This window comes from Brugia malayi (genome assembly GCF_000002995.4).
Source record: "Brugia malayi strain FR3 genome assembly, contig: Bm_v4_Chr4_scaffold_001, whole genome shotgun sequence".
NCBI lineage: Eukaryota > Metazoa > Nematoda > Chromadorea > Rhabditida > Onchocercidae > Brugia > Brugia malayi.
Genome location: NW_025062478.1, coordinates 4,613,067 through 4,901,424, shown reverse-complemented (window position 1 = coordinate 4,901,424; position 288,358 = coordinate 4,613,067). Strand labels below are relative to the sequence as shown.

At 29.6% G+C, this 288,358-nt stretch overlaps 33 protein-coding genes and 2 non-coding genes across 44 annotated transcripts; 13 read left to right on the top strand and 22 right to left on the bottom strand.

The window, feature by feature from the left end:
• Positions 1-14,391: 14,391 nt before the first annotated feature.
• On the bottom strand, positions 14,392-15,204 carry Bm14215 (Uncharacterized protein; the record flags this gene model as incomplete). 2 transcript variants are annotated; one of them, XM_043081650.1, is made up of 3 exons in its annotated part: positions 14,392-14,425; positions 14,579-14,646; positions 15,124-15,204. In XM_043081650.1, the coding sequence occupies 3 exons, from the start codon at positions 15,202-15,204 to the stop codon at positions 14,392-14,394; spliced, it is 183 nt and encodes a 60-aa protein (XP_042937584.1). The 2 variants fall into 2 exon arrangements, with proteins under 2 accessions (XP_042937584.1, XP_042937585.1); XM_043081651.1 differs by lacking the exon at positions 15,124-15,204 and having other exon boundaries at positions 14,579-14,676.
• A 27,360-nt stretch (positions 15,205-42,564) lies between these two features.
• On the bottom strand, positions 42,565-42,657 carry Bm16911. Its single transcript, XR_006228131.1, has one exon. It is a non-coding gene; the product is annotated as an Unclassified non-coding RNA Bm16911 (non-coding RNA).
• A 1,166-nt stretch (positions 42,658-43,823) lies between these two features.
• Positions 43,824-44,194, top strand: Bm13476 (Uncharacterized protein; the record flags this gene model as incomplete). Its single annotated transcript, XM_043081649.1, has 2 exons — positions 43,824-43,900; positions 44,161-44,194. The coding sequence occupies 2 exons, from the start codon at positions 43,824-43,826 to the stop codon at positions 44,192-44,194; spliced, it is 111 nt and encodes a 36-aa protein (XP_042937583.1).
• A 9,534-nt stretch (positions 44,195-53,728) lies between these two features.
• Bm4504 (Uncharacterized protein) lies at positions 53,729-56,761 on the top strand (the record flags this gene model as incomplete). The annotated part of the gene is made up of 8 exons (XM_043081648.1): positions 53,729-53,857; positions 54,171-54,366; positions 54,741-54,831; positions 55,023-55,137; positions 55,538-55,745; positions 55,937-56,039; positions 56,420-56,554; positions 56,707-56,761. 8 exons carry the CDS (start codon positions 53,729-53,731, stop codon positions 56,759-56,761), a joined length of 1,032 nt encoding a protein of 343 aa, XP_042937582.1.
• Positions 56,762-59,372: 2,611 nt separating this feature from the next.
• On the top strand, positions 59,373-59,931 carry Bm10025 (Uncharacterized protein; the record flags this gene model as incomplete). The annotated part of the gene is made up of 2 exons (XM_001902040.2): positions 59,373-59,544; positions 59,870-59,931. 2 exons carry the CDS (start codon positions 59,373-59,375, stop codon positions 59,929-59,931), a joined length of 234 nt encoding a protein of 77 aa, XP_001902075.2.
• Positions 59,932-62,262: 2,331 nt separating this feature from the next.
• Positions 62,263-62,727, bottom strand: Bm4981 (Uncharacterized protein; the record flags this gene model as incomplete). The annotated part of the gene is made up of 2 exons (XM_043081647.1): positions 62,263-62,306; positions 62,622-62,727. 2 exons carry the CDS (start codon positions 62,725-62,727, stop codon positions 62,263-62,265), a joined length of 150 nt encoding a protein of 49 aa, XP_042937581.1.
• A 7,281-nt stretch (positions 62,728-70,008) lies between these two features.
• Positions 70,009-72,961, bottom strand: Bm5184 (Uncharacterized protein; the record flags this gene model as incomplete). Its single annotated transcript, XM_043081646.1, has 6 exons — positions 70,009-70,096; positions 70,448-70,563; positions 70,796-70,941; positions 72,001-72,060; positions 72,699-72,741; positions 72,881-72,961. 6 exons carry the CDS (start codon positions 72,959-72,961, stop codon positions 70,009-70,011), a joined length of 534 nt encoding a protein of 177 aa, XP_042937580.1.
• Positions 72,962-75,299: 2,338 nt separating this feature from the next.
• Bm7477 (Uncharacterized protein) lies at positions 75,300-75,790 on the bottom strand (the record flags this gene model as incomplete). The annotated part of the gene is made up of 2 exons (XM_001902042.2): positions 75,300-75,404; positions 75,626-75,790. 2 exons carry the CDS (start codon positions 75,788-75,790, stop codon positions 75,300-75,302), a joined length of 270 nt encoding a protein of 89 aa, XP_001902077.1.
• A 4,821-nt stretch (positions 75,791-80,611) lies between these two features.
• Positions 80,612-87,087, bottom strand: Bma-adm-2 (Uncharacterized protein; the record flags this gene model as incomplete). Of its 2 annotated transcripts, none has more annotated exons than XM_043081645.1 (15): positions 80,612-80,737; positions 80,928-81,125; positions 81,419-81,698; positions 81,865-82,172; positions 82,269-82,479; positions 82,816-82,988; positions 83,159-83,392; positions 83,812-83,980; positions 84,386-84,607; positions 85,012-85,178; positions 85,393-85,464; positions 86,076-86,194; positions 86,267-86,358; positions 86,674-86,756; positions 86,902-87,087. In XM_043081645.1, the coding sequence occupies 15 exons, from the start codon at positions 87,085-87,087 to the stop codon at positions 80,612-80,614; spliced, it is 2,640 nt and encodes an 879-aa protein (XP_042937579.1). The 2 variants fall into 2 exon arrangements, with proteins under 2 accessions (XP_042937579.1, XP_042937578.1); XM_043081644.1 differs by having other exon boundaries at positions 80,934-81,125.
• Positions 87,088-91,205: 4,118 nt separating this feature from the next.
• Bm10026 (Uncharacterized protein) lies at positions 91,206-94,005 on the bottom strand (the record flags this gene model as incomplete). Its single annotated transcript, XM_043081643.1, has 7 exons — positions 91,206-91,398; positions 91,644-91,872; positions 91,952-92,126; positions 92,438-92,525; positions 92,796-92,969; positions 93,552-93,679; positions 93,859-94,005. 7 exons carry the CDS (start codon positions 94,003-94,005, stop codon positions 91,206-91,208), a joined length of 1,134 nt encoding a protein of 377 aa, XP_042937577.1.
• A 5,981-nt stretch (positions 94,006-99,986) lies between these two features.
• On the bottom strand, positions 99,987-102,126 carry Bm13739 (Uncharacterized protein; the record flags this gene model as incomplete). Of its 2 annotated transcripts, XM_001902045.1 has the most annotated exons (7): positions 99,987-100,141; positions 100,273-100,367; positions 100,716-100,804; positions 100,899-101,056; positions 101,299-101,455; positions 101,709-101,867; positions 101,977-102,126. In XM_001902045.1, the coding sequence occupies 7 exons, from the start codon at positions 102,124-102,126 to the stop codon at positions 99,987-99,989; spliced, it is 963 nt and encodes a 320-aa protein (XP_001902080.1). The 2 variants fall into 2 exon arrangements, with proteins under 2 accessions (XP_001902080.1, XP_042937576.1); XM_043081642.1 differs by lacking the exon at positions 101,977-102,126 and having other exon boundaries at positions 101,709-101,819.
• Positions 102,127-104,296: 2,170 nt separating this feature from the next.
• Positions 104,297-106,829, bottom strand: Bma-erfa-1 (Uncharacterized protein; the record flags this gene model as incomplete). Its single annotated transcript, XM_001902046.1, has 10 exons — positions 104,297-104,376; positions 104,441-104,588; positions 104,758-104,822; positions 104,897-105,026; positions 105,387-105,542; positions 105,610-105,800; positions 105,904-106,032; positions 106,179-106,328; positions 106,459-106,634; positions 106,732-106,829. The coding sequence occupies 10 exons, from the start codon at positions 106,827-106,829 to the stop codon at positions 104,297-104,299; spliced, it is 1,323 nt and encodes a 440-aa protein (XP_001902081.1).
• Positions 106,830-110,352: 3,523 nt separating this feature from the next.
• On the bottom strand, positions 110,353-112,876 carry Bma-syx-18 (Uncharacterized protein; the record flags this gene model as incomplete). The annotated part of the gene is made up of 7 exons (XM_001902047.2): positions 110,353-110,541; positions 110,606-110,856; positions 110,982-111,160; positions 111,555-111,658; positions 111,955-112,097; positions 112,351-112,530; positions 112,726-112,876. The coding sequence occupies 7 exons, from the start codon at positions 112,874-112,876 to the stop codon at positions 110,353-110,355; spliced, it is 1,197 nt and encodes a 398-aa protein (XP_001902082.1).
• Positions 112,877-114,855: 1,979 nt separating this feature from the next.
• Positions 114,856-115,868, bottom strand: Bma-snb-1 (Uncharacterized protein; the record flags this gene model as incomplete). Its single annotated transcript, XM_001902048.1, has 3 exons — positions 114,856-114,996; positions 115,350-115,421; positions 115,752-115,868. 3 exons carry the CDS (start codon positions 115,866-115,868, stop codon positions 114,856-114,858), a joined length of 330 nt encoding a protein of 109 aa, XP_001902083.1.
• Positions 115,869-123,179: 7,311 nt separating this feature from the next.
• On the bottom strand, positions 123,180-126,311 carry Bm13968 (Uncharacterized protein; the record flags this gene model as incomplete). The annotated part of the gene is made up of 10 exons (XM_001902049.2): positions 123,180-123,320; positions 123,576-123,728; positions 123,850-123,996; positions 124,171-124,301; positions 124,411-124,522; positions 124,616-124,756; positions 124,898-125,055; positions 125,180-125,312; positions 125,584-125,703; positions 126,192-126,311. The coding sequence occupies 10 exons, from the start codon at positions 126,309-126,311 to the stop codon at positions 123,180-123,182; spliced, it is 1,356 nt and encodes a 451-aa protein (XP_001902084.2).
• An 8,737-nt stretch (positions 126,312-135,048) lies between these two features.
• On the top strand, positions 135,049-136,737 carry Bm10027 (Uncharacterized protein; the record flags this gene model as incomplete). Its single annotated transcript, XM_001902050.2, has 4 exons — positions 135,049-135,254; positions 135,734-135,874; positions 136,119-136,212; positions 136,576-136,737. 4 exons carry the CDS (start codon positions 135,049-135,051, stop codon positions 136,735-136,737), a joined length of 603 nt encoding a protein of 200 aa, XP_001902085.2.
• Positions 136,738-143,238: 6,501 nt separating this feature from the next.
• Positions 143,239-144,667, top strand: Bm10626 (Uncharacterized protein; the record flags this gene model as incomplete). Its single annotated transcript, XM_043081641.1, has 4 exons — positions 143,239-143,438; positions 143,700-143,840; positions 144,153-144,246; positions 144,500-144,667. The coding sequence occupies 4 exons, from the start codon at positions 143,239-143,241 to the stop codon at positions 144,665-144,667; spliced, it is 603 nt and encodes a 200-aa protein (XP_042937575.1).
• An 867-nt stretch (positions 144,668-145,534) lies between these two features.
• Positions 145,535-145,637, bottom strand: Bma-mir-283. The gene has a single exon (XR_006228152.1). It is a non-coding gene; the product is annotated as a pre-microRNA Bma-mir-283 (primary transcript).
• Positions 145,638-147,339: 1,702 nt separating this feature from the next.
• On the bottom strand, positions 147,340-149,596 carry Bma-hda-11 (histone deacetylase 11, putative; the record flags this gene model as incomplete). The annotated part of the gene is made up of 7 exons (XM_043081640.1): positions 147,340-147,501; positions 147,690-147,868; positions 148,124-148,220; positions 148,373-148,566; positions 148,818-148,976; positions 149,186-149,346; positions 149,532-149,596. 7 exons carry the CDS (start codon positions 149,594-149,596, stop codon positions 147,340-147,342), a joined length of 1,017 nt encoding a protein of 338 aa, XP_042937574.1.
• A 1,501-nt stretch (positions 149,597-151,097) lies between these two features.
• Bm5348 (WD-repeat protein 22, putative) lies at positions 151,098-155,637 on the top strand (the record flags this gene model as incomplete). Its single annotated transcript, XM_001894604.2, has 12 exons — positions 151,098-151,296; positions 151,656-151,782; positions 152,073-152,190; positions 152,456-152,555; positions 152,638-152,740; positions 153,039-153,174; positions 153,538-153,694; positions 153,822-153,940; positions 154,123-154,269; positions 154,543-154,650; positions 154,933-155,049; positions 155,503-155,637. 12 exons carry the CDS (start codon positions 151,098-151,100, stop codon positions 155,635-155,637), a joined length of 1,566 nt encoding a protein of 521 aa, XP_001894639.2.
• A 4,542-nt stretch (positions 155,638-160,179) lies between these two features.
• Positions 160,180-170,141, top strand: Bm5752 (Uncharacterized protein; the record flags this gene model as incomplete). The annotated part of the gene is made up of 19 exons (XM_043081639.1): positions 160,180-160,877; positions 161,754-161,915; positions 162,334-162,442; positions 163,667-163,787; positions 164,091-164,245; positions 164,605-164,721; positions 165,188-165,322; positions 165,578-165,708; positions 165,997-166,105; positions 166,471-166,621; positions 166,847-167,002; positions 167,143-167,312; positions 167,578-167,666; positions 167,987-168,118; positions 168,882-169,049; positions 169,231-169,302; positions 169,413-169,478; positions 169,578-169,650; positions 169,989-170,141. The coding sequence occupies 19 exons, from the start codon at positions 160,180-160,182 to the stop codon at positions 170,139-170,141; spliced, it is 2,967 nt and encodes a 988-aa protein (XP_042937573.1).
• Positions 170,142-172,843: 2,702 nt separating this feature from the next.
• On the top strand, positions 172,844-176,303 carry Bma-cdkl-1 (serine/threonine-protein kinase, putative; the record flags this gene model as incomplete). 2 transcript variants are annotated; one of them, XM_001894607.2, is made up of 9 exons in its annotated part: positions 172,844-172,927; positions 173,281-173,364; positions 173,451-173,572; positions 174,185-174,348; positions 174,672-174,725; positions 174,963-175,106; positions 175,390-175,526; positions 175,820-175,933; positions 176,172-176,303. In XM_001894607.2, 9 exons carry the CDS (start codon positions 172,844-172,846, stop codon positions 176,301-176,303), a joined length of 1,035 nt encoding a protein of 344 aa, XP_001894642.1. The 2 variants fall into 2 exon arrangements, with proteins under 2 accessions (XP_001894642.1, XP_042937572.1); XM_043081638.1 differs by lacking the exons at positions 175,820-175,933; positions 176,172-176,303 and having other exon boundaries at positions 175,390-175,586.
• Positions 176,304-179,740: 3,437 nt separating this feature from the next.
• Positions 179,741-182,456, top strand: Bm13685 (retinoblastoma-binding protein., putative; the record flags this gene model as incomplete). Its single annotated transcript, XM_043081637.1, has 9 exons — positions 179,741-179,824; positions 179,936-179,997; positions 180,092-180,237; positions 180,325-180,458; positions 180,652-180,748; positions 180,851-180,975; positions 181,315-181,539; positions 181,703-181,942; positions 182,313-182,456. 9 exons carry the CDS (start codon positions 179,741-179,743, stop codon positions 182,454-182,456), a joined length of 1,257 nt encoding a protein of 418 aa, XP_042937571.1.
• Positions 182,457-183,329: 873 nt separating this feature from the next.
• On the top strand, positions 183,330-184,964 carry Bma-isy-1 (Isy1-like splicing family protein; the record flags this gene model as incomplete). 2 transcript variants are annotated; one of them, XM_043081635.1, is made up of 6 exons in its annotated part: positions 183,330-183,332; positions 183,589-183,706; positions 183,793-183,973; positions 184,096-184,357; positions 184,425-184,502; positions 184,788-184,964. In XM_043081635.1, 6 exons carry the CDS (start codon positions 183,330-183,332, stop codon positions 184,962-184,964), a joined length of 819 nt encoding a protein of 272 aa, XP_042937569.1. The 2 variants fall into 2 exon arrangements, with proteins under 2 accessions (XP_042937569.1, XP_042937570.1); XM_043081636.1 differs by lacking the exon at positions 183,330-183,332 and having other exon boundaries at positions 183,610-183,706.
• Positions 184,965-186,708: 1,744 nt separating this feature from the next.
• Bm10625 (uncharacterized protein) lies at positions 186,709-188,469 on the bottom strand (the record flags this gene model as incomplete). The annotated part of the gene is made up of 5 exons (XM_043081634.1): positions 186,709-186,854; positions 187,045-187,233; positions 187,324-187,554; positions 187,730-187,825; positions 188,412-188,469. The coding sequence occupies 5 exons, from the start codon at positions 188,467-188,469 to the stop codon at positions 186,709-186,711; spliced, it is 720 nt and encodes a 239-aa protein (XP_042937568.1).
• A 1,838-nt stretch (positions 188,470-190,307) lies between these two features.
• Positions 190,308-200,260, top strand: Bma-oac-9 (Acyltransferase family protein; the record flags this gene model as incomplete). The annotated part of the gene is made up of 22 exons (XM_001894610.2): positions 190,308-190,371; positions 190,759-190,854; positions 191,066-191,188; positions 191,538-191,762; positions 191,892-192,055; positions 192,130-192,235; positions 193,068-193,267; positions 193,565-193,666; positions 194,020-194,371; positions 194,704-194,828; positions 195,521-195,636; positions 195,944-196,065; positions 196,454-196,622; positions 196,888-196,995; positions 197,153-197,318; positions 197,676-197,800; positions 198,159-198,268; positions 198,400-198,552; positions 199,183-199,391; positions 199,639-199,742; positions 199,826-199,946; positions 200,207-200,260. 22 exons carry the CDS (start codon positions 190,308-190,310, stop codon positions 200,258-200,260), a joined length of 3,114 nt encoding a protein of 1,037 aa, XP_001894645.2.
• A 1,191-nt stretch (positions 200,261-201,451) lies between these two features.
• Positions 201,452-203,464, bottom strand: Bm4847 (CG33108-PA, putative; the record flags this gene model as incomplete). The annotated part of the gene is made up of 5 exons (XM_001894612.2): positions 201,452-201,736; positions 201,867-202,054; positions 202,361-202,482; positions 202,994-203,133; positions 203,462-203,464. 5 exons carry the CDS (start codon positions 203,462-203,464, stop codon positions 201,452-201,454), a joined length of 738 nt encoding a protein of 245 aa, XP_001894647.1.
• An 887-nt stretch (positions 203,465-204,351) lies between these two features.
• Bma-pph-5 (serine/threonine protein phosphatase 5, putative) lies at positions 204,352-208,752 on the bottom strand (the record flags this gene model as incomplete). The annotated part of the gene is made up of 12 exons (XM_001894613.2): positions 204,352-204,396; positions 204,670-204,763; positions 204,878-204,958; positions 205,117-205,255; positions 205,444-205,531; positions 206,033-206,175; positions 206,381-206,486; positions 206,564-206,728; positions 207,034-207,152; positions 207,314-207,461; positions 208,147-208,388; positions 208,644-208,752. 12 exons carry the CDS (start codon positions 208,750-208,752, stop codon positions 204,352-204,354), a joined length of 1,479 nt encoding a protein of 492 aa, XP_001894648.1.
• A 1,674-nt stretch (positions 208,753-210,426) lies between these two features.
• Positions 210,427-213,604, bottom strand: Bm10623 (Uncharacterized protein; the record flags this gene model as incomplete). Its single annotated transcript, XM_001894614.2, has 9 exons — positions 210,427-210,517; positions 210,601-210,703; positions 210,943-211,141; positions 211,619-211,756; positions 211,919-212,122; positions 212,298-212,567; positions 212,920-212,954; positions 213,221-213,257; positions 213,563-213,604. The coding sequence occupies 9 exons, from the start codon at positions 213,602-213,604 to the stop codon at positions 210,427-210,429; spliced, it is 1,119 nt and encodes a 372-aa protein (XP_001894649.2).
• A 2,008-nt stretch (positions 213,605-215,612) lies between these two features.
• Positions 215,613-220,290, bottom strand: Bma-clic-1 (Clathrin light chain family protein; the record flags this gene model as incomplete). The annotated part of the gene is made up of 7 exons (XM_043081633.1): positions 215,613-215,778; positions 216,045-216,156; positions 216,633-216,839; positions 217,198-217,345; positions 219,103-219,410; positions 219,676-219,832; positions 220,174-220,290. 7 exons carry the CDS (start codon positions 220,288-220,290, stop codon positions 215,613-215,615), a joined length of 1,215 nt encoding a protein of 404 aa, XP_042937567.1.
• Positions 220,291-221,541: 1,251 nt separating this feature from the next.
• On the bottom strand, positions 221,542-229,174 carry Bma-rgef-1 (uncharacterized protein; the record flags this gene model as incomplete). Its single annotated transcript, XM_043081632.1, has 15 exons — positions 221,542-221,674; positions 221,933-222,094; positions 222,572-222,735; positions 223,037-223,181; positions 223,894-224,114; positions 224,340-224,417; positions 224,636-224,816; positions 225,051-225,151; positions 226,035-226,151; positions 226,592-226,684; positions 227,042-227,122; positions 227,244-227,385; positions 227,908-228,083; positions 228,688-228,797; positions 229,099-229,174. 15 exons carry the CDS (start codon positions 229,172-229,174, stop codon positions 221,542-221,544), a joined length of 1,980 nt encoding a protein of 659 aa, XP_042937566.1.
• A 1,514-nt stretch (positions 229,175-230,688) lies between these two features.
• On the top strand, positions 230,689-230,955 carry Bm17753 (Uncharacterized protein; the record flags this gene model as incomplete). Its single annotated transcript, XM_043081631.1, has 2 exons — positions 230,689-230,751; positions 230,806-230,955. The coding sequence occupies 2 exons, from the start codon at positions 230,689-230,691 to the stop codon at positions 230,953-230,955; spliced, it is 213 nt and encodes a 70-aa protein (XP_042937565.1).
• A 3,457-nt stretch (positions 230,956-234,412) lies between these two features.
• Bma-ehbp-1 (conserved hypothetical protein,hypothetical protein) lies at positions 234,413-244,175 on the bottom strand (the record flags this gene model as incomplete). Of its 5 annotated transcripts, XM_043081627.1 has the most annotated exons (19): positions 234,413-234,542; positions 234,871-234,985; positions 235,274-235,447; positions 235,573-235,684; positions 235,906-235,980; positions 236,284-236,388; positions 236,756-236,820; positions 237,359-237,433; positions 238,036-238,116; positions 238,665-238,771; positions 239,114-239,308; positions 239,707-239,843; positions 240,226-240,297; positions 240,516-240,690; positions 240,857-241,018; positions 241,142-241,315; positions 243,062-243,177; positions 243,461-243,704; positions 244,036-244,175. In XM_043081627.1, the coding sequence occupies 19 exons, from the start codon at positions 244,173-244,175 to the stop codon at positions 234,413-234,415; spliced, it is 2,454 nt and encodes an 817-aa protein (XP_042937561.1). The 5 variants fall into 5 exon arrangements, with proteins under 5 accessions (XP_042937561.1, XP_042937564.1, XP_042937562.1 ...); XM_043081630.1 differs by lacking the exons at positions 243,062-243,177; positions 243,461-243,704; positions 244,036-244,175 and adding exons at positions 241,626-241,713; positions 242,197-242,374; XM_043081628.1 differs by lacking the exons at positions 237,359-237,433; positions 238,036-238,116.
• An 11,496-nt stretch (positions 244,176-255,671) lies between these two features.
• Bm10621 (Uncharacterized protein) lies at positions 255,672-256,932 on the top strand (the record flags this gene model as incomplete). Its single annotated transcript, XM_001893988.2, has 4 exons — positions 255,672-255,827; positions 256,043-256,253; positions 256,320-256,447; positions 256,828-256,932. 4 exons carry the CDS (start codon positions 255,672-255,674, stop codon positions 256,930-256,932), a joined length of 600 nt encoding a protein of 199 aa, XP_001894023.2.
• A 6,484-nt stretch (positions 256,933-263,416) lies between these two features.
• Bm10620 (Uncharacterized protein) lies at positions 263,417-264,456 on the bottom strand (the record flags this gene model as incomplete). Its single annotated transcript, XM_001893989.2, has 4 exons — positions 263,417-263,479; positions 263,754-263,872; positions 263,996-264,137; positions 264,325-264,456. 4 exons carry the CDS (start codon positions 264,454-264,456, stop codon positions 263,417-263,419), a joined length of 456 nt encoding a protein of 151 aa, XP_001894024.2.
• Positions 264,457-288,358: the final 23,902 nt, after the last annotated feature.

Below are 288,358 nucleotides of genomic sequence, written 5' to 3'. Positions count from 1 at the left end.
AGCGATAATTTGAGTATTTGTCGTAAATGGCATGATTTTTGAAAGGAAAAAAAGGCCAACAAGAAAGATTATTCCCGATTAGCTTGTTCTATTAGACAGCTAAACTCATTAGTTTGCTTTGAATGTTAACGATTTTTAAACGAAAGAAAGCAAAAAAATCGAAAAGAAGAGGACAAAAGGAGTTTTCGTGATTCAAAACACAATTTACTTTTATAATGATCACATCAGAATAGCATTACTACTCAACAATTTCACATTATCCTTTATCCTTTAGCTTTGTGTCACCTTCCTTAAACCATTTTTGTGGTCCAAAATTTATGAAAAAAAAAAGGATAAAACGAAAGTTAAAATAATTGCGGTAGCTTGCAATATTATAGTTTTCATATTATTTATGCTACTCTAGCCAGCATCCAGCTAAAAGTTATTATAGCATAGATCAGATCCGAGCAAGGATGAAATCAACCGTTCAAAATGTATTACTTTTCCCATGGAACGTTGACATAGAAATGTACCGAAACAACATTTGCTTTAGCACACATCTGTTAACTCTCAAATATTATGCGATTTTTGCTCAAAATGATATTTACATGAATAGTTCATCAAGATGATATGCTGCTAAAATGCAACTACAATTCGTTATTCCATTAATCTCTGTCCCAAAGTTAGATCCAAGTATAGTGATGAAAGCTCAAGCTATTATTGTTAGCCATCATATTCTGCAATGAAAAACTTCTTACATAATCAGAATAAAATTTTCCTCAGAATTATAAACTATGTTCATAAAAATTTGAATAATTTCGATTGTAGAATGAAAACTGTGAAAAGTTTTATAAGAAAGACAAATTTGTTTAAATCTAAAACTGGCTCCCAAAAGGCAAATAATTCAAGGATTCAGTATGCAAACAAAAATTGAAAATGAAAACTCTCACTCAGTTTTACTCTTTTTTCTAAATATGAAATTTCTTTTATTTTCGCTAAGTTTATTCTAAGAATATTGCTATCCAATATCATTTATGTTAAACAAGATCACACTAAAACAATCATCAATACTAACTAGTCTAGTGCAAACCTCCGAGAATATATAACTGTTAAATTATTATCACCATTACTGCCATTAAATCGTTATCAGAAAATCTCGTTAATTAAAATTTTGTATGGAATCAATTTATATTTAACGTTTCAGTTCGTTTGCAAAATACAAACTAAAAACAATTGTTTATTCTTAATCAGAATTGCTTAATTGGTTCATTTCCTTGAGTCAAAATTCCTGAACTAAATAAGCAATTCCTAATAACTAAAATTTAGCATGTGAAAAAAAAAAAAAAAGAAATTTGAACTGAAATTTTCAGTCAAAGTTTTCCATTTTTTGCAACTTATTTGCTTTTTTCTCAAACAGTATTCTATTTATCTTGAAATTTAATTTGTTTAACCAAATAGGACAAACAGGATTAGTACACAATTTCGGTATAACTGAGATCACATTGGTGACACATGCACGATAACTCCTTAAAAGCAACAATTTCTCACTTATAATCGTCTGCGTGCTGCGTAGTTTGTTCACGGATATTTGACACTTCACGTAATAGTATGCATATTCGATGAAATGAGGAAATAAGAGAGGAAAACAAAAATCAAAGCATTGAGAGACTGAAAATTTTTAAGTGAAAAAAGGATTTATTAAAAAATAATTTTATTTTAGATTTTTTCTTTAATTTAAGCAATTTGTATGTGCTAAATACTTTTTTTGTTGATCCCATCGAAATCGTTTTTTTGTTTTCTTCCTCAATTATTAAAAGGTTACAATAAACTGAAAACATTTGCTTCACATATGGTATCCGTCCATTCGTTCATTCCTTCGCCCTGTCTGTTCATCCTATCCGACTTCTATTTTCTGTTTCCTGATGAAGATCAAGACGGAATTCAGATGTATAAGTTCGATATTGCGATGAGTATATGCATAATCAGCAACGCTGCGAAAAAAAAATATGATTTTTTAGAACAAAATAAAAATTGGAATTATGTTTTCACTTTTAGAAAATGCAAACAAAAAAAAAAAAAAAGAATTAAAGAAACTCAAAAAAAAGAGAATTTTTTCCAAGAAAATCGTGTAAAGAAGAGAATTTTACGGAAAAAATTTTAAGATTCAAAATCAGAGTGTGTGGGAGACGACCATCACTATAAAGGAAAAAAAGGCCGAATAGCAGATGTCAGTTTTCCTATTCACAGATACTTGAATGCTTGAATAGAAATAAATAAGTGAAAGAAAGCTGAATATGTCAAAAGGAATGGAAAGCCATCTCAAAATCAAACAGAGCGAATTATCAAAAAATTGTTAAGAAAGCTCCAATAATCTTTGATATAATTAACTGTCCATGCATGATTAAATGGTAGTGAAATATTATTAATTACCACTCCTATTACTTGCTTCTGTCCGTTTGGAGACAATGTTCAAAACCAACGAAAATATTTCCTTTAAAACAATATTTCATTTAAAATTTTAAGACCACTGATAACCAACGAATAGCTAACATATTCAAAATGATATCCATAAATACGACAAGTCAAAAGGTTTGAGAGGAGCAAAAACCAATGACAGAAAACAGCTGCTAGTGAGTGGTATAAGACTATTTATTCAGCATCATTTTTAAAAAGATCGATAAGACTAAAAGGAAATGATTGGAAGGAAAGTTCATCTTGCTAGAAATTTCAATTTTTATAATTTCAACTTTGAAAGCTTTCTGTGTCATATCCACAGTTTATTCACGACTAATCCAAATCTAGTACCTTCAGTAGTTATTTTATCGTCTTGGGAAAACTTCAAGAGTTCTTCAAACCAATTCTACCATATCACAACGTCTCAAAATTACTAAATGCTAAATCCGTTTTATTGGAAGATTAACGAAACGACTCACGTATGACTGAATTTCTAATATTAGTAAATCTGTGCACAAATCGTGCTTTATGAAGCATACAACTTAATCATATTAAGTTTTCCTCTCAGAACAAAAACTGTTTACTTCCTGCCTAAATATTTCACTCTTAAATTCCTAAAATTTAGGGGTTTTCCTGGACTCCAACTTCTCCCAAGGCAGTAATAAAAAGTCATAAATTCTAATGAAAAAAAGAAAAACTGCCTTAGTTAAAGATATGATTGGACTATTTCAAGACTGAATCATCATAATCTTTACACAATCATTATTTTTCAATTTCGTTATCTATCAAACATCTAAGCTCAAAAATTCACAGTGATAAATCTACGGCAGCGGCCAAAAATTATGATAAACTTTGCTATGAAGTTAACAAATGTCATCATTATTTGTTATCTAATTAAATATGAATAAATGAATTACTTCCAAATAAGTCATACATTAAGTGATAACAAGTAAAGGATTAAACAAATGTATAAGTAAGCATTAAGTGAACATTCTTGTAATATATGCTGTTGAAATAAAAATTAAATATATTATATTTTTCAACACTGTTAATTTTGTATTTCCCAAAGATTTTAATGCAATGCAAAAAGAATTTTTTTAATGCAATTAAAGTTCATTATGACATTAAAAGACTGTGTAAGTTATGTGCACCACATTACTTATTCGCAGCTTACAAAAATACTTAATTAAAAAATTCTTTACAAAGTACTATAATAGGTGTCTGAAATTATACGATATTTTCTCTCTGAATAATGGAAAAGAAAAAAAATTTTTTTTCTGCAGGCAAAATTTGCAAAAGCATAAAGAAAAATATTGGATTAAGAGCGCTGGAAATAAATTGCTAGGGCCATTAGAACAGTTTGGTCATCTTGACAAGAATGACAGACAGGAAGTTTGCAATGGGACAAGATGCAGCTCATCAAAATGACATTGAATTGTTATAGATGGCATTTTTCAAAACTCACATTTGATGACTCCAATTTGAATAGGCCCCAAATGGCTTATCATAATGAGTAGCATTTAGTCGATTATCTTACGAACAATCCGTTTTAGATTATTTTAGCTATTTTATCGGTGCTACTTCTTCAAAAATAATAAGATTGCATTATCTATAGAATAATGTCCTGAGAACGGATAATAGCTATGGTACTTTAAATGACATAGATGAAAATTTTTGCAATTCAGCCTTATCACATCAAAACAAGTTTAAAGAGAATTTCCAGGGATTGAAGAAAAGACGAAAAAACAAAGTTTCTATACATCCTTACGTTATACTTTAACTTATTGCTAAACCTAAAAGCTAAAATATATTGCAATATTTTTCAAATGGCTAAAAGAAAAAAAAAAGAAAAACTTGATAGAACATTCTAATAAGTCGAATGAAAAAGTGATAACAAGAAATTCAATTTTTGCTTTAAATTTTTTTTTTTTAGTATAAAAAGTTATAAGAAATATAAATCAAAGACTAGCTTGAAAAGTGATTTAACTTTCTGAATTGTCGGTCGAAATGAATGCCATAGTGATATTAGTTCAAACCGATATGCTTCAGTAAATTATACGACAATTTCAATGATTTAAGGGAAAAGTGGAATAAGGCTGAATTAATTTAAATTCTGTCATGAAAAGCTTAACAAGAAAACAAGCAAGCATAAGAAAACATGACATATGAAAAAACTCATCATTCCAATACAATGCATTTGAAATAAATCGATGAAAACTAAATAAGTTTAATAGTTGTTAAAGCTAAAATATCTGATTGGACTAAGAGGAGTATTCCGGTTATGGTACCACAAATAAGTTCATAACATATTATAAGATAAAATTTTCTCATTTTATTAATCTACATTTCAAGAGATTAATTAAAATGAATAAACAATTAAATGAATGGCTAGACCTTATAAAATGGAAAAATAATTGAGGAGTAGTTGTTAAATGGAAGGTGTTGTTAAAAATTCTCGATGAAAGTATATAATATGAATACTTAAGCCAAAATAAAGAAAGAAACGGAAGAATAACATCAAAGTTTGTTTGACAACACTGAAACAACCATCACATCAAAGCAATCATACATACTTAAACACGTAAATTGCATCAGTAATGTTTAATATTTAAGCGATGAACACGCAAATATGAGAAATATTCGTCCAATTCCCTTTTTTTTGTTGCTTACATAAGTTAAACAGTGCTTATGCTTATGAGATAATATTAGTAGATAGATTTGAGGAGATGCAGACATTATATGCTGGAATAGTTGAGTGGAACATTATAAAAGTAATGTGTATATCAGTGACAGTGATCGGATTCCTTCGGTACATTACTTATTATCAGTGCAAACAGATCAGTTTGTATCAATTTGATAAGACGAATATTTGCTTGTCCGATGAATAATTCTTATTATAATCTAGCAATAATAACGAATTTGATTATTTGAAATATTGATTATGAATGAAAAGAACAGTTTGAAATTTCAAAGAAGAAGAGAATTTCATTTAAAAAAATAGAACTTTGCTTAAAATAAACATCAATTAAATTACTATCAATTTCCTTAAAATACGGAGAAAAAAAAATTTTTTTTTTAGAAAGATACAGAAGGCAAAATTGAATTCCATGCAAAATATTAAGAGAAGCTATATTTGTAATGCAAACTATTTGCAATTATAAGTGAAAGACAAAAGATCGGTATAGAAAAACAGGGGTATTTATAAAAGGAGTGAAACTACTGCGCTGCAGTTGCAGTAGGTTTACTCCTTTAAGTGACAACAATGACAACAACGTTGACAACAAAGGAAAGAGTTGGGACGACATTCAAAGAAAGGCTGTAAAATGAAATGTGTGATAGGAAAGAATGGTAGCTGAAGAAGTAGCTCAAGATTAAAAGCAGCAAGAAAAGGCCAATAGGTCTGAGCCATAAATGATTATGTTGGAGAATGATTTGAAAGTATGAAATGAGAGAGAAGAAGGGAGAAAGAAAGAAGCCCTCAAATTCTATCTATACTCCCTTTGATTTTCTTTAAAGATAATAAGCCTCTTTGGCTTTCAATGCAAATTGAAAAAATACTATGGGGACAATGAAGACAGAAGAATGTGGCTATTCTCTTACTGTATTAGCTTAAGCTTAATTTTTGTCTCTTTCTTCTTCTAGCTTATTCTGCTATTACACTATTCGTTGCAATTATTGACTAACTAATTGAGAGATAAATTAAATAAGACATATAAGTCTTATATACAAATTTGTATATCATGAAAAAATCTCATATTCTGAATGAAGTTCACAGCAATCACTAAAAATGAGTTGTCAATTCAAATCATTCATTCATTCGAATGAAGTTGGGATTATAAGAGTTTAGTTGAAGGTGAAAATGAGTCCTTGATGAAAAAAATGAAGGTTTAATGAGTCTACAGGAAGTGTCAAAGTTCATCAACGGTCAAACTAACTTTGGTACCATTATTACCATATAGAGTTAAAAGACTTGTAATCTATTTGAATTTCAAGATATACATGCATATATGGAACGGGCAATGTCGGTTAATTCTGAAGATGGCTAAAATATGGCTAAAATATAAAGAAAGAATTATTTGCTATGCCAAAGGAATTTCCTAGCGTCAGTGATAATCTCAGAAAAACTTCAGAAAATTTTCGAATTAATAGACTGGAAAGAGAAGAGTTGAAAAGTGTCAGAAAGCAAGGAATTAGTATTACTTGCTAAAAAGTGAAATCTCGATAAGACTAGAGAAATTTCAAAATCATTCAGCATGCTGATTTCTTTTTATATCAATGTTTCATTTTAAAACAGTTGATACAAAAACAAGGTCAAAAAATTGGGAATTGTTCCAGATCGAAGTTGAAGATATGATGGCATGGTTCCAGAAAGTCTTTAAAACGTCAAAAAAAGAGATATAAATCAGCAACTGCTCTGCTCACCCATCTTCCTCGAGAGAATTCTGCGCCTTCTCATATCAGAACAACAAAATTCCATCATGGATAATAAATTAGTGACTTGAACTTTACATCTTCAAACACAATTCCCACTGTTGCTTTTTAGCTTTTACCGGACCTGTGATATAGAATGAAAAGTTGAGCTGTAAGAATTATTCCCGAAGGTCAAACAAACTGAAAAACAATTGCCGAATGTTAGCTAAGTTAGCATAGAGCTGGGGTTCCGCTAGTTGATAAACTGAGGATGGAATGACTTAACTGCTAAAGCCTTGCAGTAATCCCGGGGAAGATAGCCATGTGTGCTTTAAACAAACTATCACTGTAATAACCTAGCACTGAATAAATCGAACAGTCCTTCACAGAATTCTATCGATCAGTGCATTATAAATTTTCAAATTGATATCAGTGATTCTAATCGAACTAATTGCAAAAAGCATTTTTCTGAAGTAGTTTCTATTAAAAGCATATTCCGTCCTGAATTCAATCTCACGAAAAAAAATCACTGATTTATGTTGGTTGAAGCATCCGTGCACTTCACTATTTCCCAGAACTGCTTTATTTGATAAATTTAGTTGAAAGGTGTTCGACCTAGTTCCCCTCACCTACTCAATAAATCATCTCCAACGATTTTAACAGAAAGATCTATCTATCAAAAATGATAGTAATGTTAGACTTCAAATAAAAAAAAAAAAAAAAAAATAAACCGTAATCTCAACAAGGATAAAGGGCAAATCAATTAATTAACGAGAAATTCATTATTACAATTCTGTCCTCGTCAATCCTTCTCTGGCCTTGTCAACTACGTAAACCATCAGTATGTCATCTCACTACCGTTGTTCTACTCTTCTACTCCTTTGAGTAAAAATATAACTTTTTCCAAAAATTCAAGAAACGACAATTTTTTTTTTTTTGTTTTCTTTCGTTTGAAGAAAGCAATCATAAAGAGAAAAAGTATGTGCAAAAAACAAGAATAAGCCCAATGATTTTGCAAAATTTGCTTTGTTTTAGCAAAAATTTTCAATCGATCGAAAGGAATTTCTGAAACTTAATAGATTTGATTTCTTCCAGGTCAAAAAACTTTTTCACCTTTTTAAGATTTCAAAATTTTTTATTTGATTTTTAACTTTTTTTCTTTTCCTTTTTTTTGAGATAAATCATGCAAAGTTTATTACTCTACTACTTTAATGAGAACAATACATGTAATACAAGTTTCAGAATGGAATTATTCTCGATATTTATTCCTTCTATCAGTTAGGATCATAAAGAAGTTAGTGCAGTTCATGATAAAATCATCATAAAGATTTTCAAATTACTATCATCTGTAATTTGACTAATAGAAAAAAGAGGAATGAAGATAAAATTCAAAGAAAAAAAATAAAATAAAATTATCGTTAATTGTTTTTATGATCTTTATAGAATTCAAAAAGAGAAAATCTGATATGACGATGAAAACGATTTACCAAACAAACTGCTACAAAAAAAAGAGCTCTATAGGATGAAGTTAGCTGTTAACGGGAAGAACAAAGGATAAAAACCGTTAAAGTATTTCGCTGTTTTATGGGTTTATTTTTGTTGATTATTTAACTATTGATAAAGCTATTAAATTGGTGCTAAGTTTAGAGAGGAAAATGATGAAAATAAAAGAAAGGAAAGATAAAATAATTGTTAACTACCAAGCAGTTATAGTCACACTATATGAGAAGAAAAAAAGCAACCATTCCCTCAATTGTTAATGATATGAAAAATAATTTAGCAGCATTGATAATGATTCTATCGCTATCCTTTTAATCTTCAAAATCGTTTGAATTTTATCACCCGCAAAGCTTTTACAACTGCGAATCATATCAAAACATTGCCGCTTAAAATTATTCCTAAAATCTTATCATCCTATTGTACAACCCTTATCCTAAAATTATATCTGTAAAAGCTAAAATTGATTTATAAAATCTTATTATTTTATCTTGTAAACTCATTTTTTAATTTAATTTATAGTACTGGATTGACTTTAATGATGTTACAATCGTTTCTAAATTATAGTTTTACTAGTATTATGTGCATGTGATAATTTATTTTATTGAGTGATAGCAATACGCAATCGGAAGAGAGAGAGAGAGAGAGAAATTCCGATCAGTTTTAAACTCGAATCGCTAATGAACATTATCTTGGGATTTAAAATCTTTAAAATCTGTTCATCCTTAATTAATTTCTTAATTGCAAACATGCTTTCTACTTACTTCAAAATTTCACATTAAATAATTCATTTAAAGATATCTATTCGATTGGTAATATTTTAAAGTTAGTCCCTTTTTTAATATAATTGTTCTTTCATGTGAATCTTTCATCTGAAGTCAATCAAGTAAACAAATTATATTTGTTAGGAAAATTGGAAGAAATAACTCGCAGAGCAGAGAATTATTCAATTGCTCTTACAAAAGAAATGTGAAAGAAATGGCTTTTCCAATAAATTTCTTTCTGTCTTCTCTTTTACTGAAAAAAAAAAAAAGAAAAAAAATAAAATAAAGTTGAAAAAAAATTTTTTTTTGAAGTCTTTTGTGTCTTTTTAAGGCAAACAAAATTCAATTCAAAATACATATATACTTATCAGTGATGTGCGTTAGATGGCTTTTGGTTCAGTTAATATGGTATGCCCTATAATTAATATTTTTAATTTAGTGAATTTTTACAAACAAAAGGAGAAGAAAAACAAAATGATTTTTGCATAATTTTGTTTCTTACAGTCTTGCATGTCAGTTGATAAAATGATAGCGGCCATTATGAGTTCTTGTTTAAAAACTCATCAAAATAATATTTTTTCTTCACGCTTATCCCTAATTTATCAATGAGTTAGATCGTACTTTTAATTAATAACGCGATGAAAAGTCGCAATAATGAATAGAAAAAGCATATTTGCACTATTTAAGATAGTGTCAAAGCAGCGTGCGTCTGAAAACGTTGAACTGACAAAATAATTCGACGTGAAAGAAGATGGCAGTGAATAAGTCGTTGGATCATTTCGTCGTCTGATATAAGAAGCTTATTTTTAATGTCGAAGGAAAATCAAGAGTGTCACGTTAAGTTAAAGAAAGCAGTGATGGATTAGTATAGGCCGCAATTGGAGCTAATGTTAAACTGTAAAATGTCACAGATAAACAAAAGACAGCTTATTGAAATTTCTAGTTAGCGACTATCTTCTAATAAACAAAAGATTCATTTGTTTAAAATATTTTTCCTAACTTTTTACTTCAAATTATTTTCATATCTTTTATTTCAGTTTAATCTTCATTTTCGTAATATCATGAAAATCAATTGATTCAATTTGTGTCTGATCTTAAACTTTTACTTATATTTTTTTACTTATTTTAAGCCATGCCAAAAATGACATTAGGACGTAATAAATAGGATGGCATTAGATTCCTCAAAATTCTTAAATAAAATTACAATCAGTTCTGCTGCATTGAGAACAAATGAGGAGACGGTAATTGCAGTTGACAGAAGGAGGGACCAGAGCAGGTTACACAGGTGTCGATGACATTAGCTCATCATCCTACCCTTTTTTCTCCATACTAGAGCAAATGGACTACAGTTCTTGCAAATCAAATCAACCATTTCTAATATAGATGAACTAGCAAAGTGTGTGTATGTGTGTCTGTATGTGCATGTGTATGTCTTTGTGTGTGATTTATGTCGTGTGCACCTGTCTAGGTGTGCACCTCACCTCTCTTTTCATCCGTAGATATCCGTAATATTTTTAGTGAAGTAAAACCAAGTGTAATTTGCAATCTGCTCTCAATTACTGTTATTAAAATTGCAAATTGACAATGCTTTGTAAAGCAAGTTGCGCATATATGTATTCCTGTCATCGCTGCTGCTGTCACATTAACCTTATCGGACAGTATCATACGTGAACTATAATTAGTTTATCCATGTGAATATTGAACACACTCCAGATCTGTGTACCATTACGTATTGGTTATCTGTCTACATTCTACTCCATAATTAGTTCTGTAATGTTTGACTACAAAATATCTCTAAAATTAATATGAATTCATTGACAACTTAATGCACAAAACACATAACATACATATGCATGCAATAAATTGCAATGAGAAATGCATGTTAATGATGGGTTCATTATATTATTATTGTTACCAATTTTATTCATTCCCTATAGCATTAAAATATTTCACTTCACCACACTAATTCAGTGAGCTTTTTTTAGATTTTTTTAAGGAAAAAGAAGATTTTTTCTTCATGTGAAGTATTTCTTCCATTATCAAACGAAATGCTTAGAATATTAAGGCAGTGAAGATTGGCAGAAAGCGCCTAAACAACTTTCAAGAAAATATTATAACTTTATCGCATCCTTTATATATCATCTAAAACTGCTCAAAAATCTTGTAATAAATGAATTGTGAAATCAAAAACCTAAATTCTGTTTAGCTCATTATTACCTTAATAAGGAATTATTAATAAAACATAATTAAATTATTTGTAATTCAGCAAAATGTTTCAGTTCATTAAACTTCAGAAAGGGCTAAATATTTTGATCACATGAGTTAGTGACGTAAAGCAAAAAGATAAGTATAAATTGGAAAACAACTAGATACTTTAGCTGTTCCAACAAAACTATCCGAAAAATTGACAAATTGCTTTTACACACCCATCGCTTTTTCATTTAAAACACTAAAATTGAATTATTTGAAAACGATTTTAATGAAACTTAGACTAACTATGAAGAGCATAGCATTGATGCTTTCTATTTCATATTAAAAGGAACTTCTTCAATTGCTTTTAATCTAATTTACTACTTTAACAATAAAAGACTCAGTTTATTGGAAATTAAATAATTACCTGCCGAAAGTTTTGTCCTTTCCCAGTTTGCTCTCTTCATTCTGAAGGTTGCAATTTTCCTACGGTGATCACCGCCATCAAAAAGTCGAACAGTTATCATATACTCCGCGACATCGTTATCATCGACATCAATGTCGTTAAACGAATGAGCGAACCAAACTATCGAAGCAGTCAGCTCGTCTGTTGACACGTCCCCTCCCCTCCCATTCATCAAAGACACACATGTGTACAATAAATAAATACACCCCTTATATACAGTATTCTCTCATTCACTTTTCAATATGAAAAACCAACGAAAGATACCTTAAAATTTGAGCTTTTAAAAAATTCAGATTCTTTTTGAACTTGAAGTGTAACTTAACGAAACATTATTCTGTAAAAGTTTCTTTTTTTTAGGAGCACATTCCTCATCTACACTTCATCATTTCCCCGCATTCTGTTAAGGTCATATAATGAAAAAAGGAAAGTTTTTTTCATTATGAACAGTTTAGCAGAGATGTTTCAAATATTTGGAAAACCTAAATATCGGAGTAATTAAATTTAATATTTGCATTATGTGTTAATACAAAAAACATTTAATTAATTATCAGAACTAATTACTTTCTCTCATATTAGTATTCACATACTTATCTCCCAATTAATAAAAAGAGATCGAGTTTCTATTTTATTTTTCACTAACCTTATTAAATCCATTCATATTATTAAACCAATACTTCAATTAGGGTGGGGAGAAGAGCATCTGAAATTATTCTAATAAAATCCAAAACAAGATGAAAGAATGCAATCTAAATATAGTAGTAATATGTTTTTCTACCGAAGAAAGTTACCAGTAATGATTCCCAGGTAGAACGATGTGAAGAGTTAACAATAAAAGTTGTATGACACAGATATTGGCACCTGTTTGAGGTATATCTATTGTAGTTAGGTAGTAGTATCATCAATTGTCTCATTGTATGTGCAAATAATGAATACAATTGAACAGATCGTGACGATCGATGGTATAGGCGCTATGGAGGACATTCATTATAAATATTTTATTAGGAATATACCATTTCCAACGCCATATTGTCACCATCAACAATTAAGAAAAGTATATTGCTTTTCTTAATTGCTATTCTTGGGACCAAATATTCTATCTGAGAAAGAGTAACTTTTCGCGTCAGAAAATTGTTAAGTGACCAAGAGTTTTGTTTTTCTGGCTAAATTATAAAAGAGATGATTCAAGTTATTCCACAAGACTCGCACTGACGTTACCAGCGTGATATTTGACGTAAACATCTATACCTCAAAACTGATGTGGAAAAATATTTTAAATATGTAAAGAGTTCATACAATATTAACACTTCGCGTTTACCTAATTGAAATAAGAGATAGTTTATCAGTGTGGGAAATTTTTAATTTTTCCTCTTCATCATTTCATAGATTTAATTTAAAATGGATATGTTTTTGCTTCTTTTGTTTAACAAGCTAATACGATTGAAGTAAACCTACCTATTTCTTTCTTCTTTATTGTATCACATTCTGATCTGCTTGTTTGTCAACCATGAGACTTCCATCTTAAAGTTCAGCAGCTGCTCGATGACTCCTTGTCACAGTTTAATGTGCTTCCGAAATCATAAAAACGATTCAAATGATAAGCGAACATAAGATCCGAGCATTACGTAGTGACAAGTGAGTAAATTTAGAGTTGCTCACGTTTATTTTGACGGACAACAAACAAGATGAAGAAGTTTTGTGGATTTTAATGCGGAGAATGACGTACGGAAAAAGATCCGCTATAGAACATTGGTGAAGAGAGATGGAATCAAATGGGACAAAACGATGATAAGAAGGTAAACAAAGATATCATGGTAAATGAGTCAGCAAAATATAATAATCATCTTGCCTTGATGCATGAAGGAAGCAGAGGAACATAAAAAGAAGCATATAAGGGACAAAATAAAAAAGGAAAACAGAAGATGACTGAAAGAGGAAAGTGAATTTGACGAGATAAAAATGACAATGGCTTACATCACAAAAGCACCCAATTCTCAACAAATATTCAACTTTATAGTCGAAAATTTTCTACATGCTCGAAAAATTTTCAAAATCGTTTAATAATGTTGGCTTAAATATAAAGGAGTCTAAATCAGATTTTCATTTTGATATCTTCAATTTTATCATACCCTGACATATATCATTCTCTGTCCTCTTCCAACTCCTCTTATGCTCTCTCTTTTCATTTAATTACCCTGAAAACTGTAAATGGGAGAGGAATTCAGCAGGGAAATGCATTTTCGAGAGATGAACCTGTTTCCTTAACATTAACCCTCAATTTTATGATTTATAAAATTTCGAAACGAATAAAATATGAAAAATTTGTTTGAATAAAGATAAAGACGATTAAATTTATGTGGAGGTCAACTTTGCTATCATATTATATATCAAACTTGACCAATCAATTAATCTTACAAGAAGTTTACTTTACCACTGCCCCTGGGCGACTGTTTTAATTCACTGCAGTGATTGGATGCTTCCTGTCTAATTTAACAAATTGTTCTGTTACAGCTCAAGACAAACTATCGTAAAAACAAAAGTTAAAAACTGAATGTTACCAGAATCTACCAACATAAATGCGAGCATAAAAGCACAGCATGTCTATGAGACAGATGCAATTACAGGTTCACACGATTATATTAAATTATTTCGTCCGAAGATTAATATTCTGAAATTTCAATATTTTACTTCGTTACTCCTGAAATAAACACAATTCTAAGTTGACATTCTTGTGCTCCCGGTATTTCATAGAGTTATGTTATGGATTATAAGCTTACTGAAGTGCATATCTACATTTTAAAAGAGGATGAAATGACGATACCTGATCCGTTCACTTATGTCTAATTCTTCATTCTGGACAAATGCTTGATCAACATCCAGCAGACTAGTCTGTACCACAAGTGCAAATAAAACTGCAAATCAAAAACATGACATCGTCCTATTCGTCCAAATATTGAATTTGAGTTCCACATTTTTTCCAAATTTAATTCAAAGCCATTTTTAATTCTTCACAACAAAAACAAAATTGTTCAACGGTGATTTTGTTATCAAATGATAATACTTCTGTCTATCAGCGGCTATACATCCTGTTGCCATCATCAAAGAACCATCATTTCTACTTCAGAACTAAGTGTTATTTTAAATTAAGCAAAAGAGAGTACCGTAATCCAAACAAAAAGTACGAAAGTTGATACCATAGGTTGAACTAACATGCAAACATTTGTTGCAGAAATGAATACAAATGATTTGTTAATGAGATGAAAATGGAAGACCTGATCTTTTCGATGGTTTTTCAGAGTGAATTTAATTGGTACTCCACTGGGGAATACAAAAACTGGTTCCGCTTGTCAAATTAGTAAGGACAACAGTTGTGAGGTTTGGGAGGAGAGGAAACAGAGGAATTGTGGAATTGACAGTACCCAGCCAACGGGTAGCTTCCATCGTCATCGTCATCATCATTATCATCATTTGTAATAATCGATTAATTATTGGTTATAATTAGTGTTACACATTAGTAGTTTTCAATATTGGTAATTCAGTCAGTGATTTCTGGATCCGGTTATAGAAAAATGATTTATATTAGCATCTGAAAAAGAATTCATAAAATAGCGTGCGACCAAAACCGATACTTTGTCATAAATGAAACTTTACTTCCGTATCAATCCGAGTAAAAACGTAAGCAACAAAAAAATGATATGAACGGATGACACGGATGAATGAATGATAGAATAATTTGTGAATGAATTCAATCATTTTTTTTTTCTTCGTACCGTAACCGCTAATTTCCATTTGCATAGGTGAAGGATATGGATGAAGGATGAAGAACTTTTTAGAAATCCCCCAAGATTTGCCGTTGAAATTACAAAAATGAAAAATGGACAAATGTTTAATTTATGAGGAAATGATATTTTAAGTTTTAAATCGTCCATTCAGCAAAGAATTTTATCATTAAAGATCATTTAACAATGCTATCATAAGACGTTTATGACGTACGAGATCGAGATGTTATGACATTCCTGACAAAAGATAAATTAATTGATGATAAATTGAAGAAATTTATAAATTGAACATTTCAACTTATAACTTATAATCTTATTAATGATGTAATAGTCTTAAAGATCAAGTAATTAAGTAAACTTACCTATTAAAATCATCAACAAATTTAGCATATCCTTGGAACATTCCATCATTTTATAAATTTCTAAGTTACAGCTGCTGCATACAAACTGCTTTATTTAGTATATAGAGAACTTACGAAATTTATAAAATCTCCCGACAATTTTGTAAATTTTTTTTTAAAACAGTCCCATTAGGGAGTTATGTTTTTTTATGAATAGCCAAAATTTATTGATTTCATAACCTGTAGTAGTAGTAGTAGTAGTAATTTGAAAGTCAATAGCAGAAATATCTCTGAGTTTCAAATGATGAAAATTTCGATATTATTGAAAGCAGAGAGATGAGTTTTCTTTCTTTGCAAAAAACTAAACTTTACAATTATTATATTCGTTTATTGCATTCCTTTCCCATTCTTCTTACCTTTACCGCCATCTTCCGGAAGTATTCATTTAAGAACAACATTTTCAGTCTTTTTTCTCTAACCTTTGTGGCAGCATTTTCAGAGCTCTCATCATTTTATTTTTCCTCTTGTTAGACTACTTGTCACCAAATAACATTAATTAGTGAGTGTCAATTAAACAAAACTGAAAAAGACATTTTTAAATAAGAAATTCGCAATCCATCTTCCTCTTTGATCAATAAATGACTTAAGGATAAGTGAGCAAAGGTCAAAGTAAGATTAATAATAACGGTGTGCTGACTGGTTCATTCAGATTAATATTAATTCAGAAAACTTTAGTTTCGACTAAAAAAGCAGGTATTTCAGGTAATGATAAATTATTAAGCCGGAAAAACGTCATCGTCTGATGATGAATGAACGCTGAGCTTCATTTCAACATTTTGTATATTATTAGATATAAGATATATCAATATCCATAAGACATTCAGCAAAGCAGCCTCTTTGCAATAAAAGTGCAACTTGTCAAAACAATCAATTTATTTGTGTAATTCATTAATAATTTTCTTTCTCTTCAAATCTAATCAAATAATATCCGATAATAATTAATAAACTAAATAGTTAAATAGTATCGGATAAAATTAATGGGTAAATATGTGAAAACTATCATCGAATATATTGTATTTAATTTTTCATTTTGTATAAAAATTTCAAGGAATAGCTAGAGAAATGATGAAAAGTAGTGCTTTGGCATTGTTACTTTTAATCGTACGATGGCAGTTGTTTCAACAATTCCGAAAAAAAAAGAAATTTTTAGGAAAGATATTTTTCAAAAAAATTTCTGGAAAAGAAAAAAAATTTGCTATCAAAGCGCCGAATTGTCTACCCTTCTCATTTTATCCTTTGTGAAGACAGAGAGAGAGAGAAGAAGAAAAGGAGAGAAGAGTAAGAGGGGAGAAAAAAAGAAAAGATTTCATCACTGAGAGAGCTTGTGTTAGCACAGATTGGCAAAAAATAATTATGAAAAGTGCTTGTTCACCTGCAGCGATAATCGGAACAGTGCCATGCACCCTGCCCTATTGGTCTTCTCATCTCGTATCTCTCGTACAGCACGTATCTCTCGTACGCCACGTAATATTTACCCCAACTTCGCTACTGGAATACTGTAAAATACAAGGGGAAACGATGGTGGATGGATGGATGAAACAGAAGCAGCCATCACCTCAGATGGCTACCATGCCACCATAGCTACCGGAGCTTACCACGCTACCATAGCTACGTCACCACTACTGCTCGAAATGAATATTTCAGCCTCGATGGCTAGGGAAGGACACAATCAGGACATCACAATTCACTACTTCAATTTCTGATTGATTAGGGACTTTGATTTTAAAGCAAACTTGTTTCAATTCAAGATGAAACGATAACATACAATCTGTGAAACTGCAAATCGATCAAAAAAAAAAGTGCAAAACTTTAACAGTGCTAGCTTACAAGCGATAACTATTTTATGAAATATTAATTTCAATTTGAATCAGTCAAGGAACGGAAATCAATAAAAGTTACGTCAGTGTTACTTATGGTCGATATGCTGCTAATGAAGTTGAGCATTTGTAGAACATACTGATAAGAGTAAACAGTTATAAAATTCGTATGCAATAAGGCAGTCTTTTGTTTAAATCTAATAGAGCACAGAGATTATAATTGAGGAAAATGTATCACAAATTAGGAATAGTGAGAGAAGAATTATCATTTGCTAGCAAGTGCTGGAAGACTTTCACCATGAAGCAGCACGTCTGCAAGCAAACATTGCAATGCTACATGCAGTAGTGCATTTGATCATAAAGCATTGAAAACATTTGGAATGTAAAGAGAACAAGGAAATAAACTATTTTTAGTCGATTACTAATAATGTGCCCAATTTGATTGAAACGGATCGCTAATTCAGTATGTTTATTTTTTGTATTAAAAGTGTCGTACGCTGCTATGTCATTTATACATACATAGGTGTTATCACATCACATACATACACACACATACACATACATACACATGTACATAGATACATACACTCAACATGCATGCATACACTCATACACATATACATATTAAGATTGAATGGTATGGAAAATTGATGGAAGAAAGTTCAAATCCAGCATTTATTGGATCAGTGACACAGATACATGGGTAAGCAGCACAGGTGGGAAGTGTGAAGTATGTAGGAGCGAGCAGCGAAAGGATAGAAACGTTATCATCTGATTAGCATGCATTTCAACTGATACATGCATATCAGTAAGTAAGTAAGTCAGCAGACTACATTGGAAGGACAAAGAGAAGTGGAAGAAGTGAATAAATTGGAAGAGAAAAAGATAGGAAATTGTTGAGTTATTGGTTTAAATATCATATAGTGATAGATTGACAGGTACCTATTAATCTTTTCTTAATATCACAACAAGATTTCATCTTTGGCAATGAAAGAAAAGAAGAGACAAATAAGAGAGAGAAAGGTAGACAAAGATAATTGTACAATGTAAACGATGATCAGGAAAAAGGAGTAATAGTGTTTGAAGAATTCATGCAGAATGTATAATAATATAATAGTGATATCTGAAACAATGCTTGTCACATTGAAATATTTTATTCAAATTCAACCGTGTGTTGTTTCAATTACGATGAATTTAAAACAAAAAAAGTAAAGGAAACTTTTGAAAATAGTAAGGTTAAAATAAGAGGAATTTTTGACGGTAGTTAATTTGCTGAGATTATGATTACTGCGCAGCCATTCAATTTTATAGTAACAAGGACGGATATTTCGAAAGGATCCTGAAAATTTCATCTTTTCTTTTATAGTTATGGCAATAATTCAGTCGTGAGATGATTTATCTACCCGTATTTAGAAGTTTCTAAATGATGGGCACCTACTTAATCATACCAATATCTCCAGTAACAATATCGCCACCAATTTCACGATTCATCATTTATATGTTTCATGTCATCACTTGTTTAGAATTAAGTTTTAAAATCTAATTTTTCGCAGCATTATTTCAAAAACATTAAATAATAATTAAGTTTCAATTCAAACTTGAAGGGTTTTTAGTTCGAATCAAACCAGGAACTATTCTGACGATTGCAATCTAATAAATGAAATAATAATTTATGTAACAGTTCAATTTTCAAAGACACTTGGTAGCACCCAAGTTATTTTCTAGACTAATTTGCTCTGATGTAAGTAGGAATACCTGCCTAGGAATGATTCTGTCCAGGAAAAATAATTCTTTACATTAAAAAGCCAAGTTATAATACTGAAGCTAATCTTTCATGTAATTACATTTAGGTCCAAAATATAAGCTTTACTATTGATGTCTCCCTATATTGTAAATCACTTAATGCTAAGTGTCAGTATTACTTTGAAGATAATGGCTATTTATTTTTGAACAGAATACTTCCCTTACCGATTAGATTAAAATGCCAATTCAGATTATATCTATTTGCCGCCTAATGAAAAACCATTGATGCTAATCAACCGTAATTAATTGTTAATCAACCGTAACAATAACCATCACATCTATCATCATTTAAATGAGAGATGATGAGACAGATATCATGTCTTATCATAAATATACCCTCAGATTAGGATCAATCTTTTTAGCCATTCAGTAGTTTGAAAATGGACGAACAGATAAACCGACCGCTATAGGTATATGACAACAAATATTACCTACTCATAACGGATCATTTCACAGGTAATCGAAATTGACACGGTTCATTTGGAGTCAACTAACTAAGACGTCGCGATGTGCTCAGCTCTTACTTTCATTTTCATCTGCTTTTTATGTCTTGAATAAATTCCATCTCGTAACAATATCGAAAAGGAAACAGAGACAGAAAAAAACACTGAGAGAAAGAGATTTCAACTATATGGAATCATTTTAAATAGTGCTATCCAAATATAATGCTTGAAATTTCGTGAACAATTTATAATGGAATATAATGCACTGCTCAAAAAGTGCTATTGTTTTTAGTGCATGGGGTGAATGAGCGGAAGAGTTTGTTGGTGGACAAATTGTATGGAAGTTGAAGAGAAGGGGAAATGTTACTCGATACTTTTCCGCTCCTTTGCATGCTAAGTGAAAAGAAGAGAAGCAAGCAATCTCCCTTCTGTTTTGAACCTTTTCCCTTTCTCTTTTAAATCTTCTCTTCCTTCCTCTCTCTCTCCTAAACATGATGATTCATCTAAACAGTGCTAAAGAAAAATTGTTACTTAGCCATTTTTTTTTTTTTTTTTGTGAAATAGTATCATTGTACAATATGCCACTAAAATGGCAAATGTGGAATAGGGCCAATATTTTATTTTTTATTTTTGATTAAATTCAAAAAAGTTTCATTATTTTTTTAAACTTTGTGAATAGTCATAGAAAGCACGACATTGCAGTCAAATATTTTTCTGTCCTTTTTCTTCTTTTTCTCGAAAAAAGTTTAATTTCCTTCTTTTCATCTCTCCTCTTTCTCCCAACACTTTATTTATTCATAACAAATTATCTTTTACTGATAAAATATTTACTACCTCTTTTCACATATGTTACGTGAATCAAATCCATGTGTTCTATTTGGACAACAACAATCTGCATATCATTTCAAATTCAAGTGAATTTGAATTTGTTAAATTGCATTTAATAAGATTTTAAGTAGTTTTATCGCACTACACTTCATGACTATCCGATTTTTTTATCGCCAATTGGCTTGATACGAACTAATATGGCTTTTTCATAAATTTGCTTATCATTCTACTATTATTAAAATGTAATAACCAGAAATTTCAGTGGTACAATGTAGAAAACTCGATATTGTAATATATCCACTCTAATTTTCTGTAAGATCTACAAGTAAATTTACTAATTAAATTTCAGATGAATTTAGAAGCAGACTCAATTCTTACGTACAAATATGAATATAAACATGAAAAAAATATATGTATATAAAGGATACCTATAGAAATCTTTTCACAAAAATTACTGTAATAAGATTGATTTTTAACAAAAAATAATTGTGCTACCAAAATTGTTGTATAGATCATTGTTAGTACCGTGGAATACGATGGATGGATGATATTACAGATTCTTTGTCCGAGAGACTGAAACAAAAGTAAATAAAGCAATACAAACAATAAGTAACAATACGGATCCAACAACAACCTATTGTTAGCTATTGTGCAGAGTGGAAAGGTAGCGATACTGTTGACACTTCGATGATATACTCTTCAAGAAATATACTCCTAGCGAACTTTCCTTCTTTTATAGGTTGTTAAATATATAAAGTCTATAGATTTATTGACCCTATTCGTATATGTATGTAAGTCTTTTCAAACAGTAGGCATTTCTGTTATTAGGAAGAAATCAGATATCTGTCATCGAATTGATCTACTTCATTTGATTTGCCTGTTTACAGTAAATTCAGATTATCTTTAATTGTAAAATTTTCACATTTGTGAAGATCGATCGGTTTTTGGAAGATAAATTCATATTTGAGAAATATATTTGATATTTGAGATATTTGAGAAAAATTTCATATTTGAGAAAAAAAATTTTTTTTTTTCTTTTAAAATTTTTCTTAAAAATTTTTTTTTTCTAGCTGTAATAATTCTTCCAAAGCAATGCTAATTTTAAGTGAGAAAAAAGCAAAGAATGGCAAAATGAGTTGCTAAAGAGTTGAAAGTATTTAATATTGGACAACAAATAATCAAATCCTAACAAAGAAATCATTTAGAAGTTTGATTTTTCCATCCTTTTTCTTCATGGAAAAAAGGAAAAAAGTGGAAAAAAGATGTAATAAAGCGATGAAAAGATGCAATAACGATAATTGAAAAAAAAAAAAAAAAAACCCAACTTTTCATATGATTGCAACTGATTTTATATCTAAAATAAGATCTAAAATAAATAAATATATATATATATCGGTTCAACATTCGGTTATATTATTAATCTCTAAAAATTATTTCTAAATTTTTGCTTTTTAAACATCGATGGATATGTAAAAAAAAAAAAATTTCCCACCCCCCCCCCAAAAAAAAAAGAACAGAATTTTTACCTTTTTTTTAGAAAAAAAATTATTCAACCTTCATTCTTTTTTTTGGGAATTGCCAAGATCATAAAAGGTACTGTTTTTGATATTTTTGAAGTGCTAAAGTGTATCAGCACAGCTATAGATTTTTTTCAAAAAAAATTTTTTGAAAACCAATGCTCAGATAACAATCATAGTCTGTGCTTGGAAAAAACTTTTTTATAGAAATCAAGCACATATATTACTTGTAACAGTTTCCAAAAAAATGGCTTATGAAATTTTAATGACAGGTAGAATCAATTTATAAATAACAGAAAGAGAGACGTATGTCACCCTCACAGCATCTGCAAATGACAATGACCGTTTCAAATTAGTGTATTTATATGTCTAAGTCATTTGGTGTCAGAAGTGTGTGAATTTTCCACTGACATATTTTTCAACTTAATTTGAATTTCCATCGGTAACAAAACTTTAAAATATCAACCGGACAGCTAGAGGATAATAAACGTCTCGTGAAATCTTTCTCTCTTCTAAAATTATAAAAACGAGTTTTTTCTTTCTTTTTTTTTCAATGCTTTTGTCAGTGAAAGGAAGTATTTTCCGTGATTCATTTAATGAACTTTAGAAATGAGATGATGGGGAAAGGAAAGAAATAATTTCAGGACAACTGACAGGAAAGCTGTTTGTTTGTTGATTTGTTGTTTTCTAGCCCTAATTTAGTATTTCAGTTTTTTTGAAGAAGGTTATTTACTGCCCTTCTATTATCATTAGACTCAGAAAATTTAATTTTCCAATTGTAATATTCCTGTTCGAATAAATTTTAGTAAACGCATTTCAGTTTTGCAAGTTTTAGAAAAATGCTCTCTACAGTGAATGAAATAAGTTGTCATGGTGATTGTAGTAATAGGAATAAATTAATACATCTTATTAGTTCTAACCAAACACATTGCTCATTTCTTCTCTAAGTAATATTTATGTATATTGGGATTTTATTACTTTAAGCCATTTCGAACGAAAAAAAACGACGAGAAATTATTTTTACAGCAAAATATGGTAATATATGTAAAATATATATTGAAAGCACTTTATTTCCTGCTAAGCTTTACAAAAAAAAAGAGAAAAAAACCGAATATTTTTTCATTTGTCGAAAAAAAGTGTATTCATGTATACCGAATTGTGAATGGATCAAAAAGTTTGCAATAATTGTGTTTGTATACGATTGCATTATATTTGGTGCAATGATGTACAAGGAAGGACACACCTGATGAATAAGAAATTAAAGGTGTGGATACCGAATGGGAAAAATGAAATGGCAGAAGAGCTTATGGATAGCATCAATGGAAGAAGAGACATCACCGAATGAAAACAACAATTTATGATTATTATGGATAGATCAGATAGATCAAATAGATCAAATAGATCAGATAGATCAGTTAGATCAGTTAGATCAGTTAGATCAGTTAGATCAGATAGATCTGATAGATCAGATAGATCTGATAGATCTGATAGATCAGATAGATCAGATAGATCAGATAGATCAGATAGATCAGATAGATCAGATAGATCAGATAGATCAGATAGATCAGATAGATCAGATAGATCAGATAGATCAGATAGATCAGATAGATCAGATAGATCTGATAGATCTGATAGATCAGATAGATCTGATAGATCAGATAGATCAGATAGATCAGATAGATCAGATAGATCAGATAGATCAGATAGATCAGATAGATCAGATAGATCAGATAGATAGATAGATAGATAGATAGATAGATAGATAGATATAGATCAGATGTATTCATATTAGTTGATGATTCTCCAGGTGTTATTACCATCATCGACATCAAAAATCATTTTTTATAGGTTTGAATAGAATTCTAAATGAATAGCTTTCGATTTGTGCCAATTAAATGGAAAAGGCAAAAGAAGAGCACAGCTCGTTTTAATTGATATTTCGATTCCCTCGTCATTATTACAAGATCACCCTAAATTTTTGGGATTTATTCAGCATTTCGAGCGAAAAAGAATGAAAATTGTAGAACATTATGCTAAAACAGCTTAATTAAGCAAAATTCAATCAGTACTATTTTGTTTTTAATTGCTAAACAAATTATTAATGTTACTTTTGATGATCGAATCATATCGATGATAACGAGTGGTATATAATTAAAAACAGAAATATACTTAATACATTCACTGCAATCAGTCCTCTAATGCTAAAGTATCCTAATTACCGTGATTCACTCCCAGAGCAAGAAAACCACTGTATCAGTCAACTGAACAGAAGCGCTTGTAATTGCAAAATTTTAAAAAATGATAGATAAAGTGGAATCAAAAAGTGAAATTTCAAAATTAGACTCTTGTGAAATTCATCATCCACTTTGATCTGATTTCGTTTTAACTTAATTAATTTTAAAAGCAAAAACCGTGAAATAGATTTAATATAGTTAGTAACTCATACGTTTAGGTATTATCAAAAAAAATCATGCTGTGCCTTTAAATAATCTTTAAAATTGAAATTAAAATTAAATTAAAAGAATTAAAATTCATCTAAGTATGATAAAGTTGACCTCTGTGATTCTCCCTTCAACTCTGCAACGAAACATTAAAATAAGAGAAAGATTTTCTGAAAAATATGAAACTTTCCTCACCAAAGTTGTCAACACCTTTGAATTGAAAAACTTTTCAGATGCGAAGAAAAAAAATCATTGACTGGGCTTATGTTGTTAATTTAAGAAAAAAAAAAGAATCAAATTTGAACCTCGTTTGAAGAATGATTAAAGGAGTTAATAGAAAGCTTAAATTTTTTCTAATAAAAACACGACTAGTTAATAAAAGAAAAAAAAAAATTATTATCGTTTATTTATTTATTTTTTATATCTGGGAATAAATCAACACTATCATCGTTACCAATAGGCGGAAAAGTGACAGGTAGACTGGAATTCGGTGACAATTCGACTAGCTTACGAATGCATCATCAGCTATACACAAACAAACCTGTAGTAGTCTGCAGTACCTTCGATTTATTCCACTTCCACCGAATAGAAAGAAAGGAAATAGTAATCGACAATGTACACATTGTGCTTCCTTCTAATATGTGTGAGCCGAAATTTAAAACTAAAAAATTCAGTGGTAAATATTTCCGATATTCCGAAAAAAAGAATCGATGAGTTGCTTTAAAACAAAATTTAGAAATTGAAAAGTCATTTTTTGTTTTTTGTCAGTATTTTAGCTAGAAAAAAGAATTGATGAATGTAAAGTAATTTAATTGATTTCATGGATTCAAACTTAGAATCATAATTTTTAATAAAGTTAAAAAATTTAATATAAAAATAATGAACTGTGAGACCAAAAATAAAGTGGGACATGTCAGTTTTAATGATTTGATAAAAGTGAGCTACTATGAAAATAAATTTTCATTTTCTTTTTTTCCCTTGAATTTAGTAATATTTAATGGTGTTTACGAAGTTCAAAACATGAGGACATCTGTCGATGACATGAAGGACGTTTGGATTTCTAATAATACATTTATCCTATCATTAAAATGGAACTTACAGACATATATATATATATGTTCCAGATTATCTTCCGCTAATTTCAGGTTGATTATTTTAAAAGGTTTTAGTTTCTGTTACAGATAAAGGATGGAAGAGATAAATTAATGTAAAAGACAGGAAGAGACATATATTTCTTTCCATTCTTTCCCGTTCAAAAGTACAAACCAGTTTTGTCATAAGTTCAGAGGGAAAAAAAAACTTTCTCTTTTTTAAATTTTTATGAAAAGTTTACTAAAAAGCAACGCTGTTTGCAGAGTGCAAAACCGCATGAGGCGGAGAACATAATCGCTTATTCGTTCATTACCCATCTATCACCCACCCAAATACATTTATTTCACATTTTGAACATATGCCAAGGATACATGAAATGGTGGTGGGTTTGTTTATGAAAGTGAAGTGATGAAAGAAGAGGAAGAGGAAGAATGGTAGTATACTGTACAGTATTTCCTCTGCAACATACTGCGTGCGTTTTAATGCCAATACCGCCGCTATCAGTTAAAAAGGCATAATTTTTTAAAAAGGCTTTAAAAAGATATAATTTTTAAAAACCTAGAAATTTTTAAAGTTCAAATATTTAAGTTGCAATAATGATGCTCCTTGCGTTGTAACTGCTTCTTAAGTGTGTTTTGCAGCGAGAAAGAGATATTTTTTTGATGACAATTAATTAAATTCTTTAGAATTCAAACTCATATTTTATTCATTTTTTGAAACAAAAAAAGATTTTACTGACAAACTTCTAATTTCAGACAAAGCCAAGGGAACGAACAATTTTTATGGTATTAAAATAATAGTAGTGAAAGCTTGAAGTAATCTGTTGTTATATGCTGCCAAATTTTCATTCATAATTTAAGGATTTATAAATACGTAGGATATAGTATAGATATTCCAAGATATATGCCTCGAATTTGATTGTAGTTTGACGTACGAAGTGTCACAGTGCTTACCTGATACTGAAGACGTACACAATGCTTAATGTAGTATATATTTCATTATCATTTCGTTTTTTCGCGTCAAAATTTCAACGCTGAAAAATCAAATGTACACTTTTTCTTTGTGATTCACAAATTTAATAAAGGAAAGATTAGAAAAGACTTATCAAGTAACAATATTCCACGTGTGTTTAACGTGTACAGCGATATGAAAGAACAAAAGATACTTCATGCATTGAATTCACTCATATACATATATTGCTGTAGAATTATGAACATATATTATTTGCGACATTTGTTGAAACTTTTTTAATGACTAGCACAGGGTTTAATTTAAATTAAGAAAATTAATTTAGCTTTTGCAAAAATTAGCACGATTTAAATTAGAAATTAGTGAGGAACTTCACTGAGGATATTTATGAATAGAACATTTAGCAGTGTGTTATATACTTAGCGCTGTGGTGACAGATGCGTAAAAACATACGTATTCCTATAAAACTAAATATCAACAATATCGTCTACGTGAATCACTATTGAAATGTTTCAATTATATATGTGGAGAAATACAAATACACTTGAATATACCTGTAATAAACATCAAGCACGTTGGATGGGAAAGGTAACAGTTGTCATGTCATTTTTAATATATTGAAAATTCTTCTTACATAATAAAGCGTCTTAGTTGTTGTATACTTACGTTAGTTAAAACGACAGAAAGTATTAACCAGTGTGAACTACAAAAATGTAATTAACAAGATAAGTAATCATGAAAATACTCTTATGCATATTAAAAAAAAAAAAAATTCCATATTTGGATAATTGAAAAAGATTTCCCCTATACTTTGATGAATATGACCTTTTTGACTTAAATTAAATTTATATTCTTTATAACTTAATTTTTATAGTATGATAAGTCACAATGATAATAACAATATGTTATTTCAAGTTATACAAGAGAGAAGAAAGTGATTTTAAAGAAAAATTGCAAAATCGAGAAAGCAATATTTTATATCTTAATAAATAGATAGATAACTATGAATGAAAAAAATTCGAAAGATGTCATATGACTGTATCAAAACAAATGAGATGGATTCATTGAAAGAACAGAATGATACAAGTTGAATTGATATTTCGAAAAAAGAGAAAGCAATGCTAAATTATACCGAGATTTGTTATAGCACCTGCTCATTACATGAAAGCTATGTCAAATTTTCCGCTACATATCAAAATTCGAAACAAAGGAAAAGAATGCGTTTAATAGTATAATGCTTTTTTGTTAAAATTGCGCCCACAGATGGCATTTGAAGCAACAATAAAACGAATAACTCTTGTTTAAAGCTTCATTGTTTGAAAATTTCATTATTTATAAATTTTAGCAGTGATTTCATGAATTGTTTGTCCTTGAGAGATAGGCAACAGACTATAATTAACCAATGATAAATACTTCATCTTCAAATTTTTCATCAAAAAATAGGCACTATTAATAGCACTAAACTATCTATCATTAGAGATATTAGTCGCAAATATATGCATTTGAATATTACACGCCTTTGGACATTTACTTCACTGTTGGAAAAAACATTTTGTTGAAAAGTTTCAGCTGGATTTTTTAAAATCGTAGCTGAAAATTTGACTTTGGTGTTAACTCTATTTAGAATCAATTACGAAATGATTCTGCTTAAAATGGAAATGAGCTATGGCTAACTGGAACTATAGCCAATATACAATAATATCTTCGCTTGTTTAAATTTTTGCATGCAGTTTTGCATTTTTCGTATTGCAATTAGATTTATTGTTCAGATGTTGCAAAGGAGGGAGAAATTTGCAATATTGAAAAGGCTCAAAATAAATTGTATGCAACCGAATGAGTTTAGAATTGAGTGGTGAAGTTTAGTTGAGAAAATAGTGAATTGAAGGTTGGGCGACTTGGTTGTTCATCGCAGTAGCAAAGATTGAAGTACAATTTGAGTGACAAGTGACAATCACTAAATTGCTCCACTCATTTCTCAAGAAAAGAGAAAAAGGGTATAAACAACCAGCTCAATTACTAACTTCTCCTTCTTAAAAGAACGAAGAAATAAAAAATTTCGTGGGATAAAAAGAGGAGAGGACCTCATTTCTTTAATATTTTACTCCATCATTGTAATTGTTAGTTTTTCCAATATCCCTCAAATGTGATCCAAGAACAGAACTATCTTATATATAGTGAAACACTATGCAAGTGAACAATTTATGGTTTGCATTTCAAAAATTCAAGAAAATTATTCGTATATGAATGAACATATAATATGAGCACAATGGTAGACACAACTTCGTCACATTTTGCACACATAACACAGAAATAAGTGAACAGGAATGCTCCACTTACCTTACCCATTCGCAGCAACCCTCAATTTATCTACCTGTAACTACCCTCAATTCATCACCACCTTAATCTTTCACAGTATGATAATCAGAAGAGTGCACATTTACTATTTCTTCATCTATTACATGAAAACTATGATGTGCTTCCTATAGAAATAATCTTGAAATTTCGCAGATAATTTAGCTAAAAGTTAACGCAGATTGTCATTGATAGGAATTATGGTCAAGTATTATCATACAGGTTAAGAAATTATTACAAATTATGTAAATAGCAGAAGTTAAATAAGTGATGTATATCAGATAGGGATTAGATGAACACCATAGATTAGTGGTACTCTGCAAGTTGAATGGCTTTTTTTTCTGAGTTATAAATCGGAAAGGACATAATAACACTACTTATCACTTATGACAACATTACCTTTTTGCGATAGAAATGGGTGACACTAGTTGTTTACAGGTATTTCAAAATATATGATTTACATTTAAATACTATAAATCATATGTCATTTGTATTTTGCGAGAGCCTCGCTAAATTTCTCTTTTAATTTTTCGTCATTTTACTGCTCATGAAAAGTAATCATCAAACTTCGCGTATATGATAGCTTCGCATATATGAATACTAATCTATTCCCACTCATTAAATCATGAAATAATTTCCAGTTAGTGACTAGAATTGAATCGAAGATTTTTTATTTTTAGCTCCAAGTCATTTCAGGTTTAAGTATATCATAATAATAACTATGATTAAATATAAAGTAAACAATAAATAAATATGTAAAACTACAATTTACTGCCTAGATTTACATAAATATTTATGTTTAGAAATATTTCCCTTTAATTTTATTCAAAATTTCATAAAAAAGTAATTTTGCATTACCCAAAAATTGAAATAAGTAAAAATAAAAGCAGTGAATTTTGAGTGAAATTCTTTGCTTCGACTCATCAAATTATTGATAAAAGAAAAAGCCTACCCGTGCTAAGGGCAACTGTAAGAAATGGACTAAAATCATAAACCAGATTTCCTTTCGGAAAGCAAAAAGATGAAACAGCGACTAAAATATAAGTTGGAATGCCTGAATTATTGTTGCAAACGGATAGAACTAAAAAAGACCAAAAATATTTGTCGTTTGGGTAATTGAAAAAAGAGCGAAGAGAATGCTACACTATAGCTAAGGTTCCAAAGAATTTTTTTTCCTTTTTGATGAGTAAGATTTTGGGTAGTTGGATTTGAATGAGAGAATGAATGAATGAATTGAATGAATGAATTGGATGAATGAAGGAATGAAGGGAGGAAAAACTGCAAGTTATGTTTACAAAAAAAATCAAAAAAAAGAAGAATAAAATTAATCGTACTTATCTATTTTTTAAATGAAATAGTATTTCGGGCAATTTTTCAGAAAGTCGATCATTACAAAATAACCAAAAACATTTGGATCTACTTAGTTATTAAAATTTTTTTCGAAATAATTTACTTGAGAATGGTTATTGTTAGATTTTTTTAGTAGGAAACTTTCATTTTCAAACTTAGTATCAATTACTAAAAATGCGAGACAAATTGTTTGGAAAGATCACGTTGATAACATTTTCTTGATTACCGCAATACCGATGTTTCTTCAAAATGATGGATTCTGTTTTTTCCTGTCCCATACCACTCCATTCAATAAGATATAATAACACTTTTCTTCTGTTAAAATTGCAATTGTCAAACTTTTACCTTTTCGATATTTCATTGAAGTAATATTTCAGATGAACTACACAAAGATAAAATTTAATCTTATAGTATCAGTTATCATAACTTTTTCCTACTACTGATGTGTATATGCAAATTTCATCCGATTATACTTAATAATTCCTGTTCTGTTAACAAAATAGCATACTATAAAAAAAAAAAAATGTAAGTTTCAGGAAAGTTCTGTTCCTTATTGCTACCATCCAAATATATATATTGTTAGTAACTATAGAGAAAACAGGGTGAAAATTGATATTCATTAAGGAAGTAGAAACAATAAACTTTTTCAACTTTGTAGCACAAAAAAATATATATTATTGTGAAAGTTATAATAATTTGGTGGAAGAATTAGATATGGGATGGTAGAATTTGTTTCATAGAAATTTATAAAAATTTATTTATTTCATAATTTGATGATAAGCAAGACTGATTAGCTCTAACAATTGACAGCCATAAGCCACACAAAGAATAATCGCAAACATATGATCCAAAGAAGACAAAAAATCATATGAGAAAATCAATTAAAATTTGATTTTAACTTGTTCTCACTTTAAGTTCTCATATATTTAAAAAGGCAGCATATTCTCTTCACAATATTTCACGTATTTTTTAAAATGTGAGGATGATTCAGATTTCAGATCTTTTCTAAATTCGTTTTGAAGTGAGTAAGTTTTCCAGCAGTCATTAAGTGATGTAGCATGAAACTTTCATACATGGAGGTGAATCTCACATGCGGCTTTAATATTTTGTAAATTAATTGCGTAAGATGCTTGCTTTAATCAACTAAACACGTATTCTCACGGCCATTCTCATCAATCATAGAAAATGGAATCAAGGAATCCCAGAAATAAGGAAGAATACATAGTTTTCATTTAATTTGTTTTAGAGATAATTAAAAACATGCCAAATACTATTTGTATAATAACATGTCAAATTTTTCAAATGTGATTTCATTTGCAAAATTATCGGATAGATTTTGAACCCTAAAACAATCATTTCTGTAGATGATAGCAACAGTTGTGCATCATTAACCAATCTACCTATGCACTCTTAACTTCGTGGAATCTTTGTGAAAAATTACGAAACTGAAATAGTGATTTTCAAGTGTACTTATGACAATATTTAGTGCGTCAAATGAATTACCAAAGGACAAATGCTTTAATAAAAATTGTTCTCGGATAATTTCAAAGAAAAACAAAAAACAAAAAAAAAGTCACTTTTAAAAATGAGAACAAAGAATTTTCGTGAATTTATTCCTGAATTCTTTTACAAAATCATATTCTTTGTCTCTTTTCGATTTAAATATTTTGTGTTACAAATTTTGTTTCATTTTTTAAACAATAAATTTTTTCCTCATTTTTTTTTCGAGCGCTATAATAAATGATTTATGAGGAAGATATGCATCAACAAGAGTAGAAGTTCTTTTATATAAATAAATCCTAAAGGGTTAATTAAAAATTTTTCGCATTCTTACAGATTGAGTAGCAGCACTTTTATGATTACATCCATTCAATAATAATATTACTTGGAGAATTAATAAGTTACTAATCAACAAAGTATGTTAAAGTACTCGTTAGAGCTAGTTCAATTCAGTTTTAAAATTTGCGAGTGCTGTTTGGAAAAATCTGTCATTAATAGGTTTCTTTATGAGGACTATATAGATGAAGAAAAGTTCTTTTTTACATCTCTAATCCATTAAATTGATTAACAGCGGTAAATCAACCGAAGATTTAAAAACTATTTTGAGTTTCAAAGAAAGAATGATCAAATAGATGTATATTCTGATTCATGAATCACCATTCTCTCTAAATTCCGCTTCTGTCTGACTTAGTCTTTCATGAAACAACGTAATCATTCATTTATTCTCATCACATTCATACAGCTGTGATTTCTTCGAAACCCATTTTTTAAAGCTTTATTTCGAAAGAAAACTACAAAATCAATTTTTTTATAAATTCAACAGGAATCAAGCAAGAAAAAATAACAATATGTATGTCGATATGGACATGTATGTGACAGTTGACCGGTAGCAGTAAGGGAATAGGTCACTGTAGTAAAAGGAGGATTACTGGGGGCAATTCTTGGATGCATGAAAGATTTATTTGGTCATATCAAAACACTGATACGCAAGTACATGAAATGAAATGATAATATCCAAGCGGAGACACAAAAGACATTCAGCTATTAAAAATTTTATGACTAATCTTCTCTCTCTTCTTCATTCTCTCTCAAAGATCTATGATTCTGTGTTGTATTACAGAATGATACTCATCAAAATAGTCAATGATACTCTTTAAAATGTGTCACAATTTAAGACATATTTTATTTTTATACATTATTCCCTCTCCCTTCCTCTCTTTCTCTTATTCGATCGTATACACACATTTTCTCCCATATTTTATTCCTTTTATTCTTCCCTGTCTCGTTCCTTTCACATATCGAGAATATTATTGTCTCATAAAATATTTCCGATGTAAAATTCAATCGTTTTTCTTTAGGTGCCACCAGCAAGTAATAATAGTGATAACAAGTAATGACTTTTATGATAGGGGTCAGATTATGAAGGATTCAAATTGGTCCTCATCTCCCACGATAACTTTGTTATTTCCACTATTTACAAAACAAAACCGTTTCTTCCAAGAGAACAATAGGATTGATATCAACATACAGAGAGCACAGGTATTAACAAAAGCAGTAAATGCCTTGATGGCCTAGTTATAAAATATCAATTTCCATTCGATCTTTCTATAAGGCTCAATTCTGTATTCAATTTTATTTTTTGCTCACATTTTCTGCTTACCTGTCATCAAAGATTTGTTGTGCAAAAGGGTAGGGGTTAATTAGGTGATTAGGTTGCGGAAAATTTATGGTCATGAAAATACAAAAACGAATTACTACATGGCAATAAATGGTAAAAAAAACAAATGGAAAGAAGGAAAAGTGGAACGGTGACATTGACGATGTTGATGACAACTTTAAGGACATCGAAAAAACAGCATATATGATAGTGGTACCACGTGGCACGAATGACATTTCTAATAGTCTTAGCTAATCAAATATCATACAGTATCAGTTATCTCCATCATTAATTGTAGAACACTTCAGAACCTTCGGAGGATCTTTTGACGCAACAAAATTTCACAACAAAAATTATTAGTTTTTTGATAGCTAATATTATAATCACGTATTATTCGAAATATTTTTGATATATACTAACCAACAAATTGGTTTAAGAATTGTCTTTTATGACAAAAATCTCTTTTTATTGGCTTTGTCTTTTTTTTTTTTTTTTTTTTTTTCATAAAAACAAAACAATAAATAAAAAACAATTGGTTATTCAAAAGACAACTGCTTCACGATTAAGCTTTGTTGATAAAAAGCTTGCTGATAACAATCATATTGTTGATGAATTTTAAAAGTTAATTCCAAAATTGAGATCTAAAGATTCTTTAATGATTTGCTTTCACTTTTTTTATATGGTGACCACTAAAAAACTGATTCAGCTTATCCTTTCTCAAAAAAGAAAGATACTGCTGTGTACAACTTTAAATTATTCGAAAAGGCAAAGTGAAAATAAATAATTAAATGTAATCAAACGATTCATATTTTTTGCGCCCTCTTGCCATTTCTAATCAGTGATACTAATTGAAAGAAGTGCTTCGGTAAATAGCTCATAAATCCGTATTACGAATAACACTAGAAGATCAGTGCGTGATTTACGTCACCAATCACGCTTAATGATTGTGGAGCTCGAGTTCTTAAATCTAAAATCGGATTTTTTTAGCTAAACTTGAGTGAAAAACGAGATTAAAAAGCGGTATTACTCGACTTCAACTTCTCAACTATATTACATCAGTATAATATATTCTAAAAAAGAAATTGAAAAATTCACTTCAAAATGTTTCATCCATTAGCTAATTAAAAATTTCGCAAAATTTTAAATTTATGAAAATTAAGAGATTAAATAATAAGGATTGGATGAGTCGTTTGATATAATAACTTTAAATTAAAAATGAATGAGATGTAATCTCTTAGGCAATTTATTACTTTTCTTCCTTCATTGTAGAAGAATTATACTTACTGTATACATAGAGAACATAGATGGGCTCCTTCTAGTGTATTTTAGGTTTGTTACCAATTTCGATATGAAATCACAGTTTCTGAAAATCACAAAATCGTCCTTGAATGAAGTAAATGTGACAGGGCGCTCATCTATCTCTCCATGCATATCAAATTTACTATTTTAGCTTTATTTCCCTCTCTTTTTTTTTGTTGTGTTTGTTCAACGTTAAAATAGTTTCAGCAATTCACTTCGTTCTTATTAAGCCGAAAATTTCACAATGGGAAATTTTTTTGTATGAGATAAATTAGCAGAAATTTTCGGTAGATATCTTCATTTGTAAAAAATTCTACTTGAAATGAAAAGTGTATTTTAAAATTTAATTTAAGAGTTTAATGCTATCAAATAGATTTAATTGCAAAATGAGAGCTGCAATCAAAGAGAAGAAATAGTCCCTATGAAAAGGTTGTTAATTGCTTTTTGAAAAGAGAAATCAATGATATGGCGGTTAAATTCATTTCAATGTGAATTCATTCTTGCTAATTAAGAGCATATCAGATGACAGATGTCAATGCTACTGAAACAAGGGAAGACACTAATAAAGAGACCAAAGTTAGCTTATCATTTCAAAATAAAAAGATTCCAAACCGTTTTTTCGTAATTAAAATTCACTTCACAAATTCTTCTTTTCTTACCTCAAACATTTGCAAAAAAAGACACAAATTTTTTTCTTTTTTACACACTTTGCTTTTAATTCATGAATTTGAATGCGATAATTTGATAATAAGTAAACTTGATAAGATTGCAAATTTGTTTCGCCTGGAACAAAATTCAATTAAAATAGCTGCTCCAAAATTATATGGTTAGGAATTATATATTAAGAAACATAAGAAATTTGAGTTTTGTCGGAAAAAGTTTACTGGCCAGAAGCTTCAGACGTGATTGCTGAAAAACTAAATCGCATAAAATATATGTTAAATAATGCATCCTGCCTTCATCCTTTTTTTCACTTTTATTTTCGGATTAAGAAAAAATAGGTCATTTTATTTTGAAAAATATTAAGAGATATCTGCAATTGCTTCGCTATTTAGTCGCAAACGATGTCAAAGATTGAATTAGTAAAAGATGAGTAATTATGCCTTCTTGTTTTTCTTTTTTTTTTTCTGAAAGAAGCACTTTTCAAAGTCTGACTGTAAAGCCAGAAATTGATATCAAATTTACTCTATTTTCCGAAGTTATCAAATTTGTATTATGATGATTCATTACTGATATGTGTCTTTTAAATGAATAATTTTTATAGCATTCAAATCTTCGATTCTCTTCAACGGTTTTAGTTCATTTTTTGCCTAAAACACGATCCTTCTGCGATAAAAAGATAAATGTCAAATTTCATTGGCACTGTGATGTTTAAAATTTTAAAAATTTGATAGTTTCTCCAAAATTTTCATAGCTTCAATGACCATAATCTTTTGTAGTAATAATTGGATGATTATTTGTGTGTGGTAAATTGAGTAAAAATTGGTCTCCATAAAGTGAGAAAAATTCTTAACACTTATAACCGTATTTGATAATCACTCTCTTTCTCCTTTTTTCCCGTTTCTTTGTTAAGAAATAAAAAGAAAGAGAGAGGGAGAGGGAGAAAAGAAAAACCACTTTCTTCTTGCATAATTAGTGGAACTGGTTTCGACCCGATCGTTGTTATTGGACAAAAGGATGAGAGGGAAATAAACAGCATTTGGTAATTGCCAGTGCACTACATAGCAGTTCTACTTATTGAATAATTGCTTGATGAGGGATAGATTACGTGATCTGCGTAAACTTTTCCATTCTTTGTTTATTTTTTGCTTTTTAATTTAAGATATCTTTTTGGAATTCTTTTCCTGTTACCATCAAATGATCATTTAATTATCCCTGATCGATAATATTCGCAGTACATATGCATTCGTTGATAGATATTTTATTGAGAAAAGATTACCAATTATTTTTAAACGATGAACTAATAAAGACATTAATATTAAAATAATTAAATTTAGGATTTTTGGCATTTTCAGTCTCATGTTACAAATGAATTCATCATTAAAACGATTGGTAAAGTTACTAACAGATAATCAAAGCAGCAAAATTATTTCAAACGTTTAGCTCATAGGGAACGGAACTAAATATCAGAAAATTGTCAATTAACACTTTATTATACCCCGAGAAAGGATCAAAACGTTAGCTACTTTATCATTTTAATCTGTCCATTAATTATATGTCAACCAGAAATTGTATGCCACAGTCATTCAAAGAGGTGACAATGCCTCCATTTCGGGATAAATAGATAAAACATTTGTATGAATATGTCAACTATGTAGAGTTTCACATGATATGTTATAACGACATACAGTTCAAACAGAAAACTGTATCCGGTAAGTACGGAATTCTTTCTTACTAATTTGAATTAATATATTTACTACTAAGAGAAATGTTGAATGAGGCAATGATAGATCAACAATTCTATTAAAAGCTATCATTAGTCAAAATGACTGGAAAGCATTAGATTTTCTTGATTTCAACACTTTAAAAAATAACGGAAATTGCTTACAGTGTCGCAAATCCATTAATATCAATGCAAGAATGTTGCAAATTCACAAGAATTATTCCATTTAGAATTTTTTTAATTTCCATTTAAGGTAAATGCTATTAATGAATTAATTGAAATGAAAAGAGGACCATAAATTTTAAGCGAATTTCATTGAAAATGGTCTTTTGAAAAAATGATATGCAATTATTTCAGAACTTATTAGCGTAGCAAAATTGTGAAAAAGTTTTTGTGCACTCTGTACTAGCCCTTTTAATTAGTTCTATTTGTTTCATTTCACAGCTATAGCTATCTTCATTTCATCAGCAAATACTAAGCATTTTAGGTCTTAGCATCAATGTAATAAAGGTAAATGACTTATCAGACTCAAAATATCTTAAATGTTGTGCTAACAAACCATAAATATATCACATCTCCAAATACAAGACAGGTGAACTCTTATAAAATCCGTGAAATAAAAAGTTTGAAAGCAAATATTCTTCTGCCCACATTCTGCTCGATCACTTTTGCGACTGCAATTAGTCAGAAATATCACATTTTCTCTCGAAACCATCTAAGCGAAAAATTCATCTAATTATCCGCTAATCTTAATGTCGAATATGCGGAAATGATAATATACCAATTATCTACACTACCGAAAATTAATCTATATTATCAAACAGGTTATCAAAAGGAATTATTAATGCTCTGGTTGTTATTGATATTATGGAGTTAATTTGATGCACTGTATTACCTTAAAATTAGCTTAAAAAGTAACCCAACTTCTCAAAGAAGCACCTTATGGCATTAGCCATTTAATCATTTTTGATCCATTTGCTTTGCTGTTTATAGTGTTGTAGAATGAGGAGAAAGAGAGAAATGTGTAATGAAATCCCCGTGCGACTTCAGGAATTGAACTCTAATGTGGAAAGAAATGAGTGATATACTTGCTATATGAAGAGAATTTGAAAGATAAAACAATTTCTTTATTTCTCATTTCGTCAACATTTGAATCATTATGCCCTGGGACAATTATCATCCCCACAGATGGAGATGATATATGACGTTTGTATCGGGTCCTGATGAATTATCACGACACAAAGATTCTGATGAGTTATCATGATATAATGGTCATGATATGATCAGAAGTTTTAGTTGAATTCTCCATATATTAAGGAGATATATAACTAATGAAATTGAATTACTCTCGCAAAAACAGTCGTTGAAATGCTCGGGCAAAATTACTGAGAAACCTACCAACTAAAAAAATAAGTAAAATCTGATGAAAAGTTGTGAACGAATGCAGCGCTCAGTTCCATTTTCTCGTCCGACATAATGAATTAGCCAGCATGGTGTAATTTTTCTAAATGAAAATTGTAATGGAAAAAAGAATTGTTACAATTGGATAAAGAATAAAGATGAAATATAGAGAAGAAGGAAAATTAATTCACTGTATGCTTTGGACAATTTTCCCTTTCTCTTTCTCTCTCTCCCTTTCTCTTTCTCTCCCTCCTTCTCTCTCTTAAGTTCAAAGACTAATTTATCATGTTTCTATGTCACCTGAAAAACGCAATAAAAAAAAGAAAACGAAACAAAAGCTAAAGAAAGGAGCAGAAACAACGAAACTAGAAGTTTTCATATGTACGGAAGGGAACAAACTGTTCTTGCGTTACGTGAAAAATTGATTATTTTACGTGTTACGTGAAAGAGAAAAAGCACTTAGCGGACGTTGTGATTCTGTGCAAAAAATGGAAGATAAATGACACTTTTTAAGCAAATTTATCAATTTATTGTCAAATAAAACATTCGTCTCTTACAGAATTACACAGTGAAACTCGGCGATCAGAGCATTGGACGAAATTCTCTTCTATCATTTCAAAAAAACTAGTGGAATTTTGCCAATTGGCATGATACACACACACACACACACACACAGACAGACAGATACATACACACACACACACACACACACACACACAGACAGACAGATACATACACACACAGACTTTCAAATGATGTCAAGTTGGGACATTTTCAGATGAAAACATTCAATTAAAATTAACAAAATTTCTTTTTTTATTAATAAATTCTAAAGTATCAGTCGACATTCCTTATGCAGTAATTAAGATATTTTGAATTTGCTAATTAACTAAATCATTTGATGTCTTTCTGCCGTGGGAAAATCAATTGAATTTTAAGCAATGAGTGGCATGCTTAGCTGAATTCGTTACGCTGAATGCATCTCAATTCCCACATGGTAAACATTCAGTCGAAGAAAGTAACTCAACCACAATCCTCCGACTTAGTTTACAATTTAAATTTAACAATAATAGTGAGTGGTCTAAGACCCTCAAAGTATCGTTCCATTTCATGGAGATGAAATCTGATGGAAGTACATTTGGGAACGCAATTCAAAATATTTTATGCAAAGCAGAGAGCGTACTGACTGAAATGTGTATGTGTGTGTCTATTTGTGTATTTGTGTGTATGTATATGTATGTGTCTGTTTGTTTATTTGTTTGTTTGTTCATTTGCTTGTATATTTGGGACATTTTCAGATTTGAAATTTAATTCGCCTTCCATACAATTATCTTTTTTCCATTTTTCTCCACTTTTTTGCACAATTTTTCATTGATTTAATGAGAGCTTTTTAGCTCATTCGGAACTTCAAAAATGATAAATTGTGATATGAAAGATGAAAGAAGAGTGACTGGAATGAATAACACAGCTATAAGGGAAGCATATCTTCCATCCATGAAATGTTAGTTCTTGATAAAAACCAGTATTCAGAAAAAAGACCAAATTTGTTTGTTACTTATTTATTTGTTTATTTTATTTTATTTTTTGCATTATCTGCTCCCATTGATTGCACCATTTTAATTTCCAACAAAGCATTTACCAGTTCTTTCCATCTTTATTACTTATTATGTTTTTAGCAGCAATGAAGAATGTATAAACTCAAAATCTTTGATCAGAATAATTTGGTGATTTTACTGAACTTATTTTAATAACAAATGTTTGCATTAGTGATATGAATCATTGTTCGTTTAATAAAATGAATTTCTGATTTGTTTGAGCTACATTCTACCATTTATATTACATTTGGATAGGATGGAATTTATAAATTACATTAATTGCAGTAAGTCATTATCCTAATTATCATTGTATGGACAAAGCATTTTACACTTATTTGCATAACTTTAATGGATGACAAGCTTAGCTTTCTTCATTTTCCCTTTTCCCATGGGTTTTTCGAAAAGAATAGCTTTCGCTTCGGGTAATTCACTAAATCGCAATAGCAAATCGACACACGAAGAAAAGATGGAACGTTAGTGCTACGAATTAAAAATCGGAATTACTATACAGTATTTTGACCAGAAAACTTGAGAAGAAAATTGAAACAAATCGTTCCAGATATTTAATTTTTTAATAAGCACTGTCCCAAAAAAATTTTTTCCTATTTACAGTAACAATAAAGAAGAAATGGCGTTGAAATGGCAAGGACTACTTTTAAACAATTTTTTTCAATTTATTTTTATTCAACTTTAAAAGGACACATCAAAACAACCAATATCACACAAACTGATTTCTTCATTATCTTTTTTCTTCTTTTTTCTTTTTGATTAATCATTAAATTAGGAAAGAATTAAACAGAAGTTGTCCTGATCTCTTCTGTAAATTTAAATGAAATAAAAGATCTAAACATTTGTTTATTACAATCTGGATAATATAAAATAAAATTCGCAACTAAATTTTTCTTTTCTTTTTTTGGTTACGACTATTTTTCTCTAAAAAATAGTAGATTAATAAACATGAATAAGCCATTAATGTTTTTCAGATTAATGGCGGAACATTCACAACCAATATTAACATCCAACTGTTGTAAAAACACAACGAAAAAGTTTAATATTTCTGTTGAATTCAACAAAAAAAAAGAAAGAGAAAAGACCTTACCATTTCTCTGACTATAAAACCTTAGATTATGCCTTTTAAATTTAATTACTCGACAGAAATCCAATAAATAAAAAGCAAATACTCCTCAATATTCGGAAAAAGTAAGTCGGAAATAATCATGGAATGGAATTAATGTATTTATATTCTCATATTCTTTATTTTCTGAAAGCATTTAGCATAATGAATTGCTCAATTAGAATGATCCTTGTTGTATTGCTCATTTTTATTCCTTCGAAGCATTTTTTGACATTTCTTTCTTTTTTTAAATGCCAATAAGTAATGGTAAATTTATGAATAATTAATATCATTCCTTAATTTTCTAGTAATCAAAAGTGAGTACGAAAAACAAAATGCCTTAAAAATATGAAAAGTCAGAAAATATGGCTAAATTATTTCTTTCCCTTATGAGACACTTTCAAAAATGCACAAACATATAGAAATGACAATTTGAATATTTTTTACTAACAAAAGCAGAATACTATGTATATTTTGCATGAAATCATTTCAAATATTTATAGGAGGAGTTAGTCTTCTTTCAAGTGAACTTATAGAATGAATAATTTTTGATTACTTCAAGAAATTTCCACAATGTCCGATATGTATAAATGTTGAGAAAAACCCAAAGCAATAACAGATGGAGACAAAATTATGTCATTCCCTAAAACTAAAGAATGTCTTAATTTTAAAGGAGATTTTAGACAAATACAGAACTATTTCAATTTGTAGCAATCATTTATACCAAAGAACATTGTTTATGTTCAAAATTACTCCAAATTTCATTGTGAAGATTTTCCAGTCTGATAGCCAAACTAAAACTTTGCTGTTTATAAGGTCGTAAACCCTTCGTTCAACCAACCCACCTTCCTGTACTTAATTCTCGGTGCCGAGAATCCATAATATAGCTTCTCCTCTCGCATTCATTTGGTTCTTAAAGTCTATATTGTTGATATAGGTTAATACTTGTGTGTCTCATGGTTGCAAGCCATCTTATGACTACTTCTCAATAATAACTATTCTAAATTAAACACAGTCCAAGTTAACGACTTTATGTGAAGAATTTTATTTAGACTGAAAACAACCGTTCCCATCAGTGTAACTATGACAATTAGCGATCATTGATTTGAGGATGACATCATCAACAAATCTCAAGCAGTAGGTCTTCTTCATATGGTAAGTGTCATGTCAACAACACAGGGTGCACAGGAGAACTGAACCCAGCTCAGTAAAACGCCCACACACAGTACTAACCACTGAACTACCAATACCACACGCATCGTTAATAACTTTAATTATATCTTCGTGGTTTGTTCATTAGACCACTCACTATTATTGTTAAATTTAAATTGTAAACTAAGTCGGAGGATTGTGGTTGAGTTACTTTCTTCGACTGAATGTTTACCATGTGGGAATTGAGATGCATTCAGCGTAACGAATTCAGCTAAGCATGCCACTCATTGCTTAAAATTCAATTGATTTTCCCACGGCAGAAAGACATCAAATGATTTAGTTAATTAGCAAATTCAAAATATCTTAATTACTGCATAAGGAATGTCGACTGATACTTTAGAATTTATTAATAAAAAAAGAAATTTTGTTAATTTTAATTGAATGTTTTCATCTGAAAATGTCCCAACTTGACATCATTTGAAAGTCTGTGTGTGTATGTATCTGTCTGTCTGTGTGTGTGTGTGTGTGTGTGTGTGTGTGTGTGTGTGTGTGTGTGTGTGTGTGTATCTGTCTGTCTGTGTGTGTGTGTGTGTGTATCATGCCAATTGGCAAAATTCCACTAGTTTTTTTGAAATGATAGAAGAGAATTTCGTCCAATGCTCTGATCGCCGAGTTTCACTGTGTAATTCTGTAAGAGACGAATGTTTTATTTGACAATAAATTGATAAATTTGCTTAAAAAGTGTCATTTATCTTCCATTTTTTGCACAGAATCACAACGTCCGCTAAGTGCTTTTTCTCTTTCACGTAACACGTAAAATAATCAATTTTTCACGTAACGCAGGAACAGTTTGTTCCCTTCCGTACATATGAAAACTTCTAGTTTCGTTGTTTCTGCTCCTTTCTTTAGCTTTTGTTTCGTTTTCTTTTTTTTATTGCGTTTTTCAGGTGACATAGAAACATGATAAATTAGTCTTTGAACTTAAGAGAGAGAAGGAGGGAGAGAAAGAGAAAGGGAGAGAGAGAAAGAGAAAGGGAAAATTGTCCAAAGCATACAGTGAATTAATTTTCCTTCTTCTCTATATTTCATCTTTATTCTTTATCCAATTGTAACAATTCTTTTTTCCATTACAATTTTCATTTAGAAAAATTACACCATGCTGGCTAATTCATTATGTCGGACGAGAAAATGGAACTGAGCGCTGCATTCGTTCACAACTTTTCATCAGATTTTACTTATTTTTTTAGTTGGTAGGTTTCTCAGTAATTTTGCCCGAGCATTTCAACGACTGTTTTTGCGAGAGTAATTCAATTTCATTAGTTATATATCTCCTTAATATATGGAGAATTCAACTAAAACTTCTGATCATATCATGATCACTATATCATGATTATCGTTGTTATATCCTAAATCAAACTCTTGAATTCCTCAACACTTCTAGCAGCGATGTAATTTTCTCTTTTCAACCATTCCTACAAAAATCGATAAAATTTCTGTAATATGATTTCAGTAATACTGGAGAATATTATTTTCAAAAAAGATGACAGTATATTCGATCTACAAAGTGGAAGTTTCAAAAACATACATTCTTGTGTTTGTCAATGTTAGGCATCTCATATCCGATGATAGCTTATCAATTCTTCAACTGTAGATAATTTATCAACAAAAAATTCCAGTTTGATACGTTCAGTGTAACATTTCTCGAAGGACTTTGATGTTTTATTATGAATTTTAGTTTCAGTATAGATAATCAATTCTTCCGTTATGGATTATTTATCTACGTTTTCATGAATTCTTTCTTTTGTATGCTAAAAGATGTTTCCGTTCAATCTAGGATGACATTTTTTCATCCTCAGATTGCAAAATTTGAAATTATTTGAAATCTGTATCTATAGCTCTTGTCGTTCAACTGTGTATAGAATCTTTGATGTCCATTTCTTCTTCATCTTAGCTTTATTCAAATTCCTCAATTGCTTCTAACAAAATCGAGCAGACTGTGCATCGAAGTCAGAAAATCTCAGTTTACTCGTATAATTAGTCATATGAAAAAACCACAAGCATAAATGCTTTAGTTTTTGATTCTGTTTCCATCAGACATTTTTGTGCTCTAGCAAATATTTCGTTGCAAAATATCACGAAAACACTTCTTACATGTCAAATTTCAAATTTCATTGTGATTGAAAGTCACAGATAAATGACAGAAATCATATTTTATCATTTTTTAAAATCTTTTCTATACAAAAATATATCAATTGTTGTAGTTGACTAAAATTATAAGTCTAACAAATTTCTTATCAATAAAACAGAAAGTGATAAGAAAACCATGGTGATGTACATAAGAGAGTCATAGTGTTTGAAACGCCATCATGGAGTATATTTTTTTCTACTGTTTAAAGTATCTATTGTCAATTTCTGAGTGAATCGAATGACTACTCAGATAATTTTGTATTCGAGATTTTTGAAATTGCTTTATTTCAAAATGCAGTAATATGTCACACACTCCATTTATGTTTTTATTGCTCCATAAAGTGAAATACTGAACTTCATTTCAACACTTTTTCAATTACTTCTAACTTCAATAGCATAAATATTCATGGAAATAATAATCAATAAAAAAGGCATCAGAAATGCATTGTTAACAATTTCTTTTAATGGTTAATCAGCATTTTCAAAAGAGGATTCCACGCACGAAACACGCATACATACGTATGTGCACAAACAACCAAATGTAGTTTGTTGAATTCATTAAATTCTCAACAATTATTAACTCTAATAACGAGGTGTTTGCTTGCAACTGCAAGTTGACATCGACCTTCAACTGCTGCTTTATCAACGACTGAAAACAATTCCGTGCAGTCCAACAAAAATTCATGATCCCTTATAATTACTTGAAACAGATGGCTAACTAGTTATTTCCGGAAGCTCAATTGCAAGCGTCTGTCAGGTATGTAATGCCAATATATATATATACTCAATAAAATACGAAAATTTGGATCGATTCTATTTCTGGAAATCTATTGTTCCGGTCTACTCATCAGAAAATACATATTTAAACTTGCGCTCATGAACTGCAAGACAGGGACTTAAACAAGAGAAAAGTAAATGTAAAAGATTCTTAATAAAAGTAATAATTTCACAAGTTATTCCCTGATGGTTAGATTAAACGAAATTAGATCATGAGTAGATTAACTTCCAAAAAGTGTTGTTAGTCCTTGATCAGATAGCTTATTTTTCTTTCGCTGTATTTGTTGCACAAAATTCAATTTTCCTATTTTTTTCCTGAATCATTGGGGAATAACTTGTGAAACTATTAATTTGTTGAGAAGCTCTTGCATAGTCATTGTTCTCATTTCAAATAATCTTTCTAAGACTGTTTTACTAGAATGAGTGATAAGCATTTAATTACGTATTGTTATAGAATATTTATCATAATATGAAATTTAAATCCAGAATTTTGAATCGACTAAGCACAATATTCCATCATTTCTTTCCTGATTGAATGTTATACAACAATTATTTCACCTGGCAGCCGAAACCAAGTTTTGTGATTTCTTCAAAAATTAAAAGGATAGCAAAGGAATAGATCAAGCATAAAAAAGAAAGAAAGTGGTAGGGAAGAAAAGAGAAAAGGAGAAAGTGAAAATGGGAAACAATTAAATGTCATAAGTAATCTATTTAGAAGTTCTAATTCATGATGAATCTGCCATTGTCATAATTCATCTATCATTAAGGCACACTGCTATTAATAATTGCTAAATTCTTGGCATCTCGTAAGAAAGTATGAAAGTGGAAATGAAATTGACATTTCAATGAAAATTTAACACAACTGGACATTTTACTGTCTGGCAAAAAAATCTCGAAAAGGAATGAATGTCTCTTAAATTAATTAAATAATCAGAAGTATTAGGCATCGCTATGCTTGGTCACATTTACAGGCTGGTACATCAATCATATCTATTCTTGCCATATACTCCTTCCTCATAAAAAAGCCTTATTAATTTCAGTTGACAAACCAAACTGACGTCATTGCAATATTTCATATATCATTACGAAAACGGAAAAAGAACTTTCTACGCTTTCATTTTCAAAGGTCATAAAAATGATTGATTTCTTATTAACCCTATCAGGAAAATTTCTACATCTCGTGAAATTCAAGCATTTAAGAACTGAAATTTACTTCTTCAAATTATCTGTGGAATAGTTACTAGTACTGAATGTAGAAATTACTTGAAATTATTTAATGACATTAAAATATGTTTCATTTGAATGATTTAAATGAACAGACAATCCAATATTGTCTCATTTGCAAATTGCCGCAAACTAGGAGAAAAAGTTGTCAACAAGCACCTTGAATGTAGATAAACTGATAAACGTGTAAACAAATATAATATTCTAAGCATCTTTAGATATTTGCAAAGATCAAAAGAAAAATCGGTAAAAAGGAACTGATTTTTTTCACAATGGTTAAATCTCACTTTAATGCAAATATAAAATTATATTATATGAACAAAATTTTAAAGTCGGATTAAATTTCGAAAAAGAATATAAATATCTCATGAAAGCTTTCAATGTCAAGAATATAGCTTTAAGCATTTACATTATATTATGGAAAAAGAGAGAATTTTAAATAAGGCTCTATTCGTGAACATAACGAACAAGGTTATAAACAGCATAAAAAAGTAGAAATGATATAGAAACTGTTCGTTGAAAAAAAAAGCTAAACTATTTTTAACTTTATATTTAGAATTAAATTTCACATTGCTAAAATAATCAAAATTTCTCAGAAAAGATGGAGATTCTAGCAAAGGCTAGAAAATTTAAACATTCCAAGAAATAAAGTGAAGGCGACATTTTATCCTGTTTAGCAATTTAATTTCCATAATTGTATGATCTACAAATTCGACTTCTCATGCACAGAAAACGCCTTTAGCAGTTTAAAATTTAGAAACAGAACAGTAAGTGCCCGGAATGAATTTTCTTTAATATAACTTGCAATTTCTATCTAAAAGCAAATATCTCTTTCATCTCTTTCGATCAAAGAGATAAAAAAATCAGCGAACGAATGATGTAATGAGTATCAAAAAAAAAAAAACAAATGTAATGAGACTTTGTTTGAAATTCACCAATAAATTCAACATCACTAAACATGCAATAAATAGCTTGTTAGAATTTAAAATTCTATAGATTTAAACTTACACTTTGCAAAGATATCAATTGAAAATTTTCAAAAAGATTCCTCTAATTAATGAAAGAAAAATGATAATAACATTTATTTGCTTTTTTATAGTTACTGTTTCAGCGATAAGAATTTTGCTTTGAAATTTAATTAATATAAAATCCCTGAGATGAGTGAATTAACTCAGTTTAAAAGTATTAAATAATTGAGTGCTGCCGTTGAATAAAAAAATTACCGACAACTCAATTATTAATGGAAAGTTCAACCTTGTTTGAGAAAAATGGTAATCGGAAATTCTGATAAGCTTACTAATGAATGGTTTTGTCTTCTTCTGCTTAATCAGTAAATGAATAAGCTAAGATTAATGATAGTGTAGCATTTGCTAATTAACCAACACTGTTTCAAGTATTTAATTTAAGCTTATTTCATAACTGCAATGAATTATCTCAATATTATCAACTCCAATGATGTGTTTAACAATGATTGCCTTCATCCAAAAAAACTTAATATGAAAAACACTTTTAATCATTTCTTTTCATTTCCATATTGTTAAGAAGCATAATGCATCTGATGCTATGACGCAGTAAACTCGTTCGTGGTGCGTTGAAGAATGACACTGATATGACACATGTGAGAATGGTCAAATATGGATGGATCAGTTAGGAAAGATGGATTTTAGGCAATTCGAGATTGCAGTTTGCAGAGTTGAAGCCTAGTAATGGACAAGCATTAAAGGCGGAAGAAATGATGAGGAGCTAATATCTGGTTGTTAATTAGTATGATTTGGATGCTGTGATAGGAAAGAAAGGGTAGAGAGTTCAAATGGGAGAGAGGAAGGAAGGAGGGCTGTTAGGAATGATATAACAGCAATTGGATTACTAAACCTAACGGATAATTCCCATTCTGCTAGTCTAAAGTCGTTACTGCAACGTCGTATATTTAGATGTCATGCTGTTACATTTTTCAACCGTTTTCTAATTTTAGTTCAAAATTTGACTTCCCTGTCAATCAGTCATTCATCATTGTATGAAGTCTGACCACTTTGTTTAACTTGGATTAATCTCGATGAGATTATTTCCAGACAATTGAAAAGCAATGTGACAGAAAGTTGGGAAAGATTATCTGGTATTAACTGAAAGAAGTTAAGTTTGAAAAGTTTCGTGAGTGAATGAATTGTACTGAGAGGTTCAATGTCTAAAATGTTGTTCCATTTCTCCTTCAGAAGGTCGGAACACTTCGACTGTATCATTATTTGAGATTTGTTGACAATTTCAATGATTGTTTGAAATATATGCGATCTTCTCCAGTGAACATTTTAGACAAAAACGAATTTATATGCCATAAAGTCTAAGAAATTGTTTGAAAAGGAGAAATTCGCATAGTCTTTAATGTTTTTTTTCTCTTTTTAGGCAGCAAGTAATATCTTAAATGGAATTGATATGATATGATAAATGATAAGTCCTTCAGATTAAAAATGCACCGTTAATGAAAAAAGATTCCAATACATACAAGATCACTTCATTGGCTTACACTCTTCAACTTTTTTATCATTTTTAAATAAGTATGAAGCAATTTAAAAAGCGAAACAAAGGATTTAAATCAAAATTGTTTGTCATCAGATAATCTGAAATAATTGATGATAGATATGCAAAATTATAGGAGACAATTTAAACAAATAAATTTAAGAATTAATAATGATACGAATGAGAAAAAGAGGACTGAATAAGAACTGAATTATGATCAAATATTTCAAAATTGATGAAGCAGTAACAACATAGAACACAATTCACTTCAATTTAACTTAATTCCAGGACTTGTTATAGCCATAAAATTTTATTTTGTTTTTTCATAATGATGCATGGATTTGATAAGAAATATTAAGTATATGTGACACAATTTTTCTATTTTTGGCCGAATATTGTGACTCTGTGATTTTATGGCTATGCCACATTCAGGCACTTTTCTAGCAACATTTCAGAGATAAAACTATTATTTAGTTAGAGAAATTATTGTCGTATTGGAAGAAATAATATCCATAATCTGATAAAGTCTTAAATGGAAATAATTATATCTCTAAGCAGAGTAATCCTAAATAATCATCTACAGTTAATACATTAATGTTTTAGTAAAATAGGAGTAGGATCAATAATGAAGTAACTTATGATAATGATAATTAAGGATGATTGGTACTATTATTAATCGATAATAATTTTTAAAGTTCCATCTGAATTAAGAAATCATTTTAAAACTAAAAGTTTTGTTCGGTTCAAAAAATTCAACACATGCTTTTAGCATCTTTCATTCCGTTTACACTTCTCTATGGTAAAAAGATTTTTTTGAATTTGGGTTTAATTATGCGAGACTAAAATGAAATGAAAATATTCAGTTTATGAAGCATGATTCTATAAAGCGTAAAATTGCGTCAGTAATTGTTTTCTGGGACAAACAGGGAAATTATCATAGACAGAACACCTGCTCTATTTATTTCATAGACCTACGTTTCATCCTACGTTATTGCAAATATCATATATATAATATATTTGAAAACATTTTTTCGGAGAGCTTTATTTTTTAAAAGATAAACTTATTGTGATTATTTATAACAAACAGAAAAAAGTGGGAATTTTTTTAAATGAAATTTTTCGTTGTCAGTGATCGAAGAGAAAAAAAATGGACTTCTTTTAAATGCTGTAGCTTGATTACATTATTTTTTTCTTTATTATGTCTATTCTGTCTCAGTTAAATTGTTTTGGCTATTTTAGACAGGTAGGTGTTTTTGCCAACAATTCAATTCATAAATGCATGCAGCAATGCATCATCAATTTCTTGTTTATGGTTGAAAGTGGCAAGCATAAATGTAGTTGCATAGATGCATTGCTTAAATTTTTAATTTGAAGCAAACTGTTACGTAATTGACAATTTCCTTTCTTGCAAATCTCTGCAAATCTTTTTTTTTTTTTTTTTTTTTCATTCTATCAAGAAAATTTTTTCTTCTTGAAAGCATAAGATAAAAAATTTATCATTGCAAATATTTAAATACTTCCTAATGTAAATTGAATAATCCCTTTCAAAAGAAGAAAAAGAAATTTTTGAAAAATTCAAAGTGAACTTATCAATGTTTATCAGTTTTATTACCAGATTATAATTGTTGTTGTTAAGTTCGATTTTAAACTATCTCAAATTGCACTATTACCTTTTTTGCAATTTTTTCTTTTTAGACGTTTCCATTAAATATTTTGAACACTTTGATCCCTAATTAATGGCTAACAAATGTTAAACTTTTGAGTACTATGAAGTTGCGCCATTATTAGATTCCTTTCTGCCATACGAATATAACTGACAGATCATTTGCCACTGTATCAGACGATGAAATGCAATGAATCACAGTAATGCATCTTAGTCATCGGCCCTTGTGGTATAATTGATAAAGTAATCATCCATCCATCAGACTAAGCCATTTCTGTCAAAATGATGAGAAGCGATTGATGAAGAACTGAGCTATAGGAAAGGCTTACTTATTTAACATTTCTCTTTTCAGAGTTGATTGGAAGACAAGGAAGTAATTTTAGAGTTAGAATGAGAGTCTAACCTTGACTAAAGGCTATTTGGAATTGATTGGCAAATTAAGAAAATGAAACTTTTTCAATACGTTTGCATGCCCTTTTTGCAAAGATGCTTTTTCCGTATTGATTTTGTAATTCAAATTTGCGATAAATGTTGTATAAATTCGTTTACTACTGAGTGAATTAGATAGAGTGGAAATTACTAAACATTTAGTATCATTAATGATTGGTATTATTAAATTATTAATGAATGACTATAAAAAGAAGATAAATGACTTTTAAATGCATCCACTAACATGCTTTATCCTTTACTCCTCTCCAACGTTTCAGCGGATATCAGTTAAAATTTTTATTTCATTAACAATAGCTTTGATACTAGTAACAAAATATACTTTGATACTAGTAACAAACTTTATAAAATCTAATCTTTAGTCAACTTTTAGCTTTGCAGAAATGTTTTCCAAGAATTTGAAATTTTATATTTTCCAGATTTGCTTAATTTTAGATTCAAATTTCAATTTTTTGGAATTAAATTTTTGGATGTTCTAAAAACATTTAAAAGGCAAATTTTTAGGTTATCAAAGTTATATTTTAATGCTAACTCAAATTAAATTGAAAAGTGAAAAGAAAAGTTGATTTTCACCAGTACATTCATTACTGCTTTAAATTGAAAGAACTTATTCCTAGAATTTTAGGAACAAGTTGATATTATGATGTTATTTAAAGTTTAATGAATTAGCAATGCCTTGAACTTATGTTTTTACAGATTTTTTAACAATCACCAAAGAAATTTTACTTTTTCATATTTCATGTACTCTTACTGTGCTTAACCTATAATTAATACGTTTACCTCATCTTTCACAAAGATTCAGCTTACTATTCATTAGTTGATAGCAGATTCTCATACACTTATTTTTATCAATTTGCAAATGATCGCACAACAATTTGGTTGAAACATACAATGTTTTAATGTCAACTTTTATCATATCATAAAATTACTTCAAATGCAGTGTAAAAGTTAAGCTAACCTAATTGTTTGCTGTAGAAATGAGATTCTTGTATTTTATAGAATAAATGTTTTTCTCTTTTGATTTTGCAAAAGTATCAAATCTTTTTTCCTTTAAGCATTAATATCAGTGTCCCATCAAAATATTTAACATTCTTATCATACATGAATTGGGAAATTACTTGACTTAGCTGAGAAGTAATAATCAAAATTAGCAAGTGAGTTATCAGTAGCATAAGTTCTATCAGCATGCTTATCACTTGACTAATTAGTCCCATCTGATTACATTCAATCTGTACGCGTTTTATCTGATAGTCCGATTTAGAAATTATGCTGTTGCTGAATTATTGTGTGCTTTTTTTACAATTAGTTCGATGTGCTTTGAGATAACTTCAAATAAAGGATATAATTAATTATTTGATTACAGAAAAATGGAAAATGATAGATACTTGAAAGAACAAAATTAACCTTTTGTCTAAACTTATCAGTACGATCAAAAGAAGCTTCATTATCTATCTTTTTCCTTTTTTTTTATCTTGAACTCTAAAATTCAGCACTGCACATTTTGTGATACATCTGTTGTTATTTGATAATTTTTTGTTTCAAAATTTTGTTCTCAGATAAAAACTAGAAAGAAGCATTGTCGACAGCTATATGGAAGAACACATAAAGTGTAGTTAAGAACTGAATTGATGTCAGGTTGCTAGAGATAAATCATAGATATTTGACAGGAAGATGGCAATTCGAATGGCATCTCCGCTTTAAACTGATTTGCTGGAATTTCCAAGGAACATAAAATCAGACAAAGACTTCCTTGTACACTTTAAAAGTTTCAACATAATGGAGAGATGATGAAAAAAAGGGACACTGTTGCAATCTTTTAAAAAAATTTTGAAAATTTGCATCATAAAAGATACTTTGAGGGAAAGAATTAGTTGTTTACGAATTAATATTACAATAGCTTTGGATTTTTAATTCAGTAAACTTTGAAAATATAAAAGGAAATCAAATTTTCATCTATATTGGTAATATTTATAGTTTCAAAGCTTTTTTGCGTAAAATTTATTTTTTCCTTATACGATGCTCTACTGCTCAATACAATACAGAGAAAAGTACTTTATCGTATTGAAATACCTTTTGAAATTTATTTTATCCAGAGGTATTTATCCTAGAATTAAAACTTTAACAATTGGGCCTTTTCTGGCTTGAGATAGGATGAAGCATTTCTTTTTTTTTTTAGTAAGAAGAAGCTAGTTATAAATATTTATGAAGTTAAAGTAAGTAATTTAATGTTAATTGATATTAAATAGTAGGCCAGATTAAAATCCAAATCATGAACGAGACTGAAGCCATGGAATGCGCGGAAAAGAATGAAGGATACGATGATGTCCGATTTGCGCTAGTGGTTTATATCGGCACACCGGTTGCTTTCTTAGGGACTGTCTTCAATGGAATACTATTGGTAATTCATTTAACGTAATCCTTACAATTTAAATAATTCTAATTATAAGAATTAAACTGCTTTAATAGATTTAGAGTTGTTTTTAAACTATTTAATTTAAAGTTATTAATAATAACTCTTCTAATTCTTATAGTAGGGACATCTCAGACTTAATCATATGTGCAAGTAATTTTAAGTAAAGGGTGATACTGTTAACATTTAATTCATTAAGAAGTAAAATTAAGCTTTTCAACAAGATTAATTTATAGAAATAATTAAGATCTTCTTGATTAAAACTTTCTTAAACTTTTTAAGAAAGAAATTCTTTTTTCAGATTATATTTTGTCATAAAAAATCATTGAATTCACCTGATTTTTATTTATTATTTTTGGCGATATTTGATATGCTCATTTGTGTGCTTTACATACCCTTTTTCACTATGGATGCATTGGCTATTTATTATCAAATTAAATCACTTCATCACTTGTGGCACACGTACGTTATGCAAATATACTGTATGAGTCGATTTGGTTCGTTTTACTTCCACGTTGTCACTATCACTTATTTTTCTTTATTTTTTATTGATGAGTACCAGTATGTGACATCATGACGTCTAGGTCACAGTTAAATATATCTTAAGGATGAATATAACTTAAGTAAACTTTATGTTCATAATCCCTTTTTATTGAAACATTTTCCTGTAAAGTTTATTAAAAGATAACATTAGTTCATTAAAGATTTATATTTGCCAAAAGATTTATAGATTTATATTTGATTTATATTTGTCAAGATTTATATTAAAGATTTATGTTAATGAACATTCCAAAATTTGATGAAAAATAATGATTATTTATTCAACTTTTTAATATCACTTTAAATTTAACTAAAATTTACATTGCTACAGTACAATTCGGTGCCGTATATATGATGTTATGCGCAACATTTGAACGCTTTGTTTATATTTCCAGCAAACAATGTCTTAGTTGGTTTATTACGTTAGTTTCTATATTACAATCTTACGAATCAAAATGAAAAATTTGAAAAGTCAACAATATCTAGGAATTAAGAATGACAATGTGAGAATTCAGGCATTTGAAAATAATTAAAATTCAAATGGTATTTTTTATTTCCCTAATTTTAAGGTGAAAATTGCTGATTTATCTAATGTGTGAATTTCAATTTATAGTGATAATGGACGACTGATAACTGCAATTGTTACATTGGTTATATCATTAATATTCCGATTTCCAACTTTTTTCGATTACAAAATAGTTTACCGCGCAAACTGCCCACCTTTTCAGGTTCTGAAATTAGTATTTGATTTCGAGTTATAAACAGATTTCAAATTTTATTCTTATTTTCTGATAATTCCTTTCTAAAAGTAAGTTCGAAAGAAGCGTTTCAACAGTTTTTCCTCATAAATAAACTTGATATTATAAATTTAATCTTGCTTTAGAGAAGGTAATTAAGTAACACCATAACATCGAACAAATTGATTATTGTAAATTAATTCATGAATTTGTACTTTGATAATAGTCTTACTTCATTTTGATTTATTTAATCTGTTATAGATATTATAATTTATATTTCAAATCAACAAATTTTAACAGTCTAAGCCGATACTCTAATTGTAGTTATTGAATTTAAAAATAGCATCCAAAAAGTCTCTTTTAAAAATTAATAAGAAATATTTGTTTTCAGGATTACCTGTTTCTACCAGTGCTAATGAGTTATCCATTATACACGAAATTTAATTTTTACATGATGAGTATTGTGCAAACAATACTTCCATTTATATTACTTACTTGCTTCAATATAATTATCATATATTTAACTCATAAGCGACTTTACAAAACTTCACATGACATGAAATTTTATATGCTCGGATTTACTGATGTCATCAGACAAGGTAGACAGACTTTTCAGCATTACAACTAGCACAGAATAGCAAAATTGTCAAAAAAAAAAAAAAAAAAAAAAAACTGATTCAATCTTCATTTTTTAATAATAAACAGTAATGTGATTATTTCGAAATAAATAATTATTAACTCAGTTTCAAAAAAGAAAAAAATGGAAAATGATCCAAAAAAAAAGCTTCAGAATCAAAAAACCGTAAAATTCATCAAGAATTGAAGTATGCTACTCGTACAATGGTGGCGATTGTGTTCACTTACTTAACTTGTAATGTTTTTTCCGTTTTTATGTCAGTGATGGAAAATGTTTTTCCTGAAAGTTCGATGCTTGTGGATAATTATGGATCAAGGCTAGTTTCGAGATTTGATTTAAACATGATGATAAACTTTGTCAATAATAAAAAAGTTATCTCATTCTAAAATTTAAAAAAATTTTTTTTTTTCAAGTCGTTTACAAGAGCGAAATGGTTGACAATTAGCCTTCTGATATTCTTATCAATCTTATAACCAATTCTTTAGGGAATATATTAAAAAATGGGAAATCCCAAAAGCAAATCAAATTTTAGGTTGAAAGCAAATATGTGCAATTTTTAAGAAAATTTAAACTTTGTTTTCACATTCTTTTAAAAAGAATTTTCGAGTATTTCTCAAGCAGAGTTAATTATTTTAGTACAAAATTTTACACTATGGCAGCCGATTTAGTAAGTATTTTGGTAGTGTTAAACAGCTTATTGCGAATGACTGTCCATATGATATGCAATCCACAATTTCGAGAACGGTTCAAGCTCATTTTAGTCAAATTCAGGTTTTAATTTTTTTTTTCTTTTTTTTAGTAAATCAACAATACAAATAAATATAAAAATCAAAACAACTTTTTCAATGTTTTCAATTCTTATTCAATTATCACTTCATTTTTGCAACTTCTCTATTGAATTTATACATGAAATGACCATTTAGCTCATGTTGGATACCTGTGGCTAAAAGTGACCAAGCGATGAGCAATGACAGTTAGCATGGCTATTCATAAGAAATATGTCACTGAAGGGCTGAAGCAAATGCGTTTATTACTGTCCGAGAGAAGTTGGAGCTGTGAGGTGAAGTCAGTTTCGGACGCGAATTTCATTTGAATTGCTTTGAAAAACTGATACTACGCTTGTGATTTCATACTTTGTTAAGTATATAAAATACTGTTTCATTCCTGTGCCTATTACCTCGCAAAATATATTGCAAATTAAAATTGTTGAGTACATCTCTTTGCTGATTCGATAAGACGATCTGTCTTCAGCGATGTGTCTGTGACAGAAATCAAAATGTGATATATTACCTTTAGCTTATTTGAATCATATTGATTGCTTGTACTCCGATTAAGCATTGGGGAAAAAAACTGTATGCTTCGATAAAATTTTAACCGAAATGATATTGAAACAAAAGACATATTGTTTTTACTTGTTTTTTTGTAGTTTTGTAATAATTTAAAAATTTGAATCAAATATATTTTCAATAGAAATCAGTTCATATTTCTATTTTTAAATCTAAGTATATAGAGAAGTAATTGATGTAATTAAGGAATTAATTAATTCAAATCTAACATCTTGCTATGACAAAATTAATAAATATTTAAATTAGGAATTCATAATTAATAAAGGAAAGAATGAAATATACTTACAGTCATTCATGTATTATACAAACAGCTCATATAACATTAAACGAAGGGAGTTTATGGCTTATTTGGTAAATAAGTAATTAATTAGAGAAAATTTTGAGGAACTTTTGATGCCATCTTTCTAAATGAATATTATAATTAAAATTGATCAAAGCAGTGTGACTTTTTTTATGATTACTTTAATCTGAAAACAATGAATAAAAAAATGTGAATTTTTAGTTGAAATGATAGTTAAAATTCTGTAAACATTTATAATTATAATTAGAATGAGTACCAAATAAGATGTTCTTAGCTTCAAGATTGAACAATTTATATTGAAATAGAATTTAATGCATTCAATGTACGGCTGGGCAAGTTGATGCGTGAAGTAAAGAAGAGTCTTGGGGAACTCATTTCATTACGTCACTTATCACGTTGCGTAACACGTGTGGCGTGCAAAACAACTGTGTGATGATTATGCAAAAGTTATTAATTTGGGCAAATAAGGCCTTTTAATATTTTTTTTTTTTTTTTTTTTTTTTTTTTTTTTTTTTTTTATATAAAATCAGTGTTGATTTCTTCATTTTCCAACCCACTTTAAGACTCAAAAAATTTAGGTTAGATATAAGTGGATATAAAATTTCAGTAAAACTATACCGACTGACGAAAATTATGTTTAAAATAGAATGAAAGAAAACGGAATTGTAAATTGAAAAAAATGACAAACAAAGGACAGAAATTATCGAAATAATTCTACCAACTGATAATTTATATTTCTTTGATTTTTTCTACGAAAAAGGAAAACAATCTGTCTTTCTCATTGTGAGATAACGGTACTTTTTTTCTTGAAATGTAATGAAGAAATTTTTAAATGAAGTTTTGAAGTACGTAATGAAATCGAATTTGCAATCAGTGATATATTAGATGTCACCATAAGTTCTATGAGGTACTGAACCTCTTGCGAGTTGGTGGAATTGAGCCTTAAACACACATTTTTCTTTCTTTGACTAAAAATACTAGAAAACACTGATAAAAAAAAGAATAATGGAAAAGAAACACGTGATTACGAATAAAAGGGAGAAGATGTCACATCACGTACGTCAAACTCCATCGAATATCACACTCAAAGACTGAGGCACGAGTTTCTTTACGATTTAATGAACTGAATGAGAATGTAGAGAGTCACTTCTGATATACCCTAAAAAAGGATTGACATAAGCAATTCCAGGGAATAGGTATCTTGCTAAATAAGGATAAGTGGTGAAGAGAAATGATTTGATCCAATGTCAAATGAAAGTATTGACCTTAGAGGTCAAAGTCTCATCACTAAAATATATAGACAGACAAACATACAAAAAGACATAATGGTATAGTGAATTTTTATAAGAGTAGAAATTTATCCTACAATGATTACAAAGTGGTCGCAGAGGTCAGTCGGTCAGCTGATTTTAGCTCCGAATTATCCACCCAATGATTATCACTATTATGAGTATCTTTTACTTATGATTCTGTCAAGCTGATATTGTTTGCGTTCAACTGCACTAATTTCAAATTTTTATTGGTGCAAAATTCAAGAACCATTAATTTCTATGTATCTATCATTATAAAAATATATTGCCATAAAGCCAAAATATTTTTCAATGCTAAATCTCATCTAAATGGATGTTTTATCAATGTTATCAATAATTATAGCATTTACGGACGAAATTATACTAAAGAGGTTTTAAGTATTAGAGACATTGAATTAAGTTAGTCATCGATCCATTTATCATTTATTTATCACTTGCTTCTATTTAGCATCCTTCTTTGTTTCGCACAATTTTAATCCTGAAAAGCTTTGTATTTTTTTCAGACTTTTGGTATTATTTCGACTTTGATCTGCATTTGTCTTCAAATCGAATTCAGTTTAAATTTAAATTGAGCAACGAGGAAATTGAAAATGTTCCGTAATAAAAAAATTTGTTTGGCGATTGTTATAAGCATGTTGGCGTGCCAGGTACTGCTGGTTGAAGCATGCACGCCCGCACTTGTTGAAATGTATACTAAATTATTTCATTTGGAAAAGCCTTGCACAGATACAAGGAAGAAAACGATACAAGTGGGACGGAATCCAGGTCGACTTGTGATTGTACATGAATTTGGCGCACATGACGGTAAGTTAGCTGGACTGATGATTTTGAAGTTCCAGTGGTAATTGTTCTTGATTGATGAATTTTATATATTTTAAAATGACTTAGGTTTAAGAAGTGAAATAATTAAAAATTAAATTTTTAATTATTTCTAAGTACTTTTGCAGTGGATAGCATTTTAACAATATTGGAAAGTTTGAAATGATTCAGATAATCTAAAAAATAAGCATGAAAGATTATTGGAAGGATTTTTTTAACTTAGAGAAATAAGTTGAGACGAATTACATCATGAAATATAAGTGAAGTTTATCAATTACTTACTTCTAACTTTCATTTTCTTTACTTATAGAATGCAGTGATAGTGATGAATGCCCGGAAAAGATTAAATGCAAAGATGGGTGTTGTTTGTGAAAGTATATATCTTGCAGCAAGCAGCAAATTGCTTTGTTAATCTGATCTGTTTATTTCGAATGTTTCTAATTATTTGTTTAACTTTGTTGAAAATTTTTTAATTTTTGATAAAATTTTCAAACCATTTTTCAATTGAATGAACTCATCTTCAAAATAAACACTTATCTAACATTTAGACTGAGCACAAATCAAATTTCACTTGAACTAATGGTATCACTCTGATATCAATTTCATCATTCGCTGATAAATGTTAAACTTATTATGAAATGCATTACGCCATGCCATAAGTTATAACTGATCTTCTCACCTCACTTCAATATTCATTTCTAAAAAGAATTTTATAAAATGCACTAAACCTAATTTAAAGAATTGAATGATAAATTTATTTAAATGATAATGTTTTAAGTATGTCAATTGATTTTTCATTCTCATTTAATATTATAGATGAGAAGAACTAGGCCAATCAATTTTATCCTAACAATCATAGGCCAATAATACAGTTGTAATCTTGTTATGGTTATATTCCCATTTTGAGCAACAACATTCCTGTTAAATTCGAAAATCGGTCTTTAAATTTTAGTTAATTTAAATTGTTATTAATACCAGGATTTCTTCTGGTATTAATAACGCAATTTGCACAGCATTTATTCATTAATTTCTTGAGAATGAATCAGAATGAACTTAACAGCTGCAAAATCATTTTCCATTATTCGAGATTCTTGTTTTGAATTTCGAATTTCGAAGCTATATTCTGCTATTATCACCAAAATAGGAATATCACATTGAATTTCATTTATTCAATGTTATATGCTTTAAATTTAATTTCTTTTTCTTTTCTTAAATATGTCAACTTCTTGACAAGACTTTCTTTTGATTCATCACAATTTTCATTCAGCAATAAGGAAAGATTATAATATTTGGGAGAAAATGGCATGAAATGACAAACATTTTCTAAAAAAGTACTTGCTGGGAAAAGTTGTTGGCAATAAGAATAACCGAAAGGTATTTTGTCTAAAATTAAAAATTCTATACATTCTAATATTTAAATATTTGATCAAAGAGAATTTAAATTCTGCCTTGAAAATTCATGACAGTCTTCGATTAGCTACTTGTGTGATAGTGTTCCATTACAAAGAATGCTGTGAAGCGAATCTTCTTAAAAGAAATTCAATTTTATAAAAGGAAAAGTTGTTTAAAGAAAAATAATCATTTAACTTCGATTGATCAAGTGATTCCAGTTGGCTTTATAATCTTAACGTCCTCTTATTTTCGCAAATATTTTGACGTTTTGTAGAAATTTTCCAAACATAAAAACAGTCTGAAAAAACGTTTATAGCACAATTTCAAATTATAAATTATGTAGCATTAGACTTCCCATTCTGCTGAAATTTATGATAACATTCAAAAAGAATAGAATTCGTTCTTAATGAAGCTCAAAAATTTTTTTGAAGAAAGAAATCAAGAAAAAAGCAGGAATACTTTTAATTATTTAGAGGAACTTATTAATTAGCAACAAGAGTGCATTGCTACATTGTTTATAGATATAAAAGATAATCTATTCACATTTACAGCACTAATTTTGCAAAAGCATAATTAACTTTTAAATATTCAAGTAATCACTGATATAATTTCGTCTTGTCAATTCTCAAAATAATGTCGCAATATTAATTATTCTTTATACTTAATGGATGATTAGTTGACGAGGAACGACAATAGAAAACAAGGAGAAGACTTTAATCTGCTTTATATTTGAAACCTTTTACAGTATTAAATTAACATTTAGTCTATATTTTTCATCTTTTCAATGTAAAATTAGAATGTGGCACATAGATTAAATGTTAATTTAATATACTATAAGAGGCAATTAGAACGTGGAAAAATTCTGAGTTTTCTTTTAAATATGATTTTGCTAAGGTTAGAAGGAAAGTGTAGTATAATGAGAGCTTGAAGTAGACCGAAGAAGTAATATCACGACAGCAAAGAAATTGAATAACGGACTGATTTAGGCGAAACAGATTGTGAACGGATTGATTTAGGAGGAACAGATTGTGATTGATCTTCAAAACAAAAACATTGAAGAATTTTTGTTATCAATGATTCGTTTGGATATCCTTACTTTTTTGCAGATAATTTGATATTTACTGCTTAATATCAGATAGTAAATAGCAGTAGTAGCACTGTTCAGACTAATAGAAATAGTTGACAATTCGGTGAGAAAACGGTAGTGAAAACTATTTGAGCTAATTGTTGAGATTTGTTCGAGAATATTATTAGTGAATGCAATCGAATTATATACCAGAAATTGAATTACCAATAGCACAAGCGCTATTGTCACTGCTTTGTTCCTTTTGTCTGCAATAAATGAGAATTTTTGTCTGAAAAAGTTCTTGTCAAACTTTTAAACAGTTCCATTCATTAATGCTAACTGTAATGGTAGTTAGTAGATTTTTTGACTTTTAAAAGTTGGTATCTTCCTTCTAATCCTAATTTGATTTTTGACAAGTATAATACAAATTAAATGATATTGTTAATTTTGATTTGGTCATACCATTGAAAATTCATTTTCTTAGAAAAACTTTTGAGAGTAATTTTAAAATTCCAATATTAATAGTATCATTATTTACGTAATATTAAATCTGACTATAATTTAATATTTTTATGCAAAAAGTTACAGGTAATAAAAGAAGCACCTGTTTCCTTGACTATTTTATTTTTGTGTACAATGATGTGAAGGTTTCCAGCATCAGTTAAATCTTTTATACACACTAAATCTGAAGCTTTTATCTGGTGATTCATTACATGCAATCTTCGACGTAATCTAAAAAGAACCGATATTAATTAAACTTAAATTACTTTGAAAACATGATTAGTTTTCAAATTCAGTTGCTTCATGTATTTTATATAAATATATGCATATGTAAAGTGATTACAATGTATTTTAATGAATTAATTGAATTAAAAAACATAAAATAGTGAGAAAACTTACAAACTTGATAAATGTAACGTCCTGATAATCTTCCAGTTGAAAGTAGTAAGCATAATAAATGGTATCAAAAACTTAACAATCATGTTAAGTATGATATGATAAGTTATCATAACAGCTTGGCTAAACATTAACATTGTTGGACGAACTACTATACTCATACTGAAATATTTGTTATTTGATGGTATAATATTATAAGTGTGAAAAAAAGTCAAATATTTGTGCGACTTCGTTAAAGTTTCAACTTAATGAAAAACCTTGCAGAATAATTATAGAACAAAATTTGAATTATTATTAATATATGAAAAAGCATTTTTGCTAATGTAATTTACAAATATTACTTGATAACATGAAGATAAAATTCATACAAAAAATTCCAAACATAATAAATTTAAAATCAAAAAGCAAAGATTAATTGTTTAATACAGTAATTTGAAGCAGTATGATTAGGTTTTCAATTGTATCGCAAAACTTTTAACATTATGTTTTTATTAATCGATTAAAAAAAATGAAATTCATTTTGACATTTCCATAAAATAAGAAAAGGATTGCTTTGATAAACATTGCATCAAAATTGGAAAGTATAAAATTTGTTCAAAAAAATTAACCGATGAAATATTTCACTACGACATGGAACACACTGGAATTCAAAACAGCGCGGCAAATTGAAAACTACTGAAAATACCACAGCACTTGTTATAGCTATATGAATTGATCGAGAATTGTTGTTATTTCGATATACCTACAAATGATAACAAAGTAACAATTATAATAAAGTTATAACTAATAAAAAAGTGCATCAACTTCCAGTTAGTTTCAAAGTTCTGAGAAGTAGCCTCTAATATATGGAGACTTACTTTCACTCCTAAATACTAAAACTTTTAACTTTATTTTATTTTGTGGAATAAAATTAAACAGAATATCAAGAGACACATAACTGTGAAACTGATTAATGTAAACTACAAAAGGACATGCAAATAGATTAGGATGAAGTTTAACATTTAAAATGAGAACAGAAATGATTAAAAATATGAAGTAAATAAGATTAATGATCATTATTTGAGCTTATCTTTACCATCGATATAACATGATATGATGGAATAATTAAAGAAGTATTATAATAGAAATATGTTACTTTTCATTACGTACAAATATTTTTCTTTGCTCTTTTTCAGTTTATTTGGTTCCTTCATACTTTTCTTGCTGAAACTCTTGAAATTATCTTTTTAAGAAATCAAAGCAAGAACTGAACTGATAATAGCAAGTTATCATCATCTTTGAGTTATTTTCAGAATAACAGGACTATTTATAAATTGCGATTCGAGAAGATCAGATATTTATTTTCTGTAACAAAGACTTATTTCGATTTTATGAATTACTTGTTCGAAATCTATGGGATAAGGCTACAAAATTCTGTTTTACTTATAAAGGCGCAAAGTGATTTTTGATAGACTTATCATTTTATGATGAAAAAAATGTTCAGATTAAACAAAGAAAAAGTATTTAAATATAAAAAGATTATATTTGTTAGAGAATAAGGTTGACATTACTAATAACACAAATAAATGATAAAAAGACATTTTATGTCTCATTTTTCCTCCATCGCATTTATAAATATATTTTGATTAGCTTAAAAAATAAAAATTCTGGCAAAAAAAAAAGATTGAAAAAATACGGTAATTAGTTTAAATTTTCTTACCAGGAACGGATGACATATGCCAAGATATCGATAACCGGATACCAGAATAGTTGTGTAAACAGCACAAGTATGAGAGGTATGAGCAATCGGATAGAAAAAGACAAGCAGTGAGGATGAGATATTGATTAATGATATATTCTCCATTCTTTCGGTTATAACCGGTAGTGAAAATATGAAAAATGTTGCCAAAAGCATCATTAAATCATTGATTGCAAGCGTTAGCAGAAATCGATTTATTAACTGATTGTACATCTGAAGTGTAAAACTGAACAGAACTAATTGATCATTTTTGAAAATAATCATTGATTGGTTTAAAGTGAATCAATGTAGTATCCAAAATAAAGTATTACCCATGCATATATCACTAATCATTGTTATCAATATTAGTATTTCTGTACATCAGTAACCTTTGTCATTACCATTTTGTTTATTTTTCTTTTGCATTGCTATACCTTTTTATGAGAAAATATGCAAATGTTAACGACATTAGCAATAATACCAAAAATGCAAATAGCAGGGATAATATAAATTCTTGAAACTGTTTGAAGCGGTGAAAATTTTTGATTATACGAATGCCCACAGTAGAGAATTTCGTTTTCTTCACTTTCTCCTAATGCTTCCTTTTTCATTGTTAAAGATTAATTATCGAAGTGGTAGCCTTTACTTTTTTATCTGATCAAATCACCTAAAATTAAATGTTGTTAATATTCATTGCAATAATTATCAGAAGCATTATTTTTTTATTAATATCAGTATTATTATCATAATAAATAAATAACTAATTGTTGATCATTATATTAAAAATGCATTAAAGGAAATACGAAATAACTATGAATAAAGTAGTAAGACTTAGAAAAAGTTGCATATTTTAAGAAGTATTTCAGAATTTTAAGTTTACAGCTATTCATTTTCAATTACATGCAAATTTCATCCCTATTAGTTCCTCCCCCTCCCCAAAAAAAAGGGCAAAAGTTATAAAACTTAAATATTTTCTATTTTATTGTGATTCATGGAAAAGCAATTTTCTTATTATTCAAGTTCATTTCATTTCACTGCCAATAATTATTTAAATGAAAATAATACTAATATTTATTCTGAAATATCTAATTTCTGAGAATTTTATTTTTTCTCCTTTTCTCGAAATTTTTGCATGCATATGCTTATATATTTAATTGTTAATGATTCTCTTCACTCAATCACATCCTTGCCGAATGGTCGATTTTTTCTTCACAACTCCAAAAATTTTAATGTTGAAGCGTCAGAAATGAAAACTAAACGAGTGCTTGAATTCAAAAATCGAAGCAATGATAATGAGTAGATTCTGAAATATTTATTAAAATCCTTTGTCTTAAAAAATTTCTATGTATCAGTTAAAGTACAATCGACAAATAATTAAAAGCAATGCATAGTTTGAAGTGACTTAATTTATTACTAGTAATTGCAAAAGTAAGCATAAATATTTATTAAAATTTTATTTCAAAAAAATCTTGTTATCTAAGTATAATCATTCAGGATTGAACTAATTAGCATAATTTACTAAGTTTGTGAGAAAAAATTTTATTAAATAACTGCATAAGTTTTGGAGACATCTGCCATATTTTAGTCATTCATCATTTTGCCATTCATAGTTCAAAAATCGCTTTTCCATTTTGAGGTAATAAAATGTATGACAGTGTAAGTAATGTCGAAGTCTGACAACTGCAATGCTTTACGCTTCGCTCACTGCTCAATGTTTCATGCAAATTTCGATTTTGAGAATGAGTTTTAGATTTCATTTGAAATGGAATGCAACATTTTGAAAATAAAAAAAGCTTTAGAGAAATTTTCATAGAAATTCCCAATTGATGAACAGTTAGAGTAAAATTGTAAATGGTAATTTATAAATAGTCTCAGTTAATCGTGGAAGGAGGAATAATGAACTTCTCTCTTCACATTTCACTTTTTATTTCATTATTTTCAAATTCACCTTCACTATAATTAATTCATTCTAAACAAAAACCTTTTCTTCAAACTCTTCAAGATAACAAATATCATTGAAAGTAAGCTAAATGCTTTCTTTGCGTGGAATCCAATCGTTTTTATACATATATATTTTTTCTTAGTTTTTCATTTATAAAACAAATTCAAGAAATATTTTATAAATTTTCAAGATTTCATCTCGCAAAATATTTTAAAAAATTGAAGAAGTTGATATTCTTCAAAATAACAAATATCACTGAGAATATTCGAATAATTGTTTTCTCTGCTGCTGATAGAATATCCTCTAAAACGTACTATTCTTTTTCCACATTTCACTTTGATGGTGAATAAACTTATTTGTTTCATAAATAAATTTAGTGCAAAGTTTACTGCTATGTGACTAGATGATATAAATTTTAAAGTAGTTGCTAGATGAAAAAATACGACTGACTCGTTTACCATCAAAAAATTCTCAACATAATTTCAGAGATATCTGAGGAATTTCTTTTTCCATTTTTTTAAAGAAGAACTCACCAATGAACATAAATGGAATATAAAGGAAATTGATAAGCAAGTGATAAGAATCAGTAGATAACAACAAGAAACAAAAACAAACACAAAGAAGGCAAATCGGTTGGAATCATTGTAATAGTGCATGTTATCAGCAATAAACACGTATATGGTTATCATAACACTGATATAATACTGCCGCACATAGAATATTGTAGGAAAAAAGCTGAAATTATAAGCTTAGAAAGTGGTTTTTATAAAAAATGCAAGTCTTGCAAAAAGCACTGCAAACCTTTCATGCATGTAATTTTTAAAAGCTACTCTTAACAAAAGTTATACAATTTTTAATGCAAATGTGTTTAACACTTCAACTTTGGATCTTTCAGTTGATCTGAAAACAAATTTCATGTTATATTAGCTTTCATAAGCAGAAATTTTAACATAACTTATTTGACTTTGACATAAAAAAATTACCTAATGGATTACATCTGCAAAAAAAAAAATTGGAAATACTTTATTTTAAATATTCATATTATAATTATTTCAATGAAATGCTGGAAATATATCCTATTGTAATTGGTTCCTACTACTCATATTTAAAATCTAAGTTTTATTTGTTTTGGAATGCTTTAAACTTTAAAGAATTGATTACTGAAAATCCAAAAATAAATCGATCATTAGTATTCGAGTATTCCAGAATATTTAAATAATATGCTAAAATAATGCTTATATGTGTATTGTTTGTCCTTAATATGGCTTTCTACTTCTTCCAGAATATTTAAATACATGGTAGAAAAATAAAGCACTTATAAAACAATTTGTTTGGTAATATTCATAATTTGAATATTAGTTGCTTATGTTTAATTATGACAAGTAACACATCTATCTTTAGCTCATTTCATTTCGACAATTCCATCGATCAACATGATAACAGGTGTCTATGTTATCGTTCAGCAATCCTGCAATATTGTATTTTTTATCATTTTAATATAATTTTAATAGGAAGTGCTAGCATTATTTTCTTCTTTGACTGAAATTGAGGATATGCTGTTTCTACTGCATTCCACTCCTAATTCGTTTTTTTAAATTAAAATGATATCGGTGTGATTAAAAAATTTTTCCATAAATGCAACAACTTATCATATTCACACAAAAAATACTGCATGAATCATATCGCTCTCACTTTACCTTCAAGAATTTCGATTCACTAAGTCAACGTTTCAATTTCACTCGTACGGTTAGCATACGGATCGAATCGTTCCTACTACCATTTTACTGGCTGAAAAATATCCTCTTAGACTAATCATTTTTATTTCAGCTCTGCTCCTACATTTTCCATTTCATTTCGTTTTCTCTTCGTTTTTAATTTACAAAACTATGTAATTCCATAATGATTACAGAATAACCAAAGGTGCATCATCGTCTTTACATTGGACTAATTACTTTCTTTCCAATAAATTTAACCCGAGTGGATGAAAAGATATTCGATAGTTAATGGTAATGAAGAAAGATGTAACTGTATAAAAATTATGTTGAAAGATAGAGTTCATGATGAAAAATATCAGGAGAGAAACATGAAATAAAGAATTAAATTCAGCGGTATTCAGGAAAATAACCTATCTTGCACCCACATTTTTTAATTTGACAAAACGGGTTTTTAATTTAGATGCAGTTATAATTACTTGCACACTCATGCATTGTTAAATCTTTTAAAATGAAGATTTCAAGCAAATAATTAATTCAAAAGTCTAGATTAAGAAACATCTTAGTAAATCTATTCAAACGCTCAAACGCTGATTCACAAACTGTAGATTACTTATTTTCATGTAGTTCAAATTCGTAATTAATAAAGGTTTTAGGTTTTGTCTAAGCAAATCAGAACTGTAATTTCTGCGCAAACAAAACAAATTCCACATGGTACATACGTCTGAACAAGAGTAAATAATGATGTTATATTGTTTCAGCACGATGTATTCATTTTTGCAGTACCATAAGTTATTTTACTTCTATCAACAGTAAATCGAACCAGTATTCTACGAATGATCTTTGGTGCACTGTTCCTGATGAAGCCGAATGCACTTTTCATTAATTTTAATATTCCGTGTGTTACTAGAGTTTAAAAAAATGTTGTTTATGTCATTATTGAATTTATTCTACTGTTTTCTCTGTCGCTTCGTTGTGATGTTTACTCTTAGAAATTATTTTTCCTGCAAATGTGCGGCTATCGCAATGTAATTTAAGTAAAAATCAGTCCACAACATATTCATTCATACTAAATCTTCACAATGTAGCTATGTTGGATCCTCGCATAAAATATTTACATTTTAAAAAAAAAAGGCTTGAATGAGAAATTAATAATCTGCATTAAACAGACAGTTATATTATAGGTTTTTTAATTTCCTCATAAAATATAAAACATTTGTACTAGATATAACACATCAATAAACAATGACTGGCATCCACGTAATCACGTAATCATCAGATATGAATTTAACAGCCTTTTTATATATGTATTTAATGAATTCTAGAACTGCAGAGATCATTCGATAAGATTTCGGTATGAAAACAAATACAGATATATTGAGAATTTTGAAATTTATTGACGACAGTGATGAAAAATTGGAAAATGAACTATTTGTAAAGCATTTAAAACAAAGTTTTTTAAAATATGAAATGAATCCGATTTTTTTATATCCAATACCAAAATCAGTCAAACAAAAAAATATTAAAAAAAAAAAAAACAATAACAGTTTTGTCCTTATTTCATACTTACTATCATCTACAACACTATAAAATCTGCTCGACATCCTAATAATTTAATGAATAGCATAGCAAAAATAGTTGTAATTCAGTCATTTGTTATTCTGTCAATATCATTACAACATTTCATGCCGAATAAATTTAAACAGAAACAATCTATAGTACTTCAGAGAGATTCACACGGATCTCGACTTTTCTTCTTCTGGGATTGTATACGTTTTGCATACAATCTTCGCTGTGCTGCTTTTATTGCTCTGCAGCATGTAATCGCTTTTATAAAATTGAAATTATTCTAATAAACTGAATTAAGAAATTCCATACGGACCAAGAAATGAAAATGCAGTAAAACAACGAAAAGGAATGTTATCCCCTTCCTGCTATTCCAGAAAGAGCAGCAATTAATGTAGGGGAAATACAACAGGTAAACAATATAAAAACATAATAAATAAATATGAATATATAAATATAAATAAAATATAAAATATAAATAAATATAAAGACTATTTGAAAGTCGTGTTCAGAATACTGCATAATTTTCACCTCCTTACAAACTGCTTAAAGTGTTTAAAATTAGAAATAATTTTGGTGCTACTTAGAAAGTATACCTATTATCTATAATTGCTTTATCCTGATCTGTCGGTAATCTATTATCCAGCAGCTCTTTGTTGCACTCTGTTAACAGAGCCTGCAGTTTTTCAAAACAGTCTTCCTGATTCTCTGCCTACAAAAAGAGATATGAATAGGTGCATGAATACCTGGCCTTACCAGAAATTGAATTCCCTATGGCCTTTTCAAATTTCTTGGGCCTCAAAAAATAATTCTTCATTTCCCTTTCTTATCAATGAGGAAACTTTAACAACTTAAACAGTATATATTCGATGATACTTAAAATTTATCCGTAAACATATTTGTGCAGTAAAAAACTCAGACCTACAATAGCAGAACTGCGTTACCTGAATTCTTGATTTATCTGACGAAATCACAACATCGTTTTGTTTACTGAGCAATCGAACAAATCGTTTCCGAAACACTTCTTTAATTTCCGGACTTAACCAATCTGCTTCATTTAAATTAAATCGTATTTGGCATTTTGTATTCACTGAAAGCAAATCATCACATATGATAAAGATTACAGTTAAACTGGAAGTGAAAGTATCTTAGAGAGGAGAATAAAAACAACTGAAATCATAACGAGTTTTAATAAAATGTGCTTAAGTTAATAAATAAATGTTTCCATCAAACAATTCAGTAATTAATTTTTCTCGTAGTTTATAAAGTATTTCAAAACAGAAAATTATTTCATCCAATAACTTTATTTTTACTTTCGATAATTTGATAGACAAACTTTTCATATCGTAGAAATCAATTTTCCCGCAATTAATTAAACAGAGCATCATTAAATCCTTATTTTGCATTTTTCTTAACATTTTGAACATTAACTTAAGACAAACGTACTACTACTATGCAATATAAGTAAGATTTAATGCTTAATGCTTTTCAAGTAATTTATAGTGTCGTTCTGAAAACAGCTAATAAATAGCCTATCCATATGTAATATTAGAGATGTTACGTGATAAATTTAGTGGAAAGTCAAACATTTATCGAATTTAGTATAAATCATACTTATAGATTGTTTAAAATGTTGTACACAAATATGTATATATATAGTCATGTATGTTTGTGTTTACATACCGAAGCATCTAAATTATCATTAACTGGTTTAAAAATTTTCAGTAAATACTTCGATAATGGTCACGCTATGGGTATGAGCAAGAAACCTACCATCTTCCTACTGCTTATCTAAACAAATTATTAGAGACAGTCTACAGGAAACACTACAGGTATAGAAAACAAATGCCCAAGAGCGTAATTAATTAATCTCGATTCACTAATTTACAACGATGAATAAACTGCACCGGAAATACTCTAGTTTAAACTATACCAGTGGTCTTCTTCCTACACAAAATTGAAAGTGACTGATTTCTTGTCTTAATAGTTTATGAAACGAAATTCAAAACAAAACTGTTTCCACTAAAGAGTATTCCAAAGAATAAAGTGTACTTCTTTCAAAGGTTAGATGGTTATCAAAAAAATTTTTTTCACTATTACTACTGTAATCAGTAATATGAAAAAATAACTAATCCACTACTAAACATACCCATGTTAACGTTCTGGCCGCCAGGGCCACTGCTTCGCATAAATCGTTTCTCAATTTTATCTGTAAAGTATTCAAATTTATAGTGGGAAAAAATACTTTAGTTATGGAAATAATTGATCGAATTCCAGGTAATCTTTTGACATTCAGTTGAAGACGAAAATAACTTTATGACTAAATTAATTCGAAAAAAGATTGGTTTCAGGAATTTTCTTTTAAGCTTTTTTTTAAAAGTCATTTCCAATCATTTGACCAAGTAAAATAAAAATCAGTCAATGTTTAAAGAGCACTTCAAAATGTTACTTTTTAAACAAAAAGTTTCAGGCTCACCAGATCCACAGATAACTGTCATAGGAATTCATGAGTAATTCATAAGCATAACAGTGATATCTGACTGAACAAATATAATTACTAGAAATCGTCTCCCTCTATTTTTTTTCAGTTACTTCACTTTTTTTAAAAAGCCATTTCTTTCTCTTCCCACTTATTTCAATCCCACTAAAAAATAAATGACACATCAAATAAGTGTACCTTTAGTACAACTGATATAAGGAAATTTTTTTAGATAATTTAACATAAATTAATGGAAGTGAAACACAACGAAGTGATTAAAGCACATGTTTTATATATGATTTTAACGTTTAAATGTGAATAAAATCAAAAATCAGTAAAGATAATTAGTGCAGGAAAAGAAAACTTACCAACTGGGATATATCCAATAAATTCATTGCCATCAGCGCCCTTCTAAAAACATTGCTCTAGAATGAAATAGTGAAAAAATCGTTGTATAGAAATTATATTTTATGTATGTTATAGTTCATTAAGAAAAAAAAGTAGAAAAGGAAACGGTTAGAAATGAAATCAACTACATACTGGAACATACAGAAGGAACGTAGCGCTGCTGTTTTTGTTGAGATACCAATAATTTGTTGAGACATTGTCTAAGACGATAACCACGAATCATCGTACATTTTAGTATTAAATATAGAAAGTCAATTTATATGCTGAAAATCGAAAAAAAGTTACAAAATGATCATCAAAAAATAAAATATAAACGAACCGTATATTGTATATTATATTAAACTTTAATCTTACTAGAATTATTGCATATTAAAATTTTACTGCACTGTAGATTATCCTCCCACTTTTAATCATATTTCCTCATAGTTCCGGAATGTCTCACTTCAAATCATTTTTCCACTTCCTGCACATCTCTGTTTAATGTATTTAAGTCCTTATTCCTAAGTTAAACTTGCTGAAAGTGTTTTACCACATGAAGCGTGACAGAAGTTTATAAATTGGAACTGAAAAAGAAATTCGATCAAAGAGCTAAATTAAACCGCATGAACATTCCTATAAATGGTTGAGGTTATAGGAAATCTGAATTCGCATCTGAGAAACAGACCTGCCTATTCCGTTAGATATATCAATTAAACACAAAAAAAAAAGAAAAAAAAAATGCGTCGAACTACTATTACATCCCCAATAGTTAGCCAGAAATGTAGGAAATAATTTTCATTGCTTAATAGTATCAAAAAATTAATCTATCTGTGCACCAATTAATGAGCCGAATATCAGATTCAGCAATACATCGCCTTTTCATTTCGCAAATTTATGACTTTTTATGAGACCGATGAACTTCCTGCTGTTGAACAATTTCTTTACGATCCGAAAAATAGCAGTTCCAAAATGCACCTAATATCGACTTCATTGAAAATTTTAACTTTCATTTAAATAAAATTTTAAGGGAAAAACAACTCCAATCCTTTTATGTATATGTGAATATATCGTTAAGGTAAAAAATCATCATCTCTGACTAGTCATTTCACCTTTTCCATTTGATGCAGAAACAGAAAAAACTGTGAAATAGGGTAACTCGCCAAAGTGATAAAGAGAACGAGTTTACCATCATATTATATATCAAATAATAGACACAAAAACCCGCATCAAAAATTAGAGCCAAAAAAAGTAATTCATACATAAGACAAAATATTGGATTGACTTGATATGCAGAAATTAAAATCCTCAATACACTACATCAAGTGCAATTTTAGAAGGGATGTAGGACTCGTAAAAAATACACTTTCTCGTTACTTATGGAGTAAATTACACTTCTTATAAAGGTTAACCAGTCAGTCAACAAATATTAAACATTAAAGTTATTGGAATATTTTTCAAGAAAAAAACCACTTTTCCTTAACTTCCACTTCTGATCCCGAAAAGTTTACTCTTTGCACAGAAATCACACCGGTCCCATAAAACCAGCATTCTTCAAAACAAGAATTCAAAAAACCCTTAATCCGAAATTCCTTTGTTAACCAAAAACCGAGATTCATCATACATGCGAAAATAAGAAAGGACCCAAAAAAGAGCTACTTTTTTGATTATATGCAAGTTCTTCAAACAACAGAAAATTAAACGAAATTCTCTCAACCCGAAACCAAGCCAAAAAGTTCATGTTTTGAACATATATTACCACGTTCAATAGTACAGGCCACTCACTAATATTCCATAAAACTAACTTTAAAAATGAACCGATTTCTACGTGTTACCAAGCACACTTCCATAGGAATGTGCACCACTGCAACTGAATTTGTGTTTAGATAGAAAATCCCTGTGCGAAGGAAGAAAATTGGAATTTTCAAGACTCAATACAAAATCCGTGTATTGTCCCCTTCGATCAAGTCCAATATACATTTTGACTTACTGCTTCTAGTTTGGTAATATGCAAAAAACGCGTACCCATGTTTCTTGGAAAAGTACAAAAGTGCATCACATCAAAAAATTGAATTAAAAAAAAAAAAGAAAAAAAAAACAGGCAAAAATACAATTCCACAATTTCTATCCAAATAAACATATACCAAGCTACACATAGCATTAAAATTAAAATGTAGCCTGAAAAAAAAAAATAAAAATGTTGGAGAGAACTGAATTAAGAGCACATGGAATAACTATCTGAAAAATGAAATCTGCTTAGGAATTAAGTCTCCTGTTGTAAATTAAACCGCAATGAGAAAAAGACATCTGACTTCTAAGTGCTCAATTACTGAATCCCTGAGAAAATGAGGATCAGCAGTTTATACTGCAACGAGAAGCTTAGCCATCATGAAAGAAAGAATAATAGCAGAATAATCAATGAATGTAAATTCAGAAAAAAAAAAGGAGAAAAAGAAAAAAAAAAATGAGAAGTAAGAGCAAAAAAAAAAAAATAGACGAAACTAGAAGAAATGAAGAGGATTTTATGCAAGTCCGACTATAATCATCGATGATGAATAGACATGAGAAGTTGTAATCTTTCTCATTCAGTAACGATCTAAAGCCATCAGATAACGATAGCTTTCTTCTTCATCACGTAGCACAGGTTCTGCCAAGAAGCCACGTCCAAAGATATTCAACACGCTACTAGCCTGAAACATATGAATGTGTAGAGTAGTGCTTAATAATGTCAGATTTTTGAAATGACTACCGAATTCACTTGAAAAAATATCAGCTAGTTGTTCGAAAACCTTTTGTATTCTGTTGTATTGTCGTTCCCTAATTTTTCCAGCAATTGTAAATTTCAACAGATCAAAGTTAATGCCAATCACATATGCTATTTTATTTTCAAGTATGCAAAAAAGCAACGTACGTTGAAGAATTTTAAGAAGCTACCGGTATGTGGAACCTCGGATATCTCATGCCTGTCAGCATCGACTAGAGGCGATGGTGCACTTGGAATAACATTTCCGATACCTAAATTACTTGTTCCAGGAAGCATAGCACAAGGTGCTGATTCAGTTTTTCTATTTGACATTTTCCCTGGAAAGTACTTTCGGTGAATACCTAAAGATTTCATGTCAGCAAAACACTAGCATTTATCACGTAACGTGCAAACGCAAATGAACTACGAATAAGGAACAAGCAGGAGTAAAAGGACTAGGAGAATTGTGTCAACTAAGACGCCTACGTTGTCAGTAAATCATCCTTTATCAACCCAACGTATAAATAAGTTAACCCTTTTTAACATAAATAATTCGGCAGAAGAAGTAAGAGAAGGTCACGAGAAACATTTAATCATACGATAGAAATTGACGTCAGTGAAAATCTGGTGGTGACGTTTTGCTCTTCTCTACTTTTCTCAATCATCGTGGATTAAAGGCATGACATGTGTCCACGTAACAAGTAACCAAGCAGTAAACCAATTCCCATGTATTAAGTAACATGAGTAGAAAAATCGATCGAAACTCCACACTCACGCCTTAACGTCATTTACATAACTTCTAGTTATATGAACGACAGTACGCCAAATATGTATCAAAAATTTGATTGCACACGTGCACTAAGTCGATGTGAAGCGTATAAAAGAGAAAAGCAGCAAGGAACGAGTCTCAATCTCTCGTCTGGTGTTGACCTGTTTCAATGTCGTCGATCGATAAGAGTAGGCGTTAAGAGCGCAACTGCCCACTGCTATCAGAGAATGTCGACGGCACAGCAATCGCTACGGGTTTTATAAATTTCGTTGATTGGTGAAGTCCCTCCCCTCCAGTACTTGCCTCTCCTCTTTTTCTCTCATTCTATCTACAACAAGGAAACACTTCACCGCTATCACATATCACAACTACAGCCTGGTGCTAGCTATGATGAAATTGTAGCAAGTTACCTCCTTAAGCACAGAAGTAACACTATCAGAGTCTGCGGTACTTCACGTGATACTTTACGTCATCCGAGATCGACCATGACCCAACATATAAGTGTAACAGTCGTATCTGAAGAAATCTGAAAAATGAGTGTGTGTGTGTATGATAACGTACGTTACTGACAACCACCACATATCATATATCGTTCACTAACTCTTCAATGTCATTCTTTGAAAACAAAAAAATTCTTTCGAACTATAAACATTTCAACTGAATGACATGATATAATGATGAAAAGAGCATAAAAGAGGCAATAAGGACAAAATCATTAGTTTAGAAAGAAAAAAGATACAGCAACGAACGTATGTGCTAATAAGCAAGTTAAGCCACTAAACTACATTAGCAACAAGAAATTCCTCAAATCTCTTCATTTTCTCCTTTTCTTTTTCTCTCTCCCTCTCATCTTTCCCCTTTAATTGAATTTCTGCGGAAAAAGTCCTAAAAATTCAATATTTACATTCAAAATGAAGAGTTAGTTCATTGTATCCTGCTGATGAAAACAACAATTAAAGCTTCACACTAAACAAGACTCTTTCTCCCTCTCAAGAAGAAAACTCTTCATAACAAAAAAAAAAGTGAGAAAAGGGAAAAAACCAATCCTTTGAAAATAAACACAAAATGTTTGCATAATTCAATGAAATAACGCACAGTCACTTCATCCGATCCGTTATGATGACAAACCGTTTTGATAACAAAAGCAACAGGTGAAATATGAAAATGATTGCCTTATTTTTGTAAACTCAATTTCATTCATATACAAAACCTCTTGCGAATAATGCGGAAATCTTTTTTGTTTTTTGCTAATTTAAATTTCATTTTTTTTTTTTCAAACATAAATTACTTCCAAAAATCTATTTATTAATTTTCAGTTTTTTTTCCCACCAATAATGCCCACATTATTTTATTACTACTTTCACTAATTTAAATTTCATTCTTTTTCAAATTTGATTCATTAATATCTAATAAGTTTCACTTCTTTACATATATCTATTATCTGCGTTCGTAGATGATAAAGGGTGTTAAACAGGACATTTTTTCATCAATGAGAAAAAACATTTCAATACTTGAATGTGGATGTATGTCACAGCGAAAAAGATAATGGCACTTAATTGTCACATTGCAAAAATAGCGTAAGCTCATCTTGCCCTTCTCTTATCTCGTACTGAAGTTTTTTAGTTAACAAAGTTTAAAAACTGAGTAGAAATAACAAAATGGCGACATTGATAGTAACAATATGCCACAACAGTTGAAACTATCAAAATCTGACTTTTAATGTTCGGTAATACAAAATTATTTTGTTAATTCTAAAATGTGTTGCATTTTCCATATTTTTATCCATTTACTGTATAAGATTCTTTGAAATCCTTGAAAAAATGGATTCGAAGATGCTATAAATTTATTAAATAAAAAGTAAATTAATTAACTGACAACTAGCACAAGAATTACGCAAACAAGCACTAAGCTTCAGTAGTCCTCCATAAATTCATCCCAGTAGTGAATTTGACTTGTAAATAGTTTGTGATCTCTAATGAAGAATTTTAAACAATCTGACCACACACTGTTAAATGACAATGTTTCAGAGATATTCCCTTCCCATTCCCTTCCCGTGATAAAACAGAATGCAGCATATCGATCACTACAATTACGTATCACAGTCAATGATAGAAAAAATGAGATCTGTGACAAAATGTGACTCCAAAAGCTGAAATATTCCCATAACTAAATGATATCCGAAATGAAAAACGAAAATATTTCACATTGCTTTTGTTAAAATTCTAAATAAAACATCAAGTTCCGCCATACATCTAGTGCATTATTTGACTTTATGTCTCTGGATTACAGCTATATGACTCTCATAGACGTTTCGTCGTATCGACCTCTGAAAGCACCGCTTATATCCACACACAGTATAAATCAAATTCACTGCAGAAAATCGTAATAAACTAAACTTACCACATCACTAACTTCTTAATTGTATAATTCTTTTTGTTATTAATACTTCTTCATTCGAAACCTTATTTGAAAAGAGAACAGTAAAGTTACTCTCGTTGAAATATTCTTAGTGATCTAAAACTTTCGATAACAAATGTATTACTGCATACTATAAAAAACATAATTTTAATATAAACTTAACACGATATACTGCTAGAAGCGTAGATTCCAACATTCGATTATAAGCAGAATATAGTAAAAGCAAGCAGAATATAAGCAGAAAACATACAGCAAGAATTTGAATTTGAGAGATTGATGAGAAAGTTATTTCTGAAAATTTCACAAGAAATTATGCAAATGGACTAAATCTCCACTTTAACAACAAAAAAATGTACAGAGAGCTTCTGTTGGATATTCTTCAACCTCCTTTGTTTCCCCTCTTTGAGAAATACGTAGCATTATCTTTCCAAATTTCACTGTACTTCTTTGAATTGTCAGAAGCACTATAATTTTACAACTCAGAGAAAGACTATATGGAAAACGACAACTATTTCAACTATTCATATATCAATATACGCATTCAAGCATAATAAAGTCATCGCTCATACACTTTCTAGTGAAATTCATTTAAAACGACAGAAACGAAAGACTGAGGGCAGAGAAATGAAGAAAGGTAGTATCACTATTAAAGCGAATGCATTTTTAAATTTGTTTCACAAATACAGACCAAGTGAGAGGTATAAAAGATACATTATGTTGAAAAAGAAAAACAATATATTGTAGAAACATATAAACAATGCTGTTCCTATATTTCACTTGTTCGTCCAATTTAAAGCAATGTATGCTCAGTTAAACGGAAAGACTTCAGTTCGAGCAATTTTTTACTAGCAAACCAACACAGATAATTTTTCAACCATGCAGAAATATTTGTTCTCAACAATGTTTTCGACTTCAGAAATTTGAGTGGAATATATATGTCTTTAATTAGTCTTAATTAAACCTACAAGACAAAACAACAGCATGGAGGAAAAGAACACATAATTTCATGAATGCAACCATAAAAAATAGTGAAAATTGAGAGCTTCAGCAAACAGTGGACGAAACAAAAAAGAAATGAAGGAGTTTCAAAAAATGCCTGCTGTAAAAAAAAAAAAAAAACAAAATCACTCTATCATCATTACTTATTTTTCAGACCCAATCAATTTTTAGAATTTCAAAAAAGCAAAGAAAGGAAAAGGAGAAACGTCTGACCAATTTATAAAAAGACATGTCGTTGTAACCTTTCGCCCGAAAATTTTCTTCGCCTTTTGCAATAAATAGAGTATTTTAATTTTCATAGACCATAAAAAATTAACAGAAGAAAATTAGTTCAGGACTTCATGCTGTGAATTTTTACAAAGTGAGGATAATTCATCTCGTTCAATCGATAGCATTAGCTAAAAATTGGAAGCACAGAAATATATTCAGATTTTCGTAACAAATAACAGAATATTACTAATAAAGATGATTAAAAATCGAAAACTCCTTGCCAATGGTCTCTTGTTATCCATTAAATATAGATAATACTCCATAATCAGGGAAAAATCGATATATTCTACAATAGTCGAATTCTAGAATGACCCCCCCTCCCACGCCCAAAAAAAGAATTGACTCTGAAATGTTTCAGTAAAACTGCACTCTGAAATACTTTTGGATTTCTGCTTAAAAACAGATGGATGTGGCGAACATGAAATGCGTGACAACCAACAAGTTTTTACCTAAATTAATTTAGCAAGCTGAGATAGAGCAAAAAATCTGGGAAGTATATTGCATGAGTCAAGGTGGAAACCATATAGTACTTTCAACAAATATTGAGATTTTCAAAAACTCAACAGGTTTAAAGTGTTGTGAGTTCAGAAAGCTACATCGAAACAAGAAAGAACCACACTCATTACCTACTTACGGCAAATACTTGTTCTAGTAATATAAACGACATAAACAGTATAGTCATATATGTAAGAGAAAGTTTAGATAAATTTAGTTGATACTTGAGATGTCTTCGGATCGAAACGTGCAGCAATATCCTTTACACTTGAAGGTTTTACAGCCAACAAGGGCTTATCTCTGTTATCGGATAAAGCATTATTTTTTGCCTGAAAGAGATCCTGATAAATTTTAAGGTAAAATTTCGAAATATTTAAGCTAGAGAGTTTCACATAGCATAAATTGCCCATAAACTTAATATGAGAACGCATCATGAAAGCAGAAATATAATACACTGAGTAGTTTTGAAGTGGGATTGAATTTTTTAGTCACAACATTTTTTAAAAGAATAGAAAATACCAATACGTGGTTATGATGAGGTGGTAATGGCGGTGCTTGTACAGGCCTAAAAGTTTCTGTTTCTATCCTTTTCACCGCATTCGCTTCCGATGGAATACAATACATTGGTGAAGTCTGCTTAGTTAGATTCATACTGAGTTCCTCGCCTTTTTCTGCATAAAGCGCTTGTAAAGCTTCACTTCGTGGTCGTTGTGGTACCTATAACAAATGTATCTTATAGATCATGAACATTACTGCCATTGAAACCCAACAGTGAGTGATAAAATCTCTAGTACAATCTAGGCAAATTACCTTAACAAACAGATTACCCATGTCAGTCCAAAATCAGTACAAGTCATTTATTCATAACGCCACAAAGACAACTAAAAAGCTGAAACAGAGCCATAATATCAGCCGCTTAACTAATCCGCTTCATTCACTTCATAGGAAAGATGTCGAAGATTACCCAAAACATGAAATTTAAATAACATTATGAATGAAAAAGCCATTACTTTAGGAGGAGCAGTGGTTGGTCTCATCGAATTACGATATGCAATAACACTTGGTTTCGTCGGTACTAAATTCAAAGTAGTCGACGGAACAACTGGTGGACTGATACTGGGTGGAAGCGGTTGATGATAGCTACGTACACGTAAAGCATCTGATGCAGTATCACCCCATATTAAGTTAAGATCAGCTGTACGTATAGTCGATCGTGGAGGTGGCGGCGCTTTGCGAATTGGTACCAAAAGCTTCTCAATCTTCAATGCCTTCTTCAGTTTCTCCCAAATTCTAAAGTAATAGGATACTAAATTATTAGGATATTTCGATAATACTCTTGGAGCAATTTTTCGCCCTTAAGTTGGTTTCTCAAAAGGGGCTTATGATATCAGCCATCAAATTTTAAGTACTGACTTCTACAATAGACTTGAATTTCGAAACATTCAAAATAACGTACTCTTTGTGGAGCCAGAAATCTCGTTTTCGTTTCACGATAATTGAAATACCAATAAACGTAATAGTTAGTATCAAAAGAAGCCAAAATACCACAAAGCCTACATGAATGACACCACCCTCAATAGCAGGGCCACTATTTACTGACCCACCAGGACCAGGTATAGCACAGGATGGTCCACCGTAACCAGGGTCGCAGTGACAATTACCCATATTATTACAGATTCCTGCGTTATTGCATGAGACTGGTTCACATTTGGGGGCCATGAGTACTTTCGCAGTTCGATTCTGACATTTTGCGTCAACGCACATCTAAAAAGAAGTGAACTAAATTTTGAGTAAAACATTCGGAAAAGTTATGCAATCAAAAGATTTAAATTTTCAAGATATTTAAAAAATTAAGATTACTTTATCTTGACCACAGAATGCACCATCTGGAACCATTCCCGGATCAGGTTCTTTTTGTCCACTTATGTATTTTGTCCAAATCACTCTACACGCAACATCTTCACCACTGCTCAATTTCAAACCAGTGTATGATGTATAAACTGTTGACGGATCACCAAATGCCAGTTTCTCATTCTCATGAATACAGTGTAATCGCCCACACTTAATATTACTGAAAAGAATTCCAAATGATTTTATTCTTGTTTAGTTTATATATCATCGATCGCATTTCAATCTGTGTTGTGTACTTAGCGATTCAGAGCTGACTTCAAAATCTTCGTTTTCTCATAAAAATATGAGTAATATACCTTTCCTTTCACACGAATTTTCAATGAAGATCAAATTTTCATTCATCTTTAATAGGTTTCGCTATGATATTATGAGAGATAGGCCTTCCGAAAGAGATTCTTGAAGTTCGATGTAAGAGATCCAACTCAATATATCCTTTTACTGGACCTTAGTATTTAGTAAGATCATAAAAACTTCAAAGTGAAAAAAAAAGACATACTTTTTATGACACGGCACGAAACGATTTGTTTCATGTAAAAACCCACAATTGCCACCACTGCTCCCATATAAATTCAAGTCATAGCATACTGGGGCTGCATCTCTTCCAGTTCGTCCCCAAATATATTGACACTGGGCATCACGACTTCCACAGTAACCATTGTAGCAAAAATCCTGAAAATACCTGTCATTTTTAAATAATTAAGACTAAAGAAAAAAACGATATATTCTAATAATAATAATAATAATAATAATAATAATAATAAAGTCCAAATAATAAAACTATTTCGTAAAAAAGCCTCTTGCAACATTAAATTGAGAAACAAAAAGCTAGAACTATTGACATTAACGTGATTTGGGCATTTATGGCCATCCTGAACAAAGAAATCCGCTGGACAGTGTTCCATATGTCCATCACAATATTCTGGTAAATCGCATTCGTTGGTTGCCTGACGACAAACGGTAGTAGCTGGTAGCATTTGACAGGTATTCAAATCACAACATTCACCGCTAGCGCAGACAGCCGCTTCCGCTAGCTGACATGTTACTGGATTACAACATTTGTTAATACATGAGCTCTAGAAAAAACATATACTGATCGATAAATTCGAAGTAGATATTATTCATTTCATTGATTATATTATTTTATTATATTTTTTTTGTCTTTTTATATCCCGTATATGAAAACCAAGGTACAACGATCATAGTTGATACTGTAATTATTTCATTGTCAGAATAATCATGCAATAGAAAGCAAATTTTACAGGAATTTAGAGTTTGAAAGATGCTTCCTGTTTAAATTAGACATAATTTGAACATTACTAAAAATACCATAAACGGCTGATGAATACAGCAAAATATTTTTTAGCATGTCTTTCTGAAGACACTTATCTTAATATGCCCCATATCTTAAAATCAGTTCAATTCTTTACAGAAGCTTAAATATAAATTCTCAAAGCTTCGATTTTCCTACGAAAATCAATGAAATTAAACAAACCGGTGTTCCACAGTCACATTCTTCACCAACTTCTACAATTCCGTTGCCACAACGTGCACCACCAAATACACTTGTAGGAGAATTGCGTAAACAATAATCCACCCCACGTGAAAAGCTATGCTGTAATGCACGCATACTGCATTCTGACCAGAATGTTGGCCGAATAATGCTAAAATTTTTTTTATTAATTTTTTAAAAAACTGGATTTTTACTAATAACTTGAAGGTTTTCTTAAAACGTAAACAGAATTCAAAAATGAACCAAGTGCAATACGTCACTTAACATTAGTGTTTTTTTTTTTTTTGGTAGTCTGCCTATTCCTGTAAATTCAAAATTAATTGTTCTGGACGTCAAAGTGAGTGCAGCAAAAAATTATGGCGTCCTCGAAAATAAAATTGATAAAACAGAGTAAAATTTTGTTTAGTACTACTATTTTCTCCATTAATCAATAGCAGCAATATATCGCTAATAACACAAAAATCTCCAATTAATTCTAAAAGTCACAAAAAATCTTAATTATTCCTAAAAATCCTGGTATCAGAATCTGTGTTCAGTGAGTTAAATGCGACCTTACCCCGTAGATGGTGACATAATACATGATTTGGCTGGACAACGGCATTCCACTTCATCGATATCATGCTCCATTCCAAAATTATGTCCCATTTCGTGTGCAATAGTTGCAGCAACAAATGCAGCCTGATCACTGTGTTCCATATCCACTCCACCCGAAAAATCATAAGAACACATCGTACCTTTGAAAGCCTTTCCAACAACATTGTTCTCAAATACAACACCACTGCAAAATACTGGAGATTTTTTAGAATGAGTTCATAGTGAAATTAATACTCAAATACGAATTCAATACTCTCATTTAAGAAACCTTCACTGAGCGGCTAGATTCAGGAATAAAATTGCTCAATAAGTATAACAGCAGCAATGATTTATGTGCACCAAAATATCGATTATTTCTACCAGCTTAAGAAAAATTGTGCACAAAGTGTAATACATTGTTAAATTGAAGTGAAGATTATATCAGGAATGATGGAAACGATGCCTGAGGCATGCAATAATTTAATAAAGATTTATAAATGACCGCAAATTCATAAACGACGCTGTGATAACAGTAACAGTTCATTAATAGAAAACGAACTTTCTGAATGAAATATTTATGAAAATAAAGCCAATAGGAGCAGCACTAACGTAAGTAAATGTGCATTATCATGTGGATGATCTTTCAATAATGTTTTTCGCCAGTTCAGAAAATTCCATAGAGTTGTATCAGAATTTGATGTAATATCCACTTGATTACTATTTGTCCAGACATCGGCCCAAACAAGAACTACTCGAATATTGATTGGCATATATAACTGAAGTACAAATATCGCATTTACATTGAATTAAATGAACAAGAAATTCTTACAGAATGACTCTATTTTAAGTTTTAGTGTTTTTTAAATTCTGCGAACAAGGTCAGCGAAAGAAGTTTCTCTTTTCTTTCTTTTTTTTTTCCAAAATTCAAGTTTAAAACTATTTTTACACAATTACAACAAAATATACGAATCAAAAAAAGTAAGACTTTACCGAATTAATATAACTCGTGATAGCATTAAGTCTCTGCATAACTTCAGTTACATTGCTGTCATATTTCTCAAACTGAAATTTTATAATTCATCTCAGTGTAATATGAATTACTCTTTTCTTTAATCCACTATGCTACAAAAATATACATAAAACAGCAAACCAAAGTACTCATTAATTCTTTTCCTTTAATGTTAATAATTTACAGGAAAAAAATTCGCTATAAAAGATATATATATATATATATATAACATGTTTAGCGAGACTCATGATCCACCCGAAATCATTTCTCAACAAAAGTTTGCGATAAAGTCTCTTCAAGTTCCTGCATTTAGTAGCACGAATTGTTGGAAAAAAACTATTGTATACCCAAGAAATAACAAGCTAACATCCTGAATGGCATCACACAGTAACGGATAACGCTTATAAATCATTGAAAGTTCTTTTTTGGATTGGTCAAATATGACGATATCTCCCGACACTGCTTGGAGATTCTAGAACATCTGTCCTACCAAGATAGCTTTGAATTCGAAGTTTGAAGAACAACTAAGTGAACAAGACTATAGCTAGTTCAGTAAAAGACAAAATCTTACGCTAGATATAATGAATTCAAGTCTTATAACTCAAGTGAATCAGATGTATACCGTAACACGAATAACCGTATTAATGCATTCAAAGTTACATACCACTAATTTATCTGCAATAAGTGCTAACTCCACGTAACGCCAACGGTCATCTAAAAACTGTGCATAATATTCAGCTGTATGAGATCCACCAATAGAACGCTTACTTCTCAGTCCCCAATCTGAAAGTCTTTTTTTCTTGTATTTCATTAAAAATGATATTAGGAACATAGCATCACACTTGGAATGCTTACCACAGGAATGATCAGATAATGGAACAAAATGAAATGATGCATTCGGATTCGCTCCTAGTACAAATCGTCGACCATTTATTGTGAATAAACCTCTGAAAATTTGGTTTACTAGAGAAGTTCGTTTTATTCCTTTCACATTATCCAAATGGATTTTAGTATTCACAGAAAATGTAAGGTTATTTAGCGCAGTCTAATACAAACCAAATAATATTCTGAGAATAGTTTTATATGAATCTTACGATCTTAACTCTTTTATTTTACCTATCAAGAAAATAAATCATTTGGTTAATATCGACAGTAATCTTTCTAAAAGGCTTACAGTCTCTGAGATGTCTTGCAAGCAAATACAATTAGTCAGTTAAAATTCAGGGACATATTTTAAAAATGCCCCAATAGCGAAAACTTGCCCAAAAAGTGATGTGGAGCAAGTGGTCATAGCACTGTGTTCACCTGTGCTGCTTATAATTTCGAAATGACATGATATATCAATCTGAAAAGAATTCACTACAAGAAACGCCCCATTCTTATCCTCGTAGAAGAATTTCGAAACTCAAAAACTCGATTAAAAGGAATTAATTCAAGATAAATTTTAATTTAAATCAATTAATTCACGAAAAAAGTGAAGTACGCTGAACCTTGCCAGCAGTTTTCAATAACTCTCGATTTGGCTGGAAAACAAAATTCCGACTTTCCCCAACATCATTTTGCAGCCTGAGTTCGAATGTGGGTCGGACCGTATGACTAATGGATATAAGTTCATTAGCATTCAGTTCTTTCTCACCGTAGTAAATATGCAACGGGCAGTAAATACCATCTTGCATCGTCTAATTTCCCTTACCGATCCCTAAAAATCTCAAAAATAAATATAATTCACAACAATAAAAAAGCATGTAATTTGTTACAGAAAAACTGGAGGCAATAGGTTACAACTGTATAATCATTATATTTATATTTCTACAACTTGTAACAAAAAACACTACCATTTAATACTGTAATCAAAAATATTGTAATGAAACTCAACGGAAAATATTAACACATAAAAAATGAGTAAAATGAATCTCTAACATTGCAATAAGTCAATCAATATCGTCCAACTAACACGTAGTCAGTATTTATGAATGTATGAAAAGCAAACTCAACATCTTCAAAAGAAGAAAGATTACAAAGATAAAAAGATTACATAAATTCATGTTTCTAACAAGTTTAAGAAAATTTTTATGTGTAAAAACAAAATTTAGATTAATCAAGTTAGACTAATATACTATTACGAAATACTTCAAGACCATGACAATAAATTAGTGTAGAATGGATTCGAAATCCCTTGTATTCAGGAATGTGGTAGTTCATCATTCTTCAACCCCATTCACAATTCAATTTCAATGTTTCCCGCCCTTCTCTTACACTATATGTTCTTCAATGTAATTTCTGTTATTAATATTGTTTTGAGAAGCATATAAAGCCATAAATTCGTTCACTTATTTATTTAAACCAGAACTGTGGAATAATATATGAAGGAATAAGAAGGACTATTTGCAATACTCGAATTTGTCGTCGTTAACCAAAACATTAACGTTTCCGCGATACTTATTAGCATGATGATGAAGTTAAATCAATAAGAATAAAAAATGAACATCACTTAGCAATAATTCTCGAAATGGAGAAAGAACTATCCCTGATACCGCAATCACGATATCAACCTCGTCAAATCCTTTTTTCTATGAACACCATCTTCCATCATTGTATCATTTTCTAGTCAACAAATGAAAGCTAACAGAAACTTTTGAACAGAAATGTCCAGATCACTGTCGATTATTCACGATGATAACAGTTAAATGCATAAAGCTTACTTAATTACGCAAAATAACTTTAAACTACCACGCATACTACACCTCCTAAAATTTCCCAATATATTTTCGCCTTTTTTCTTTTAATCTCTTCTCACTGATATTTGAAACATGTTCGATTCAAAAGCAGCAAAAAAGTTAGAAACCGATTCGATCTTTTAATCTGTTTGCTTTCAAAATACTATCACCGAAGAATTCGAAAATAACTGTCAGAAGAAAGTTGAAAGAAGAAAAAAAAATTTGCTATACAATGAATGAGTGAATAATTTCTAGAATTTATTTAAGTGCAAAACAGGTAAAGACGACTATTAAGGAAGAATTGATTGAAGGTATGAAAACATCGGAATTAGTCAATGAATTACACAGATTCACAAATAAACTCTTTGCTTTGAAGTTTTTAGCTTAATTCTCTTTCTCTCTCTCTCTCTCTCACACACACACACACAGACGGTCTTTTGAAGCATCACTTTCTCTTTCTTCCCACCATATGAAATCTTATGCAAATATCACTAATGATATCGAATTTCACTACTGATAAAGCGAAGAGTGAAATGACTGATAAGACTGACTGAAAGTGTTTCAGAGATGAATGAATTCTGATTTGCAAGTTGTCTGCAAAATGGGAAAGTGAAGAACGAATCTCCAAATTGCCACATTAAACTCTTTGAGAGCCAACTAAACTTGAATTGTGACGGCCCTCCGACGTACATAGAGAGAGCATTTTGCAACCGGTATTTCTCTTCAACATTTAAAGTTCAATTTGTACTTTGTGTGTGTGTGTGTGTCTGTGTGTATGTACGTGTGTGCATACATTTATATATATATATATGTGGATGAGTTCATTTGTATTAATATATAATCACCTGGGCAAATGTACTCATTGACATCTGTCCAACTGATAAAATCATGACATTACTATTTGTATTGAAATTTGCTACTAAATACAAATGGACTGATAGATAGCGAAATTATAAAGGTAAGAATGCGAAAAGTATTGCAAAATATTTCACGTCTTAGCTAATAATAGAATTAGAACAAAAAAAGGTATACATTTCAATAAGTTATTGGAAAGAAGGATGAACAAAATATTATGTATTAGACTATTTCTCGCTTACAAGTTGAGAATTCCACTAATAAGGTAGTACTGATTTCAAAGTGCAGAATGTTTTTTAATTTAGCATCATAAAAAGAACAATGGGAAAGAAGATGGGACAGAATGTATTCCTGAAAAAGGGCACAAAGCTATGGTTACCCGAGCGGGTAAAACATGCTCATAGGAAATTCGATTCTACGTTGTAGTAAGGTCACCTAGAATGGAAGGGAGTTAGATCCAAATATTTAATTTTGTTAATGAACTTTTATTAAACCGCGTAGAACAAAAGAAGGCTTTCATTCCAGCAAATATTAGCATTGGCCAATCGAAAATTTAAATTACTATTTAAATAAAACCAAGAAAATTTAAATAAATATCCCAAGCTACAAGCCATTACGGAAGACTATTTTATGATGTACGAAATTATCATTTAGAATTGTTTGATCCAGCAAAATGGAAATGTTTCTGAATTGTCACTTGATTTCTTAACTGAAAATTGATTGAAACTGACCGATTTGAATACTTATTTTATCTGTTATAGGATCGAAGTTCTTTTTCCTTTTTTTTTGTTTTTTTAGGAATTAATTTTCAGATATATTTTTTTTTAGCATATATAATGCTTGGTAGATATTTTATCTCACATGATATTAATTTCAAGTAAAACAATTTCTTTCTAATTAAATATATTTTCGCTGCCACTAAATTATTATTTATGATTTTATTTGTTATTGAAAAAGCATCCATTAATTTTTATCTTTCTTTGTTACTGTTAATTGTAAAGGATTAATTTTTTTTTTTTTTTTTTTAATCTTCTCTGTGTTTTTTTTCTTTTCGTTTGCACCAATTCATATCCAGATAACCGGAAAAAAGAGAGAAACCGGTCTTAACACAAGTTATTTTATTAATTGAAAAATTTTTGTTGATAAAGAAGAAAGATAGCAGAAATAAATTAAAAAACAAAATTAATTAGAGTTGATTAGGATGGAACGAAGATAAGAGCGAAGTTTATATCACTAAATGATAATTTTCTTTCTATTCTTATCAGTTAGATAATGAATTTTTGCACCTTATATTTCACTCTTTCACTTATTACTACTTAATTATTTTCTTCTTTATTACTTTTAATTGCACTGTTAAGAAAAAATACTTTCAATTATCAGATCACTTTGTTTATCGAATGAAAGTATAAATTTCATTTTTCATTGCTCGAAATGTTCTAAATAATTATCAATCACGTGATACAAGTCATCAATAAGTGAATAAATGAATTAATTCTATAGGTATTGCATATCAAGTTTATATCCTCGTACTCTTTTATTCTATAAATCAATTAATTATATCTACTTTATCATAGATATGAATAAGAATTTGAGAAAAGTAAAGATTACACTTTGGAAGTTGCAAAGGTCATCATGATGCTTTGCTTTATTTTGGCCTCTGCGAGCAAGATAGAAACCGGAATGAAATTAAAAAACTTTAAAATATTTTGAAAAACTGTAAAGATTCTTAAAATTTTAAACGACAATCAACAGTTAGCAATGTACGTCTATAATTTTTTTTTAACGTTTGCAACCATTCCATTTTTGATTTAATTCTATTGCTTTGTTGTTCAGGATAAATTCCAATAAACGATGATTCCCTTCAAATTAAAGTTCATTTTTCTAAGATAGTTTTCTCAAGTTAGTGATTTTTAATTATATTTAAATTCAAATCATTATAGTAAAAAAGTAAATTTAAAAAAAAAGCGATAAGAAAGGAGAAAGTAAAACATAATAGAAATACTGACATATTAGTTTCGGAAATTTTGCAAGCATTGAATTATAAATATCAGAATAATTCGAATTTCCATTTCAGGCACTGCTACTGTCATCAGACATGATCGATGTCATCAGAGATGTCACATATTATGCTAATCGATGTCACTCAGTAGCTTTCTTTATTTCTGTTATTGTTCCAATTTGTTTTGGTCCCTAAGGATGAGAGCACAGTGGCATACTAACAGTTAGAAGTTACTAAAGCTTTTATCTTTTTCGAGCAAGTTGACAGCATAGTTCTCAATACACCCTTGAAACCACCACTTTTTGATATCCGGAATTATCCGAGTCCTAGCAATATCACTGTGTAGATATTTGCATAATTCACAAAAATTGCTTACATCGAATGTTTTCTGATAATGCCTCGTCCATTTCAGATAACTGAAAAAAGTCGGAAAGAGGCTTCAGAATAAAAGTAATGCAACGATAGTTCGATCGATCAATCAAACAATCAATTGATCAATTGATCAACTGAGGAGATGAATCAATAATGCTATGTTTCATCATTGCATACTTCTGGATACAATCGGACGCTTCATATTATTTAATTGGAGAAAAAGGACTCTTTTCTAAAATGAATTATTTTCTTGGAATTATTCGTATATTATGTAAAACATTAGGAGTACCTCAAATAGGCTGTGTTGTTATTTGACAAATAGTGCAGATATTCTGCTAGTTCACGTGGAGATGCGAAATCATCTGCAGCAATGAATGAGCCAGGCGGTAAAATACCTTCATAGATGGATCTTTTGAGCACCACTGGTATCAGTAACCTGAGGAAACATTTGAACAGTTTCTCAGTGATATAATCACGACATACACTATTCTCGAATGCCAAGTAGAAACGATGCTGCGCTGCAAATTATAACAAAATGAAATAGTCAAAGGTCGGAGAGTAAAAAATTAAGTCAAAAAGTTAAAATGATGAATGTACCAGCTTCTTTCACTTCGCATTTCTCATCACAAATACTATTTTTGCATAGTCCATGTTGTGTGATATTTATGTATGTTCGAAGTTGTTCCACGTACAGTTCACGTTTCGATTTAGTTTGACAATTTGAAACCAGTTGCAATACGGGTCGTACTTTACTACTAGCTATCTTCACTACCTTTCAAAAGAGAAATAATATTTTTTTTGTTGAACTCAAAGAAATTCTTAATCAATTAAAAAATACTTTAGTATTTTTCATTTTATATTTGGAAATTTCCGTTTTGCAAAATGAAATCCAAATTACTATTGAATAACTGCTAAATAAAAATCTAATGGTTAACGGCCACAACAAAAAACAAGTCAGGAATCCGATCCGGGATTCGTATTCAGGAATGGATCATCATTCAATAAAGAATGATAACACAGTTTTTGATATTGTGAGTTATCACACCTTAAATCATTTTATCATATTAGAAAATGATAACAAACTTCACTCCAATCCCAAACTTGTTTTCTTTGTGTAAGATTTGTTATTTTCTTCATCATACCATATGGTATATAAATGTCACTGTCACGCCTGTAATAGTGTTAATTCAAAGTTCTTAAAAAATTGCTAATTTAAATATATTGCTGTTAATACTTGAATTAACTCTATGAAATTACTAGCTCTATTAAAATATTTCATTAAATTAATATAAATCCTTTTTGCTCATTTTCCTAAAAATTTTTAGAAAATTCTGGTGAGTTCGAATTGCAGAATTTGTGATCAAGAAACCTCCCGTCTCTTCGCATTTCGATTAAGAAAGACTCGAACAAAATATTTGCTTAAAAATAGTATGAAGAAGACCTATAAGTCATCGTTATGTTGAAATAATTGCTTGGCACAAAATCCAGGTGATTAAATGTATACAGAGGTGATTCATGTAACACGAATACAAACAATTGCTTCGGATTTCTTAATTTAGGCAATTTCTTTAAGTCTCGGATGTGAAACAGTACGGCTGAGGCTTTCAAAAGTTGTCTGTAATATTCATGTTACGTTATCATCGTATCATTTTTACAATAGATATCTCGTATGAGTGATAAATCTAATTAAATTATTTACTCCCAGTGAGACAATATTTGTGTTTAGAGGTTTTTCTAATTTTTTTGTCTATTTCGAACTTCTCAGAAATATCTTTCGTCACACTTCACTCTGTAGTGAAACCTTCTTTTCAAAAATGACTTATTAAAATATGATGATCGATATGTGATTGTCTTGAAATTTTCATTTTATTTTATTTTTATTTTTTTGTTTTCTTTTCAAAAGTGAAATAGTTGACCTTCACATTCTCACATCTACAAAAAAATTTTTAAAAAGTAGTGAATTGGCCTTATCAAAATCTTCAATGAGAATCGAACCATCGCAATGGGTTCAAATGATTTTTGGCTCCTCGCATTGTCGCGATTTCTTGAGCAAACATAAAAATCGCAAATATTTGCAAGTGATAAAAATGTTTGCTTCAACAACTGATAATAGAAGGAGCTTTGTACTTTGTAAAATGACAGTATGAAATATTATCAGTTGTTGAAACTAACAAATGATAATATAAGGTTCACTTACTCTTTATCATCGGTAATTATACAATGGTAAGCACAGCCACCGACATTTGCTTCAAAATGTTGAGCCCAAGGCTGACTGAAAAATTTTGTCCAAGTAACAATTAGTGGTGATGCCAACGATGTATGATCCTGAAGCAATAATATTTGAGGGTCAGATAAAGAAAAAAAACGACAATATGATATGAAATTTGAATTTAGGCTAATATGATTTTATAGAAGTGAAAATATATCGAATTTAATAAGATAAAAGAAAATTGAAACTAAGTTTAAAAAATGAAAAAAAAAAAAAAAAAAAACAAACAACTTACCAACTTCGATCTGTTAAAAATTCGTTTCAAAGTCAATGATTCATTTAATATCCTCCATCGTATATCCTCCAAATATCGTACATAAGTGATAAAAATAATAAATAGTATAAAAAGACCAAGGCATAACTTTAACAAATGCAATTTCATCCTTCTTCAACTGATAGTATGTGTCCATTGATTTGCATATTCAGCAGATTCACTGATAAGAAAACATTTAAATTTTTTCTTTAAAAAAAATTGTAATACAGGAATTCTAGAAGAAATATAATATAAGCTAAAATAAAGTGTGTTTTTGAGCCAAAATAAACTTTTCTTCTTAATTACAAACCTTAAATCTATAAAACCATCACTCTAATAAATCATGAATTTGTTTAAATTGAAAGTACTGTGTTATTATGGGAGTGACAACATTCCTTTCACTGTGGATGGCTTAATCTGATCAAACATGGCAAATGTTCAATTATCTTTTCATCTTTTTGCTACACCTGATTAATCAACTGACCTATAAATCGCTATTTCTGAGAGTCATTTAAATCTTTATATTATCTGCTACTTGCAAAAAGTTGTTGAAGTATGATGTTCGTAATACTAGGGAAATCGACAGGTCCTATTATAAACTTTTCATGTACGAATTAAAAGAAATGCTGAAGATAAGGATGCTTAAATTCTATGCTAAGTTGAGAATGCATTTGTGTCTATCCTTTGTCACATGACGCAATTGTTATGCTTAATTATCGAAATAATTATGAAGCTGTGAATGATCAGTACAGTAAATACGAAAGATTTCTCTCTACGATGATGCATTATTTTCCTAAGTGAAATATTTGAAGTCAAACTGTTAGGAAAAGAAAGCGAAAAGTTTTCTTCGAAGTGTCATCACATTGTTTACAGTAAATAGCCATTGTTGAAGTCATCGTAGGTCAATTTTTTTAATTCCTTAACGTTTAATATAACTTTTACAGTTGATTATTCCGCAATGTTTTTTGTTTTTTTTTTTTTTTTTTTTTTTTTTTTTTTTTTTTTTAACACGATATGAAATGCAACTGTTTATAAATGCAAGCACAATCTCTGATGCATTGTTTACTATTAAACTGATGTACTCTAATTTTTCAAGTGATCTAATCCAAACTTACAGCAAAGACTTCACCTAAATTTTCATTAAATTCAAGATGAAAGGACACACTAATCAGTAAGTTATTTAAACAGCTGTCAGAGTAGATTCATTAAATTCTCTATCAGCCATTTACTTCATAAACCAAACAAAGAACATTTCAAACCAATTTATTATCTTCTTCTATGTTCTACTTCAATTAAACGATGCTATTCTCATTCAAAAATTACAGGTAACATGACAGTTTAATATCCAATATTTTTCGTTTTTAAATATAGTTCCATTAGCCAAATATTGCTGCAAATTCTTTTCTTACATATAATTGATAATGAAAAGATTTCTATATTTCTGAATTCTCGGTAGGAATGATTTAAATTTCAAAACTTGAATTGTCTCAATTTGGCCTATTTACTCCATCTCTTATAATTTTCATTATACAACTACTACGTTCACGTGTATCTCATATTTCCGTGATATATTATAATTGGACACGAATTATAATGAAGTCCAAATTTTCTTTAATACGTATTTTTACGTGTCGCAGAATTTTGCTTTTCTTTAATACTATTCTCATTTAACACTAAAGCTTGCACCAGTGTGTGCTCTTGTTAAATTAGAAAAATTTTCAAATTCAAAAAAGAAAAAAACAGAGAAGAAATTAAGTTAAAAAAAATGTAAAAAAATTTTGGTTGGTTCGGTAATACCGGGTGATTCGTATAAAATGAAAGTATATATTCTGTGATTAGTTCTTCGGAAGATTTAATACATCGGACGAAACTTCACACCAATTTAGAAATAAAATGAATATTTTTTGTTTTCATGCACATAGAAAAGTAATTGCTGTGATCGATATTGCATCGTTGCAGCGCATCGATGTGGAAAATATCATTTGTGAAGAATTAAGTCATACTACAATTGAAGGTTTCTTCTGAGATCTGCTAAATCCTACAAATTTCCTTTTTTATGACTGGGAGCTATCAAAAACGTCCTTTCATTACTTTTTTAATAGCGGTACTCAATTATATCTTGAGTACGTGTAAACTACACAATGTCAACATTAATAAAAGGTATCAAAATCCGTTAAATTCACTCATTGTTTCTGCTTGCACATCAAAAAAGAAGGAGTGCAGAATTCAGTAAGCAATATCATAAGAAAAGGGTTGAGATTATCACTGTGACGCTAAAAAAATAGATCATATCAAAAAATCAATGGATTGTTTTCCCTTTCTCAGCTCAATGTTTTGTTTAAATTTAAAATGAGTGCATTATTATACAATACAAAAGATTAAAGCATATTCTTTGATCCTGGAGTGACTACAAGTAAACAAATGATAGAACAGATGGCAATAATTGAATTGAAGTTTTCAAAGTGACCAAAAGTGCTAACAATTAAAATTAATTGGATCGATTGAATGCAAAATCAAATCAGCACACTAATCTATGTAAGTCAGTAAGCACTACAATAATAAGTAGTAAATCATGATTCTTAACTGTCATATTAGATTTTTTTTACTTTTATCAATGGAGAAACGGGAAAAATTGATCGATTTGTTTGCGCACAAATATTCGATTGATTCAAAAAATTATATGATTAAATCCTAAACTAATTTCTCACTTTTAATTCAATCATACTCACAATTCACGTAAATCATCAATCATCTTTTCACGTCGATCACTACCAGCATAATATCTCACATAAACGTCACAAATGCATTTGAAATTTCAGTAAAGTAAGTAGAATCAAAAGAATTGTAATTAGAGGAAAGAGTAAAGAAAAATAAGAATAGGAAAATTCTATTCATTTTGATTCTAATAGAAATGTTCTAATGACAGTATGTACAAACATTTCCACTTTGAAGAAAAATAAAGGAATCAGTGACTTTACTTAAATATAAAAGTGACTCAATGTTTCTTTCAGTTACGATTATTTATCTGATCGAATTATTTCATCAAAATATGATAAATTAATTTTGCTTGACTGATTGATTGTACGTTTACTAATACCAAATTGTAATAAGCTTTTAGTAATAATTGCATTTTTACTGCTTATTCTTTCGTTAACAAAGTTTGGTCATTTCTGTTAAATGTGATTTGTATGTTCGAAGTTTTCACTAGCACTTTTGTTTCTATCGCTTATTTAAAGTTTTTTTTTTATTTTTATTTTTTGAAATTTCATTAAAGGATTAAAAATCGTTGAATAAAAAAAAAAAAAAAAATAGATGAACAATTTTATTTTTTCTATGATTCATAAAATTTCTCTTTTATTTCATAAGAAAAATGTAATATATATGAACAGATAAGCAAATACAACAGTGAAATATCATTAGCAATTTCAATACTAAATCTAAAATTGATGAATATCTTAATATGATATCCATAGGTTCTATGACATAATTCATTAGAAATATTTGACATCTCTTAGCTAAAACTGTTCATTCTGATGTCGAAATCATTTCAGGAAAAATCCAATGTGATAATTAAGTACAACACAAATTATAAGTATTTATTGCTAACAAAGTTCAAAATGTCCATCATTATTTAGCATATTTCGTGCATTTTAAGCAAAGTCAACGACCGATTAAATATAATTAAAATAGTTCTGATGGATTGTTGAATGAAAAGATCATTGATTTCAGATAATCATAATATCTGATGATGAAATACCAAATATTGAATTTACACGTGTTCGCCTGCTAAGGAAGGTAAATAATGATTCATATTTTTACCATTCTCCTCAATCAAACGTCACGTCATTCTTTATCGACATTTTCATCTGCCGTTACGTCAAATTACAAATTACGATGCGTTCGCTACGGTGCAAGACATTCATGACGACTTGCATGGGAAAGTCTCATTGTCTTGCAGAATTGCATGCAAGTCGAAATTGGAGAGTGCTAATATATTAAAATGGTCAGCACACTTGCTGAATTCAGAAATTTAAACGAATTCGCAGATGTTTTATGTGAACATTTTTAGGTAATTCAAAAATATTGAAATCAATCACAGTTAAGCTAAAAGGTATGAAAGAAAGAAAGAACAAATGTCCACAGTTTATTTTTAAAAGTGAAATTTTGAAGTTAGACAATACTTACTTAGTGAATTATAATTGGCTAAAACTGAAACTTCTTCATTCTAATTTTATTTCTTCCTCCTTTTGTTAACTTCAATTTGTTGGCATTTTTACAATGATCATTCAAATGTAAGTTAAAAGATTTTCAAAAGTTCAAATTTTCAAAAAAAAATAAGCTGGATACATCATTTTATATGAACGAACAATTTTGTAAGATATTCCTCCTTTCAACCATTCATTTCCTTTATTGAAAAGTTCATTTATATATGAATTAAATATCTTATTAGCTTATATAGATAGACTTTTGATGCTTTTATTAATCAGAAAGCAAATATTATCCCACAATTATTATTATTCCTTTAATTAATGTTTATATAAATTTGATCATAATGTATTCTGCTACAGCAATATGCACAGTTATTCAGCTGTAATTCCCAAAAGTTCTTGCTCATCCGGAAATATTGTGAGCAATCTAATGCTTAACTTATCAGATATGTTTATCACTAATCTTTTTCATGTAATCTTCTGATGATGAACTACTGATATTAGTCATCTCAGAAATTTAGTTATTAATGGTAGAACTTCTTTGTTTCAGATAGATAAATTGTCAGAGAAAGAAGAGTGTGTAATGGTTACCTTCAAGTCATTAATAACATCTACAATTGATGAGGCCATTTATAATTTCCGTAAAGTCCGTGGAATATCTATAAAAGATATACTGATGATATCTTTTATTAAATAACCGAAAGAAATTCACTTAATAAAATGATTAGACGGCTGAATTCATTTATTTGTTTCAAAAGGACTTTTTATGAATGAATACCACATGATATTTTCATGTAAAGAAATAATTTGAACAACTTAGGTGAAAGAACCGAATCCGGAACACTTTATTTATGGCAAGGTGTTACATTAAAAGTTCATTAATTCTTTTCTCATTTATTCTTTCAATTTTACTTTAAAAAATTGCATTATTCACTGACTTGGTATGATAAAATAAAAATTCTCCTTTTTGACTCACTTTTATTACCTTATATTCTATAACTATGGTTATCAAATATAAGAGGTACATTCTTGGAAAGTAAGGTGACATATCATAAACTAATTAAGGTTAATGATTCTGAATAGCTATAAAATATAGAGGACTATTCAGAGGCGCAAAAATATGTAGTTCTGTATTTCAAATAATTTCCATTGCTAAGATGGATAAAGTGCAGAAAAAAGTGCATTTCAGGATGTTACCTGAAAATATTCAGAATCGAATCAAAAAAAATGAGAACAGGAATCCAGACCTGATGAATACAAATTTGGGAGAAGCAAGAAGAAGTAGTGATTCAACCACCAGTTTTCCGATTGAATGTAATCAGTTAAAAATTCATGTATAGACAAATAAATGAAAGATAAAAAATGCCTTTTGTATTCAAAAAACAAATGAAAAATTTCTACAAATGTTCTACAGTGAATTTCAATAAATATTTAAAAGTTTTCTCGTCCAGCAATAATTCCGAAAACGAATGCCATTTGAAATAAGCGTTGATTATTTGAATTATTCATATCTTGAATAGCATTAGCTGAACTAAGAGATGGGATAGTTTAACAACTACACTGAATAATGCCTTTGATATATGTTAACGCTGATAGGGTAAAACTTGCATTCAATTTCTCAAAAAAAAAAAAAAAGAGAAATTTTATTTTATATGAAACAAATGATACAATAAGAGAAATTCAACAGCTTATTTAATATATAGAAAAACTTAAGTCACAAAAAAACATTCACACTCTGTTATTTCCCATAAGATCATGTATGCGATGAGAGCATTACTAAAGTATAAAAGCTTATTCATGCCAGTAAATAAAATTTGAACAACTATTCCTGTCAAATACGGAGATAGTTATAAAATACTTATAAAATAATGGAAACTTTTAAACTCACTAATGACCAAAAACTTAAAAAATTAAACGGTCACTCTCCGAATAACCTAACTTATCGAGGCTTGGTGTACAGGCAAACTTGATCATTGGCGGTGGGCCGCACATCAAAATTACCGTGCCACTTCCAGGTTCCGGCAAATGCTTTTGAATCATTTCTGCGTTCACAAATCCTATAAATATCTGATAGTGAAGAATTTATGACGCGTTATATTCACTATCGGAATAAACTTAACTGATGCGCATGTATCAATGACATTCCTACACCCTTCCTACTTATTTTCTATGATTTCGATAATTGGACCTGTCGAGTATATCCAGCCAGGTTTTGCCTGATCGATGGTGTACCACACACGGAACTTCTCTGAATGCTCCGCAGCTAACCTATCTAACTCATCTCTAAAAATTGATTTAATTATGGCTTCATTTCGAAAGAATATAATCCAGAAAAGGACCTCCATCATCTGAAAAAAATATTACGAAGATCAAATAATCTTACTAAACTAAGAAATCAAGACAAGTTAACATTAAATCATAGATAACTACCTATTCTATATGGGAAGAACAAAGACGATTAAAACCATCATACTAAAAATGGGCCCAGACATCCATTTGTAATAAGCCAAAGTGCTAATTAAGCCATAACTAACGTATCTCACAAGAATACATAAATCATATCATTATAACAACTTCACATTAACAAATTTCAATAAATCTAAACCATAACATATTTTGTACAAAACATACCTAAGCAATATATCGGATTCATCTTTGTTAGCAAAAATCAATGAAACCTTGGTACAATCATCCGGATCTTTCATAATTGCTGAGATAATCTACAAATATATTTCTCGCTATTCAAATTACTACACTATTAACCAATTAAAAAGATCTGTATGATAACAAAACATAATACCACCAATATTTTACTTGCAACATTGGCGTGATACCGCTGCCGCCAGCAATCATACCAATATTTTTGTACACATGACTTTTCGGTTCTGCTTTTTTCGTTGACTTCACAGCAAAGGATCCATTCCCTTCATAAACAATTAATCCCGAGGGACCGCGAAAATTAATTGTTTCACCTGACATTATGTCAACAATAATACCATAGTCACTTGAGATAAATGACTTTTTACACACCTCATGATATCAATTAGGAGTGTCAGAACTAACTTTCGTAATCAATCACATCTCCTCCGTGATGGAAAGCAACTAAGGTATTCAAAAAATTAAGAAATGAAAATGAAACTGATCATAACTTATGGTAAAAATTTATCTCGTATAGATATACTCCTATCCATCTATTCTGTTATCAAATCTATACCTATCTTCATTTTCTCAAGATACTGTGTCATCTTTCCACCATCCGGAAACTTGGGATGAACGTTATTAAAATAAATCTTGACCATCAAATCGACATATCCTTTGTCATCATCGGATGAAATTGGAGTATATGGACGAACAACAAGCTTTTCGTTTATCTAAAATCATCTTATTCCAAAAGCTGCATTATATAAAAATCAACATGTGGAATCGACTTTTCAAGATATTACATGTTGAAAATTTTCATTTTGAACTTGCAAAAATTATTCCATGTACAACAGGAGTTCCAATGCAGGATGATATAAAACCATGGCATATCTCAAACTTTTTGTGTTTTACGCTTCTAGTTCCGAATTACAGACTGAGATAGAACTTCAAATATTCTCGCACAATTCAAATATTCTCGCACACCTTTGCAGAAAGGTGGATGTGTTGGCCAACAGGCAAGCCAAGAACGTGCTCATTAGTGGGTAGCTTGAAACGAAATCTTCGCGTATCGTGGTTAACAATTTCTTTTTGCATTAAAGCTAGAGGATATGTTGCTTCCGAATCCACAAGAGTTATTAATTTCTGAAATAAGTTGAAGTTGAGAATCGTATCCATGATTCATCCAAGAAGTTTTGGCTTCTATAAAAGTACTAAATAAAACTTATTGTTAAGGAATCTTTAAATTCCTCACCTTTCTCGTAATACCAAAAAGCGAATAGAGTTTACAGTGGATACCACTACGTCGATATAAAAAATGATATAGCACTAGTGAAGAAACAAGTATGACGGAACCCGTAATAAGTGTCACGTTAGTTACAGCGCTCTCGTAGTTCGAAACCATTTTTATGGTGTTCTCGTAGCTTGAAGCTACAGAATTCAACGTTATTTTTCTTTCTGAATTTTCAACGCGGTAACCACTTCAACTTTTATCAAGCTTTAGGGTCCCATCACGGACAATTCTCAAAAGCATTATTTTAAGTTTTTTACTACGTCAAAAAAAAAAAAAAAAACTTAAATTGCTTCGTATAAGTGTTTAATTTCCCTCAATGCATTTAGCATAACTCAAAATCTCAAAACACCCATGTGGTGAAAGAAATTACTATTCGTTTGCTTCATAATTAAGATTTTAAAAACAAAATATCTATTCAGTAATAACATAGCACTCCTCAAAACGCACTTCTTCAATGATAAAACCCATTACTCCTACCGCAGTATTAAAAATGCAGATGAAACGGTATTTCTTTTCAGTATGTTACTCCTCGAATTATTGTTCGTACTGATTCTTTTGAATTCAAGCAGAACTACAATACTTGAAAAGTAAAAAGACCTCTTTAACTCGCACTTCCTACTTTTAATTTCTACCTTATACAATTAAACCTCCTTTACCATAAATCAAAACAAATAAAAACCAAGACCGGAATCTAAAACTATCTCAGTATATGAACAAATATTCTCAGTGATAATAAAGTAGAACGTCTATATGAACAAATATTCTCAGTGATAATAAAGTAGAACGTCTCCTTATAATTTCTGCAAAACATTAATGTTCAAGTGTTCTTTGCTTTTGTGTATTTTCTTCGAATAACAAATTATAACAATATTTTATTTATGAGAGAAAAAGAAGCTAACAATCAACCAGATAGGAATATTAACGAAACCAACTTATTCAGGCAAGGAATAACAGTTAAGAATAATTTTAAAATCCCACTAATAGCAACTTACGAGAACATTAAATAACTTTAAGGAGAACATAGAAGCAACTGAACGATAAAGCAAAATGAAGAAAGAAAAACATTTTCGTGAAACAACCATACTTTATTTCCCATGCAAAAAGTTAAGTAGTTTCCTTTGCTACAATTACATTTTCCTATCGCGGTACAAACCTTCTAAGAAACTAATTAGTTCCGGTAAAAATATAGAAAAAATATATCTGACAGCCTTTCCGCTGCTCTTACTACTACTATGAAGCAAAAAAGGCGGAATTAGTTTCTGAAAAAGGAGAAATAGGAAACTCGTAATATATAATTCTTCATTGGACATGCAATACATTCTTTATGCTTGTTCAATTCTCCCCTTCGCCACAACTTATTCTGAAAATTCAAAATGTAAAAAAAAAAAAACTTCAACAAATGAGTGAACATGAAGTTATACAAAGTGATAATTAACCTAACAATTCCCGTTATAAGCTCATATAGGTTGGTATCTATCAAGACCGAATCCAGTCAAACTTTATACCCACTTAAACCTAAAACCTTACAAGTAAGTTCTATCTACCATAAAATAAGAAAAAACAGAACAAAAAAAAAAAAAAAAACTATACCTGCGAATTCAATTTTTTTGGTTAAGCCAAGTCGGTAACAAAGTGCAACCAGCAAACTCATGCTTGCAATCTATTTCTATAGATGGTATAGTTTTCTTTTTGTAAGCAGAGAATGAGCTGCTTCCTTGAGCACCTCGTCTCCGACTGCAGCAACTTAAAAATAGCATTTTAGAAAAAGATTCCCAAAACAAGGATAATAAAAAAAAAAAGTAGTGTTCAACACTATAACCTTTAAAAATAGTCGCTACATAAATAACAAAACAGTCCCAAAAGTCAAACAAGTCAATTTTCACGATATCATGGGTCAAATTATAAAGAGCGAATTCGATAAACAGAAAATGGTTACTATTCCTTTTCAATAAGAAAAATATGCACCTTGCCAAATGGCACGACGAATCGGTGGCTGTCGCGATCATAATACAAGTATTTTCAGATTCGGAATAAAGAAACTGATAAATCTTCCCAGAGCAATAAAAATAAATGATTTTTACTGCCATGCAAAACAAAGAAAAGATGTGGACCGAACACGAAATAATAATGATCCAATCTAGAAAGAATATTTTGGAATCTCTTAATCTAAAATTATCACTTTGTCTTGAAAAAGAGGAATCAATCCCTTCCAGAAATTATATAACATACATAAAAAATCTCCAGAAATGAAACAGCAATCGCGACTAGCCACCGAATATAGTCAATAATCATCAAGATTGATATCTTCAATGCCGTCATTTAGATCATTCAGCTGGAAATCTACGCGATAACGCAAAAGACCTGTAAATAAATTATATTAGGTGAATAACAAATCATCAAAACATTTGCAAAGAACAAACAGCACCTCCAATACCACCAAAGCCTCGAACAAATTGTGCTCCTTCTTGTGATCGATCTGTAACAATTTCCAAAGCTGCACCGTATGATTTATAATTGTTCGCTAACCATTCCAATAACGGCATTGAATCCATAAGTTCTAATTCCACACCAGTCTAAAAATCATATCGATTTTTTTTTATTTGAATAACCCCTCCTTCAAAATTTACGGACATGACTAATGAAATATTTCTTCTTCACACATGCTGAAATGCTGCAATGAATGGAATGGTCACTCGTCACATTTTCTGTAACGTTATTTTTCCAGAAAATAAAATAACATACGGATGATTCAGTAAAATGCGTCTTATTCTTTTCTTGATCTGGATCCAAGTATAGCAGTTTCTCTTCTAGAAAACGCAAAAATCAATCTAATGGAACAAAAAATAATCTAGTTTATATCTGAACGAATAAAAACGAATACCTCCGGTAACCGGATTTTTAAGCTGATATCGTACAATGTCTAAATTTTCCCAACAAATCAGCGTTTCTACAGCACCCATTTCTAACGCTTGCAGTGTGTCTGTCACACCATAAACATATTTTCCAGAATCCTTTAACATATATATTTGCTGATTTCATATGGAATAAAGGGGTTAAGTGTAGTGCAGTAGTGAACAGGTTTCAACTATTATTAAGTGTTGAACCCGCAGACGACATGCACTTTAATTTCGGAAGTCTGACTTTGAGATGTGCAAGACACACAGCACAATTACTAACTTCCAAAAACAATAAAAAAAAAACTACTACTGCATGAAAATATGAAGAAAAAGGGAAAATAAAAGTCTATTCACAGACTTCGAAAGCTATCCTTTAATTCTAAAACTTATCTTACAAATAAATTTCATTATGCAATACTTCCAGGGAACTTTTTTTCGAAAAAATAAAAAAAAAAGTAAATGAATTTAAAGTACCTGCGAAATCTCATCAAAATACCCATTAATTAACTTCTTTTCTTGGATGAATTTTACATTAGCCAATGCATCTTCAGCCAGTTCAATTGCTTGATTAAACCCATTCTCGCCACCGTATGAAATATCTACCGTCTTAATAATTTTTGCTTGGAGTCGCTGCAAACAATGAAGGTCGATCGTTAATAAAAATACGCTTGATCCATTGTTAGAAATCACTACTCACCTGATCAAACATATCAGACTGGCCAAGTTCCGTCTTGAAATCTGCACTACCAGCAAGAATTAATCCCGCTACATTTACTTTATCATTTCGGATAAATATTTCAACAGCTGTTTCCGCAACCTTTCTGACATAATTATGACGTTTCTCCATACGAAGTCGCGCGAAACGCAATGCAGATTGTCCACCACGACCTGAAATGTGCAAAAATTCGATATAACAATAATTAACAGTATGATAAAGCGTTATATTAAAAAACAACCCCTTCTAATATATCAAAATGAAAACAAGAGTCACCATGCTTTTTCGGTAAATCAACCGTGAATTTGTGCAGCACCTCACGTGTATTACCCTGCAATGTCCCAAATAATGACCCATTGCCATCCATTATAATAAATCCAAATTTATTGTCATCAGCCAAAAGAGCTGCAAGAGAGGAAGAATATTTCTCAAAAACCAAAAGCAAAGATATGAAAACACACAATCTCATGTTTGCGTGTTATTAAATCTTATTGTAATGTTATTGAATCTAAACATTTTGAAAAAATTAATCGGACAACATTAATACACACCTTGTAGTGCCTCCGTATGGAACTTGTTATCACAGAGATAAAGCGAAGTATTTATTGGTTTGAATGGTTCAAAATCAATGTTCACTTTCTTCTCCTTGCCTTCATCCGTTACAATTGTGCCACAGTAAATCACTAGACCATTTGTTGGTACTGAAAATAACAATTACTGTAAATCACTAGACCATTTTTTTCGACTACATGATACGCCAATCTCTCACTCGACATTACGCCATGCGTATCTCATTAACACAATAACCTGTATTTCAAGAAATGAACTAACCCTTGTTATAAAGTTTTAGCCTTCCTTGCACCGACGTAATGGCACCCAAAACAGATAACCGATTCACTCGAGATTTGATATTTGAAGCAGTACCATATTCATCGGCCAACATTTTTGAAATGCGCGCAATTTGGTCTCGCGGAGGTATTATCAGAGAAATCATTGATGTCCCATTCCTGGATATTTCCATTTCTTCATTTTAAACAACTTTTAATCCAGCTTCTATTTTTAAACAGATTACTCTATGCATCGAAGACTGAACCAATCACTAACCCTCGAGCCATCTCCAAACTTTTAATCAAGCGCTTGATTTTCCACACTTCAACATTATGATCTGCTGCATCTTCACCGGAACCAGATGGTACAGACATAACTATCAACGTTTATGCTTCTTTCTCGCCTAATTGGTTTCACAACGTCAAGAAAGTTAATGCTGTCCTAACTGACTGAAAATTTATCAGTTTAATATAGAATATGCAATGAATAATTGTAAAACACATAGGTCGACTGTTCCGTTAATCGTCGGCTATCAAGTCTTACGCATTAAAGTACGCATGGATTCCACTAATTTGTTCCCAAATGTCATCCATTTCCCAACTTATTTTAATACTTCATAATAATGATAGTCACGCTTTGATATTTGTTCCATTATAGAAACTTTACAGCAAATATCCAAGCGCATTGTGTAACACTAGTCGCTCACTCATCTATCAGGATCCACTGATTAAGCTAAAGAGTTGTTAATCACTGTACAATATTTTAAAGATGATGTCAAAACACTTAATGATGGAAAACAGGGTCATTAAACGGAAGGGAATAATCAATAATTTCGCCAGTATTTTGGTGATAGAAAACCTTAACAGAATGTAAATTGATACAAACTTCATAAATTTGAATAAAATATTGTTCTCTAGAATCTAAAAACTGTATCCCTTGAAGGAGCAATGAAAAATCTTAGAGCAGACAGTTTTAATAATTGCTTGAACGTTAAAAAAGTCTGGCGGAATTTTTCTTGTAAAGATGACAATCTAACTAACATATTGGAAAAATGAAAACCATGTAATATACATTTGATGTTTAGAGAAATGAAAGAAATTAACAATACATGTCAAAGAGATAATTGGCAAATGAAGCGAATCAGAGAGAAAAGAGATAACTACCACGGTAACTCATCTTGGTAGTAACTATGGTACTTAACCTCCCAGAAGAACCTCAGTTCCCTGAACATACAACTCACCACAAAAACACCCATTCAGTATTTCACTAAAGACAATGACTGCAAATTTTTGGGAAAACTGCAAAAGGAAAGTTGGCACGTATGCGGGGACACAGCGCAATTTTCAATCCTAAGTGATAGGACAATTGTATTCTACTCGTTTCCGGTCCGTTTGCGTCAGGAAACGGATTTCCTTGAATTTTCTTGAAAGGGTGACTTTAAACGGCAAATTAAAGGCTAACACTTAAGTGTTATGCATGAAAATACAAATGACATTCTGCAAAAATCAGAAACTTAACAAAGAACCAAAATATTAATTTATGATTGTCCTATTTGCATATATCATTAATATAATAAACTTATGTTGTGAGCAATCTAATTTTTAACTTATCAGATATGTTTATCACTAATCTTTTTCATGTAATCTTCTGATGATGGACTACTGATATTGGTCATTTAACAAGAACTTGAAAAAAAAAAGAAATATGGGCTTAAAAATCATCCTAATCACTGACGTGTATTAATTAGAATGTGGAAGTGAATACATTAAAAATTGTTGCTCTCATCAATGATTACACATTATCAATGTCAATTTACTCACTTTTATTAATTTTATCACATTTATCAACTTTATTAGTATACGTTATATTTTCGGATATACCTTACCTCATTGTTCTGCATTGTTTTATTTCCAAATAATATAACGTTAAAAAGTATGAATTCGAGATATGAAACAAACACTAAGAATATTCTTATTTCTATACATCTTATTATTTTCATTTCATATTTCAATAGATTACAATCTGATTTATAATTTCCAAACAGAAAAAATTAGCATGAAATAATAATTAATGCACTCACTGTGATATGTAGTAGTGATAGGAAGAAGAGATTAAACTGAAGAAAAAGAACTTAATTAAGAAGAAATTACAACAGAATGATATAATGTAGGGGAAATATTACGCACTGAAATGATTGATAAAATATATATTCTTATTTCCATGATCGATTAGATTTATCGACTGCAACAATGCTATTAATACTTAAAAGATAATTCTGCAATAAATCTTTTTGAGAATAATATTTGCTGTCTCTCTCTCTCTCTCTCATTTTTTTCCTTCAAAAAAAGTGCATATTTAGGGAATAGCTCAGTAATCTTGTAATCTCAATTCTCTTCACGGAGTATAAAAAAAAAAGATAGATAAAATAAAAGGCTAAAATGATGAAAAAGCAGGATGAGTGACATATACAAATAAATGAATAAAATTTATGCTTCATTTATGTCATCTTGTGAGCAGAAAAAAAAATCCACCAAAAACAATTTCATTATCAAATTAATTTTTTCCTTCATTCAGTGTCATTTTTAATGGTCTAATATTACACTATTGATGTTTAATCAAAATATTTCGTTACATTCAGTGATTTCATCTTTAAATTATCGATCAGTGAATACGGATGAAATTATTTATTTAAAACAATTATGGTATCATAGATGCAACTGATAACAATTCTGCACTCCTTTCGTTTTTCAAATTATTCCATCCTGTGTATTTAATTATAAACAATAATAGCAGCGTAATAGGATAAGACCAATCTCTGTCAACTCTTAAACAAAATAACTTAAAGACAAAAACTATAAAAGAATGAGAACATTTGTGTAAAAGAATTATGCATCTTAAAAGGAAACAGAATAGGATGATTTAGTGATTATTGGAATCAGGAAATCAGATATGATACTATAGACATATAAGCATAGCATCAGTTATTTAGTCGGTTTAGCTTTTTTTCCAATAAATTCACTTTAATCCTCCCATTTTTACTATTTTATAAATATGATGTTCATGACATAGTAAATGTTCATAGTCTGCTACCCTTCTGATTTCCAGGAAGCTTTTTATTGTTATCAAGGTCGAAACATTTTAGATATAAAATCTGCGCATGTGAAGAAATGTATTCAATATGATAACTAAAGTTTCTATATAAATATCAATAACAACTAAAACCTTTTCCGATCATACAAAGAATCACGTAATGCTTTGCAACATGCCTGAAGAATCAACATCGTTGCATTCCATTCTCATAACAGTAAAGTTTATCAATTTGTCATCAATCACAACAAAGAATTTTAATCATATATAGCTTTTATCTGCCTTATTTAAATTGATTAAAATGATATTCACAGTAGTTAAATATATGGATTCTCAAATATACAATCATAACACTATCATTCCTACATCATCTTCCATTACATTCACCGTTCCTAAATCAAATCTACCCATCTGAAATTATTTTCAACTTCCACTTATCCATACAATGGAGGAAAGCTTATTCATAAAAAGCAAGAAATTTTGTAGTTTCCAGAAACAAACATTTTTTTTTTTAATAGATGCAGTTCTCGAAACTATAAAAAAATCAACTATAATCACAAAGTAGACAGCACTCTAATAAATTCTAATCTTCATGTGGTTCGAGAAACAGACAATTTTTTCTTCAGCACAATTCTTTCCTTATCACTTTTTCTTTTTTCTAATAATACAAAAAAAGCTGAAATAATCGATGATAGGTTAACAGGAGAATAATGAAATATAAAATCAAAAACTCCCAAAAAAGGCATAAAAAAGCAAAATAATAAAAAGTAGTGAATTACAATTACTCAGAAAAATAATAAATCTATATTATTAGGGATTATACCAATCTAAGAAAAGTAACGTGAAAGTGAGGACAATAATACAAAACAAAAGAATCACACGTCTAGATGCCATGTTTTGGATTGCTTGACGAATCTGTTCGTTTCCAATTCGAATATTTTCAACCGTTAGCAATGTTGTTTCGTTCACAACATTTATATCCCTTTCTTGTTCCGAAACCTGGAATTTAACTAAGTTATTAACTAAAAGGAATACGAAATCAATAAATCATTAATCTGTTAACCTTCTCGGCAAATGTCGTTTGTAACTGATGTAATTCCGCCATCTGTTTTTCCACCCTTTGAATGTCGCTATCGACTTGAAGAGATTGAGAATATAACCGTTCATTTTCAATCATAAGCTGGGCACGCTCATCGTCATCTAAATTATTAAGTGCGTCCATATCATCTGCTTGTTCAACTTCTTCAAAACCAGTCATTTGCGTATCGGACCATCCATCCTGCTCTAACTTCCTGATTTCGCCTTTCTTCATATCTAGAACACATCTGTGCGAATGAGCGTAAAATACAACTGAATTTCGAGGTGTTCTCAGAAGTGACTTCAATTTAAGATTAAACTAGTTCATATATATCGGATTAGAATAGTAAAGAAGCTCGTACTCTGAGGAACCCTCTTCCTCAAACCATCGTTGCCAAAAATTATGGCATCATTTAGTACAGAATCTGAAATTGACGAGATATCCGACTTCAGTGATTTAGTTTCAATTGAATTTCCATTAACCATCAGTAGTTCATCCCTTTTTTTTTTCATATTGTATAACTGTGCTAGTGTAGCCAACCTAAAATGATTAAATAAGAAAATGCACAGGTATATACAAAAATACATCGAAATTCTAGTAATTTCAAAGTACAGTGAAATTCAATAATATCAAAATTTAATCCAACATCAACTACAGCTCTTAAGAACTCTGGCTTGTTAATCGGATGTGGAAAACTATCGGACACATACTCTCGAATTTTGGAAACAAATATGAAGATACTATTACGCACTGGATGTTGAAAAAGAACACAAACGGAAGCACTCAAATCATTAATTACCACATAATGTTTTTACAACTAACAGTGTGATGACAAGCAGCTTTTGACGGTAAGTAGCAAAAATGTATTCAGTATCTCGACAAATCAGAATCTAGAAACTTCTTTCACTAACCAAATTAATAAAAATACAGATACCTGCATGTTCGCATAGTATTGCTTATCTTCTTTGTTCGCAAAGCTCGCATTTCAGCAACAATTTTTGCGGTTCCATTGAGATGCTTGCCAAGCAATCGCAAAACCTAAAATCGCTTGTTATATTATAATAGATACTATAATGCACTACACTTTTGGATAAATTGAAACTGAAAATCCAAATTAGCAGATTACACTAGAAAAATTTCGACATTTGTCGAAGAAAAGAAGTGAAAGTCTGATGAGCTACAATATACCGTAAGCGAAGTGGACTTTTAGCAGTGAATGATCGGAGAACAAGATGATTAATATTACAGAAGTGAAACTTGACGGATATTGGTTTCATGGCGTAATCATGATGAAATGGGTCGCGCTTCATTGAAGGAAATCTAAAAATATACACCTGGAACAAATGTGGGCCTTCATCAAAAGCTCGTAAATTACTGCTGCTGATTTTGAGTTGTAAAGTTTGTATCGATTGTATGCAATCTTGCATCATTTCCTTAATTTTTGCATCCAGTTCGTCTCGTTCAAAATCATTCATACCTACAAATAGTATGATTAATTGCGTAAGTAGGTGAAGATCGGTATTATCGAAATCATTTCCACCGTATTATACAGACGAGCTATACTTGATTTTTTCTGAAAAGAATGCACAATGACAGAAAATAAGTTATATATAAATTATTTTGCAGCTAAGACAACTGCATTTACAGTCAGATTAGTGAACAACATCTAACACTCATACTAATTTTATTATCAAATACTACGAGTCTGTAAAAAAATAAGCTAAGCTTACTGTCTGTGTACGACGCTATTAGCCGTCTAGAATGACCAATATCGGAAACATAATTCTTTCTTCCACTGATAACTATACTTCGAAGAGCGATTAATTCCCGACGAATTCTTTGAGCTTCAACTGTACATGATATAAAACTGAGATTCGAGAGATTGCGCGATGATGTTTTCTCCAATTTTTCTAAAGAAAGAAAATAATCGTGCCCTTAAGCATAAGTCCTAAAAAATTTCGAATTAGCTTAACGATTTTCGATGAATCAACTATCGACAAATTTAGAAAACAGTAGGGAATTCACATATATTGAAACATAGAACACTTTAAAAAAATAATACTTTAAAAAATTCGGGAAATCTGAAACCTGGATGAATTACTTGCCGTCGAAGCTGCTATGAGAATTTTTTGTTTGTTGTTGTTGCTGGTGCTGCTGCTCCTGCTTTTGCATCTGAGCTCGTTTTAATCGCACTGTTTCCTGTGTTCGTATCATTTTCACTTGAGCACGAAACAACGGTGTTTTGTCTATTGGCATAGTGACCTACACTCTTATGGTACGCACCTTGTTGAAACCTAGAAATTTAAAAGTCTGAAATCAATCCTTCGATGTATCATATGAGTTCTACCTTCTATACTCCATTACCCTCATAACTGTAAACTCAATGGCATAACATTGTAATCATAACATTGCTTCATTTGCCGTAAAAAATACTTTAATAATTCATGGACTTACTTTTAACATATTGCAAAACAAACATCGTTTTGTTTAAATCACTAATATGATATGAAAAACAAGAAAAAGATATAGCGACGTTTAGTTACAGGAACTAAAGTCATGCTAAACACCAAATACGTTGGCTTACACAGCACCAACGGCAAAATAGAAAAAACTGGGATGGATAATCCCATCGGTATTTTAACTGCCTTGCAGTATATAAAAGTGAAACCTGGGAGACATATAAGTCAAATGCAGTGAATGGTCAAATGCAAAGAACATTAAATAGGTAATAAGTGCTATTATTTCTTGCTACTTTCGGTGAAACCCATCCTAAACGACTCACAAACTTATTTATTCATCACTAGGCATCTCTTTATACTAATTTCATTTTAGCAACCACATAGCCTAAAATTAAGACTTGCAAAAATCATGAAACCAACTCACAAATTTCCGCTTTTTCCTTCATGCGAAAATAAAAACGTAATCTTTTCTCACCAATGAGTACTACAAAATAAGCAAAATGAAAATGTATACGACATCTCTCTGCCTTGACGTCATTTCTCAAATATGAATTCTGTTCCCACCATATAGGGTTCCGGATATTTTATTTGCATTTATTGTTTGCTAATTAATAGCTCCTAAAACTCATTTAATATAAAATTACTTCGTTTAAAAACCGTCACCATGAAAAAATGATAAATCAAGAGTTAAATTTTATTCGCAAAAGAAAAAAGAAACGAAGGAGATAACTGTTATAATAATGTTTGTAATGATCAAGTTAACAGAATATGCAAAATGGTACATAAATTAAAGGGAAGAATGGAAATTACATCATAATTGCAAGTAGGTGATACGCTTGTGAATTTATCATAAAAAATTATTAGAATAATAAAAAATAAAAAAAAAAAAAAAAAAAACAAATGATTTATACAGTGCAAAGGCTGTCATACACAGAGGACAACTACTACATGGCGAGGCAAAAATTTCGATCATGTTTCCAACACTTCAACCTAAAGTCAATATGAATAATGAAAAGTATTTTTTCACGAAAATATTATTAATTTATCGAATCCTGCCCACTTCTTACTTTTCCAAATTCAAATGATATCGACTTAACAAAGAAGGAGAAGGTAACCGAACCTTATGGAATTAAAAAAAAATATTTATTTTTGATGGAAAACAGACATGCAACCATGATGCATGTGAGTGTGGATAATATGAAAAAGACAGCTGGGAAAAGACAAAGATTCTAATAAAGCTAAAATTGATTTTTTAATACATAAAAAGCTTACAAACAAACTAAAAAAACTTAGGTCTTCAACATTACCTTATGCAGACTGATCAATTTCGAAATTTCAAGCAGAAGAACAAAAACTAAGCAAACAAATTTACTGCAACCTAAGATTTATTGCTGAGACAGTTTCCATATACAATCTCAATATTTCAAATACAATTTAATCCACTGAATAAATAAGGATGTTTCCTAGAGCTATGGCACGAAAAATGCACAGAAATAGTTTTGCTCTCTTCACCATTTCTGAGCTTCTTTTCGTACATAAATGAAAAGAAAATCTAAATTTTATTGAAGAAAGTTTGAAAAAAAAAAAACCTCTACTAGTGAGAAATATGTTATCTATATCCAGTGCAACAATTAAAAATCCGGAAAAAAAATTTAAACATTCAGAAAAAAAATGAGAAGCGAAAAATAAAGAAAAAATACATTCGAGAACAACAGCAGTGTATCTGTATGTGTGCGTACAAATCCTCAGGAATGGGTTTTTAAGTTCTTCATCCTTTTATTTATTTCCTGCCCAAACAATGATGATTATGATGAGTATGACGATAATAGCGCACATAATAATGATCATTTTGATATTCTTCCACCAATATTTCCGTTTTAATGTTGCAGCTGATTTCTCAAACTGTGATGCACCCTCCTATAATAAATAGTGACAGTTTTGCAGAAATGAAATACTATATATAAAATGCAATATATTAAGCAGCTTCCCCCTCCTCAGCAATATTATCCTACAACCTTATTCCACAATGTAACGATAAATTTTTCAAACAAGTTTTACAAATTATTTTTTCCATTCAATCAATGTACTGAGATCTAGCTGGACACCTATATATGAGAAAGAGAAAACCAAAACGAACACAAAGCGGAAAATGCAATAAATGCCAAAAGCATGCAATATTAACCATATTAATGAATAATAAGAGGCAAAAGTGAAACTAATTCATTTCTTCTTTCCGCCGTCGATGACGACACACATTTTTGCAAACAAACCTGAAGAGCATCTGCACGATCATCTAACTGTGATAACTTCTGGTCACGTTCCAATACTTTTTCCACATTTACCTGCAAAAATTCGTTGATAAAACTTCACATAATTCAATTTTCGGATTCCATCCAAAATTTCCCTGCACTATTTCTTATCCCTGTATCTCTAATAATTATATTAAGTAATTACAAAAACAGAATATGCAAAAGAGTAAATTTATCAGAAAGAAATACAATGCAATATATGAGCAATATTACTTTCGCTGTGAACAATAAAATATGTCAACTTTTCCGTACTTACAATACTTGTTGTATTGTCTTAACAGAAAAATCAATTACCTAACAGAGTGGCAACTTTCACACCGATTTTTCTCATTTCCCTGTGTAAACTAAAAAGTACAAGCTTACTTTCATGATTCCAACAACTTCATCCACCTGGGCCTGAGTTTGCTGCAGGCGTTTATTCGATGGCCTAGCTCCTTGGCTCGCTCCGGGCAAGCCGCCTTCCTGTCCGCCCGCTTCCATTTCTCCAAATAGTTAACCTACAAAACAACACGAATTAATGCAACATTTTTATGTACAAACTTCAACGCAAGGATCACAGCAAAATGGAACCAACATACGGAGCGCATCAAGATGACTGAGAATGAAAAGTAATTTAAAGGACAGGCGTGACATTAGCGTTGAAACATTTTTGTTACCGAGGTATCTGCATAGGAACCTCCAAAAAACCTAGATTTACCAAAACTAAAACATTACTTTATCTGGAAACAAACGTCGCCTAGCATCATAAAAATTAAGCAGAAATCAAACATGACAATATATGGATTATGTGAAGCAGATTGTTCACGTTAATATTCTACCTGAAATAAATTACATGACATGTGCTTTGACAACAAAATGTTAAGGTAATTAATCAAAATGTCAAGAATTAATGGATATAGATTTATGCCTGCGTAAGTGTCCCATCTATGAGGACCTGATCACCTGGCAATAACATCCACACTAACAGCGACCACAACCGAGTCTACCACAATGTGACTCATCATCAGCACACTTTCGATGGCCATAATCGCTGCCTATTATGAAAAATCTCAGATCAGACTGTCAGGTAGTATACCAGTTAAACGTGAGGTAGAGGTGTTAAACGTAGTAATAATAAGAAAGTAATGAAAGTCTAGGAATGACTGTTATAATTAGGGAAGATAAGCACGCAAAAAAATAAACAGTCACAATTATTAGAAAAAAAAATAATATAAATAAGATTAAACAAATGCAAAAAAAAAAAAAAAAAAAATGTTAGATTGAAATGGTTGAATTGTAATTTGATTCAGTTCTCCTTAGTTTATCACATTATCAGTCAGAGAATGCAAAGACTGTAATACGAGAAATTATACAAAATGGTCCAAAAAGCAAGCATAATAATAAAAGTCTAAAATGAAATTTCCGATCTTTCAAACTTCGATATATTTTGGAAATAAGAATTTATCTCATTAATCTTTCTAGTCAACGTGTTGGTTGCGATCTTTAGGAAATTTCAAGGACAGTTCCGTGAATGGAATATTTTCTAATTATTCATTTAGAATTCAATTTAGGAAGTTTTTTGGTAGAAAGAAAATAAAGTGCATTTATAATGATAAATTTTTGAAAATATTAAAGAAAATTTGAAATACACATATGACTTATGATAGATCGGTGCGTTCATCTTGCAGTCATTAATTGATAAGCATATGGACTTGAAATTGGCATTTTAAGAAATGTGAAGAATGCAGGAATCTTCCCGAATTCTTTTATTTCATTTTTATTTTCAGATAATTTTATATGACGTTTTAAAATGAATTATTTTATTCTCAATCTAAACCTGCAAATATTTTAGGAAATCTTACGCCTGTCGAATAATCATTTAGTTTATCAGCTGAATATAACTTTGCTTTTCTTAACTCTTATGTGTGTGAAAAATAAAAGAAAAACAGGAATTAATTATATGCTGTCTTCAATTTATAAGTTAGATGAGCAAATTAAGTGCAAATCAATTGCCCACGTGCGATGACGTAAAGTGGTGAAGGTTCTACGCTTCATCTGAATCTGCGAAGATCAATTGATCTAAACGATGAATTGTGAAAAGGAAGTAAATAGGTCTAAGATAGCTTCATGATTATCATTAAAGACTATTTTCGGTAGTTTAAGATCAAATTAGCATCGATTTAATCATACTGGCTAATCTTATAGAAATACGAATGGTACCAACAATTTTTGTATTCCTGACACTCAGTGTTATTTCGCATTTCTCCCGAGTCTTTTGCTCAAGAAGAATTTCTTTAAGTACTATATATTAATTTTTATATCAATTGATTGGACACTGTCATTTCAAAATAAAATATTATGGGATGCGTTATGAGCATTTCTTTCCTTCACGAAAAATTAAAATCAATGAAATTTCCACCTGAAAGGAAAATGGATGCTTCTCCAAAATAAAAAAGCGGAAAATAGGAAAAGTTCTTCAAAAAATTCAATCCGTATTTCCGATTTTATTTTATTCCTAGTAATTTAATTGTAAATATCTATTAAAAAAATTTAACTTATTTGCTTGTTTACTTTTCTATCGATAACTTAGTTGTTAGCTCACTTGCAGTGATCTTTTACATTTTTATTTAGATAGCTAAGTAATGGTCACTGCTTTGATATTCTTTTCAGTTAGTCTTCCATTATATCACTATTATATCATTTATATCAGTAGTACTTATATCATTAAAGTAGAATAATTATGCTTAATATTCTTACAATAATAAAAAACTTACAAATATTCCTAATGAGTAACTAAGTAGTGATCACTAAGTTATACTTAACTAACAGATTAGACAGAGTCATTTTGGATTATTTGAAATTTGAGAAAATATAATTTAGCAGACTTTCAAAACCACTTAAGCGTTACTATGACTACATCTTGGTAAGGTTACCATGTGGCACTTACTAATAAATAGATAGAATGTGAAAAATTAGAGGTATTCGTTGTCAAATGTTAAAAATCAAGTTCAATAAAAGATTTTTCAAATATATATTCAGCACAAAAAGAAACTATTAGTTACTTGGGAATCTCAAAATACATTATCATTCTGCATTAGCTCATGGAAATACTAATACAAATTCAAAGTTTAATTATATAATCGAAAACAATCAAAGGAAATGAAATACGATACGACTATTAAATCAAAATTTCTGGACAATAAACCAGTGGCGAAGAAAATGTAAATTAGTACGGTTGAATGAGATATAAACTCATCAATTTATCTATCAATTGCTATAAATGTTTGTTGATCAAGCAAATGTAAAAAAAAAAAAACTCGCCTTAATTGTTTCATGAAAACTAACTCATACAATTATTGCAGTGTCACTGGAACTATTATTAAAGATAGTAATAGAAGCGGGAATAATAATAAAGCGACAATAATTGTAAGAGAAAATGACTGAAAGCAATAATAAGAAAATGATAAATCTAATGATGATGTTAATTGTAGAAGTGGACAAAAAAATGAGAATGGTAATTAGAGGTTCATTAGAAAAAGAAGAAAAAAGAAAATAATCAAAGAGTGACCATTACTAAATAGCTATAAAATAAGCACAAAGAAAAAAAAAAAAAACTCTATGAAAGTATAGAAGAGGCCTAGAAGTACAATTTAGCTAGCTAAGCTAAGCTCATCGAGTCGATTTATGTTTATGTGCGGTGACAACATTACTGCTTTCTCTCTCTCTCTCTCTCTCTCTCTCTCAAAATCATATTCAAAAGAAGAAAAAAACCACCACCACCTCATCTATATATTTTTAAAGCTATATCTTTAGTTGCTGATGGTGGGCCTTTTACAATCATCGATTTTGTCCGATGCCTTTAAGGCTTCTTTTCTCCTTATTTTTGCAAGAATATATGCATGAAATCCTTTGCGCCCCTTCCTTCTCTTCTTTCTTCTTGGCCTTTTATCCATTTTTTTCTCCTGAATTTAGTCAGTAAAGAAATAATCACTAACAGTAGCCAAGATGCAAATAGCCAAGCCTAATACAGCAACAACAACAATAACAATAATAATAATAATAATAACTGTAATAGCAAAAGCATTTCTTCTAACTATTTTGAACGATTATTCGGGAAAAGTTTGCTTCTGTTTCTCTCAATTTCATTTGATCTCGCTATGTAATCAGTGAATTAGTTGCTTTTTATGTGAGAAAAGAGTGAATATTCCTATAGCTTAACACTAATTTTTTATTTTGATTTCAGGAAGTCTAATTCAGATATCAAAGTTGAGTTCAAAAAAAAAAGAAACAAACAAAATGAAATTTTGCATATTGCAAAAACGTTTTCTATGCACAAATCATTCCTGACAATTTGCATTTCTTTAAAAAGGAAAAAAAAAGGAAACAATTCAGATTATACTAAAAAAATTCTTAAATATACTGCATTCTTCGTATCCCATTAAAATTTTTTCTCTTTTCCAACATTCAATATTTTTTTTCGGATGCATTTTTCCTGAAACAAAATCGAAGGAAGGAATTTGTTTGCTTAATTTAAGAAAAAAGATAAGTGAATTACTGACGGTTTGATCAACAAGTTGACTAAATTAAACAATTTAATGTCTCACATTATAAGCTTTTTAATGCGATTTTATACGATGGCATCCAAAAGTAAATGTCTCCAAAACAGCTAACACGAATATTTCTTTATAATGCTAAACTAGAGAGAGTGTTGTAGTAAATTAAATTAACTCATCGTTGTAATACTAAAAAATGCTGACGTATTTAGATTGAAAAGAAAAAATTAATGACGTAATCTAGATAAAGGAAAAATGGTATTTTGTTTTATATAAAGTTAATAATTTAGCAAATTTGCAAAAATTTTTTTGAGGAAAAAAATTAAAAAAAAGAAATTGTAGAAAGATAATATTCGATAGAAGTGCAAATCTATGTATGATTCAATAGAGATTGTATATAATCACATCTAGTTGAGTGAATACGGTAGCTTTCTCCAATTCTTCCTTCCTATTTCATCGCTCAGTGATGTCAGTTCGATTTATATGTATGTATATATATAATTGGATCGAATTTTTTCCTTACTTTTTTTTAAAAAAAAAAAAAAAAAAAAAGATAAAGACAACTTTACAGATAAATAATGAATCATTAATAGCTAAAAACTATCCAAAAGTTTACAGTCTTCTGATATGAATTTGATACTTTTTTTTTTGGTTGTTCAAATCCATTTTTTTTTCCTTTTTAACCTGATGTAAATATGCTTTTATGATAACATTCTGCTTCTGTTATACATATCGTCATTCAAATTAAGTTGAAAATATGAGGGTAGTGGGAAAAGAAGAGAAGATTCAGTTAAATCGGTAGTCAGAATTGTTTTCAGGGCCAAAGTAATTAAAGATAGACATTTTCCATCCTTCCACCTCCGCCTTTTTAGTATCATCGAAAATCAATTTCCATAATCCCACTGTTAGGGACAATTCCTCCCTCAATTTCACATAAACCTCATAAAATAAGCCAGAAATAGCACTAAAAAAATGAAACCCATCAATTTTTGATAACAAACTTTTTGAATAGAAAAAGCATTACACAACTAATCAATTTAATATTTTACTGAATAAATATATCGATTGAAAGCGACTTGTTCAAAGCGAAAAAATGCATGCCGACAATATATAAAATGATGACACCAGTGGTAACAATTAGTGAGTTGGTGGTAGTTGACCTGAGCACAGCGACGGTTTAGCAAATGAGGGAACGGAATAGGAGAATGCAAGATAAATAAATGCATTTGAAGATTGACAATTCTGTCGAGATATCATGCATGCATGCATATGTGCATGCAAAGAACACCAAATAAGTGTAATGCATTCATGCATGAATTTCGACTTAGAAAAGGCGCATTCAGGGAGAATAAAATTGATCAACAAACATCTCATCAAATTTTAAACCATCATCAATCAAATCGATGCTGAATTTACATCACCGTTTAGCGAATGCTAGTTAAATATTATGGAAATAATATGATTGATAACTAATAGGCCAAATTTAACAATGACTGGCTAAATATCTTTGTTATAATTTATATCTACATTCATCTTTATACAAATTTTGATATATTACTCTGCAATCTTTGTTTCAGCATACTGCACTAAATATTTCGATGCAAACATGGTTTCGATTAAAGTTTGATTAGTTTTAATGAGACAACAAATATTAATGGAAAAAATACTTTTGACTTATATCATATGAATGCAAAATAAGAGTGTCAATACTTTTCACAAAAAAAAATTTCAATAAAATTTACGAATTGCTAAATGTCACATTGAATTAAAATCACATATTTAGATGAATCAATAATTTGCCAGTAAATAAACAGTTAATACCTGAATGAGCTTCTTAATCTTACAGTAATTTCCTACTTATATAAAAGCACGTAATAATCTTTCATTTTTTTCCATTAGATAATTCAATCCACTTTTATTAGTCACACTTATACAGTTAAAAATGCATCTTGAAGAGATTCATTACAACTGCTAGGGAATAGAATAATGGCTTAGATGAAGCTACTCCACTAATTTTCAAATCCAAACATCGGAACTTCAGAACAGATCGAATGATGCAACTTGGAATTGATAAAAGTGCCTTAAACTAGCGAACAGTTGCGATGGAACTACGAATTACATTCACCGCTAATATTGAAAGAAGGATCCCTCCCACAGCGAAAATCTCTCTCCCCGTGGTAAATTAGCATATTATCCTAACTTTAATTCATATACAATCCAGCAATTTGACCTTAGGAAATCTTCGGACATAATAATTTCTGGAAAATATTATTCTACAGGTTCAATTAAACCAAGTTTCGCAAACTGGTTCCCACCATCATAACTTCGCGCAAAACACCCATCTCAAAAGTTCGGTGACTTCACCAGAAATTAATAAATAAATATATGCTTTAAAAAAAAAATCACACAAAAAGTAAACAATACAAAATATACCTCAACACTGAATTGCTTTCATTTTCATTCCGTTCCTTTTCGCCTGTACATATTTCCACTTCTCTCAATCAGTTTGTTTCCATCGTTTAATGTGTGAAATTTTATGGGTAAGCAGACAAAAAGACCTTATTTTCATTTGTTCAATATAGGAAAGAAGGAAACAACAAGTATAATTGAATAAAATTACAATTCTTCCACATTTCAAAATCCTCACCCACTTTTAACCACAACAAAACATATCAACAGGAAACATGTGAAATAAATTCGCTTCGCACATTTCTTCTTTCAAAAATTTCTCTTCAATAATTTATGCACCGAAAGCTCTGCTTCCACTAATTTCCACTCAAAGAAAAAACCAAACAATATGTGCGAAGCAAATTAAGAAAGACACAACACTGCATAAAAATTCCCACTAACTCATTTCATCAAATTGAAGAACAATGAGGTATGAAATCCGAAAAACATCATACACGTCGAAACATACAAAAAAGGTCACTAGCAAAACCATTAAATATTTCTATATCATTATTTTACAAAAAACGTGTTTAAAATATCCACTTGAAGTACTCCTCCACCTTTCTGGTACTTATAATAGTCTTGCATCTTTCATATGAATAAAATATAACATTGCATTTCATAGTCATAAAACCGGTTCCTGCTACAAATATCGAAATTATTAAGGGTTAAATGCATACCAAAAAATTTTTTCCCATTTTTTTCGAAATTTTACTGTCTCTTTTTAAATTCTTTGTACCTTCTATGTAATTACACACATGTTATGAACATATTTAAGTGTTTTGAACTGACATTACCACTTAAACTGCAATCATTCACATTCATTAATAGTCTCTAACTGGGAATAGTTTTCTGTTTTCATATCGTTTAAACCAAGTTCATCATTCTGTTCATTGGTACGATCGTAGAATTCCTTTCTTAAGCGGTTATCATCCATAGGGGCATTTAGACTCTAGAATTTTCATTTGCATTACCGAAATATTAATGTTTTCAAAAAGCACTTCAATATTTATAAAATAAGGTATTAACTGGAGTTTCTTGTCTATTTATCTGATCATAATTTACAACTTTCTCATTAAAGGGTATAAAAGAAAAAAGTGTACCAAAACGTACAAAGCATTCGTACTATTAGTCCTGTTACGACAAAAAAATTAAGGGTACAACCATTTGCAACAGATGTTTCAAAAAAATATCAGATAAATCTTACCTGGATATAGCTATTACCCGTTGGATCGTCTAAAATTAAATGAACTTTCTTTCGCAACAGCAGTATCTGCTCAAAATTATCCAGAAAATTTTTCATCCGATCATTTTCCGCTTCACTTCTACTATCTCCCACTAAGAAAAAATCTCCCTGTTCCTGGAAAAAGAAATCAATAAAGCAGGGCAAGAAGTAAATCAAAATACAAACGATTTCATTTCAACAAAACAAGGGAAAATACGATGTGTTTCGAAGAGATTAGTAAATAAAGTGTACGTACCTTAAGTTGATCCCTGGTAGCTACAAGCAAGCCTTCCACAGTTGTAAATCTTCCTGATAAAGCACCGAAACCTACTTCCAAATCAAGTTCAGGAATTGACATACTACACGTGTCTGATTTCAAGACATCTCGCGCAAGATCAATCTCCTGCAGTAAAACTATTTCAGGAATAATATTCACACTACAAATTCGTCTAATATTTACTTCTCGAGTTTCTCGGCCTTTACGCTATACTGGTGCTTTTTCTCATAAATCCAACCCGTTGCAGATTTTTAGCTGTACTGTTTCATCATTTTAAAAAACATAAACACCAAAGCTAACTTTTTCTATCAGAACTGTTAACCTGCAACCATGATCTCGTATGGCAGCACCACTTTTAACTTCATTCGATTTCCATCCGCAGGCATCACACGTTGTACACATCAGAATAACTGTTGTAAAATAAGGAATATCTATAAATTACTACAATCATAATGACACATTACCATATATATATTACACACAAATAAAAACTAAACAAACAAAATGAAGCCGTAAACTTATATTACTCTGGAAACATACCTGTAGGCTTCATACATGTTTCCGTCGGGACACCACAATTAGGACAGTCGGTAGCAAACCTTAACACCTCGTTTTTTGCATCATCGTATGATTGGAAAGGAGCAGAGTCTTCCTGAAAGTAGGTACTGAATAGCTTATTTTAAAAAGAACAGAGAAATGATAAAATAAAAATTTAAAACATAAAAACGTTAAACAAGTAAATTACTTCTTCTACATCGTCGGCTACAAATCCCAGAAGTTTTTTATCAGCAAGATTTCGGTTAAAATGCGTCACGCTGCACTGTGGATCCACATGGAATGGAAAAGGATTTTGAACAAAACTGTTGCCGGACACGTCTCTTATCCTCTGAAACAAATTCATAATTGCTAAGTCGCATTAATTCATAAAATATATTATGGTGGTTACTTTTTGCATTATTTTTTCACGATTTTCTTTCCTTTCCGCTTCAAAATGGAGCTAATTAAAAGAACTGAAAAGTAAACAAACTAGCGTGAATTTTCCCTGCAGATCAATTAGCCGTTTCACACGTTTTATAAACCCATCAATTTTCTCAGCACTTTCAGGATAACACTGACGTCTTCGATTTTGGTCTTGACTAAGACCGGTAATCACGCGCTGAAGAATTCCTTCCACAGTAGTTATTTCTGGAACAGAATTATGTGTACATTTGGTTTTGAGTGCCACCTTAAGTTTGACTCTGCAGATTGAGATAGATGATATAGACCGCATAAGTATAAATTTATTCAGAATATTCACTAAAAAACAAACCACCAGATTGCGACTTCGGAGGAATAATCAATTCTAGTTCTTTGATTTCAATTTCGGCATATTCTGATTTTATAACCTGCCGGTTCCAATCTGACATATTTTTCACACATAAAACAATTTCGATTCCATGCTCCTATAGTGAATATACTTTATTTCACATAAAGAAATGTAGCGAATTGTTATAAATTTATTTCATTAGTTTTGATTTAGTAAACTGTTAAAATATATCATTCAATGCAATGTAACACCTTGCATATTTTTTTGTAAATTGCTTTCGACTATTATTGTTTCCAATCAACATATCTTTGCAATTCCATTAATACCACAGAAAATTTGGGATTCAAATTTGCCATTCATGTACTGTTTCTCTTAATTAGGAGTTTCCTGGAAGAAATAGAACTTACTTGTGCTGCTTCACCACTTTGCAACTCATTGTTGCTATAACCACAATATCCACAACTAAATGACATTACAATAATTTGCCGATAAAAAGGGATCCTTGTACAAAGTATTCGAGTGATACCCTACAAATAATCAAATAACCATTGTTATAAACTAAAATAACCATTGTTATAAATACAAATAACCATTGTTATAAATAAACTAAAACAATAAAAATTTCTACTTAATGGAGTAAACGACCTATAAAGACTATAAGTGATTTACATCATTTATTAAACATATTATTTTGTTAGAATTTAAGTTGTAAATACTGCTAGCACAGATATAGTAATGGTGGGAGACATTCACTTCAACCAGTTTCAAACCAAAAAAACTTTCGTGCTACTTAAAATAGCACGTTAAAGGCTAATTCAATTTAAAATATAGAGTAAAAAAAAAACGGATTTGCTGTCCGCACCGAAAGACACAAATATAGGTTTTTTACTTGGAATAACAAGAACAGATTTGCCTTCGGAATAATGCATTAAAAAAACAGGTTCACTGTAACAGAATGACAAACAAATATGAGGCTTACATAATTTGACGATAAACTTTAAACGTAATCACTAACATTCTCATGACAATTAACGCACAATGATTCCACTTCCATCGGGGCAGCATCTTCATTATCGGCAGATAATTCATAGAATATTTTGTCATCTGTACTATCTGTTCCACAATGATTATTCATGTTCTCAAAAAGTACTGCTTCAAAAATCGTTTCCTGATGTTCACTGACTGCCCATAAAACGCTTCCTGAAGTTAATCAACAGTTCATACAACACTTCCTGAAGTGTAAAAATATCCAGAAAGGGTTCGATAAAAAAGAATCACGTGAAAAACATATGCGATCATCAAGAATACACGTGAAAAAGCTTATATAGTAAGTCATATAAAATGCCATACAAAATTAACAGGCCAAAAAACCCCCCCAAAAGAAATCGCTTAAGCAAAGAACAATTTAAAAACGCGGTCGCACTCACAACCTCAGACCAGTTTATGAAACGCGTATCTTAGTGAAAAGTTGAGGTGAACGAAGCTTATTAATATTAATTAATCAATTTGTTGGACATTTCTGTCAATTTTTTACCTAATGAAATGACTGACAAGTTTGTATTTACTTTTCATTTCTTCCTTAATGAATTTTATATTTTGCTGTCAATCAAAATGAGTCACTATTGGATTTAAGCATTGAAAAGTGCTAATTCTGTTATTACCATTTCAAAATTTATTCCTAGCAGACTACTAATTAAGTTTAAAAAAGAAAAAAGGAAGGATCGAAACATCTTATTATCTGCTTGTGAAGCTTTCGAAATAACTGGTAACATCCTTCATTAATATATTAAAATGAAACAAATATTTTTTCTCATTGTTATTAAATAATGTTATGGAACTAAAATCATTGTGTTAATCCCAAATTTTGAGACATTTAACATTATTACAAGCTAAAGATGAATTATATTTCTATCTTTTGGTTTTTATGCTTAAATTTTGCAATGGTCATTTGGAAGTTGTAATTATGATTAATTTCATCGATAAAGTATAAACTTTCAACTACTCAGTGTTGAAGTGATTAAAAACAGTTGAGTGATTAGACTCTTTTAGTTATTTTTTAATAATCTTAGTTTATAGAAAAGGCGAGAAAAAGGAGAAAGAGAAAAAGAAAAGAAATGAAACTTTAAAAATATTTGATACAAATAACTATTTTATGACTGTTTTGTTTTTTCTTCCATGAATATAATATAATTATTCTACCTCTCTCTCTTTTCTCTCGTTTGATCATTAAGATCCAATTTACTCTAAGTTGTAAATATAGTTGAACTACGCGCAAAAAAATTTGAAGGAATCGCTCATAAATCGCATTTTTATAGATTCCTTCGGAAAATATGTGTGCTATTTTGATTTCCTAAATTTTATTTAAATTTTGTTTTGATTGCATTCACTTATTGATATTCTATTATCTGATTGATCTGTAACACTTCAATTTATGATACTATATCTGATATTTACTCAGTTAGCTAATAAGATGTCCGGTAAGTTTGGAATTAAAATGTATCTTGCATAGTCTGCAAAATTTTTTTCTTAGGCATATTAGTATTTACCCAGCTAACAAATAAAATATTAAAAGCCATGACCAGACTTTTTTTCAGGATCGATGAGACAGCAAAATGGAAGTATATAATGGGTGACAGTTGTTTTTTTAATATCCATAACAGAAATACTTATGCAAATTAAAAAAAAAAAAAAAAAAAAAAAAAAAAACAAAAACAAAAACAAAGCAAGAAAGCCTTGAAATTAAAACAAATAGTATATTGGTCCAGTAATATAATAAGATAATAATCAACAATAATTACATTTTTACAGCAATTTCTTAAGGATTTATAGGCAAATCTTAAGTGAGTTTATTTCAGTGGATTAAAGTTAATAAACAAAAGTAATTTGTAGATTTAACTATGTTTAGGTCTCTTCTATTACTTGCCATTTTTGATTTTCTTCAAATGTAAGATTGTTTGATCGTTTAGTGTTTTCTGCTAGTGATGATGAAATATGGTTATAAAATATGCATCTGATATTAAACTAATAATAAAAGTAATTAGACGATCCGTTTTAGGCTAAGCTTCACTTCAGGAATTCAAAAGTGTCAAGTTTTCCGGAGTAATTTGATGAAAGATTTCAGCTGCTCTAACAAGCTATATTATCTTGGTGTTTACTCATAACTACTTCACATGTTTCAATCCTAACTTCACAAATAAACAATATTTGTTCACTGCTGCGTGACGCTGACGGTTGCATTTGACGTTATAATATTTGAAAACATTCAAATATTATAACAAATGATGGGATAAAAATCAAATTGAAACATAATGAAAAATATTAAACTGTTTGAACACTTAAAGGTTTGGCAAGATAGCATTTTGTTAAGTTTTCTTTTTTTTTTTTTTCTAATTTGTTAAGCTTTTTAATTGATAAATAAAGCATCTAATTTGTTAGTCTCTAAAGCTAAGTGCATTTTTCATCTGTTGAAGAGACGAATGTCTATTCAAAATCTAAATTTTATAAAAATTTTTTGTAAAAGCTATATAATACTGATAACTGTTTATTTTCAGCAACACTTACTTTTCCTAGACAGCATTTTCACAGACATTGAAATTTTCCTTAATTATATGAAATCTTTGAACGATTTTGAATAACCCAATCACTGTATGTATACAATTGTCGGTTATTAGAATTGCTTTGAGCGATTCCTTGGTGATAATTAGTGTCCAGTCATGATCATTTCAAAATACTATTCAAGGAAAAAGAGAAAAATAAATTAGCACCATTGTGAATTCCTCATTTTCATAAACCTATTTAAAAACCGATTGAAAGCAGATAATTTAGAGCAAATATTTGTGATCGAAACGAAAAAGGAGTAACTCTTCTCAGAGCAGCAAACACCATAAGTATTTAGAACCTTTTCATCTTTTATAGTTGAATCATCTTTGCTAATTTTACATATTTATTCCTCATAAATTTCTCTAAATATTAACGAAACTAAACAGACGACAATTGCTTTGATCTTGTCAGCTTTTATTGTTGCATTACAAAACGTTCGTATATTTTACAAATTATAACTCATTCATTATGTTGCTAGGCATTAAAACAATGCACTTAATTTACAAACAGCATTAAATATAGGTTTTTATGATTTTGACTTCTATTTCTAGTCTTTGATTAAAATATTTTAACAATTTGCGGTAGCATAATAAAATCAGCTACGATCTTCGGTTTGAAATAAATAAATATATATATATATTTATTCATTTATATTTATAACATTTGCATTTATACTTTATATTCACATTTTTATTCCTATTTGTACCTTACTTTCATATTTACATTTGTATTTATATTTATGCTCATATTTATGTTTAAATTTATATTTACGCTTTTCCTGTCTTTCTTAGTAATCCCTTATTATTTTCTAAGTTTTAAGGAGAAATTAATGTTTAAACGCATTTTATCCTTTAGAAAAACATTAAAACAATTCACAACCGATGGAACATATTTTTAGTTATCCCAAGGCTATTATTAGTTATTAGAAGGCTTAGTATTCCTGGATATACATATATATTTAATCTATTTTCTGAACTTCAATTATTGTTTGCTTTTTTTGCAAGCATACAGCTAATATTTCTATTTAAAGAAGATGTAAACATTATGGATCGGAAGCAATATAAATATATACATGATGTCTACTTCAATCTGTAATCAAAACTTGATGAAGGTATGAGATATGTTTTCCATACACTTTTTACAATGCTCGAACAAATTGCAACTTTTATTAGTGATAAAATAAGATTTATAATCAATTTAATCTACACAATTTCCTGATCATAATATTTTCATTTTTTTTTTCTGTTACTTAGCTTCTATCTTCGTTTCGTAGTTTATAACAAAACTGCAAAAAATAGTAATATAAAACTAAATTTGACTGAAAGGAAATAAAAAGGTCTCACCTTTATGTATATTAGCATACCTGAAACAATATTTTAAATCAATTTTATTTTTTTTTTAACTTAGAAATTAAATGAAATCTCAAATTAATTAGACTTTTTGAGTAATGGGATAAGTTGGTAATATGTCATTGTCATCATTACTCTCTTTCACTTGTCAACCAAATTGCATTTAATTTAATTGGAAGTTGTAACTTACTGAAGCAGGCAAATAACTTCTAAAGCAGCCAAGAAATTATCCATTTATGGAAATTTTTCTTTACTAGATTACTCAATAATTTCTACTTCAGCAATCATCATAATGGCACAGCAAATTGAAAGCATTGTAAAATTTCTGGCTTGACAGCCAATTGAAATTTTCTGAGAAAATGAGACGAAAAAAATTTTTTTTAATTTACCACTTTTCGTCCTTTTTTTTTAAGACAAGTAATGTTATTTTGCTATGAAAGTTTTTTTAATTTTTGAAGTTTCATTAAGACAATTTCTCGTTTTCAAATTTGCTTGGCGCTATTTTACTTGGGAATATTCCTTCAACATTTCATATTTTTCTGACTAAAAAAAAGGAAAAGTGAAAAATGTGAAATAAATGTATACTTCCCTATGGGAATGAATGTTTGTAATGCATAGAAAGAAGTGTTTATTATGGTTGTTTCTTGTTTTCCTTTTAATTTTGCATGCTATTTAATCGTGTATGGCTGTTTTAAGAAGCGCAAATGTAGCTATTAGCATTTAGAAATCGTAGATTTGCAGATTAATGTGACGGATAAAAGACATCCTTTCTTAGATTTACTGCTTGATTTTACTTTTCTTTCATTAATTGCTTTCTTACCCATTCATTAATTGCCTTCATGCTATTTTATGTTAGCTAATTTATCAAACAGATTGCTGGCGCTGTTAAGAATTGTTATGCAAGTTGACTAAATTATTTGTAATTTAAGTTTTTGATCAATTTATTATCAACTCTTTTAATCTCTCATATTTGATTTATCAAACAATGTTGTTATGATTTTTCACATAGGCTTTCATCAGCAATTATTCCAGATTGAAAAAGGCTGAATTATACTATCAGTAAAGACAAATAAATATTTTTTAAGAAGTTTTTTTTTTTTTTTTGAGAAGTTTCCAGTTTTCTTCATCTATCCATTACAAAATCTCTAATAATAATAATTATAATAATTTAGTGGTAATAAATTAGTAATAATAATAATGATAATAACAGCAAAAGTAATAGTAAAAAAACTACATTTCGTGTTTGTAAAAAGGTTTTTGTATTTTAGGTTTAATTTTCGTCCTCTTTAATTGAATTCACTAATTGAAATTACTTAAGTTAGCATTAATGTGTAAAATTTTTTATTTGATTTTCAAGAATTTAAAGATGATTATTGGATCAGTTCGAATTTTTTCATATATTCTCGTGCATTCCATCTATTTCTCTGTGCAACAAATCTAAAAATGATGTAAAGGGAAGTGAAAAAAAATAGAAAGCCAAAAAAAAAAAAAAAACTTCCATTATTAGCTATGAAAGCAATAAAAATAGCGCTAACAACTGTTATGTGTTCTCTTGCGCAAAATATTTTCTAATTTCAATAATGTCCAATGAACCAATCTAATTTTTGATCATAAATAAGCTAAAAATGGCATACTTTATAAAACTTTCGTCTTATAATTCATTCATTTTAAATAAAAATGAAAATGATTGTGGTCATTTAATTTCTAAATCTCCACTCTTTCTTCCTCACCTTTTTTCTCCTTTCAGAAATTACGAATTAATAATGGACATTTCTAACTAACTAATTAGTGGAAGTTCATTTCAAAACAGAAAGGAAAAAAAGAAAAAATGATTGAGAAATTGAAATACCTATCATTTTGTTTGGTTGACCAAAAAAAAACGATTGTTTTTGTAAATTATTGCACTGTGATTAACAAATCAAACATTTGTTTAAAAAAGGAATTGGATTAAGCAAATATTTCTAATCATAATTGATTTGATTGAAATATAATAAATTTTACATTAAATCATATAAATACCTTTTAAATAAACGGTTTTACAGCATTTTGAAATATAATTTTTCATAGGAAAAACTTGAAGCACAAATTTTAAATGAAAAATTGAATGAATTGTTAATGTAGCAATTTTTGCCTCAAAAGTTTTTATCTTTCTAAAGAATAATTTTTCTTTTTTTTGAAAACGATGAAATATTCAAGAAGCTTTAAATGATTTAACATGCTAGATGAAAAGTTTAAATTTATACAGCTTATATGAAATGTGCTTATATAAATTAGTATTCGTTCAATATCATAATTGCTGATAATTACAAGAACAGATATGAAAAAATGCTGAAATTTTAACCAGTTATCAATTAAACATACCTCTTAATTTATCAAAAAAAAAAAATTCATTTCAGCACATCTTTCTTTCTTTATTCATCATAAATGTAGTACCTAATTATTAGGAGGAAAATTTAAAACTGCAGCACACGGTAATTATTAAATGCTTTATGTCTTCATGCAACATAATCATTACTGCTAATAATTGAATTTGTGAAGCTCTGAACAGCTAATTTGCTGAAACAATTTTTTATACTTATCTTTTAATTTATCGAAAAAATTTGTTTTAGCATTTCTTTTTTTCTTTATTCATTAACTTTATCCAATAAAAAAATTAAAATACCTGAATTAACTATTATATTCATACAAATTCTTTTAAGACTGCAATGAAATGCTTGAAAATGTCCTTTTCTTCTTTTCTGATTGCTTCCCTCTATGCTTGTATGGTTAATTAAGAGAAAAGCACTACTTCCACTAATGACTAATTAACAAAATTATAACCTTCGTATATAATACAGTCATTAGTACCACAACTCTTAGTACTATTTCTGTTGTTCTTCATTCATATTATCAGTTTCGTTTTCCTGATAATATCATATTTCCACAGGAACTGCGATAAATCGCATATAAAATTGCAAATTCATATTCGTTACCGGGCATTTCTGTCACTTGGTTTGATTACTTTCTAGTTTTCAAATTTCAGATTTGAAATTTCTTCAATAAACAGCTGATATTGAAAAAAAAATTTCTCATTTTTTATGTTTTAGCAAGCATAAATAATATCACTAGAATATTCATTGTTTTGCTTACTAAATATTTAATTTATTTCTAAATTTTACAATAATGTGATACTGAAAATGTGTTGTATTCATTTTAATATTCTTTTAAATTAGCTTTGATAACTGGTTATTTAGTTTCTTATTTCATTTTTCTTTTTCTTTTCTATTTTGTGCTAATCAAATATTATAATATCAAATAAAGTTATCATAGGTGAATGTAATTTGATTGGTCATTTTGTTTACTCAAATACATTGCCATTTAAAATTTTATACTTATTCCTTTGTGACACATAAATGCATTAAGTTACTTTACTTTCGCACTTTACTAGTAAATGCAATGAATAAAATTTTTTAGGGCCAATAAAATATGGTAAAGATAAAATTAGAAGTTACGGCTGATAATAAATAACACAGATAATTACTTCAGTACTCTCTTTTTCAACATTTAATAGCGAAAAGCGAAAATGAAGTTAGGTAGCATTTGCTTCCTTCTTGTCATTAAATTTTATTTGTTGATGTTAATGGCTGATTAGTGGTTGATATGCAGGTGCAACATATCATTTGTTATTTACTTATTTTTATTTTTAAAAGTTAACATAACAACTTAAACGCTGCATCTAATAAATGCATTTTCAGTAATACACTTTGCAGACTTATTTTTCACAAATAAGTAATAATAGAATTAATGAAATTTTTGTAGACAGATATTGTCAAAGGATAAATGATAATATTATCAGAAATTAAACGATGATATTAGCAGTGATTAGGTGGATGATAATATAATTAGTATAAGTGTATAATCAATAACAATAATTTTTCGTATTATCGATATTTAAATATTTGCTAAGGATCATTGTTCGTCTTTTCCAGTGTGAATTAAAATTTAATTAGACATGCAATAGAAGGAGCGAAATTGACTTACTTAACATTTTGCTTTTTACTACCTAACTACAAAAAAAAAAAAAAATTTTTTTTCTTAGCTATAATAGCTACAAGTGGAACAGATGGTTTTTTTCATGAAAATGTTAGAGCTAATTATCGGTCGTATATTTTCTCTATTATAGCTTTTGATTTTTCCTTTACAATTTTTTCTTTTACTTTTATAAAAATCTTATTTAGTGGAATTAAAAAAAAAAAATTACTAAGCAAATTAAATGCATCCATCGTAACTTCATTTGTAAAATTTGGTAAGTATGAAAAAAAATGGAAAAAGTTTTTATAAAATAATAATGAAAAAAAAAAAAGTGCATCATTTATTAAAGCATCATAAAATTTGATTAGTATGAGAAAAAAAGTGAAACAATAGAAATTTGATTGAAATTGATTTCAAAAACTCTGAAAAAGAACAGAAAATTGTGTTCAGATATTGCAGCACCAAAAAATTTAACAATAATTAGAAAATTTGCAGCAAAATTCAGGCTATGAAACTTTTAATTTAGTTTTTTCCTTTCCATTCTCTTGAATATTTCTTGTTTTCCTTTTTGTTTTACTTATCCTCTGAACGCAGTAATAATGGCAATAATAAGTAGATAATAAGAGCAGCATTGTTTAATTAAACTTTTTTCTACGATCATACGATTGATTATTATGTATTTGAAGTAAAATTAGAAAAATTGAAAATATTTCATTAAATAATTAAGTATACATAAATAATTAATGCTATTCTAAATGATCGAATTTAAATAAATCTGAAAATCAAATTTGAGAGTAAACACCACAATATTATTTAAGAAACGTTATTATTATGCAAATATGTTACAACAATTTGAACTGAAGCATTCATAACATCATTTTCAGAAATTCTAGGATAATTTTCAACGTAACAATGCTATGCCGTTGTTTTTGCTCGAAATCAGGGACAGCAAATTCTTGCGATGCCTCAGTGACACCCATTGTGAGGGCGCAAAATTGTGGAACAAAAAATGACGATCCACGAATACCGCTAACACAGAAGCAAAAATATGTGTTGACAAAAAATTGGAAAGGTATCGATCGGGAAGTTAGTGCAGCTGGCGTTGAAATGTTCTTGAAGTAAATTTTTGATTCCTTTTTCTCGTCAATCAACACCACATGGGACATTTTAAGAGACTTCTTATCATCTGATCATATCAAAACGATTGAATTATCACTTATCCTCCGCATTTCCACATTCTTATTCCATTCATTTCATTCATTCTGCAAATCTTTTTCCTTTTCATCACTGCAAATTCATTTTGTGTTATGAAATCGATAATGATAAGATAAACGGTTATTTCCTTGTAATTGTAATTAAAAATAATATTTTTTAATTTTCATCATTAATTATCAATTCTACATTTCGTCATTCTTTACTGATATCATCTGAATTCAACTTTAACTTTAACCATTACTAATTTACCTGTGCTATTAATGTTGCATATTAACTGTTTCATTAAAGTTAAATGCTTATATGTAAGGGATATGTTAGGTTACTCCGCAAAATGAATTTAAATTAATATAAGAATCAAACATTTTTATAGTATAAATTTCAGGATGCTATCATTACATCCGGAATACTATAAAATGTTTCCATTTCATAGTATTGCCACTTCATGCGAGGAGAAAAAACGGATGGATGAATGTTTAAGGTTACACGGTGAATCTGTCATGAAATTTCTTGGTCAAGTGATTTCGTTAGTTATATCATCATTTTCTATCTAAATTTAATGATAGCACTTTTCTTGTAAACAACACTGATCATTCCTATCAGTATTGCACTATCACATTCACAATTCCTATCATACATACTGATCCAACATCATCAATGCTAACGATGAATCATAGATTTATTAAAAATTCTGCATTACATTCTGAAATTTCAGAATTATATATACTATTAGCAATTCAATAAAATTTATTACACAATGGCAATTTCAGTAACATTGGAAATACTGAAAAATTTTTCGAATTAATCAATCAGAATGGTCGCTATCATGCACACAAAAAATATTTCAAACCGGAGTTGTTTTGGGTAATTTGATTTACAATAATTATATCAGTGTTGAAAAGCAAATATTAGCTTTCTTTAATGGAAGAAATCTTTGAAGAAGAGAAGAGATATTTGTGTAATAACAGTAATAATAAATGATATGATATTGATGAAGTTGTGATAAAAGTAATGACGAAAACATTATGGATATCAATAAATTGTTGACTACTTAACATTTCGATGCACTAATTAAGATCATTTGGCATTTCGGTACGATAATTGGAATTATTCAAAGATTTAAAATATCAATCGATTCTTTTTACAAATAGCAGTCACTTTCACTTTACCAATTCAATTCATAAACTAAAAGAAAAGAAGAATTTATGTTATTTATACCTTCTTAAGGTAATGGAAGAACCATTTCTACATTCGGTGAAATTAATATTGGGTGAGCGTTACACCGATAATATGCATTCAATTTATAAAACAGTGATAACAATAATACTATCAGAATTGGAAAAAGGCTGCGAAAGTGAATTAAAGAACGGACAAATAGCAAAAGATTAATTTTTGCAACAAAAATTACATATTAATTAATAACCCATTATTTAATAAAATAATTTTTTTTCTTCCTACAATCATTCATTTTCAACTTTATATTACGTTAATCAAATAATACCACAAAAAATCATATATTGTTGTAAATTTGAAATATTTCAAATTTTGCTCTTCAATCAGTTTAATTTATTTTCAAGAAACAGCGAATGCATGGAAGAAATTTCCTTTTCTTTTTGAGAATGAATGTTCTGTGTTATCATGAATGTAGAAATGAAAGAAAATGACAAGAATTGCAAGTGAACACTTATCAAATTCATTTATAAAATGGTATAATTGCTGTTTCTTTCCTGTGAAGTTTAAAAAAATATTTATGATTTTTTAAAGTTTAAATTATTGTCAAAGCGGAATGTTATAATTTCTTTTAACTTCTTCTACTTCTTAAAAAAAATATATATAAATATATATATATAATGTTCTTTTGTTTTTCTAAATATTTATGGTATATTTTTATGTTTTGCTCAAATTATCAGAAAGTGATCTTTCTGAGAATGATAAAATGATTATATTATAATATACGTTCTGTTCGTTTTTCAAATTGTAAAGAAACTTTTCGTTTTGATGAAATTTTTTGAATGAATAGATTTTTTGAATTTCTGACACTGATTAATTAGCAATGATAAAACTGTCCAACAATTAAAAGATGAACAAATTTATAGATTATCATTGCCAATGTTAGCAAAGTTAATTTAACAGTGAAAAATAAAATATTTGCAATGAATAACAAGCCATTTTCCACTTTTTCTCATCAATTAGTCAATTACTTAGTTTAAAAAAAATCATGAAAAGGAGAAGAAATGAATCAAATAATCAAATACGAATATTATTTCAAGAGGAAAATAGGTTTTAATAAATATAGGTCAAAAATATTTCTTCATTTCTTTAACAAATAGTCGAAATTAATTGACCAATACAGATAATCTCGATGACACAAAGTTAATGAGTGTCAAAAAAAAAAAAAACATTCACATTTACATATTACTGTAATGGAAATTGTCATTCGAGATTAGTGTCGCAGAGTCAACCAAATTGAAGTAGCAATTACGAATAAAATGTCAAAAACATTTTGCTGTTTTCTGTTGAAATTCTTAACTGCCAATATGTAGTATAAACACTAATAACTATAATAAATAAAGAAGAATTAAACGAGCCTACAAAATTCGTAAAAAATTTAAGCGTAAAGGAGAAATGTAGTGCAATGTTTATATGTGTCGGTCCATTTAGAAAGCAAAAAAGCGCAAATGTCTAATGAAGCAGAAAATTATATCACTACAAAAGCTGCATTTGAAGAAAGGAAGAATTATGTTTCCAGAATATTACTTGATTTTATTATGCTGAATAGGCTATAAATGATTCAAACAATTAGAATAATATACAAAATACAAATTGTCATTTATCACTGTATACCATTTCTTGGAATTATTTAAAATTTGATTTCTCATTTTTCTTTTTTAAAACTTATCAGAAAACTTGAAAACATTAAATTTTGATTTTAAAGACGAATTTTAACAAAATTTAGGAAAAAAATAGTGTAATCATTGATTTTTAAATAATGCTCATCATTAATTCACATTATATTAAAAAATAATAGGCGTGATGCTGAGTGATTTTAATAAGTCAAGTTAAATTAGAAATGCAAAAGCGCATTGAAAATTTATTGGAGTTTGAAAAATTTTATACTTATCAGATTATTTTTGATGAGCTAAAAAAACTAACGACTATCTTTTTTATTTCATGTAAAGGTAATCGTGTTTTGAATTAAATTTAAATTCCATTTTCTTTTTAAAGCTAAGAAAAAGTATGAGTTGGAAGGGCTTAAAATATGCATGAATTGAGTATTATAACATTTTATTAGAAAAAAGTAAGAAAAAAAAATCATTTGCTGCATTACTGATTTTTTGCGCTCAATTTATACAATGAATATGAAATAAATCCTTATCAAACCTTTTCTTTTCGTTTTTCTCGAGAACTTTTAGTTTAGCTTAATTATAAAACAAATAGAAAATAATAACAAAAAATTTATGATTTGGTTGTAATAAATAATTAAACTAAGCAAAAATCATTAGCACTGATAGCTATTCAACAAGTTGATGTCATTAAAAACTTGCTACTATTAATCAGGAAAAATGGTAATATAGATCAAATGTTGTCTTAAATATATATTCTGAAATTATTTATAATATAAAAAATCAATCAGAAAATCTTTTTAATTCTGTCCAAAAAAAAAGCTCTAAAGGTGATACCTGTGATAGAGATATGGTAAGCTTTTTTTAGATTATTAGCAAAGCATTTGAAATTACTATTTCATTATGAATCAGTAATATTTATCACTCGGGCAAATTCAAGTTTATTTAAGTTAAATCGTTACATTTTCTGCAAAAATAGAACTGAACAAGTTAGCTTTAAAGCCATTAATTTATGATTTACTCATATCAATCATATCATGCCAAATGACGCATGTTAATTTAATAGAGCCATTTTAGTGTGATTTTGAATAATTTATCGATCAAGAAAATTCAACTGAAGCTTAAAATCTAAGATTTAGAAATTCGTTTTTATTGCCATTTCAAAAAGTTTTCCTCACAAACCACTCTTTCATCCTTTATATCATATATATATATATATATCGTTTCTTTAAATATGCATAATCTCAACTGATATAACTTATGTCCATTACTAAATTGCAAGTAATAACAATAATAATAATAATAATAATAATAATAATAATAATAATAATAATAATAATAATAATAATAATAATAATAATAATAATAATAATAATAATAATAATAATAATAATCAGTAGTAGTTAGCAGTTAGCAGTTAGTACAATTTCATTTTAATCTATGATCCATATTGATTTTGCGCTTTTTTCTTCTCCAAATCTAATCTTTGAAATAATTCTCGTTAAAGTTTGCCAAAGTAAGTCACAATAAAAAAGAACAACAAGAAAAGATTTACCATTTATTTATTCCATTTCTAATGGTTTTTTTTATTCCCGAAATTTCCTTTGAGACGTTGCTCTTCACTTTTTTTTTTTGTTTTGTTTTGTTATTTACATCAAAATTTCAGAAAAAAAATCGGATTACTGGGAAAATTAAATCAAAACCTAACAATTCCACTCAAAAGAAAGCAAAAAAATTAAATCAAATCTTTTTTTTTTTGAAGGCAAAACATACGGAAGATGAAAAAAATTGCTTAAAAAGTTCTCTAAAGCATAAATTAGTGATACTCCAAAAATTTTTGTTTTCAATTATAACAGAAATTTGTTTATAAGCAATATTTGTCATTTTATACAATTCAAAGTGCTAGGAATTGTCAATTGTAATAATAAATGTATTAAAGAGATAATAGTAGATTCCTTTCGACATTTAGAGATTTGTAAATGCTATGTGACAATTGCGCTATAACATATGAAATAGTAGTAAAACACACTTGTCTTCACATATATCTCAACTAAGTAATTAAGTGTTATTATTCATTTATTGAAAAATTCATTGCACAAAAATTTGATTCTTCTTCAATAATTCCATGATATGCTGAAAATACGAGCAAAATATTTGTGAAATATGCGTAAAAGAGATTTAAGCATTTCAAAAATTAGTGCTTATGAAGTTTTGAATATGAATAGGAAATGAAGAAATGCTATTAAAATATTTATTTCATATGTATTGTAAAAGTATTAATTAATGTAAATGAAAATTTTTCCTTCATTGTTTAAATTTCAATTATCCATAATTAATGTTAGGATCTATTAATAATACTTACAGTCTTATCATTCATAAATGCTAGTATTCTTTTTTTTTTTTTTTTTTTCATTTTAACCAATGTAATTAGTTTATATAAAAGGAAAAAATTTTTTACAAATTTAAATAAACCGCAACAATTTAGCAGAGGATTTTATTAACATAGTCTTCAATAATGATACATTTTTATTTGAAGGAATCTAATTAAAATTAGAATTCCTCAAAATGTCACAGCAAATAAAAATTTCTCTTTCTTTCTTTCATACCCTTTTTTTCAAAAATTTATCTTTGTTATTTTTTTTTTTTTCGCAGAAATGACAAAATCAACAATAATTTTCTCAAACTCGTCCAATATTGTTTATGCTTAAGGTATTATCATTAAAATGATATTTTTAATGAGATACTAAATTATAGGTTTAGAGATATACACAAATATAATAAAACATAATATTTTTCAAAGTAACTGAAGCATTTTTCTATGCTCTTTTTTTATTCTTCACAACACTATCTTAATTTTTTTGTATTCAACAACACTGTTTTATTTTATTTTTTACAATTATTATTTTAATTAAAATATAAAATTTAATATTTCCATTTGAATAATTCCGTTTGTACTCTATGTCATACCTTTTAAACCAGTTGTAGTTTTTGTTTTCCTATTTCATTGCATAGATGAATAGCTGAATGCATGTCATTCATATCTAATAAATTCAAATACTTAAATTGATCGATGATTAACTTGTCTTTTATCGCTTTTTCTTTTTAATTTTTTTGACCCATTCTGTTTAAATGAATTTATTTGATGACTCAACCATAAACTATTACCATAAATTATCCAAATCAATCGGAAGACGTTTCTGATTTTACTTAGTATGTGGTATTTTCCGCTGGATATTGTAGAATTTTTGGTAAAAATTAGTAAAATGATTAGTTCTTTTATGTTTCTCCGTTTTATCAGACATTGAAACTAATTAAAATAAAGTAGGAGAACGTATGCATGAGACAAAGGACGAGAAATAAGTAAAGGAACATGACGGATTCGTAAAATTGTTAAAAATAACACAAGAATTCACTGACGTTTTTAATTTATTCAAAAAAAAGGATACTAATTTACTCAGAAAAGACTAATTTATTCAAATATTACTGCATATAATTATCATGTAGCATTTATTAAAAAAGAAAAAAGGAAAAGAAATTGAAGTTTAGTACAACCTTTTAAAATTAAAATAAAATTTAATCTAGGTTAACATTAAAAAGTGTAAAGCCTATTAAAGATTTTTTTTCAATTTCATATTTTTTTTTTTTTACTATACTAAGAAATAATTCATTTGGTTTAAAATCCTAAAATGAGTCATATTTTATGCAAAATAATTATCAAAAATACTAAGTGAAGAGTCTTCACTTTTTTCTCTTTTTCCCATATTACCATTTATGAAAACACATTAATGGAATAATTCTGTTTGATTACTGAAATGAAATTTAATTCTTTTACTTTTAGGTAATAAGGAAAACGGTAAAAAGACATTTCGAGACGATTTATTTGAACTAATCCTCTCTGTTTGTTTTCTAATTGATTCAAAATTGTAATTTTCTATGTGAAATGATAAATTGATGACGATAACAGTGTTAATAATAATAATATTGATAATGAATAAGTTATAATAATGTAGTTCGTATTATTAAAGAATAATATCATTTATTGATTGACTTTAAAGAAAAATGTAAATAGAAAAAAATGAAATTTCAGTAATAAGTGCTTATTTATATTATTAAAATTTGGTGATAGGAATAATCCTACGAGAAAAAGGATTATAGATTGGTTTCCGTTATTCATCTCTTTCGTCTTTTTCATAATAATAATAATTAATAATAATAATAACAATAATAATAATATTAGCAATAATAATAATGACAATAATAATAATAATGGTACTAATAAGTAATAGTAATAATAACAGCATCAGTAGTGATAATACTAGTAAGGATTAATAATAATAACAATCACAAATCAGATTTTGCTTTTTGCCATTTTCCTTGTTTCACATAGACTTTGTCGTCACTTATTCGTTTTTTTTTTTTCTTTTTAAATTTCTAAATTCAAACAATAAAATACGAAATTAATTGAATGTATTGGAAAGCTGAAGCTATAGCATTCGGATATATTCTAATAATTTCTGATTCTTTTTTACTGACATTTTTTCTTTTCTAAATAAAATTTTCACTTTGTTTTTAATATGCTTTCATTTTTAAATTCTTTGTTTGTTTGATTTATTAAATTTATTAAAAATTTAAACAATGAAGAAAAGATGGGAATAAGAGATGATAAGAGTTGATAAGAGATAATTAATTAAATTATGTTACTGATGCCAGCAATGCTTTTCTTTCTTTTAATGATAAAGTAGTAGTAATTTATTTTGTTGTTTTAAATGAAAAAGATGAATAGACAACATGAAATTGTTTAATTATAATATAAAATGATGAGTTGGTGTAATGACTTCTCCTCCAATAACATTCATTCCAGCCAATAACTTTTGCTATCATCGTTTACAAATATTTATCTATTGAAAACACATCCTATACTTTGAAATTCCAGTATATTTTATTTACTCCCACTTTTCCTGTTAAATTTAGAAGTATGCCTGTTTATATATATATATATATATATATATACAAAATTCATCTAGAAAATTGGTTATATAAATACCGGATGAAGTGTTTATGTTTTGGTCGGAATGAAATTCCGGTAAATATATCCGATCAGTATTGCAAATCAAATGCTAAATCGGTCAATGATGAATTTAATGATTCAAGAATACCACTGACTAGGAAGCAAAAATTTGTTTTAATCAAGAATTGGAAAGGTATTGAACGCGATGTCACCACTGCTGGTATTGAAATGTTCCTGAAGTAACTTATCAATCACAATTATGTAGTTTTATTCTAGCATTACTCAATATAATGCATAATTCAAATAATCAAAGCAATGATTATCATTCCTTTGATTGCTTGATTTAAAATTTTATTAATTTCAATTTTATTAACGAGGAATTTGAAACAAATACTTAGATGAAAATTAAAGATCAAAATTAATCGAACTGGTATTGAATCACTTCTTGTTAATGAATTTTTTAGTTAAGCAATTTGATACAATTTTTTCTGTTTCTGCAGGATGCTGACAGAACACCCAGAATACTACGAATTTTTTAATTTCCGAAATATTGCTAATACAGCGAAAGAAAAGCAGGCAAGCGATGAGCGCTTAAGTGCCCATGGCGCTGCGGTTATGAAATTCATTGGAAAAGCAATAAGGTAATTCTCATTGGTTAACTTTTCATCAAACAGATAAATCTATCATTCAGAGTAATTTAGAATAATGTATGATGGATTACCTACTAATATCGTTGAAGACGTAAACTATTGTTGCTGAAATTTGATTTAACTTTCTCAAATTATTTTTTGATTTCTTTTTCATGCAGCGTAATAGAAAATGCTATTCACTAGTATTCAATGCAATATTTTTCTACCCTTTTAATCATTATCCAAAAAAAAAAAAAAAAATTTTGGAAGGTACCTAAAAGCAGAAATATTTCATTTCTCAAATTAAAATTAGAAATTTTGCAGTCAGATCGAAAATGCTGATGCATTTTTTATGTTGCTCGAAAATAATGGAAGACAACATGCTCACAGAGGAGCATTTAGACCGGAAATGTTCTGGGCAAGTTATTCCTTTACTTGCTACTAGTTTAGTAACGGTTTTATTCGGAACTTTTTCAGTAACATAAATTTGTTACTTACAAAAGTTGAAATGTCATATTAAAAAATTTTCGGTTTATTCGGTAAATGAACGATATGAAAGAACAGGTTACATAATTAAGCAAATATTGATTAGCGTCATATTGATAATAGCATTTTAACTTTCAAGAAAACAACATTAATGATGTTTTTTTTTTTCTGGGAAAATATTTCAGAAAATGGAAAATCCATTTCTATATTCAGTAAAACTAATCCTTGGTGAACGTTACACGGATAACATGGATGCAATTTATAAAACTGTCATTCAGTTAATTTTGCAACGAATGGAGGAAGCATGTCGAACAGAAGTGATGAAAATCCGAAATAAAAATGTTGAAATATGAATAATATCAAAATGATTTCCCACAATTCCTTTTTTTAATGAACAATGCTAAGGACTTTAAAAAAGCAACTTTTCTAACAAATAATTATTATTAACAAAATTCATCATTATTATCATGATTGTTTTTATCATCATTATTATGAATGTCGTCATTAATTGTGTGTGTGTGTTTTTTTTTTTTTTTTTGTAAAAGTAGTAACAATAATAAGCTAATAATAGTAATAATTGATAATAATAATAATAATTAAAATAATAATAATAATAATTAATAACAATATAATAATAATAAGGGATTTTTCCCACAAATTATTCATCCATGAAATGATGCTCCGATGAGCTTCGATGTATTTCTCCTGAAGAGGACATATTCAATAAAACGGTAAATAAGTCTAAGTATATTGCTAGCCAATGACATCATACATAGCTTAGTGTTCCATGTAAAATTTTTTTGTCTGTTACTGTTCAATTTTATGACACTAACTGTACATTATGAACTAACAACCTAACAGATTTGTAAGATTGAAAGTAGCCTTAATGAAGCAAAAAATAGAAAATTTCGATCTAAAAAATAAAATCAATTAATTGCACCTCCTAGCCATTACGATGGAAAAACTATTGCCTAAGCTATCAAATTTTCCAGAGCACTATAAATTGGAATCGCACTCTATACTATATGTCGAGATATAAACTATAATAAAACAAAAAATCGAAAACTGTTCCATCAACTTAGAGAAGTGCCATTAGCGTATGCTAACATTAAAATTATTCAAGGTCAAATGGAAGTTTCAACCTGTGATAAGCAATGTGACGTATTTTTGTAATAACCATATTAGATTTCTTTTCCTGCGAATTGAAATATGAGGATACAATAAGGTACGTGACTGCCCGCGGGCAATATCGACAGGTAGGTCTGGACCTAAATTTAGCCAGACAAAACCTGCTGATATTGGCCTTGGACAATCAATTCTGAAAATACATTGAAGAATTTTATTAACAGTAATATGCTAACTGTTTGATATGCAAGCAGTCCATTAGCGCTGCTGCGTTTAATTAACATCGAAAAGTGGTGAAAGAGTAACAAGACTTAATGATATTTTTAATTAATAAAAAGTATTGCCTTCATACATTGGTTTCAATCATTTTATTGATTAAAATGTTTTGTTTAATCTAATGAATTAGATCACTGTCAAACTTTGATTATGGTGTATTTCCATCACTAAAATAAATTTAAATACTTCTCACAGCCAAGTTTCATTTCCATAAAAAAAAATTGCTACTTCCTTTGTAAAACAAAATTTTAATGAAATAATAAAACTTCATATCTATAAAACATGTCTAAATTATTTGAGCAAGATGAAATCTATTCCTTTTTTCGGATGTCACATTCAAAAATATTTCTTCATTTCTTTAAGGCGACATGATTATCGCCTATAAATGAAACTGTACCATATCTACGAATTATTAGAGGGAATCATAAAATCCATTTATCATGAGTTGTGGTTATGTTATGTTCAATTCCATAATTGTTGTTATTATTTAGAGATTTTGAAGCAGTAATAGATTGATATTATAATCTTCGAATATATATTCAATGTATGGAGATTAAATTGATTGAATATATCTTCTGCTATCTTCAAATTTGAATCAAATTCAGCTAAGTTTTGGGTCTTACAATGAATCGTCATTGATGAGCCCATAATCTCATATTAATTTTAGTAGGAGAAATCCGATCACAGCGACTAATCCATCACTTATCAAATAGTGCTAGCTGTAAGTTCAAGTATCATTACCTGTTACTTTACTAACACCAATGATTTCCCACTTAAGCGAATTTTCAAAGTACACTAAGTCGCAAATTGAATTGGGTATGAATTTATCAAAAAGAAACTGTTAGAAAATTTATGGCGAAAACATGATGGAAAATACCACTCCGTTTGATCATCAAGAACTGTATCGTACGAAATGATGTGCTGTGATTGGTCCCATCCCTTATCTCTATTTCGTTGTAGTTTTTTCTTTTCTATCGCCCTTCCTATCTCTCTCTGCGATGTTTTTAAAACACCAATGAAATGAATCACGGGGCTTTTTTCTCATTTAGAGAAAAAAATTTTTTTTTTAAAAAAAAATGAGGGCAAAGCATGTATAGTTGTTCCAAGCTTCATGCCTATCAAATGGTTCAATCTCATCACTAAGCAAAATTATCTTGACATTCCTCGATTCATTCTCATTCCTTTCCCTTCTCCTCATACATGTATCCTAGTTTAATTTTACAACACTTCTATACATATAAATGAGCGCTAACAATAAAAGAAAATAAAAATACTGTTTATCTCACATGCAGTACATAAATGAGGTAAAATATACATTGCTTACGAGTTAATTTACAGTATAATAATTTACAGTTTAAACTACATTTCAACATTATTAATAGTATGTTTAGTGTGAACATCTTGTTGTTTGAGCTCCTTTTATAATCTGAACTTACGGACTGTACATGTAATATACCGATTTCCTAACTTTTTTGTTTGGATTCTCTTGAAAAGAAAATGTAATAAAACACGAAAGACTACTTAATGGAATTATTGTTTTTTAAAAACAATAAAAGACTAGCATATCATTGCAGTAAACTGTTTTTTTCTGAGAAAAAGTGAATTGGATAACATGAAGTTTCGTTTACAGTTCTATCCTTAATAAATTTTTATCGTACAAATTCAAGATTGACTTGGCAATGACTTCATGCGTATTCGGCATATATCCACCACTAAGTAACATTACGACTGGGATATGTCTGTCACGAGCCATTTTGAAAACAATTTCATCACGTTTTCGAATTCCCTAAAATTACTACAACAAGAAATGATCTGATTCTAACCATTAGAAAACCGTTAGCATTAATGAAACTATTTTAAATAGAAAAAAGAAATACTTAGACTTGAACACTACTACTGGACACATTCTGAGCTTTCGAAGTGTTTTGAGCTGACATAAACAGAATTTCTAAACACTAAGAAAAATACAACAACCTTCGAGGATATCGACAATAACCCAAGTGGATCACCTTGAAGACAATCAGTTCCCGCATTATACACGATTATATCAGGCTGAAATTCGTTCAAGACATCTTCAAGATTATTTGAAAGTAAGGAGAGATATTCTGAATCCTGTGTACCAACATGAAGATGAATTGATCTCCTTATAGCACCTAAATAATAATTAAAAGGCATATAATTTAACATAATGTTAAGAACATATTTAAAATATTGGATTCCTTGATTTAAATTCCTTGATTTTCTTGATTTAAAGACAATTCACACTAAGCCCGACATAATACATAGACTACAAAGCATCTCCTTTCCCAGTGTAAACTTCGTTAGAAATTTCCTTCCACACATTACAAGATTATATATTTGATTTCATGAACACATTCATTTGAAGAGAAAAAGAATAAAGATTTTACGTCTTGCTCTCAGATCATGCGGATAAATACGACTGTTAAACATATCCAATATATAAACGCGACTGTCACCGCTGAAATCATTTTCATGACCATTACCCTGAAATAATTTCGATCAGCAAAGAATTGTAAACCAAAGTAGAATTTAAGTTCAATGAAAATTAATAAAAATGCAATCAGTCGGAAGACGATGTAAGATAAAATGCAGAACAGCGATAAGAGATGATGCAGTTAAAGTACACGTGAAATAACCTGATGAGCATCTAAATCAACAATCATTGCTTTTGAAATCAATTGATTCGAGAATAAGAATGTTAGTGCCAAGGTGATATCAGCATAAATACAAAAACCTCCACCCTTTGAACGACTTGCATGATGGAAACCACCACCAATATTTATTGCCCAACCGGATGTTAGTGCAAGCTTGGCTGCCAATATTGTGCCGCCTTCAAATGAAAAGGAATATTGTCCATTTGTGCAACTTCAAACAGTGCGACATTAAAACAATGTGCATTTTTTAACATGTATGCACCGATGCATTTAATGCAGTCTTTGCGTTGCCTGTACAAACATGCATTGAACACTAATTGACAGTTAGCATAATCGTGCACTATAATAAAAACATATATCGATGTATGTTCATCAAACTTATCAGTATGATATCGGAAAGGCTTCAAAAGAACTTTGTTGATAATACATGGAGGAATAAGTGCAACAGGTGTAACTTCAACCATTTTTGCAACATAACATGGACAGCATAATGATGAGAGATAGGTGGATGAATGCACAACACGTAAATCGTCCATACTTGCTTCCAGTGGCCTTATTGTTTGATTTTCTTCAAACATCCCTGATTCTGGAATGAAAAAAAAAAAAAATGATAGGGTCTATTCAGCGATTAATTTATCGTGAAGACATAAGCTAAAGCCAATATAACAGTGAACATTACTGACTCACTGATTAATAGTTTAAATATCTATAAGGTGAAAATAATTTTAACTTTCAGGATTTTTCTTAAAAGTGCAATAAAAACTATTCGATCAAGTAATATATGATGAAACTTACGCAACAATGTCTCATAAACACGTCCCCATTTACGTGAATCAAATGGATGGCACCGTTCGATCCCACAAAATGATATATTATAAACTGGATGATATACAATGGGTAATTGACCTCGTTCAATTTCCTTGTATAACTTTGATGCTTTCACAGCGGTTAATTGTCTGTTTAAAGAAAAATAACTGAATAATCAATCAATCTTTTAAATCCGAATTTTAAAAATAAATTTCATTACCAGTATCATCGAATCATCCAATCAACCAATTAGTACATTTTTACTAGTGCTGATATAACGCATAGCAAAACTGATTAGTTAATCAACCTTCTTCATGGTTATGGTTAAACAAACCTGTCTGCCAGTGGTTTTTCGATGGAGCTTCGATCGCTATTATCAATGAATCTTTCCTCAGCCATAATAGATCAGTACATTAGTGCTGCAAGTTAAACCAGAATTCAAATGATACATAACGTTTGAGACACATTCGAAGTCTATAATAATTTCTAAATAAAATAAAATAATGAAAATGCTAATTTCATCAGAATGAGCCAATAAACTCTCTAAAATAATTGCAACAAAATGTAATAAACACAATGATGCAAGCAAATGGAATTAAATTTCGAAACACTGATAAAACTGCAAAGGATAATGAAGTAGAGAATAATATCAACAAATGAAAGAAATATTAAGGAAAATTGCGATATCAAAAAGATTAATGGGATTTTCGAGAAATAATGACGCAAAGATTAAGAAGAAAAAGATGTAATACTACCACAGAAAAAAAGGAAGCATGATAACATCAATTGACAAATGACTGAGAGTAATTGTAACTGGTGTTAATTAGCCATAAATAACAAATGGAAAAGGTCTGAATAGCTAAACAACAAACAATCTTATACTATTTGTTAGGTTTCTTCGTCTTCTCTTGAGGGATTGTTGTGAAACTGGAATGGTTAGCTTAAGAGAAATGAAGAACTCTTCATGTCGTATTGCTTGGGTCTTCAGTCAAATTCGACACATTTCCATATGCTAATCAGCTAATTGTTAAATCGAAAATTGGCACTGCTCAGATTGATCATTTCCGGAAACAAATGTTACATTGAATATTTCGCATTACTCTAATTTTCATTTCAGTTCAAATGTCAGCTGTCTCTATTACCTATAAATGTCGCACTTTGTGCGAGAGGTAATTGAGGACATGTGTCACACTGTTTCTTTCCTGACAGTTGTTATGAAGTTCAGGATGTGTTCGTTCTGGTGACTTATTGAAGTGGTAATACTTTGAGAGTTAAAAGTGGGGCGTAAAATTCAATGAGATGCATCTCTTCTTTCTCTCTTAATTCTCTTCTCTCCCTGTTTATCGATTTGTGATTTGCGAATTGGAATACTTCGTGATGCGTTATACATAGATTGCTGAACATTTTCACTGCTGTATTTGTTCTTTCGGTTATTACTCAAATCAGAGGTTATCCATTTTGTTTTATCAGTACTGACCACTTTTGTTTTATACAGAAACGAAAACTTCTGAAATAGACAAAGGCTAGTTTAGTCACACTTTCTTGGTGCTGTTATTGTTACTGCTGTTGTTGTCATTGTTATTGTTGCTGTCATTATTATTTGTTATTATTTATTGTTATCATCATTTATTATTATTCTTATTAATTATTGTTATTATTAATTCTTAATTATTATTATTAATCCTTGATTATTGTTGTTATTAATTATTAATTATTATTATTGTTAATATTATTACATCTTTTCCCTTTTGCGCAATCAATGATCTGAATTTCGTAGTGTACTTCAATATTGCGTATTTTTCTGTGTGTTAGTTATCAGAATGCTAAATTCCTTCAAATTTCTTTTTAGGAACTGTCTGCAAAGTGATAGCGATAGAAGTTGGCCGAATTTTTCGAAGGTATGGTGGGTATAGGTAAGAAGCAACATGTTGTTAGTGGTTTTTTTCGTCGTAAAGAGTTTGGCCAAAATGTACACAACTCTTGGGAATTTCCATTTCTTGATCTTCCCAACAGAGATATTTATCAAAAGGATGTCAAAGGTCATTACGGTTGTGTAAATGCTATTGAGGCATCAACGGATGAAAATTTTTTAGCTAGCGGTAAGTTAGCTGTTTTGATATTGTTTATTTTCTGTTTTTCCTTTTTATTACTGCTGATAAAAAAGCTTTAAAAATTAGCACACAAAATACACGATTATATTTATCTGCTTTCCATGTATCTCATGTTGATATAAACTAGATTAATTTTTGTGAATGGTATAAACTATCTTTTTGGTGTAAAATGGTGCAAAACGATATATTTCGTCGCGTATTATTTATTACCATTCAACGAGATAGTTTTGCATAACAAAACTTTTTTTAAAGCCTTTTATTTTTCGTTTTTCTATCCTGCTACAGAAAAGTTGGTTCCACACCAGGGAACCATGATAAGTCAAAGCAAATATGTGGTGGCGTTGTAGGTGGCGATGATAGACGTGTGTTAATGTGGAAACTTAATGATGTACAGGTAATGGAGAAACCGAAGCCTGTGGCTGTTATGAGACAAATGCATTATTCAAATATATTTTCTGTTGGATTTTCTAACAAGTTTGTTTTTGATTACACTTTTCTTGATGTTTAAGGATTTTGTTGGACAGGAATTTTGTAGAAAACAAATCGAATGGTCGACAAGAGACTGAATTATTAACTAGGAAAAAAATTTCATCAAATATTTTTGAGGATTTTAAAATTATGGAGTAGAATATGTCAGTGAGATAAGATCAAATAGATAATTTAAATACCCTGATAGCATTCGCTGAACTGTTCAAGTACTATTACATTTCATAATAAAGTGATCTTATGTTTGTAACGTGAACTCTATGCGCGATGTTTTCCAGATGTGATAGACTGTATTCAGCTGGAAATGACTCATTTTTATATGTTCATGATATTGCAACGACCAGTGTATTGCATCGTTTTAAAGCTGATGAGCCTATTTATAATGTGGCCGTAAATGTAAGATCATATAATTAAGATGGGCTAAAATTTCTCAAATGTGTTTAACATAATAGTTTATGATATAAAAAAAGGTTTAATGAATTTCATATCTTGTAATAAATATATTATTCACAAATTAAATCGCTAGAATTAGTCAATCTTCAGCGCACTGCTGTAATGTTTTGAGCTACACAGTAGTCATAAGTTGACTATTCAAGTTGTAATCTACAAAATCAGAATGTAATTAAATATATTCAGACTATTATGGTGTGTTTTTTTCTAGCCCAAGGATGATTCAGTGATTATGTCTGCCTCAGAAGATGGAAAAGTTCGTTTATATGATTTGCGAGGAGGTGAAGAATCGCTTGCTGTTGAAAGTTCAGGTTTGTTTTGCTCTCGTCTCTTGAACACTTTATTTATCCAAAATTGAATTGAATCAATTTTTAATAGTGAATCAGTTTTCAGGAACCATGTATTGTGCGCAGTTCAATCCTCGACAAGTCCATATCATATCAGTCTGTAATGGACGTGATGGCCTATCATTACATGACATCCGGAAACTTGACAGGTTAGAAACTTTATAATTCCTTCAGTTTGAAATCATTTTCCGATTTTTTAAAGTATTTACTTTTAAATGAATGTAACTCCAAAAGGAATGCCCTTTTTGATCATAATGCCGGAAAGTTTATAGGTAGAAATCGTATAAAATTTGCCGACAGTAAATCTTGTAATGGAAAAGATGTGCTCTCATACACTTTTAATAAAAGCAATTCTAAATGGGTCATTCTAATGATAAATGTATTGTACTGAAAGTATTTCTCTGAAAATAGTTCAGTTTCTAAATTCAATGACTTTTAAAATTTCAGCCCTTGTTTCCAGTTTGATCAGTTGACTAGAGCACGCGTAAATTTAAATATTAGTTCTGTTATGTATGGCCAGTGGAGTGAGGATGGGGAAGCTATTTTTGCTACACGTAGCCGTACGTCACCCATATTGTACGACGTATGTTTTATTAAAATATCATTCTTAACAGCAAAAATTTTTGTGTTCGTGTTGACTGACTCGGTAATCCCGTCCATTGTGAAAAATCCTTAATTAACCATCACTGATCTTGTTATTAAACTGCTATTAACTTTATCCCTTTGAATTCCTTGTATATATTCTTGTTGTTTTACATATTGATTTGGTTATATGTATATTGTAAATAAATCTAAGTTGAGAAAATTTTTAAATCCTAAATTGTTATTATTTTTAAAGAGCATTGGATAATGTATTATTTTTTTCTTTTTTTAATAGGATTTCTATCTCAACCAAATTTAGTTTATACTTTGTGTAATTTTCGGTTAGCAAATTTAGCAAATTTAGTTAAATGGTGGCGGCAGTGTGGAATTCAACGATCAGAATTACCTAAATTCCTGTACAGTTAAATCATGTTCATTTATAAGTCGTGATTTGGTAATGACTGGTTCTGACGATTGGAATATATATATCTGGAAAGTGCCTGAAGACAGGGAAACTGTTGGTAAAAAGTGTTTTTCTTATAGTGATTTGGTGTAAAAAAATTTGCTTTCATTTATATCGATGCCATAACATATGCATTATTATGTAACTATTTGTGTTGAATTCATACATTTTGACTATTTTTTTAGGACAAATTGTAGACAAAGCCTACCGGGTTTTAGAAGGTCACAGGTCGATTGTCAATCATGCACGTTACAGTTCTCTCAACAGGCTTTTGTTCTCATCGGGAGTTGAAAAAATTATCAAAGTAATCACTGACTTTCTGTTCCAAATTACAATTTCTTGACTCTTATGGAATTTCAAGTTCTATTGATTTTGCATGCTTTAATAGCAATTTGATATCAACTGCTTCTCTGAAATTGTATGCAATCGTTCAAATGTCAGAAATTGTACCTCTTTGTATTCAGAATGATGTTTAGCTTTATTCAGTTATGGAGTGCATGGAATTTGAATGGTTTCTATTTGGAGCCGAAAAGACGAAGCGTAATACCAAGTACGGATTATTCTGATCCAGGGAATGGTGATAGTGTCGATGAGGATATCAATATGCTTGCATTTTTCGATCTCCTCACTACTGTTCGTGGAATGTTCTTACTGTATTATATACAAATTAGAAAAAGAGCCCCAAACTTTTGGAGCTGAATACCAGACCCGATTGTTTTTCTGGTCAAAGTTTTATCAGGATTTTGGTTTAGTTTGGGAATTAAAGATTATAGCAAAGGTGAAACTTTCAGTCTATTTTTTTGGGATAAATAAATTTTTTTTTTGACGTTGCAAGCTTAGTTTTTGTTCAAATGAAAAATGTGTGAAAAAATAAGACTTACGAAAAATAAGAAATTATTGTTCCAGAGTGGTGTTGATGAAGAGGGACCAGAAGATGGCTTTCACGACTTATCGGAAAACGATGCTAGCAATGATCGAATGGTATTAGCAGGAAGGTCAATACAGAATGCTCAGGTGTGTTTCATACTTTTACGCTTTGTTTCGATTACATGTATTAATAATTTGAGGAATGATTCATGTTAATAACCCGGAAAATGAGTTGTTATTGCGGTGAGGAAGTGTTAATATTAAAATAGGGTAGTGAAGCACATACTTATACATTTTGGCATGATTTGGATTTTCTTCTTTTGTGGGTTCCTTTCTCTCCTTTTTAATTTATAACTCTTGAAGAGTTTCGTATTCAAAGGAAAACTTTAGTGTAACACTTTCAAAATTGTCAGTTCTTTTTCATTTGAGGATCATGATGACGATGAGAATGAAAGTGGTCAGGACGATGATAATGCAGATGGCGATGCAGGGTTACAGCACGTAGAAGATAGATTAATTTTAGCGCGTTTCAGGAGAAGAGCTGAGGTCAGCTTCTTTTGCCATGCTCAAGTACTTTGTGTATGTTTATATATTAGCATACAAATCCATCATCATTCTTTGAAAATAAAATTGTACATGAGACTCCACATTATTATTATTATTATTAAAATTTTTTTTTTTTTGAAGCCGGAAAAGCGCAAAAGTTTTTGAGATTAATCCAAATTTCCTTATATGTGAAAGTTGAAAAAAATAAGTTTGAAATTGTCACTCTGGAAATTTGCTTCCCTAACCGAACATGTTATTAAGTTAGCGGTGAAATGAAAATAGCTTTCGAAAGAAAAATAGAAATCATTTCTCTTTTAAGGAGAAAATGAACGGAGATTCTATATGCAGTTTTAAATCTTTATATTGCTCCATCTCTTGAATTTAATAATATTATATGATAAAACTAAAATCCAAACTTTTTTACATGTTATTAAACTTCAGTCGCAGTTTCAGGGAGTAGTATATGTAGTATCATCTCCAGAAATGTCAGAGCCGGAATTGTTGCCGGAAGAAGGATCATCAGAAAATGACAGTTCTCAGCGAGTTACTAATCGTAGGTTTAATTCAGCCTTTTTGTTTTTGTTATAATTTTTGACGATTGTCTAGAATTGAAAAAATCTAGGTGATTGGTACTTGTTGCGTATAAGTTGCAGCCATCTTTAGTTTTTAGTTTCTTTCGTTTTTTTTCTTAAATTTATATATTAACGTTCTCTCTTTTGTTTCTTCCCAAAGTGCTATCTGAATACAGCAATGTTAAGTTAGCATCAATTCAGTGAAGATAAAATTCTTGATGATGCAAAAAAATTCAACTTTTGAACGAAATTTCTTTTTGAGGATTGTCAAACAGGTCTAAGGACGGTGCTACTTGTTATTCCATTAAAATTAAACCTGTTTCTGCTACAGATTGCCCTAACTTGGACGAAACACTGAATGATGATTATTTCTTACTTCCGGACTAATGTCGTCTTTTTTTTTCAGCAGATACATAATAGGAACCAGTGTTTCCGGGGACGTGTAGTCTCATTATTAGGTATTTTAATTATTTTTCAAATTACTATTTTAATTACATTTTTGTTGTATTATTTCACTTTGCGTAATCATTCTATTGTTTTCTGTACATTACTGTCTCTAAATTCTTCTAAGCAGAAAATTGCTTCACATTATTATATTCACAAATTGTATTTACTTATTTTTTTTCAATGAATCAGTGCTCATTTAGGAAAAGAAACAATAAGTTTCCATTAAAAATAACTGGAACTACCATAAATTTAATTACATCTGCCCTAACTTTGTTGCTAACTCAATAACCAAAGCTGAAGTACAAAATTTTACTTTAAGATCTTGCACCGGTAATCGTTAAAAGGTAATTGTAAGAAGTATCATATGGTATCACTGTGATCCAAAAATTTTTATTATAAGAAGTATTTGCCTCTTAATGATTTTTTAATTCACAAAATTGATAGTTTTCGTTTGCCGTGGGTAATATTTTTTAAAGAATTCTATTGAGTCATTTTTTTTTCCCTCACGTATCCTATATCCATCGCACTCGATTATATTTCATAATTCTCTCCATTCTGTTTTTTTTTTTTTTTTTTTTTCTTTTCCTTTAATTTAGTTTCATTTTATTCACGGGTAAAAACCTTCTACTGATCCCTCTATTTTTTAACATTTGTGATTAAGTCGTTTTCAATATAGATTTTATGCATTTGTTTTCATCTTTTGAATAGCGGTTAAATGTATCTCTTTCAGTCACAATTTCTTATTGGTTTTAATTTTGAACTTTGTCATTTTTAATAATGCTGTCGACATGTTGTATAGATGTGAAAAGCCATTTGTAAAATTACAGAAATTATAAGCATATGCTTTTGGCATATCAGAAAAATCAGATAATTTTTGAAAAAGATTTATGCTTGGAACTTATCAGTTTTTATCTTCCGATTTTTATAATCATTTTTCAAATTAGAAGATTTTTACCTCATTCGTTAATTGTTCCATCACATCTCGGCTAATATAATATTTTGGATAAATCTTATGAAATTTATGGGTTTTCAAGGCATTTTCATGATAGATTTGCGATATAGCAGCACTAATCCTCTTTCGTATTTCTTATTTGATATTACGATGACCGTAGTGATCTTAAGATTTCTGAAAGCTTCCGAATCTTGAAAGAGACTCCTTCCTTCCTTACACAGTTTTGCTGAGTATGTGGTTTTCACCTAGCCATATTTGTATATGTTGTTTATTCTTCATATTGATTGTCTTGAAAAGCACTTTTAACGAATTATGCATCTTATCTTTGTTTCCTATTATTTTTATGGAAGAAATATGTGTTTCAAATTAATTTAAAGTTCCAATTCTGCTGTGATGAAATGAGGTAGATATAACTGTACCAATTAATCGGTCACGCAAATATCCTGATTATTCTTCGTTAATATAGAATACACTATTGCATTTTATTATTCAAGTTTACTACTTTCATAAAGTAGTAAACTTCAGGTGTTGCTCTGTTTATTGGTTACTGACGTGCTCGTTATGCCTCTGCCTTTCAAACCTTTGCGATTATATTAAATTTGTGGAAATTTATTTTTCATAATTATTTGGTAATAAACTGTGGTTTTGGCGATGCTTTTCCTCTTTTTCTGCTCTGCTGCAACACTGAAGTTGCACATTTTTTCTCCAGCAGAATAAAATTACATATTAACTGTGTAGTTTTTTATAGGATGAATCGTGGAATTTCAAGACTTTCAGAATAAACTTCAAACTTTAAAAATTCTCTCATTCTCTCTGTTTAGAGCACGCTAGTTCATAGCATTTGTCTCCCTAATCATATGTCGCAGTATTGCACCGATTGAATGCATTTTTCCACTTCTAATTATTCTTAAGATTGAAGTAACATGAATGATTGCTTCTTCCACAGGTTGCACGATAGCGGTTGCTAGGAAACAAGAAGTTATTCGGATTTTTACCCTTTTTCATATTTATGGAGTTTGTAGTGTGGAATATATGTGCAGTCAAAGAATAAAAGTGTAGTCAGATATTATTCAGTTACATCGTGTGATACATCTAAAGATAAACGGAAACAAAGAAATAGAGAAATGAATATACCAAATACGGTAGTATATTTTTCGGATTGGACCAGTTTTCAACAAAGTTATTCCTAGAGCATTATCTGTGAGTAATATTTGGTAAAAGTAGAATTATTATACCCTAATCATTTTAATAGTCAAGGCATATATTAAGCAGTAGACATTGTGTAAATATCAGTAGTTTAACTATTATTACCAAGTTATTATTAATAATTGTTGTTACCAATAATTATTTTTATATTAGGAGAGGAAATTGTTTCTCTACAAGAATTAATCCTTATATAGAACTAAATAACTAAGTTGAGTGGTCCAGGAAAAGTCCAAATTTTTACACTTTTTTTTCATGTTCCAAATCACAAGTTTCTATTCCTAACTGTAAAGATTTGCTAATATCAAGTAAATGTTTCTTCAATTATTTAATTTCATAATATTATCAATCTTATTATTAATTGCAACATGTGAGTGCAAAACAAATGTGACAGTAACATCTTTTGCTCTTTTTTTTGGTCCTGAAATAGGAAAAATTAGGTTGAATATAACGCCAAAAATGAATTAAATATAAAGTAGTTAAGTCTAAAGCTAATGCGGGAGCTTGCGGGCTAAATTTGCATGAAAGTTTAATGGATAAGAAGCTATTATCATTATAATATCCATTTACTGAATCAATCCATATTTAATTTATTCTTTTATCTATACATGCCTTTTTTGAAATAGCCGTTTTGAGAATAACATTTTCTGTTTTCAGTCTTCTACACCAATATTCCAACTTCATTTGAAACTATGTCAGTAGAAGGGAAAGAAGACAATTGAGGGAAAGAGGTGTAGTTATGGCGGAAAAATAAGCACAACTACGGTGGCACGATTAATTAACAATAGCTATATATGAAGTATATTTGAATTCGAGCTGAAGCTATTACTCACTGGGAGAAGAGGAAGAAATTGATTTAATTTAATCAAATATATAATTTCATTTCTAAAGTTTGTCTGTCCCTCTCTCTGACATTCAATCCAATCTTTTAATCCAACCCGTCTTGCCCTGTTATCCTCATCCTCTTCCATATCCTCAATATATTTTACTTACACTACCACTTTGTTTTCGGGGACCACTTCTTATTTCAATGCTCATTGTTCAAATTGACTAATAGAAGGACGAGCATACTACTACCAATAACTACTATTACAATTATTTTTACTATTTCTGCTACCACCAATACTACTTCAAGTCTTTATTCTCTCATAATTATTTACTTTCACCCTTTTATAACCTGTCAAAGTAAATATCTTTCAAAATCCATGAAAGAAGCCATTTCTGATATAATCCTTTTTTCACTTTTTTAAATTGAATTTTCTGCTTTCTATAATACTCTATTACTATCATTGGATTGAACGATATATATATTCTGTATGCAGTTAACAATTACTTGCTAATTTAACTCATCAATTCAAAAGTGTTTTGTAATCTAAAGATTTAAACTGCTACAGATTTCAACATTGCCATTTTAATAAGTTATAATACCTATTGCTTTACTTAATATTATTGAATGATAATTTCTCGGATAAACTGTTTCCTGCAATATTTCGCTAATATCCAGTCATCTTACTCAATTATCCGTTATTATTTTAACAAGTTCTTACTAATTTTTCATTGCTTCAACCCCTGCAAAAGTTTTTCAGACGCGACTAATTGTATCACTTAGTCAACGATCATTAATATCATTAGACCGTTGAAGAACCTTGAAGACAAATGTGATGTATATTCAATTGGCTGGTTTATTTCTCTCCTTTAAAAGAACTTGAAGTTCCACAACTGTCAAACAAATGCTTGAAATTTTTCAGCAGTTCATTTTATTGAGGATATTGCTGTTATTTGTTTAATTCGTGTACGAGAGTAAAGTTTATTGACTCTGCAAACGATTTATTTGTGCTAAGTGCGTTTAAAAAAAATAAGAAATTGTCATCTATTGTTTCTGCTTTGCAGTCACAAATAAAAAATAAATTGGAAGTTTGATTTTTGATCGCTTATCAGTTGCTGTCATTGTAAGGAATGAGAAAAGAAACGAAAGTACGTTACAAGGAGACTAGTTCACCGTTCCAAATTCAAATTTTACTCATATTTACAATCTTTTTTGCATTCATCATTTTGCTCTTGGCTTTTCTAATTTTTTCATCCAAGCAACGTTTCGAGCTGCAAACTACGTTACATCAACGTAGTTCCACGAATAATATTTCCATTATTACTTCTCAGCCATATTTCAGGCTACCTACTACGATCCGTCCATTACATTATGACCTCAAATTGCAAATATTTCTTCCATATCGGGAAGATTTAAATTTTAATGAACGAAATTTCAGCATTCATGCAGATGTAGCAATTCGTATTGTCTGTTTGCATGCAACCGATCAAATCATTTTAAATGCTAAAAATTTGAAATTTGATGAAAGTGATATAGAAGTGCAAGATAGCCATAACGAATCGATACCATTGATCGGTATAAATCGATATCAGCATGAAGTAGATGATATTCATATTGTTGAGATAATACTAATGCGGGAACTTCATTCTGGACATAATTATGTGATTTATATCAGATATCAGGGTATTATCAATGATGTTTGGACTGGTGGTCTTTACACGACTCAATACAACATCAATGGACAGACAAGGCTAGTTATAATTATTCTTACAATTTCATTTCTCTTTCTCTTTCTCCCTCTCACTCTTATTTTCTATGCCTTTTCAAGGTAAAAAAATAATTTTGCTACTTGAACATTTAAATTATGACAACTGGATAAGCATTTATAGTGAAATTACAAAATGAAATTAGAAATTCTCGAGTTTTCCAACAGTTTCTTCAAGTTATATTTCTTGAAAATTAACTTTCAAACTTGCAAACAAAAAGAAGCAAGTATTTTTCAATTTCTCAACTTACTTTGTCATTCTCAGATTTGCGGGCTTTCCTTTTTTTCTTTTTCTTGATTAAATAATCAAATTTTGAATAATAAATTTAATAATACAGCATTCAACAATTTCTGATTTCTTTACATGATTTTTTTGTTATTAATGGGAGACTTTGTTGTGTAAAAGATAATTTTATCCAAAATACTTCTCCCTTTCATTACATATTCATCCATATATTATTTTTATTCTCATGGAAATATATTTTCCATAATTTTGAAAAGACATTTTGGTGCATATTATCCTGCACAAATATATTATGCATACATAATCTCTTTTTCCTAATTTGAACTTACCATTATCTTTTTTCTTCCCCATGCCGTAATATCTGATGAATTTCTCCAAAAATGAACTAAGCACAAAATTTAAGTTTTGCTTTTGAAATAAACAATTCGAGAAAATTTCTCCTTGCCAGAAAATGGTCATATATTTCTGAGAAATGATTCTCATGAGCATAGAAGAAAAGAGAATTATGAAAAAAAAAATGGCTCATCAATTTTTTATTTGCTTTATAAGGACCGAAAAACGAATTATATGTATATTATATGTATATTCTTTTTTATTCCTGTATAATTTTCTAGATGATTAATTTATAAATTCGGTGAGGCATAAGAAATAATTCATCATGCAACAGTATCTAAATAAATGTATTCTTATTGCAGGTTGTTAGCACTTACACAACTGCAACCAACAGATGCAAGTCGCTTATTACCCTGTTTCGATGAACCAGAAATGAAAGCGACATTCCGGATCAGTATAATCCATCCTATGGGCACTTCAGCTGTCTCCAATTCACCAGTTCGTCGTTACCGTCATCTCAATTCGTAAGAATATTTCATTATTTTGAACATTTAATCCGCGTGATATTGAAAATACAACTAGTAACTGTTATGGAGGAAGATTAGATTGACTTATAAAGAAACTTATATATAAACTTATGAAGGAATTTAATTGAAACCAATGATTGTTTATTGAGCGTTGACTGATAACACTAAGTAAAAAGCAAATTATGCTCAGAAAAATTAGGCGATTATCTCACATATAGTACCGATAATAAATAAATTGTTTTTGCTCACAGTACTGAAATTTGACGCCATAATGAAACAATTTGCGGATGAAAACTTTCATTCATATAAGATCTGCAGTCTTTATTATATTCCTTTGGTATTTTACGGTAGCTATTAATTGCTGTTATGCTTAACTTGATGGTTTGATGATCTTTTATCGAGATTCATATTACAGAAAATGGAGTAAGACAGAATTTGAAGTCACACCTATCATGTCAACCTATCTGCTAGCAGTAGCTGTCAGTGACTTTGTTTTCAAGTTTCGTCATTGTGGGAAGATTGAAGTTTGCTTTTGTTTGTAAGCACAACAAATAAGAAAATATTAAATTAAACAAGAGCAATTCTTAATTGAATGATTGTTAAGCTAGCAAAAAAGAAAAAACACATTTCCACACGAAAAAGTAGAAAAAGCAAAAGAATTCCTCTGAGAGTTTCCCAACATCAATGCGAATTTTCATCATATCATATCGTGCAATTCTCCCTCAACACTACTCCATTCAATTTCATTCATGACGTAATCAGTTATTTCCCTCAGACACATAGTTACTTTAAAATTTTCAATTCAAGAAAGTTCAATCTTTTTTATATTTTCTAAATTGACATTCTTTATTCGTTAATGTTTTCATGTTACAGTAAGCTTGAATTTTAGATTATTATTTTCACTTAACTTTCAACTCAATATCTAATTTCATTGCACAACATAATTCAGTCTGTGAATATATCCTTCAAATTTTATAAATTTGGCAACTTGTGATCTGATTTTAACTTCTTTATTATAATTTTTCCTCTATGAAATTTGTCAAAAATGTTCGCTAAATCAGCACACATAACTTTTTGGTACATTAGTAATATCTTTTTTAATTGTAAAGCTACAAAGAGTAATCTAATTGTATTGTGAAAGCTCAAAATTCAAATGATAATTAAAGTTCAAGACAGCAGTTATTGCAACTTTTCTACTTCTATTAGAATGACATAATTATCATTCAGAAATTCTGCACTGCCATCTAAATTGTCATTGAAATTATCAAAATATTTAATGTTTGCTAAAGTTTATTCAATTGTTTGCTATTTCAGGAAGAGAACAGTAAGAATCTACATTTTTTGTATATTTATTATAAATAATGCATTTTGATCAAAGCATTTATAAGAATTAGAAATGAAAAATTATTTAATAACTATCAATTTTTCTAATATATTTTAATTCGCATAAATTAGAAAGGATTCATGTTTTGCTAAGACAAAGGTCGTTTTAACTTCTCCATTTCTTTTAAATAATTAATAAAAATATAAAAAATATTAGTTTGAAGTTGTCATCGATATTCAACTTTTCAACCAAAAAATTCGATTTGATTTATATTGAAAAAATATTAGAGCTTACATTATCATATCGTCCAAAAACTGAAATGCTAATTATAAATAAGCAAAAATAAAGACTGCATTCACTAAAACTTATTGCAAATGGATTTAAATGTAACTTGAAGTGAAACAGAGTATAAACTAATTTACAGGTTCGCGTTTGGTGTCAATCGGCAATGGCATATGACATCGATTATGCGCTTCATGTTGCATGCCGATTGTTAAAGTATTATGAAAATTTCTTCTCCATTCCTTATCCACTAAAAAAACTCGGTCTGTTCAAAGTTTTCAATATCAGAGTTAACGTTTTAACTGATTTTTTTTTTTTTTAATTTCACAAAATAATTTTTATATATGTCTAATTAATACATTAATTACAGTGATGAAAGAAAAAAAAATTTTTTCTTAGCAAATGATATTTTGAGACTTTTGTAACTGATTTTAAAATTTGAATTTATTGAAGATAAACAAAAATAGTAAATTTATTCTCTCTTCTTTCTTTCTAAGTATTTTAAAAAATATATTGCGTTTCATGTAAAGTATTTTATGTTCCCATTTCATTTAACTTTGTTTTAGATATTTTCACAGCACCGGAATTACGTGTTTTGGCGATGGAAAATTGGGGGTTAATTACCGTACGCCAAAAGTTGATGCTTTATAACCAACGTCTGAATAGTTTACGTGAGAGGAGAGTTGTGACAGATGTTATCGCACACGAAGTCGCACATATGGTGAATTCTCTTCTAATCCGTAATATTAGTCAAGGAACAAGGAACAATTAATTATATTAATCAAGAAATAATTATATCAAGAAATAAGCAGAACGGATGAAATGCTTAGTAATATTTTCGACAAAAATCAATATAAGCAATAGTTCCAAAGGTTATAGAAGTTCAAATATCTAATAGTTCCGAAGGATACAGAAGTTCAGATATTCGGAACGAATATCGGAAGTCACAAATGTTATACGACACATTTAATCGAGACTAATTATTATTTGGAACAGTAATGTTAAATATTTGACAAAGCTAATGAGGAGATAGATTAGAGAGCCTTAGTAAATCTATGAAATTTCAATTTTTATTTTTAGTGGTTTGGGAATTTGGCGACAATGCGTTGGTGGAATGATTTATGGTTGAACGAAGGTTTCGCAACGATGATGGGACAAAAGGCAGCTGATTTTGTTGAAAATACAACATTGCGAATGGTATTTTGCGCAAACTTTTTTTTTCGAAATTGTCACAGAAACATTGTATTATTAACTTATTAACTCTTATAAAGCTATGTAAGGAAAGATCAGATCTTGCATTCACTAAGAAACACATTAGTACTTTTTTTAGGGATGTATTTGCGCCAACTTCTGCATTTCAGGGATTTATTTATATTTAATTCTTAATTTGTTTATAATAGTTTGTGATTTGTGAATATATTGCAAACAAAGCAACAAATTCATCAGTTCAATTAACTATTATAATTAAAGTCTATGTTTGAGATAGCTAATATTATAAGCATTCTAAAAAATTTTATCAAAGCCTATTTCTTAATTAAATCTTACTTTCAAGTAGCTAACTTGAATCACGTTGACTTGTGAAAGTATCAGCTAGTCTTATTCATTATCTATAAATCCACAGAAATTATTGATGAAATTCTCAGCAATAATTATTGCTTTGCAGTCACAATGTTTTGCTGCTGATATCACGCTAAAAGCGCTGTCAAGTGACCAACATACGACAATGACGCAACCAATAAGTTTAAAAGAAAATAGTGATCGTATACATGGTCAAGATATCAAAATAATCTATAATAAGGTATTTACTGTAATTACATATGTCATTCCTTCTTAGCTACATTGAGATCTCTGATTTCAATCAGATCGTTGAAAAAAAAAAAGAAACTTACCACAAGACAACTGTACAATTTATTGGGCTATTTGATCTTATCATTACTGATTAGGACAAATGAAGAGCAGAACTGGAAATATTAGTTGTGTCAATAACAAATATACTACTGTATAAGTAATTATTTCACTTCATCGATCACTGGTAATTTTGATCACGTTTTAGGGAGCGGCAGTTATTCGTATGGTGGAATCAACAATTGGTGAGGAAGTATTTCGACAAGGATTGAATCTCTACCTGGTAGAATTTGCTTATGCAAACGCTGAAAAGAGTGACTTTTTGAGCAGTTTCTCAAAGTAAGCATATTTTTTCAATTATTTAATTGGAATTCGAAGATTAATATAACTTTTTAAGCAAGAATTGACATATTTGATAAATAATGTAGGAACAAACATGAAATTATGTTACACTATACAAATAAATATTTGTGGCAATTTAAATCTTATTTAAAATTTAGAAAAAAATTCCAAAATAAGTGCTAAGTTTTCTTTTTTCTTTTTATGTATTTAACATACATTTATTTATTTGTTTATTTATTATTAATATTTATTGCATAATTAATTCATCAACCATTTTCGTTGAAGAATTTTCAAGGCAATCGACTATCATCATGATCCTTTCTTGAGTACTAATTTTTCGGTCTATGATTATATTGATTCATGGATTTACCAACGAGGATTTCCACTGTTGAAAGTCTGTTACTAATTTTTATTACTTTTTCTTTCTTTCATATCAAAATTAATTTGTTGCTATTATGCAGAAACGAGAATAGATTATAAATCATTTTAACATTGACATTAATTTCTTTAAAAATTGTGAAGTTTAATGGAGAAGGGAGAATGAAGAAAATACTTTAATTGCTTACAGAGAAAAATTATTTCAAAGACAGTAATTTTTATTTAAATTATTGTAACAAATTAACCAAATACATTTACATTTTCAGCTAAAAATGATTAAGAATTTCTTATCATCATATATTCAATTACTGTTTCTACAAGATGAGCTAATAAATGGAAAGTATAATAAAGTAGAATAATGTACTAAAATATGTTATTTAGGTTCGACAAGTCGGTGATTATTTTGAAATCAGTCAGCAAATATTTGATTTTGATAATAGCAGTGAATTTGCTGATACACAATGGAAAGTGCCGATATTTACACAAGAAAATGAGCAAGATGAAGTTCATTGGTTAGAAGAGGGCAAAAAATGTAAATCTCTCTCTTGTCATCCTAATATTTATATTGTCCCATGAACACTACATATGTCACATCTTGTTGTCTTATCATTTGAACAGATCAGAAAACACCAGTTCATTAGCCAAAATATTAAATTTGGATGCTATTACATTGCTTTTAGAAGTAATAATTAGACAAAATAAAATATTAAGAAGTAAATGAATTATTCATTTGATCTAATCATTTAACAACTTTCAGTGAAACTATTGCATGGATCGCATACATTTGTGTTAGATCCAAACTTTCACGGTTATTATCGCGTCGAATATGAACTTAACTATTGGAAGTTTCTCATTGATCATTTACTACAAAAACATAATTATTTTTCTGTTTCTACGCGACTTAAATTGCTCGGTAGCTTATTAGTTCTTTCATTCATTTACTTAACCTAAAATACCTTCCTTCGTTGAAAGCAATCATTTTGAATCTGATGTTTGGTAAGATTTGATTTGTTTATTTTAATCTTTAAAAAATCAAAATTTTCAGTTTTTCAGATGATGCATTTGTATTAGCTGAAACTGGACGCATCCCATATACGATACCAATGAAAATGTCGCTATATCTTAGGAATGAAACAAAAGTTGTACCATTTATTACCTTTCTAACTCGATTCGAAACTATCTTATACCGTGTACATCGTCATTCCAATGCATCACTTTTCAATGTAATTCTTATTTTTTAAAGAAAAAAATCTTTCCTTTTCAATTGAGATTATCATTTTAGAGATTGAATCTTTATGTATGTTAGAGTTGATCAGTGTTACCGTTGAATTGTCTGATGGATGGATGGCACTCGAACTGCTGCAACCGTGGTTGTAAAATTCAAGTTGTCACTCGTCGACCACTTTCAGACCATTCCCGAAAGTTGGGACAGATGAGGTGCAGCGTGTTGGAATCCTTTGATTTGGCCGTAATTATTCGAAATTGCAGAAATACGTACAATTTCTTATGGAGCCATCGTTTGATCGAATCATTAAAGCTGAAACTGATTCAGATGTTTCGCACAATATGGAATTTGAGTAAGTGTATTACTTTTCCTTTAATTTGAGTAAGTGTATTACTTTTCCGTTAATTTGAGTAAGTGTATTACTTTTCCGTTAATTTGAGTAAGTGTATTACTTTTCCGTTAATTTGAGTAAATGTATTACTTTTCCATTTACTTTATCTATTTGCTTATAACATGAAAAACAGAATGTTATTTAACAAAATGATTGTGAATTATTTGTCATTCTTAATGTTAGACTTGTGTACGTGCAATTGAATTAATATGGAAAGGAGTGATGAAAAGGGAATATTTTTTGTTTTCCGGAATCTCTGTGAATTCTTTTTTCTTCTTCAGATTTATAAGGGAGCTAATATATCTCAAAATGTGCGCCAGTGGATATCAACGATGTGTCCGGATATTCCGATCACGCTTGAACGAACTTTACGACAACTGCTCGCAGGAAATGCTTAGCAATCCTTGCAATAGGTAGAACGGAACTTATAATTATTATTGCCAGCAAGAATATTTGATGAGTGCTAAAGTTATCACTTAACTTAATCTCAGAATTGCTTAATATTTCTCTTTAGGGTCCAATTTTCCTTTCAATTTCTTTCGTATCCTTGTGGGTACTGTTAAATTCATTGGCAATGGGAATAGAAGCTGAATTTATCATTCGTTAAGAAGTAATAACTAACAAAACTTTACTTGTATTCAATGTGAGATAACACTGTAAAATATGATAAGTGAAATTTTTTACTACAGATTTGAGAACACGGAAAAAGAAAAGGTAAAAGATTGATACCTGACGGTAAGGAAAAAGCAAAATATAACTAATAATTAAAACAAAAAGATATGAAGAGAGAACGATGTGGTTTCTGTTCTCCGGAATTCATTTTTTGTTTTTACTTTACTTCCTAATATAAATTTTTTGCCTAAATTTCTTTGTGTACAAAAAAAAATGGTTTATTAAATATTTGCATAAATTATTTTATTGGATTCAATGCATTCATCTTTCTGAGCTGAATCTTTTCAGGCTGCTACTTAATGACATACAAAAAATGAATTATCATAATAAAACAGCAGTGATATTATCCTTCCTGGCATAACAGCAACAATTCTATAACAGCAGAATTTATTTCATAAAATATTTAATAGAAGACTGAATAGGTCCCTCCATAGATAAGTGACAGAATTATTTTTTCATTATCTATTGCAGCAAAAAGTTCAGTAATTTAATTATATGTTTAAGCTTAGAAGCAAGCTTACGTAATATCGCTTATATGGTAGCATCCAAATATGGCAATCAAGCGGAATTGACATTTATGATCAATAAATTTCACGCAGAAGAATATCATGTCGAGCGTGATAGGATTTTTTCCGCACTTGCTAGCAGCTCTAATCGTTCTTACATTGAAGTGTAAGTGATTGTGATATCCAATTTTATTTAAATAATAATCCTAGACAGTTTAATAATTCCAACTTAATTCTAAATATTAAGTTTGATTCGAATTCAATTGTCAATTCATTTATTAAAAGTGAAATAGTCTTTGTTTTCTACTCATGAATTTGAAAATTTTGTAACGTCCTCCTTTTTTTAGGTTGGTAAAAGAAGTATTAACCAAGAAAGAGAAAGATACTGATTTCCGACCCAAATTATACGAACTTTCAAGGTTTATTAAATTCATTGAGTGAAAAAAACTACTGATTAATTATTTGACTCAACTTTTTCCGAGTCATCACTTATCATAGAATTAACAAAAGCAAAAAAATTTCCTTTTAGGAAAAATTATGATAATGGAGCAGTTGGGCAGTATTTATTTAATAATTTTGCTGAACTTTTTAAGAGGTAATTTTTTCTTTCATTACTTGATCTTTCTGTCATTTTATTTTGATTAATGTTACTTGATACAAGCAATAATTAAAATGAAAACTTTCTAAATTATAGACACGAGAAGTATGGACCTTTCTTCCTGCTTCAAATGGCACGAGGTTATGGCACAAACGATGATTTGCAAAAGGTTAATGATGATTTGATAGCTATGCGAAGTAAAGCAAGCAAAAAGGATTGATCATAGAATGAATATTAGTACATATCAGTTAACTGATAAATTTTGATAGTTTTGAAGGAATCAGAGATCTGAAAAAAGCTTCTAATAAATACTGTCGTATATTTATTTATTTTTCTTTTCTTTTAAATAAATTATTAAACAATATAATTATGATCGTCAGATTTTTTCAAGTCTTTATATTATCATTCTCGATGATATTTTCATATTCATCATTAGCTTGATAACCTATAAAAATTGAAAACAAAAGAAAAATCCCAAAAATACATTAATTGAAAAAAAATTTTCAGTTGGATATATTCGAGAAAAAATATGCTCCATTAATGAAAAAATTAAAACCTGTCATCTCTCATATTCGAGCTGACATTAACAGGCGAATGATTTGGAATGCAAAATACGCTGATGAAATTATCGAATTTATATCGAAATATTTACAGCGCTGAAAAATTTTTCTTATGTAATTAAAATTTTGTTCAATGTATTAAAAGATTTTAGTGAATTTTGTATTAGTATTTACATTTTGCAATTAGATATTCATGATCATTTAAACTGGCCAAATCAACTGAATAATAAAATTTATATCAATGTTCTATAAATCAATAATAAGAATATAGCAACCGCAAATTTTATTGAAGTCTAAAAGAAGCTGAACTTGAATTTTTGAAACATTTAAAGCAGTGCTCAAAAAAACTGATACAGTTTTTGAATGAAGAAACAAAATTTTGACGTAGTAATAAGTGATAAATGATAAGGAGTGAAAGAATGGTATCTTTAAATATTTCTAATATTGCAATAATAATTATTTTTGCTTATTGACAGCTGAAAATTTATCTTTTTTATACTTCTTTTGCATCTTTTAAATGTCATTTCATGTGAAGCAATGATAATTTATTAAATTTCTTTATATTCCGTTTGTTAACTTTTTGCTGTAGTTTCATTCTATTCATTATTTAGATTTACAAACCATTAGTAGAATTTTTTACGTCTGTCACTAAGCTTAATAAGCATGTAAATGCTGCTCTTTGATCTCCCATAGACCAACATTTTTTAAACTTTTAATCTTGAGTTTTTATCGGTTATTGTTTACATATTGAATATTTGAATATTTTAGAAGTAAATAATTTAAAGTTAACAAATAATTCTAAAAAACTTTAACAGTTTAATAGTGAAAATAAAATAAAGATTTAGCATCACATTGGTCATTAGAAGTTGTTGTTTGATAAAATTGAAGTTTCATTCCTGTCTTTGCTATATAATGTTTTAAATCTTGCTTTTATTGTAACTTCACATGCTATCTAAGCATTTGTGAGCATTATTTATTTGGTAAAGAAACACTTTATCATATTGTTTTGTCCATTAAATCACAAAAACTCATTTTCAAATGAATTTTAAGCCGTATTTGAGAATGTTTCCAAATAAAAAAATTTGAGTTCAAAATTTTTGTTACTTAAAAGATTAGTAAAATAAGTGGAAAGGTGAAGTTTTATTTCATATATCGGAATATTAATAATAATTTCACAATTTAAACATTAATAAAACTAAAAAAATCGACAGCGAACAGGAATGGATGAAAAGATAAAGCCTAATCGTTTAATGTAAAGGTACTTTCAGATCTTAACAATTGATGCCAAATAAATTTTTTGAGGTAAAATTTTCAGGAATTCTAAAAATTGTCAGAATTTCCTGAAATGTCGCAGAATTTTCTTATGTAAAAAACTTCAAACTGATTATTAACTCGAGAATTTCCCAGATTTTGAGAAATAACAAATGTAATATAATTTTCCATATCAGATTTTTAAACTACTCAACAAATTAACTGAAAATTCTTCGCTAAGATGAAATTTGCTAACCGAAAATGACCCAGTTGCAACACTTTAATTTCATTAATTTCCGTTTCTAAAAACGCTGCTACTATTAATCATCAAACAATGAATTCTAAACAAATTTCCCTTTCGAGTTAATATTATCAGTTTGTTTAGTGTGTAGTTTGGATCTGTTTTGATTTTTACTGTTAAAATATAAAGTCTTCCATAGATTTTTTTTTCTAGAATGAACTATAAAATAAATGCTGTAAAAGTAATTAGTAATAAAAATTTGTTCAGTGCTTGCTAACTTTCATTTGCAAGAATGAAAAAAACAGAAATTTATAGTTGGTCGTTATGACAACATGCTGACAATGATCCGATTTTATTTTCTTAGCAGCAGTCTGAATTACATTGTTTATTTGTATAAAATATTGATTGAGTCAATTTGGCAAGTAAAAAGTTTCAATTTAAAACTTGTTGTTTCAATTATTGTTTCTAAGAAATGCAACATTGAGGAATACTTTTTCCCGACCACTTTCACTGTCCACTTTATCATCATGGTAGATTTCATGAAATTCTATTTAAAATTTCATTTTTTACTTCCTTATCAAGGAAATATTTATTGGAAGTCTTCAGATAGTATAGGCCACAGTTTAAGTCAGTAGTAGTTAAATTAACAAATGTGTTAAAATGAAATTAATAGTGGAAGTTTCAAGCTTAACTTCATCATCGAATTTTGTATAAGTCTGAAATTTATGCTATAACAAGTTTTTAAAATCAAATTTATTGTGTACGAATAATCAAAAATTACTAAATTGAAAAACAAATTTAAAAACAAAATCTAGAATGAATTATAATTAAAATTATTGTAGTCATTTTGAGGGAAATGAAGTGGACTTCTAGCTAATATTATTTGAAGAAACTTGACTAGCTGTATATTTTTCTAGCGTTTTTCATTCTCTGATAAATTTTGATTTAAATTTATTAAATCTTGAACAGAGCTACTTTATTGAATTACTGAGAAACTTCTTGGTATTGCTAAATTTCTCAGAACATTTTCGAATCTTTTATTACTTCAAATCAATTTACAAAGAGCAAAATTACTTGTTTAATAGTTACTATAAGAATATTTGACTTAAGTTTCCTTAAATATCTGATAATTTGTTATATTTTAATATTTACTATTTTCTTTCTCAATCAAATACTTACGAATTTTTTTCTTATTATAAAAATTTCTAATGAATGGTATAAAATTTTGTTTGTAATTAAGAAATTCTTTCAGTTTATTGTTTATATCTAACTGAAGTATTTTTTTGGTGAAATTGAAACAAAGATTTATAATGGATAAATACCAAAAATTAGAAAAAATTGGTGAAGGTTCTTATGGTATCGTTTATAAATGTCGTAATAAGGAAACAGGACAGGTAAATTTCATATGTATTCATTGCATATTATTCGTACGTATATATATCCAAAGTTTTGTTCCAAAATCTGAGATTTAATTTCTTACACTCACCTGTTTTCTGTTGAATATTGAAAGAAACAACTGTTTAGCATTTTGAGTTCTCTTTAAATTTGCGAGTTTCTATAAGTTGAAAGCAATAGAAAAAAATTTTGATTATCACACAAGCATTTTAAAGTATATTAATTGTTTGAAATTATGCGCAATTCTTTAGTTTCTTGTTTAATCCCTTGTCGTTCTTTATTTGTTAGAATTAAAGTGAAATGTATAAAATTGTTTAAATTTATAGAAATTTTTTGATAGAAGTTAATTTAGATTGTTGCAATTAAGAAATTCATTGAATCAGAAGATAATCCAACAACGAAAAAAATTGCATTGCGTGAAATTCGAATGTTAAAGGTTAGCATGAATTTTTGGTTTTGAAGATGGTATCAAGTCAGGTAAAGCTTACTTTAATATTATTTAATATCGTCAAATATTTGCAGCATTTAAAACATCCAAACTTGATAGCTCTGATTAAAGTTTTTAAAAGGAATCGAAAATTGCATTTGGTCTTTGAATATTGCGAAAGGACCGTTTTAAATGAATTGGAAAAATATCCCAATGGGTTTGTTTTATTTGCCAAACATAAATATTATTGAGAAAATAAAAAAAAAATAGTGAATAATGAAACTTATTATCAATCTGAACTTGAATCTACTAATTTGTCACATTTAAACTTCCAACGAAACAAAAAAAAAATGTGTCGTTTCGTTCGAGAGCCAAGCAAGCAACAATTAATATGCTAAATAACATTATTTTATTTTAAAAACTTTGTCACTCAATTTTTTCCTAACTTATCTAAAATTTACAGTAATAAAAAAATCAAATTTACTGGTCACGATGATAAAATCAAATTTTTTACACTTCATGTTTTCATTTAAAAAAATTAAATAAAAAACAAAGATAGTTAATTGTTCAAAAAAAATTTGGAAAAATTGTTTAAAAAATTGAATTAGTTTTTAAAAAACATAAATTGGGTAAGAAACGATATTTTTTGCCAAAATAATATTTATATAATAGCATTTAAATGTTTAGTTAATTGATTTAAATGAAATCATCAGACGAGTCAATATCTTTACAGAGTAATTAATTTAGTATATAAAATAACTTTTCATTATTAACCCATATCTAAATCAAAAGTTATATTTCGAGAAATGAAGCATAAAGAATTTTTCAGATGTCCAAAAGCATTCATTAAAAAAACAATCTATCAGTTATTGCAAGCGGTAGAATACTGCCATACATTTAATTGCATTCATCGTGATATAAAGCCAGAAAACATCTTACTAACAAGAAATGATGTGGTAAAATTGGCTGATTTTGGTTTTGCCCGAATGATAAGTAAGTAATCTAGTAATTAGTTTATTTTTTCTTAAATTTATTCGTTAATATTATTTGTAATTAATGCGATCAATAATTATGAAAATTATCTTCTCGACTAAAATTTTTATATCATCTAAGATGGCAACTAATTCTGAATATATTTTATGCTACAATGTTTTAAACATTTAATTTTCTCGCTAAATTCTTGGCTGAAACAATATTTTTGTGATGCTGAATAGGTTTCTAAAAGATTATTTGCATATATTAGCAAGTCAATGTTACATTTTCTATTAGATCAACTGAAACGGAAAATAAACAAAAAAAAAAAAAAAAACATTTAGATACGAGTGATTTCTACACGGATTATGTGGGTACACGTTGGTACAGGAGTCCAGGTGCACTAATTTTTTCTTCTGTCTTTTAAGTTGGTATTTTCATTTTTACATTTACAAAACCATATTCTTTTTTCGGGAAATGATAATTGGATTAAGAGGACATAATTAATTGTTAAAGTTTCCTAATTTTACTGGTTGTTAATATTAATTCGAAATGTTTCACTTTTTTATTTCATCGCCACAATTCTTCTCAGTCCAATTAACATATTTTATCATCTCTTATTAACGTTTCTCCAGAACTGCTAACAGGTGCTGTACGATATGGGCCACCAGTGGATGTGTGGGCAATTGGTTGTGTTTTCGCTGAAATGGTTACAGGTGAAGCACTTTGGCCTGGTCGATCTGATATTGACCAACTTTATCTAATTAGAAAAACAATGGGTAAGTTTTGTTGTGGGAAAGTAAAAGAACTAATGCAAATTGTCGTCATTGCTCTGACAATGGAATATCTGGGGAACTAATTGATTTGAGTGGCTGGTTGATTGATTGATTGTGATAAGATTGAAATCTTCTGTGATCCAAATTTAACAGCAAACGGTTTCAACGTCAGATAATATTCAAAATTTTCCTTGTCTGTTTAGAAGAAAAAAATATATCATTTTTTGTACAATTAAAAAACTAAAACTTGTAACATAAAGATTATCAAATTTGTATTTAATTGCAGGTGAGTTTCTGCCACGACAAAAAATACTTTATCGGTCGAATTTGTTTCTTCATGGTGTTTCGATTCCAAAACCGGATGTGTATGAAACTTTGTCTAAAAGACTAAAGACTTCTTCGATAATCATTGATTTTTTATATGTAAATCTGCATCAGCTATTTTCAGCATTTGAGAATTTTTTTGAAATGCCAATTTTGTAATGACTTCAACTTCTGATCAAAAAGGGTCGGTTTAAACTTCAAGAGAGTTGCGAGAGATTATCGCCTGTAGAACCATCGAATTATGAGAGAATTAAATGACACATTTTGATTCTCACCATGTGCTTTAAATATGCTTTAAATTATCACATAATTATTTTGCTATTTTAAGATAGTTTATAGTGAATGAATAGTCAAATAGAAGCATTAAATTTTGTAATAATAATAAAATTTAGAAATGTTTAAATATAAATCCGGAAAAACGATGGTCTTGTAGTCAATTACTCCAGCATGATTACTTTAATGGGTATTCATTCCATGTTTTCTCAGCTAAATCAACCAGTAAACAAGTACGTCACATATTGTCAGCATTGTTCATGTAATTATCTCATAATAAGAATGATAGGAATGTTCAAATAATGTTTAAAAAAGGAAATCCTGAGATTTCTCATGTATGATTCATGCATATTTCGATGTATAGAATGAATAGGAAGAGGTTATATTTAGCATTAAGCTATTAATACTATTAAAATTTTTTCATTAATTTGGAATTTTGATTTGCTATGTTACTATTCTCTCATTTTTCAGCTTACATCAAACTATTTGCCTTATTTGACGAGCAATCCATTCAATGAACAACAATTAATTGACGGTGGTTTTAAGGAAATTACTCACAACAGCGCAAATGCCTTCAGTCGACAATATTTGCCTTCAATTTAAATACTGATCTTCCCTTTGTTCATTTACAGTTACTTTATATTCTTGTTATAAACGATCGATTAGTAATAAAGAAATTTTTGAAGGTAGGAATCAAAGAGAATTGATCGATTAATTTTTGAGCTGTCCGTGCTTAACAAATGAAATCATATGTAGTCATTGAAAATCAATTCTACCTGTTTTTTCTATTTATTTTATTTAAAACTTATATTTAAATATAATTTTATAATTCTATTTAAAACTTTGTCTATACACTGTCGGCGAATTCAAATTTTAAGAGCTTTTTCACAACAAAAACATGGATGAATTAAATGGCGATTAAGTATTATTTTAATTATTAATTTTACTTCTGAAAGAGAAGACAGCAGAACAATAAGAATATCATGAAAATAGCTTTTAGTAGCAGATAGAATGGACGAATCTTAAGTTAATTATAAGTGTAATGACAGCAGTTACGTCGGAATAGCAGCAAATTCAATAAGCTTATTTAGTAACAAAACTTACGTGCAACACGAAACAAACAAAACAGAAATCTGAAGAGAAAAAATGAGGTACCACAAATTCCAAATATGTCATCGGTGGTGGAAATGAGTAAAAGCAAGATTAGTTAATAAATGTTTACCTGCCTCAACTAATTAGCATGATTAGCACCTTGTCCGATGTTTCAACGCTGACACTGGCATTCATAAGTACTTGGCCAACACCGTAACACCATCTCATAACATTGAATTGGTTAATTTCAAATTTTAGCTATGTTTCGTTTTTTTTTTACTTAGTCCTACCACATTTGTATGCTAAATACTTAAATTTTGTGCTTATTGATGATTCAAAAAGTCTTCAATTACTTAAGTAACACATATGGACAATGAAGCCATAATAAAACGATTTTATTGTTATTAAAATCAAAAAATGCGAAATGCTAAAAAATGCTTAGTAATGCAATAGAAACTGGATGAATCCTTAAAGTAGGATGAACTAATCAAAATAAACTGCTATGGTTGAAATTTGCAAATCAGGGAGCTAAATTAATTTGCGATAAAATTCATTCAAAAATGTCAAAAAATAACCAATCTGTTAACAATAGAAAAGAATTTCTTTGTAATTAATTCTAAATGAAATTGATGAAATTATTAGATACTATTTTTTAATTTCTAATAAAATTTTTTGATGAAATGTAAACATTCGTCGTCTTTAGAGAACGGAGAGAAAGGATAGAGGGGAAAGAGAGCAGAGATGGGAGAGAGAGAAGAGAAGGGAGAGAGAGGAGAAAAGGGAGAGAGGAGAGAATGAGAGAGGAGAGAAGGGAGGGAGAGAAGAGAAGGGAAGGAGAGAAGAGAAGGAAGAGAAGGAAGAGAGGGAAGAGAAGGGAGGAAAGGGAGAGAATGGAGGGAGGGAAGAGAAGGGAGAGAGAAAAGAGAATGGAGGGAGAGCAGAGATGGGAGGGGGAGGAAAACACAAGTGCTGTTGAAATGGTCACAGAATAAATGGGAATGGATTAACATTTAGAATTTGAGTCTAACCAGTTGGTTTGATTTTTGCAATATTTGGGGCACCCATAATTATTTTCAGTTTTAGATATTTCGTTTTTGAACAAAAATACATTTTGTTCACGGCTTGGAAGTGATGAAAGACGAGGGATTTGAAATTGATATATAGTAGTTAGTTTGATTGACTAAAACAGGAAATTGGATATTCAAGACATTTTCGAATAACTATTTCATTAAACAAAATACTTTCTTGCTACGTTAAAACTATTAGCACAGTTGTTTCTTAAGTATTGTTTCTAATTCTACGTTTGTTTTAAATCTTCAGGACATGCATAATAGTAGTTGTGTCATTCAAGATCATTACGTGGCGCTGAAACCGTGCTGCATCATTACGTGAAATGTTCGTACACTCAAATGTTCCAGGTCAATACTATGCCTTCTCGTTGCAAGATTTTACGCTGAAATTGTACCACCATCAAATAAGCTCTAAATCATTTAATGGGACTGATTTTTTTCTGAATGAATAAGTCTTTTTTTATTTGTCAATTCTTGATATTTTTTTGTTTATATCTCATTACAATCCAATTAACTATATAAAGTTGAAGGATTAATTCTCTCAAAATAGTGACTCAAGTTTTGTAAACTAATTCAATTTATTTACAGCTATTTCCTCCTAGAATAAAAAGAAAAAGAAATTAAATAAAAAAGTATTTCACTACCTGTCACTTTAAAAGCATTTTAATTAATGAGATATCGAGCAAAGACTGTGTGGAGTAATTACCCGAGCTAGAAAAGTCATCCGAACTTTCGTACTATTCATACAATCAATGAGAACTACTCGTTCGCATCATTCAACAAAATATCTTTTTAAAACGTAATTTTGAATGCTGGACTTTGAAATTTCACAACGACCTCACACGGTTGTTTGTCCCATTTATTGATTGCACGAACTTTGGTGTTTTCGAAAAGGGGTTTTCTTTTGGCGGGACTGGTTAAGAGTTAAGGTACTTGATGAGTTGACGTAGTGTAGTTTCGGTCAGCGTCGCTTTGAAGTGCTTGACGCCTAACTGTGTGCGATGCCTTACGTATATTCATGCAACGTTCGTTAAATCTTTCCACTCGCGTTAACTTCACAGGTGCACTAAAAAAATACGGTCGAAACGCGTTAACGACATTTACAGTCTCACGTCTGTGTCATTTTGGCTTAATGAAGGACTTATCATGGTATCATAAATACTCAGAAATGAATCGAATTTGCGGTTTTTTCTTACTCTAACTGTTCTTGCATAATTAAATTTGTGTCTGCACAATCATTCCCACAACCATTTTTTCCCATGAGTCTGGTTATCTTATACTTTAATGTTACACTCACTTTCATGTCCTTTGGTTCGAAGCAAGTCTTTCCATTATATTCATTCTACTTATTTCACATTGAAATTTGGTCGTGCACTTAATGCAGATTAACTATCAAGCCGTCTATTTTAATTGATATTTCATTGAACTGTTCATCGATTAAAAATATTTATAATTATTTCAAATGGTTTGCTGAGATGAATTTAATTATTATATTTATAGTTATTTGCAATTATTTCCAATAGTTTGCTGACTTAAATAAACTGCTAGAAGAAAATGTCATCCCCGATTCGACTGAGACTTTTTAGGCTCTTATATCGCCCCTAGCTTTGTAACTAGTCATCTTTTATTAATCTAACGTAATTGTTTTACAATATCGGTTACGTTTGTGTTGGATTCATATTTTGTAAGAACTTCACATCTTATTTGCTGTATTGTTAGGAATAGAGTTAAGGCTGTAATTAGATTAGTTCTCCTCCATTTGCTGTGTTTTTTAGCCATTTCCTCTACAGAAAATCATTTCGAACGAAAATATAGTGATGTTTGTTATCGTGTAATGAAGTGATTTCAGAGCATTTGCTGACTTCATCACGTGAACAAATGGCTGAAGAAGGCTATGAAGAGCGGCTTATCAATGAAGAATACAAAATATGGAAGAAAAATACACCCTTTCTTTATGACATGGTATAATTTTTGAGTTCGTTTTCACTCTTGGTTTCTTCAAAATTCAGTGCAAATATCGTAAGCTCTTTAGTATGAGAAAGAAATTAGAATAAAATTTGGAGTGTTTTGAAGGTAATGACACATGCGCTTGAATGGCCGAGCTTGACGGTACAGTGGCTCCCGGATGTGCAAAGGTATGAGTTTTAGTGCTTTTTTTTTTTTTTTTCGACGTAAAGGGTGATAATTCTGCAGTTTTTTTTTAAGCCGTTTAGAATCACTATTTTATAGACTAGAAGGAAGCGATTATACGACTCATCGCCTCATCCTAGGTACCCATACTTCAGATGAACAGAATCATTTAGTTATAGCAAAGCTGTTATTGCCTACTGATGATGCGCAGTTTGATGCTTCGAAATATGATACTGAAAAAGGAGGTATTTCTTGAACTTTTCTAGCTGATTTAGAAATTTTGAAGGTTATGCGGTTAATGCTCGAAATGAGTTATATTTTGATTATTGCAGAATTTGGAGGTTTTGGTTCGATAACAGGGAAAATTGATGTTGAAATTAAAATGAACCATGAAGGCGAGGTGAATCGTGCACGCTACATGCCACAAAATCCAGTTTTACTAGCCACGAAATCACCAAATAGCGAAGTATTTTTTTTTTTTTTTTCAATTTCTCTGCCATTCTCACTTTTTTAGTTTAAGAAATAATCGCACTCTTCTGCTCAGCTAATATTTTGGTATTATGTTATTAATTCTCTTGCAAAATCAAATCACTTAATTTGCTTAATTTCAATGATTTTCTTTTGGTTTAAGTTCGGAATTTTGATTGAATATTGTTGAGGTTTTCATCTTCGATTATACAAAACATCCATCAGTTCCGAATCCTGCTGATAATGTTTGCAAACCACAGTTACGTTTACGTGGTCATACAAAGGAAGGTATTTAGTTTTGTTTTCACGTTATCGTTTTTTAGGTTTATTTTGGTTTTGTTTTATTTTTTTTTTTTATTTCTGTCAATCATGAAAGCGCTTTTTTTTAAGGTTATGGGTTATCGTGGAATCCAAATTTGCCTGGTCACTTGCTTTCCGCTTCTGACGATATGACTGTTTGCTTATGGGATGTTCAGGCAGCAACTGCTCAGTCAAGCTTTCTTGACGCAAAAACGGTGAAAGATTTTTATATTTAAGCATCAGTAAAAGGTATCAGTTTTTAACTACTATCAAACAATGCACCGTTTTCGCGTCGCAACCCTTTGAGTTTTGTTGATGTTCTCAGGAGGATTACTGTGCTGGAAATAGGAGCAGTGCTTATCATATAATTAATTTTTCTAGACGTTCTCAAAATTGTTGAGAGAAATTAATAAATCCTCATTGCATGTCACTAACATTGTCTTTGTATTGTTGTGAATGTAGAATTCTTTTTAAAAATTTCTTTTTTGTTTCAAGGAATTCAATCCGAATATCTCAACATGTCGAAAAAACATAAATAGCTTCTGTAATTGCAGATTTTTAACGGACATAATGCGGTTGTCGAAGATGTTGCTTGGCATGTGTTGCACGAAGCTGTGTTCGGTTCAGTGGGTGATGATCGTAAGCTAATGATTTGGGATACCCGTACAAACAGTTCGAATAAACCGAATCACACTGTTGATGCTCATTCGGCTGAAGTGAATTGCTTGTCCTTCAATCCATATTCTGAATTTATATTGGCTACTGGTTCAGCTGACAAGGTTCTATTTTATCTATCCTTTAAGTAGTCTTATTTTTTCCATCTGAATTAGAGAAAAAACATGTTTCAATAAAATACTGAAGTGTATCTTAAAGTCCGACACTGACACTATCAAATCATTCGTTATAACTTCACTCTGCCGCCTAATTGTTTGTTTTTTTCAGACAGTAGCTTTGTGGGACTTGCGAAATCTAAAATTGAAATTGCATTCATTCGAGTCACATAAGGATGAAATTTTCCAAGTTCAGTGGTCACCGCACAATGAAACAATTTTGGCATCCTCCGGCACGGATCGGCGACTTCATGTTTGGGATTTAAGTAAAATAGGTGAAGAGCAATCACCAGAGGATGCTGAGGATGGTCCAGCAGAGTTACTTTTTATACATGGTGGACACACAGCCAAGGTATTTAATATATTCAATAGTCGTAATTTCTCCTGATCACTGTTAATTTCAAATCTCTTCTCAGTTTCGGGTTGTTTTTGGAGAATCATTGTAGTTCTCCACGCCGTTACTACTTTGCAACAGCTAAAATTTGGCATTATCCAAGCAAATTGTGTCAGTATGAAGCATTTATAGTTAGGTTAGAAATAAATACGGTTCCATCCTCTGTATTGCTTCAGGTCTTTGCAGCAAAATGATGTTAGTTTAAGAGTTGTTGGTTAAAGCTGCACCTTGAAAATGCATCTTCATTAAACATGGTAATAGAATCAGTTTGTCAGCAATGGACCTGTAACATTTATTTGTATTTTCTTGAAAGGGACTTTTTTTTCAGATCTCAGATTTTTCCTGGAATCCCAACGAACCATGGGTTGTGTGCTCTGTATCAGAGGATAATATTATGCAGATTTGGCAGATGGCTGATAATATTTATAATGAGGAAGATACTGATACTCAAACTGATCAGATGGAGCGTTGAACGAAATGAAAAAAAAAAAATTATTCTGTTGTATATTACTCTGTTATTGTTTTGTTATCATTGTGTTCCACGAAATCATTAACAGATACCTGAAATGGCGATTAGAAATTCTATTCAGATACAGTTTCGGGTTTCATATTTCAAAAGCTCGAAATTGTGAATAGTGAGTCGCACATTTATTTTTTGATGTCATTTTAACTTATGACTTGTTTGCTGCTGAAAGACAAAGTAAGAGCCGAAATGAGTAGATATAACGAGCTTTAAACAGTGTTGTAACCGGTTAATGTGATTACTTCTACATCTATGGGTTAGATCTGATTCTGCAGTTAAAGGATGTCAGATTTTCCGGGATTTTTGGATAAATATCATCATTGTTATTTGATTTTTTGTGTTTAACGATTGTTTCCCCAAATATTGTGCTGTTTTTGAATTTTTATTTGTTATACTGACCTATAATGAATTTGTATTTTATATTACATATCTTAGCATAAAATTTAATTTACTTTACATACAGTTATTCAAATGGGTTAAAATTCTAGACAGATATTACATACTCTTCGTGGCGAGACTCATTGTCAATTTTTAATGTTAGCAAAGTTCAGCTGAAGTTTTTAAGGACAGTGGTTGTTTCTAAATTTTTCTTAATGAGGAGCCAATTAGATTACAAACCCCTGCATATGTCTGTTGTTTTTTTTTTCGTGATACTTGGTGACTGGTATATATGGTATAGATGTACTGTATGTCTACCATAGATATAAATGAGTTTAATATCTTTCGAGTTCCATTTGTTTCAGTAGACAAAAGTTTCTGAGAAGATATCACTTTATAAATGTTTTTCAGGCTCCACCTTGATTATCCGGTTCTTATTTGACGATGGTAAGTACTCAACTGCAGAATTTTGAAAATCGTTTTGTTTAATGTTTGCATTTCACTGCTTTCTCATGTTGCACTGTTTTGAGTTCATGATGTTTAAGTATTATAGTGTTTCAACATTTTCGTATTATATTGTTTTATTGTCTTGTCTTTAGCATTTTTAGCTCCTCCACATAGTATAGTTTGTTATTCCAAAAATAATACTATAATATATTAAAGTCTTCTATGTTATTTATTAGCTAATACTATTGTACTTAAGGCTCGAAATGCAGAGAAGGCAATGACCGCTTTAGCGAGATGGCGGCGGATGAAAGAAGAAGAGGAGAAAGGCCCGGTTGCGAAACGACCGAGCGATGTGAATGAATGCACCACGCTAAGTACTCTTTGAAGTTTGAAGTAGTAGATTTGATTTGCTGAGAAGAGCAAGGATTCGTATTAATTCCATGTTGTAACTGCTTTACAGATGATGCAGAAAGATACAGAAAGCAAGTAACGATGGAAATTGCCAAAAAAATAGCGCTAATACAAAATCCAGGCTTGGGTGAATTTAAAATTCGAGATTTGAATGACGAAATAAATAAATTGTTGCGAGTTAAATACGCTTGGGAAACAAGGATTAAGGAACTTGGAGGCCAGGATTATAGGTATGTTCATGTATTTTAGAATATGTTTTGTTAAGATTTAATGCTTGAAATGAAGCTTTATCCGTTAGTGAATTTATTTAGAAGTGACAAGGTGACATGTCTATTTGCTGCTATTTTTGTAGGAAGATAGCTCCCAGAGAGCTGGATCGAGAGGGACGTGAAGTAGCCGGTGGTAAGGGCTACAAATATTTTGGAGCTGCGAAAGATTTGCCTGGTGTTCGGGAGCTTTTCGAAAAAGTTGGCATCGATGAATCACGGAAAAATCGCATGGAATTAATCAAATTTTTGGATGCAGATTATTATGGCTATATGGATGATGACGATGGTTTATTGGTACCGCTGGAAATGGATGCTGAAATTAAAGCTCGTTCACAAATTCAAAAGGTTGTGATTAGGTTTCTCTATCTGCATCTAATATTTAGTATTCGAAAATTTACAAAAAGTTTTCTAGGACTGGGAAGAAAATAAAGATGTTTTGAAAGCAAAGAAGGCATTCGATGATGATGTGGATATATACAAAATTGATGATGTAAGTTAATCATGCACGAAGAAATTCATCCGAATTATTTGATTATTTTTTTCGGTTGTTAGGTTTATTGTCACGCTGAGATATATTCCGTTTTGAAATGTTTATTTTGGGATTTTGGTATTTTGAAACATCATTCTGCATCATTAGTACATTGTTTTCAGTATTGCTACGGCATTAATATATGTTACACGCAACTATTTCAGTTCTACTTTGCCTCAACACAGTTTAAAAGTTGATGCTTAAGTTTACCTCTTATTCAGTTATGCTGACAGCTAACTTTTCCAGGACTCTGATGAGGAAGACATCGGCTCGAAACAATCTGTTCTAATAGGTGATGATGGGAAGAAAACGTTCATCCAACATGTTGTTGTGCCGTCACAAAAAGAAATCGAGAATCTAATTTTGGAAAGGAAGAAAGCACAACTTTTTGAAAAATATGTTGGAAACTCCTCAAGTTTGTAATAGTTATTACGTTATTTCAAGTTTTTTTGCAACATGTTCATGTGTCATTTTACAGTTCTTGAACTGTAGGTCATTGTATATTGCTGTTTTGTGGAATTTTTGCTCAAAATTGCTGGTAAGCTTATTATAGCAATCTTGTGTGAGAGAATAGGGCTTTTTTATTGGAAAGTAGATTTGCTTTCTTGTTTGCTTTCAAGTTTCGGTATTTATTCTTCGTAGATTTTGAAATCTACGAAGAATAAATACTGTTGAAAGTTAAATAATGTCTTAACCGGTGATTTCGAAAAAAAATCAACTTATACTTTTTGCAAACAAGACAGTAAACAAGACAGTGATTTCATAATTTCAGGGAATTCTATTCATCTGACTGTTCTGATGATGTTGTTTCTTAATATTAATATTCTCATATTTCTGGTTTTTGATGTTATTTGATTAAGATTGTGCGATTTTGCGAGCTTTTAGGTTTGATTCACATTTTAGGATATTGTGATTCAAATAAAACATAGGAAAATGGCTATTAATTGAGAAAGCAGAAACTTACAAGTTAGTTCATTTTAAAAGTTCGTTAACTTTATGAAAAAATAAATCCTGTAAACTGTAACGGTTCTTAAAGTTCAGAAGATAAGTTGGTATTTTTTATTTTGGTTTTTTATAACTTTTTAAAGTCGAGTGCTGACTATTCTTCATCTTCAGATTACTCTGAAAAAATGTGAAGATATGAATTATAATGGAATTTATAATATATATTTCTGGATTGAATGATAGACTTCTGTAGTGGTACTAGGTTTAACTGTTGATTCTATTTCCATTTTTATCCCATTTTTCCGATTTTAGTATTGATCGTAAAGAATCCTGTCGTAAAAACGACACATTTAAATTACATTCAAATCCTAATATTTTTTGCCAGATGCGTGGCAATTCGATGAGTCAATCACCAAATATTTTTGCATTTGTAATTAATCTATGCCATTATGCTAATTACTTTCTCTTTCCTCACACAACAAAAAACTAATCTTGTTACCTTGTCACCATTGTTTTACAATCATAGAAATGAAAAAAACAAAAAAAAAAAAAAAAAAAAACGGATTCCCGATTGTCAGTTTAGTTCTGTATATAAACTAACCAAGCTTCCTCATTAACCGTTATTCCAATCTATGTTTCTGGGTGGTTTTTTGGACGGTGCTTTGATAATATTTTAGTGTTTTACAATTATTTCTATTCGTTGCGCATTGTTATAATGATTTTGCGTCAATTTTTAATGTCGATTTGTTGGTTTAATTACCCAGATTTAAACTTGGCAAAATAAGATATCTGGCAGTCAATAAATTCCACAACAAATCCCATTGCAGTGTATTGTGCTTGTAATGAAAATGAAAGTTGTTTAATTGTTATTTTATGCTTATCCCTACTAACCTTCAGATATGAATGGATGATACGAATTCGTGGGTGACATTCTGTTGAAAAAAAATTTCAGTTAACATTTAAGATCAGTGATGCTTTATCAGCTAAAAGAATTGAAGCCTTGAAAAATACATAGCGTCAAAAAATGTGTAGTTGTGCTGTCCAATTTTCCATTGAGGATTAGTACTTCATAAGAAGATTGATTGCTGTTCAGTCTATGTAATACTAATAAACATGGTGTACTCGAGACTAATGATAATTCAAGTAAAACATGCCTGGAAATAGTCTTACTTAACATTTCTAATTCAAACAGTTCTCATTCCTTGGATTTACTTGAACTGTATTATTTCTCTCCGCTAATTGTTTGATGAGCTTCAACAAGCTTCCTCACATCTCGCCTGTGTAGTATTGAGTCTTTGGTAATTGCTTCGATCGCTGCAGTTGCTACCGCTTCTTGCCGACGTTGCACCAATGCATCGCGATATTGTACTATAAATGTTATGTCTTTTGTATGATTTAACTATTATTATAATGGAACATGGAAATATAGATATTATATTGGGATTATATCTCAATGGTAATATCATGATAACAATTGTAGTTATAACTGTAATTTTATCATATTATTTTATGAAAGATTAAAAGTGCTTGTTAATGATGAATTAAAGATTAAGCTTACTTGAATGTATAATGATCAAGCCACCCCATGCAACTGACCAGAACCATCCAACGAAAAGAAAAGTTATCGTGAAGAATTGACTAATACCAACCAAAAAATTAACAAACAGTGTCACTAATTTACGACCTTCTTTGAAATTTATTCTTGGTTGTCCCATACATAATGCACTGATTCCGCTTAAAATTGTTCCTAAATAAATAAATATTATTTATTCAAACAAAAACATATGCTCTGAAAAGATCAATTGTATTGTTAAAATTTTCATTTAATAAATTTTACCTGAACCAGGAATGATAACATTAAGGAAGAGGCATAGCAGTGCAACCGGAATAGGAAGAAACGGTATAGCCTCATGCATAATTGTTATATCATTAGAAGGTATTTGTACTTTATCCGTTAAACGATGATCACAAATATCTGCAGCAACTTGTGCTTGTATTACAATATTTGACATATTGTACGAAGAGCCCATTTGCTGCAATCGCTTCATGCTATTTAAAAGTAATAAACCTGAAAATGAAATCTTATTTGTAATATTTTCTATAATATTTAATTACCTATTTCTATAATATTTAATTAATTTTTTATATCATTCTTTTTGTTTATTTTTTTCTTTCATCATAAAATATTTCAAATTCTTAGGAAAACATGTTACATACAGAATTAGTCGTTGCATGTAGTATACCCTCATTTTGACCATAATGTATGATACGTGGAAGCGCTTTTTGTACCGCTTTCCAACCTCGCAATTTGTCATTTTCTGTTCTTCTATTACTTTCATCTGAAATTCTTACCTCTAACAATTAGTGACTGATATTATATTACTTGTCTCTATGGTCTAGAATTTAATCTGGAAATTCAAATGCTACAAGACTGGTATTCGAGAAAAGTAGAATAAAAGTTAGAAATGAATTGTTGCTACATTTGCTTTAAAAAAGTGTGGTATCAATGCAAATTTAAATAAACATTAATGAAATAATATAATAATTTTCGAGAAATTTATAAAGTATATAGTTATAGTAACATGAAAATATCACTCCAACAAATATCACAATGCATCACTTTCAATTCAGTTAACAATTTTCGATGCAAAAGTTTACTTAATTCTATTTTAATGTGACAGCATGGACTTATTCAGAATAGTCGAAAGTACTTTGTCATCAAATGTATCATATAAAGATTTATCTTAAATTTCCATATATGTTGTAATTGCATTAAACAAACACTATTAATTAATTAATTTCAACTTTTAATGACTATTTTTTTTTTTAGAAAAGACCAGTTTTTTCCATTATGGTCATGGAAGATAACAGTTAGCTTTGTTTCCGGTAATTAAAATTTTATAAAAATAAAATATAGGAACTAACTGATACTAAAAATTGAATTGCCACGATGAGATGTAGTCGAACCGGTTTGTTGTCCCATTCAAGATAAGTAAGCGTATCAAATAATCAGATTCTCATAATTTTTGTTCCTTTATAGAGTTTCACTTTATCAGCTTCAATGAATGCATACTTGGAGGATGCCATCAATGACAAATATTCATCGCTTCTTATTATTTTCTTGTATTAGATCTCGATCTCAAATCAAGAGTTGAATCCTGACTTTCTATTCTTAATCTAAAAAGAAATTTATGATTTTAGCTACTAGTTTGAAGGCTTATCAACTGAGGTATAAATTTCTCAATGTATATACATTACCTTAATCGAGCCAATCATTCTGCAACACTATCGGATCGATGCTGAAATCTGATCACAATGTTTGGAACTTAAAATAAGTAATTAATAAAACTAAACTAAAGCATTGCATACTTTTGACCTCAATCTTAATTCTAAAAAGCTTTTCTAATTTCTTTCAACCACAATAAAGCATTCCATTGCTTAATAATAATAATAATAATAAAATAACAGCAATAATAATAATAACGACAACAATAATAACAATAATAATAATATTATTATTATTTTGATATTGCTAAAATATATTTTAGGAAAAAAAAGGAATAAAATAAGAAGCAAATGGTTCAAGTGAGCAGTTATAGCTAAATCAGCCAAAAGTTAAAAGCCTATAAGCTAGCAATTACACATAATTGCGTTAGAAATGAAAAATGCACAGGAAGTTAGGAGAGGAATGCTTTAGACTTAAATACCTAACAAATTTTATAGCACTTCAGCAAAAAAGAAAAAAAAGGAGGGGTGTAAAAGAGAGTATTATCCGAAAATAACCACTAAAAGAGCTCAGTTTATCATGAAATAGACCTCCTCTAAGATAAATTTCCTGAATTAAAAGAAATGCTTGATATATTGGCTTAGGAAATCGACGAGAGAAAAAATAGAATGGACAAAATTTAATACAGTAGAGAGTAATTACATAGAAAATTTGCCAATATTAGTATTTATTCTATTATAATAAAAATATAGCTTATTTTTAACCATGAAATGATTTGAAGAGTAAAAAGTTAAACTGTAAAGTTAATATTAGTTAATAAAACTAAAAGTTGAATTTTGAAATCTCTCTAATTGATAAAAGGTATTTGTTTGAATGTGATAAAAAAATTTGAACAGTTATTTAATTGAAATAATCAAACATCAATAATCTCATTCAGACTAGAAAGGTTCCTGATTCTTGAAGATGATGGCATTACAAATATTTATTACCACTACCATTTGAAATTAAAAAGTTAATAATGGAATGAAATTTGCAAATCTCTCTAATTGATAAACAATTGCATTGTTATTTTCTTTTTGTAAAAATAGAGCGGTCGATAGGCCTTTGTTACTTATACTGAATGTGTGAGTGGCGAAGGGTTGCTCATACTGTGCAATGTTTCCTATTTTATGTCTTGGTTTAATTATAATAATTGGTGGATGTGAAACTGTCATTATACGAATTCCGGAATATACCATTCGGAATGTATATGGCAAGTCATTATCATTGCTTTTACATTTTTGACTTATATTATCATTTTTGCCTGGGAAGTTGTTCACATTTTGAACACTTCAGAATTTCACTAATTTCATTAAGTCAAATTGATTTTAATAATTTCTTTTGGAAGAAATATTGTAACCGTTTAAGTCGAAACGTAATTGAATATCTTAAGTCTCTGGTGTCCTTGTAGTTCAGGTTAACATGTCATTCGGCTATCATTTACGAATTTTGCAATTTTAGCAGATCAAGAAGCAATACGAAATGATTTTTTGCTACTTGAAACATTTCTTTTCGATTATCTCAATGCATTTATACGATCGATTGAAGTAATTCATATGAATCAATCATTTATCAAGCATTCCGGAAACAGAATTGGCACCACAACTCCATTTAATGAAGGTATCAATCAGAATTTTTTATTTTTATTATTAAAATTTAATTCATTAATGATTAAATTTTCTAGAAATAGTTTCATTCTCAGAGAAATTCTAGTACTCGCTTCTTTCTACAAAATTGTTTTGAAGTGAATTAAAGTAGTATGAAGCTTTTACTATTTGAAAACTATTCGAAGACAGTTTTGAAACATGCAGTATCAGATAGGAGCTTTTAACAATTTTACTAAATTCACAACTTTAGTTACTGAATGCCGAAGACAGAAGATTGCCGAAAAGTTACCAGACTTTTTTACCAGAATTTATGTTCCATCTTTCTTTTTTGATTCCCATAAGTTGTAAATTAAAAATTTCTGCAACATTTATTTTGTCTATGAAACTCATATTATTTCAGAAATAAAGACTGTCGAAGAGTTATCAAGCTTTCTTGAACGTCCATATTTTTCTACACTAATCAAAGCAAATTTCAATAAATCAACAAAAATAATTGGTATGTGCCATTTTTAAATTAATTTTAAGATCACAACTTTCTAATAATTTAAATAATCTATCAAATTAATGATTAAGTAGCTATAAACGAATCATAGATGAATTGGAATAAAATCAAAACAAAAATGCCATAATGAAATTTTAATTTTAAAGGTTATGTTAACATTGGCGATATATCTTTTCAATCTGATATAATATATGATAATTTCTAGATGATATGGATGAATGCTTCAAGGATTTAGCTAAATTAATTGATTCTGTTGCGAATGCATTATTGCTGACCACTTACTGTCGTTTAGCCAATCAAAATCAAACGGAAATAAAGCAATGCTTTGGTAACAACTTTTCTCTCATAAAAATTCATATCACTTTTGGTTGCCAGTCTGTAAATTTAGTATTCCCCTTTTAAAGTATTTTTTTATTTTCAAATTAATCGTTATCTTCAATTTCCAATTTTTATTTTCTTTTTTCTGATTTATAATTAGAATCTGATTTTCCATTAAATTTTTATGCTAATAAAAATATGATTGTTGATGGATCTGATATACAGGATTCATTCTACATTAGCTCTTTCATTTCTAATTTGAAGTTGGAAATAGAAAGTGCTAAATACAATCCCAAAATAGCCCTGTTCATGTATTTTTCAATTTTGACCACTTTAAAACTTTGAAGTAATGTTTGTAGATGCTCATCTAGCATTTCACGAACATTCATCACAAGTTCTGGATGCTTGGGGTCGTCCATCTGCTGGCATCTATTCATCTGGTCCATTTTTTTGGCTTGGTGCTTATGACCAGTGTCAAAGTATACCAAACATAATGGCCCTAAATCAATCTGTACAATACTGTCGAGCTAATATTCACATTGAAGCATATGGCATGCAACACCATCAAATACCTCTCTTTTACGGTTTGAAAATATCGTTAAATTTTAAAAAGTTCAAATCTAAAATACATGATACAGAAATAATTCCTAAAATTTTTAAATGGTTATAATTTCTATAATCTATAAAAAACCATAAAATAACATTATTTTCAGGAATGTGCTTGCCCGTTCATTGTAATGAACATTCCGTAAATGATATCTTTCCTATTTTCTCCTATTTTTTGGAGAAAACTTTCGGTATTCTAATTTCAGAAAATTCAACTGTTGAATGTTTCAAACAAAAGGATTCATTTTTTAAAAAACTTGGTATTCCACAGGTATATTTTTCAAATCATTGGAAGTTTTTTTTATAAATTTTAAAGAATCGTACGAATTAATAATCATTTTGCAGTGGACAGTTCTCGCTGTCCTCGCTTTTCTAAGTTTGTTGGTGCTGTGTGGTACTTCAATCGATATATATCGTAAACGACGCAGTCGAAAGTATTCAGTCAACAAAGGTATTTTATATTATTTTTAAAATTTAAAAAATGGACTAAACTTCATTTTAACTAAATGAAGTTTAATTCAAAATATTGCATGTAGTTATAAGGAGCAATACTCCTGCAATTATTTCATACTAATTGTTTTTTACTGGTAATTTTAAGCATCTTCAATAACAGTGTTCCATTTCTTTTGCCTTTCATTTTTCGAAAAAACCGTTAAAAATTGCGTTTTTTATCTCTTCGTATTTTTTAAATTTGAAAAAGGTATTGATAGAATGATAAAAGTGGGACAACTAAGCAATAATTCTCTAGAGAAAACCTGATACTTTAGATTAGATATATTAGATATTTCGGAATAAGAGACAGAATGACAGAAAATACTATTCACAATGATCATTACTATTTAATTGGTAGGTCATCAGATGTTTTAGTCTAAGATTTTAGATACTTTTAATTTAATTTTCAAATTCTAATAATTAACATTTTGTTTTAAAAAATGTTATGATGAATACATATGACAACAATGTTAGTAATCTATCTTATATACTGTAAATTACAAAAGGTTACAGTATCATTCATCTCTTGTCTTCCATTTCTAACTTTTCCTTATTTTATTCATTTTTAACTCATATTAGTAATCCGCCAAAACTTAAAAAAAAACTTCTAATCAAATCGGTGAGTGTTTAGTTTTCAGTAAATATCACAAAACATAAGTAATAAAGCTAATTTAACAAAATATTAGTTCTAATTTGATGATTATTTTTGATGATTATATAAGAATTTGAAAATAAAAAATGAGTAACTAAAGTTTTGAATAAATTTACTTCATTTCTTGCACAACTTGCAGAATTGTCCAGAAGCTGCAGTCATATGACAGCACGTTTGATCCCAAGCACTCCGTCTCAGGTGTCGTCAGTCTGCGCGCCATACGCCCAAGATGACGCATGCAGTTTCATATGCAGTGATGCACCTTCGCAAGCACTTACGTATAAAAGTACGCCAGCTGTACGAAGAACACTGAAAAGATCGGCTTGTATCATTAATAGCGTAAGCTTCTCATATCCAGTTGTAGTACTCATGTTAAATTTTAATTTAAAGCAGATCATACGATTACTTACGTAAAAACATAAATTCAGTAACATTTAATTTACGTATATACTCTATTTAAGTGGCGTATCTGAAATGATACGATTCCTTGCTTTAAATTTAAATCCATTTCATCTAATTGAAGATGACACTTTATTATTGACATGATAACATTTTAAATGATCGTCATTTACGCATAATAAGTGTGGTTGAAAATTAATGATTCACTTTTTGATGTCACGAAGCAATGAAATTTAGATCCTGGCATTTAGCGTTCGTTCCACTTATCTTTACTTGACACGTCCGTGTAATCGACACCTGAATTCATTGTACGGTATTCGAGTGTTAAGCGCTTTTTGGGTAATTTTTTGCAGTGAATTTTATACTTTCGAATTTAATCTTTTACGTTTAGAAGAATAAACATCAAATATTGAAAGAAAATTATAGTTTTATTCTTTTTTATATCAGTGCGTAAGTATTATACATCATTAAATTAGTTTACCTTTTGAACAGTAATATTTCTCAATCCACGGGAAAACAAAAATCCTTAATGTGGAATCCAGTATAGCACTTCGAGATATTGCTCATATTGCTCACTCATATGAATTTAAATACTACGATTTTACAAATAATGGCTCATGCTTTATTTAAATCTATTATTGGATAAATAAATTTTACAGTTAAATTTGAAATTTACAAATAATCATTTTCAGGTAGTAATTGGTCACACACATTTGTTTTCATTGGAATATATTGGTAATGTTCGACAACTATGGAATTTATTGAAAGCAAATGGGAACCTTTCTCAAATTATTTTTAATTCTTCACTTTCTGTTGATTCCTTTTTACTGATATCCGCTACCGTGCTAGCATACAGAGTTCATCTACGTATCTTACAACAAAAGCAACGTAAGAGCAAACGTACGGCATTATCACCGTCTGGATGGCTTATCATTTGGTTTCATCGTTTCATGCGTTTAATACCCGCTTATCTTATCACATTTCTTATCATTTATCTCGTCTTTCCGTATACTGGTGATGGACCAATGTGGTCTCAACAAAATGGTTTGTTTTAAATTCTCTTCCGATTAGTTTACTGTGATGAGCTAATAAATTAAAGACTTCTTATTATACCCCAATTTAATTACAGTAGTACAGAAAGTATATTTTTGTTGTAAATGAAAGTTTTAGAGTTTAAAACTTCTAAAACCTCGGCAAAGGTCTAGAGAGGTATCATTTTGTCCTTTCAACAAAGTTCAAATTCCCATTGTTAGCAACAGATCATATGTGATTTAAACAAATTATTATACAATAATTTAATCGTTGCATTTTACAGCAAATATTCAAATAATCAAATTTGAACAATGTACTTTCTTTTAAAATACAGAAAACTGTAGGAATTTTCGGCGCACGGTGCGATAGTAATGATATTTGGCGACAATTGCTTTTTGTAAGCAATTTCTTTCCCAATGAATGCATGCCTTGGATGTGGTACCTTGCCTTAGATACACAATTTTATATGGTTAGACTTCTAAATTATTACTTCCATAAAACTACCTTCTAACTTCCTCAACAAAATTTCTTTCAGCCGTATTTTCTTGATGTTTTCATACATAATTTGCCAATAATTGTCATTTAAAAAAAGAAAAAAATTTTTCATTAAGTGGTACTACTAAGCACGCAATTTCTTTATTACAACTAATCTCATACGATCATTTTATATGATCATTCTGCATTCTTAATGCAAGTATGACCTAAATATGACAGTTAGTTTTGGAAAATTTTATTTGAATTTATTTATATAAAATTTATTTATCATTTTTCATTTTATCGTTCATATCGTTTACACCTCTTCATCATAGAATAGCAATCACAGTGAATTAAATCTTAGAAACGAACTTGACGACGAACTTGTGAATATCTGTTTGCTTCCTAGCTTAGAAGTCTTGTCAACTTTCCAAAAAATATTTGAATATGAGATCATCACATTTTAAATTATCAAAAAATTTCAAATTTAAAATTTTTCCGGTAAAAATAAAAAAAAACTTTTTTAGGCATAAAGAAAAGAAAAGTATTTGAATAAATTTTGCAGTACAATAATAAAAAAAGAGTTTTGTTTTTTTGATATAAAAAGGCTTTATATAATTTTGCTTATTGGTTAATTGCAATAATTAAATCAAAATATATTCATATGAAATTCAAATCCATCTTTAGGTAGCTCCAATTGCGTTGCTACTACTGTATACTGTACCAACAATTGCTGTCGCTTTAATTGTCATTGTCATAATATCATCAATTATCTATCGAGCTACTGTAACGATATTATTCAGGTTATTGTTACTTTGCAATACTGAATGACAAATGATAAGATGGATAAAGTAGACGATAGTAAATTAATAAAAATTACATTTTATATTTTTTATTGGTTAATTGCAATAATGCAAAATTCTTAAAGGTTAAAATTCATTTAGCTGTTAACAAATAAATGAAATCCTATTAATTTCATTAATTCCCAAACAGAAAAGGATGATTTAGATTAGTTTATTTTATATACTTAAATGAGTCCCCGGTTTTCCTGATGAGTTTACTTCTGATAATCTGCTATGTATCTCGCTTACATCGAGATCACTTCCACAGATTCCCTGCAACATTTGTCTCAGCACTTCTCGAACATAATGGCCTAGCAACGGAAGAAATGGAAAAAATGTTTCGACACTTATATGCTGCACCACAGGGAAGAATTGGCTCATTCTTCATTGGTAAATCTTTAAAACAATTTATTCTGCTTTTCAATTCTTATTTTTTAAAATTAATTTTGATAATTGCGAAATGAATTCATAATTTTGAACTTAGTTGGAAATGAAAAGTATGTTATTTAGAAAAATTAAGATTTCAAAGTTTTTATCTCAGAAAAAAGAATAAGGAAAATTTTTTAAATTTTAAAACAATAAGAAATAGAAGAAAATTTCATTAGATAGTTTCTTTTGTTTAGCATTATTTTGCAATATAAACCCTACCCTTTCCACTGTATCATCATATTTCTCTTGCACAGCGTGACTAATTTGATACGTATGTATACTTTTAATAAATGACGTTACGGAGGTGAGCAGTGGATTTAAATGAACACGGGAATGATTTATGTTCTAGGAATCCTTCTTGGTTGGTTACTTTCGATAAAATCAAAACAAACTCATTCAACAATTCAAATAGACATTGCTCGTTTTGCATCTTTTGCTATGCTCTCTTTTTCGCTTTTCGGTGCAAATTACGCAAATGGTTTCACTATATTTTCAATTTTTTACGCTGCCACATTCAGGTTACGAATTAATTTACGTCAACGAATTCATTATTCTTTTTTTTTTAGCTTCTCTTAAAAAGATTACCGAATAACCAAATAGTTGACGAGATGATTCCAATAAATTCATTTTGCACATAACCATTTAAAAATTTGAATTATATAAAAAATCATTTTTAATCTACTTTGTCAATAATTGATACATTTTTATCAATTTGTAACTTCCCATATGCTAGTCACAACAACAATAATAAAAATATTTCCCAAAGATTTCTGCAAATTTCAGAATAATCTGGGCATTCGGTCTGGCCTTATTTGTTTGGCTATGTGAACGAGGTCACATGCGCATGATACATTCATTTCTTGCTTGGAAGAAATGGATCTTCTTCTCCAGGTTGAATTAAGCATCACTGGAAATTTCAGTTCAACCTTCTTCAATGACTAACTTTCGTTAAAATCACTATAATAATCAAACTGTGTTTAATTTTTGTTTTTAATTTCTATGCTTAAATTTATAATTTAAATGAAAATTGGAATTGGTACTTTTTCAGATTATCTTATGGGTTTTACTTATCACATGAACCAGTCTTACTGTATTTCATATGGACTCGACGTTCAGCTATAATGGCATTTTCACCATTCTATTTTATCACTTTTGCAATGGAAATATCAGTGTTATCTCTGTTTTTTGCTTCTCTCATAGCTTTCATCATTGAAGTTAGTTAGCATCTATTCTCAAATATAAATTATAAAAATTTCTTAATATTTTCATTTAATGCTGATAAGGTTGAATAAAATGATAATGAACCAGAAGACAAATTACACATTTCATACAAGTAGAGATGATGTTTGATCTGATAAGTGACGATTCAAATAATAATCAGAAGAATTAATCAGTACATTTCCTTCGAGAATTTTTTTTTTAAAGACTAATATTATTAATTTGTGACCCTTATCATTGATTGTATTAACATGAAAAGTGAGCAATCAGAAGTAATCGAAAGGATTGTTGTGATGTATCAATAAACTTAAAATACAGAATGTTTTATAAGAATTATTCTTTTCTTTTTTCAGATTCCACCCTTAATGATTGAACGTAAGATATTTAAAACAATTCGTGCTCGTGCTGTATCAGATGAAGCAAATAATGAAAGAGAAGGGAAGGAACAGAATTTCAACGTTCAACTCTATCATCAACGGTTCATCATTATCGAATCGAAATTTATTTTAAAAAAAGAAAATAAATGAATAAAAATCTTTGCCGCTAAGAATAGTATCGAATGAATGAACTGTGTTAAACTTTAAATATCACTCAGATAAGACAATCTTACTATCAAATGTTTTCTTCGAAAATTGAATTTGGAAATAAGGTTTAAGAGAAAGAAACGCTTAACTTTAATGAATAAAAAATCACCTGTACTTGAAATCGAAATAAACAACAGTACTGGTATTGAGATGTACTAGTAATTTTTTCATATTTTTGTTTAGATGTAAGAAAAATTGTCAATATATATATATATATAAACTTTTCACTTTCTGAAGTTATCAGAATTCTAGGAAGAATGATGAGATTGTCGAGCTTGTCCCAATGATATCACCAATGAATCGAACTAAACAATGGGTTGAGAAGAATCATGACAATTTGAAAGTTGCATCCACACGATTTCGTGATGCAATGATAAGATTTTCAATTTATCAATTTTCATTAAATTGATTTACAACTTTATTAATATCACTGATACTCTCTTTTCTTCTTTTCATCACATATTTAACTTCAATTGCATTTTTTTTTTTCAAGACAATCGAACTTGCCATCATAGTACTATCAGTTCTGCAACAAATATCTTTCTTAAAGGAGCCAAGAAAAGCGATGGTAGTGTTGGGAGTGGCGCTCTTTCCACATGCAAAAGCTTCTCGAAGGAATCAGCAGATGAAAAACAGATCTTTGAAAGTATTTTATTATTATTATTATTATAAGTGATTACTTATTATCATTATTAATAATTATTATTACACCATTATTGTTACCTTTCAAAGTTATTTCTTAAAATATCCCAGCTAATGAAGTAAGCATAGGCTGTTTGATCATTTGTTATGCAAAAATTCTATCGTTATCTGTATAATATGATTCTCGTTTGGATTTAAGAATGCTGTTTAACATATTTATAAATAAGCTTCTTTTGGGAAAGTTTTTTTTTGAAAGCAAATAAAATTTTAAGTTTGAGCTTAATTTTCAATTCAATTGACATATATTATATACTTCGAATTAAAAGTTAGGGAAATAAAGTAGAAATTTAAATCCCATTCTGATCTGAGGAATGATAATTTCTGTTACCTCGAATCTCTTAATCATTTGTTTACTTTTCTTAGCGCTCTTCAATTTGAAATAAAAATTATAAGGAAGGAATACTGCAACTGAATGTCCTCGTGTTTTCTTCTAATTTTTTGTATGTAAACTAAGTAGTTTACTGTCGGTGCATTATTAATTTATAATTTGCGATAAGCATAATTGAATTAGGAACATAAATTCGAATTCTAATTTCATCTCTCAGAAAACGCTTATTTTTCATTTATTGGACAGATGAGCCATTTTGTACGATGAACTCTCCTACTGTGATGGTATCAAAAACAAGACAACAATTTGGAAACATCGGTGATGACAATGATGACAATGATGTTATTCATCAAAGTGACACAATTATGGAGAAGAAATGCAGTAATGCTCAAAAATTTGATACATTACTGAAACAGAAACAGAAGATACCGTTGGAGCAAAATCATGATAAAGAGGTTGGCAATTTTATCTCATTTTTGTATGAAGTGTTCCTTGCTTCTTTTCAAATATATTCAAAACTCTGGGAAAATACATCTTACTTATGCAAAACTGAAACATGCTAAGAAATGAATCTCTCTGATTCGTACTTTGAAAAAAGCTTCAATTAAGCCGAAAATTCGATTGCAGAAAGTGCCATTCAGGGATCACGCTTAAAAAAAAATTAACTGTATTCATTGAAAGATCTCATATAACCTTATTCAGATGTCACAAACGGAAAATGTAAGTTTCTCATGGATTGAAGAAGCTAGAAAGAAGCTTGATATGGAACAGCCAACTTATTTTCAAATTCCTTATAAAAAAGAAAGGTACTTATAAATTCTCAAAACAATTCTAATTTTGAAAAATGTGAATTAAGAGTTTACTTAACAGTTATTACTTAACAATGCAGGATAATTGCACAACAAAGTGGCGTAAACCGACAAAAACAACAACATTTAGATATTCATCGTCTTATAGAACAGACACCGTTATCAAATAAATCATCAAGTTCAACTAATACTGGAGAAACTGTAAGTTTATTACTAACATTTATTATTGCTTATTATTATTATTATTGATTATTAATTATTATCATTATTATAACATATTAATTTTTAACTTCCATAATCTTACATTACTTCTTCCTATATTACTTGCAGAATTGTTTATTTACTTACAACAAACATTTTGTCATCATTGATTCTTGCAGTAATGCTTGCCTTCAAGATTTCTTCTTATTGTCTCAGACTTGATAAATAAGTTTGGTTTCTTTTTTTTTTTCAATTTACAGATTATCCATGTAATCAACGGAAATCGGGAGAGTCCGAATGAATCATACTTGTAGAGCAAAACATGCAAATTAAAAATGACTCATAGAGTGAAGTGATTGATTATTCATTAAAAATGAATAAAAATTGCAAAAGACTTGCGAATTATGTAATGTTTTTGCATCCATTTCTAACAAAGTTTTTGAATGAGCAAACTCAATAGTTAAACATTTAGCATGAATAAATCTAATACTCACAAATGATCTCTTCTTCTTAACTGTGAATCTAATCTAATCTATTCACTATGTTTTTTTTTTTTTTTTTCAAACTGATACAAAAAATTCCACTTTATATTAAATTTATTTGAATTTTTCGCGAAAAAGTCTTTGAGGGAATTGTTTTCCTATAAACTTTCTATTTGGTAACTTCTTATTTATAGAGACAAGATGGTAAATCACAAGCATAAAATCCTGAAAATTCATGACATTCAACAATTCATTAATCAATATTAATATTGTTAATGAAAATATTAATAGATGATAACTGACATTAAACATAGCTTACAACTTGGACAATATGATATGGATAAAAAATGAAAAAACTAAAGAACGTTGTTTGTTTGTTTTTTGAGACTTTGCATCGAAATTTACTCGAAAGATTTAAGCAATCAACCGAAGGATTTACCAGCACATTAAGTCATACATTTAATGGTTAAATAATAGAATAAAATCCATCGTCTTCTTTAAAATATTTCCCTTTTGTTGTGAGATCACTAATCACTATTAGTCTTTTCTCATTAAAATGTGATCGATAACTAATCGTAGCAGTTCCCTTTCTCAAACAACCTGATGTTACCATTATTGATAGAACAACTACATCGGCAACAATCATTTCTCAATGACTTCGAAATATTGGAAACTCTTATTCCAGTATTAATGTCCAGTTTACCTCAACTTCGGAATTTTGAATAGTCTGAACAGTTCCTTGCTTTGAAGAATCATAATTGAGCAGTAGGAAGTACCCATACCAATACCATTTAACATAGTACATAACCGATATCTATGAGGAAGATTTTCATTCCGCTGATGATATTTCATTTTGTTCCTCAGATATTTTGTTTAATAACATTATCAGCTGATTTATTAAAGATTGAATGCATTGAGGATTAATATTGAGTATTTGATAATGTTGTATCACTGAAGCTTGATAACGAATGAAAGAAGAGACAACAATTTTGAAATAGTGAAATACTCAAAAAGATCAGAAAACTAGGAAATAGTACTAAAAGCAGTGGTATCACGATGACAACGAACAACAAGACAACGATTTCGAAGTGTTGAAAGGTCACTTGACGGTATCACATAATCCATCACTTTCGTTGATGCTTCATGTAGATTGAAATTACTAGCAACGAGCTGTGAATAATTCCAAAGAGCTATATGACGACTTTTGCCATGAACACAAAATACGTGCGTAGCTTTTGAACAATTATGAGTAACTGCCTCATTCCATATCACTGTTTCTAATTCTTTTACAGGACAGAGATATCCTACCTGAAGAAAAAAACTGAAATATACGAACATAAAACTAGTGTTAAGAAAAGCTTCATTTTCAAATGTTAAATCTTCCTTACTTAAATCCTTTTTTTTAAATGTCTTTTTCAAACTTAAAAAAAAAACTAACAATAAGGCACCAATGAGCACTACGTCCTCCTCGATTGCTTGGCTGATGATTCTTGCCACAATCATATGGTATTAACATTACTGCATTTTCTTGAACCAATTGCTCCATTTGAGCTGTAGATGGGACGTTCTCAACTGCTACATCTAACATTGGCCATAACGAAACGGCAACATCAGCTAACCAATCAGCTAGAATAAGTGCAAAACAAAACACATTTGCTTTACATTTCCTTAGCGTTGATCTAAGAATGAACATGAAGGACGACAAGTGAAAAAATAAGACAATTTGGATCTTTCAAATTGACAAGATTTGAAAGCTGATTTCACCAATTAGATAAAACTGGTATTTTTTGACTGAAAATTGCTCAAAAATATACTTTCGAAATATTAGAAACACTGCTTCTTCAAAACAAATATTATACTGCTTACAATGTTATCGATAAATAATTTAAATGATGTGACAAGGGTATCTAAAAAGGAACATATTAAGCATACCGGAAAACATTTCCCCATGATTTGTATATCCTTTCTGCTTAGCATATTGGAAGATTTCATCTACATTTCGAATCGGAAGACCGTATGCTTGGGCGACCATTTGCACAGCAACGAGACCACATCTAAATTTTAATCCGAGCTGTGATCTCTAATTCACCATTTGCCATTATTTCATAGTATTACTTTAAAAGAAACTGGCAAATTGCTTCAGATAGCAAAAAAGAACCAGTTAAAGCTCAAAGATGATCGAAATAAACTGATTTAAGATGTCCTCTTTATTTGAGATGATCTTTTACTTTTATTGAATACTTCTTCTCTAAATATTATGTGTTATTAATGGAAAATCTTGAGAAATCTCATGAAAAGAATCCGAAAAACTACGAAAACATGGGACTAATAATAGGCGGAAGCATTTACGACAAGAGAGATTACTCCAAGCAAACCAGGAAGTGCTTTACCTAATTTCTTGATATTGATATGAAGAAGACACAACAAACAAACAGTGATTAACAGGTAGATAAGATAGTCTGGCTTATTCCTTTAAACATTTCTTATTTCTTAGACTTATTATTTCTCTATAATGCTTGGTATACATAGTCCCTGAATTTTACAAAACAAAACCATGAAGCTTACTGAGGTCCATTCTGCAGTATCGGTTCCACATTTCTAACAAATGCTACAGCTCCTCGACTTTCCACATTTTCGAGACAATCATTCAGCACCGAAAGAATTCGTCGCCGTGCCAGCGGTGACAAAGTTGGCAGCATAGTCACCTTAATCATGAAGAAATGTTCAAAATAAAAGAGAATTCAATACTTTTTGGATGCTATCTCGCTTCGTCCATGATAATTTCGCGTCTTTTATGAAAATTTATCGCTCATAAAATTTCGTTTCAAATTTAAATCCAGCTACGTAAAAAATGATGTCATAAATATCACCTTTAACACTTTATTGAATGCTTCTGCATCACTGAATATCTTTATCAAGGTAAGAAATCACATTGCGATATGTATGCAGTTAAATCGGCATACCTTTCGATTGTCTTACTAATACAGATAACTGGTCAGAACAAGATAACCAATAGTTCGATCTTAAACTTACCATCCGTAAGCAGTTGCACCACGAAACCGTAAGACTTAGGATATGATGAATTCAACAGCAATGCCACGTCCACGTCTGTGTAATCACTCCAACATGGCACAGAAAATACATCAAACCATCCATTGCATGCTGAATCCTCACTGAGTCTGCAGTGAATCTCACCCTGGAACTGTAGACGACTTCGAGTCGCGAGAATAATTCGAAGATATTTTTCCTGCCATGATAAGGGATAAGGATTGTTATCACTGTAATCTAACCTAAAGCTCACTGTAATTTAACCTAAATTAATCAGTGGTAAACATTAGTATTACTCAATCTATTGCTCCATTCGGGGTCAAACATTTCTTGTCTTTCCCTTTCTTCCCTCCTTCTTTCTATTAACGCGATGAAATCACTATACTTTAATGCTAGTATGCACAAAAGTACAGCACTGAAAACTTAGCTTAATTCCATCAATATTTTCACTTCTAAATTAATGCTTCATAGTACGTATTTCGCTTAGTGATAGCATTTCACAATGAAAAAGCTATCAGAATCATAAAAGTTTTTCATGGTTTATCGTAATTTAGGACCGGTAATATTAGTAATGGTAATCCATCATTTGTGGATCTGAACCAACGCATTTTTAGGTATTGTACAACAGTTACTTAATTATAAACAACTAGGAAATATTTTAATACATAAGGAGCAGAGCATGGCAGTCCATACGAATAAGTGGTGAAATTTCTATCGATTACAACACATTGATTGTATGACAACGTGATGAAACCAATATTACTGAAAACATTTATTCCTTGCATTTTCAACCCCTGAATATTTCACCATTTGTATGTGTAACATAAAAGCATACTCATAAACAAACAAACATGGGCAAATCATTAAGTCAACTGCTATGAAAAACCAAATAAACTGCTCGCATATGCCAACGGCCTTACCTAAAAATAGTTCATTTATAGTTAAACTGTCCTATAACTTTGCAAAGTACAAAACTGTTTGCTTAAACCATGATCAATATTCAATACGATTCAACCATGACACTTTAGTGTAGTAGAGAATGGAAAACGACAGATTGTGATTCTGATATGATGAATCTTAAACAACTTCCATTAATTTGGTTTGTACAATTAATTCAAAAATGATTCAGATTCATCGTAATTAAAAAACTTTACCTATGCAAAACAGTTAAAAACAAATCTAAAATTACTTACTGAAGGATGATCCACTGCAGTGAAGGAAGTAAAACGTGGTGTTAAATTATCACCTCTTATTGTTATAAATGCTCCTTTATTACCCAATGTGTCACTGAAAAAATTAAGATGACAAAGCTAAAATTTATCTTCATTAGGAAGCAGAAGTTTAAATGCAAAAAATACAACTAAATTTAATAAGAATGACTAAAAGCATCCAAAAAGATACCAGTAATTTGGAGCACTAAATACGGTTATACACTTGCCATCGTGGTGTACTTCATATCCCTCTGGTTTGACTTCATGACTTCTATAAAAAAAGTAAAATCACGAAAAAAAAAAAAATGCAAGAAATAGTTATAAAATGCAGTGATAAAGACATACAAGAAATATCTCGAAACTTCAATCATTTATCCATAAACATATCATAGATCATTAGAAAATTAATACTGTATGCAAAAATAATACCTTATAACATAGTCTAGACCATTTGCCTCACAAAACTTATGTGTCACATTAGGGCCAAACTGACAACCAACTCCACGCTTTGATGCTGACCTACCGTCCATGTCTTGGGGATCAGACCATAATAAATCACACATTATACCTGAAATAATCAATCAACCAGCTGACAGTCAACTACAAATTCATTTTCTGTATATTCTTTGATCTCAAAACTCAAAGTTTCTGCAACATTTCCAAAATACAGTCCTAAAAAAAAATCCGGAGATATTTCGATGACCATAATGACATAATAATATAAAAAAATGTTTCAAAAATTGTTGGAGAACTAACCGTCATCTGGTGGTTGGCGAACCCGATTTGTCTTTTTTATATCATTCATGGTGACGTCGTCATCTTTAAATAAACCTCCATGGCAAACCTGAATTTAATTCAAACATCAGCCAATTGGAAACAGAGAAAAAAATATCTGTGAAAATCAGGCAAACTTACAGGAAGTATAGTACCTCATCTTTTTTTATATATAAGATCATATTTTTTAACTGTAAAATTATTGTTGTACTATTAAATAGTAAAATGAATGAAAATATTTTGCCACAAAAAAAAGTATGCAAATACCTAACTCCTAATCAGTTTTAAAGTTACTATGATAAGAACGGAGAGTACAAATCTTCTTAACAAATATTACTAAAGTACTTATCTTTGAGATAACTGAGATGAAAATATAGATAAATGAGAGGAATAAAGAATTATTCAAATACATTAAAAATGCATACATTTCAATTCATGAAAAAAGCTAGCGTTTTGGTTATCAATAAGACAAGCTCGACTGTGCAGTTAGATCCAACAAAATATATCAAAGTTTTTAGGGGGAAGAATTTCAAGTCAATTCCTGAAATAAATTAGATCAGAAATCACTTACAAATATTTTATTATTGATTAAGTGACAAAGCGGCAAGTAATCAAAAATCTCCGTAAAAAAATCTGCCATTTGAGCTGTATATTTGCTTTTCACTTCACCCTCGAAACCATACATCTTGTTCATTACGTCACTTTCGTGATTACCTACAAAAGTTATATATGCAATAAAAGCTTTAACCGTGATAAATGTTACAAAAATTTCTGGTTCTAGATTTCATACTTCGTCGGAACTATTTTAATTAAAAGGGTACTGATTGCATTTTGGTTGTATTTGAACCAAGTTTTTTTAGCAAAGAAAAATAACTGGCTTTCTACTAGATCACAAGAATATTAATAAAATATAGCAAACCTCGTGACATGAAAAAGTGCTCAGGGTATAAAAGCTTAAATCCAAACAAAGTAAATATCGTCTCAACTGAGAATGAGCCGCGATCAACAAAATCACCATTGAAAAGCTAAAAAAATTATACTAAACATAATTTTGGTTTTTCCTGCAATCAGATTAATAGTTCAGTTAATATGTAAAACCTACGTATGGATTAGTTTCTGAAGGCAACCCATTCAAAGCAAATATATTGCATAGATCATAGAATTGCCCATGAATATCACCACAAATTGTAAATTTCTTTTCCGGTGGTACTGTAATTTCAACTAGTGTTGGTAATTCACCAAACAATCGCCTAATTGCAAGAAGTATCTGGAAAACAGAAATTACATGCTGAAACATCAAAACATTTATGAAAAATATGCCGGATGTTATGGAATGAAAAAGCAAAGTATATCTTAAATACAATTTAAAGAGAAAAGCATGCAAATTTTGAGGGTGAATGAAGCAAATATGTCTTGGCCGAGATATCGAAAAAAGTCTGCATATTCCAAATAGGAATTAATGTGTCAAATAGGTGTCAAATATATATATATATATATATATCAAAAATGAACAAATTGAAAAATATGAAAATCGAAATTCATACAATAAGCAATAGTTGAAGAAAACGGAACCTTATAAGCGTATTTTCTGTGTAGTTTCTTTTCTGCTTTAAATGTTTCGATCAGTTCTTTCATAAATTCTAACGTGATATCATTCTCGAGAACAGGCCCATCATATGTTGCTTCCACTTCTAAAAAGAAATGTATCCATATTTCTTTAATATGTCTTAAAACTTCTGAATTTGGTTGAACTGTAATGTTTAAACTATTCCAGAACAACCTTCGTGCAGTTAAGTCAATTCTTGCATTTTTAAATCACTTAAATGGAGGAAAAAAGAAGGGAAACTATAACCAATGGTATCAACATTTATAGATTCCGCAATGCTGCGCTTATCATGATCCACCGATATTGCTTTCTCAAATGCTATCTTTCGCATAAGTTTTTGGCATTCATCATATTTCTGTTTAGCATCAATATTATTCGGTACTGCTTTACGTATCTGCAATGTAATGATCACTCGAAATAATACACAACTGTTTCTATTCATATTATCCAGATAAGATCAACATCAACCTTTGTTATTGACATTTCATACTTCTTCATCATAAAAAATTCCATTGCCATTTACAACTGTTTTCGGTTTCAGTTAAAATGAGACGAAAACAACAGCAAATAAGAGAAGTACCGAAGAAGAGTGAGGTGAAGCAAGATGGTTAGCACCAATTTTTTCCATTTCCTAATCTGTACCTTGAATCTATTCAGAAACATTTACATAATTTTTATCTAAAAACATAAGACAATGAATTTTTTATCTAAAAATATAGACCATTACTAGTGCAAAAGTTTCTAAAAGTAGAATTTATTCAGTTAGTACTTTCATTTTCTTCATAAAAGCTTTTCTAAGCATTCTATTCAACTATATAGGATTATTTTCCACTCTCATAAATCCATCACCACAAACATTAGTGAACTAATAAATCGCTTCACTAACACAGACCACTATGATTAATTCAAGTGAAAAATTATATAGTTTAACCCATTAAAGATGTTTCATATTAGTGAAGTCGACTAATCCTTCGCTACAAATCATCCACCCTTCATGGGTCACACACACTCTTTACTATTACACACTATTAGTACCATGATATGAGATGAAAATAAAATTTTTGAAGATAGGAAAATACCGTATCATAATCCTTTAGAGCAAGTTTTAATTTTCCTAAAGCCATATAGGCTGTTGCACGTCTGTAATAACCCTTCGAGTAACCAGGATCTAATTTCAAGGCCATATTTGCATCTTCTAGTGCACTGCCATATAGTTCTTTCTTCAAATAAGCCATGCTCCGATTGCCATAAAACAAAGCTTGCTGGTCATCCAGTTCGATTGCTTTTGTATACAGCTCAATTGCAACATCGTATGCCTGGTCTGTAATGATAGCACTAATCAAATGTACTGATAAAGAAAAGAATTTTATTTAAGATTACTCAATATCTACTGCATTCATTTATGTATAGTTTAATGTTAATATCATAGTCTAACTATTCTTGATGTTATTCAAATATTATCACATAGTGCGCAAAATCACACTAAACATAATCTAAAAAAAAAAGAAAGAAAAACTATCACAGGTTACATGCATTCTTCTGATCATATGGTTCAAATCAAAAAAAAACAAATCACCGTGAAAAAACTGATTAGCTTCATCCTTAATTTTCAAAGCTCGTTGGGCCAAATCCGTTATTCCGTCGACATTTTCCAAGATGGTGGAGACAATATGTTCAGACGTCATTCCTGCAATGCACTCCTATGCACTCAAAAGTCTAATGAAAAGGTACACATTAACACACTACATATTTCCGATTTTAATTAACAGGATTCTAAAATTATATATCGGCTGAGTTTCAAAATAATGATCTATCAAGGACGTTGTTTTTCTAGGTTTATTGGTAATTAAGTGATTTCAAACTTTCTTTTTTTGAGCAACCTAATCCTACTCCCTCGCGGTGAGCTCAACAGCATCGTCCCTTCCATTCAGTAACCAGTATAAAATGAAGTGCCGTGCACTGCCATCACTATTTAATTTCAGCATCATCCATAAGAAGGAAATTTGATACTTCATATTCAAAAGTTTCCAAATACAGGGAAAAAGATTATGGAGTAAATACAAGAGAACGATGTTATAATCGCTTTCTTGTATTTGCTATAAGTGATATATTTGGAAAAAAATCACCCTACTTTGTATCCTTTAACTAATTGAAATTACTGAATATAATAATATGAAATTCCCAACTTTCGACATCACTCAAAAGCAACATTAATCAAGAAATTTAAAATTTGAAGTGCCTAATATTTGGTATCTCTGGACATTGTAGAAAATAAGTGGATTGAAGTTAAGCTATTTTGCAACCGCCCTATATTGTTAGACAATGCATAAGGTTTCTCACTCGTTCATATTCAAACTTAGTAATATTAAAATTGGTATTTGTTTGTGGTTAGTGCTTACTCACATACAACATCATTAACATCATATTAACAAATCATCATTTCTTCCCTTTTCCACGTGGTTCGACAGCTATGATTTCTCTCCTTTTCAGCTGAATGTGGGAAAAATCCCTATGATGTGGCATATTTTTCGATGCAGTAAATCACTTCCTTTCGCTATCAAACTGCACGAACTATTTCTATCAATTTCAGAAACTTCTAGCAAAAATGACACAATGATTAAGCTATCCAAACGATACTATCAAAAAAGCAGACAGAATGACAGTATAAGGAAACCATTAGAACATGCTTGGTAAATCTCATGACGTAACAATAATAACTGAATCAAGAAAACATAGTAAGCTGGAATGCATCCTTTTATATAGCATGGAAAATCATATCAAAGGTAAATTTTATTTCCTATTATTTTTTTCAACAAATTTCCATCCATATACTTTTCTCAATAATCTTCATAATAACAATACTGTCACAAACATTACCAACATAATTATCAGAAATAATCGAAATATTTACTGGAGATTCCTTCGTGATCGTTTATATGTTGGACAAGACCAATGCTCGATCAAAAGTCATAGCTACGATTACTATTATTTATGATAATGACGAATCAGTTTCATTTGTGAAAAACTGTTGCACTGACCGAACCTACAAGAAATGAATGCTTATTTTAAATAGTGCCATATCATTTCTAGTAAAAAGCTCAACTTTCTAGTCTAAATGAACTATTATGGCTGTCGTATATCATGAATGAAGAGCTTTATATAAGTTTCTTACAACATTCTTATAAAGTTTTTCCCCAATCTGTGAGGAATATAACAGCAATTAAAAAGTCAAGAAGTTAAAAGTTAGCAAGAATTGAGCCTTTTAAACAAAAATAATTTGCATGAAAATATGGATTTTGTTTTCAAGAATTCAAGGCATTCAACTCCTGATATACAAATAAAAAAAAATTCTAACAAAATTATGCATTTATTTCTTGTTTTCCAGATATAAGGCATTCAAGACGTGCGTTGAGATTACGTATTTGTCGTCTCAGTTGTCTTCGCTCCTTCCTACAAAATGTCAGTAAGTGATGACACGTGATGCTCAACTTCTCTTCCAATTTTTATGAAAAATTTGAAAAATCCTTGATCACCTATGCTCATCTCGTTCTTTTACCAAACGATTCATCAGAATTTCACATTCAGACTTCAGTGTTTCGATAAAATCCCGTTGCTGTTCTAGAAGTTTTTTCGATTCTGGAAAATTGAATGTGTACCAGCAAAAAACAGAACTTCAAGAAAGAAATGCGGAATAATACAAAACGTCAGCATTAGACTCAAATTACAGATTCACGAAACATAATCTGCGGTCTGTTATTTGGAAAATTATTTCACAATCTTCTTTAATGCTCAAAGGAATTTGTCTGTTCCTGATTCACTCATCTTAACAGTCTACAGTTAAAAAGAAATCTTTCATGTTGTAGAAGTTTACTAACGTGGCGACATTTCATTTGCACCCAAAGTAAGAAGTGAAGTGCGTAATGTCATGTTTTCATCAGCTAAAATGGATAGTCTTGCTGCAAGCAATTTATCTTCTTCGTCGCGTTTTGCCAATTCTTTCGCAGCAGCCTTTGTAAGATCATTTAGAAGTTTTTCTTTGGCGACAATCGAATCCTCCAACATTTTCAACTGTGCCTGAAAATACTCGGATAACAAATGATGGAAATGTTTATAGAAACGTTATCCTTCTAATTTACAACATTATTCAACAGTTGGTGAAGCTCATGAATAAATAAAAAATCACAAGCAAAGTTAGCAAAAAAAAAGAACAAATACAATATGAAATAGAGAATCTTTGAAACTAATGTACTAACTAAACAACTGGTTGATGACTATGACGAAGACATGACGAAAGTGGAAGGGAACTTAAATAAAATGTAAAGTTAATGGTTGGAAAGAAGAGAATTCATAACTTCATACAATGCAACATTTTATGCAATAAAAATTGAGCCTAATTTCACGTGGACGAGGTACAGTTTGTTAGTTCTCGTGATTTAACAGTTGTAAATTTGTGAAAAAGTTATACAAATGTATCCCACTATAACCTCAGTAGAGGAGAACAATGATAAATTGAAAATGTTCTATAAATTAACTGGACGACAAAAAGTTTACCTTCATGGTTCTGTTTTCTGCATTTAACTGATCACATTCTTCCACTTTACCAACCAAATGACTATTTAGTTGTGAAAATTCGTTATTCCTTGCTTCACGTTCTTTTTCCATCAGTTCATTCAAATGGTCAATATGAGCCTGAAAATCGTTTTATCCTATTTTCAACAAGGAATTTACAGAGGTATAATATGAATTATATCCTATTAGTGAATTGCTGAATCTCAGTTTACAATGCATACTTTGTGCCCGTAAAAGATCTATAAGTCAATTAAATATATCAGTTAGTTCTACAATACAAACCTGTTTTAATGAATCTGCCTCAACTGCATGGGTTAATTCCGTTTTTTTAATTTCTAGTTCTTCTGATAAATTATCTGCTTTGAGACGTGCTTTTTTTATCTCTTCCAAGCAATTCTCTACTATCAATGACTTTTCAGCTTCATTAGGCAAGACTCCTCCAATTTTCGGAGCTTCTTTGAACAAATTCTCTGCATATGCCAGTTTCTGCAAGCAGCTGGAGTTAACAATAACCAGGTATTTTCGAAAAATTGAACAGATAGTGAACCACATAATACTCAACTTCGAGATCTGGTTTTAATTACTTATCAACTTTGAAAATTGGAACCAGATGCACAAAATAGGCAACAAATAACTAAAACTGAATACCATTGAAATTTACCCTATTCTTCGTATCATTATTGTTGATCTGTTGGGAGCTTCCGTTTCGAAGGATAAGCAATTCTGATTTACAGGTCTCCAATTCACCAAGCAGTGCTGACAGCATTTTGTTTTGCTTGTCCAGCAATGCTGATAGTTCCAAGACGTTTGGACTGGTGTCAGCCACATCTGCAAAAAAGAATGAATCCATCACCCTTTGAGACAGCTCAAATTCTAATGATCCGGAATAAGTGTGTGGATCAAAGTGAACAACATCCAGACCAATTTCTGACTGAAATAATTTATACGCACGAAATCACAGGAACGACGTAACTGAAAGAAAAATAAAGATATCACTACCACCATTCTCTACCAGCAAAGTTGCATAAACTGATAAAACTTATTGTTATAGTTTATTCTTTATTGAGTTCAGTCCGAAAATGTTCAACAAAAACACATGAAAAACATAAAAATCAAAAAAAGAAAAAAACACACATAAAAAGCAAGGCGACCCCGAGAAACATGAAACGTGCTCATGCGAAGCTTACCTACTATATTGCAGCTTTCAGTCATTTGCAGTTCCGGAAAAGATTTAAGACAGCATTTTTTTAATCGGATCCAAAGTGATTTTGATACACACACACATACTCATTGAAATAAGCATCGACAGCAGTTAGAACTAAACAATACTAAATAGATATAACCGTGATTTTCAGCCTTATCACATCTATATTAGTCTGATGCAAAAGTAATAACAGTTTCGAAGTTTAAATTTGCAATTACAACGGCTTAACGATAATTTTGTCAGAAAGAAACTCGAAATGCAACACTTAACACATTCTTATCGAAAAGCAACAGATTTGTTTTCACAGTACAGAAACTTGTTTTGGATTCTACGAACTCAGCAAAGGTTGATAAAGGGTTCGACGAGTGATTATGGCATACTTGTCCAAAAGGTGTTGATATTCGAACGTTTGGTCAGCTGTAGTACAAAATTAGATCCTTTCACTGACCATTACAAATCTGAAGGCATTGCACTACATACTGATCAGCAGTTCCTAATGATTTTATAAAATTCTGAAAATAACTGAAACCTTTTCCTGTACAAGCTCTATTTTGAGAAGTGAGTTAGGACTTTCAAACAATTGAAACAGCCGTTACGATTGTCCATTTTTAATTATCCGTCAACAACCCAATCGAGAAAGTCGTTCTTTGCGTTGCACAAGATCACACCTCAAAATGAAAACGCTTTTGATCAAAGGTCAACCTATAAGTTCTCTGACAAACTTGTAAACTGATCTCCAGTTCGGAAGGATGACGGATGATCATCGGACAGCTAACGTTATGCTCTCTGATACCTTCTCAATAAGTTTAATTAACAGTTCCCATTACTGATCTCAACCTGACAATCCAATCAACACTGCAGTACTACAGTCCAGTGTTCTTGTTTGCTTTAAAAAAATTAACTAATAATGCACTGCGGCACTGCAACTCATAAGTAGCTCTCATGCCAAATTCATTGTTGATATTGAAAGATGCCTCAGGAGCTTACGAACAACTTTAAAATTAATAAAGGAAATCATTAGAAGTTGATATCACCTAATACCGTTTCCTTAATCTAAATAAGTAATAAATAAGCTACAAGCTAAAAACCTAATATCATAAATGAGTTATACTAATGACAGATGTATTCGCCTAATATGAAATAACATAATTCAGCAAGGCATAGTAAACAATACTTCTCTATCAACTCAAAGTCATATTAGAGGAGTCATTCACTAACGCATTATATTATGAAACCTGTTAGAACAGATAAAAACTCGACCAGTAACTGGAAATGAAACAGGTTCCTGTCTTAAAACTACTCATTAAATATTAAGCCTTAAATCTCACAACAAATTCCAAGGATGAACTAGCAGTGCCCTTCATTTTCATCACGAAAATACCTTTCAAACTTGTTGAAACCGTTCATTTAGCATCATTCGTGATACTATACCAATGAAAATATTGCAAAACTCTTAAATCGATTCAATTAAACTAAGAATGAATAAAAAAGGGGAAATAATTAAAATAAATTTTTCTGGATATCAACCAAACAACCAAATTCTCTCTAACCGAAATTAGAATTTTTTAAAAATTGTTTTGCGACAAATGATATTTTTATTCGATCATAACGAATCACCTTTTTCCTTTCTTTTATGGAAAGAAGAAAAGAAAAAATGCAGGCAGGAAACAGTGAAAAACACATATGGAACCTAAGGAAAGAAAGAACAAGTGAATTTAGAAAAAAAAAAAACTTTCAAGTATTCTGCTTAAAAATGAAAGAGATGATGCTTATAAATTGTACAAAAAAAAATTTATAACAAACTTTAAAAAATTATGGAAGAATCACGATAAGCCATTCATCAGTTGTGCAAGCAAAAAGCATCGGAACTATTTTTACCATAACGCCTTTATGAAGAACTACATAGATACAGTAAGCCAATTATGCCGGAACTGCACGGGAGAATAATTCAGATCAATGTAGTAAACCATTGTCGCGATATGTCTGTGTAAAGGAGTGATGTGAATAGAGATAAAAACAAAACAAAAAGCTGTCATTTCATGAAAAAGCGGATGAATATCTATCCATGATTTTACATCAGTATAAAACTACCAAATTTCACGAAAAATTAATGAAATCGATGCCCTCAGTATTCCGTTCCTGAAACCGTCGAAAAATTATCTGTCATCCCTCGTTATGTATCACATACCTCATTCTATGGGCTCAGCAAATCAGCAAGGAAAGCTCACTAATGTAAATGTTGGCTCGTGAAATAAGCGAAGTAATGGGGAATGCGAACAGAACTACCACCTGAAAGCAAAAGACCAAAATTGGAAAGGACGACCGGTTCCGATCCCAATGTCCGACATTATGCATTGTCAGGATTTAACTTTACAAAATCAAAAGATTCTTCCGACAAAAAAAAAAAAAAAAAAAAAAAAAAAACGAGAAATAAATATCATAGTGACAAGACTTGGATATTCAATCACATAAGCTTGCTACATCGAAAACTCAGCAAAGGTTCTGCAAATGGGTTCGTAGCATTACATTTTGGGCCTAAGTTCATGTCGTTTCAAAGCATTAACCTTATGCATTCAAGGACGACAAAATCCAAAACAGTTATAATAACATCTACTTCAGGAAGTAACTGAACTGAATTTCGAAAATATTAGAACTGGTAAAACAGATTTTTAAAAACATAATGAAAGTTCTACAGAAGGAAAACATTCATCATTATGGAATCATTGGGGGAAAGCATACGACTAGCACCTTCAAAAAATACAATCCATATAATTATTCCTTCTGCGTTTTAAGTTTAAGAAGAAGAGTCCTTAGTCGTGATAAATCACTTGATGTTTTCGAATTTTTACCACTGAATTCGCATAATTTTGCAATACGTTCCCACTCGGCTCCATCTTTGAAAGCCTCACGATCAGAAATGAAATCTTCTTCGGCTTTCCTTCAAATTTATAAAGAAATGCTTAACAACAGACGACATTAATACCAGATTAATGCAAAGCTGGAACGAGGTGCAAAAACTGTTATTCAAATTCTACATACTATATAGAGAATGAAGACATTCTTGTCTTTTTGGTTCCTTGAATCATGGTACACTAGAGAACTTAAATAAATAAAGCATTATTCATTTTTAAAAAATCATCTACATCTATATCATCTACCTTTATAAACAGAACAAGCAGGAAATTTTGAAAAAAAAAAAAATACCGATTGACTGCCCTGGTTTTTGCAAGTCTTTCTGCCCTTTGCGCATACCATTCTTCTAATTCTTTCTTACCAGCAGCTCTCATTTCCTCCTTCTTTCTCTCTTCATTTTTATCTGTAGAAAAAACCGATAAATGTTAATTTTGTATAAAAATTGATCTGTTTATAACATGTTGTATAAACAACCTGCTACAAAAGCACCATCTCTAAACAAATATGCAAAGTAATATACATCATATGCTATCAGTTTCTCACTTTTTGGTGATATTCCCGTTACAGTTATTCAAAAATTTTTTTTTTCTTCTTAACCACTAAATAAACAAATCTCAATCAGTTCACTAATGAATGCAAAGTTCAGTGCATTATGGCTGTTTGTACTGGAATAAAATTTTCATATTCTCAAACGGCAATCACACATTATCGGAGGGAATAATATTTAGTTTTTTTATGTAATATCACTCGTTATGTAATTAACACTGCCTACTCACAGCAAAAATTTTTATACTCTCATGAATAAGTTTGAAAAAAAAAAAACAAAAATGTCACCTAACTTTTCTTGTCCAAGATAGAAAAAAATCAAACGACTCATACCTTTCTTCTCTAACATTATTTTCTGTTCTTCTCGCCATTTCTTTATTTTCTCCGGTTCCGGTTTTGACATATTATTCATCGCTGCAAGAGAAGGTGATGGAGTTGTGTTTAAACGCCGCACACCATTTGCTAGTGTTGGAAGATCCAAACCGGAATCACTAGTCCCGCTTAATAAACGGGTTTCGTTTACACAAGCAGTATCATTTCCTAAAGTTCAAAATATGTTTAAAAATAAATTTAATAATCACATCGGCACAATCCATCCAACTAAGAAATTCTTCCATTTTATAAATGTCACCAAAGAACTAAATCCAAATTAAATAGCTATTTCGAGTGTACACCAATCGAGACTTTACGAAGATAACTTCATAAAATTCTTTATCACTTTCTAAAAGTTCCTACTTCCTCTCGACAAGTTTTGGCTGAAAATACCACACTGATCTCATCCTGCATTTAACCTAAACTGTTCCTGATGTCAACGCATGCCTCATAGTTACGCAAAAGAAAAAAAAAAAAAAAAAAATAGAAAAGAAATAGAAGAGATTTCCTTCACCATAACACATACCGTTATCAACTGCATCATTACTATTGACGTACGGAGGAGGACTGGTTCCTAGCGAATCATCTTGTATACCAGCCAGAACATTTTGCTCACGTGCCAAAAATTCCGCAACTGGATCTGACATTACTAATACAAATAATCCTACTGTTTCCTGAAACCAATAGAAATACGAGTCATTTAAAATAAAGAAGTTTAAGAATTTGAACGGATAAGTCCGAAACCAGAAATAATGGTAAAACTAGACAGAAAAATACTGCATATGCATGATTAAACATGGAAGAAACAAAAAACTAAACAGACACAGAACTCTCATCATGTCATCATATTTGAAATCATCTCAGCAGTACTTTGTCTATCTCATTTAGAACCGATAATCTGAATAAATCAATGTGACCTGAACTATTCATCCATTCCTGCCCCGGAAAATCAATGCATAAGAGAAGTACACAACGACAACTTAACGTCACCAACTAGCTCACTACGGTATCCCAAATTTCTGTTTTTGGTACCATTCCTCTTGTTGCAGCGTTTTTCGTGCCGGAATGTTTAGATCATTCCAACCGGTTCTTCACTCTCAGATATGACTTAATGATTGACGGAAGAGGAGGTAGGGAAGAAGGGAGAGGGAGAGAAAGGGGAGGAGGGAGAGAGATTGTTATTAATGATTACTGATGAGGGATACTTCCTTATCACATTTATTCTTTGGTCCGTTCTCATACAAGTTCCTTCTAAAGTGCGACTGCTATTACTTTACATTATCAATCGAAATATAAAGTTATAACAGTCTTTCGTTGAGCTTAGACTATCATTCTGGAACACTCCCGTTCTCCGACTAGTAGTATTCTGTTAACAGCATTAGTACGGAAGTGAAGAATTTAATCAGTTGTGAGCTAGAAAGGTCAGTCATCTCATGAAAGAAGATGGGAATAATCAATTAACATAGAAAAATTTTTGAAATATTAATCAACAAAGAGATGACGAACATTACTGGCTTTTAAAATGAACTCGTTCTATTTAACAAACAATTTCGCTGTCTTGTAGTCGGGCCGATAGCAGAATTTCTTCAGATTTAATCTAGATCCACTCAAATAGTACTCTTAGAAATATTCGGAATCTGGTTGAAAAAGGAGTGGAAGAAGTGAGTTGCAGCGAAAAAAAAGAGGAATAATTTATTGTCACATCAACGGATGCTAACACCTTAACGAGGTATTACAGAAAAGTTCATTAAAGCTCTTAAGTTTGTTAGACATTCATTCTCTTACATTTCAGAGCAAAAAAAAAAAAAACTAAAGAAAACAAACTTTGCAGAATAGAGACTGGAGATGGTACCTTTTGATGTCAGCAAATTAGCTATGACCATTGATAGATATTAAGAGATTCAAGCGTGACGTGACGTGACATTCGCTGCCATTCGCTGGTATTAAACAATAAAGAGAATAAAATGGCGTAGCATTGGTTTGCGTCAGAACTCAATAGGAAGAATGATTGTATTTGCAATGTTGAAGCAACTGGATAAGCTCTGAAGAGCGATTACAAGATGAGATTACTTAAAATCTTTTCAGTGGAATCTTTAAGGTAGCACGAATTGTTCAGATCAAGAAGAGATGAATTACTGGCGCCCATGCTTTTAGATATAAGTCAACTGAATAAGACGATACAACATCCTCTATATGATTACAGAATCGGGAAATGCGACAGAAGAGGGTGAAAGGTCAGCCTCTCCTTTTCCTTCCAGATGGAAAGGAGCTCCCAATCTTCCATTTCATATTATTTCCGGTTTATAAAGTTGCTGTGGGCCAGTTCATATTATATTTTGCAAACAGTCAGAGTACAAATCAACACACAACAATGCAACAATATCGAAGAATAACGCATCCTGCATATCACTCACATATTCTACAAACTAACCAAATGTAATTCCAAATATACTACATAAACAAGTATCAAACACTGAACATCACACAAGGACCATCTCATATTGGTACCATTCCGTCCTTCATTTCCAATTTTCGTATATTTTTGTCTTTTCCGGGATTCACTCACTGACCTATCAATTCGATCACCATCGCCATTACAGTAACTACCCAAACAAAAGCAATATTCAGCATTCAGCATATGTTGGCGAACTTTAATCGTTTGATTTCGGCATCTTCGATTTCCAATATCGTTATCCGAATTCCGACTGTAATATTTTTTTTGGCAATCTCGCATCATTCCTAAAACAAACAGCAGAAAAGTTTTTGATTACCACATAGTTATGCTTTATGCTTGATTCAAATACCATCAAGAATTTATTATATTTGTTTTCAAAGAATTAATAAAAATTAATCAACTTTTTAAAATTCAAGTACTAAAATTACTGAAGAAAATCACTGTTAGTATTTAGATAATTCATCAAATTGAAAACCGCACTATTGGATGATATCCCTTTGCATAAATTCAGTTTATTAATTGATAGAAGTGAAAGGGAGTAACATATACCTATAACTCGAGTTCTGTTACCTTCACCAATGGTGACATTCACTGTTAGACATGGACCAACACATTGTACTTCTTCTGATCTTTCATTAATTTTTATACATACCGAATCGGCAACCAATTCATCGTCTGCTTGAATTGGGAGAAAATGTCCCCAATACTGAAATTTTCAGAAAAATTAATGCAGTTATTAAAACAATGAAAAATTAGCTACATAATAAGCTTTTAAGTAATACTACTTATGCAACTGTTGACAACATTTGAAAAAAATCCATGTGAAACAATTTGCTTAGAGCAAAAATAATTTATTATATAGCAAATAATGACCGAAACATAACACATAGTGGATGATGACCAAGACATATAATAGGTCAAGAGTGGTCAGTTCGAAAAGCCTAGTATTAGTCAGCTAACAAACAATTCTTTTTATCTCTACTCATTTGACAGGCACATCAAAGAAAGCTCATTTAAAATAAATTAAAAAAGAAGAAAACATCAAACCATAACAATGAATTCGTTAGCACATCGATAGCAAATTTCGGATCCAGCAAAGAAAGGACAATTCAGGAAGGTTAATAGTAAAACCGGAATGAACGTTGTTTCAGTAGTGGTATGCATTGAATCAATAGTGGATATAATTAACGACATTTGTTGATGCTATTCCCCTCCCCTCTCCTCTTCTCTCCAGAAACCGCCTGTTTTCAACCAGAGGTTGCACACGATCGGTCAGATCTCTTCACTTTTTGTCTTTCCCTCTCTCTTCCACAACACATGTCACCTCACCATTACCGTCACCGTCACCGCCACTCCAAGCTATTCAGTGATTAGCCAGTACCGAGGTTCTTCATTCTTACCAAATCATCTTTGAATCTGACTCACTACCTTGATCTAAATTCATCTCAGTATCCGTCTTTCATGCTAATCTCTTCCTCTTTAATCATTTAATTTCCTAACTTCCAATGTCGAGAAAAACAGCCTTTAATATACTTTTACCACATTAATTTCATAACTTACAATGGAAGTATATTTTAGAGGCTTTTTTGAATCTATCACCAAGTTGTTTTTCTTGGCTAATTATCGATTCAAATTTTGAGTCAAATTTATAATTTTTTTCGCTTAGTAAATACTACAAATGAATTCAAATTGATGTTTCTCATGATGTGAGTCGTAATAGTTTGTTGGAATCACAGAGCTTTTTCAATGAAATTCTCAATATTATCAAACAGCTTAAACAAGTAGTAACATACTACTTGTTAATACTCATACAAAAGTCAGTTTTCAAAAGATTTTACCGGAACAATGATTCAAAGAAAAAACAGTAGCATGGAATAAAATGATGAATAAGTTAATCAGAAATATACCCGTAATAAACGACAGCATGCATCACAATTTACATATCAATTGTAATTACAGATTTCAATATTACTTTGGTTTAACTGTAAATTAATATATATATATATATATATATATATATATATATAATCTGGCAATATCGCATTATAAAAGAGTAGAGCAATTTTATTTCTAAATCAAGAAACTAAAAATATCTATTTTTCTGAAGGATCAACAAAACGGTATTGAACACATTGATCTGACGTATTGAGTGGCAGGGATCTCTTAGTAGATTCGAATACGATTGAATGAAATTTGATAAATCGTTGATCTATTTGGTTCATTAAAGCTTACCGTCATAAGAAACTTAGCAATACGTACAAGTTATAATTCGGAAAACGATCTTTTTTTTCCCCTGTACTTAAGAATAATGAGATTAAAACAAATTTCATAACAAATTAAATTGAAATAAAGCTACTCTAATCAATAATCTGACAAATTTGAACAAAATATATAAATTTTAAAAATATTCATCGATCACCGTAAAGTACTACTAGAATCATTCATTTCGGAAAGAGATATGCATGAAGATTCATCTTCGAATACTTCTTCACACGCCAAAGATGGTGCCACATCATCTGTATTTGGTGATTCAGGTGAACTTGCTACCCTTAAATATTTTAATTAAACCATATCTAATTATCTTCTATGTTTGATTCAAGGAAACAGCAGTAAATCCACTCCTTTCTTGATCACATTTTTAAAAATGATTGTAAAAAATGGTAATGAATAGATGTTTAGCATAATATTCAACGATGTAACTAATGATGCTTCATTAAGTGAAAGCAGAACAGCATCGAATAATACAATAATAAAATAATTCTAAAGATTAATTAGCAAATTTTTAAATATTCAGTAATTAATTTACCGGTAATAACATCCTGCATCAAAACGAGAGGGATTCTTTTTCGAATGAGGTCGTAGATGCAATAGCATTTTGCATGCTGCAGATGCGAAGCACTCTGTTGTCGTATCATCTGTCGAATCATGTTCTGATGTGGCACTTGTTGCTCGTATCCGAGAAATCGATCTGGAAATAATGGAAGATTTGTTTTGCACAGAATGTAAACAATATTTATAGATGTGATAACAAAAAGAAAAAGAATACTTTAAATAAGAATTAAAGCCAAAATCGAAATTTTGAACTTTGAAATTTCCAATCCAAAATGATGATCAGAGTAATATGAGGGAAGATAGATGAGGAAGGGTGAACAAAATGTGTCATTGTAACCTCGTCAACTTAGTTGCTAACGCATATGCCAATACTATCAGTAACGTTTGGTTCTGATAGTACTAAGTGAGTTACTTCTACCATTTGCGACGCCACTATCGGACGTCGAACATACGGAAACCTTTCAAACGTGGCCCATAGCAATAACCGTTCCCTCCAACCTAAAAGTTGGTAAGGTCTTGGTGATGGGTCTATGAAAATAATGAAATGCAATTTGAAAGTCATTTGTTGGAAGGTTAAAAATAAAACTGAAATTATGAAAGTTTTAAAACGTACTTGATACCAGGTAAAAGCTTCCGGGTCGTTCTGGCCGATTCTGTTACTGTAGTTTTCCAGCTATTAATTCGACGACACTCTACAACGACACTGCCTCTACAAGTTCGATGTACAGTAAGTCCACAGTCATGACATTTGAAACCTTGTCGAATTATACCCCATAACTACAACATATTCAGATATTACTTTTCATCCTATCTTAAAAGTCATCCGTTATAAATTAAGCAAATTGGTCGTAAAGATGTAAAAATTAAAAAGAATGAAACATTTCTGAAAAACGAAATTAAGTATTTCTGATATGCAATTTTCAACAACAATGAATATTTGGAATTTTTTTTTTTTTGTTAAAGAAAATATCAGAGCAACCTACCAATTACATCTAATATGATCATAAGCATTACATTAATTAACAGAAAAATTGTTTTTTTTTTTTTTTTTTTTTTTTAGAAAATAATAACTTCTTACTAATTTATCGCAGTGAGCACATATTGCAGGTGTCAGAAAAGTTGTTTCATGAAAATTATGCTGAAATTCACGGCGAAAATCTATAGATTGCTTGCAAATTTTGATAAAGTAAGCATTCATTTCAGGTTTACTAATAACTCCATCCCTGCAAAAATTCAAACATTTCTCTGCTAATTGTGCAATTAAGTAACTCATTTTATATTTTTAAAATTTAAAAAAGAAATTCCAGGATTTAATCATTTATTCAAACATTTATAATCACTCGAGAAAGTATTACTGGGAACAGTTATAGATTTGCCATGTAATCAATTGCATATGTGTGTATGTACATGTATGTATGTATATATATATATATATGTGTGTGTGTGTGTATGTGTGAATTCACATCAAATTAAATATTTGTTTATTTTACAACCCTTTGGAGTTATTTCACATTTTACAGACGATATGAATTACTATTTACACATCATTTTTGTTAGTAGAATTTAGATATTAAACTTTTAGAATAGTAACATTTCTAATCGATCTTAATGTCATTACTATCTGCAAAAGTCATATACTTCGCTTGCAGGACATTATTTCATAAAATTTTCAATTCTTATTTCACATTCAAAATTACCATTGCTAGTATTCGATTTACTAGCAATGAAACATTTATATTATCCCTAATGTAATAATGAAAACTCGAATTTTATTTTCGTCAATAAACTGATCATTTTGAAGAAATGTTAGAAAATTTTTGATGAGTGTTGAAAACAACCACTTCTTTTTATTCTTCTTTCACATTTTCTTAGAACTTCAATTGTTCTCATCTAAGAGAATACTAATAAATGCATATAGAAGAAACAAAACATTACTTATCAGTGTCGATAGCTCCAAAAGGAGCAATAAATGGAAAATTAGTTGAAATTTGTTGGAATTCACTTTGAGAAATGGAACCATCCTTATTGTGATCATAATTTTTAAATACAGCTTCCACCATTGCGGTAATATGTTTGTTGACAATTTCTGAATCCAACGTACTACTCACACCTGATGCCCAATCAGCAAATAATACCGATTTTGTTGAACTTTGAAACTACAAATAGAAAGTGATAATTAATTATTATACATAATGAAATACACATATAAGGAAAGGAAATTTAGTTTATTCTACTTTCTTTGATATTCTGTCATTTGGTATTTAGAATAAGTTAGTGATTTTATTGCTTAGCACTTTTTTTCTTTTATTTACACAAAGACAACTTGTTAGGCTGTTTATTTGCTATAATATTTACAGTAACACTTTCAAATATAAACTTACGCTAAGAATTGTACGAGGTTCATGTTTTAGAGAAAGGCGATAAATATCATCTTCGTTATACCTGATATCCAATGAAACCTGTCGACAATTTCATTTTTAAAAAAGAAAAGAACAGAAAAAATTTAATTGCTGTAGGTTTGGAAATTAATTCCATGTGTTACATACTTGAGAAAATATGACAGTCGAATATGACAATTTAAAAAATTCTTTTATGTATAATCCTTTTCTTTATATTCAGACCAAAAGTTCGAATAAGTTGGAATTTAATTCCGAGAAAACTTGAAGGATTTTCATACTTTGAGCGTATCAATGAGATCAATATTAGCATCGGGAAAATTGTGAGGAGTACGATTAAAATTGACAAAATACGATAAATGATCCGCTAAATATGGAATTTTTCGACACGAAACAAAACAGCAATGTTCTGAGTCTCTATTTTTTATCAGCAAACTTATCAGATCTTTCAGATGGACACCCCTAAAAGTGATCACCTGACGGTTGATAAATATTGAAAATTGCTAGTGAAAATACTTTAAAAAAAAGGAACTTTGATTTGGTTCGAATTTTGACTAATGTCAAATATATCACTAAATAATATAATAAGTATTATTTAGAAAAATGAATATCGTAGAGAAGTTGTATTCATAACCTTAATGCTATGATCGCAAAGATAAGAGAAATACCTTTTGATGATCAAATATTAAGGCTTACATGATTGGGATACAGAATGATCCCGAACTCTCCTGCAGTGCTTTCCGATAAGAAGCAAAATTTGAAGTTGAAGAGAGAAGTTGGGTAAAATGATTAAGTTCCTAGAATAATGATCATCATTATAGGATAACTAAAAATATCAATAAAAATGTGGCAAGTATCATAATAATTATAATTTAAAAGAATTTGTTTGAAATTTCAATTTTTTTTAAAATGATGAACAAAGCATAGAAATACTTTAAATGCTATAAAAATTATTTATGATAAAATAGTATTATTAATTAATATTAGAAAGGAAGGAATCTATTCAGAAATTTTGATTATACAAAAGTATATAACAATTTCAGCTAATGGTCAATTTATAATTAACAATTAATAATAAAACATCGCATAATGACGAAAATAACGGAAAATGACTTTCAGAAGGAATAATAATTTCTAAATAATTTATCAATGACGAAAAAATTCATGAAGCAATGAATGAAATTTATTTTACAAATATTATGTTATAAATCAGAATAAGTAATAGTTGTTTCGAGAAATGACAGAATTTTTAACTAATTAATTAATTTAATTGAAGTTATAGGATCTTTTGTTCAAGTTTTCCGTCATTCACAACAGAAGTTATGAATTTAATGCGTAAAATTAATCAATTTTTTCAACAAATTTATTTATTTATTTATTTCTTGAGGATCTTGAGAAATTTGAGCTTATTGTAAATAAACAAAAAATTAAATAAATAAATAGGTAAACAAAGAAGTAAATAAATAAATAAATGTGCGATTGACTAGTTGATTAAACAAATCGGTCAAATAAACAAATAAACAAAAAAGCAAATAAATAAAATAAATGAATAAACAAATTAAAAAAATTGATTAATCATGAAGTAACTGGATAAACCGATTAATTAATTAAATAAATAAATTCGTTAACCTAAGATATTAATTATGAAAAGAACAAAGATCAAAATGCTGTAAAAGAAACCTTTCTCAAATCACTTGATAAAGCGGATGTTGTTTTTGATAATCGAGCAATGTTGCTGTGTGATACACCGCCAATAACAGCCATTAAAGTATTGAAATTATTCATTCGCCTAAGGCACTGCAATCAATGAAACATATTGAAATGCATTGTACAGAAGCCAAGAAGGATTTGAGGGAAAGCAAATATTAAAATTATTTGGCTCATACTATTGTGAATAATGCAGTAAATGAAAATATTTTTACAAATAATTTGATATCAAAATAATTTATATAATTACGATGAGATAATTGGAATTAGTGAGTTTTCCTTTCCGCTAAACTTATATTTTTATTTAATGTACGAATTTCAATTAATTGCAAATTAATTTTATTGTGTAATATAGCAACAGAATTATAGGGAATTTTTAAACTGAAATATAGGATGGAGATAAAGATAAAAGATAGACATCGATGAATAGATACAAGCAAGAAGAAAAAGGTGTTGAAATAATCAGGAATATCCAAATTTCCTGATTCTGCAAACCAGAAACTATAATATCTAACAGTAGTAATGACAACCTTTGCCACGTGAGTGAATTTAGTAATCATTTCAGCACGTTCAACAGGCGTTCCTTTATTCAAAATCATACATTGTATCCAGTTTGATAAACTCTGCAACCGGAATATTTAAGGGATTGTTTCAGAATGTATATAAGTGTGTGATTAAACTAATTAGAAATTAGAAGACTAATGAAGAGTAGTCAGCATATATTTTATAGGCTGAAAGATCACTCCAACGTCATTTATTTATGTTTACATAGAAACAGGAAATGTGTATTCTGTAATGATACACATGATATTTTCTTTTTGAATTATCAAATTTAAAATAACCAAATTTAGTCATTAAGAAATTTTAGATTTTAATTTGGGTTTATAAAAAAAAAAAGCTTTATATTAGCTAAGCAATTGGTATCATTAATAAGATCCATTCTAGCAACACAGTCTAGTGTTTTGAGTCATATAACTTACATTGAAAATTGAAATAGATCTCTCTAAAAAGGGCGTATGTGAAAGATTGCCATCTATACAATACTGCTTCAGTTCACTAATCTAAAATTTATAAAATTATTAAAGCAATTCACAAAATGTCTTTCACTAAATTAATTATAAGAATTAACTAAATTAACTTTTCTGTGCCTTTCACTAAATTAACTTTTCGGAAATCACTCACTGGAATCCTGAATAAAGCTTTATAATCTATATGACTCAATGATACAGCAATTTCTTCAGGACTCCACTGATCAAATGATAATGAACATTGATGGCTGACAGGATTTCTAATCGAGATATTTCGAAGCCACGAATAAGAAGGCCTGAAATTAATCAGTATCCTCAGGAAAACCTTGAAAATGTCAAAAATAGATAATGTTTCTAGGCTTTTCTTCATTGGATCTTGCATTAGATTCACTTTAATTCCTAATTTTTAATTATATTTATTTTAGTTCCTACTATGATACTACAAGAGTTTTCAAACAACAAATTAATAGTGATTTCAAGCATTTTTATTTTAACGAAGCTAAAAATGCAGCTTGACCGAATAGAGCCGAAATAATTATTTAGATAACATTACAAACAAGTTTATCAATAAGATATAATTTTTTAAAAAAATTTAATTTTTAAAGTTTTGCAGAAAATTTTCTATAAAAATAAATATGAATAAATTTCAAAAAATTCATGAAAACAGCGAAAGTGTTTTTATATAGAGAATAACTTGTATTTGAATGCAGCAAATGAGAGAAATTATTTAGATTAGAAACAACAACTTTTTATTTATTTTAGAATTATATAGAAAGGTTTCAATTGAATAAAGAAAAAGTTACAATAAGAAAACATACAATGATGAGAGGTCAAGAAGTGCTGCAGAATTGGGCACATTTCTCGATACAGCTAACAATTTAAGGCGTTCAACAAGCTTACATAAAGGTGCATCGAAATGTGTTGGACATATCCGGATCCAGTATCCAACTGCTCGACATATCCGTAAACGAGTACCACTGTCATTCACCGCATCCTAAATAAATTTTTCGACTAGATAAAGTAACACTGCAATTCTTGCTCTTTTGTTCAAAGATCATTTTACTGATAAAAATTACTGATAATATTCGTAGTTACTACTGTAGAACTAATATTTCAATTCGGAATGAAAGAATTTAAATGGAACATCACTAAAATTTAAATAAAAATGTGTTTAAAGTATCTTACATACATAAAACTTTCTTCTCTTTTCTCAGTAAGTTCATCAAACTGATTGATTGATTGATTATATGTTGAATAATAATGAAACATATTATTTTGGAAAAGATTTACATAGAACTTTCTTCACTTTAACTATCTATTGAATCTGTGTGAAAATTAATAATTAAGAAAATCATATCACTAACACTTTTATTCACAAATTTTATGATTATAAGTTAGGTCGCATATGAAATTAATCATTTTTGTCATTTCTTAATTTTTACGGAAAAGTTTTGTAATTTTAATTCAAATCGGATAAATGACAATGTAACAATGAATATTGTGAATTACGGATTAAACATAGTGAAAACTCAAAAGATATTCCTGAAGAGAAAATTGAAATTTGGTAATCAAATTAAGAAGAAAAAAAATTGACTAACTAAAAAAATTGATATGAAATGTGCCATCAGCTCACAACTGTTAACAAACCATTCATGAACATGAAATAATGCCCATGGAAGAGAATCTTTTCCTACATCTTCGTCACCATCTCAAATTGAAATTATCAACTGCATGAAAACATTGACAAATTGAATTATCATGTTGTTAAACTTAAAATCTTTATTATTTTATAGCACAATTTTCAATTAGTGTTAAGCAATAAGCAGAATAAAGGTGTAATTTTCATGAAGTCAAAGATTATATGATGATGTTAATAACTGAGTAATAGTGATTATCATTAATTCAATATATTGAACATTTACTTACATCCAGCTGTTCTGTAACAATATTTTAATTTTATCTCAAAGCTTCATTTGATTTTTGTAAGAAAAAGGAAAAAATAAACTAACCAAAAAATGTGATACAAATTTGGACAAGTTGAGGTACTGTAAGAGGTGTATTATGGCTGACTGTGATTGTTGTCATAAAGATAAGAATTGCTGCTTGCTTATCATTATTTTTATCCTTAGATTACAACCAACCGTATCATCCAATTTGAAACACATCTTAATATTTTTAAATATATTTAATACTTTGTAACAAATATACATCAATAATTTTTAGTGAACTAAAACATAATTTTGAAATTGGTCGGATAATTAAGACAAGATTAAGCTTAAGTATTGATAATAATAATAACAATTACCATTATCAATTCAAAGATTATTAAAAGAATAATCTCCAATTCACTTTTTGTAGCAAATTTTTCAGCATAGCAATAAATTGGATTCAATTATACCAGGTGATGGAATAAAAGTTAAAATGTAATTTGCTTTCAGATTGTTTCCTTTTAACTTGTCGTGTCTCTCTTTTTTCCATCTGCTTAATATTAAATGATCGATGTATAATTCAATTGTATATTAGACGACAAATCGTAAACAGAAAACAAATTAAAAGTCCTATAATATTCTATTAATATAATATAAATAGCAATAAATTATTTGCGATCATTCAACAACTCTTTAGCATTAATTGTAATTGTTAAAAATAAGAAGAAAGAGTGCTTAAAAGAAATGTAACAGTCAGTAATTTAATGTAAAAAAAAATTTTTGGAAAAAATTTTTCGAAGTTTTTTGAACTTATGGAATATTTATGATATAATTATTAGTTAGAATATATGTAAATAATACTTCAAGTGAATGAATCAATTACAGTATGAATCATTCAAAATACACATACATCTTTAAGTCTGAAGGTGTATGTGTATTGGTACTGGTAAAACTTTTTATTAAAGGTGTAAGGAAATTGAAGGAAGAAAAAGTAACTTTAAGTTCAGAAGCATATGATAAAATTATGCATAGCAAAAGATAAAATATAAAGCAAAAAAAAAATGCAGCATTCATGTGTTAATGCAAAGAAAAAGCTAATGAATTCATTTGGCTATTAAAATCGCTAGCCACTTTTAAGAAGTCCAATCATCCCAATTTACCTAGAGTAATTCAGATGAACTCAACTAATCAGAATATTCTGATTCGTTTAGTTAGTACACTAGGATAGCTTATACAGTAATAACATATTTAAGGATGCAAAAAAAAAAAAAAAAAAAATCAATTTCAGAAACAAAAAGGAAAAAACTTTAAGAAATTGCAATTTTGTTTTTGATATAAATTCTTTCGTATTCTTCTCAATGATAATTGCTAGTATAGTTTGTTAGAAAAGCATACAAAACGGAATGAACATTTTGTGTAAATAAAACGTTTGTAAATATAAAAATAAATGAGTAATTTAAAAAGTGAAAATTTAAAATTAAAAATTAAAATTCTGGTAAAAACTATTATTGGTTTTCCTCGAAATGGTTTATCGAGAAAAATTTAATTCGTCTTTGCCCTTCCTTTTCTGCTTGTAAACTTATATATACTAACTTATTTGGAAAAAAGGAGAGAGAGAGAGAGGGATAACAAGGAATAGAGAATAAGGGAAAGAAAGTAAAGGATTGAGCAATGGTATCAATGAAAAGCACTGAACAAGCATCAACACCGATGCATCGGATCAACCTCAAAAAGGTCTGTGAGTTTTATTTGAAGCAGAAAAATGCCTTTGGATCGGTCAAATCCTAGGCTCTCCTAAGTACTTGTCCACTGGAGACAAATGCACAGATGGCATACACAGATGAGAGCAAAGCGGAATCAATACTTTCGATGTCACCCGTGCAACAAGGAGAGAATGCTGTCATTATTATCCCACCGAAGCACAAAATTTCCTCATAAACACATTGGAAGAACGAACGAGCAAGCACAGAGAAAGAGGAACGAACAACCGATCAAACAACAATTATTTTATTTGAGACAGAACTGAAGTTGGACTAAAATCAATATCAAAATTAAAATTGGTTCATCTTTACCAATCAATAGATATGTTGTTATGATCAAAGAATAAGTGCTTTCCAGCATTTCATATCACTTTTATTTCATTTTATTCTAGTAGTGTTCATTTCAAATATTATCTAATTAGCTCAACTTATTTCAATTAAAAAAAAAAATTCAAGAAAAAAAAAATGAAAAATTATTTTTTAAAATTTATTACTTACTTACTTGACATACTTAAATGTGGAATACTTTAACATTCCAGCTAAACAGTATTTAATTCATATTCAATTCCAATGTAAACATTGATGCATATGCATTCATTTCGGGTTTGTCAAATCAATTGGATGAATTAGTTAGAATGATCCGATGATCGAGAATGATACAGATGAGTAATCGAAAGAGTGTGTTTTATTCATCAAAAACTTATCTAATGATCCCAATAAAATTTAAAATAATTAGATCATTTCGCAATTTCAAATTTTTATTATTAATCACAGAATTGCTACAGAAATTATTACTTGCTCAGGAGTTTTTTTTGTCTTTTTTTTCCGTTTTTTAAATCTAAATCGCTTTCATGGTAACTAAATATAACTTTGAAGAAAAAGCATTTTTGAATCAACGAAGTTTTCCTTTATATCTGCTCTGTCAAACCAAAATGATTCAAATATATGTGACAAATTTGTTTATATAAATTTAGCAAAATCTGTTTAAGAGATATCAATATTCCATCTTATAATTTTATACTTATCACTTATTGTTATTGGTTTACTTTCGTTCTTCGTTCAAGTTAAAACTTCAGCTTATGATAACGATTTTGAATGTTTGGCAGTTTTACTTATGGCTATTCAAAAATGAGCCATAGTCTTCAGTTATATCATAGGCATTTTACGATAATGCTACATCTTATAATTTTATATAATACATAGAAATCTTCACTGTTTCTTAATTTCACGAGAACTTTCAGAAATTTTCGACTCGTCTCCGAGGCAAAGAGAGAATTTATCAGAGTACTTATAATAATGTTTATATTTCCTAAAATTTAATATGGAAATGGCAAAGAAATGGAAGCAATAAAAATGATATTCTCGAAAAGTTCAACTAAGCTTATACAAGAGTATCAGTGATAAATAGATGATATCAGCAATGAACAGTTTAATTAATGAATAATAGAGTGATAATGACAAACGATTGCTTATCAGGAATCAAAGAAAAAATCATTCAATGAAGATGAAAAAAATTTATGAAAATTCCCGAACTCTTTCAGTAAACTAATAGACCCAAAATTTCGTTTTATTTCAATCTTATTACTTACCAGACAGGTTATTTGTTTTAACTATTTCAATAATTAGAACTTATTAGCACAGCTTTCCTGACCAGTCTTTACGTAAAATTAAACTTACTGATTCTATAGTTTAAAAATTGCATTTTAAAATGTCAAGCACATTTCAAGAGTAACTGCTCTGGAAATATGCACATAATTTCACCGTTCCAAATGATCGATGTAGTTTTTAAATTGCTGAATTAAAATGACAAGCATAACTGCTATGAATTCTCCGTCTGCAACACTAAACTATTCTCTCATAACGTCTACACATATTTACCAGTATGTGTGTACCTATTTACCTATATGTCTATTGTAGTTGTAAATGTGCTGCGTTTGTCAACTTTGTTTCGTTTTATTAGAGGCATATAAGCAAAAAGATAGTAGGGAAAATGAAAAATATACAAATTAAACGTGATATAAATAAAAGACTAGAACAGAATGAGAAAAGATGAGCTATGCAGAGTTGATCATGGCGAGGAATTAAAGTAGCTGGCTATAAAAGCAATGAAGCAATCCCATATACTAGGCATAGCAACGATAACAGAAGATGGAAAGTTTTGAACAGATGAACTCTGTATATTGGCAATGAAGTCAGTCTTTCAAAACATTTTCACTTGCTGATTTTTAATCTCCATCTTATGAAATGTATCATTTGTTTCACTTTCAAATTCCAGCAAAAAAATCGTGGCTAAAGTACCATATAAATCACAAAATGATGTATATTGTACAGATTATGCTATAGTGAAGCAATTAACAAACACTACAGCTGGAAAACATTGACTAATATATATATATCAATTATTTATCTTATCACTTTAACATCACCTAAAATCATTTCCATCTAGGTCAACAAGCCATTCGACAACGCGAAAACTCGAAGAACGAATGTTGGTGAAATCGAACAAATCAACCAGTCGTGCATAAAACATAATTGATGTAAACTACATATACACTAATTATTGTAAATGTTGCAAATATAAGCATATCATTTGTAAAAAAAATTATTACAGAGATCAAAGAAAGAGATAAATGAAGGGTTCTGCAGAGAAAAAAGATTTATTATCAATCATTCGCAGTACTTCAACTAATGAATTTGAAAATTTCTGAAATTAATTAAAAACCGGTAATCTAGGAAAAAAGTACATATCAAACGACTGAAATGGTTTGACGGCTAACAACGTGAGTTCTTTCCGAATAATGCACTGTCGCACTGCAATGGCATCATAAAGGAAAAATACGGAATAAATAAGTAGGGGATGACTGATATCTTTTGAAAATTTACAGCAATTTTATGGCAGTAGATATTCACTTATTATACAGGTGAGCAAGGGAATAATAACTTTTTATATTTTCAGCTGGGAATATCCAATCAAGATTTTTTTTTTGTTGAAATACCCAAACAAAAAATGTAATCAGAAGATTCCACTGAGATATTATGATTTAGGATTAATATGGCAGAAAATAATGGAAAGTATAATCTAAAACCCTAATGATTACGAAAATCTCATCTAGTTTGGTTATTATAATAAAAATATAATACAAAGATATCGAAAAAATTAAAAAATATTACCGGTACATTATTTTAAATGTCTGATAAAATTCCTAAACGACTAAAATTCCAACTAATTAATCAAATTATTAACTTATTTACATAAAATCGACATGCACGTTTGCCAAATTTTAAACGAGCCATGACTTTTTAATATCAATTATTCTATTTTTCTGGGTGCATAACCCATGCCTTCGGCAAAAAAAATTAATGAAAACTACAATTCACTAATTTTACATTTGTAAATAAAACCAGCTCGAAATTAATGATTTCTTAACAAATGCAAATGGTACTACTGAAAATATGGATTTTAAATATAATGTGAATTACGATAAAATGATTAATATATCAAAGAGCACCTTAGTGGAATTAACTGCTCATCATGGAAGCTACAGAGAAATATAGCAGAAAATAAAGTTTGTCTATATATATCAATAATAAAACAAAACAAAAAGAGGTTCGAATACTCATTTTTGATTTTTTTTTCAGCTACTAATTTCTGACCGAATCCAAGTTATTATCCTTTTGGAAGCTGATAATGGTTGTTCGGTGCCACGTGAAAAATTCGCAGCTGCTTCGAGAGTTAATCGATCCCTTTCATCTATCTCTTCATCTCTGCAAATATTTTCATTTTATAGCTTACAAAAACATAACAAAATCAAAGTGTTCCATTTTACAATCATGGAGGAAAATAATACTGAATAAGCAAAATACAACAAGGTAAATAATAATCAACTTAAGATGGGAACTTTTATGAAAAATTCAGAAAATTACCGGCTAACATATTACATTACGATTAACATGGCGGCTAACATATTACATTACCTTCCTCCATGTTTTTTGTTATTGAAATATGTTTGACACTAAAAAAAGCAACATTTCGATTTTGGAAAGTTAGATTTAACAAAACCAGTTATCCGATAAAAGCTAGCGAGAGGCTTACTCGGCTTCATGGCTAATCAACTTCTGTGATAAGCGATCTTTTTTGTTCACTAACGCAACCAAATCATCCATCATTTTATCAATCTTCTGTTTGTCATCTTCAGTCTTATCAATTTCTACAAATGAAAGCTGTATGGTACGCTAAAAAACACTTTTTCTATCATTTTTTTCAAGCAAAATTATTTGAAGCGACCAGTCCTTTAGTGCTAACAAAAATCAGGCATTGCGGTGAAGATCGTCTCCATCTTGAAGAAGGAATTTTTTAACAGAAAATATGCCGATAGTTTGTTAGAATGATAAGGAACAACAGAACGACTTCAAGAAAGCAACAAAATTTAAAATCTAAAAGAAAATTAAAACATTTAAAATACTGAATCCAATACACAATAAACTGATGAGCTTACGATCAATAACAGAAGCAGAGCCTAATTTACGCTGCAATTTTGTTATTTCATCTTCCACCTCACGTAACTGTTCCAGAACATTAAAATATTCCGTTCGTCTAACAATGGCATCTTTTTCTGTAAGTAACCTCATATGTTCTTGCAATAAACGTTCCTCTTCTTCCGACGAAACTTCTGGAAAATTGAGAGTTTGACAAACCTTACTGATTACGTAGTTGAGAAATTCGACTTTTTCAATATTCCTTCAGAAAACCAAAAGCGAATACTAAAGTATAAAACAAAATGAAACAAAATCTAACTTGCTTTCATAAGTTGTGAACAGATAATTTCATCTTCACCAGAAACTTGTGCCAAACGTTTCGAAAGGCAGTTTAACTCTGCCTGAATCTTTTCCAAGTCCGCTCCATCTTTCTTAAAAAAAACATTTTAAATAAATTTACCAACCAAATATAGCCGAATACTTCAAGAATTATTTTATATATAGTAGGATTGAAAAGAACAGTGTCAGCCTAGCCAAGTTAGACAGACTCTCGATTACACGGAGTCCTAAAAAAGAAAAGCCCAGTTGAGATAGTGAATAAAGTTTAGGAGAATCCAAAAAACAAATGAAACGCGAACTGGAAAGAACTCACTTCCCACTGAGAAATCAGTTTTCGCGTTGGTGTTGCATTTACAGGATTATCCGAAGTTGATAAAGATGGTGTGAACTGAAAAAAAAAATTAAATCTAACCGATCTTAAGATTTTTTCGAAATCCACAATTGAAATCTACAATTGAGCAACAACAGGATACCATACATGAAAGCATTCAAAATCTATCGGTACTAGAATAATCATGAAATAAACTACATTCAATCACAAAGAACCATCCAAGTTTGAGTTTCTATAATTTAACTCCATCTACTGACTAGATGACGATGAGAACTTTAGTAATCACTTTAGCTTTTATTAGTAAAATTAATTAAAACTAATATCCTAATAAATAATTTAGGTAAAACTAATATTACCAACCGCTCGCCCAGCTACTTTTGCAACGCTTTCAATTAATTCCTGACCTCTCATGCTGCCATACCTTTTTGCTCTATCTAGCGTGACACCGAGGCTACTTTTTTGAATCTGGAATAAATTAACAACAAAGTCAATACTCTCAGCATATTTTTCATTATACTGCATACGCTACTAAAAAAAAAAATACTGCAATCCAAAGAAATCTGGCTTTTTCCTTACTTTGAAACAGACCAAGAAAAAAAAATATTGTTTCATCTCTCAGCTTTTACCCTACAATAAAACTGCCATAGAAGTCATCTCTATTTGTACAATTAAAAAAGCCGAGCAAGCAAGAATAATCTTAAACAATCTACCAAAATGCATTATCAACGTATAAAATACTACCAGCCTATTGAGCAATGGTCCTATTTATTGAGCACTTTGATGGGTGAATTACATTCTAAAGGAGGTAAAAGAGATAAAATGAAAACTTTACATCAGTAATGCTGCTTGACAATCTTCCAGTAGATCTTTCATGTGGCGAAGATACTGGTGTTTCATCTGAAATGTATTTAAATCCACTTATTTTACATTTTTAAGAAGTTAAGAATTGTAAAGTGTCGGCTGATCGTACGTTTGACCAGAATATACCGACTTTTAACACTGGAACTAATAATTGACATTACTACACCAAAAAAGAACATTCACTGCCAAATCCCAGCCGAAGGAACAATTTTTCTAATATAAATAAGCTTTGCAGTCACTAGTGCTAAATGAAGCCATAAATTTTTTCTTGCAAAGAGCGAATAAAATATAATGCATTAAAATAAAAAACTATCGCACGCAATTTTCGATCGTTTGTAATATTTTTAGCAACAAAATGATAGTTGGCATGCATAACATATGGCAAATGCAGCCCGTTGAAAAACGATCAAAATACTCAATACAGTTTTGAAGTTCGGTTAAAGCAAATTGTTTAACTACCCACTTTTTTTAAAGCTTGAGCAGGCAAAAAAAAAATGTAGAAAAAAGACAAAAATGCGACAGAGGTAAATAGAAAAAAGTTACGGAAAAAGAAGAAAAAACACAACAAACGCACATATTTCACGTTGAGACGTTGGAGAAGGTTGAATTTTTTTGAAATTGTAAATTTTCACCGTTGGAGTAACCAATTCTACAAATATGCATTAAAGCGCATTCACGTTTGCTATAGAACATACAAAATTCATTTCTTTCGGAATGTCATAATGAGTTCATATATGAATTTTTGTGTCTCATAATATCTAACATAAGGTATCCGTTACGAATATTTTTCTCATACAACTGAAATCAAGGAAATCTTAAAACCACTCTGGAAAAAAAGTAGAGAATTGAAGGATAATATCAAATGATTTTTTTGTACTCTATCAATAAGTTATTCATACAATGAACACAGCAGATGGACAAAATTTACTTGGAAGACATATCTAATCTGATTTAGTAGCTGAAGATAAAAGTTTATATCTTGGTTTGCAATGTGATAAACAAAAAATCGGTTAGAGAAAAAGAACAATTTTTGAATCGACCTCCTGGATATCGCCAATGAAAACTTAATTCTACATTTTCTTCTAGCCAATGAAAGCATGTGCAGAAACTAAATTAAATTGAGAATTTATCTTCGAAATCAGGAAAAATTCCCCTTGCATATCTATAATACAACTATTCCATAGCTAAGGAAGTCACCTATGTTATGAGTACAAAGAATTACTGGCTAATTAAAATATATTATATACGCACCAAGTGTATGTAAATTGCTTCTTCCAACATCTTTACTGGCAAATGGCGGCAGCTTTCGAAGCAAGCCAGACGTAGTTGCCACTGCACACAACAAACAACAGCTATTAGAGTCATTAAGAAGCGAACAAAAGTTAAAAAAAGGAACGAAAATACAACACTGGAACAAATAAAAAATCAGTTCATTTTAATCCTTACAAAAAAATTCTTAAATTACTGACTGGAAAATAGTCAATACGATGGAACCTTATGACTTAAGTCACCATCAGAATCCAGTACTTAAATTTTAACATTGGAGTTGTTTTATTTAAGTAATTAATTTGAGTCTACTGTCGCACTTTATACAATACCTATATTCTTTACTTCTTTACCACAGCCAGATCATATGGGGATAGTCACTAGTTAATTTGCTTAAAAAAATATTCCACTGTGCAAAAAAATGCTCTTTTTAACAAATTAATCTCGTCATTTGCACTCTATTAAGAGAATTCATATTTCAAAACTTCTCAACTATCTAAGCCATACAAAATCGCATTACAAAAATCGGCAACACTTCACCCAACAAACACTGATATCAAAACACAAAGTAGTAAAAGCGTTTAGCCTACTTTTGTTTTGGAAATTAAACAAACCTGCTGGAGACTGATGGGCCGTTGTTGGTGCACTACCACCAATTACTAGTGTTGCACCATCGGAAGCGGCATCATTCATTAAGCGTCGAGCCTCCTCTCGATGTCGTCTAAAAAACAAACAAACAAATGATACTACATTTTGTTCATTCCAATTCAGAATTTATCGCATGCTACAACGTTTATTATCTATAACGAAGGTAGAGACTCCAGTCTAATGGATTAAAGTAGGGAAACTGTTATGAAGTTGGGGAAGTATATTTATGGTTGAAATCCTAATTAAAAAATTAGAAAAGGTCAAAGTACAAATTCAAAAAAAAAAAGACTATAACAATCTTCCAAAAAGTTTCCTCATTATTTGCTAAAAGCTGACTCTAAATCTGTGAACATTAACATAGAACAAATGAAAAAAATATAAATTTGACTTAAAAACCGCTTCCAATTTTGTTTACCTCTCGCGTGCAACTGCATCCGTAGAATCAGTAATTACAGACGGAACAGAAGATATCTGTTGACGTTTTTTCATCAACTCTACATGACGAGTTGTAACAACCGATGAAATCGGAGCTGTGTTAATATTTACATTAACATCTGCATTTCTATTAATGCTTGACTGATGTGCTAACGGTATATAAGTCGCGCGATTGCTGAACAAATGAAAATTTCCACATTAAAAAAGTACATGCAAATGAGAGAATAAAAGCGTTTTTCAACTCCAAATGAAAATAACAATCAAATAGCCTTGACAAAAAACTTGTACTTGTTGAAAAAATGACCTAAAATATAATACTCCTTTCCAGAGTAAGCTACCGACAACCAATGCATTGCTCTTGACTATAGTGAAACACCAATAATGTACACTGAGAAATAACTCAAATTAATAACTATGTCTTTCTTAAATTATTTTGTAAAGAACAACAGTAATATCATCAGCGATGTTACGATACAATAAATTTAAGCTATTTTTTAAGAAAGACAATTCTAGGCGTAAATTTTTTTCATTATTAACAAAAATGATTAAAAGCGAGAAAAAACATCTGCTTACTTCGCACCGTCGGAATCAGAATCAGAATCAAACGGATCATTCAGTTTTTCTGATCTTTTTTCGGTTTCCATATTTCTTATATCTTTCACTTTCTGGGAGGCTGGTACAACGGCGCTGAATTTTGTGCGGTCTTCATCCTTAAATTTAGGTTGGACAAAATTAAAATTTATTTGTAATTAAGACAAAACGCAATAAGCTCATTTCATGGAAATAAAGCCGAAAATAGAGAAAAAGAATACAACAATAACAGCACAGCGTAACTGTGAGAAACATAAACTGGCACATTTCGTACAACTACACATGTAAATATGCCTTTTTCCAAGGGATGACGTGTAGAAACAGTTGAAAAATCCTTCTTCTTGGTCAGAAAAGTAAAAAAAAGGAAATGTCAAAATGTGAAAATCGCTGTTTCACTTTTTAAAAATCAACCACTTATAAAAACAAAGATTTTTTTTTATTTTATTTTTGAGAAAATATTAAGTTTCCTATGAGTAAGCTTATGAATAGTTGGTAACTCACTGTGATATTGGTTAGATCGACGGCTTCGTCACGTTCACGTTGTCTACGTAAAATTTCAAGCTCTCTCATAACCTGAACAGTTTTTAATATGTGTTCCGCGAAAAAAAATTCTGAACGAGGAAAGAATTCAAAACTTTTCAGATCAAAGAGAAGCTCATAAGACTAGATCATAAAAAAATTGAGATTAAAAATATTCCTGAAAACTGTTTTAATGTTCTTTCTATCAAAATTTTAAATTCTACTCATAAGACTAAATATTTCTTCACTTTTAGTTCATAGGAAATACTCACATTTGCTTCCGATTCTGACAGATTGAAGAGTGAGGATATTCGACAGTCCGATTCATTCACACTCGATTCACGCTTAATAGCTGGAACATCCACAAGAAGCATGCGTAATTCAGACAAGAAACATCGAATATCATTTCGATCTGGTAATGTTACAGTTATGCCAGGATCCAATTTCCTAGACAAAGAAATAAAACATGAATGAAGATAGCAAAAATGAAGTAGCAAGAATTATGAAGAACAAAGAAATATTTCTCAACGATAAGGAATACATATACTTTATAGGATCGAAAGCAATTTATGCGGTTTAAATAAATGACTTTAGCAGATAAACAAATGATTACTTTTCAACGCCAATCAAAGTAGCAGCATCCAATGCCTTGCGACAATTCTCAAGGCGGTTGCTGTGTGAATCTGTAAAATTCAGTTTGCTAAACGGTCCAAGCAAATCTGGGCGATAGCGATGAATAATTGCACAGAACGCAAGACCTGAACGAAAGCTTTTCCTGCAAAAAAAATAAGATAGATACAATTTTAATTTCACAATTAAGATTAAACATTGAGATGGGACGACGATAAATTCAACATCATCTACTGCATTAAGTCCTACTGCAAAAATAAAAACATACGCAAAATCGGTTATTCTGACTGAAGGATAATCACTGGTCACCCTTTGACACCATGTAAGAAGATCCTCGCTTTCCACGACAGCAGGTAATGCTTTAGGTTCTTTTTCCAGATTTAAATTCGATCCTTCCTTCGTTTGAAAGGCTATGTCGGCAAGTTCAGCTTCCATTAGTTCGCTAGAAGTGAATTAGTGTGAAAAATGAAAAGGAACTTAAGTTAGCTGGAACATAACGAAGGTCTAAATATGCTAAATACTTGTTCTCGTTGACGAAAAACTATTTCGTTAATTTTGTATAAGAAATACAAAAAAAAAATTATGAAATACAAGCAATTTTACTGTTACCATCCAGCAATATAAATGTTATCGACTAAACGCATTACCGCTTGAAATGCAATGTGCAACATCTGGACATGAACTAAAATAACTGTCGAAATCGGAGAATAAAAATCACTGAGCAGAATCTAAAACTTAACAAAATTACAAACCTGGATTTTGATACATTTTGGGACATGTGATCAATTACTACCGATTGGGATGCATTCCGTTCCTCAGATTCATTAACATTTGCGTGTACTGAAATGTTCAAATATTTTACAACACGGAAACCAAGAAATTTCGAGCATCCCCAAAATATCGAAATCTATGACAGAAGCCAAAAATCTGCACTATTTTCTCTTAATTTTTAGCATCATTTCGACGCGTCAGTAACAGCCAGAAATGCTCCATAATCGCACAATAAATTGATTCGAATTTATTAATATATCATATCATATCTACAATAAAATGTTCTAAAAGTTCATCAGCTTTCCCACATATGACAAATTGCATGTGTAGCTTACCGAGATTTAAAAGAAAATTATTGACTCATTGATGAAATGAGACAAAATAGAGAATATATAAAATGTTGTTATATGAACGATGCAAAAATTTTTTTTACCAACTAAATTCACTGTGCATTTCCTAAGGGACAGCAGAGTATACGAGTTTCAAAAAGCAATCTTCAACAGTTTAAATGTATTGCTTCTGTTTACTTTAAACCATGTAAAATGGATATACCGGATTTTTTTCTTTCAGTAACACTTGCAATCCTCGAATCTCGAATTGTAGAATAGCTTTGATTGTGATCAAGAGATCTTCCAGGCATATCAACAACACCATTACTTTTATAAACATCTTCAGTTTGAGAAACCAGTTCTATCTTCCTTTCTTCTTTGCTCGTTTTCCGCCTCTCCATGTCATTTAAATTCATTGAATAACTAGTAACAACTGTACCGCCTGAAAATATTGGTATACTGTATTCCCCACATACGTAAGTAAACGCTCAAAAACCACAAATTTTAGTAGTTTTTCTACCCTTCTCATTTATACTTAGTTGCAAAAGTAATAAGAACGAATAAATACCCAAATGATTCTGAGATCATCGTTTCTGGATCACATCTCAATTCACTGAACAAATATTTTTTCTACCCATAAAAATTTGTGTTTTCAGTCTAACTGTCATAATCGGACATGGAATGGATTTGAGGGCACATGTGACACTAAATATCATTTCTAATCCAATGTATGCCTCATCACTCATCTTTTATATTGCTGGTTCGCTGTTCCGTTTCTGCAGTATCACCTGCTATGCTAGCTCTGTGCCCACCGTTAACACTTGATATTTCCCTTTTCGTATCGAAATCGCTATAAACAATAATTTTGAATGAAACAGAAACAAAAAAAAAAAAAGAAAATTAAAGTTCCAATGAATTTTTCTAAGATCAGAGCATTATGAAACATTACGATACTAAATGAAACATTCCTCGACATATTATAATGGTCTCTGATAATCAAACATTGGTACTGGGTCTCAGATGTTAGCCTTAGAATGCATCGAAATTTAGCGCTTATATAATAGTATCATAAGGAATAGTTAGCTTACTTCGTTTCTTCATCACCAATAAGCACTGATGATATCAAAATTTGCATTGAACAGTGAGATAATTCTGGCCAAAGTGGTCGTAATTTTAATTTCAGTTCGATTACTGTTTCTGGATCCTGAAAAAAGTCCCTAAAAATACTACGAAAAAGCTTCAAATATCAAAATTTAATCTCTTTACAAAAGATAAATGATCCGTCCGGAAAGATAGTTTGAATGTTTATATAAAAGGTATATAAAGCGATATTCCGAAGCATACAAAAGATAGAAGTAATCAGATGAGATCCAGAATAAATTGTAAGCAATGATCACCTAATCTCAAATCTTATACATAGCAAGAAACAAATCACATTTGAATATCGCACCAAAGTATCTATCCTACGAAAGTGCGTAACGACTAACCTGGACGAAAAGAGGCATATTTAAATTTACAGCGGCGATAGCTTTTCGTTTGCCTTTCCGTGTGCATTCCTCTACCAACAAAGTCCATTCTTTATCGCTATAATGATGGATTGAATCGTCACAATACAGAGTTGTGTCGAAGAGTAATGGATCCGGTGTCTGTGACGGCCATACAATTAAGCCTCGACAAGGATCTATCATGCTACTCTCCCATCGTCGTACTCGTCCTTCCACCTTTCGTCTCCTGCAAATTTCTTTAAGCACTGAATTCAAGTAAAATCAAAGAATCTAATATCAAAATATCTGCATAATCGTAAATATTCAATTTTTATAAATATTGCGGTAGTGCAACAGTGTACAGTTATCTGATGTGGCAGCATCCGATAACTATGTGCATCACTTATTCAGCTAAAATTACAGCATTACTCCAAATTACAGTGTACTATTCGAGACAAACGATGAAATATGCCTCTTACTACCCAATGAATCCACATCAATTAAAAGAGGATAAATTCGGTTCTTCTGTATTATTTGAGAAGTGTAAAATGCAACTGAAATCTGAATGTACCATTGACCTGTGCATGCAAGTTACGACTACAGTTTGCGGATGCCATTTTGTTGAGCAAATAATTAATAATTCCTGCGGTGTAATTGTAAAACGATATTTGACAGATTTTTTGTTCGACTTTTGTATTCGCCGCCATACACTTGTCATCCCCACGTTGGCGTAACTTCTTCACTCAATTCACCAAGAAACTACCTAAAATAAAAACAACCGGAATTGAAAAAACCCAAATTAAAAGTTATAAAGTACAAGGCGAGTGCTATGAACGCGGATAAATATTTCCAACAACATTTTACTTACCAAAGTGTTTCAGGCCAAAAGAGAAAAGATGATTTTAATTTTATTTCGGAAAAAAAAGTAAGTTCACTGCGCTCTAAATAAATTGAGTTTAACTCTACATGCAATTATGCTGAGCAATCAATACACCCTAGATATTAAACTGCACTATTTTTCTTATATTCATTTGCTATGTATGTTAAGTGAAAATAAGGGCATATATCGATGTTACAGAGGCGAAAATTCGTTTATAAAAGTAACCTATTAATTTATATAAAGCTATAAATCTATTAATTTATGTATGTTAATAAAGTGACCTATGGACTGCAATTCAACGACTTACATGGGAAAAAAAAATTCTTATAGCTCCATCGTCAAATTGTTGTGCTTCAATAAATATGAAAATCAACATTTTCTTCCAACTTTTGAACTTAATTTGAAAATTTGATGTCAAAATTCCGCAAATAATCCTTCAAAGTCAGTATCTTAAATTATTTGAATTTTTCAAGAACATTTTTTTTTAATTTGATGGAAAAAGTCTTATAAGACATAATAAGAGAATACTTCAATACTTCATTTTTATATCTGGGCATAAAGATTATACAATTTCCTACACACTTTCCCTCATTTTTCCGTAGTTCAGAAAAGAGATCAGTAGCTTAGTAATCTTTGCCTTGCTGATTAACAAAAATCACTTCAAAGACTACCACCAAATGTTACCATTTGAATCAAATTGCTTTCTTTCTCTACTCCTCTCGCCAAAATAGACTTCATCGTTAGATTCCCAAAAACGCAAAGTCACTTCTCCCTTTTATTTCCTCTCAAATTCATTTTTAACACAGAAATTCAAAACGTAGTTGCATGTTCACACTACTGATAGCATTTCAAGTCATTGACCGAACTATGATTCGATCATTTCTTTCTAACAAAACCTATACCTCCTTCTTCCTTTCGTTCTCTAAATCAGAAAACCGGAAGCTCTGCCCTCTCCCTGAACAACCACAACCCGAAAAATAAAGCAAATGCGAAAACAATTTACCGTAAACTTTTTGCGTTGTACGTCAGTGATGAAAGGTGGAGAGACGATGTGAAAATTTGTCATCCCATCAATCATTAAATTCAGGATAATATTGGCTTCCTCCTGACAATCAGAAAATATCAAGAAAATAAAGATAGTAAGTCTACAAAGGTGAAATTCTAAAGTTTATACAAATATTTTATTTACGTCTTACAACATTTTTCATAATATGTTATTCCACAACAAACATAATTAATTTTCCAAATATAATTAAGGTGTTTTTTTGGGTGTGCATTAGCTTATTAAAATTAGTTAAGATCAGAAACAATTCATTTTCCAAGTAGGGCATTCTTAAACCTTTGTAGAAGTGTTAATTATTATTCTCTTAAAATTTTCTGAAAATAACGATAATTTTGGACTGAATTTCTTTTCTTATTTACCTATTAAGTTTTATTTGTTTATTTTTATCTTCATTTCCAATTTATTTGATATTGCTCCACTGTACATGGTTTAATTAAGTGGTAAAATAATCCAAAAATTTCTCTCTTTTTTTGTTTACCATTGATCAATTTCAAATTGAATTTCAATCAAATCAATCAATTTTGCAAATGATAATAGTATATCTAATTTCATGTCAACTTTAAATGTTTGTCTAGAAGGTGGATTTTTTCTTTATCTACACATTAGTTTATTAGAATTAAAAAGCAAAACGAAAAAAGATCAAAGGGGATCGTCGGAAGGGAATGGAAAACAAACAAATTATGTCATTAAAGATTTCGATTATTGTTTGAGTTTATTTATGAAGTGAATTTCATCACCTATTATATTTCTGATGAATATCATTTTATTATTAAAATTAATTTTACTAATAAACATGATAATGCGGTTTTTGTTATTTCATTTTCAACAATTATCCTTTATATTTTTTATTATTCATTTGAATTCTTTTATTTGTCTAATAAATTGTTTGGTAGCCCTTTTTGCTTGTCTTATTTATTCATCACTTTTGCAATATTTTTCTTCATTGTTTACCATTCTTGTTTTTTTTTTCCTTTTTTCCTTCTTTCTTCTTCTTGCTTCTTCTTTTTCTTCAATTAAACACCTGTTTAACTATATTTTAAGAAGTACAACCGACATTTGATCATTTCATCGTGCAATGTGTAATCCAATCGCATAGCTATAATACCTTTGATACAATTACTAATACAATTTACAAGAAAGGTATGCCGCAGGTGTGATTCGAATTTCCAATTTCCATAATGAACAACTGATCAGCCAATAGTCACGCGATAAGCCGAACTACATAAAGTAAAATGAGCCTTCAAATATTATATGTCTCAGTTGTGATAAAAAAAAAAAAAAAACGCCATATGATTTAGGACATTGAAGTGAAGTAGGAAAGTAATGGCGCAATAATAATTATTATCTTTGCCTCCTTCTTTAGTCTTACTTTGTTCCTATACTGAAAGTTATAGCTGTAAAGAAGACATTAATGCAAACCGGTTGTTTTCTTCTCAATAACCTTTATCTGTATTTCTCGAAATTCTCTTACCATTTAGATATCAGGAAGTCTGAATTCTTTTTATTTACTATCTATAGATAAACATGACAGAAAGATGAATATTATGGAAAATAAAGAAACGACTGTTACAAATTTGAAAGTGAAAGGAACAGTCATATTGAAAAAGTGATCTAATGAGAGATTTGATCAGATAACTCTCGTCAATATACGAAGAGAAATTATGAAACGAATTAATAAAAGCAATAGAAATACAGGAATATATTTTGTAAAGACCTCTGCCAGCTATTTTAGATCACACTATAGTTTTAACATTAGAATATTAAACCATGCGAAAGAGAGAAAATACAATATATAAAATATATTGAGAATATTCAAATTTCACTGAGATAATAAACTATAAAATATAACAAAAAATCAAACATTCATTCCAAGCAGATCTCAACACTTATTTTACCAAACAATTTCTACATTTTGTTGTTTTCTGCTCTATTACTATTAAATAGCATTTAAAAAGAAAACATAATTTTAATGAAGCAAACAAGCTGGAATAAACAGATTACAATCTGTTTATTATTTCCAACTTATTCTTAATGATTATTCTTAACATTTATGAACTATAAATAAAAACGGAAGACCATAATCTTATCTTAATTTTCCTTTTTTTTCATTGGTTAGCATATCAGTGATATGAATAAGATTGAAAAACTATTATCATATACTTGTATATTTCATTAGGTCAAAAGGTTAGGCGGTAATCATCAAAGTTTGGCTTATTTATCTAAAACTATCTTATAGTGCTTAGCAGTAGTGTTGCAACAAGTAGAAATACTCCGTGTGACCCCTTTTTTATCGGTAAAAGAAAGTATTTGCTGACACAGTTAAGTGACTTTTAGGGTACCAAAAATGCGAATCAAATAGTCATCACATCAAAAGTCGGCACGATTAATACGGAAAGTAAGTGTTGCGGCACGCAATGATAATACTAGCGAAACTGGGCAGAGCCACTTAAACGAATTCCTGAAGTGTTGACCTTCCGTGCGTGAAAGGTCATAATGCACGAGTGAATAAACAACAGTAGACAAAGCGAAAATACTTCCTACCGTATTACAAAAACAATCATTTCAATTACTCTTAGCATATTCCTAAAGTTACTTTGCATTCTTGCACATTTTTATTAAACTTCCAAAAAAATTTTCAATAATTTAAAACAAGTTATGTATGCAATGAAATGATCACTTCTTTTAAAATGATAAGTTAATGCGGTAACAAGAATGATGAGCATTTTAATAATAAAATATAAATTGAGTAATATATTAAATCGATAAATGACTGAAAAAAAAAGCCAATAAAATAAGTATTGAAGCTTAAACTCAAGGTAATAAATTTCCGAATAAAAAAAAGAGTTAAAAAAGATCGCTGTCTTTTGAATTTCATTGCCATTACTTGACAGTAATCTAAGCTTGTGTGAACAGACTATAAGACAACAAAATAGAAGGTACACTGTATCGAGTTATCCATTTTAATTGTTCCCCTTAAAAGGGTCTGTAGAAAGCAGTGTGACATGTGTTGCTGTATCCAATTACAAATCGTTCTAGCAAACTGCATGCAGTCACCTGCACCTCAGTCTTGTCAACCCAGCTAATCGCCCAAATACTATGCAAATAATCATTCATCCATATATTAAAATATATTCATTCAACTAATTCAACAATTTTCCAATTTATTATAGTAATAAAGTGTTTTTGATCATAAGATATTTACCTAAAACAATCAATAAATGAGCATTTAGATGAAACAGAAAGCATTCTATTGAAATGACTTTTGTGTGAACTATTAGAATTGAGGCATAGATATTACTTTTATATTATATGACAATCTCATCAATCATTTCCAGAAAACTTTTCACATTTGTACTAAAAAAAAATTTTATTTTATTTTGGAACTTCTCACCCATAGTTTCTTGTTCCATGCAAGTTAATTATGCATGCAGAAATTGCACATATTAAATGATTTTAGCCAATGCATGCTGTAATATATGAAATATAACAAAATAACTTTAATAATTTAAGCAATGGTATAATTCTATTTCCTCAACTTATACGTAGTCGTACGTGGTCGTATGAGACAAGTCATACCTCTCACTTTAATAAGCAGTAAATATTTAGAAATTGTTGAAATGATCGCATAAGTGATACTGCTTCACATGTATGTGAAAGTGAATAAATGAACATAATTGTAGGCAAATAAATAAGTAAATAAATAAATAAAATATGTATATTAGATATAAAATGTGTGCAATAAAAAGAAATTATATGGCAGCAATTATTATTGCGTCCAATTACTTCTTGTTTTGTTATCAGTTAACAACTATTATTATTGTTTTTGTTATATATACACAATTGTAGCGATAAAGATGTTTTATCTATTTTGGTATATCATAAATTATGCAATAATATTGATAATAATAGCGCAACATCTCTACGCAATCAAATATTTATTTCGAAGTTTTTATCAGAATAATTTTACTGACTTATTTAATTTGAGTAATTCTTGAACTCACCAAGAATACAATCTTTTGCTTTTTCCCAGAATGTCTTTAGTTTGCTCATAATCCGAATTATATATGCATATATTTTTTTGATAATAGCAATTATGGAATTATACGTTAATCGTTGATTACACTGTATAAAATTCTACAGTAAATAATTCAATAAAGATGAAAAACGGAAAATTAATCCAATTAGAAGCCTAGAATTATTGCGCAAAACTGGAAATTAACATAAAAAATTCAACAGCCGGAAATTACGAATTAATATTTTCAAGTTATTTAATATGCATTAATTTTTATTATGACAAAGTTAATATCTGAAAAAAAAATTATTAAATATTATACTTTTATCGTAAACGCTACTAATGAATACTTGCAAATGTTCTCCGAATCAAAAAAAACATAGGTAACTAATTTAATTTAGAGTGATTTAGTTCATCCATCCATAAGTAATTAGCTAATTAATTGGTTTATTGATTTTGTTAGTGATTTTATAAATCTCATTTTCATAATGATTATTATTCATTTAATGCCAATGAAAAAGAGAGAGATGGCAGACTATATAAACAACCAATGAACCATTCATTGAAGTAGTTGTAAAATGTACATCGTAAAATTTGTTCAGCTCAAACCTAAGTACTACTATGGAAATGAAGTGCTAATAGCGCCTGGTGGTGTGTGCAAAATTCGCAGATTAACTGCTCTGGAAGATGAGCTATACATTGTGTAATAAATAACTATTCCAATAGATCAATTAATTACACGAATAATCAATCCTTCAGTCAATGGGTCAATGTCATAAATCAACTAAAGGGCTTATCACAACTTAATCCATTTTAAATCATTTTATAGCATTTTATTGAAGTTTGAACTTTTTTTTTCTGTTCTTTACAATAAAATATTTCAATTCGTTGTCACATTTCTAAATGTAAAATTTTTAGAAAACCTGAAAAACATCTGAGATAAAAGTAAAACTGAATGGGTTATTTCAATAAATTTACACTTGTAATGCTAACACTAAATCAAATTACTTAACAGTAATTAATACCAATTTGATGCTAGCACTTTAATTGCACTCATTATAAAATTATCCATTTCAATAATAAAATTTCTTTTTGACTTCTTAATTTCATTTTCATTATTTCAGTTTGACTTTTGACGTTTAGCATTGAAATGCTTTTCAGACATTTTAATTTATATAATTTCGTTTATTATCTGACAAATCAAAAATCATTACAATATTTGTTTACCTTATAGTTTCCCCTCTTTATACTAAAATGAAAGAAATCATTCAAAAAGACAATCGCTATTCATTTCAAAGATAGCGAAATATGTCAGTGAATTGTTCATAGTCATTTAACACTTCAAGTTTTTGTGGTATCAAATGAATGACTTCTTTTTTCTCCTTTTTCCTTTTTTTTAGCGACACAAAAAGCGCTTCAAATCAAACCGGCAATCATATTGATTTGCAGGTAAATAAACATAGAAAAAAAATATGATGAGTGAATAACAAAACATACTTAAACAAAATGAAAAAGGTGACAAATGAGGACATGTCCTCATACGACAAGACATTTGACACCTATTGCAATAGCTACTAGATAGCTCCTTAGATCATTCACCGCCTTGTGATTATCCTTTTCAAGGATGTGCTTGTAAAATCATTTCTCTTTGCATCCTCACCCTAAATATATAGTTTCGTTTCAAATTACTATTTGTCAGTGTCTTTTGACAATGAAATATTTTCATTGCTTGAAACATTATTTATCTTTCTATTCAGTTAATGAAATCATTAATTAGAAACAATTTAATACTTTTAAATTATTTTCTTTTTTTAAATGAATAGTAATTATAATTCTACCGTAATCATTTGACATATTCTAATAACAATGTTATATTTGCATCAGGAAATCAAAAAAAGATGAAAATACTTTTTTAATGCTTTCACTCTTTTTATCTTTTCCTATTCTTCATTAATACTGCAAACATTAATTCAATTTTTTACCAAAGGTTGAATTTTTAATTTAACTTTATTTTTTTATTAGAATCTTAAAACTAAAATTTTTATTTATATCAGGTAATGTGGTATTTAATTGGTTCGAAAACAATATTTGATAATCATTCAAATATTGTTAGTAATTTTATGTGAGTCAAATAGCTTTGCTAATTTTATAATTCGATGAGTGACAAATTTCTATTTCAACATCTGATCATATTACCACTATTAAAATTGAATTAAAGGAATTCATTAAAAATTCATGAAATTTTTAATTGGTACTGAACTTTTCGTCCTTTTTTTGCTGATTTCCAAACTTTGGATGAGTCTTACCTGTGGAATATATGCAAGTTCCAATTTCACCTTGTCATATGGTTAACTATAATCTTGCTATCTTCTATCTATACACTGTCTTCTTAACTTCACTTTGCTTAATATAAGTTACTATAAAATTAAAATGTGTTAAAATATGAAATTACATTTGCTTTATTCTGTTATACTGGTTTTTATCAAATAATATTTGGTGATGCAGTGTCAAATGTATGATTATTACTTAAAAATAGACTAATTTTATGGAAGAAGATAAATGATGCTTTAGCTTAAGTCGGAAGGTCAACGGTTTTGTGCAATAATTCTTGTATACTACCAATTTCGATTTCTTTGTTCTTCAGACAAAAAATTAGTTATTTCTGAAATAGTCCGAAAATTTGTAAAATGGCAAAAGAACTGTATACATTTCCATTTCCAAAAGCTGTTATATGACAACAAAAGGACAACAAAGTTCATTAAAGTTCAAGTAGATTATTGAAGGAAATATGGTAATAGTAGTTATTAGAAGAATCAAATTTTCAGACAACAAACATTGTTGTTACCCATCAACAGATTTCCCAACTATGAATTAATGTAAACTGAATCCAACCAATTACCCAAATCTCATCCATACGAACAATGAATGGTCAACATAATATAACAAAAGGAAGTAGTAGCCAACATTATGAAAGGTCATCATTAGACAAAATACATTTCTGAGCAATTAGTTCTTCACACCTCTAACTCTACAGTAGTCTTCAATTTGATAAATGCAGGAAATTGTATGTTATGAGATCTGAATCTGATTGATGACCTAATTAAGTTTCATGTGGATAAGATAATTAGCTGAGAAAATGACGAACTACTGGATTACTTAATTAATACATCAATCCTAATATCAAATTACGGATAAAAATAAAATTTGATTCCTGAAAAATCTAATAAAATATGAAAAAAAATTTTTTCTTATATTAAAATGCATAAAATTTACGCACCATAATTGTCACTTCTTATCTTTTTGTTTTCTCATTTTTCATCTTTCCAGTTTATTCAAAGAATCACAGAAAAAAGGATGAAAAAATCTCGATTTTGCTAATTAAAAATGACCTGAAAATGGATTTGTTCTTCATATGGTATTAGTTATGCAAATGAGGATAAGAACAGATAATCTGTTGAAGAAATTAAGATATTTGCTATGATTAGGATACTCGCCATTAACTGTTGACCTCTTTTCTATTATTTTCAAGGATGTGAGGAGTGGTGAGAAAGAATCATGAAGTGATCCCACCTGCTCATTTCCACTTTTAATATTTGTTCAGTTTCACTTTCACTGTTTATTCCGTTACACTTTTCCAACAAGTACCATCTATCAGTAAGTATCTAAGGTATTGGCTAAAGTATACAAAAATATTCATTTCTTATTTTTAATAAATGTCCACACAGCCTACTACGTTTCTATCTTCTAAATAATTGCTAAGGAGTCGTATGGTAATAAGTTCATTTTCCGGAATTCTGGGATTCTGTAAGCTCCGAAATCCAATATGAAATAAATCTAATTTTCAATATGAAATAAATCTAAATTTCAGTTCTTCTTTTGTTATTGTTGTTGTTCTGAAAAATAAATTCGGCATGGAATATGTTCAATTGCGGGAAATCATTCCTTCTGTGAGTATTGACGTGAAATGTGTTTAAAACCATTCTTCCTGATGGATACTACTGGTTTATTTATAAAGTATCTGATATTTGATGTAACAGAAACAGATCAATTATAACCAATAAATAAACCATTGACTTATTTAAAATTCTCGAATATGGCCTTGAAGATAGTCTTTAAATCAAATTTTATTGCTACACATAAAATAAAATTAGTAATCGAATTATACTCATTGCTAAAAAGGTAAAGCTGAACCAGTAAGTCATCATTAAAGTAATCAGGAAAGGAAGAAGTACGAATTTGCTACTTAATTTTATTGCACTACAGTAATCAGTGAAGCATACCGTTCATTACTTGCTGGAGTACCACATCATCAGTTTTGGTTGCTTAAAATCGGAAGAAGCAGGTGCAGTAGAAGTGGTAGCATTAACTCGATGCATTGTTTATGGATCTTAAACAAGACTAATTGGTTGACACGAACATTGTACATACAATTCACCAAATGTCACCCATCCAGCAATAGTAATAATGGAACTAATTGAAATGAGTCTACTTCTCTTATTATGTAATGAAACAAAAGAATAAAATAAGAGATAAAAAATACATCAAAATCAAAATAAAATAAATTAGTTAAAATGACAATTGAATTCTTATAGAATTTTGTGGACAAGCAACAGATTTATATTTCAAAAGCAGAATTTCACAGTTAAATATGTTTTATAACATTTCAAGCTTGTTTATATTTACTAATATCAATACTAATTGATTACTGATCAGTTATTTAATAAATTAATGCAAAAAGTAAAAAATAAAGAAGTATGAAAAAAACTTCAAAAAAAGATGAAAGTTCTAAAAAAATTTATTTAACAAACCAATTTGCACGCTTTTTTTTGGAGCTTAATTTTTTTCTAAATTCATTTGCAATTTATAATTTTACAAAATTTCACGTGCAATCAAAAAATTAGTATTTAAAATTTTAAAATATCCAGTTACTTTTCAGAAATTTAAAAAAATTTTGATAGATATAAGTACTCTCAAATATTAGTTTAAAGTTTTATTCTTTTATTACATCGAATTTTAATTATTCTTACAGAAATTATCATATTAAGCAATTATAAAAAAGTTTTTGTCTTTTCATAAATGATATACCTGATTGATTCCTGGTAAAGGATTGATCCGTGCTAATTAACTTTTAAATATTATTCATGTGATGGATGATGCGATACTAATACAATTAACCTTCCTTTACCTTCAGGAAATACCAATCGGATTACTTCCTGTCGGCTCCTTTCAAAAGATATAATCTTGTTCAATTGGATATTCATTTAATAATAACCATCACATTTTGATACTAATTTTCAACTTTTAAACACTTATAAAGAAAATAAGCTGTGACTTGAATTTTTTGAAATTTAATTCAATTTTTTTATTTTCTTTAGAAGTGTTCAAAAGTTGATAATTAATAATATGCGATAATTAGTGACAAATGAATATGTTATTGTTATGTAAATTTTTACAGTACACGTTCGTAACATTTGTTACACGGTTGCAGCATTCAAAAATTTTCTTTTTTTTTTTAAAATAATATTCACTGAAACGTTGTTGATCTAAATGTATTTGTGTCAAATTGAAGTGAGGTACCTGATAACACGTTTAAATTTAATTTTACTACATTGTACATACTTTGCTTCAGGAGTGTTAATGATACAATGTGCTAGTATAATTCACTAATTTAGCTGTTTCAAACACTTTTTTTAAGAAGAGTTTTGGTGAAATTTTCAAATATATCTAGTAATCACAGTGATTAAGCAACAAATATTTATTCTATAAGCCATGACAATTAATGCTAGCAACAAAAAAAAAAAAAAAAACAACTGTAAAGGACAAATAATGAGAAAATATTTTGGTACAGAGAAGCAACAAATGAGGAAAACGAAAGTAATGAAATCAAGACAAAAAATTATTTTTAAAGCTAATTTATGATGAGAAATTATAAACAACATTAAATTCATTAATTAAGTCAATCCGAATATCAATTTTAAATTACTTCCTCAATTAAATTCTAAATTAGTGCATATAACTTCTATCAACAATACATTACGGTACATCCGGAGTGCATATATTCCATTCAATGTAATTACTTCCTTCCAACTCCAGAAAAATAATCAGCCTTTCCGGTTTGCAACCAACTGCCAGGTGCATAATTGTTAGCCTCTCAATTAGTACTGCATTGTGAGGGAGGAGAGCCAAGAATGGGGAGGAATCTGAGTTAGAACGTCCATCCAATCTCCATTAATGATGAACAACAATTTGGCGCAATACAATGGGAGGAGCTTGCGGTGATGCGGTAGTCCATCCCACATTTATCCGACACATCAGGTTGCAGCAGTTGCCGGTGCTGCGACTGCTTCTGCTGTTGCTGTTGCTTGCTCGTTCCGCACAAGGCTATTCATATTCGTGTGATTGTCATCTCCCAGTGGTACGGTAGCAAATCTCTCTCTCTCCCTTATCACTGACAACCAACAAATTCCACCGCGGTACAATAACTCCTCGCAAATTCCCTACTTACCAAGCAATTAAAATAATAATAGACAAAGATTACACCAGTGTACGCTGTTTATGAGTAACTAGGAAGGGTTATTCAATGCGTCAACTGCTGAACGCATTTAAATGTCTTGAAATATACGCTTTCAGATGTTATGCGTTGCGTTACTCATCGATAGATTTCCTTCACCGATAGGGTATATTCCGTGTTCGGCAACGATACTTTCAAGTTTCATCGAATCAGTTGTAACGGATACTGCACGAATCGTTCCTATAGGCAATCACATTTCCGTATTTATCCCTGCGACAGAAGACGAACGGAAGGTGAAATTTATGGATGCTGCAATGCAAACATCGCCTGGTTTGTTACTTTCCTCGAAGGATTTCAAATTCTGCTTTACGTTTCATAAAATGAATTGAATTTTAGTAACGCAACTCAACATGTCAATAATAGCTCGTCAATTGCGTGATATGGCTGACAGGTTCGAGTACCACTACAGTGAGGAAGAACGACGCTCTGCATGCACACCTGCACCATCATCGCCGCAGTCGCAGGTTAGAATTCATTACATAATCTCTCGGGGAAGAACTGCTCTATGGAGGAAAAATATGAGTCACTCAAAATTAGATAAATCCCACATTAGATTTTGTGTAAACAAAGCAAATATTAATGCACTGTAATAAAGTCCCAATCACTATTAAAGGTTTACGGTTACAATTATTGCGCAAATTGTCAAAAAATATTGCCATTGACGTATTCACATAAATTCTTCACTTTTTCATTCTGAAAAGATTATTTTAAATGATTATATTTTAAATAATAAACATTTCGTTTTCTAACTCTCAAATTGCGAACTTTGGTCGAACATTGAGTCGTTTAATACTCAGGAAGTTTTGGCACTTGTAATTTAGGTCAAAACTGAAATAAATTTCAGCTGCGAAGTTTGTCATTTTCAACTTTCGTCCAATTCATTACAAAAAATTTCATCAATGTTTTACTGGAACGAATATTTGAACGATTCTATTTGAGGAAAAAGTGAATTGCGTGTCTACCTTGTACCTATCTGCGTGATATTTCCATGTTACACTAACCGTCACAGATAATGTTTAGTAGCGGAATGGTAGAAAAGTGTATGATAGAATGAGTCGGCCATATTAATATCACATTTTAATTATCGAACACAATACTAATTATTAATCAATTTATTTTTGTACTTATTTTGTGTATTAATTGGTGCTATGCAATTTTGTTTGAATAAACAAATATTTAAAATTTTGTTAAACAAAGTTTTCTTCACGAATTTCATTACTTTGCTATGGTTGAGCCTTTAAATTAACAAAGTATCGTTAAAATTGAAGCATTTGTTTAGCTCCGACTTTTTGCTAGAATAAGACAACAGCGCACAGTAGTAGTAACCTAAAAACTACGGTATTAATAGCCGAAAGGTTCAATTTTACAGTTAGTGGCTCTATAAATGACGTAATGTGAAGTGACACCTGGTCATTCAACTTTGGCACTTTAATTAATTCAACTGCAAAGAATTCAATAATCTCAAGCCGAAAGCATTTTTTTACTATCATTTACAAGTGCCCAGCAAGTGCTTCCATACACTGACCACTCTTTAGAGTCATTACTTTGTCTACGTTTTTCCACTATGCAATGATTAATTAATTCGATGAAACTATTTGTTGCGCCACGTGGCAATCATCAGAAAAGTATAAAAGAGAGAGGGCGAGGAAAAGAGAAAGTGTGGTTGAGAAAAAGATTAGAATTGAAAGTTGTGGAATGTGCAAAATATTGCAAAAAAAAAAAAAAAAGAAGAAATCTTAAAAGCCATTTAAGCATTTGTTTACCATTAAATCTAATCTATGCTCCTTTGCTGACCCATTTGACCTTTCATAATTATGTGAGAAGACGATAATCTTAGTTAAAAAGCATATGGTATTCTGTGCAAGTGGTTAATGGCAAAAATTTTTTTGCACTAAGCTGTAGACTTATGTAAACTAAGCTAACAGTGGACAATAACCTTCAGACTAGACAATTATCCAGGAAGTCCTTCTAGCTTGTTTTTTTCTCAATTAAATTCACACCTGCGCAAACGTTCAGTGAAAAATGATGGATGAGCAATTAAGAGAAATGCCATTCACATTTGCGCATTCATATCGAATTACATATTGTTGGGTAAGATTAGTAGCTCACACTTCTAAGTGACATCGTTTAAAGCAAATTCATTTATCAGCTATGTGTCTCATTTGTTTCAAAGTTAATTAATTTATATATAAAATTTAAAGTAATACAAGGAGTCATTGTAAATGAATTGAGTCCTATTCCGATATTTATTTATATTCATGAAGTTTTAAACTAAGTTTAAAGTCCGAAAGTGATTCACAATAAAGATTATTTCATAACTTTTTTTCGATATTAATCATTCTAGGAAAGAGGGTCAAGGAAAATCTGACACAATTAAAGTTGACGAAGTATTGTGAAATCGATGTCCTCTACCAATGATTGAATTTAATGATGGAGAAATTGTGGACAGTCAGTAAAACAATTTGACAAATGAAAATCCCACCTTTTCTTTTTTCCTTTCACTCTGTTAATTTGTACATCCCTTTTATAAGATGATTGTTAATTGAAGTTTGTTAAATTACTGCCTTCCAGGAGGTCTCATATGAAAAGTTTACCTGTTAGTCTTGTTGATGATGCTGTTATTGTCATTTCGGTCTACCTCTTATTCAAAATCGAACTGATCATTATTCCATTCATAACTCTCATTCAGCCACTTTGAATGAAATTAGAATGAATAGGGTCTGAATTAAAAATTCATTAAATCAAGATGTTTCAGTTTAAATGAGTTGTATTCCCACATCTATTCCACATTAGCTATTTCTTTATTTATAATATCTTTTATTCTTTTATTTCATTATTTCATTTATATCTTTTATTCTCTTTTATTTTTTTATTCTTTTATTTTTATCTTTTATTTCATTCATCACTTCTCAGATTAATTCTCAAAGTTTTTCATTTGAAATCTTCATAGGTCTTTTTTCGCAAAGTTAAAAAATGTTTGATTGAAATCTAGAAAAAAGACACAGTACTACTTATTCGATATCTTTCAATCAATTTAAAAAAAAGGGGTCAAAAAAGCTGTCATTAACAAGATTCCGATGATATTATGAAATTCGTACGAATCGTTAATGATTAAGTTTAATCCAAGAAAAAAAAACTTCAACGATTGGCAAAACAATATGACAAGTGAAAAATCTTTCTTTCACTTTTTCCTCCTCCGCTCCGACAACCTATCAGATCAAAATGATTCCATTTCGTAATGAATGGAGATGAATCATTATTTGTTGATTAGGTGATCTTGCCTGAGAATTTCACCTGTGGACATCTCATACGATGAATTTACTTGTTACTTTTGTTGTTGTTGTTGTTGTTGTGTTGTTCCAGTCTATGTCTCTTTCATAATCGGATCGTACCATTTAGGGAATAGGCCATTTATTCGCTTCATATATCTCATTCAGCCATTTGAAATGAAAATTCGAATGAATAGAGTTGAAATGCAGCAAAGTGATGCAAAATGTCAACATCCATACTAATTACAAATTAGAATGATCTGTCAAATCTGTCCTCCAAACTGAGAAACATTAAGAAAATTATTCACCAAACTTTCTATGATAATTGCTAACAATAATGTTAATCCATTTTGAAAGTGAAATAAGTTTTATTTTAAATAATAAACAACGATTAAATTTCATAATTATTATAATTGTTCCCTCATACTTTCTTTAAATTCTAATTTCTACTCTTTTTTTTTTGTCATTTATATTCATTATATTTACTGTTCCCTCTAAAATGAAATGGAGCACTTTTTACAATTCACAACAATTATCTAAAAAATTAAATTAATCATTGTTTGCCCTTTTTTTTGATTTGTTAGGAAAACAATGAAATTTCGAACTAAATCAAATCAAATAAATTTTTACAAAAACTTCATTAGAAATCGTAATAGTAAGCTGATTACGATCAAAAAAAAGAAAGAAAAGCAAAAAGTGAAGAAAAAAAGTTATTTATTTTAATGTTTGCTGCAAAAGCCGCCATTTCTTTTTGATAGGCAATCACTTCACACTGTTCTTTGTGTCCATAATTTTTAACTTTTTTCTAATATATTACAACGAACGAACGATCAACCAATAATCATTCCTTCTCATTTTGTCGCTATAATCAACTAAATACACCACACACACATACACACACACACACACAGACAGACACTTACTAATAGTATTATTCAGTGGAGCATTAACGATTTCTTTTTGTTGTTAGTCATTTAAGAAATAATTTTTATAACAGAACTTAGAAATATTGGGTAATAAAAGAAAGATGCAATTCTTTTTCAAGTTTATTTCATTTTTTTTAAAGGTTTCTAATATTTTACTTATTTTTTAGAGTTAACGAAATAATATTTCGTAAGTGAATGATTACGTTGCACTATCTCGTATTCACTTTCTATCATTTATATATTATTGGTTGTATAATAGTCAATTTATAAAGTATTAAAAAATATTATATTAACATACTGTGAATAGGTTTTATGAATTCTTAGTTAATGAACTAATTTAATTTAGTATAAATTGCAAGTGAAAATATAGCCAAGATTATGTGCTTGAAATATTCTCATAGAGAAAATTGAGAAGAAATAAATGTAAATGCAATAGTATTTGTTCAACAAGAGAAACATTAGTTTGTAAAAATAATCTAAATCAAATTTCAATTATAATTATTCAATCACTGAACATATTCATCTCCATTTAGTCACATCAAATTAAAGCCTATACTTTGTTGCATAATGAGAACATTCGAATATCGTTCGAAATAAGAATAAATTAACTGTTACACTTGTTTTTTTTTCTAACTAATTATGAGATCATTTTCGGTTCTACGATAATTCAAAAAAAAAAATTCGAAAAGAAAAGAGTAATCACTGATAGAATTTGCGTGATCATTTCTGAACCAATATTCCTTCCTATTATATTACTGTCCTCTTTTATATCTAATTTTGAAGTAATCTGAGCAGTAAATATTTCTACAAGTATAAAAGAAATTTTCAAAAATATAGATTGCAAGAATGATTCAAATCAATTTTGCCAACTATTTTTCTATTCCATTGTGCAGAGTTAAAAATAATTCATAAATGTAAAAAACTATCTTTTTCTAATAACTCCCACATCTTCCCGCATCATATCTTTTGATCTAGCACTGAACATTGAAGTTTCATCAAACAATTCAGTATTTTTAAAATAAAAGGTTCTAACTTCAATGACTTTTCGCCTCATAAAATGTCAAAAATATAAATGAACTTTATCCTTCATGCTCATTAATCTCATTATAAACACCTGCTACAGTTTGCTGTAAGTATGATAAAGTAAGCTTTGAAGTAATCCGATAATTGTATGAATAATTTGGAATGTATTGTTCTCAAAGGTAACACTAAGCTCATAGTCTCGTATAATTTACTTCTATACAATGAAGTATTAATTGTTCAGGAAATAGAGGTTACCGGTCATAACTATATCACAATTGAATTGTTTTTCTTTTCATTTCATAAATCATAACAATTCAGTGTTCTTTTCACCTTCCTCATTCCAAAGTCCAGATGACCTTTAGTGGTGCTAAAATGAGTGACCAAATTAATAAGCAAAGCTTATAGTACTATTTAACTAGTAGTTAATGGAATTAATAACTGTTGCTTAGAATGATATTCCATCGAATATGCCAAATTGCTATTTTAGCATATGTTCAAATACATTTGATCTATTAGTCTAAATAAAGAAGGAAACAGCTTGTACTACATAGGATCATTTTACAGTAAATGTAGTAAGTGAATGGCAATAAGCTTTTCTATTCAATCAAATTACTTAGGCTTAAATGATAATAATCAGATTGTTATTTGAACCTTAAATCGTTTTTATTACATCCTTCCAATTAACTGTTGTAACTTTAATTATGATTCCCTTATTAAATTTTAGTCCCTATAATTATTGACAGATTGTTTTCATCCATTGTAAAATGAAGTGATAACCGGCAATTACATAATTCGAAAAAGTGCATTAAACTAAGAGAGTAAAATAATGTAGAAACGAATATTAAAGCTAATCTTTTCATCTCCCATACAAACAATTTTTGTTACATTTATGCAATTTCACTTTTCTAGATTTTACTGAAAAGCAATCAATTTTTTCTTATTAAGATACGTTTTTTTTTTTATGTCCTTTAAAATAAGTAAAAATTGTGAACTATCATTCATCTAGAAAATTACCAATATTCAGTTGTCACAACTGTCGTCACAATCCATCCGTCCAGTTGATGCCGTTTGCGCATTTTATCCATCAGTGGCAATTTGTTTATTCTTTTAGAATGGAAAATAGGATGGATGAATCATCAGCTACCGTGACAAAAACTCAAATATGTCTGTGTTTAAAATAGCTGATAGTGTGTCCATTTCCTTCCATGCTGCAAAATATTCCTAATGGGTGCAAAGGGGATACAAATGTCATTTATGCAAAATTTAAGATAATGAAGAAAAAGACATGAAGATGCAACAAGCTACATTCTTGCTCTTGCTGTTAATGTATCGATGACATCACTCACAACGACAAAACAATCAACTCATCCATATATATTACTAAAAAAGCAGTAATTACAATCTATTCACAGAATACATTCTTTCCTGAAACACCGGACACTACCATTATTATCATAAAAAATGTGCTAAGCTCATAAAAATATGCAAACAAACTGACAAACATACAGAAAAATAATTGAAGTATAACAAATTAGTCAACATTTACAGATGAAAAAATATATGCATAAACCTTCAATGTATGATAAGGATCCGTAATTTTGTATTACAAATTATAGTGGAATACTGCAAATATTAATCTTCGTGAGGGGAAAAAGTAGATAAAATCTCAAACAGATGGTAACATTTGAAGAAGGTAACTGCGGTTATACTAACGGATGTAGAAAACAGTAGAATAAATGAATAAACAAATAAAACAAGGTAAATAGTTTTCTAAATGTTATGGTGCATCACTGCAATGTAATCAAACATGAAATCAAAAGAGAAATAAATGGATAGTTAAAGACAAGTTAGGATAATAAAAACAGAACAAGTAACTGCAGCATGGTTAAAGCAATTGTTATATCGGAAACAGAATTTTTCACTTCTTGACTTCGTCTTTTAAATGCTAATCTGAAACTCTGACAAAATTTTCAAAACGTAAGAATTTTAGGTTTGGAAAATAACAGCAGAACAATGAGCATGTATATCCAACGGTAGTCGAATATAATAAATTCTCGAAGAAAGAGGAACAAAATTTACAACAGAAAACTCGCACTTACTAGAACAAAGACTGATGAATTCAGAGAAATGTAAAAATTTGATAACAATTGAGAAAACAAGATTATGATAATAAGAAGTAAAACTGTGGTAGAATGAGAACGTTGCTTTCGTATAGTTAAACAATACCGACCATTCGTCCAATAGGAATGTTGATAACATACTTCGTGAAACTGGAGAACTGCAATAAAGTTCAATAAATGATTTCTTTTTTAGTTCCTTGAATTCAACGATTCCTTCTTTAGTGGTACTTAGCTACATCTGTTTCGATCCTTCATAATGAGAGAAATAAAAATTTTTCTGAATTTCTAAAATGTACTCTACATAATGTACTGATAATTAAAGTGAGATTCATCACGGTAAAATTCATCATGGTAAACTATATAACAACTAGCAACTATTATCAACAATCGTGAATCCCCCACATTTAACATGCCAATTCAAAGAGAACTTACAAGCAAAGCACTACTTTTTCCCTGATCTTTGTAAACTTTCTGAAATTTAACTTCAAAATTATCAGCTAAACTTCGAAGCTGCTCAGCAATCACCCGGGCATTCCATTCTTCTTGTTTTCCTGCATAAAAAAACTATTCAAAAAACAACCAATAAAACAAAGATTTAATGAAAATATGATTTATTACACTTCAATAAAAGAAATTGAAAAATGAGGAAAAAAGAAAAAAAAAGCAAGTACTACCTTCAAAATTCGTTGTATCCAATTTGCCGGTGATTTTCTCAGACTTAGCTTTACTGCCTCCAAAGCCTATGCCAAGAAAAAAATTTTTCTGAATAACGAACTCATCCTCTTCTTCCCTACAATTTCCCATTCTTATGCAGCCCTGAAATGAGTGAGATTTATTTGACTAAAATGAAGAAAAAAAGTAGAATAAGTAATATCATAGTGAATGAAACTCAATCACTTTCTTTGTTATCTTTTCCCCCTATTTTTGAATCAGATGAAGAGGAATAGGACTATTTATAGATAGTTCATTTGCAACAATCAAGATAAATCAAAAATAAATTGACTTGATAAAGCTTTATATCTATGCAGCATTCCACATGATCACCAAGAGACATAGCAGTGTCACAGGGATAAACTGTTAGGACATGAGAATAGCTCAAATAAGTATTGTCAATAATACCACCAGTGTAATGCATCTGAAAAATAATTCAAAATACAGTAAATTCAAAACTACATCACTAACGAAAAATATTTGAGAAGACGACAAAAAATCATTTTCTAAACATTCTTTCTATTAAACTCTGCATCCTAATTAAAAAAGAAATACAGCAGAATAAATAAGGCTGCTAATATGTTCATATATCATTTTCTCGCTTGCATGAACTGTCTAAATTGTGATCAAACAGTTATATTATTCTATGTGATTTTATCAGCTAATTCAAATCATATTTTAAATTGAATTTTAAAACTATCTTCAAACTACCAACTTTTTTCAAAAAACTTTTTTTATTCTACATCATATTAAACTCTTAATGATACTTTACATCATAAAACTTATTTCTCATTTTTGACAACAGACATGTTCGAGACTAAATCGCTACACATTTGCTATCGACTGATTACTCAAAACAAAAAAAAAAGAAAAACTTTTAATGATGTATTGCAGCATATCTGTTCCCAAGAACGGGAAGTTTATCTATTCATCAGCAAATCTAAATAAATTGATTAATATATATGTGCAAATGTGTGTATGTGCATCTGTTTCTATACTGTATGAAGGGATATCTTTGTAATAATTAAATTATTGTTTACCAACGAATATTATTTTATGGTTAATCTCATATTCCTATAAACCCATTAATTGCTATGCTAAGCTACACTTTCTTAGCTTTCAACTGTTAGCATTTATCATATATAAAAAAGAAGAAATTTTAAAGTGAATTTTAGAGCTGAATAATATAAATATCCAGAAATGCTAACTCAAAACTGATGCTCTGTGAATTTATTAGAAAACATAAAATAGAAAAATTAACTAAAATTAATATTGGTACAAACAGAACAATACGTATGTGTACGGTACAAAATATAGAAAAAAATTTGCGCAGTGCAAAATACTGTTGGTGAAACAGAATAGTACAGCATAGCACAGAGTATAAGTAAAGCTAAATTATTTAAATACTTCTTGTTTTTTGTTATTAAAATTTTTAGAAAAAGTTTTGCATCCATTAACATTGTGAAATCTCTTCCTAAAACAAAATTTTCTCTTTTTTTCTAAAATTTCCAAAACATTTCAATCCAAATCGTTATTTGCACTATTTTCAAATACTTTTTATACTTTGATAAACTCTCAGACTTCCCTGCAAATATTAGCACTTAGTAATTGACAATGAGACAACAGGAAATCCCGGTAGAATGATCCCAAGCACCAAATCCATACAAATAACTTGTACAATCACGCTAAATCGATGACAGTGCACGCATGCATGGGGGCGGGCTTGTTTTTTCGCGCAATTTCACGCTCGTAAGTATAATTCAGTGACAATTTCGCTACGGTATGCAAATCGCTCGTCTCACACCTAAAGGAGACAAAAGCTTTGATGAATTATCATTGTCAAATTATTTGCTATTAAATTGACTTTATTTGGAAAATCCATCATATATTATCTGTTTATTGGTCATAAAATGAACTATTTTTCTTTCCTGAATGGCTGAATTACAAGCTAAGGCACTAAAATTACTTGTTCTTAAAAGATAGAGATTTATCGATAATCTTTTCCTCACACAAAATATATTTGACACTTGTTTACAACGCTGGCAGCTCAATTGTTCCATTGACTTTTTTTTCCTTTTTCTTTCAATAACTTTATTTTCTTATTATGAAGTCAACGAACATTTTTGGAATGAAATAATACCGAAATCTTTGATCCTTTACCTGTTCAGAAACACTGAACAGTACAGTTCATCGCATAATTGTTTCTCTTAGATGTTCAATTTTCATTAACAAAAATGATTTATTAGCCGATGTTATTATAATCAATATCTATGTAATTTGATATTTAAGAAAATAAGAATGCTTGGTAGTTGCAAAATGTTTCAGAATAATTGAAGAAACTGTTTCTTCACAAAGGGTAGAAGATTTGATGCTATTTATAGCACAGGGAAAATGAGGCTTCTCTCATCTTTCCATTGCAATACTCCCAGGTAATTTCCCTAATTATTGAAATAATAGAAACATAAAGTCATTGGATTGAGTCGGTCGGTATCTGAGAAAGCTGTGTCCTCTGTTGTCCTACCCATCTGTCTACCAATTAACAATTAACTATTCTCTGCTAGATGAGATTTCTTCGATAAAGAATGGATTCTCTCACGCTAAATAATAACAAAGATAGCGCTGATCAATTGACCAATCTGATTTACCTGAGGTTAGAGTTAATCGATTTGCTCCCTTAACCTCATATAACTCTAGCTAATTCTAAAGTTTTAAGCTTATTAATTCCTTTTTAAATTGCATCAAATGAATTATATTATATCGAATTTTGATAAATAGTTGTAAAAAGTTGACAAATTCGTTTTTTAAACATTTCTTTTTTCACATCATCTTGCGCAAATTTATTCCTTCTTTAATCAAGCGCTAATATAAGTGACAAGCTTTCAAAGTGACGATATCATTTTCAAATAATGTCATTCTGAAATCTTATGACAACAACTAGTTTATAGTATCTATGAATTAATTCTTTTTTTTTTTCTTTTCAGTTAGGAAGGAAACAAAACCAATAACTGTTCAGATAGCTGTTTCATGAGCTTTGAAAAAAGGCACTATTACACCAATGATGCAAACGAATGGTTATTGGATGAACGATGATAGCAATGGCACTAGGAGATGGCAATTAAATATTTGGAAATTCACTAAATGATCGACATTCGGTCATTTTAATTGAGGACAAACAAAGAAATTATATTTTGCTAACCCACAGAAAAAAACCGATAGGCACATCCGTTAGTCATCACTACTAAAGCATTTTTAAAAAAATCAAATTTGCATAAAATTGCAACAATTTTTTTTTCTTTTTTTGATTGAAAAAGAAAGGGTTTGTTTTTGGAAAAAGGACATAAAGGAAAATTGAAATACACTTTAAAAAATTTCCCTTTTTTTCGAAATTTAATCGATATGTATAACAGAAAAAAGAACGAAATGTAAATTGAATTCAATTTGTGAAAATGAGAAAAAATTTAAATTGTAAAAGGGCAAATATTAGCATTTAATGAGAAATTGTTGGCCAAGCATAAATGATTTTAGTGCTTCTAAATGACCTTATATTAATATTTAATTAGAACTTATTGGCAAAATATAAAGGATTTTAGTGCTTATAAAAGATCATATATTAGCATTTAATATTAACCAAATATAAGGATTTTACAGAAAACTAAATGATCCTAAATTTTCTAATCTTTTACTTTTCTTCCTGCTTTTTCTGTTATATAGAAATTTCTTCACAATTATTTTAGGAATAGAATTAGTTCATTTCGATTAATCTGTATTTATGCATATTTAAAATTAAACTAATTACACTATTTCAGTGTATCAATGCTGTAAATATTAAAAAAGTAAAAAAGAAGTGAAGAAAAGTTTTATATTTTCGAATTATATCTTATTGAGTTGTATTTTTCTTAGCAAATAATTGTGAAGAAATTTCTAACCTTAACAAACTTTTCTCTTACACTATAAAATTTATTACCGAATGAAACTTTAAGTTTTTTTAATTTTCAAAAGTTTTTTCCTTTTTCCCAGAACAAATATCTACTAAAACAGAAATTTATTTAGCAGTTTTTCATTATTGGCTGTAAAAATTGAATTCGAATTCATTTTTCAACTCTTTCACAAAAGCTTTTATAACAAAAAACATTTTAAAAAAGCCGAATTTGTTCATTTCTTTAGAAATTTATTTTCAGTCAATAAATTTTGTAATAAATTAAAAATAGTTTGATCGATGTATTATTAGAACTTCAGCTTCATCCAAAAATGTTAATTCATTTTATGGCTGATGACGATTTTTATAGAAAAAAAGGAATTGTGATTGGCACGATATGGCTCGTGTAGCTTTTCTGTCATAATTTTATTTGCTCTCAAAAAAAAAAAAGACCCAAGAACAAAGTGATTCAAATTGAGTGAGAGAAATTTTAAAATTTATATTCATTTCGGATTTCATTGTTTTCTGTAAAAAAAAAAAAAAAAAAAAAAAACTAAACAAGAATAAATGGATGAGAAATTTAATTGAATTCATAAGCAATTAGATTAATTAAAGCGAAATCTGTAATTCGAAATCAATACTATAATGCCTCAATATTCATAAGTTTTTAGTTTAGGAATCTAAAGCTAACTGTAAATATATTACAATAACTCGATATAAGATTACTTTATTGTCGATACTCTCTGAGACACTATGACATTACTCGAATGAGCATGTAAACTGTTGAAGGTCATCGGAGCAGAGATGGGATAAGGCAAGGAGGCGTCAAATTGTTATAATTCGATGTAGTGGAAAGGAAACAACTCAATTATGGATCGTTGAATCAATTGTTTCGTCGTATTTAGAAGGGTTTGTGCTATTCTTATCTTCTAAATAACTGCTTTATTATACAGGGATAAATTATATGAGATACAACTGAGTACGTCCTCAGAACAACACAATCTACAATTATCTATTCGATAATCGCCTTACTTCAAAGCTTACTTTATCATACTTTGCAAGTACTGTAACAGGTGCTGCACATAGCACAGTATCGTTGCAATAAGGATTAGAGATAGAGATTTCTTGCCATTTTATCCGGCATAAATCTCTGAAATTTGGAAATCTTTCTTCCAACAAATTCATTCATCAATTGATTTAATTTAGCTTTAATTTTACTATTCCCTCATCTATTTATTATTTATTTATTATTACTATTATTAATTATTATCATTATTTTTATTATTTTATTGTTATTGTATTATCATTGTTTTTATTAATATGTTTATTATTAATATTATTGTTACAACAATAACAAAATTAGTGCAAACACTACCTTTACTCCAAGTACTGAAGTTATTCAAATGGTCAGTGAAATTATGATAAGAATAGGATGGCACATTGATAATAATATCGGAATTTCATGATATAAAGTGTCTATTATTTTATTATTGAATATTTAAAATACTTTGAAGTATAATGGTTATTCTTCATTAAGTAAATTTCAAATACGTTTTAACTTTGAAACATTCCATTCTCTGTTTTTCACTTCTTTATTCGTTTTTTATTTTTATTTTACCTTGTAACACCCAATGATTTCATATTAATGTTCTGCTTGGAATATGAAATATTAAAGAAATTGTTTTGAGACTATCATTTTCCTATTGTAATCAAATAAAACAACATTTCTGAAGAGATCCTTTCTATTGTTGTCCAATCCGCATTGCCCTTTGTCCTATTGTCACCTTGTGAATTCAAAGAGTACCAGTGATTATACCAATTGCTATCTATCATTTCATATGTTTCCTAATTAATTTAATTTTGAGATTTTGTTCAATTTAATATTCTCTTGATTTATTTAAGCCTAACAAAGATAGTTATTAGAAGTAGGCAAATTAATGAGTAGCAATATTCTTATTGTATATTGCTTCTTCATTAAAGGATAACAATTTAATATCAAAAGGCAAATCTGTAATTCGAAAGAAAATCCATGCATTTATTGAATTATAACAAAAATGGAAATTAAGATTAAAATTTAAAGATACTGGATTGGAGCATTATTTTACAATAATTTGTAAGTGACTCTCAATGAATATATTTGGATGTGTTAGAGGAATTATCAAAATATATTGAATAATTGAGAAATATTGCTAAGTTTATTAGTGACCAATAGAACTGCGTTCGTAATTCGGACGATGCTAACATTGAATTATTCTTTTTGATGTTATAATGTGTTCCGATAAATATTATTCATCAAAAGTAATTGTTAATGGTTGAAGGAGTATTGTTATTGAAAATTGTACGTATGCCTTATGTCGATAAAAAAAGCACTAAGTTCGACATAGTAAAAAAGAAAAAACCGCCTGAGAGGGTTTTTGAATATAATCAGTTATTAGTTGTATGCCATTATGGCCTTGAATGGAGTTTTTCGCTTCGCAAATTTACTTAATTTGATTAAAAAATGATCAAAATATTGGGTGAAATTAAATGGAATGGTTATGCTATTATAAACATTTTCTGTAAGATAAATTCATATTTAACAGTTCTATTTAGTTCCATTGCACTATTAAAGCTCCGCACTGAATCTTCGAAAGATCATTTATATTATCATTGTTAGTTTCAGTATTCCTGAAATTACAACAGTATTTTGAAATACTAACTGATATGGTTTCTAGAAATTATATATAAATTAACAACAAATATTATATATAGAGAGAATTTTCATATTTCGAGTTTTAATTGATAAATGAATTTGCTTTAAACGATGTCACTTAGAAGTGTGAGCTACTAATCTTACCCAACAATATGTAATTCGATATGAATGCGCAAATGTGAATGGCATTTCTCTTAATTGCTCATCCATCATTTTTCACTGAACGTTTGCGCAGGTGTGAATTTAATTGAGAAAAAAACAAGCTAGAAGGACTTCCTGGATAATTGTCTAGTCTGAAGGTTATTGTCCACTGTTAGCTTAGTTTACATAAGTCTACAGCTTAGTGCAAAAAAATTTTTGCCATTAACCACTTGCACAGAATACCATATGCTTTTTAACTAAGATTATCGTCTTCTCACATAATTATGAAAGGTCAAATGGGTCAGCAAAGGAGCATAGATTAGATTTAATGGTAAACAAATGCTTAAATGGCTTTTAAGATTTCTTCTTTTTTTTTTTTTTTTTGCAATATTTTGCACATTCCACAACTTTCAATTCTAATCTTTTTCTCAACCACACTTTCTCTTTTCCTCGCCCTCTCTCTTTTATACTTTTCTGATGATTGCCACGTGGCGCAACAAATAGTTTCATCGAATTAATTAATCATTGCATAGTGGAAAAACGTAGACAAAGTAATGACTCTAAAGAGTGGTCAGTGTATGGAAGCACTTGCTGGGCACTTGTAAATGATAGTAAAAAAATGCTTTCGGCTTGAGATTATTGAATTCTTTGCAGTTGAATTAATTAAAGTGCCAAAGTTGAATGACCAGGTGTCACTTCACATTACGTCATTTATAGAGCCACTAACTGTAAAATTGAACCTTTCGGCTATTAATACCGTAGTTTTTAGGTTACTACTACTGTGCGCTGTTGTCTTATTCTAGCAAAAAGTCGGAGCTAAACAAATGCTTCAATTTTAACGATACTTTGTTAATTTAAAGGCTCAACCATAGCAAAGTAATGAAATTCGTGAAGAAAACTTTGTTTAACAAAATTTTAAATATTTGTTTATTCAAACAAAATTGCATAGCACCAATTAATACACAAAATAAGTACAAAAATAAATTGATTAATAATTAGTATTGTGTTCGATAATTAAAATGTGATATTAATATGGCCGACTCATTCTATCATACACTTTTCTACCATTCCGCTACTAAACATTATCTGTGACGGTTAGTGTAACATGGAAATATCACGCAGATAGGTACAAGGTAGACACGCAATTCACTTTTTCCTCAAATAGAATCGTTCAAATATTCGTTCCAGTAAAACATTGATGAAATTTTTTGTAATGAATTGGACGAAAGTTGAAAATGACAAACTTCGCAGCTGAAATTTATTTCAGTTTTGACCTAAATTACAAGTGCCAAAACTTCCTGAGTATTAAACGACTCAATGTTCGACCAAAGTTCGCAATTTGAGAGTTAGAAAACGAAATGTTTATTATTTAAAATATAATCATTTAAAATAATCTTTTCAGAATGAAAAAGTGAAGAATTTATGTGAATACGTCAATGGCAATATTTTTTGACAATTTGCGCAATAATTGTAACCGTAAACCTTTAATAGTGATTGGGACTTTATTACAGTGCATTAATATTTGCTTTGTTTACACAAAATCTAATGTGGGATTTATCTAATTTTGAGTGACTCATATTTTTCCTCCATAGAGCAGTTCTTCCCCGAGAGATTATGTAATGAATTCTAACCTGCGACTGCGGCGATGATGGTGCAGGTGTGCATGCAGAGCGTCGTTCTTCCTCACTGTAGTGGTACTCGAACCTGTCAGCCATATCACGCAATTGACGAGCTATTATTGACATGTTGAGTTGCGTTACTAAAATTCAATTCATTTTATGAAACGTAAAGCAGAATTTGAAATCCTTCGAGGAAAGTAACAAACCAGGCGATGTTTGCATTGCAGCATCCATAAATTTCACCTTCCGTTCGTCTTCTGTCGCAGGGATAAATACGGAAATGTGATTGCCTATAGGAACGATTCGTGCAGTATCCGTTACAACTGATTCGATGAAACTTGAAAGTATCGTTGCCGAACACGGAATATACCCTATCGGTGAAGGAAATCTATCGATGAGTAACGCAACGCATAACATCTGAAAGCGTATATTTCAAGACATTTAAATGCGTTCAGCAGTTGACGCATTGAATAACCCTTCCTAGTTACTCATAAACAGCGTACACTGGTGTAATCTTTGTCTATTATTATTTTAATTGCTTGGTAAGTAGGGAATTTGCGAGGAGTTATTGTACCGCGGTGGAATTTGTTGGTTGTCAGTGATAAGGGAGAGAGAGAGATTTGCTACCGTACCACTGGGAGATGACAATCACACGAATATGAATAGCCTTGTGCGGAACGAGCAAGCAACAGCAACAGCAGAAGCAGTCGCAGCACCGGCAACTGCTGCAACCTGATGTGTCGGATAAATGTGGGATGGACTACCGCATCACCGCAAGCTCCTCCTTCCATTATATCGAGCTAAAAACGATTGAATATGTGGAAAGATAGGGAAGAATGAAAATGATTTATATCAAAATATTCAATGTTATTTGGGAAACGGAATTATATTTCCGTTTTCGCCTGTACTTGGCTGTTTCGATAATATAAAGCAGTTAGTAAGCGCCCTTTATGAAATATTGACTTGTTTATATTTCAATCACTGCAATCTTCAGCATTTCCAATTTTTTAAAAATGATTAGAATAGAATGATTAAAGCACCGATTCACAGCTATTTTACAGAATTGATCCGATTTTATGTCCTAGTCAGATTGTCAATTGATTAGAATTTGTCCTTTCTGAGTTTGCATGCAAATTATTCGAGATCTTGGACAGGTTTTTTGATAGCAGAAGTATTACTTGTTATTCTTCTTTCTATATTTGTAAGAATTAAAAATCTTTCAAGATTTATTTTTGAGAATATGGTTTATTGTTCGCGTGTTTTAAGCATCGTTGCCGCACTTTCACCTTAGCATAGATCAGATTCTGTCAAGCGTTAAATACTAATCTCTTTGATTCAGTTGAATAATTTCTTTTCCGGAATATTTCCCGGATAGGGATGAGAATGCAATTAAAGGTAGCAAAATGCGATAATTGTTTGCAAATAAATGTATAACGGGGAAGTGTAGCATAGATGGATTATCCGTAATAGACCATTTATGGCGGTTAAATAAAAAATGGTGACATTTTTGAAGAAAAGCCGACAATTTGGTTGATAAAAAGTAATTAACTTTAATTTGATAGATAAAGATCATATTACGGTTTCAATTACGTTGATGATATTACATTACGGTGTCAATAAGGTAATATGCATAATGATTGGCGGATCGATCAAAACAGCTCATTAAAGTATTAATATATATAAATATTACAGATAAAACGAAAATTCTTAAGCCATTCTCGCTTTTTCCTAATTACTCTTCAATGGCTGTTATTTTATCAGGTAAACAATTCGAATATTTGAAATAATCAAATGCATATATTAGTCATACAATCAGTTATCATAACTGTTACTGCTAAATAAGTGAAATTGCCATTTGATCAGTCCTATATAATTAAATGAAACTAAATCATTGTCACTACTCCATTATCCGATATAATTACTTTTGTGTTAATTTCGCTAATGTGGCAAAATTTATTTGAAATTTCTTTTAGCTGTTGTGTAATTAATGCATCTATTAGTTGAATCATTCGATTATCACAGTATCTCTTCAGCGAATGTCACAAATAATTCGCTCAACTTTTTTCATTTGAAGTATTATCACTGTTAAGTGGTATGTTTATCGATAATTATATCACTTAACACTTTCATGATTTACTTAACGAGCATTTGAAGCTCTTTTAATTGATTGTAAATTGACTCGATCAGTTCTTCTATGTACCATTTAAGCTCATCAAACCAATTATATCATTGTAATAGTATCGAATCTAAATTTCAGCCTTTATTATGAGCGACAATTGCGCCTCTTTCACAGTACGACATATTTCACGGTGCTGTACGGTGCACAGAATTAGCACTTCAACGATTACTGTAGTGCATTTATTTCTTTTTTTAAAAAAAATTATTCAACATTGCATTTGGTGAGTGAGAAATCACAAAATCTGGCTCAACAAAAGCATTAAACCAAAAATTAAAGAAAGAAATTCTGATTGTTATTTTCGTATGTAAAACTAAAACAATTTATAGAAAATGGCTGCTATTGCGATAGTAACATGAAGTAAAATCTTTCCTATCCTTATTAGAAAGATAAAAGAGCCTAGCAGTTTAATATAAGTGGGGAAAAGACGATGTTGTCAATAGCTGCAATCATTACAAACAACTTAAGCCTCTAATAAATTAGCCTGCCTCTTTTAATCTGATTAGGTTAGCCAATTTTAGACTGTCTCACAAACAAATTCCTTCTTGGCTCATCTTATCTTCCACTTATTGCCAAATTATGATGAAAAATATTTCATGCCTCAGACATTTGTATTAATGCAGTTTTTGAGTTCAAATTAAAATTAATTTATTTCCAGTTTAATTTTAAAATATTGAGAAGATTCACCGTAAAACAATTTGATGATTGATTTAAGACAGATGATTAGCTAATTTGCTATACAAAATTTCTTTTCATGATCATAGTTTCATCCAAGATTGCGCGGTTAGGATTGAAAGCGTAATTAAAATACAAACTTGCAAAAAAAAACTTTTTTAGTTTTTCTTCGAAATTTCAATAATCATTAAGTAATTCTTTAATAAATAGCTTTATAATATTGTCAGTTTTTAGTGGATTCATGATAAGCATATATTGTAAGAGTAATTGATGCAAAAATTTAATTTTGGAGGAATAAAAAATTAATATAATATCTCATAAACAAATGAAACAAGCCTATTTGTTAGTATTAATAATATGATGTGGAACATTTAAGATAATTACTTTAGACGCTTAATTATCGAAACAAAAAAAAAAGCATTTGTCATTATTTAGGATGAAAATATAAGGAATAGAAATGATTTAGAGCAATTAAAATATTTCAAAAGATACCGAAATGTGGTAATTTGAAGCGGTAACATACATGAATATATAAGTGAAAAAAAAAAAAGAGAAGAAGGTTAGCAAGAGTATCTTACGAAAGGGATAATCATAGAGCGGTGAACAATCTGTAGAAGCTCTCGATTAGCAGAAGATGTCAAATGTCATGTCATGTCATTCGAGGACACATCTCCACATCATCTTTTTACCTTTTCCTATTTTCCTAATCATATTTTTCCATGGAAATTGTCTTTGTTATGTTTATTTAACCGAAATAGGAATAAGTTTACCCGGAAAGCTGTTATTATATATGGAACCAAAAGGAAATATCCAATATCTTAAGTGGTTATCTTCTTTGAATAGCTTATAATGATTCAATGAACATATGACGACAGTGTTTATGCCTATTTCAATGTAGTAATTGTACAAGAAATGATGCGCAAAAGGATGCAAAAGAGATTGAAGAGTTGACAAGGTCATCTTAGTATTACAACAATTACAATTACCGTATCACGCAAGGATAAATGACGAAAGTCAAAAAATAATAAGAATAATTGTTAATCATTATTGTTGTTTGGGTAAAAATTGCTGTAAAAAAATCATTCAAATTCAGTTTTTTTTTTTTTTTTTTTTTCTTCTTTTTCATAATGTTAATAAAATTTTGGAAATTACAGTAAATAAAATCAACTTTAATAAAATATTCTGCAACATATATTTTACATTTAAACCTTTTTTAAATATTATTTCATTTCATCTATCCTATTCATATCGTTTTCTAAAATATTTACATTAATGATAAAATATTCTTATAAATAAAATTTTTAAGTAATAAATTACGAAACAATCGAAAAAAAAATCTCTGTAATTAACAAATTAAATTATCTAATACATGAATCACTATGGAAGTCAACATTAGCTGAACTATTTAATATAGTATTAAAGCTTATCACCCAGACTTATCAGCTTTATTATTTCTACAAAATGCTTTGACGTTTTATCAACCGAAACATTAATGAAAGCGCATATGATATTTCACTTTATAAAAATTTCCAGCAGGTTATCAGTGAGGATTATAAGCTAATGAAGTTGACACATAGCTAAACAATAACCCTTTGACAGCTTGCGCCGTTTTATTGACATAAGAATTGTTATTCAAACTAGTTTAGGCGTAAATCATTGAAACTTCATTAACTCATTGAATTATTTCTTTTGCTGCTTGAATAACTTACTGTTCACTTGTAACAGTCAATTTTCTTCTAAATTTGAAATATTTAGAAAAAGAAATTTTATAATGAGGAGTATAATTTTGATATTAAACATTATTAATCAAAAATTGAAATGTAATTAAACTATTCCACTTGTTAATTTCTAAGCGTTACAATAATAATATAAAAGTTACTGCAACTATATTATGTCAATATGCTAACAATTAATAATATTATTAATCCTTTAAATACTTTAATCTTATTCCTTCGAGTATTCTACAAAATATACTATCAAATATTTTAGATTGATCAATTGAGTTCAATTATCAATCATTATCAGTCTGTGAATTATCTCGCACAGCTTTGTGTTTTATCTGATAATCAGTTATATTCTTTTGATTGGCTTGATCTATTTTGACTTTTGCACTTATCATTTGAAGTGATTAAAACAGTGATAAGTATCAAAGTTAAAATTAAATTGGAATCAATTTAATGATTATATTTGACAAAAAAAAAAACATATAATATTTACTGTCATTCATTTATTGATATATTATTTATGACAGAAGTAGTTTTGATAACTGCAATCATTTCATGCTGTGATATGCTTACACTCATGTCATTTCACCTTCTTATCTCATTAGCGGTTCCATCTTTTGATCTTCATTTGTATTTTTCATATCACACAGACGATAATAGTTATGAACAATTTTCTGTTCGTTATCATAACATGATTGTATTGATCAAAGATAATGATGAGCACACCGAATATTTTCTGCTGTCACAATATCATCCATCTACCTTGTCAACCCCGCTGAGTATCGTTATATTATCAAGAAATCATTTCCTTAAGTAACTGCCGCAATATATCCTTTCATATTTGAGATGTATCTTAAGTTTTCTTCAAAGGTAAAAGAAAAAAGAAAGATAATCAAGAAAGACAGAAATGAAAAAAATCTATCTTAAAATTTTAAAGTTTTTCCAAAATTTCATTTTTAATCACTTAGTTATCAAATGAACGATGACAACATATTATTTATTGTAACAGAACGGATTTAATCTCATTCTAAAGTATTTAAAAAATGTTTAATAAAATTTTCAAAATATTAACATCGTTCCCAATATCAATAGGAAATACCAAAATTTTTGCACCAATCTGATGGCTTCCCAAAGTGAAAAGAAGAAAGGAGAAATGTAAATTATAAATATTGAAGGAACTTCAATGTGTACTAATAATTAGCCAAATTATCATAATCAGATAAAGGAAATTGATTGATTTCAGTTTAAAAATGTATATCGAAAACATTTTTTTCTTCAAATAATTATTTCCGATTTAGTTTAATGAAAATAAAATTTAAAAAAATTGACAAAAATATTTAACAAAAAAAATTGAGATTTATATAATTTTTAACTGTTCAAATTATGCTATAGCTAAAGCGGAAATACCTTAAAATTTCTCACAAATTAATTTAATCGAGTATTTTACTTGAAAATACAAAAAAAGCAAACTAATAATGCTTTTTTTGTTGTCTTTAGTTAATGATCGATTACATTTGGTCATTTGCAAAATTTATAATTTTTCGTTTTTCGTTTTTTTTTTTTTTTTTTTTTTTTTTGAGGATAATCAAAATATTTAAAAAAATGTGAAATTCGTATGATTTTAAATCAAAAAATGATAACTTCCGAAAAAATAAATTTCTTGTAATGAAAGTTTTTTTTTTTTTTTTTGCACTGAAAATTTTATATAACAAACGGAAATATAATTTCTGATATAAATTTCGCTGATTCATAAGCTACAAGTAATTAAATTTTAAAAAATACATGGCGATATGTTTAAGTGTAAATAGAATTTCGGAAGTTATTTCTCGATCAAACAATATTCTAAAAATCTGAAATGTTAAAAATGATGAGAAGATATTATTAGAGAAAAATGTTTTATAATTATAGTATACAAACTATTGCCCATCAATCTCTTATCAGATAATAATAGCATCGATCACAAACTTTTTTTTAATTTTCAAATAACACTTAAAAATGAATAAATTGAAATGGAATAAATTATAATTTTTGATATTTCGTACAAAATATAATCAATTCATCACAGGGAATTATATAATGTAACCCGATAAGAGACAATGAGATGTGAAATTGATATATTTAATTTCTATTGTATAATGACTTCGATACCAGTATTTCAGCCAATAAAAATTCATCAATTTCTTGTTTACAACACAAATCATTGAGCAATCATTAAATCGGTTATATAAATGAATTCAGTCCGGTCATTAACAAAGTTAATCGTATAAGAATATATTTCTGCTTATGTTCAAAAACCAAATACCATCAAACCTGCAACGATGAAAAATGAAAGTTATAAGAATGAAATTCAAAACGATAGCTAATTTAATTGTTGTTCAAAGTTTAATAACAAATATTGAAGCAAGTTGAGTTAAATATGCTATTTTAGCCTTTTTAAAAACTTCTAAGCAAACATTTCAATGTACACTCTAATTCTCTTTCTAAATGTTTAAAAATTAATCGATAAAATCTTGAAAACTTCATATATTTTTTGAAAAAAAGAATTAAAATTCACACCTGTTTATGGCAAAGTTTTGATTGTGATATTAAATTATTATTTTTTGTCAAACGGAAGAAAATCGTCGTAGCAGTATTGCTGTCACCAATTACGTGGTCTCTTGTTTCGTTTGTTTCGTTTCCTGTGCCCTTGTTGACCGGAATAGCTCTGACTATATGCGTTATTGGTGTCACCCGGTTGTTGCTGCTGCTGCTTTCGTGACTGATTCTGATTTCCACTTTGTTGTTGCTGATAATTATCTTTTAATTCGATGTTATCAGAAAACTTGTCGTAAGCTTGATGTGGACAGTTTTGTTGCCCATCAATTTCCTGTTGCTTACGCGGATTATCTTTTCCGGCAGTATTATGCATATATTCTTCCGGCACATCTGAATACATTCCACCAAACTGACCTTTCCACTGATAATTTTTGCTACGCGATTTCTCACCATGATGTCTACTTCTATCATTTATTTCTAGCTCCGGTTGTGTCTGTCGTTCAGAACCTGATCCTGCTAATCCTAACTCTTTCTTTCCAGTTCGGCTTGATTCTTCACTACTATCATTTCTTGCAACTTTCGCTTCCAGTTGTTCTTTCTCCGACTGTATCATTTCTTCTTTCCCGGCAGTAACCATTTCACCGGTTCCATCCTTAGCATCAGCTTCTATCTTATTTTGTATTCCTGATAGATTCGGTTTTAATGCTGTGCTTTGTCCCATCATTGTATTGGAAGTTTTTTGTTCGAACGGAATTTTTGAGTTCATTTTCAATAATACTTCGGTTGCTTCGGAAGATTTAATTGCCACTGAGCTAGAAATTTCAATTTCATGCTTTTCGCTACTACTGTTCTTTACTGCTATTTCTTCTTCAATAGCAACATTTTCATTCTGTTCGCTTATTTTTAAACAATCCGAGAAATCCTCAATCCGAGGAATTTCTTTCTCATTCTTATTTGATAAACCAAAACATTGTGAGGCATTGATTTCATTTCTCTCTGACAAAATTAGTGATTCCGTAACTTCAATTTCGATAAATTCTGAATTTTTCTTCATTTGCCACATTTCCACATTTGCGACCATTTCATCAGTTTTTAATTCGTTTTCGATTTCAATTTCTGTCTTTTCTTCAAATCCTATATTAGTTTTATTATCGATGATCTGATTTACCGATTCATAATTTTCCCAAATTTGCTCATATGTAGGAATTAAAGTTTCTGTCCAAACTAATGGCTCTAAATCAATAATTCCAATCTTTTTTACCTTTTCATTATTTTCCATTCCTTTTATTATTTTTTGATACTCTTTGATAATATCTTTTGGTTTATTTTTCGTATTCACTTTAGCATTGTTATTTAGCTGTATTTTTCCAAAACTTACACTTTCGTGAAGTCTTTTCTGAGTTATCTTTGACGTTACAGTTGACGTAATATTTTGCTTTAATATCTTTGCATTACTGCTATTTCTAGTATTTTTTGTGTGCTTTAATTCAGCTTCGCCATTATTTTTTTCCTTCAATTTTATATTTCTCGCAGTAGAAACTGCTGGTAAAGTGACAGCTGATTTTGTCACCGATTTTCTGTCAATCATTATACGATTGGTTTTCTTTGCATCTTTTGATGTTGGTGACATAGCATCTGTCGTTGACACCTTCTTCTTAGTGCCAGTTGCTGGCATTGTTTTTATGGTTGGTTTAAGTAGTGTGACATCTTTGTTGACATTTTTCAATTCATCTTGCAGAGAAGCACTGTTTTTCTCTTCCCGCATGTTCTCGGATCCAAGAGATTCGGTTGACTTTTTTATAATTATAGCTTTATCTACTGCAATGTTTTCATTGCTTTCTTGATCATATATTTTACATTCACTATTCGAAATATCTGATGCAAGATCAGACTTTCTCTCTTCTTCTGGCACTCGCGCACTTTCATAAACCAAAGTATTAGCTTCACAAACTTCCGTTTCCCTCTTATTCGGAAGTTTACTCTGAGTTTCGTTATTCTCTTCAATTTCAAAATTTGCTATCTTTTCTTGCTGTGTTTCACAAAGTAACTGTTCTTGAAGTTTTTCACATTCAACCGATTCTTTATGTTCGTTTTGAATTTTGCTTACATCTTCAAAATTTTCCACTACTTGCACTGATTTCATATTGTCAGATCTTTCCTCAGCAGTAGATGGTAGAAATTCCTTTCCTCGTTCAACTTCTCTCAAAATTTCCTGTCTTGCATTTTCCGGATCACATTCCGATATCAACAATTCCGCTGGTTCATTTATGTGATTAGTTTGCCTTTGTTCTATAACAAATTCTTCATTTTCGGAACAGTTATCTCCGAGAAATGTTCTTTCAGGTTTGTCTTGCACTGAAAGAATTTGTTCTGTAATATGATGGATTACATTTTCTTTAATATTTTTTATCTCAGGTATAATTCCTGACACAGAATATTCTGATTCTGCATGGATTTCTTTTGCAATGAGCTCTTCAAAATGATCCGTTTCACAAAAATCCACAATAAATGAAGTTTCATGAAGATCCTCATTACTTTCCGGTACTGGATGTAGAATCCCATCAAGAATTCCTATTGCTTCCAGTTTCTGGCATCCTGCTTTTGGAAGATGGAACCGTTGTTTACAATTATTGGCAAGATTACTTAAACCACCAATTACGTTAAGTAATTTTCCATCAATATATTGAAGTCCGATGAAAATAGTATTTGATGTGAAATCTTCCGGAACAACATTTCCGTTAACTAAATGTTGTTGCTCAGCAGGTATTACTTCACATTTCTCAAACTGGTGATGTTTGGAATTTTTCGAATTCTTATTCGTGTTATCATCCAATTCATTTTTGGTTGAGTCTTCGTCATCACATAGAGTCCAAAGTTTTTCTTGTCCGTCAACAATTTGCAATTGTTGAGGAAAATTTTCGACCGATTTCGAACTGCTCATATCATCATCATCACTTATTGCTGCTTGTTGATCGTCCAAAACAAAAGCATCAACCATTTTATCTTTTATTTCTGCTGCACTGTTATTAGACGCAACAAGCGGTTGTATCAATTTCTGTCCCAAAATTTGATTTGCATAATTTTCAAATTCGAATAGAATCGGTTCTTGAGTTTCATTTTCAGAAGTTGTTTTACAGTTTGACGTAACACACGGTTGTTGAGCGTAGAAATCATTATTTTCTTGCTGAAATATATTCTGATTTCCCAAAATTGAATCTGTATGTATGCTTGCCGTTTCTGAAAGATCAGTAAACGGAAAACCTAGTTGGAAACATTTAGTATTAGTATCAGATATTTTTTCCGGTACATTCTGACGCTCGTCATGATACAACAGATCTTCTTCAAGCATCAAACTGCATGGATTTCTTGCTTCCTGAATTTGTTTATTGCCGTATCCGGATGTAAGCTGTTGCAATTCTGAATTACCAAATGATTTCCCATCGTACAGCTCAACATTACCTTCTGATCTTTCATCATTCATCGGATCCGCCATTACTGAAACAAACAAATATTATTTAAATTTGCATAAATGATGTCTAGAAGATCATAGCAAGAAACATTTTAATATTCCCTACAAGTTCCTATAAAGATAAATTTCTATTAGAAATTCACAAGTATGGGCGGCAGGAAGACAAATACCTAAGTATGGGTAGGTAAGATAAATGGAATAAAAATGATTGATTGTTTCATGGTGAAGCAGAATGATTGAATGAAAGCAATTGAAAAAGTAAATAAAAACTACATTCAGCAACTAGGATCATTTCATATTACTATCCAAGGAATACAAATTCCTAATTTCCCTCAGTTAGTTTATTTTCAAATTAACTTTAAAATATAATGAAATGTAGAATATGACATAATACACGACATTTATAATTATTCATTATCAAATGACAACAAACACATCTGGTGGATCAATGGTGTGCATTTAATTTATTGATAATTAATAGAAATTAATTTAAATTTAAATGAAATTGGTTAATAAAAGAGTAACTATGAATAGTTTTAACTATAGAGTGAAAATCTATTGAATGTGTTTGGCTTATTTTGACGAAGTTAAGTATCAGGGTAGGTTAACGGAACTGTAATTAATCATGACCACAAGATTCTTTCTTATCTTAAAATTAGAATCAAAAGATGTTTGCATAAAAGAAGTGAATATTTTTTCTTTTTTTGTAGGCGACAAAAATACTTTCTAAAATTTCAATGTTGGCTTTTTTTTTAGAAAAATAAAGATAAATTACTTTTGATGCTAAGAATTAATCGATATATTTTTGTTTAAACTTTTTTTCTTTCTAAGCAATGATATGAGCAAAATATGCTATTTTTGATGGTTTAGAAGTTGAACTTTTTTCGAATTTCTTTCAGATGTTAACAAAAGTAGCATATGCTGCCAATCATTAAATATTAACTTTTAAAAATTGTATTAACGATAGAGGCATTTCCCTTTAAATAATATGCTGAAACTTATCAAATTTCAAAAATTCTATTAAAATCTCATTTATATTTTGTCCTTTAAATAATTTATAAATTGCAGAATTTGAAGTAATAGCAATGAATTTATTCAACAATTATACTTTTTTTTTTAATACTTTATGATTCTCATTATCTTCATCCATAATATCAATAAATGCTGAAAATCAATTGCATATTTTCAGTTAAAATTCAGTATTGAATTAATTAGATCCAAAAATAATCGTTTTCAAAATTTTGTTTATTTTTGCAAAAAATAACTTACAAACTCTTCAAAATATTTCACCATTTCAAAAAATTATTGCAGTCATAAAATATGTCAACCAGAATAAGATAACATTAAGATAAATACTAAAAAAAAAAAAAGAACGGAGTTTCAAATGCTGGCAGTAAAGTAAACTAAATACCATTTCATCCCTTCTATCTTTGACTTTTTTTTTTACAATTACTTCCTCCATAATATTTTCTTTTAATTTGTCGAAATTAAATAATAGAAAAGATTAAGTAATAAGTATAATGGAAAAAGAAAAAAAAAGAAATGATTTAAGCGAAGTGAATAAAAAGCATAAAAAAAAAGGTAAATTGCTATAAATAAAATTTTTAAGTGAAATTAAAAAAAGAATAAATAATTTAAATTAAATGAGCAAATCAGTGAATCTAATTGTTATCCGTTCATCTAACATTTCACTTCTAATGTCACTCTGTAACGATGCAAAAACGATCAAAAATCAACAAATAGCTTTATAGCTTCTCTCTCTTTCATTTTATGCTCTAACAACATTTTTCGATAAGAAAAAAAAAAAAAAAAAAGAGCATTTCATAAATTTCAAATAACCATTGCACTAAAAGATAATTGTAAAAAAATGAAAAGATTTATAAAATTTATTTAATAAGATGACTGTTAATATTTGACACTTTTGAAATCAATCAATAACCTATATTTTTAATGCTATTATAATCTGTATGACAGGTAGTGTTGAAATAAAATGGAATTAATTTGTAAAAATTTGAAAAAAAAAAATTGCATGATGTTACTTTTAATAAAACTGAATAGTTTCAAAGTTATTAATAATTTATCACAATATTAATTATGAAGCAAATATCACAAGTAAGCATATTATAGGCTTAAGTAATAGCAAAAATAAAAACAAACCATTTTTATCTATAAATGAGTAAAAATTTTGATTTTTAAAATTAATTAGAAATTAATAATGAAAATTATCTTAACGTTTCTGTTATGAAATTAGAAAATAATGAGAACAAGAAAAGAAATGGAATTTCAAAAAAAAAAAATATTTTAGTTGAGATTGCTGATTGTATGGAATGATTAAAGAAATGGTAGTGAAAAGAGTTTAAGCAAACAGAACAACTGTGATATGTATTTTCCTCGAAATAAAACAGTCACTAAATGGTGTCTACTGGTTTTTATCGGTGATATTGATGTGTTGTTGAACACATTTCCATCCCATCCTTATCACTAAATTCACTTTGTTAAACACATCAATGAATAGCTTTCTTTTTCTTTTTTTTAATCGACGAAAAAGACAGATGTAAACGATTTATTTGTACGAAAAGAATATTTATAATAGCGTTAAAAATGAATAGTTTGATTTGATAGTGATTAGCTTTGATACTTTATCATAATGACAATGATAAGAATTACGCTTGAAATGAGTGAAAGATTTGGTAGAATTAGGAGTAACCTTTTTAAGTTTTAAATAAAGTTAGAGGAGATAAAAGTTAGGATGAGATATATTGCAAATTAATAAATAAACAAATGCTAATTTTAAAATACCAATATGACATTATAATTTATTACAACTTGAAAGCCTGAAATATCCTAGAATTATAGCTGTATTTAAATTTAATAATAAATGATGCTTAAATGAATAAACTATTTGCTCTGATCCTAATGTGACACAAATTTTTGATCCGTTTTAAATATTAAACAAGAAGATAATCGTGTGATTAGCTGATAAGAAATTTCAATCTGATAAATATGCCGGGGACAAATTTTTGGATATATTTTGGTACAATTAAACAGTTTGATATTGGATGCGTCGACACCAATGAACAATGCATTTCAACAACCATAAATAAATGAGGACAATGACCTTTAGTACTTCATTTCAAGAATTTTTTCATCTTCTTGATCTCCTACCTTTCTTCTCTGTTCCTGAAGTGATTTCAACCTGTTCAGCGTGTTACAGTTATTTCATATTTTTAACTTTCAACGTTTTAATTGTAAATTTACAAATTAATCGTTTGTTTTTATGTAATTTTTTCAAATATTTAAATATTCTACAACTTATATTGGTTATTATTCAAATATGAAAAACCAGAAAATTAAAGCAAATTGGCTTCTGTGTAACTTATTTAATTGATATCAGGTATTAGTTGTTCTTAGATTCTATAGATTTCGATGATACTAGATAATTTAAGAGAAATATTTGTTAAGTGTTTACTAAATAATTAAGAAAGTTCAACAGAGCGTTTTAATTTAACTCATTGCAGCCCATCAAATCGCCCTGAAAGAAAGCATAAGAAGAAATAATGACAAAGATGTATGATTTTGAGAAAGAGAAGTGCCAACTGATCGCTCTTTTCGGTATTTTCTTCATTATCATCGAAACCATCGAGTGTCAATGAAATCTGTTATCATCATTCTAACCTCAAATTGATAACTTATAATGTCACATACATTTTGGGATTCGTTTTTATCATTCATTTTATTAGTACATAAATGAATTCTTAGCACTTCTCATTCTTCAATTCTTCATCTTTGCATCCTCAGTGATTAAATCTCGTCATAGACAAGAAGAAATGATACAAAAAAGAAAATTTTACCATCATTTTAAAGAAATAAGCTAATCTTTTAAAGCTAGCAAGAAAAAAAAAATAAATTTGTTTATTCAATCACTTTTGTGCATTTTTCAGAAAGGATTTTATGATGCTAAGACTGCATAATGCCACTTTTTGCTTATTCTAGCATATTATCTCTCCTTTATGCTAACAATTCTTTCTTGCTTTTATGTAATTTTTGAAAAAGTAAAGTGGATTATGAAGAAGCTCAAAGGATAGAGTGAGATTTCAGTTGACAATTTATATAGTTTTAAGTATTTTCGCAAAATCATTGACAATTTTTTTCTCTTGTTCTCCTCTCTGATTTTGTTATCCAATTTCATTGGTATAGTCAAATGTGCAAATAAATGAAGAATGATTAGCCACATGTTATCAGAGGGAGATATGGTTAGCTATGTCTTATCAAAAGAAACTATGACTAGCTATGTCTTATCACAAGAAGATATAGCTAGCTATGTCTTATCAAAAGAAGCTATGACTAGCTATGTCTTATCACAAGAAGATATGGCTAGCTATGTCTTATCAAAAGAAGCTATGACTAGCTATGTCTTATCACAAGAAGATATGGCTAGCTATGTCTTATCAAAAGAAGCTATGACTAGCTATGTCTTATCACAAGAAGATATGGCTAGCTATGTCTTATCAAAAGAAACTATGACTAGCTATGTCTTATCACAAGAAGATATAGCTAGCTATGTCTTATCAAAAGAAGCTATGACTAGCTATGTCTTATCACAAGAAGATATGGCTAGCTATGTCTTATCAAAAGAAGCTATGACTAGCTATGTCTTATCACAAGAAGATATGGCTAGCTATGTCTTATCAAAAGAAGCTATGACTAGCTATGTCTTATCACAAGAAGATATAGCTAGCTATGTCTTATCAAAAGAAGCTATGACTAGCTATGTCTTATCACAAGAAGATATAGCTAGCTATGTCTTATCAAAAGAAGCTATGACTAGCTATGTCTTATCACAAGAAGATATGGCTAGCTATGTCTTATCAAAAGAAGCTATGACTAGCTATGTCTTATCACAAGAAGATATGGCTAGCTATGTCTTATCAAAAGAAGCTATGACTAGCTATGTCTTATCACAAGAAGATATGGCTAGCTATGTCTTATCAAAAGAAGCTATGACTAGCTATGTCTTATCACAAGAAGATATGGCTAGCTATGTCTTATCAAAAGAAGCTATGACTAGCTATGTCTTATCACAAGAAGATATGGCTAGCTATGTCTTATCAAAAGAAGCTATGACTAGCTATGTCTTATCACAAGAAGATATAGCTAGCTATGTCTTATCAAAAGAAGCTATGACTAGCTATGTCTTATCACAAGAAGATATGGCTAGCTATGTCTTATCAAAAGAAGCTATGACTAGCTATGTCTTATCACAAGAAGATATGGCTAGCTATGTCTTATCAAAAGAAGCTATGACTAGCTATGTCTTATCACAAGAAGATATGGCTAGCTATGTCTTATCAAAAGAAGCTATGACTAGCTATGTCTTAT